At 37.8% G+C, this 288,358-nt stretch overlaps 16 protein-coding genes across 20 annotated transcripts; 7 read left to right on the top strand and 9 right to left on the bottom strand.

Moving 5' to 3' along the window:
* Positions 1 to 48,214: 48,214 nt before the first annotated feature.
* Positions 48,215 to 53,624, bottom strand: LOC120630528 (mitotic checkpoint protein BUB3). The gene is made up of 5 exons (XM_039899778.1): positions 53,238 to 53,624; positions 52,102 to 52,326; positions 51,753 to 52,023; positions 51,252 to 51,384; positions 48,215 to 49,499 (listed from the first exon to the last, which is right to left on the bottom strand). The coding sequence occupies exons 1-5, from the start codon at positions 53,448 to 53,450 to the stop codon at positions 49,343 to 49,345; spliced, it is 999 nt and encodes a 332-aa protein (XP_039755712.1). The 5' UTR covers positions 53,451 to 53,624; the 3' UTR covers positions 48,215 to 49,342.
* A 479-nt stretch (positions 53,625 to 54,103) lies between these two features.
* On the top strand, positions 54,104 to 63,190 carry LOC120630555 (brefeldin A-inhibited guanine nucleotide-exchange protein 1). Its single transcript, XM_039899810.1, has 3 exons — positions 54,104 to 54,462; positions 54,924 to 59,782; positions 61,248 to 63,190. Exons 1-3 carry the CDS (start codon positions 54,339 to 54,341, stop codon positions 61,386 to 61,388), a joined length of 5,124 nt encoding a protein of 1,707 aa, XP_039755744.1. The 5' UTR covers positions 54,104 to 54,338; the 3' UTR covers positions 61,389 to 63,190.
* A 51-nt stretch (positions 63,191 to 63,241) lies between these two features.
* Positions 63,242 to 65,962, bottom strand: LOC120630557 (actin-related protein 2/3 complex subunit 1A-B). 2 transcript variants are annotated; one of them, XM_039899812.1, is made up of 4 exons: positions 65,876 to 65,962; positions 65,698 to 65,790; positions 65,547 to 65,639; positions 63,242 to 64,668 (listed from the first exon to the last, which is right to left on the bottom strand). In XM_039899812.1, exons 3-4 carry the CDS (start codon positions 65,617 to 65,619, stop codon positions 63,623 to 63,625), a joined length of 1,119 nt encoding a protein of 372 aa, XP_039755746.1. In that variant the 5' UTR covers positions 65,620 to 65,639; positions 65,698 to 65,790; positions 65,876 to 65,962; the 3' UTR covers positions 63,242 to 63,622. The 2 variants fall into 2 exon arrangements, with proteins under 2 accessions (XP_039755746.1, XP_039755745.1); XM_039899811.1 differs by having other exon boundaries at positions 63,250 to 64,668; positions 65,547 to 65,624.
* A 271-nt stretch (positions 65,963 to 66,233) lies between these two features.
* LOC120630259 (translin-associated protein X) lies at positions 66,234 to 69,698 on the top strand. Its single transcript, XM_039899414.1, has 5 exons — positions 66,234 to 66,393; positions 66,469 to 66,694; positions 66,853 to 67,100; positions 68,567 to 68,740; positions 69,494 to 69,698. The coding sequence occupies exons 1-5, from the start codon at positions 66,381 to 66,383 to the stop codon at positions 69,676 to 69,678; spliced, it is 846 nt and encodes a 281-aa protein (XP_039755348.1). The 5' UTR covers positions 66,234 to 66,380; the 3' UTR covers positions 69,679 to 69,698.
* Positions 69,699 to 70,622: 924 nt separating this feature from the next.
* LOC120630257 (aprataxin and PNK-like factor) lies at positions 70,623 to 80,419 on the bottom strand. 2 transcript variants are annotated; one of them, XM_039899412.1, is made up of 7 exons: positions 80,085 to 80,419; positions 78,588 to 78,659; positions 78,054 to 78,321; positions 77,360 to 77,631; positions 76,304 to 76,392; positions 75,418 to 75,581; positions 70,623 to 70,896 (listed from the first exon to the last, which is right to left on the bottom strand). In XM_039899412.1, the coding sequence occupies exons 1-7, from the start codon at positions 80,178 to 80,180 to the stop codon at positions 70,685 to 70,687; spliced, it is 1,173 nt and encodes a 390-aa protein (XP_039755346.1). In that variant the 5' UTR covers positions 80,181 to 80,419; the 3' UTR covers positions 70,623 to 70,684. The 2 variants fall into 2 exon arrangements, with proteins under 2 accessions (XP_039755346.1, XP_039755347.1); XM_039899413.1 differs by lacking the exon at positions 70,623 to 70,896 and adding an exon at positions 71,779 to 73,473 and having other exon boundaries at positions 80,085 to 80,415.
* A 157-nt stretch (positions 80,420 to 80,576) lies between these two features.
* Positions 80,577 to 91,125, top strand: LOC120630475 (oxysterol-binding protein-related protein 11). The gene is made up of 5 exons (XM_039899717.1): positions 80,577 to 80,821; positions 82,595 to 82,756; positions 85,627 to 85,724; positions 87,324 to 87,402; positions 88,440 to 91,125. The coding sequence occupies exons 1-5, from the start codon at positions 80,636 to 80,638 to the stop codon at positions 88,542 to 88,544; spliced, it is 630 nt and encodes a 209-aa protein (XP_039755651.1). The 5' UTR covers positions 80,577 to 80,635; the 3' UTR covers positions 88,545 to 91,125.
* Positions 91,126 to 91,449: 324 nt separating this feature from the next.
* LOC120630535 (cytochrome c oxidase subunit 6B1-like) lies at positions 91,450 to 93,712 on the top strand. Its single transcript, XM_039899788.1, has 2 exons — positions 91,450 to 91,577; positions 93,541 to 93,712. Exons 1-2 carry the CDS (start codon positions 91,513 to 91,515, stop codon positions 93,704 to 93,706), a joined length of 231 nt encoding a protein of 76 aa, XP_039755722.1. The 5' UTR covers positions 91,450 to 91,512; the 3' UTR covers positions 93,707 to 93,712.
* A 3,316-nt stretch (positions 93,713 to 97,028) lies between these two features.
* Positions 97,029 to 100,886, bottom strand: LOC120630382 (cytochrome c oxidase subunit 6B1-like). 2 transcript variants are annotated; one of them, XM_039899601.1, is made up of 3 exons: positions 100,737 to 100,886; positions 98,318 to 98,398; positions 97,029 to 97,287 (listed from the first exon to the last, which is right to left on the bottom strand). In XM_039899601.1, the coding sequence occupies exons 2-3, from the start codon at positions 98,392 to 98,394 to the stop codon at positions 97,119 to 97,121; spliced, it is 246 nt and encodes an 81-aa protein (XP_039755535.1). In that variant the 5' UTR covers positions 98,395 to 98,398; positions 100,737 to 100,886; the 3' UTR covers positions 97,029 to 97,118. The 2 variants fall into 2 exon arrangements, with proteins under 2 accessions (XP_039755535.1, XP_039755534.1); XM_039899600.1 differs by lacking the exons at positions 97,029 to 97,287; positions 98,318 to 98,398 and adding an exon at positions 98,421 to 100,504 and having other exon boundaries at positions 100,737 to 100,867.
* A 684-nt stretch (positions 100,887 to 101,570) lies between these two features.
* On the top strand, positions 101,571 to 126,483 carry LOC120630294 (histone-lysine N-methyltransferase E(z)). The gene is made up of 16 exons (XM_039899476.1): positions 101,571 to 101,767; positions 102,270 to 102,453; positions 102,892 to 103,107; positions 104,577 to 104,713; positions 106,018 to 106,175; positions 107,097 to 107,260; positions 112,202 to 112,302; positions 112,790 to 112,943; positions 113,531 to 113,626; positions 114,115 to 114,245; positions 115,115 to 115,263; positions 117,308 to 117,414; positions 118,758 to 118,953; positions 121,758 to 121,948; positions 123,214 to 123,379; positions 125,002 to 126,483. The coding sequence occupies exons 1-16, from the start codon at positions 101,693 to 101,695 to the stop codon at positions 125,060 to 125,062; spliced, it is 2,286 nt and encodes a 761-aa protein (XP_039755410.1). The 5' UTR covers positions 101,571 to 101,692; the 3' UTR covers positions 125,063 to 126,483.
* A 2,071-nt stretch (positions 126,484 to 128,554) lies between these two features.
* On the bottom strand, positions 128,555 to 131,417 carry LOC120630669 (FAD-linked sulfhydryl oxidase ALR). The gene is made up of 3 exons (XM_039899934.1): positions 131,075 to 131,417; positions 130,375 to 130,562; positions 128,555 to 129,893 (listed from the first exon to the last, which is right to left on the bottom strand). Exons 1-3 carry the CDS (start codon positions 131,183 to 131,185, stop codon positions 129,731 to 129,733), a joined length of 462 nt encoding a protein of 153 aa, XP_039755868.1. The 5' UTR covers positions 131,186 to 131,417; the 3' UTR covers positions 128,555 to 129,730.
* A 1,403-nt stretch (positions 131,418 to 132,820) lies between these two features.
* On the bottom strand, positions 132,821 to 148,736 carry LOC120630584 (cytosolic Fe-S cluster assembly factor NUBP1 homolog). The gene is made up of 9 exons (XM_039899850.1): positions 148,574 to 148,736; positions 148,409 to 148,489; positions 147,903 to 148,063; positions 138,184 to 138,285; positions 137,191 to 137,281; positions 136,735 to 136,806; positions 136,142 to 136,335; positions 134,716 to 134,902; positions 132,821 to 133,080 (listed from the first exon to the last, which is right to left on the bottom strand). Exons 1-9 carry the CDS (start codon positions 148,602 to 148,604, stop codon positions 133,055 to 133,057), a joined length of 945 nt encoding a protein of 314 aa, XP_039755784.1. The 5' UTR covers positions 148,605 to 148,736; the 3' UTR covers positions 132,821 to 133,054.
* Positions 148,737 to 149,224: 488 nt separating this feature from the next.
* Positions 149,225 to 156,784, top strand: LOC120630459 (tektin-3-like). Of its 2 annotated transcripts, none has more exons than XM_039899699.1 (11): positions 149,225 to 149,282; positions 150,273 to 150,412; positions 151,114 to 151,365; positions 151,810 to 151,900; positions 152,153 to 152,294; positions 152,814 to 152,911; positions 153,227 to 153,346; positions 154,163 to 154,295; positions 154,562 to 154,692; positions 155,280 to 155,434; positions 156,477 to 156,784. In XM_039899699.1, exons 1-11 carry the CDS (start codon positions 149,256 to 149,258, stop codon positions 156,685 to 156,687), a joined length of 1,500 nt encoding a protein of 499 aa, XP_039755633.1. In that variant the 5' UTR covers positions 149,225 to 149,255; the 3' UTR covers positions 156,688 to 156,784. The 2 variants fall into 2 exon arrangements, with proteins under 2 accessions (XP_039755633.1, XP_039755634.1); XM_039899700.1 differs by lacking the exon at positions 149,225 to 149,282 and adding an exon at positions 149,736 to 149,848.
* A 285-nt stretch (positions 156,785 to 157,069) lies between these two features.
* On the bottom strand, positions 157,070 to 161,266 carry LOC120630461 (cytochrome c oxidase assembly protein COX11, mitochondrial). Its single transcript, XM_039899702.1, has 4 exons — positions 160,609 to 161,266; positions 159,601 to 159,756; positions 158,423 to 158,590; positions 157,070 to 157,386 (listed from the first exon to the last, which is right to left on the bottom strand). Exons 1-4 carry the CDS (start codon positions 160,840 to 160,842, stop codon positions 157,243 to 157,245), a joined length of 702 nt encoding a protein of 233 aa, XP_039755636.1. The 5' UTR covers positions 160,843 to 161,266; the 3' UTR covers positions 157,070 to 157,242.
* Positions 161,267 to 161,313: 47 nt separating this feature from the next.
* LOC120630460 lies at positions 161,314 to 204,400 on the top strand. The gene is made up of 11 exons (XM_039899701.1): positions 161,314 to 161,333; positions 197,075 to 197,170; positions 197,515 to 197,601; positions 198,566 to 198,700; positions 199,561 to 199,672; positions 200,107 to 200,255; positions 201,034 to 201,211; positions 201,749 to 201,925; positions 202,511 to 202,613; positions 203,436 to 203,535; positions 204,131 to 204,400. The coding sequence occupies exons 2-11, from the start codon at positions 197,078 to 197,080 to the stop codon at positions 204,314 to 204,316; spliced, it is 1,320 nt and encodes a 439-aa protein (XP_039755635.1). The 5' UTR covers positions 161,314 to 161,333; positions 197,075 to 197,077; the 3' UTR covers positions 204,317 to 204,400.
* LOC120630462 (longitudinals lacking protein, isoforms F/I/K/T-like) lies at positions 166,324 to 187,692 on the bottom strand. The gene is made up of 7 exons (XM_039899703.1): positions 187,446 to 187,692; positions 186,729 to 186,935; positions 186,075 to 186,329; positions 177,596 to 177,839; positions 175,019 to 175,090; positions 170,574 to 171,108; positions 166,324 to 168,651 (listed from the first exon to the last, which is right to left on the bottom strand). Exons 2-7 carry the CDS (start codon positions 186,900 to 186,902, stop codon positions 168,264 to 168,266), a joined length of 1,668 nt encoding a protein of 555 aa, XP_039755637.1. The 5' UTR covers positions 186,903 to 186,935; positions 187,446 to 187,692; the 3' UTR covers positions 166,324 to 168,263.
* Positions 204,401 to 211,845: 7,445 nt separating the features above from the next.
* LOC120630691 (frizzled-2) lies at positions 211,846 to 253,054 on the bottom strand. The gene is made up of 3 exons (XM_039899969.1): positions 252,658 to 253,054; positions 213,774 to 213,990; positions 211,846 to 213,285 (listed from the first exon to the last, which is right to left on the bottom strand). The coding sequence occupies exons 2-3, from the start codon at positions 213,963 to 213,965 to the stop codon at positions 211,846 to 211,848; spliced, it is 1,632 nt and encodes a 543-aa protein (XP_039755903.1). The 5' UTR covers positions 213,966 to 213,990; positions 252,658 to 253,054.
* Between the last annotated feature and the right edge of the window lie 35,304 nt (positions 253,055 to 288,358).

Here is a 288,358-nt window from a genome sequence, read left to right as displayed (position 1 = left end):
ATCAGCAAAAAAATGACGATATTGTGTACATACTAAAGGATTCTCAGAATTAAGAACATACAGAAGCCAACACAAGTTAGCACTGTACTGCAGTCTCATCGTCAATATCCTATAACAGTCCTTTGCTGGACTAAAGGCCTCTAACACTTTTTTGCTGCTTCTAACACTTTAGTGGAAATAACCAGTTCTTCACTTCATTTTATTTTCTTTTATAATTAAATGCACGCCTCATAAGCGAAGCGTTGAGGTGGGTATTACTGTCAGTTTACGCACACCGAGTGATTGTCCAACTTAAAATGTAACTTTTTTTATTCTTTATATTTGCTTTTATAAGTGAACATAAATAGACAAATGTTGAGATAAAACACTATTTTTAACATTTTTAAATTTCTTTTTATTATTTAAACTAATTTAAAAAAATGTTTCAAAAAGTTGTCTTGGACGTCCGTGTGTCTGCATGTGCGGATCCCGTATCTTGTGTTCACGATAACGAGCGAAATACTTCACTTATCGAGTTGGTTTTTTTTATAGGCTTCAGTATTTTAGGAAAAGAAGCCTATTACTTTTCACGGTATAATTAGATTTAGTTTAATTATTATTTACAAATTATCTCAATTTTATTGTAATGCATGAGATTATGAGGCGTGCACTTTTGGATTTTCCAACGATTTTTCTAATACATTTGCTGTAACGTCACTCGGGTCTCAGCTGACCAGCGTCATGCATGTAGCACAGTGTAGTAGTAGTTCCCAATATACAAAATCATCTTCATTAACGTCTTGCACAGGACTCCTTTCACATAAGAGAGATGGTTTAGGGCAAAGACCCAACATGCCGTCCCAATTCGGGTTAATGGACTCAAACTATTTTTATCAGTACAAACAGGGCCTGACAGCTTAAAGTGCTCTACGGGGCACGAGAGTTGACGCCGCCAATTGCCTAACTCCGGGATGGTACAGACAATTCTTTAATAGATGTATTCAGGACCTTGTGTTGGTTCACCAATCCGCACGGGGCCAGCGTGGTGGACTACAGCCTAAAACCTTTTCATTGTGGGAGGCAACCCGTGACCTGTAGTGGGCCGGTAATAGGTTGATATGATGAGGATGATCCTTAGTTGAACATGCATAGCAATAGACCAGAGACGCAGTGGGTTTTTATCTATCAGATTCTAGTCATTGGACCACCGGCTGCTCGACAGCCGAAAAATAATCGATTAATCGAAACATCCACTCACGATTCCATAATTATCGTAGAAAGTCAAAATGGCAGTTACTAATTAAAAACGTTTTTAACGATTATAAAGATTAGTGCTTGATCGTGAACTATTAGTGGATAGAGATTCTTTCTCTTAATTGTATATACCAATATGGAATTCATATTAATATTTAAAATGGGAAAGTATTTCTGTTTGTTTGTTCGCTACGTGTGTACCATTAAACCATACTTGGATCCAGTTAAATATAATTAAAATGCTGCCCTCTTCTGCTCCCACCTGGGTATTCGAATTTGTGTTACAATGAAACCTATAAAAATCATTTTCATATTTTGTAATTTAGTAAAAAGGCGAAGTAGAAAAAGAAACCCTTCCGTTACGTTATTATTTTCGTTCGTTTCGTAGATTAAAATTCAGAAGATACGTACACTTGCAGACATTTATACTTTTTTAAATTTCATGAGATTTTCCGAATGCTAAAAAGCAATTAATTAATGGACCAATAAACTCCAATTCCTTAAAATATCGGAGAACACGTTCCGAATTACCGATGTACCACAGACCAATTTGTGAACACGTCGCGACAATAAAAATGTTCATAATCCTAACAAATTACAAAAGATGACAGACAAAAAACGATGGCAATTAAAAAAAAATTATCACCAATTATCGCACGGCGGGTCGTCAAACATTGTTACGAATTTAAATACTAATCGACGGGTGACTAAGGCTCCGATTAAATTGAATCGTTCCAGGGCCGCTTATTAAGCGTACGTCTTAATTGTGCAACATCTACAAAGAGGATCTTGAGAGGCCATTTATCGGAAGAGCTGCCCTCTTAATTAGTACGTATCCATGCGTCTAACTCGATACAATCATCGAGACACCTTTCTATTTAGATCGGGAGCTAGTGGGCATTTCGATAATGAAAAATTGGTTGCCTGTAAAGTCGGTATACGGGCGAAAGTTTTACGTGACAACGACTTTGAGTGGTAAAATAATTTTAATGTGAATATTCATTCGTATAGTAGGAAGAAGGATGAAATAATAGTAACAATTTAAAACATTTATTTATACAAAGAATTATATTTAAAACATTAATTTATACAAAGAATCTCGCACTGAATTTCATATTAACAAAATTTTATTTTTACCTTTACACATACATACGTATTTATATACAAATATACATACAATAACTTGCAATACATTTGCGTACAATGAAACAGCGTTTACTACAAAGGGACGCGTGCCTTTCACTTTTTATGTCTGTCTCTCTCGCTCTTAGGCGGGCTAACCATGCCCGAGTGGAAGGGAAGCGTGCCTCTCACTCGCTCTCATTGTGAGCGCATAACGTGAGCGGAGCGTAACGCAGTTTCTTGAAGTGTCACCCGGCAAACCAATTTATAAGACGTTGTCACGTCAAAAATACGCTAATGTTCTTTAAAAATCGCTGTTTTAATGTTCATCACTATGGAAGTCATTCGTATCAGTCAGTGGATGCACAGAAGGTATGCATACTCCAAAATGCTTCTATAACTCGTCTGGGAGAAGGATTTTTGTAATTTTATGCAATCTACCCGCTTTATGCCTACCCTAGGTGAAAACCCTGTGCACGCGCCTGATAAGTATGGATTTTATATTTTTGGATTTTACTCTACTACAAGTTAGCCCTTGACTGCAATCTCAGTTCGTGCTTGTTACCTCAGACAGCTTTGTGACATATAGCCTAAGATGACATGCACTTGCGCGTGGACAAATACACTCCCCAATAACTTAGCAGTTATTGGTGAGTGATGATGCAGTCTGAGATATTAACGGGCTAACCTGTTAAGGATATAGCAGTTATATTAAACCTATACCTCTTATCGGTTTCTACACGACATCGCACCGAAACGCTTCAACATTTAGCGGCACGCCTTTGTTATAAGGGTGGTAATAAGCCAAGCCTACCATCAGACCAGAGAATAGAAAATACAGAAATTATAAATTTTCAAATTGCCCCTGCCCGTATTGAACCCGGGACCTCCCAATTAAAACCGCACCGCTCACCGCTGCGACGGGAAGGTCAAAACATGGTGATAATAACAGTCAGGTTTACGAAACCCCAACGTCACGTAAGTAGAATCGAAAACACTAGGAGCATTGGGCTCATTGTGAAACTTTCGAGCTTTCGTATCGATATATTTCGAGTGATCGAATAAGTATAATTATTACTAAGCGTCCTCGCCTGGCAAGAAAATTTCATAATTATGTACACAATTCTTGGCACCGCCTTAAAAATCAAATGCATTAAAAATAAATGTATTATTTCTTACTTTTGCTCTAACTTTTAACTAGGAATTTTGTTTTGTTAACATTTTTGCCCTATTTATTAGTAGCTGTGGCTCGCAGATCCGCGGTTTCTTAGTTATTATAAATCCAGCGGGACCCGTATAATTTTTCCGGGATCAAAAGTAGATAGGTGTTAATGCAGAGTCAAATCCATCGTCATTCAAAGTTTCAGGCAAATTGGTTGATTAGTTTTTCATGAAAGAGTAACAAACATCCCTCCATCCATTTTTCCAAACTTTCGCATATATTATTTTCATTTAAGATTGATGAGTGATGATTGATTGTCTTGATTACTAATGATTTAAAATAATTTCGTGGCTAAAATAATTTGATTTTTTTTCTTTCTTTCGATTTGAACTTCTGCTACAGATACTACTAATGTGTCAATTTTAACCACTGGCTCCCTGACTAACAGGTTGTTTAAGACATCCCTCGCTGCGTCTCCCTCACTCCCGCGGGTCGGTGACGCCTCAGTAAGGGATGGTGGTATAGCGGCGAGATGGTATCGTCGGCGGGCGCCGGCACCCAGCGCTCCTAATGCGTGTTTTAAATGTTTACTAATGAACACGATTATTTAAAGTGACATTTTCGGATTTCTCCGCGGCCATTACGGTTAGCCGGCTCGCGGCTGGAACTCTGCGTTATAAGGGAATTAAAATACAACAATTTGAGGCATTTGTCTGCGGTGTTGCCGTCGCATACCGCGTCTTGGGTACCGATTGGGCCCCGATACCGGAACGGTGACAATTGATTTAAGGTTATACCGTTAATACAGTACTTTTTTTTGTATGTTAAACGAAAGATCTCCGATGAGATTGACGGACCAATTTTAGGAATCATTTGAAGCCTGTCTGTATACAGAAATAGAAAGTAGATTTCTATTTTTATGTTTGTTATTCACATAATACATGGCGGTAGGTCTTGAGCACACCAGAAAACAATCAGAAATTATATATTCCCAAATTGCCACTGCTAGTGAACGAACCCGGAAGATCTCATTTTAAAAAAGCGCTCACCACTGAGCCAGGTTGACAAGAAAGGTGTCATAACCTATTCGGATAGCCACCGGATAGCGTAAAAAACACAATAAATTAAAGGCTTTAGAAATACTCAAGGGAAAGCCTAAATTCCAACGTAGCTCCGTTTGGATTTAGGCATTCATCATGCTTCAATCATAAATTTTTTGAGCAATGTGTAAAAACACATTTAATACAGCGAGGTAGGGTGAATTTCTTAATGACAAGGTAGATAAAGCAACCAACTCCGCAAGATAGAAAAATGATTGTAAATGTTGATGTTGGAAACGAGCAACTACTGAGTTTCTTGCCGGCTCTTCTCGGTAGAATCTGCTTTCCAAACCGGTGGTAGAGTCACTTCATACAAACGTTTCAAAAGTGCTTATAAAGTAGGCCCACTTGAAATAATTGAATTTCGAATTTATTAAATAGTAGATATACAACAATACGTACTTCCAAATAAATATTATATATTTGCAAAAGTGTGTCTCAAAGGTGTGTGAAGTTCACCAATCCGCACTGGGCCAGCGTGTTGGACTACGGCCTCAACCCCTTCTCATTGTGGGACGAGACCCGTGCCCTATAGTGGGTTGATATGATGGTAATAGTGATGCAATTTAGCAAAAAGATACCTCGCTGGAACTCAGAAATACGATGTAAAACCGGAAAACCGTAACCAAGGGATGTTTAAATTAACATAATATGTTACTTATGCACGGCATAGCAACTAAAGTGATATTTACGAAATAATTATACATAATTTGTGGTTGTGTGTAATTCAAAATTCTAATTTCATTAATTTGAAGTCGGCCTAGTTTATAAGCACTTTTTAAACGTCTAGTCAGTCTGTAGTAACTCTACCACCGGTTCGGAAAGCAACTACCGAGAAGCCGGCAAGAAACTCAGCAGATTGATTTTTCTAACATAATTTTACCGATTAACATCCTTTACAATTTTTTTATGTTGTGAGAGATGAGAGCGGAGCGGCCTGCTTCCAAACAGCTTTGTCGTTAAGAAAATAATCTACCGTATTGTAACCATGATGTATTGAAGGTGTTTTAATACATATTGTATATTATTCATTCCATCATGTCTTTAGTTTCAAGTTATAGATAACAAAAAAACGCGTTAATGCTCAATTCCCGCTCTTTACCTCTGACTCCATTGCAAGGGCATCAGATATTCTCAATACATCGTCTACATCTCACCGATGGTAAGCGCCATCGCAACAGATAATCTGCTTACGAATAACTCTTCATTAAAGATTGTACTCTATCTGCGGGTGATGAAACAAAGATTACGATAAGATTTGCCGCTCTTTGTTAGCGATTCGGAACACGAAAACTGAAGTGGTTTTGTATGTACAATTGAGCGTAAAAAATATTCACACTTTTGCCTCGATAAAAGCTTTAGTTTGTGTTTTGAAACGCTACGAATACAATAAAGAAATGAATTATTTATTTTCATAAATAAGAAGAAGAAGAAGAAACACTTTATTGCACGTATAATATACAGGAAAAGAAACAGTAAGGAGTATACAGTACACAATGTAGACATGCAAAGGCGGGCTTATTGCTGCAAGCAATCTCTTACAGGCAACCTTTGTAGATAGGACTTACAGCAAGGGAACGGGATAGTGCCAAGAGTGTTGATAGATATACATAAATACCAAAATGTAAAGATACAAATACATATATAATTTAAATAAATATACGTAATATATAAAATATACATGATACATAAATAGAAAATATACATAATATATATAAATATATAACAAAAGGTGTGTAAATGAATTTTGTGTTTGAATTTCTGACAGAGTCTTTATAGCAATGACTACGGCGGACTAAGCACTTAGTAGAGGTAGAGGATACGACGATACAAGAGAGCGATGTGCCCTGAGCGTTTTGTCTGGTTACCCTATCGACGTGCCATTAAGTAATTTTGCGTTCCGGTACGATGTCGCGTGGAAACCAATAAGGGGTGTGGTTTATATATCAGGTGAGAGAATGCAGTCTATGGCTAACTTGCAGTTGAATAGAATAAAATTTGATGGCTTTGTATTTACTTCCAAAGTACACTAATAGATGTTTCACATTATATCACACGTATCTGAAAGGTGGTCGCTTAATATGGGCGTCATAAGAAGGCCCAGAGTCACTCAACGGACGATGGAGACAGCTACGCTACGAGTGACTCTACGTGATATCAGAAATGAGGATATCTGTATGTAGGGTTACCAACATAGCTTAGTGGATCGCGAATCTGAAGTGGGAATGGGCGGAACATAGCTCCAAGAACCGATGGCCGTTGGGGTCTTAAGGTGCTGGAATAGTGACCCCGTACCGTTAAAGGAGTCAACAAGCGGTCCGGGTCCGTGGATTTTGGAACTCCCTAAAAAAGATCTATGTCAAGCAATGGACGTCAATCGGTTGAGTTGATGATGATGATGACTGTTTATTTACAGCATTCGTTGGTTATATGTTCATTATTTTCTATACAAATTCTATGTAAAAAATAATCCGCCACAATTTTTAAATGTCAGGACAACATGCGTCCTTATCGTCGCTCAAGTTTACGTCCAGCGTACGACCAGTCATAAAAAGCATATTCGAGTAGGAGTCTTGTGTTTGGTGTCTTGCAGGACACAAACTTGAACACCGCTTAGGACGCAGTTTCGGCACAGTTTTGTAAAGCCCTCGCTTGAGGCGTAGAGTTTCGTAGCATTCGTAGCTAAACATAATTATTATGACGGACGTGAGTTTGCAATATTTTTATATATTGCAATACTGTTACTTATTATTATTATTTTGTTATTTAATTTATCTTTTTTATATTCTAATACCTTTCAATAAAGATAATAATAATAATTATTATTATTATATATTATGACATCATATACGTGTAAATGAAAGACGAAATATTACTTCGCAGGCTTTAGAGGTACATTATTTTTTGTCGCTGACACTTATCTGTGAAACCGAAACGTCAAAGTCTAAATCAAAATTATCTTTCAATTCAAGTAGGCCCATTTGATGATGGCACTTTTGATGCGTGCAATACATGAGAAAAGTGTACATGGTAGTGAGATGATGGCGGTATATTAATTAAAACTAAAGCTACGAGTTTTCCAAACGCGTCCCGGTCTAAGAAGAAGCCCACAAAAAACTTCACACGCCTTTGAATACGCTCAGGAGAAACCGCAGGCACACAGATTTCGCACAGTTAAAGCCAGTGATATTTAAAATGCTTTAATTAAAAACGCATTTATATCTCCGAAATGATAGAAATGCGTGTCTACCAGTCGCCTGGTGGATTGGCCACGGTAATGCTTTCGCACTAGCGGAGTGTTGTCCTGTCCTCTGAGTCTTTCTAAATTAGGGCCAATTTAGTGTGGCAAATCGTAAAGCAAACCATTGAAGGCGCACCGGAAACACAGGGTGCGCTTTACTACCCGAGGAGATATAGCACTGCAACCTGTCTGATAGCGAAGCATTAATAGCATTGAGTTCTTGTTTCCATTCATACGATCTAAATTTACGAGCATCGCTGGCTAATAGACGCAGTGCGTCATAAACGATGGTCATAAATATCCGACATATAGATTAAAAAAATAAATAAAATAGAGTGTAATAACCTTTGCCGAATGATTTAATACATCATCACGTTATCTCATTAAGGGGCGAGCTATAAAATGCCGCTATCGACGCGTCACCGACACTAAATTATTAGGACGAATGGCACCAAAATGCTCAGACACTCAAATCACTCGAATAAAACTAATGCACCGTCTACACCCGGACCAGTAGCTGTAAAGATTTGTTTTTTGTGAGATATTGATTGATGCTGATTCGGTTTATAAACCGTCTACAACTAAATTTTACCTTTTTCAAATAGCATTTTTTTATGCCAGTGATTTTAGATGAGTAATTTTAGCACTTTGCAATTATGGTTTTAACTATAATGACAGTGAAACACTGTCATTATAGAGGCCTACTTTTGTTCAAATTGGCATACCTTCTAATTTTCCCAAAGATCTAAAAAATACCTTTTAGACTCTAGGAACCGGTCTAAGAGTATTTCTAACGGTAAAAGACCTTACCATTTTTAGTTTAGTCAATTTAGTTTCGATTTTACCAACATTTTATTCTGTATTTGGGCTTTTGACTTCAAAGGCAATCATAATCGATTCAGTAGTTTCCATGAAAATGATAGCACATTCAAATTGCTCGAGAACACCTACTTTGTTTTTATCAGTCCTGTCTCTACTATGTCCGAGCACTGGCTAGGTGTGAGCTACGCTTAACGGTATGCAAACGAAGAGCGTGGGCGTCGATTCTAATTGGCCAATAAAGTGAGGGTAGGCATGGTCCAAAATTCGTAAATTATCGGGCGTGTTCGTGTTTTGATTGTGTTCTATGCTGTAGGTCTTTTACAGGTGTCGTTCGAACTTCGAATTTCATTTTAGAGGTGAAAGTTTGTATAATTTTTATTCTTTATTTATACGTTGATTGTTGTTCATTCGATTCCGTCATGTTTGAATTCATAAAATTGTTATTTTAGAATGTGGGTAACCATTTGTGTTAGTGCCTGATTTTTATTGTTTGGTACATTTAAAGTTTTGGTAATAATTTAACACTCTTGGATGAGAAAGTAAATATTTTGGTTGTCTTATTTAAAAGCAGTAACTTACACAAGCCCCAATCGCCCAAAAAAAAACCTCGACCTCGCGATTTTTTCGGTTTTTCCGATACCCGAGGAAAGCATTAACTTCCGGTCTTAATGTTTTCTTTTCAGAATTGAGGCTCGCAAATTTCAATGTATATCACTTTAGCTTTAGCTGTTAATTTAATGCAGTAATTTAGAAAGCCCCCCGCGGGGTTCAGTTTGTCTTCGGTAACGGGGCGTTTCTGGGATAAGAAGAGAATGCCCACCAGCCCGGCTCGGTGTTAAAAAACTGGTGGTAACCACGCCCCTGAGAGCGCGTTAAACAGGCGGTCTTAATTATTGCCACGGAATACTGATAAAAAAAACCCACCGACCAACATAGGAGTAGCATGGTCTATGCTCTTATAACCTCTCTTCCATGAGATAGGAGGCCTACGCCCAGCAACTTAACGTTATTGGGCTGATGATGTAAGTTACCAAGGTTATAAAAGTAAATACAAAACATTAAGCTTGCATATATATTTTTATTTATTATTTTAACTCTTTATTTGTACACCACTACACAGTTAGGAAAATAAAGGACGAATAGAGAGAAACACAAAAAAACTGGAGTAGAATACAACAGGCGGCCTTATCGCTTAAAAGCGATCTCTGCCAGGCAACCTTAGAATTAGGAGACAACAAGAGCGAGAACAAATAGGTGGTGTAAAATTATTATAAACCTACATCCACAAAACTACATACGAATACATAAACAAACTTAAATATAAATATATATATATTATATAATATTTTTATGATAATAATAAATTTTTAACATTAGCATTTTCAATATATCGTCATATTTGGTTTGGACAAAACTGAAATATAATTTCAAACAACATATAAATATAAAAGGCAATTAAGAAAACGATAACACCGTTTTAAAACAAACACCTAGGTGAGGCGACACTAACTAATCACATTTCGAACCAAATAATATTCTAATATGAAGGGTGATATTCTAGAACCGATCATTGTGGCGAAAGCTTCACAGCGATGAGTCAATGAAAATAATATCCTCTTGTGATCGTAGTCAAGCGCTGCTGGTATATAAAAAAAGGTACAAAGAATTCATTTCTGCAACCACCAAAGATGCTATCTCCCAGGGGGCTTAGGGAAACCGAGGAGGTTTGTGACAATTTTCAGTTTAACCAGCATATTTCTGTGAAAATAGCTTTACATTTATGATGTTTATATGTCATTATAGCTGTCTCTTTGCACTCTTTAAAAATTTACAAAACGTATGGAACCTACAGAATCTTTAAGAAATTTGATGAACACTAAGATCATGCTACGTGTCACAACACTCCTAGTACTTGGGTTTGTTGTGGCAGACCCTTAGATGAATTGTGACAGCCTTGTATATTACTTCTTAAGATATTTTAAGGGGAGAACTAGGAGGTTTGTGACAGAAGAGAGTTGTCAATGTCGCGCCTTTGATGCTTTTCGAAGGCGCGAAATTGACAACTCTATTCTGTCACAAACCTCCTAGTTCTCCCCTTAAAATATCTTAAGAAGTAATAACAACTAATGAATTCCTATAATATATCTTTATTTTAATGCAGTTTCTCTGAAAACCATACTAGTTTCAGCTTAACTGACAAATTCTTAAATGTCACCCCGTATAATATCTCCAACGATTACAATATTCCTGAATACAAATTGGATCTACATACTTGTTATGGGCATCATTGACAGCTGTCATATGGGAAATAAATTACATTAAGACAATATCGGTAAAATTGTAGTACACTGCGCACACGCGAGACAATTTTTAAATAATTAATATTGTCGAAAATTCGGGTATTTTCGAATGTAGCGTTTTTTATAGTAATAAAAGACAGGCCAAAATATAATGATTGTAAGTGGAAAACGATCGCCTATAAACGCAACACTTCGCAAGGCCATGTAAGGAACAAGTCTTACATAGAACCAGCTTATGCTCATCGTCCTGAAGAGCATTTTTTTTTTATATTTCAAATAAAAGAATAACATCAAAGTCAAAGTCAAATATTTCTTTATTCAAATAGGCACATATATGGCACTTTTGATGAGTTGATTATATACAAAATGTGTACATAGCAGTGAGTAGTGATGGCGATAACTGCAATCGTTAACTTAAAAGTAAAGCTACGAGGGTTCCAAACGCGCCCTGGTCTAAGAAGAAGCCCACACCAAACTTATCCGGGTGTTCTTTTTGTTATCACCATCTCACATTGTCATTTGAAAATATTTAAGAAGCAACCTGGTCAGAGCAATTGTTCACACCCAAGCTTTTTTATCGTTTACGTAATCCTTTTTATATAAGCCTTCGCTTAATACAAACTGAACTTTTTTTGTGACATCCCAAGATATCAACCGGTAATTGTTTGTAAAATTGTAGATATACAATTTCCTTTAAATTAATTAATCAAAAATAGTTAGTATAAAAGCACCGAAAAAACCTTCGGCTTGGCTTCCGTGCCTCTCTGCAACGATTACCTTAGGTGTTAATTAAAAGAATAAAAAACTAGCTGTGGGAAAAACATACTGCTGCATTGTAGAGCGATAGTAACTAAATAAGCGTGTAAATTTTAATCTTTAATAGTAGTAAGTATCAAAATAAATAAATATAAACTATACTAGATACAAAAGGGTCAGCCAAATACCTTCACAAAAAGTATTCTTTCAGTTTACGCTTATTGTTAAACCGCACGTATCTGTAATGGTTGGCTGGCTACCATGCTCTTCAGACCTGAGACTAAGACGAAGAATTGAGGGTTTAGTGTTACGCCCGTGATAAGAAACCCGCTCTAGAAGTCCGGGCGTAATGTCGAGCATGAGAACCTATACTTCATTGATAAACTGACATCAAGCTAAATAAATAGTATCTATTAACTATCGGTAGACTAAATCAATGACGATTTATGAACTAAAATAAATAGCTTTTAAATAGAATAGAATAGAATAGAATAGAAAAACTTTATTGCAACACAACAAAAAAAAAGGAAAATACAAGGAAAACAGTAATAAAAGACTTAGTGCTAGGGTGCAAAGGCGGCCTTATCACTAAAAGTGATCTTTTAAAGGCAACCTGAGCGTACGAAGCCGATAAAAGAGTGGAAAATGGATGGTGCATAAAGTTACAAAAGAAAACAAAAAAAAGAAATGTAATATAAACTTACATGAACATACATACTACATTTACATATTAACTACACAAATACCAACATAAATTTATATATACTATGATAGATATATGTGATATATATTTATGCTATTATAAACTTACTACTCAATTACATAGATAAGTAATAATTCTTTAAGCGATGTTTAAACAGGTGAATGGTTTCGGAATGACGTATTTCCCAGGGGAGCGAGTTACACAGTGTTACAGCTTTAACAGTGAATGACTCGTTATAGCGCTGAGAGCGAGATAAGGGAATCTCAAGCTTGTTGTCATTCGCCGACCGGAGACTGACAAGATGCTGAGAGAAGGAAAAACGCTCTTTAAGGTAAAGCGGAGAGATAGGACTATATAGAAGAGAATAAAGTAAAGTAAGAATATGGATATTTCGCCTATCATTAACAGTTACCCACTTGAGTTGCTGACGGTAATGAGTAATTTGGTCAAATTTCTTAAGCCCAAAGATAAATCTTATGATTAGATTTTGGAGCCGCTCAAGTTTATTAAGAAGGTACTGGGGTATATCAGAATAACACATGTCTGCGTAGTCCACTATAGGAAGTAAAAGAGAGTGGGCCAGACAAATTTTGGTACGAATAGGTAAAAAGTATTTCCACCTTTTCGTACCAATTACAGCGTAGATCTTGCGACTAAGCTCGGATATTTGAGGACCCCACGAGAGCGTATTATTCATGATAATACCCAAGTTTTTAACAGAACTGCTGAACTCAAGTATAGCGCCATCAAAGACTACAGAAGGAAGAGACGAGAAGCTAACTTTAGAGATTTGCTGCCGGCTGCCGATTAAGATGACCTGGGATTTACTAGCATTTATAGACAACCCACTCGATTTACTCCATGAACTCATTAAATTCAGGTCCGAATTCAAACGAGTGATAGCCCCCGATATGTCATCAACAGAGGTTGACGTATAAATCTGCAAGTCATCAGCATAGAGATGGAAAGACAGCGAAAGCAAATCTGTCAATGAGTTTATAAAAATGGAAAAAAAGTAGAGGAAAGAACACCACCTTGTGGGACGCCAGCACTGAGACTGCACCAAGAAGAACACTTACTATCAATACGTACACACTGTTTACGGTCATAGAGGTATGAACGAAACCAATTTAAATCATTACAGGATATATTTATGGAATCAAGAATAGCCAGAAGAATTTCAAAATCTACTGTATTGAAAGCATTAGAGAAATCGAGTAAGACAGTTACTTTTTGTACATCAATACCGCATCTAATATCATCGCAAATTTTAACAAGGGCTGTAGTAGTACTGTGTCCAGGACGAAATCCAGATTGATAGGGACTTAAAATATTATTTTTCCTAAGAAATAGAGATAATTGCCCATGAACAATGCGCTCCAGGACTTTTGACAGGAAAGGTAAAATAGAGATAGGCCTATAATGAGAAAAAGATGAAGGTTGGTTAATTTTCGAAATAGGTATGACATGTGCCAGCCGCCACACATTAGGGAAAGAGTAAGTGAAGAGAGAACTATTAAAGATATGGCAAAGTACAGGTAATACATAAGCAAGAGCTGGCATAATCATTTTGCGACTAACACCATCACTACCAATGGCATCAGATGGGATAGCCATAATATGCTTTTTGACATCATCAGCAGTGACAGCGTCAAAATTGAATACTGCATGGTTAGGTTTTGGCTGCAAAGAAATTTTATTCAGGGTCCGAGCTCTGGTTACGTCATCTAATATTGTTACTGTGGATAAATGTTTGTTAAGGGCATCAGTATCAATATTGAAATCAGATACGGATAATTTACGCTGTCGTCCAATGCCCATAGCGTCAAGAAATTTCCATATCTTGGCTGAATCCTTGCTATCCAAAGAAGTATGTATAAAGTTACGCTGAGCATCGCGACAAGTCTTGTTGCAAAGGTTACGTGCCTTTTTATATTTTTGTAAATTTTCAGGTGATGGATTGATTTTAAATTTCGACTTAGCAGCATTTCGCTTCGCCATCAAACCCCTTATTTCTACAGTAAGCCAAGGAGCTGGGAGATGTTTAAGTTTAATTGACCGAAGAGGCGCATGCACATCAAAGAGATCAATAAGAAGAGAATTAAAGATTGAAATTTTATCATTTACATCCGGGGCATACTTTTTTAAGTAGGTACTTGTCATTTCTTAACATCTTAACTTTCCTGTGGTTACAAAATTAAAGATGTAGAGAAAACCATTGTAAGTCACTTTATTGTGGTTCAACATATATAAATTGAAAGATATTAAAATACTTCGTTTCATTTATAACAGTAAAGTGATAACGAGTAAGACTCGTTAAGTATCTTTGCATCATCTAGAGTTTCATAGAAGACTGAAGTGTATCGAAAATGCACCCGTATTTCTATCGAAATACCATTTTAACTATTTCTTGGAAACTTTTTATTAATTTACTAAGAATTATCAGCACATTTGTTAAACAAATGGGTTCGTCCTTTCCTTCTTTAATTCTTATTTAATTAAAGCTAATCATTTTAATAGAATATCTGGCATAAATCAAACTATAGTTATCCAAAGTATAATTATATACCCACTTTATAAAAAAATTAAAATGTCCTATAACAACAGAAACCCAGATGTCTTGTCGCAAGTGTGCAAAAGCTTAATCCGGTACAATATCAGTAAATAATAAGTCATTAAGCAAACGCCCGCTCGGACACGCGACGCATTTCCATATTAAAGACGACAAAATATATATTTGAGCCATAAACCAATGGGAGGTCCGCTAATTATTGATGATATGCATATACACATGATTTTAACGGAGTTATGATTATGGGAGTGAGTAAATTATGTGAATCCATGGAGTACCTTCTAGCCCTGTGGTTAGTATTTTTACCTACCTGACACGAGGTGCTGAGTTTGATTTGCGAGTAGACCAAACATTGTTAGTTTAGGTGTGCTCGCAATAGTGGAATAATCGAGCATTGAAACACTGTAACGTCAAACCAAAAAGGACCTGTTGTCACTCGTTTTAGAGTCGCTAATTCTGTAATCCCGTTTGTGAAACGTCTGTAGAAGTGTAGAGGAATGTGAGCCTTAAAATAAGTTTTATTTTCTCTTCCATTAGGGAGTATCAATAGTCAAAACTGACCTTAGAGTTCTTCTTCTTAATCGTGCACTCTGGGCAGAGTGGTCCTGGCTGCTGAGATGAATTCCATGGCGTTGGGCCATCCATCATTGGATCGCACGGCTTTTCGGTAGCATGTCGGAAGCATTCCACCACAGTTGTCTGGGTCAACGATTTCACCGTATCTGTCCAACGAGTAGGTGATCGCCCTCTTGCCCTTTTTCCTTCAACCTTGCTTTTGCACCACCAATCGTTCGACCCTTCATTCCTTGAGATGTTGCCAAAAAACTGGAATATTCGTAACTGCACCGTCGACGAAAGTCGTTCCTTTATATTCAGTTATTTTAAAATGGCATTGTTGGTGCGGAGCGCAGTCTGAGGGATCTTTAAAAGGCGTCTCCAGCACCACATCTGTAGGACATCGATTTTCCGGCGGGCTTGTAGTCTAAGTGACAAGGTCTCCGCTCCGTATAAAAATATTGGAAAGACAAGGCACCTCATGGGTCGAATCTTAGAGGTTTTGGTTATCCTCTTAACCTACCTTTGTTTTTTATAAGACCTAAGAGTAGGAACGTACTAATCTTAAGCTAAGGATACTGTATGGTACTGATAGTGTCTTGGAGAGCTTGTATAACTGTTGGTAACCATATTAGAACAGTCTAGAAAGGCCAAGCTCTAATTATCTCCTCCCAAGTGGAGTTGATTCTTGGAATTGCTTAGGATTATACCGTATACCGTGTTGTTTGGAACTCCCTACAAATAGTTTATATGATGATGATGTTAACTGTTCTATAGGCCTTAAATGTGTTTTTGATCTGAATGGAGTGTTTGTATATCAATAAATATTTAAAAATAACAGTTCGTTGGTTATTTTTATTCTACGTCAAAACTTCTTAAAACCTATATATGATAATTTAACAACCAAACTTAAAAAATATATACAGTCGATTCGTAGAAAGGAACGCAAATTAATTGCATCAGTGCAGGATGCAGAAAATCCTTTTGGGGTTAAGTTAAAGTTGGTGTATACAATTTTAGGAGTTTCTTTTATAACATAATTCCAAAAGCAGCGTTAGATATGACATTTCATATCTCTGTTTTGTTGTGGTTTTTATAAGATCCCGTATTTTTCAAAAATATCTCATCTACTTAATAAAACAAAAAAGGGTATTAAAATGATGAGTATTAACCAGCCGGACATCAGTTGAAATCTAATATAAGACAATATAGACTAAAATGCTGACGTCCTTTAAATTAAACAAAAAAATACAAAAAAATATTTATTGTTTAGGAACATATGCAAAATCGCACTAACTGTCGTGCGATTTTTTTCGTGCGAATTGCATTTTTATTGGAACCTTTAAAATTGTACTTCACTAATTTGAATTTGAATTTAGAATTTCAGTATTACTTTTGTTTACCTGTTGTTTCGAAAAAAATGGTCGCAAAGTCTCCATTACACCGGGTTCTTCAGTGTAATGCGTCATAAAGATGGATTTTTGATTAAAATTCTTTACAAATCAGTACGTAAACGAATAAGACATTTATAAAATAGTAGACCTTCTACCACCAATGACCTTACGTAACTCTATGTTAACTACGCGACTAGGGTTACACATACCTAGTGCCTCCATAATTTATGCAAATTTTTACATCTGTAATACGGGTAGATTTTATTTAACATTGTTAACGCAATATACGTAATTCGATACCCGTCTCCAACACTAATATCTTACGCAAAAACAACCTTAAACTAAAATAGTAGAGTTTGAAATTGTATGTAGATATTTATCAGAAGCTGGTAGCGTCATTCGATCCACGTTGTCGTATGCGCGCGCGCAACTATTTGTGCGTTATTTACGATTATCGCCCGATCGGCGCTCGCTTCGAATGGTATCACACGGATTATGAGAGATTTTACTTGGAATTTACGGGTATTTTGAATAGTTTTGTGACTCATGTACGCTACATTGAATCGTGGAACGTCGCATAGGTCAAAAACGGTTTTTTATTGATGGCAGATTGTAATCGACAATCATATTTTCATAACATACTATAAATGCATGACAAAATATATAATTATATAAAAAAGGAAGAAGTGGTAATAACGATAATAATGTTACTTACCTATTTAAATATTTTGATCTTAAGGTGATATTTAATTAAATATTATAGACTTATTATAAGGGGGAGATGTTGTGGGTATTATTACAATAATATACTTATGAGGCCTACCCTCATAAGTATATTATTGTACCTCACCTCACCCCCTTAAGGTTATTCAATAAATGATCCAATCATCTTCCAATAATAGTTTGATTTAGACCTCTTACTATAACAATCGGTATGTCGTTTGATGTTAAGAGATGGCAGCACTTTTAATCAAATCACGTGAGTTGGTAGCTTTTGGCACGATTTTAATTTTCAAAAACTCTAATATTCACGAGCGCGGTGTGATCACGGCAGATCAGAATACATTTGTCACCATCACTCCTTCATCTTCTTTCATCTTCCCGCGGTTGTCGTACGAGAGGACTAAGGGAATATAACGGAGGTTGGGCAAATCCTCCCGTTGGGAGAAGCCTTTAGTCCTGCAGTGGCTGTTACGATAATGAATTTAGGCCGAGAAGAAGATTCAACTTACTCTCGGAGCAAGGGAAGGGCAACACCAACAAGAGAATCTATACGTCATCATACGTTAAAAACTAGCTTTATTATTAAATTTTTGTTTATTATTTTGAACTTGGGAAGTGTATGGTGTCGTGGATTACAGGATCGGATGAACGTTTTGATCACAAGTTGTTTGAGAGCGAAGTCACTGGAAATCGCTAATAAACGTCTTGAAAGAAAAACTTTTGCCTTTTGTTTCACGTTCTTATGAACGAACTTACGACTTGTTTGTTTTACTTACTAGTTTTAGTAGTATATTTGTTTATTAATATTAATCAGGAATTTCAACATTATATTATTCAGATGATACAGTTTTACAAAATCATGATATGTTGAAATGTTAATTATTTACATAATATAAATATATTATACGCTTTATTAAATAATATCGGTATATTAATTATTATTCATATTTGATTAAATGTAATTTAGATTAAAATTGGATTTCGGGCAAGCTCCCACGTTTAGGTTCGGTTGGTTACTACCAAGTTTTGTAATGTTTATGGTTACAAAAATCTTTAGTTCCAGCGCAACCTTTTAGATTTATTGATTTCATTTTTAAATTGATTTTTTCGTAGAAGGTTTATACTAATAATAAAACTGAAGAGTTTGGAAGTTTAATTTGGATATGCAAAATATTTCTTGAATTTGATAACCCAGTTCTTGAGAAAAGACTTAAGGTATTTCATATCACTCTATGACTTCAAGGACTCTTTCTTCTCTTAGGACCTGTTCAGTACCTGATCAATAAAACATTTTACGGCCGATTGGCGCAGTTTGCAGCGACCCTGCTTTCTGAGTCCAAGGCCGTGGGTTCGATTCCCACAACTGGACAATGTTTGTGTGATGAGCATGAATGTTTTTTAGTGTCTGGGTGTTTATATGTATATTACAAGTATTTATGTATATTATTCATAAAAATATTCATCAGTCATCTACTATAACACAAGCTACGCTTACTTTGGGGCTAGATAGCGATGTGTGCGTTGTCGTAGTATTTAAATTATTATTATTATTACTAGCTATTGCCCGCGACTTTATCAGTGTTTGATTTTGTTTTTTGGATTCAGATCCACACAAAGTTTGGGAAAAATTAAACACATAATATAACCTCTATAGTACAAAAATAATTATTTAAATCGTATATAATTTGTCGGAGTTATGGTGTAAAATCGTCAAACAATTCATCCTCTCTCCCAAAGGAACCGAGCTTAATGTCGGGATAAAAAGTATCCTATATTACTTATAACACTTTCAAGAATATGTGAACAAAGTTTCATGAGGATCGGTTAAGTAGTTTTTGCGTAAAAGCGTAACAAACAAACTTACATTGACATTTATGATATTAGTAGGGATTATTTATTTAAGTATCGATCCAGTTACTTATTACATCTTTGTTCGTATCCATATATATTATGTGTTTATAGTCATCATCATCTATAAGTTATTTTAATAAATCCACAATCTAACAGGATTGTTAGACAAAATGTCGTGTCAACAATGTGCTTCTGGGTATATTGGTAGCAGAAGAAAATTAAAAGCAGTATATTAAGCGTTTTTTAGGAAACCCATGGGAACGATCGATCTTAATAAATTAATTAATTATTTCTCAACAGAATTAAATTTACATGTAACAGAAATAAACTGAAAATCTGAAGTATGCGCTTGGCTATTAAACTCGGTCCCCTGAAAGTAAGACTGAAATTAACGCCCCTTGATAATCCTAATCCCAACTAATATTATAAATTCGTGTGTCTTTGATTGTTTGTTTAACCCAATTCACGCCCGGCTCTAACTAATCAATCAACCTATTTGATTTTTGGCATAGGTTTAGTTAAAAAAGGATTAGGGCCATTTTTTATTAAAAAAAAAGTATCCCGCAAGCATGGGCGTACCCAGGCGGGGCCCCTGCCCCCTGAGAACAGCTGCCGCCTCCTTGGAAATTCGCAGAAAATCTAAGAACTCTCTTAAAAAATATATGGCGTCTAAAATAAATACAGACAGCTAGAAAACCCTCTAAAATAAAATCGCCGCGCGCGTTCTTATCTTAAAAAATCTCACTTGCGTTTCAATTACAGACATTCTTAGCCTTAAGCTTACAATATAGTTTACAAATGCATTTAAATTTTTTTTTATTCATATGCTCATAATATGATTATATTTTGGACGATAGCGTTTTTATTTTTACTCACTCTGGATGATTTTGATATAGCTTTCACATGTCCCCACTAAAAATCATTGATGCAGTATTTACTTTCTATATCCAATAAAATTAAATACATAAAATAAAGAATGTGAAAAATAATAATATATCAACAAATATGTCAGTAATCATTTTATTGATTGCCAATAGTTCATTTGTTAGGTCAGTTGACCGAACTAGTGCTATTTCTCAACATCAATAGTCTGCTATTCTGTACAGACAAAGTAGCAGGTTTAATTTAATAAACAATCTATAACAACAGTTTTGAAGCTTGCCTACAATTTTATTATCTTGCGCTATTTTATGATACATATTAATACATGTTTATTAAATTATTTACGGTTATAGTGTCAAATAAATATAATTTAGTCTTACCTACCACAGCTTTACAACGAATTGAGTCATTACGGTGATATTGGTCTGGTCAAAGGGCTTGTAACTCTCGGTACATAAGTTGTAAGACATTGTATAAAAGACTTTGTCTTATAACTTACTAGGACTTACGTGGACTTAAGAATTGGGTCTAAGGCTTCGCTGGTTAACAATTCTTACCCCGGTAACTATTTGAGAGATCGGTATAGAATGTCCTTTTCCATAGTATAGGCGTACCAAATTTCAAAGCTGTCTGCTCGCGGCTTATCTCGTAAACTATTTTTAATTTTTCCTCGGGAACTTATTAAGGAATCGTGATAAAAGGTAGCCTATTTTCTTTTCTATGTCAAATTTTATCCAAATCCGTTCAGCCGATTTTGCTTGATTGAGTAATTGATGATAATACTAGCTGATACCCGCGACTTCGTTCCCGTGGATTAAGGTTTTTATTCCCGCGGGTACTCTTATTTCCCGGGATAAAAAGTAGCCTATGTGTTATTCCAAAATACAATCTACAGCTTAGCTCTTAAATAATTTTCAATTTTTCCTCGGGAACTTCTTAAGAAATCTAATATATATGTTCTTTTCCATGTCAAAGGCTACAAGCATGCCAAATTTCTTCCAAATCCGTTCAGCTGTTTTAACGTGATTTAGTAACAAACATCCACACTTTCACATTAATAATATTAGTAAGGATTGCCCGCGACTTCGTCTGCATTTGATTTTGTTTTTTTATGTGGTATTCAAATACTTTCATCCCCTCTCCCAAAGGAGCCGAGCTTAATTTTGTGATAAAAAGTATCCTATATTATTTCTAACACTTCCCAGAATATGTGTACAAAGTTTCATGAGGATAGGTTAAGATGTTTTTGCGTGAAAGCGTAACAAACAAACTTACATTTACATTTATAATATTAGTAGGGATAGGGATAGGGAATAGGATTATATTATTATATATAATATAAGACAAGCTGTGGCCCGCGATTTCATCCGCGATTAAGTTTTGAATAGACATGACATTATAAGAAATCCCGGGACCGCTTATCTCCAGCAGAACCTCGAAATCAGTCAGTCAATCAGTTATCAGGTCACAATCAGACAGTAATACATACTCTTATGTTTACTCAGTAGTTACTTAATAAATTTATTAAAACTTTACATGACCAGTAGTATATTTATAGTGAAGAGTTTTCAAAAGCTCTGCGGCCTAGTATCTCTCATCGCCAAACGCCGCCCTTTACTACTTATACACTTTCTTTATGAAGAGGGTCACGGAGAGGCTTGCCCCGGAGTGTCGAAGCAGCAATCTGTGGTATGCTTCTTCGAGATACGATAACTGAGAGGCCAAGTGTTATAGAAAGTGTTATTGAAAAGCTCGGCACATCCTAACATAGATAAATATAGTTGTTAAATAAGTAGCTGTCACCCGCATACTTCGTCCGCGTTTATATGTTTTTTTTGCAAACCCCGTGGAAAACGTTTGTTTTTCTGATATTTTTTTGCATGAATAGCCCAATTCTTGAGGAAGGTTATTTAAAATATCGCTATCCATAGAAGCAGAGCGAGGTTATATTACAGTAGTGCGATGCGACGCGGTGGGTCGAGGAAAGTCTTTGTTTTTCTGATATAACAAATAGCCTACGTTGCTCTCCGTCTTTTCAACTAACTCTATGCGAAAAATCGAATGGATTAGTTTCATAGTAAGAGCGTAAAGGAAGTACAATCTAACCAACAAGTAATCAAACACTTTCACATTTATAATATTAGTAAGGATAATTGGTACAATCGATGTAAACTAAATCGCAGGTTAAAATTTTAACTTCCTGGCGACGCGGTTAGTGTTGCGGTTTTAAGTGTGAGGTCCCCGGTTCGATTTCCAATAGAACGCTAACGGGTTTGGGTTTAACCTAAGTGGTATATAACAGGTTAGCCCGTTACCATCTTAGGTTGCATCATCACTTACCGAGCGAGGTTAAAGTCACAAACTAATAGAATAGAATTGTTTTCTTTATTTATAATTTCGTCATCCTCAACAACTTTAACCGATTTCACACAGATCCATTGCTGGACATACGAGTAGGTATTTTGTTGGGCGTCCCTAAATCCACGTTTCTGACTCCTGGCCCGCGTTGTGTCTTTCAGCTCTGGGACTCGTTTTATGTAGACTGTCTCCTTCGTTGGGGCCAACCAACATATAATATAATACTCAATTATCAATAGTTTTCAGTCTATTCTGTGTCGAGCCAACAAAATGGTTCTAACTCAGCTGAATGCTGCGGATAATGTAACGCAACGCTGGTATTCTGTCAATACCGACTTTACCGAGAAGTCCTGTTAAAAATTGCACATTATGAGAAAAACAAAAAGAAACAAAATTGTATGTTGGTAAAGAAAATATTAACCCCTTTTTTCAATTTATAATCATCATCATCATCATCATCTCAACCAATTGACGTCCACTGCTGGACATAGGCCTTTTGTAGGGAGTTCCACAATGCACGGTCCTGGGCCGCTTGCCTCCAACGGTTCCCAGCTACTCGCCTGATGTCATCTGTCCACCTCGTTTGGGGCCGACCTACGCTGCGTTTACCGGTGCGGGGTCGCCATTCCAGCACCTTAAGACCCCAACGTCCATCGGTTCTCCGAGCTATGTGCCCCGCCCATTGCCACTTCAGCTTCGCAACTCGCTGACGGACTCGTGTCGGTAACTCTAGTTCTTCTACGGATCTCCTCATTTCTGATTAGATCACGTAGAGACACTCCTAACATAGCTCTCTCCATCGCCCGCTGAGTGACTCTGAGCCTTCTTATGAGGCCCATAGTTAGCGACCATGTCTCTGATCCGTAAGTCATCACTGGCAACACGCACTGTTCGAAGACTTTAGTCTTCAGGCACTGAGAGATTTTGGACGAGAAGATGTCACGAAGTTTCCCGAACGCTGCCCATCCGAGTTGGATTCGGCGGTTTACCTCTTTCTCGAAATTGGACCTACCTAACTGGATCGTGTGTCCTAGGTATATATACTCGTCTACAATTTCGAGTGCAGAGCTCCCAACAATTATTGGGTGGAGCGGAACATGAGCGTTAGACATAATTTTCGTCTTGCTCATGTTCATACGAAGGCCCACCTGTTGAGAAACTCTGCTGAGGTCATTGAGCATCGCATTAAGGTCTTCCAAAGTCTCTGCCATTATGACTACATCGTCGGCAAACCGAAGTTGAGTGATGTACTCGCCGTTAATGTTGATGCCAAGCCTGTTCCAATCCAGAAGCTTAAAAACGTCCTCCAACGCAGCGGTAAACAGCTTCGGGGAGATAACATCTCCCTGTCGCACTCCTCGCTGCAGTTGGATCGGTTTCGTAGTCTGGTCCTGTATACGGACTGACAATTTATAATAGCTCTTTTAAATTTATATATTTGAGTCGATTTCTGTTTTTTTAAAAGTACTAACAAAATGAAAATTAAAAACTTTCAAATTATTTTTATGTCTGTTCAATGCCCTAGATTGATGAGAAAATTTGGGTGACAACCAGTACCTACCTAAATTTTTTATTTAGCTATTCTGTAGCTAAATAAAAAAGCTAGCTAAGCTTAGTGCTATAAATTATATATTATGTCGAAAGTTTTTTAAATTTAAATTTTTCTTTATTCCTTTGCGTCATCGGATGAAAACTGTTAAATCAGCATCACAACGTAAGTGACAAAAATTGATTTTCGGCGTCTAATCCGCCTGTCTCATTACGGGCGCGCGTGGGCGCTGAAGAGGTTGTAGCGGAGGTCAGCCGTCGATAAATTGTTATTTACTGAGTGCCCGTGTTCCCACGACGCGTGTCGAACATATACAGATAGCCTGTATGTAGCTACGTTGCACTATACTCCGGGTATAACATGTTCTGCATTTTAACAGAAAATTTTGCTTAAATTATAGATTAAAAACGGTGCCCAAATCCCAACCATAACTTATGTCGTAAAGACTCACGCTGCAGCGTCGGTCAATCGACTGAAGAGATCAGGCGAAACTCTGCCAAACGACTCATGACAGCACATGCATTCGGCTGGAAAAAGCAGCAATGAACTAGGGTTTAAACATCCCTCTAACATATCCGACACTAAATAAATAAATAATAATAATAAATATACTACGACAATACACACATCGCAATCTAGCCCCAAAGTAAGCGTAGCTTGTGTTATGGGTACTAAGATAACTGATGAATATTTTTATAAATAATATACATAAAATACTTATAATATACAGATAAACACCCAGACACTGAAAAACTTTCATGTTCATCACACAAACACTTTCCAGTCGTGGGAATCGAACCCACGGCCTTTGACTCAGAAAGCAGGGTCGCTGCAAACTGCGCCAATGGGCCGTCAACACCGCCGTGACACTAAAGGCAATGCGCAACGAGAAAAACCGAAAGAATATATAAATAAATAAAATTAAAATTAATATACTACGACAATACACACATTGCTAACACATGTTTTGGGTACTAAGATGTATGATGTATATTTTTATGAATAATATACATAAATACTTATAATATAAAGATAAACACCCTACTGAAAGTATAAATGATAATCACATAATTTTTTTTCCAGCGGGAATCGAACCCACAGCCTACTGCGTCAATCGGCCGCCTATTATATACCTACTTTGGTTTTTTTTTGGTATTTAAATAACCTACAAAAAAGGGAAAATACCCTTGCACCCACGGGCTTCTCCCACCAGATATATGTCGCTTTAACCTGTATTCAATAATAATCAAATTGTTAATCAGCACGATGGCTGTCAGACTGTCAAATAAAAAGTAGTTAAGGCCGGACTATAGCGTAACCCGAGGTTAATTCATCCCATTTCAATTATCGATTTTGATTTATTGATTATTTTTATCTTGTTAACTAAGTGTTGACAAGTTCTAATGAGAATAAATTTTGATTAAATTAACCCCAGGTAGTGTTATGATCAATTACTTATCTATGATGCAATATTAGAAAAATCTGTGATGCTCTCATAGTCAGAAATCCAGAATGTGTAGAGTTACAAGATCTTACCACTAAGAATAGATGATTAATCTTCATTAATTAATCTCTAAAGTTATTTCTCTCTAATTCAAAAAAATTTTTCCGTACTAATTAATTAAAAAAAAATAATAATAATTAATTAATTAATAACCGTAATAAATAGTGAACCTTAAATCTTAGGTTTGTTTCATATGTCTCAATCATATGATTATCTCTATATCCGAAGCGGTGATAGCCAGTGGCGTGCACTTCATACATGCACAAAAGCACTTCCTACCCTAAAATGTATATATATATATAACTCGTATAAGAGGAGGATTTCTGCCGATTTATGCAATTTTCCTGTTTATGCATACCCTGGTGGGAAACCCAGTGCACGCCACTGGTGATAGCGCATTGGGTAGGAGCTCGACTTCACTTTCGGGGGGGCGAGTTCGAATCGCAGCACGCACCTCTAACTCTAATTTATGTGCGTTTTAAGTAATTAATATATCAGTTTCTCCAACGGCGTAGGAAAACATTGTGAGGAAACCTGCATGCCTGAGAGTCCTACATAAAGTTCTCGAAGGAGTGTGGAGCTCACAAATCCGCACCGGGCCAGCGTGGGGGACTACGGCCTTATCCCCTTCTATAAAATCTATAGGAGCGAGGCCATGGCCGCCGCCGAGTTATTTAACATTCCGGTGCGACGCCGCGTAAAAACAGATTAGGGGTATGAGTTCAATATAACTCCCATACCCCTAACAGATTAGTATGCTACCATCCTATTTGCATCATCACTTACCAGATGAGATTGGAGTCAAAACCTAACTTGTAGCGGAATAAAAAACAAAAGTTAATTTCAATTAAAATGTATTCGGCACAATACATAATGTTACATTAATACTAAATCTAATTATAGTAAGTAACGAGTGAACACCCAGATTGGGTGTACATACGTTTAAATTTTTTTATTTTAATAAATAACTGTTTGAATTTTAAAAACATAAGTAAGACATCGTGTAGTAAGGAAACCGATTTTATTGGGGATGTTCAAAATCAAAAAAATCATTTACAAAATAAAAGCATTGCTCTATGAGTTTTTTAATATTTTACTAAATTCATCTGCAATTCATGCAAATGATACTTTGCAATTCAAAATCACTGTAAGATAATCAAAACAACATTACTCTTAGCTTCACTAAATCGCTTGGCAGCGCATCTTTTCGGTTCTTAATTAAGGCGGTAACTAGCCTCGGCCGAAACCTCCCACCAGAAAACTTAGAGACAGGGCTGTCACTACACTTTACGGTTATGTATTTATAGTGCACCAGCAAGCCCATCAACCATTTCTGAACGATTTTATCACTCCGTCCATCAGCCGCAATGTCAGATGCCGCATGACCCGTGTCGTTAGCAGCAGATAGATTTACAATGCCTAGGCCCTAACCTGTGCCGCGGACTAGGGGAAACAAATAACACGTAGATGGAACAATATTGCCCTACCGATACCACTTTTGGGGACTTTTGACGATCGGCTTGCACAGTTGCGATCGCTGTGTGCATAGGCACTTTAATGAATTCTTTGGTCAGATCTGGTGAAAAGCTTTAGCCGAGGCTAGTTAACGCCCTACCAAAAATGGGATTCACATAGCTTGTTTAGTGGGAGGCTTCGGCCGGCTGAAGCCAATTGACAGACAAAAACGTGCCGCCAAGCGTTTAAGCATTTTGGTACGATGTCGCGTAGAAATCCATTACAGGGTATGGGAGTAATATAACTGCTAACAGGTCAGCCCGTTACTATCTTAGACTAGATCACCAATAACAAGAGACGTTGCTGGAAAGAGACGCATCTGTCGTAAGAAGAAGTCTTGGTGGCGCAACATCAGAGAGTGGACTGGGATTTTGAGTGCTGCCCAGGCTGTTTAGCCTCGCGAGAGGAAAGGAGAATAATCAAAAACTGACGTCTAGTGACCAAAGAGCTGGCGCTTATTTAGCCCAACGGCTAAGTCTAGCAATTCAAAGGGGCAATAGCGACAGCATTTTGGGTACCATGCCCATAAGTGAAAAGTTAGACGGCTTATATTTATTGTAAATATTAATTTTAGTTTGTAACTATTATTTCAATAGAAAAATATATTTTTCGTTGCCTTTATTAAAAAAAAAACTGATGGCCATCTTTCACTAGTTGAAGAGGCACCTAAGGAAGAAAAGATAGCAGTCAAGGGCCGACTGCAATCAGCCTTCTACCATACCATCAAAAGGTGACACAAAGATAGCCTACATACTAGACATTATTTATCCCTGAAAAGCGCCAGGCTAATCTTCTCGCGGGAATTAAAATAGATATAAACTTTGTTACCAATGCACAGCTTAACAATTTAACCGATCTTGGCTAAGGTTTGTATAGACAGCTTGCAATCCGGACATGACACTTTTAACATGGAAAAAACTAACTGGGTTCCCCTGGATGGATGGTGGATTTTAACAAAACGGTGAAGCTAGTTTATATGATTAGTAGGATTTTTTTGTCTTGGGCTCCGTCGATCTTTATTCTTTAATCTATGACTTGCACCTGAAACACTTCCATATAGAATCACCACTATAACACCCCCGTAAACAAACGTTTTCCAAACGTTGAACTTTATCCCCTAGATCATAAAGACTATCATTAAGTGACTATATGAGAATACATATTTGTGTTCCTATACCACCCACAGAGCAGTATGAGCTCTATAAATGTGTACGATTTACTGCGTTCTTAAGTTGAAATTGAAAAGTCGGCGCGGTTTAATGAGGCAGGAGAAAAATTTGCTTCCTTGATAATTAATGTTTGGAATTAGTGGAGTCTGAGAGTGGCGTACTGTATTTATAATACAAAAATAAATCTAGAATAGATTAGACCATGTATTTTCATACGGCTTAAGGCTCCAGCAATGTTAGAGGGGGCAGGAGACATTTTTTCTCCCCAGCGATAGAATACAATTTTATACTCTCTCACAGTTTTTATATCTAAAATCACAATTACCCGTATTTATATCTAAAATCCCAACGACAAAAAATTCGCGGTGAGTCAAATATAATTTTAACGTTCTATGTACGTACAATAACTTATTTAGTGTCCATTACGGTCAAGTTTGCAAAACGGCAGTAAATCACAGTGTTTTATCAAACTAGTGATATAAATACGCTGACGTTTACGTATTGTTATTTACGACTTGGACGCGAAAATTGTTGATACTCTGTGTGACTTCCGCGTATTACGTTTTAACACGCACTAACACGCATGTCATCGCATGTTACCGGCCCACTGCAGGTCACGGGTGTCCTCACAGAATGATAAGGGTTAAGTTAGGATTAAGTTTATATGACGCTTTGTCAATGCTATGTGCACTTGTCATTGACGTGCATATCAGTCCATGTGTTCGTGTGTGTGCTATGTTTAAAAAACGTGTAATATGCATGTTGTTAGTGCTCTTAAATTAATAAATAAATAAGGGTTTAGGCCATAGTCCACATCACTAACCCAGTGCGGATTGGTGGACTTCACACGCCTTTGAGAGCGTTATGAGAACTCTCAGGCATGCGAACTTCCCCACGATATTTTCCTTCACCGTTAAAGCAAGTTTTAATTGCTAAAATTAAAAACGCACATTACTTCGAAAAGAAGTTCGTACCGGGACATAACTCGGTTCCTCAAAGGAAAGCCGAAACCTTAACCTCAATGCTATCACCGCTTTAATCACTTGAGCCCAAAAGGTCAGTCAAGGTCTTCTCTAAAATAGACCATATCATAATGGATGTAGAAGAATTGCAGTGCAAACATGGTCAATGCATGCGTTATTTTTTTTTATTTGCCTCGATTGTAGCTTGCTTTCTGACGAGGTGAGTATGCACCGCGGGAAAATTTTTAATCTAACTGGATATCAGAAATTCTACGCAGACGAAGTTGCTGGCATTGGCTTGTTTGTTGACATTTCTCAAGCTTGCCGTTATACACTTAGCGGGGCCGTCATAAACCGCATGGCATGGGAGATCTAATTAGTTTTATGATCCGGTGACATCAGGCGCTAGGGCGGCCTGAGTAAATGTCAGGCCTTTGCCACATGTGCTACCTTAAAACTGTCCACTCAATAATAGATGCTCGAATCAAGTGTGTTTTAAAGTCGCACTTTTGCCAGGTTTCTTTCATGCCATGTTGCGCGTTTGACAAGTGGTTTTCTTGTCCAGTTGTTTGGCATGCCAATACGCTCGCGTCATTTTTACTCAAATACTAGATGTTCGGATTAACTTGGTACTACCTAAAGAGCATAAGAATATATAAAATAATATATATATATATATATATAAAATTTTGTTTTTTTTCGATTGAAAGGGTATACTTAATTTTTGTTAGTATTCTAATCGGTTGAGCCATTACCCCCGATTGAAGTAAATTGCTAGACATTGCATGCAGGTCTTTTGCAGGGAGTTCCTAAATTTTTATCTATAGATCCAACGCCGTGTTAACCGGTTCTATTCCAGCACCTTTGGACTCATACTTCCTTTGGTTCTCCGTGCTATGTGCTGCCCATTGCCAATTCTGCTTCGCGACTCGTTGAGCTATGCCGTTAACTCTAGTTCTTATATGGATCCCCTCATTTCTGATTGGATCACTTAGAGTTACTTCCAACATAGCTCTGTCCATCGCCCGCTCAGTGACTCTGAGCGTTCTTCATTTTGTTTCATAGTCGTAAGTCATCACTGGCGTCACATGTTCCATGGCTGCGGCCTTTAGGCACTAAGGGAATTTGGACGAGTAATGGTTCCGATTCATATTTATAAGTAATTGAAAACAATTTCCACGTTGCAAATGGGTCGGTGAGCTGTCGGATTTATTAATTCAGCCACTATTAGCCGCCATGCCAGCGCGAAGCACCTGCGATTGAGTGCGCGTTTGTCTCTGGACACCCTTTGCGCATTCAGGGCTGTGCTTGTTATCTCAACAGTTCTTTATTCTTACAAAATTATGAAGGGCAACTTTTAAATGCTCATTTGAATCCTTTTTTACCCAGAGTGCTTAATATATCACTCCTATCTAAACTATCACTTGCTTCAACGGTAAAGGAAAACATCATGAAGAACCTATGTGTCTAACTTAGCGTCTGTCCTTGTAAAATTTCGCCTAGAGATGGCCAATGGATACATTTTATCCCGGAAAAATAAATTGTTTTTAAAAACCCAAAATAAATGAAACGAGCAACGGAATGTCAAAAAATATAATTACTAGTACTATTATTTAAAAAATCAACACTATTTTGCTCAACAGCGCAATGCTTGCATTTATTAACGAGTCCTATTTCAGGGTTAATAAATGTCCTAGTGCGGATTATTTACTGGGGACACGCGTAAAAGCCCACATGAAGTAAATTACCCATCCCTACTGGTACCCGAAGACACTGAGCAATAACGTCGTCCACCGACCGCGTATATTTAACACCAATTTACAAACTCACCACCGACTTCAAAACAAAATTCAATGTTATTACCATCTACATAGAGGCTATATTAATTGCAAATTTAAGTTTGTCGATAAGCAAATATTATTTGCAGGTGGGAAAGGTGATTTTGAGTCGTGTGGGCATAGTTTTAAATGTCACCAGCAGCGCACGATTAGGTTTGTAATAAGCTACGATCTACAGCCCGCTGCGAAATGACTCTGTATGATTTATCCATACAAACGGCTCTCGGTATTAATTCAGCCGCAATTTGTCATTGGATGTGAGAAAGTGGTATATTGTTCGTCTTCAACGGGCGAGGGAATAATGATAATATGTATTATTTCGCATCGGAACCACCCAGAACGCGATTTATTTCTCGTGTGGGTTTTATATGCGACGATATTTCAAGTAAGTTGAGCTATGTGACGCGCAAGTCGCGATGTACCTGCCTATTTTTTAATATTAGCAAGTTTAAAAGAGACATTTATTATTTTGACGGCCGATTGGCGCAGCTTGCACCGACCCTGCTTTCTGAGCCCAAGGCCGTGGGTTCGATTCTGACTACAGGAAAATCTTTGTGTGATGAGCATGAATGTTTTTCAGTGTCTGGGCGTTTATATGTATATTCTAAGTATTAATTTGTATTATTCATAAAAATATTTATCTGTTATCTTAGCACCCATAACACAATTACGCTTACTTTGGGACTAGATGGCGATGTGTGTATTATCGTAGTATATTTATTTATATTTAATGAATTACGAACATACGGAACCAATTGTAGCTGTCCACTGCTGGACTAAAGGCTTCTCTCAAGGGGAGGGCTTTCCCATCAACACCACGCTGGGTTGGTGATCGTAGTAGGTAGTAGAAGCACAGAGGACGCTCGAGACGCCTCGTACGACACCCGCGGGAAGCGGAGGGGTGGTGACTAAACTGTATTCTGAACTGCCGTCACCACACGGCACCGTTTGTAATATAGAAAGATGGAATCACAGAATTCAGAATATTCAGAAACCGTGTACGCGACTAATATTGAAGCGTCAACAACCAATCCAGTTTAGTAGTGTTTCTCGAACAGAAGGTCAGTCACTTCATTCTATTCAGCACTTGACAATAATTATTTTACCTCTAATGTTCTAAACGTTTACAATAAAATGGAGAAAATGTGAATAGTTTGGGGCTAGCAACATTCCTCGAGTGTGAAGTGAGACGTGCGGGGTGTTTTTACTGTTTTCAGACACAATGCACAGTATTCAATAATGGCTCGATGAGGGTTCTGTACGTTCTTAATTCTTTGCTGATATTATAAAAAAAAAAATCTACACACGAAGCTGTGAAAGTGAAGTGATCATTAAAAACGCACTCCGCGTGAAGTAGGATGATAGGCAGGTAGTAGGCACACGGAAAGTGTGACGAAGGCTGATTCGACAGAATGGTACTGTTTCAACTCAAGCGGCGCTCGAGCCGCGAGATTCCCAGGCGAGATGACTGGACGTTGGCTAGGGTGACTAAACTTTTGATACTTACTGTTCAATCCTTGGATTTTATAATAATATACTACGACAATACACATCGCCATCTAGTCCCAAAGTAAGCGAAGCTTGTGTTATGGGTACTAAGATGACTGGTGAATATTTTTAAGGTATAATATACATAAATACTTATAATATACAGATAAACACCCAGGCACTGAAAAACATTTATTTTCATCACACAAAAAATCCAGTTGTAGGAATCGAACCCACGGCCTTGGACTCAGAAAGCAGGGTCGCTGCCCACTGCGCCAATCGGCCGTAAAATCGGACACACCATAGGACCCGAATGATGCAGGTTTTAGTAAATAAAAAACGTGAAGGCAGCGAAGGTTGCAAAGTTCACTGACATTGACATTGATTATTTACATACTTGACAATTTACCATGATTGTGAAGGGCGCAATGTTCCCCCTTCTGAAACACCGAGGGTGTTTCTTGCCAGCTCCTCTCGGTAGAATCTGCCTTCCGAACCGGTGGTAGAGTCACTACAAACAGGCTGACGTTTCAAAAGTGCTTATAAACTCGGCCTACTAGAAATAATGAATATGATTCTCTTTATCTTACAATAAACTGCTCTCTCATTATTTAAAATACATAAATCGCATGGTTTATTGTGTTAAAAATAAGGGTTAACTTAAATCTTAACAATATTACTTGATTTATTGGAGGAAATGTGCAAACAAATATAGCACGAATATTTCAATTCACGGTCACTTACGAAGGGTATTTGGTACAAAGCATTATAGAGTAGGTAAACCTCTTTGAAACCCTTAACATTTTTAATCTTTCTTTCCATACTTTCACAGTATTATGTCCTATGGGATCTTGCTGTGGGGAAAAGCTGCAGATATTGAAAGTATATTTATACTACAGAAAAGAGCCGTACGATCAATATATAAACTTGGATCACGCGAATCGCTTCGTGAAAAATTTAAACAAATAGGTATTCTTACAGTAGCTTCGCAATACATTTATAATAATATAGTCTTTGTGAGGCAAAATATTACTCTTTATAAATCAAAAGCTGAAATTAACAATCGACTTACCAGAAACGGTCATAAATTAGTGATATCTGCATATCGTCTGCGAAAGGTGCAGAACTCCTTTGTGGGGTTGAGTATACGCTTTTACAACATGATTCCTAAGGAAATTCTTGACCTACCAATGCATACATTTAAAAAATGTGTAAAAACGCATCGAGGAGGAGCGAGGTTACTATACATTTGATGAATTCCTCAATGACAAGGTAGAATGGAAGCAGCCAGCCTCGCTCTCATCTCCCGCAAGATAGCAAAATGATTGTAAATGTTGATGTTGGAAAAGAGCAACTACTGAGTTCTTGCCTGCTCTTCTCGGTAGAATCTGCTTTCCGAACCGGTGGTAGAGTCACACAAACATGCATACTTGACGTTTCAAAAGTGCTTATAAAGTAGGCCTACTTGAAATAAATGAATTTGAATTTTGAATTTGAATTTTTAATTTTGAATCATTTCACACACGTAGTGTATTTGACACACATGCATTATATGGTATACATATTATATACTCTGTTTTACTTCTTGGATTATAATTGGTTTGAAACAAAGACAGGCAAATTGAAGAAGGATAATTTTTTTAGAACCTAAATAATGTTCAAGCTCATGACTGTCGAATATCGACCAGTAGGCCAGCATTAGTAGGGGAAGGGAGAGTAATATTAAGTAATTTGAAAATATGAATATGGCTAAGTTTGTTGTGGGTTCTTCTTAGACCAGGGCGCGTTTGGAACCCTCCCGGCTTTAGTTTTAAGGCAACGAATGCAGTTCAAACCATCACCTAACATAAGTGTTAACATGTAAAATGTATGAACGCTTCATAAGTGCCTGTGATAAGGTCTACAAGAAAAAAAACATTTTTGAATTTTGAATTTGAATTTGAAAATTTTAGAATTTTTTCGTTTAGCCTGATAATATGGTAATAATAGATTCTTTATTTTCATTTCTGTTAGTAATATTGTACCGTTTTACCCTTTGGGTAAGAAACAAAAAACAGCACTGGTAACATCGCTAATATACATATCCTGGATCAGCAAAAGCCTTGGCCACCGCTCGGTTATGAGCAATTGTTATTTTTCTGTAACAGCCTCGCGGAGTGCGCTGGAACAATTCACGAACGCACGCAGACACCAACTCGTTCACCTGCGCCCACGCACTGTTAACGCTATGATTTACTTTACTTATCTGGCTATGTAAAATAGGAAGAAATTTATTTCAAAGGTTACTTTTGAAGGCTTTCGGCTTAGTACTTAATCACATCAAGATCAACCAATTACTGACACTCTACAGGACACGGGTCTCCTCTCAGACAGAGAAGGGCCACAGTCCACCTCGCTGGCCAAATGCTGATCGTTGACTTCACAAGCCAACAATCAGCATTAGGCCTTGATACGTCTTACTTCATACTCGCAAAATTTTGCCAGTAAACAAACTTTTCCCATTTTTCCCATGGTAAACGTTTAGAAGAGAAGAAGATTGAGATTAAAGGTAAATGTAAGATATTAGAAGATTAGAGGTAAAATAGCGAATGACTAACCACTTGTTGTAGCTAAGGGAATTTTGTGCTAAAATGAAAAGTTTCCAACATAATCAGTAAGTTTTATTATTAATAAAATAAATAAATAAATATACTACGACAATACACACGTCGCCATCTAGACCCGAAGTAAGCGTAGCTTGTGTTATGGGTAGCTGTTGAATATTTTTATGAATATAATACACGTAAATACTTATAATATACAGCTAAACACCCAGACACAGAAAAACAATCATGTTTATCACACAAAGATTTTCCAGTTGTGGGAATCGAACCCACGGCCTAAGACTCAGAAAGCGGGGACGCTGCCCACTGCACTAGTCGGCCGTCAAACCATTAATCAGTCATTTAGTTAAATTACTACAAAGTATTAACGAAAAGTAGCATCTGCTGAAAACTAAAACAATATTAAACTTTTTTTTAAAACTTGATCTATAGTTTAAACTATCGAAAAATAAACTTACTCTTTGTAAATTGTATTTTTGAGATAAATAATCCTAAAATTAAAGCCATAGGAACATAAATTGTCTTAGAAAATTAAATAAATTGCCTCTATTCGCATCCGTCAGGACACTGAAAGTCATCAGTATCTTCTACCGACAAACCGACATACTGTTCATGATACCATGATAATAAATCGTTTAAAGACACTGTTTAAACCACTAAAACTATTGAAGTTCTCAAAATGTTTCTTTAGAGGTATTTAATCTAATCTAAATATAATTCCCGGATAGCACAAACTGAAGAAAAATAACGACCGGCCATTTGCAATATGGGTTTATCTTAAGTGTCCCCACGGTTCGCGAGCGGCTGACTGTAACAGATGGAAACTGCACCACTCGCTACCAGTTAATTGAAACACATTAAATAAATAGGCACGAAAACACTGTTCATCGCAATTCAAACCGAGAATACCCATTTACATTGATAAGGGATGCGACTGATATGAAAACGAGGTCGACCAAACGGCTCAGTTCAAAAGGAATTTTATTGAGACATTTTCTAAATTGTACTTATGAATTTAGGAAAATTAAATTTTACTTACCTAAATACATATCATTCATTTGCGACCAGGAAAACTTAGCCAAAAGGTTTACTGTTTACTAACTTTCACTTTGTTACAGAAAAAATCTAGTTTTAGCTACAATGAGGATATTTCTATAAGATTTAAAGCTAGGGGCAGGACAGAAAATGTGACGTCGTTAACTTCAAGGATAAAATCACTAAAAGAAAGCATTTTTTTTCCTTATATAACAGAAGTACTGAAAACAATCAAATATTAACTGGGCTTACCCAGTCCTTATAGTACCTATACTATAAGGACGTTTTGAAAATATTTCTAATCAACGTTAAAAAATGCTTTCCTGTAATATTTAACGTTTTGAGATGTGTAATTTTTGTCGTAAACAGACAAATGTGATACTTATCTAAAAAAATAAATAAATAAATATACTAAGACAATACACACACCGCCATCTAGTCCCAAAGTAAGCGTAGCTTGTGTTATGGGAACTAAGATAACTGATGAATACTTTTATGAATAATATACATAAATACTTATAATATACATATATACACCCAGACACTGAATCATCACACAAACATTTTCCAGTTGTGGGAATCGAACCCACGGCCTTGGACTCAGAAAGCAGGGTCGCTGCCCAATGCGCCATTCGGCCGTCAAATACAAAAATGGTGATAGCCCAGTGGGTAGTTTCGACTTGAGTTTTTCTAAGTTATTTGCGTTTTGGCAATCAAAATATCACTTGCTTCAAAGGTAAAGGAAAACATCGTGAGGCAACCTGCATGCCTGCGAGTTCTCCACAGTGTTCTCAAAGTTGTGTGGAGTCCACCAATTCACACTGGGCCAGCGTCGTGGGCGAGGGCTCAACCCCTTCTCATTGTGGGAGGAGACCCGTGCACTGTAGTAGGCCGATAATGTAATGATGATGATAATGATTTCAAAGTCAAAGTCAAAGTCAAATATTTCTTTATTCAAATAGGCACATAGATGGCACTTTTGATGCGTACATTAGATGTTAAATATGACGTAGAAGTGAGTTGATGGCGAAAACTATTCGTCAACATAAAGCTAAAGCTACGGGGGTTCCACACGCGCTCTGGTCTAAGAAGAAGCCCACAACAGACAAATTGCTACCACGTCCTTCCATTTCCTCAGTCTAATCTTGGCTGGCTAGATTAAAGTCAAAAATATCTTAGGCCCATAGTTGGCACTTATGATGCGTACATTACACGAGACTTGTGTACATGGTGGTAAGATGATGGCGAAAACCAAATGCGTAATCTTCAAACTAAAGTTACGAGGGTTCCAACAACGTCCTGGTCTAAGAGGAAGCGCACAACAATCTTAGCCGGGTGGTCTTTTTTGTTACCACCATCTCACATTGTCATTTGAAATTATTACAAGAGCTGGTTAGAGCGATAATTTCCAAGCTTTTTTATGATTTCGTAGTCCTTTATACTATAATAGGACTTTTAGGTTACGATTAATACAAACTTTAAACTTTTTAAGAGACATCTCAAAGAATAATGAAACCATGGCCGTCCTAAGGGGTAGGTAAGCGCTTTCTTAATCTTCGCCGTATCGCTAATGATATCGGTGTGATTAAGGTGGACGTTAACAAAGTTTATAAGTTTATTGGTACAGAAGACCCCAGGTCTAACAACACTGCGCTTTCCCAGGTGGGGACGCCAATCCAACACCTTGGCACCAACGTACATGGGTACACCATCGCCACTTAAGCTTCACAATTCCGCAACCGTGCCTCCACTAGGGATGTTAAAATAGAATTGCATAGATTAAAGATTTGAAAAAAACGTGTGTGTAATCGCGTTAGAAGTTTTACTCCTTTGGCGTAACAAGATATTTTCAAAAAAAAAAAATTCGCTTTATTCTACGTTTGTAGAAAAAAGTATTTATTACAATGAAAGTTGTATTATAACGCATTATAAGTTAGTTAAATAAAGTTTATTTAAAAATAAAAAAATAAAAAATTCTAATAGACTCATTATTGGTCAACCAAGTATCACTCAACAATAAATTTTGAGATTTATGTATAATTGAATCAATTGAATCGCCAGAATGAGCGACGGTTTTTGTGACGGTGTGCGCGCGCGCATTTTGAAAATTTACTCTCATAATTTTTCCCTAACGCGTCAAAAGAAGTAAACTTAAATAAAAAATATGCTCTTCAATCTACTCCCAACATATTGTTATGATCTAACAAACTCGTTGAAAGTCAAATGATGAACACCTATAAATCTATTTCTATTCACATAGATATAAATACAGCCATACAAAAAAAATGTTAAAGTGAAATGTCTCTCTGGGATTTCGAAATGAGTTTTCATATTAAGCTCATATTATTATTATTATTATATGAATGACATTGAAACCAAACACACGTTTTTAATATAATAACAGAAAGATCTGAAGGTTTGTCAGGGTTTAAGTTTAGAACCCTCATTTTAAGGTCCCCCTGCCCGGCACAGTATATGAGAGAGGGTTATAGCAATGCTATATCATTGACCCACCTTTAGAACTCCCCGGTTCTAACTATGTATAATAATAATCGGTAAATCGTTAATTATTTTATTATAATTTAATTATAATTATATCCAAAGTATACAATTGCAATCTTAATTAAATAAAACAGTAATAAGTCAATTATATTAGTATTTTATGTGTATGATATATTTCCTACTTTATTTTAAATTAATTATTATTATAATTCAATTTGATAATGCATTTTTTATTTTTAAATCGACCCTTAAATATGTAGTCCGCACGACGTCAGGCAGTGGCGTACATAGAGGGTATGCGCAGGGTATGCAGATGATATAAAAGCAAGAAAATCTCTAGTACGTACGTACGTAGTATAAATACTTTAGACTAGACTTTTTATAACTTTTACAATGCCTATTCTTAAGTTTTTTATAACTCGTTTTTGTACCCTCTATTCACGCCTCTGAGTACAGGGATATGTTAAGGGGAATGGTTTTAGTAGTAGTAGAGTTTTTTGTGACAGGTTGTTCGGAGAAGTACTACCAAGCTTATTTCTGCCGCTAAGTAGCATTACCTATTGCAATGCTGTGTTCCGATCTGAAGGGCGTGGGTGCCGGTGTCATTAAATATAAATATAAATAAATATACTACGACAATACACACACCGCCATCTAGCCCCAAAGTAAGCGTAGCTTGTGTTATGGGACGACTGATGAATATTTTTATGAATAACTAGCTATTGCCCGCAACTTCGCCTGGGTTTGATTTTGTTTTTTGATGTGGCATTCAATTTAGTGGTAGTTCTAAAAAATTTAAAGTATTCAGTATCGCTAAGCCTTAAATAAGGGGTTTGCTTGAGGAGTTCTGTCCTCTATCTCCAACCACATTAATCAGATCTACACAAAGTTTGGGCAAAATTAAACACATATTATTACCTCTATAGTACAAAAATAATTATTTAAATTGATTATAATTTTTCGGAGTTATGGTGTAAAATCGTCAAACACTTTCATCCCCTCTCCCAAAGGAACCGGGCTTAATGTCGGGATAAAAAGTATCCTATATTACTTCTAACACTTCCAAGACTATGTGTACAAAGTTTCATGAGAATCGGTTAAGTAGTTTTTGCGTGAAAGCGTAACAAACAAACTTACATTGACATTTATAATATTAGTAGGGATAGGGATAGGGATATACATAAATACTTAGAATATACATATAAACACCCAGACACTGACAAAAATTCATGCTCATCACACAAACATTTTCCAGTTGTGGGAATCGAACCCACGGCCCTGGACTCAGAAAGCAGGGCTGCAAACTGCGCCAATAGGCCGCCAGTAATTACAGGCTCATGAGGCTTAACACCTACGCCTCGTATTGATGGACGTTGCCGTAAGTGTTCCTCACATACCCTGCAAAATGTCGGACCGTATATAGGCGACAGTTTTCCACTTAGCATCATATCCGTCAATTATAACTAAGTATAAAAAAAAAGTTATAGTGGTATTGAACATCAAGGGGCTCTTGGTCGCATAATTATTTTAAACAATGATATTTTTCTGTTACTAAAACCTATTTCTCAAACTTATCGTTTTTTATGCTTTATGTATTTGACTATATAGTAATAATAATAATAAACAACAATTAGTATTACTTAACAATATACAATATCGAATTAAAAATTAAAATTACAGTATAAATTTATTCAAATGGCATGTCAAGAATATAAAATTAAAAGACAGAATAACAAATAAAAATAAAATTAAAAATTACAATGAATAATGATAATTATTAAATTTTTAAAAATAAAATTAAAAAAATAAAAAATACTCCGTGTGTGTGTGCATGTAAACCCACCCAGTGCCTCCAGAACGGGTTATTTAGCTTTCCAGCTAGCGTTTGCAAAATGCTGTTGCTGCTGCCGCGGATCCTGCTCATCAAAGATGCAACTCTCTTCCTCATTACACAATTAAAGTCATCAACGTGAGCATCTGCAAACCTCGCTGCACCAGCGCGGCAACCCCAACAGCATCCTAAGGCCATTAGGTATTATATTATAATAAAAGGCCTCTTTATAATAATTTATTTATTTCAGTCGCTGTCACTGTTCGCTGTCCCGGCGAACTTCGTACCGCGGATAATTTATTTTTAATGAATGTACTTATTATCCTATTCAGGTCTAAGAGGAATCCAAAAAATCAAATATTATAAAAATTGGTCCAGCCGTTCTTGAGTTATAAATGATTTAACTAACACAACTTTATTTTATATATATAGATAATACTTTTCGAATGTTAGTAATTTACTTACCAAAAATTTCGGACGGAGACTCGTTCAACCGCTAGTCTCCATTTTGTACCTAAAGTTGTTTACAAATTCCCAGGCTTGTGGGTGCGGTCTTTGATGTCATTTATTAGATTTCGGACAAGATTTGTGATCTTGTCACATCACAACTTTTATCCTTAATTTGAATTAGTGCTGTGAATTTGAATAACTGGTTGGGAAAGGATGAAGGAACTCTGCATCACACTAATATTACTTAAGTTTGTAAGTACATAAAGTATATTCTTTGTAACTTGCCTTATAATGTAAACCGTCTTTTTTTTACTTTTCAAGTGACTTGAAAATTAATTTGCATAAAAAACCAAAAAAATTTCTACCTTTTAGTTTAATTTTTTAAAAAACCTTTTTGTAGTATTAATATTAGAGAAATCGGCTGAAGATAATGGTTTGAAATTAAAATTTAGATACATGATTCCTGCCTTATCGACTAGGTACATAAAAATTATATAAATTAACAAATTGAAAAATGGAATAACGTTATCAAATTAGTGTATTGTAATCCTCGATTTATCTACAAAGTTTGAACGAAATCTTGAAGAAAGTCAACAAAAGTGCGTGTAAAAAGGAGGAGGTTCTAAATTCGACTGTGTTTTGTATAATTTTTACTCGATAACTGCACCATTTCTAAACCGATTTTGATTCTTTTTTTGCTTGCTACGTTATTAACTCAGAGGTGGTTCCATTTTAATTTGGTGATATATTGCAGGGATCCAGGAGAATCGAGAGGGAAAAAATACTAAACTTAGTATTTTTGAAAGTAACTTGTGTATCTCCTCTCATCATTCGAAAAGCACCATTTGATCAAGTGGAACAGCTGATGAAGACCATGGACGGCCACCAGAACTATAGGTACGATAATTAGATTTACACAGGTTGCGCTTCGATTATGGTATATGGGTGCTAAGCAATTTAAGCTCGTGGAAAAGAAGTGCTCGGAGAGTTAGTTAGCTCGCTTGGCGGCACGCATTTGACAAGCCTCCCACCAGACCAGACCAGAAAGATTATATTCTGTAACTGCCCCTGCCAGGTCAAACTTCCCACCCCGATTGGTCAGATGTCAGTTTAATAGACCTATCAGGGGCCAGGGCTACTATGGATACACTGTACTATGGACTACAGGGATATGATGAACTTATAGCCGGACAGACCAGTTTGGCCGGACATTTGAGTAAAAGGGCCGGACCCAACATTATTGAGGACTTTGTGTCTCAGTATTAGTAGTAAGACAAAAATATACTGCGGGAGCGAGCGACCAACAAGCGACTCGCCTGCGCTCGCCCAAAAAAAAGCCTGACATGCTGTTTGTTTTGGCCGTAATCAAAAAGCCTAACAAAGCCTAATCATTACCGGCTTTATCCGGACGCCTTGCAACGCTAATCGCAACCTATAAGCTACGGAGGCATAATTTTGATGACCACTTAAATATTTCGCCTAATGAAGAGCCTACACTGAGCAATAAAGCATGAATTGTGCAAAGTTAATGAACGAGCGGCTAAAAGGTACCTGCCGAGTGTCTACTAACAATCAACTTGATGTGGGGATGCGCCCACGCATCACTTTACGACGTGCCCGGGTCAGAATGTTCAAATCACAGAGTCAAAAACACTAGAAATGAACCGCGTACCATGCAATAATAATATGCCCAGGGGCTAAACCTGCCGTTCGTTCAACTTTTTTTTATTTGTTAATTTTCTTCACACGTTAAAAATCCCGAATTGTCTCTGCCGGGATCCGGATCCGGAACTCCGACTTAAAGCCACAGCCTACATCACTGCATCATAGACGACCGATTGGCGCAGTTTGCAGCGACCCTGCTTTCTGAGCCAAAGGCCGTGGGTTCGATTCCCACTACTGAAAAACGTATGTATGTGTGATGAGCATGAATGTCTGGGTGTTTATATGTATAATATAAGTATTCATGTATGTTATTCATAAAAATATTAATCAGTCATCTTAGTACCCATAACACAACCTACGCTTACTTTGGGGTTAGATGGCGATGTGTGTATTGTCGTAGTATATTTATGTATTTATTATTTATTTATCATAGACGTAGTAATGACGATTTCAGCCATTGATCATTATCAGTAAATGTATTGAAACATTTGTTTCGTATGTTACATTTATAATAGGTATGTTACATTTTAATTCAATAAATAACCTCTGCATAATTTCTGCTTTTAAGCAGCATTGCTGTGTTCAAGTCTCTAGGGCGTGGTTTCCGGTGTAATTACAGGTAAATGGGACTTAATAATGATGACGACTTACGGATCCGAAACGTGGCCGCTTACTATGGGCCTCATAAGAAGGCTCAGAATCACTCAGCGGGCGAGGGAGAGAGCAATGTTGGGAGTTTCACTACTTAATCAAATCAAGAATGAGGATATCCGTAGCAGCACCAGAGTTACCGACATAGCTCAGCGTGTCGCGAAGCTGAAGTGAAAATGGACGGGGCACACAGCTCTGAGAACCGATGGACGTTGGGGTTCCAAGGTGCTGGAATGGCGACCCCGTACAGGTTAATGCAGCTTTGGTCGACCCCCAACGAGGTGGATAGACGACATCAAGCGAGTCGCTGGGAGCCGCTGGCGACAAGCGGCCCTGGATGGTGGAATTTGGAACTCCCTACAAAAGACCTATGTCCAGCAGTGGACCTATGTCCAGCAGTGGACATAGGTCTAGTGGTCGATGTACACGGGGCGGCACTTTGTAAGACTTTGCATGCCCTGTGAAGTATTGCTCTGCTTATAGGCGATGGTTATAAAAGTCTTAGTGGGGTCACGACAGGTGGAATGGGTTCTCATACAAAAATCGGCCGGTCGTTTACTTTATGTTCTATGGTTCTTTAACACTCATGGCTTTCATTTCCCACAAGTGCACATCTGTAGTTCGAGTAGGTACTTAACAAGATTAAAATGTCGTAGGTAACAAACTTAGGTATTCGTAGTTCGTGAACTGTTGTTTTAAATAGCCACCTGCATATTCAAAGTTATATATTTCATGCTATGTATTAACTTATAAGTACCCAGACATAATGAAACACATAAGTGATAACTTATCTCCTTTGCATAGTATAAAACAAAGTCGATCTTTTAAACTATGTTTTCAGCACTAGAAAGAGTGTTCGAAGCGAAGGTATATATTATGTACCATACATATGCATATTATAAAAGAGAAAATCCAAGAAATTCAATTGTGATTTGTACTGTGATGTTGTAACAAACTTATATTTGTGTCTCATTGCTACGAAAATTGTATATCTTAAAAAAAACAATAGGAAAGTCCGCGATGATATATAATGTTTATCTCCATAGGATATCCCACAACACACACAAGTTAACCATTTTTATCTTTTACATTTGACAAAAAAACTATGGGTTATTTACCAAGCTAATTTAAATGATACGGTATTATTCCATATCCAATTATACATAGAAAGTAGAAAAGATTTAAATTACATAAATTGCACCCGTGCGAAACCGGGTTGGGCCGCTAGTTAAATATATGATGTTAAACATAAGGTACCCTCTTTAAGAAACATTTCACGCCACTAATTGAAGGTGCAGAAAACTCATATTAAAAGCATTCTCGCTCAAACATAACATGGAATTTGCACACCATATAAGCGAAATATTAAATCGTATTCCAAACGTTTTCAAATTAACACATTTCGCGAACACACAAGCTATGGATCCTGCAATTAAATTTAAGAGTGCGCGGATATCGTGCAAAGCTTAAAAAAGCAGTTAAGTTAGACTTTAAAGTTATTGAAATAGAGCGCATTTTGGTGTAAATTATTGGAATGTCTTCTTGGTTAGTATAAAGCAGGCTCGAACCAAATTGGCGTTCAAACAAAGCATGTGTTTGCGACCACCTAAAGCCTTCTTAGAACTGTTACGTGAAGATGGAATCGCTGGTGTTTGCGAACGTTGCTTTCTCCCCTCCATTTTACACCTATCCTATACCTACGGTAGATAGAGAGTAGGTGGCAATTTATTCAAACGAAGTTCCTTAACCGTAACTATCCATAGCACAAATCGTCACTAGCATCGGCAGGAGATAAATATTAGGTATATTCCCCGACTATATCCCCTGAAAAGGTATATAATTATCGTGTCTACCGGCTAAGGCACTGAAACAAGGAATAGAAGAAGTTCACCCCCATTTATTTTTTTACAAACATTATTTGGATATTATTTGTGAAAAAATGTGGGTGAAGATAATTTTTTATCCTTTCCCCAGGGCGAAATTTGCCCATGCTAGCCGTGCAGTACAAATAACATAACTTCTTAAATAACATATTTGTTCTTTCATACCTGGTCTCCCCTACCTATAAAGCCAGATCATTTGCGGCTGTTTGTCCTACACACAACACTACATACACCTAATTTTTCCTGTAAATGTCTTCGTGTAGTGTTTATAAAAAAAACAGCCGCGGACGATCTGACAGAAGGTACGCCCATGCCAACGAGGCAATAAGAATCCTCTCTGGCGCAACGGTGAGCGCTGTGAATTTGACTAGCAGGTCCCGGATTCGATTTCCGGCAGGAGCAATTAATTTCTGAATTTTCTCTGGTCTGTACTGGTGGGAGTTTTTGGCCGTGGCTAGTTACCGCCCTACCGACAAAGACGTGCCGCTAAGCGATTTAGTGTTTCGGTGCGATTTCGCGTAGAAACCGATTAGGGGTATGACTACCATACTACCGAACAGGTTAGCCCGCTTTTTAACACCTAACACCAGCAGAGATTGCAGTCAAGGGCTAACTTGTAGTAAGATAAAAATAAAAGAAACTAATCATGCACCGAAATGGCCGCCAACTCCCCAGCTATACGTAATTGACTTCCAACATAAGTGGGTACTATAAAGTTGTTTGTTAAGGAAGCAATTTCGCTAATTTAATGGAAAACGATTCCTTGTTTGTTGGAATCGTTAAAATTGGCTGCGGAATGGAAAATATAACATTATCTTTGAACACGTGCAAAGCGTACCTAATATTGCCAATATTAGAAACATTAAAACGCTTTTTTTTTTGTTTGAATTTTCTCTGCTCTGATCTCGTGGGAGGCTTTGGCCGTGGCTAGTTTCCGCCCTACATGCCGCTAAGCGATTCAGTGTTCCGGTGCGATGCCGTGTAGAAACCTATTAGGGGTATGATGACTACCGTACTTTCTTTATGTTTCTGTTTTTATTTTATTTTGTATATGTTAATGTTGTGGTATACGAATAAAGAGTTTAATAATAAATAGTACCATATTCCCTAAAAGGTTAGCCCGCTACCATCTTAGAATGCATCTACACTTACCACCAAGTGAGATTGCAGTCAAGGGCTAACTTGTAGTGGAATTTAAAAACAAAAAAAAAACTAAAATGTGATTTTTTCCTTTTTGTGACTAATTTCGGCTACGTAGCAGCCTACGCCTCAGGATGGTCACAGGGCGGGCTTTGCAGGACGTGTTCCAAATATTGGATAGGAGCAGGCGTTACTTTGCGGAAATCCATAATATATTATGAAAATTAAGCTTAATTTGCTATACTCTGCGAACAGCAGGAGAATCTGTATAGTGTAATTTATAGTTTCTTCAATCCTTATACTCCACACCAAACAGAGCTTCGGCAATGTACCTTCTACGCACGTTTCGCTCCGAAACCGGAGAATCTTCAGATGTTGACTTTAAAATGAATAATTGTTAAGGGACGTGTTCCACGCATGCCCTAAGTGTGACTCTGATTATAGGCCTGGAGTTCCACTTACTTTTTTTATTTCACTACAATCTAGCCGTTCTCTAGTCTGGTCTGGCGGGTGGCAAAGACATGCCGCTAGGCGATTTAGCGTTCCGGTACGATGTCGCGTAGAAACTGATTAGGCCTATGGGTTGTAATATAACTGCACCCTAACAGCGGTGATAACCTTTAGGTTAGGACTACGGCTTCACTTTAGGGTAACAGAGTTCGAATCACAGCACGCACCTCTAACTTTTTTAAGCAATTAAAATATTAAAATATGTGCGTTTTTAGCAATTAAAATATCACTGGCTTTAACGGTGAAGGAAAACATCGTTAGGAAACCTGCATGCCTGAAAGTTCTCCATAGTGTTCTCAAAGGTGTGTGGAGTCCATCAACCCACACTTGGTCAGCGGTATAAACCCTACTCAAACTTTTTGTGGGCAAAATGAAACAAAAAAAAATTGAAAATTTATATATTACTAGATGTTGCCCGCGACTTCGTCTGCGTTTGATTTTGTTTTTTGATGTGGCATTGGCATTCAATTGGCATTCAAGTATTCAGTATCGCTAAGCCTTAAATGAGGGGTTTGCTGCTGTCCGCTGAGGAGTTCTGTCCTCTATCTTAAACAACATTAATCAGATCTACACAAAGTTTTGGCAAAATTAAACACATATTATAACCAAAAATTATAATTTGTCGGAGTTATGGTGTAAAATCGTCAAACACTTTCATCCCCTCTCCCAAAGGAACCGAGCTTGATATCGGGATAAAAAGTATCCTATATTACTTCTAACACTTCCAAAAATATGTGTAATAAATTTAATGAGGATCGGTTAAGTAGTTTTTGTGTGAAAGTGTAACAAACAAACTTACATTGACATTTATAATATTAGTAGGGATAGGGATGTTGAAGTACTTTTGATTCTGTCTTGTTTTTCTTTTATGACAAATAACGCATTTTTTCATTTTTCTTTTTTCATTGTGGGAGGAGGCCCGTGCCCAGTTATGGGCCGGTAAGAGTTTATGATGATGACATCCTAACTAAGGTTAGCCCGCTACCATCTTAGACTGCATCTACTCTAATCACTTACCACCAGGTGAAATTGCAGCCAAGGGTTATCTCACTCAACAATTCAGTGGATAACACGATGTACATACTCAATATAGGATAGGTATAAGGGCAAGGAATTAGTGTTTCAAATAAAAAACGAGATTAAAAAGTCATTTATCTTAATTTATTTATTGTTTAATTTCACATACGCGTCACTTAAAACTAAAGTCACTGCACTCTTCCAGTCACACCACAAAAACTTCACTATGGCTTTACAGTTCAATCTAAAGCTGGTCGCACATTACTTCACGAGCCGTAACCATGCAACGCAATTGTCAGGATATACGAAAGACGTTCAGAACCCATGGTATAGTAAAAGGTTTCAATAGGACTTGTTTAGGTAATTCCTCAGACCGGTTAGTGTAAAACTTGTGAACATAATTAAATGATAGCAGTTTAGAACTTAAGAAGGCTGGCTTTGAGAATATTGACAGAGTTGAATGACCGCTAGTGTTCGATATTGCAATCAATGAGCATATTTTCCAATTTTCACTGAGCCTATTTACACATGTAAAAATTATGAAAACGGTTCAACCTAAATAAATAACGGTAATATGGAAGCTGGTTTTCAAGTTAATTTCAACAAACGTGACGTCGTAATCTTTCCATAGAGTAATAATGAACTACGTATTAGAGCAGGGCACATGGGTCTTACTACCACTGCATTATTATTTCAAACCAAGTTTCATCTGTAAAAACCTTGACGTTCCTCGAATAAGTATTATTAGTCTTACCAAAAGCATCCACTGTTAAAATAATACTGCGTTAAGCGATAGTAGTAAACACCCTGATTATCACCTAGTGACTGTGATCACTATAGTGACAGTCTTAACCACAAATTGTGACGCGGTTTATTATATCGGTGTAAAAATCTATATGAAATTAAGATATCAATACCATATAAAAAAAAGATCTGTAATGTGAAGTATAGATGCACTGTGTAATTTATAATAATATCACACAATAATGCATTTATTTAGATTTTCTTGAATGATTCGTAGTCTTCGGTACGCGGGAATGCATTTCTAGATTAATTTATTTAAAGTGACACTACACCATAAAGCGTCTCGCAAGGTGCTTTGCGTTCTTCTCTTATACGTAGACATTAGAACATTACTTACTTACTCTCTCTTTCTCTATCTCTCTTATTTATCTCTATTCGTTGATCCCAGTGTAGTTTAATTCGCGAGCGTACAAAAGTTATACCAGGGGTGCAGAACGTCGCGGAGGTAGCCACTACTTGGGCTTGGTCTCCTGGTCGGTGACGTAGCGGATGTACACGATGTCCTCAGGCTTGGGCTCCTCGACCTGCGAGTCGTCGAGCTGCGAGCACGCGATAGCAAGCGCCGAGCCATCATGCGAGAAACAGAGGGACGACACCGCCGTGTTGTACCTACAAGTACAAAACGATCAGTCACAGACTATTTATTACCTGTGTGACGGTCACAGATAATGAATTCTGTTTTCTTCAACAACAGAATAAATTCACGATTTGAACAACAGCTTTTCATTTATAATAAACAATTTACAACAAAAATATTAATAAATGGCAGTGGGGTGACGGCAGATCAGAATATTAAATTACCACCCCCCCCTCTTCGCCCCATAGGTGTCGTACGCGATGACCGAGGGAATATAACCGAGAACGGACAGCATCCACTCTGCTACTATTCAAAAATATCTCTATTCAAGTAGGCCATAGATGACACTGATGATGCGTACATGACATAAATTATTTGTCCATGGTAGTGAGATGGTGGCGATAACCGTATTCGTAAACTTAAAACTAAAGCTGCGAGGGTTCCAAACGCGCCCTCGTCTAAAAATCCCAAAACAACCTTAGCTAGGTGTTGTTTTTTGCCATCACCATCTCACATTGTTATTTAAATTATTAGAAGAGCAAACTGTTTAAAGATATAATTTACACCCAAGCTTTTTTATTAATTACATAGTCCTTTATACGACTTTTCTGTAAGCTTACGTTTAATATAAACTTTGAACTTTGAAAGAGACATCTCCATGTTTGTCAGAGACGTCAAAGGGTAGTTTATTCTAAAATTGAATTATTAATTTTATGTAACCTAGTATATTGCACTGCAAGTTTATTCTTATTATCTTATATCTTATGTGCAAATTATTCCAGTCACATTCTTCTACATTTAGAAATATTTATATGAACTTTTTTATACATTTCAAATATGGATTGATGATATACTGTCATTATTTTATCATCTTTAAGTTTATATCTCAATGACTCTAGGACCCATTTAGTATATCGCGCGAGCATCCCTCTTCCCTTAGCTCCCTCAGCACGAGAGCAGTGAAAATATCAGCAGCATCATCCCATAATAAACTTCCATATGACATAATGCTGTAAACTAAAATAGACTAGCCTAGCAGTTTTTATGTCCTTCATATCGTATCCTCTTTACTGCAGGAGAACTGAGCCTGTTCAATAAATTATTTATTATCTACTGTCTAATCACCAACCATGTCAGCGTAGTGATTATGGACAAACTCTCCCATTGAGATAGGCTTTTAGTCCAGCATTGGACTGTCACTGGTTATTGATGAAGTAATAAAAACATTTTTTTAGATCCATATTTTACTAAACAAACAACTTAGACCTATGTTTGTTCCTAAGAACCTTAAAACCTACTTTCGCCCACTAGCACTGACAAGTCTACAAGCCAACAATATTACATATTGACGGCCGACTGGTGCAGTGGACAGCAACCCTGCTTTCTGAGTCTTGTGTGATGAACATGATTGTTTTTCAGTGTCTGGGTGTTTATCTGTATATTATAAGTATTTATGTTCATAATAATATTCAACAGCTATCTTAGTACCCATAACACAAGTTACGCTTACTTTGGGGCTAGGTGACCATGTGTGTATTGTCACAGTATATTTATTTATTTATTTATTTATTAATAATTTGACAAATGAAATATCGAAAATTATCAAATTATTACCACTATAATAATATTTTCATCACTATAATCATATTATTAGCATGGACATATTGTACCCATTTTTCTTTTTAAAAAAATCAGAATGAATGGTTATGGAAAGACAGATCATGACGATTCAATTGATTACAATGTTATTCTAAAACATGTACTACGATTTTTAAAATGAATACCTGTGGAACTGACAGAGCCTCTTCTTGTTGAACCCATCCCAAATGTTGACATACCCATCTGAGCCGCCGGTGGCAAATGTATTGTACACAGAGTGGAAACTTATAGCGTTCACTGGGAAGATCTTCTCTAAGCCTGGAAACAAATAAATAATATGTTTGCAAGAAAAACATATTCAGTGCTCAAAAAAGCATCTTAATTGGCCCAAGTGTATTTTAGGAAACTTAATATTTTATTGGTGGTTTTGAATCAAAACTTTTGATAGCAATGTTTTTAAATACCAGCCTAAAGATTGTCTGATAGAAGATATAATATTATGATAGTTCTTTAGCAAAAAGACTATCTTTATGGAACTACATTGAGTCAAGTTGTGTTCAACTTTCTGTACAGTACAAAATAGCACAACACAACACAACACAAAATGACATCCTTTATATTCCATATTTTATTCAGAAGCAAGAGTAAGAACTAATTTTTTTTTTATTTAAAGGTAAGTTACATACCACCTTCTTTTATCCTGTGACACTTAAAGGCATATTTCTTTTTCTGAACTTCTGGATTGCTATCTAGATATTCCACAGCCACTCTACCCTCTATCGAACTTAGCACATATCCTTGTTTGTTAGGAAATACTCGGATGCACCTAGTCTGGTACTTTAGGGAGGACTCTCTCCGCTGATTTACATGTCCCATGTTGCGGACGTCCCACACGAAGATCTTGCGACCAGATGTGCCTACTACAAATTTTTCTCCAACTATACTCATTGTATATACCTGGAACAACATAATACACAATGTAGATAATATTTTTACCTACTTGATAATTATAGCTCTACTCTTCACACTACTTACTCTTTCATTCCCCTGGTTATAAGTTCCAACACAGTTAGGCACTCTGCTGTCCCACATCTTGACGGTGCCATCCCAGCTGCCCGTCAGCACTGCGTTAACTTCGCTAGCAAACTCCACACATCTGATAGCACCTTTATGTTCTCCTAGTATTGTCTCGTTTGTTGCGTTCAGGTCATACATTTTGAGTGTCTGGTCTAAACCACCACTATAGGAGTGGACTGCATCCTGTAAACAGTAAGCACATTATAAATAAATATAATATGACAAGACACACATTCCCATCTAGCACCAAAGTAAGCCTAGCTTGTGTCATGGGTACTAGGATTATTGTTGAGTATTTTTACGAATAATATACATAATAAACCCCCAGACACTAAAAAAGATGTAGTGACTGCAGTATCATTGAATCAGTTCAAGAATAGACTGGACAAACATCAAAATGACAAAGAGCACAAGAAATGATATAGACGCATCAGCAAAAGCTTTTTAGTCTATTATATAATAAAGATAATAATTATCACAGGAACTTGTTGAACTTGAATGAAACCAGTTTGCATGCTATGCATTCTTATAACTAGCTTTTTCTTATAACTAGCTTTGTGGGTGAAATTTTTGTTTACTGCTTGCTTATAAAACCGAGGCAAAGCTCAGCAGTTTGAATATTTAAATTTTAAATAGCAGTAAGCAGTAGTTACAATATCACTGTACAAGGAAGAGGTATCTGTGTTGCTGACAGCCTAGTTTTGGTACTTAGAAGCTACGTAGGTCCCTTACTACTGAGGCCAGTAAGGGTTCTTTCGTTGCCACAAGGTTTCTGCTCAATTACTATGCTAGACAACTTTGTTAGACCTATGTATGACTAAACTTACTCTGTGTCTGTTCTATATTGTCTTCAAACCAGTTCTTATGTAACTAATATTGTAATTGATGGACTGATGTTAATGATGATGTGTAAATAGGATGTTTGTTACTCAATCAGACATTCATAATTTCTTGGATTACAAGATTGAATACTTACAAACAGGAATGAATTATAGGCATTATTTCTAGTCTTGTACATTTATTTTAGTAGGTCTGTGTAGTTGTCTAAACGATTTAAGGTTAGAAAAGCGCGGTAATAATAAACAAAGTCTTACCCTAAAGCAAACATCAAGCACCGGCAGTTCATGGCTGTATTTGTGTCTCTCGATGTTGGCTGAAACATCGTATAGCCTCACAGAACAGTCCCATGATGATACTAGAAGAAACTGATTTGATTTTGGGGCAAATTTCACACTCGAAATCGCATCTTCCGGAAGGCTCTTAAGTTTAAATTCTGTGCGGGACTCCGCCACCCGCGTTACTGTCATTGTGGAAGCAATTTTGTTGGTTATTTAAAAGTAATTAAAAATTATAAGCTCCGCTATGTTTTCACTGAAAAACGTAAATAAAATCAACAATACTGTATGCCATCACAAAAATTCACCCAATTTTTTACCACTTTTACCACTGGTCTGCTTTGACTTTTAAGTTTCACCACAGATTGTAATTTTTAACAAAACACTTTACTAACTGTCGTCTGTGGCACTTGCTTTTAGTCTTATCTATAAATTATTCATTTATTTTATCACATATTAAATCCAATCCAAATAGGTCCAGTGTCTAAGAATCAGAACCATACTTTAAAACTTTGCTTGATAAATTACCGATACCTAAGCCCATGTCAATGACGAAATTATTACAAAAAACGTCCATCTTAGTCTGAAGATCAAATTAATAGTGATTGTATACTCATTGATTATATTCACAGACAATTCGGTCAATTTTTAATTCGTTTACGAAATGAACGCCACTGAAATCAAATTGATTAACTAAAATACTATGATTACTTTTGTCGTAAATCAAAATAGCAAAAGTTAAATCGTAAATTTTTATTTTATTTGGTACTTCTTTTAAACAGTACATATTTTTATTCAAGGACAAGTGTTATTTGATTACTGAACGCAACCGTACAATTGTCATGTTTGTGATGAGGTGTGAAAAGATCTTAGTATTGCTGAAATGAAATGAAATCACGTAAATCGCAAGTTTAATAGTGTTTTGTGATGTTAAATTAGTGCTTTTAAGATAAGTGCAACAAATCTACGAATACAATACAACAGTGCCTCAATATAAATGATATCTAATCACTACGAAACCACCGCGCAGCCAAGTCGAATCCGATTGGACCGAATGGAGTGATCAAATATAAACTAACGATGCAAACCAATCTGAAAACTAAAGAGATGTTTATAGTCAGAGCGTTGGAAAAAATACTAGCCGATAAGGACATCAAAAGATCATATCACAGCCAGTTGAAAAAGTCCTGTGAAGTGGCCCTAGGTAAAACACCATTTTGACACTTCATTGTAGAGATAACAGCTAAGTGTCGATATATTTATATGGCTACGATTTCACTAATTAAATTATGCTACAAAATTAAACGAGTTTTTTATAACATCACATGTAAAATGTGACTGGTAAGCAACCTTGGCCATTGAGTTGAGAGACCTGCTGTGTAACTATTATCTGTGATGTTTTGCATAATAATCCCACACCAATAAATTTTCGATAATAAAGTGCCCATGGATGTCTTAAGTCAAACATAACATCTAGTTTTTCTCTGATATCTTAATAATCTTATGCCTTACAATAAATACAAATAGATTATGAAATCAAAGTAGAAAGCAAGGACATTTACATAATTTTCAATGAATATGGCAAGAATAATTAAATGTTAAATGAGTTACCTAATGTTTTTGATGATTTAAACATTTTTTTAAAAAATCAATACATTGTTTCAGAGGAAATAAAAGCAGAACTTAAAAATGGAGGTCAAGTTGAATCACCGGAGAGTCCATCATCGGGCACTCTCCCACTTCCTAAGAATGACGCTTCTAACATCATCAAGGCTGAAAAATACTTCCTTCCATTTGAACTGGCCTGCCAGAGCAAAGCGTCCAGGATAGTTGTTACAGCTTTAGATTGCCTACAGAAACTCATAGCTTATGGTCATCTCACTGGAAAAATTCTTGATTCAACTACTCCCAGAAAACTGTTAATTGATAGGATTGTTGAAACAATTTGCAGTTGTTTCAATGGACCACAGACTGACGAAGGAGTACAACTACAAATAATTAAAGCTCTTCTCACTGTCATAACAAGTCAACATGTTGAAGTCCATGAAGGTACTGTACTACTTGCAGTTCGTACTTGTTACAACATTTACTTGGCTAGTAAAAATCTTATCAACCAAACAACAGCAAGAGCCACTCTCACACAGATGCTAAATGTGATTTTCACAAAAATGGAAAACCAGGCAATAGAAACTGAACAACAACAACTGAACAGTCACCTACCTGAACATCACCATAGAATACCCAATGGCACTTTAACCACAGAGGATGGAGCAACTCCAACAAATAAGGAAACAACTAGACATGAAGAAGTTGATGAAGTTTTGGAAGCCAAAATGATAGCTAAGCAAATAGTTGACTCTGTTATAGATAATGCAATTATTATTGCTTCAAAGAAAAATTCTGAAGAATACAGTCAAAATGGTCCTGACAATATTGAAAATCCATCAGATAATGGTAGTATTTCTCAGGAAAGCAATGGACAAGCAAATACTGAATCATCTATGACTAGGATCCCATCACAAGAAAGTGTTGATGTTGCATCAGAAAATGACAACTCAGTGACTGCTAAGTTTACACATGTCTTACAAAAGGATGCATTCCTAGTCTTCAGGGCTCTATGTAAATTGTCCATGAAGCCTTTACCTGATGGTACGCCTGACCCTAAATCACATGAATTGAGATCTAAAATTCTGTCTTTACATCTACTTCTTTCTATCCTACAAAATGCAGGCCCAGTGTTTAGAAACAATGAGATGTTCATAACTGCTATCAAGCAATACCTTTGTGTTGCATTATCAAAGAATGGTGTCAGCTCAGTGCCTGAAGTATTTGAACTGTCGTTAGCCATCTTTTTGGCCTTGCTACAAAACTTTAAGGCACATCTCAAAAAACAAATTGAGGTATTCTTCAAGGAAATTTTCATGAACATTTTGGAAACCTCAAGTTCCTCATTTGAGCATAAGTGGATGGTGATTCAAGCTTTGACAAGAATATGTGGAGATGCCCAGAGTGTTGTGGATATTTATGTAAACTATGATTGTGATTTGTCAGCTGCTAACTTGTTCCAAAGGCTTGTTAATGATGTGTCTAAAATTGCCCAAGGAAGGCAAGCTTTGGAATTAGGAGCCACACCTAACCAAGAAAAATCTATGAGAATTAGAGGCCTTGAATGCCTGGTGTCAATATTAAAATGTATGGTAGAATGGAGTAAGGAGTTGTACATCAATCCAAATATGCAAACTACATTAGGTGAGAGACCAGTAAAAGAAGATACAGACCATCAAAGCATCAAATCCCATGGAGGTTCAAGCCTTAGCTTGGTTTCTACAGGATCTAGTAATATTGGTAATAGAGAAACCCTAGATTCACCTGAACAGTTTGAAGTTTTGAAGCAACAAAAAGAAGTGTGGGAAACAGGTATTGATCTCTTTAACAGAAAGCCAAAGAAAGGAGTAACGTTTTTGCAAGACCAAGGATTACTAGGAACATCTACAAAGGAAATAGCTGAATGGTTGATAACAGATGAAAGAATAGATAAAATATTTATTGGTGAATATTTAGGTGAAAATGATGATCATTCAAAAGAAGTCATGTATGCTTACGTTGATTCAATGAACTTCTCTAATATGGATATTGTTGCTGCTTTACGACATTTTCTAGAAGGTTTCCGATTACCAGGCGAAGCTCAGAAAATTGATAGACTAATGGAAAAGTTTGCCGCTCGCTATTGTGAATGTAATCCTACTAACACATTATTCACAAGTGCAGACACAGTATATGTATTAGCATTTTCAATAATAATGCTTACAACTGATTTGCATTCACCACAAGTAAAGAATAAAATGACAAAGGAACAATACATCAAACTGAATAGTGGCATAAGTGACAATAACGATCTTCCGCGTGAGTACTTATCACAGATTTACGATGAAATAGCTGGCCATGAAATTAAAATGAAAAACACATCTAAACCTGGAAAACACATGATCGCTAATGAAAAGAAACGCAAGTTTATTTGGAATATGGAAATGGAACAAATATCTACTGCTGCTAAGAATTTGATGGAATCGGTATCACACGTTCAAACACCCTTTACTACCGCAAAGCATGTTGAACATGTGCGACCCATGTTTAAAATGGCCTGGACACCATTCCTTGCTGCATTCTCTGTAGGGCTTCAAGACTGTGATGACCCCGAAATTGCCTCCTTATGTCTAGATGGTATTAGATGTGCTATTCGCATTGCATGCATTTTTCACATGTCACTTGAAAGAGATGCGTATGTCCAAGCCTTAGCAAGATTCACTTTGTTGACTGCAAACTCGCCTATCACAGAAATGAAGGCCAAAAACATTGATACAATCAAAACCTTGATAACTGTGGCACATACTGATGGAAACTATCTAGGATACAGTTGGTTGGATGTGGTAAAGTGCATTTCGCAGCTAGAACTAGCGCAACTAATCGGAACTGGTGTGCGACCACAATTCTTATCGGGGTCGGGGATCAAACCGCAACCAGATGCACTAAAATTCAGCCTAATGGCGTTGGATCCAAGCGTAAAAGAACACATTGGCGAAACGAGTTCACAGAGTGTGGTAGTGGCAGTAGATAGAATATTTACGGGATCTACTAGGCTTGACGGAGATGCAATTGTTGACTTTGTGAAAGCTTTATGTCAAGTATCATTAGACGAGCTGAGCCATCCTACAAATCCTCGAATGTTTTCCTTACAAAAGATTGTTGAGATCTCATACTACAACATGGGACGTATCAGATTGCAATGGTCTCGTATTTGGCAAGTGCTTGGGGACCACTTCAATAAAGTTGGCTGTAGTAGCAATGAGGATATCGCATTTTTTGCAGTGGATTCTTTGAGACAGTTGTCTATGAAATTTATAGAAAAAGGTGAATTCGCTAATTTCAAATTCCAAAAAGATTTCTTAAGACCATTCGAGCACATAATGAAGAAAAACAGCTCGCCGACAATACGAGACATGGTTGTCCGCTGTATTGCACAGATGGTAAACTCTCAAGCGCCAAACATAAAATCTGGGTGGAAGAATATATTTTCGGTATTTCATCTGGCAGCCAGCGATCAAGACGAAGCAATCGTCGACTTAGCATTCCAGACTACAGGCAAGATTATAACAGAGCTGTATGATAAACAATTCCCAGCAATGATAGATTCATTCCAAGATGCCGTTAAATGTCTATCTGAATTCGCATGCAACGCTAAATTCCCTGACACGTCAATGGAAGCGATAAGGCTGGTTAGATCTTGCGCAACAGCTGTGGGCACGTCGCCACACCTGTTCGCGGAACACGCTGGGCTCGAAGGAGAGCCGGGTGCACTCGAGGAAGACAGGGTGTGGTTGCGAGGATGGTTCCCACTTCTGTTTTCACTTTCCTGTGTCGTGAGCCGTTGCAAGCTCGACGTCCGAACGCGGGGATTAACTGTCCTCTTTGAGATTATTAAAACGCACGGCGATTCATTCCGTCCCCATTGGTGGAGAGATTTATTTAATATACTGTTTAGAATATTTGACAATATGAAATTACCTGAGCATCAGTTGGAAAAAAACGAATGGATGACTACGACATGCAATCACGCTTTGTATGCTATCGTAGATGTCTTCACGCAATACTTTGACATTCTCGGCTCTCTTCTTCTGGAACAATTGTATTCGCAGTTGCATTGGTGCGTTCAGCAAGATAACGAACAACTAGCGAGATCCGGTACTAACTGTTTGGAAAATCTAGTCATATCCAACGGAACCAAATTCGGTGAAGAAACTTGGAGTAAAACTTGCCAGATTATGTTGGATATATTTAACAGTACGTTGCCTACTACCTTACTTACGTGGAAACCCGACGAAAACGAAGACGGGGAAACACCTCACGTGCGTCACGGAATTCTCAAAAAACCACAAGGTGGCGACGAAATTAAATCGTCTAATCGTATTTTCAACAGTCTTTTGATTAAATGCGTAGTTCAACTAGAACTTATACAAACTATTGACAATATTGTGTTTTATCCTGCCACATCCAGAAAGGAAGACGCGGAAACATTGGCTTTGGCCGCCGCAGAATTGACTGGTGGCACTCCTGGTACAGAACAAGAATGTCAGCGTGAAGAGCAAGGCATGTATAGGTTACTGAGCTCACCCCATTTGCTGCGACTCGTGGAATGCTTGATGTGCAGTCATCGGTTCGCGAAGACGTTCAACACTAATAATACCCAGAGAAATGTGCTCTGGAAAGCTAACTTCAAAGGGTCTGTGAAGCCCAACATGTTGAAACAGGAGACCCAGTCACTGGCGTGTGTGCTCCGGATATTGTTCAAGATGTACAGTGACGAGGCTCGCCGGAGCCACTGGCCGGCTGTGCAGAAGAGTCTGATAACCATATCCTGCGAGGCTCTCGAATATTTCGGTTCGTTGACGAACGAAGCTCACAGGGATGCGTGGACATCGATACTACTACTCATCCTAACGAGAATCCTCAAAATGCCCGACGAAAGAGTAAGTATTTTTTATTTTCCTTTTCACCCCACTACAGAAGAGTTGTTTAGTACTGAGTGGAATTTAAGAGACCATGTATTTCCGTACCTATTTGTTTATTATTACTTTTGTGGGGCTTTTTATTATTACTTTTGAAATCTCAATGAGTACTTCTTGTGCATCCAAAACTTATTTACGATTACGTCACAGTTTCACAATCTATTATCGAGACTCAGGTACCTGTTCTCTTATCACAAATTCTACTAATCGCTTAACATTATTTTATTGAGAAAACATGTTTTCTATTAATGTGTATCTAGTAAAGTGAAAATGCTGAACTGATTTCATTTACCTAACATTAATCCTTGAAAGTTTTGATAATACCTGTGAGGCAAACAAGCCAAGATAAAAGCTTTTCAAACATACAGTAACATCTACTTACCTAATATAGATAGCTCGTTTTCCTGTGACGTCTTTTCTAATGCAATGCGCACGCGCAACGGAAGCTAAGTTTAGTATTCTATGCCAAACCTACGGCTATCTGAGGAAAAAGATTATAAATTCGACGCTAAGCCATGCTCTAGCCACTATTACCATATAATTATTATCTGTATGCGAATTGCGTCCGATAAGATGCTCATAATAGTGCTATTTAGTTAAATACCGGAATATAATTATGAATAAGGATATTGTACCGCGCACATAATTAGCCTTTATAGGATAGTTGACTAATTCTTAATAATTTTAATAATAATTTTTCTTAGTGTCCATGTGTTATTCAAAAAATAATTTATTTCAAGTACCCGTTCATCAAGCTAGTTACAGATTGGGTTATATAGCACTTATGCTAGATTAACCTCATCACGCTTATCCCAGTAACGTATAAGAAACCGCAGGGTGCGGCTAGTTTTATTCAGTATAATATAATACTATAGGTTTGTGGTAATTTTACCTTAATAAAAATCATAACATTTTAACTTATGTTGCGATTAGATAAGGAATGGAATTCTTAGGTTTTAAGTTGTTGCTTCTATAGCTTGAGTGTGTGAAGGATTTGATCCATAATAGGTAAATTAGTAGGTACCGATTTACTTAGCAATATTATCACTGTCTGGTAACACCAACTGAACCAATAACGGAATAAAATGTCACGAATTCAAATTCATCTTCGATCATTCCTATAAATACAGTTTCATGATATTTTTTTTACTGTTTTGAAACGTATCCGTGATATACACGCGCGAGGGAGAGCGTTATGCTGATTGCCGTAATGGCGTTCGTGTGTCCCACACTAGCCTCGTGACATCACAGGAGAGCAGGTTAAGAAGACTTCGGGCTAAGGAGGAACTTTGTTCTTGATTATGTCGCAAAATTAAAGCAAATTTTTCTCATATTTTTCAGAGATCATTTTCACCTTTAAATAATAACAGTCGACCTGACTCCATCAATTCAACTGTATTTACCGTGTCAATTACTATTTTTCCAGTTTGCGGCGCACGTATCGAGCTACTACCCGATGCTCTGCGAAATCACCTGTTTCGACCTAAAACCCGAGCTTCGATCGGTCTTGAGACGCGTCTTTATACGCATCGGACCCGTCTTCAATATTATATCTAACACGCAATAAATTGCTTATCGGTTTACAAAAAAAATGGCCTTATAGTTGAGTAGGTTAAAGTATGACTTTGATGTTAATAAATAATAATTAACTGCCGGAAATAAAGACGAATCAGCCTCTACGGGAACTAATACAATAAACTGTTGTTACTTGTACAGAGTAAGTGAAGGCACGACGACAGCGTCCGCAGTGGCGTGATATACGCACGCAGCAGACCTTTTGCGTCCTAGCTGTGACCAATCACGACAATCGCTCAAACCGGCGCGTCTTGTAATTGGTCGTTAATATACACGCCAGCGCGGACGCTTATGGAAGCCTCTGTTTGCATGCCTTAGTCACATAGTTGTTAGTTCGGTTATACACAAATTTTAAACAATACTTAATTGCCAGGTAACTAGTGCATTAACCACAATTCTCTAGATTGACTATTACACTAGTCCGCTAATGGTTAATATACGTAATAAACTGCGCTGGTTGCAAATGTGATAATCACAAGTTTTCCACCATAAAAAGGTATGAAAGGCCTTTAGAGCTCTAAAAGTCTAAACTGAACTAAATTGGCAGGTTTAAGACCTATCTTTTTCGTTCCATATGTTACCTGTGGAAGAGAATAGCTGTAATGATAGATGTCGTAAAGTGCCGACAACAATGCATTCTGATCATTGAATCGTTGCCTAGTGTACACAAATCCCAGCCTTTTCCACGTAGTACATGATTAAAAGGGTGACATTTCTAGTCTACTTGCCCGAAGTTAATAAATAATCGATTTAATCCAAAATCTTCAGATGACACTTTGAGTTAAGTGCTATTACAAGCTAGCACAAGATAATGCTAAGCTATTCTTTTATAGCAGAACAAGTTTGCACTACTTGATGCAATCTGAAATGTTTTTATTATTATTAATTTCGGACGTTTGTTTAGTGTAGAGATTTGTGTACAACCGCATTGGCGCCATTTGTGTAGATTTATTTAAAGAAAAAAATCCCTTAAAGTAAACTAATAGGTCCAAAAGATGCGTAAAATTCTTTCTCTCTATTCTTTGTGGAAAAGGACTGCACTATTTTAATACTTGCCACTAGTGCTTAGCGAGCTGTGTAGAACAAGGTGTACAAAGCGTAAGGATGAACACTACTAGGTCTTCCTAGGATAAAACGCCTTCCTAGTAACTTAAACCGAATGAGCCTTTGTACTGTACTGAGGTATAAAATAATTCCGTTCGAACATTGAAAAGCAAATTAATTGTTTAAGCAGTCGTAAAAGGGACTCGATTTTGACGGTCCAAGTGTGGTTTAAATGTCCCCATTACTTTTAAGATGCTTCTCATAATTCAGTGGTCAGTCCCCGTGGAGAGGAATGTCTGTCTGTAGTTTATGAAACTGTTTTGATACCTAGTTATATGCAGATTCATACACTACGTAATCTACACTCGTATCATAAAACTCCTAACTTTTTTGATTTTGTCATAAGAAAAGTTTATTGAAATAAATCTAATTTTTCGGGATGCAATGTACTTTGTAATTGCTTTTTTATTGATAAAGAATTATTTTTGTTATGAATACATTTGTAATTTCCACATCCCACTAGCTCTAAAACATGCTGAACATTGCAATGTTTGCTTTTTCTGGATTTAATCTGAACTTGAAAAAAAAATTAGCTAGCTTTGTCTGTACCTAACTTAGATCTCTTGTTGCACAAACATTTTATTATTTACATAGTTATTAGAGAATTACGATATTGAAATATGACAATATTCATTATTTAATTCAGAATCGTAAATTTAAAGATACAAGTGTAGATAAAAAATAAAAAGCATTCGTTAATTTCGTAAATAATAATTGTAATGTAATGACAGCAATCAGTACTTCACTAGTATTAAAAGTGATCTATTAAACTTAGGATGTAGCACATAGTCTTATTGTCTAATTTATATAAATTATTTGATTATCAAAGTTAAAAAATTAAATTGTATAATAATAAAAAAATCCTAGGATGTTGTACCTATAAATTATAGTTTATTCTGTATATTTGAAGTTTTTACAATATTTGGGAGGCTGAATTCACTCTCTGCTGCTCGCTTTCCCTCTTGTTTCTAGCTAGACTGATACAAACTGTGATTGTGATGTTTTTCACAGCTTTCCGTGTTTTCATTTCCATTATCCTATTGAGTGATTTCAGAACTCGCAAGCAAACTGATTATATTGTCACTTATAAATAAAATAATACATTTAGTAAATGTTTATAATTTATATCATAACCCGATCTTCAAATGCTTTTTCAAGCGATGCAATGTCCCAAATGACTAGTTGGCCATCAAGGCCTGAGGTGCTTAGCTTGACCGCATCTGCTTTTGTTCCTTTATAAAGGTTAATACATGTTATCGCATTCTGGTGTATGGAGTCCAACAAGGTATCGCTAGTTTCAATCCGGGCGTGACGATCTAATGATTGGAATTTTTTCATAGCAGACAACCCACCTGACTCCTTTCTCTGGGTATTATCTAGCTTGGCAACAAATTTAATTTCATCCCCTTCATGGCAGTAGAGTAATGGAATGCAGCTATGACCTGCCACTATCAGGTTATTATTTGAAATCCAAATACATCCCAAGAATGGCAGATATTCAGTCTTAAGTTTCATGACTGCTTTCCCTTGTGCAGCATCTGCTATGTTGATCGAGCTATCGTGGCCCACCCAAGCAACTTTATTCCCATCCGCAGAAAATGATACACTATGCACCCAACCACTTCCAGTCGAGCGAAACTCTGCTAAAAGTTGCCCCAAAGGTAACTTAGATCCCCATACATTAGGTCCTGGTTGATCCTCAATATCTTTTATATATGCAGAAAAAACGCGCACTTTAAAATCGGTTGATCCCGCAACAAGTAAAATGTTGTTTGGATGCCAGTCCAGGGAAGTTACAGTTGAACGTATAGGTTTCTTAATATGCTTGGAGACCCACCAATTGTTTTCCTTCTCAAAGTAACAAATAGAGATTAAACGGGCACCTGAGCCAACAGCAAACTTGTTTTCCATAGGTGACCATTTTACACAAGTTGCTGCACGATTAATACGTAGTAGCACAAGTGTTGTTGACCATTTGCCATCTTCACCTTGAGTCCAAACATATGCGTTACGATCTACTGAACAGGTAACAATTCGGTTAGTATTGGGCGCCCAGTCGATTCCCATAACTCTCATATCATGTTCAACAAGGTTATTGGTCTGCTTCCATTCACTACCCTCCTTTTGGTATATATGGACTTCATTATTGTTGGGAGAGAAGGCAATTTCTGAAATAAGTAAAAGTTGATTTAACTAATAGCCTATAAAATAACATTTTTACAGCTGAATTCTACATTCAAGATATTTCAGTTTATAGCAGATAATGTGTGAACAACAGATGTGTGTAGATTGGCTCCATTGAAAACTATTGAAAGATAAAACTTGCTTGTGGAGGTGCAGCCAAATTTATGATAAAACTAATACAAGCAGAGAACCAGTTTTTCTTATTGATAAAGTCAACCTATCACTATATGTGGCTTTCCAGAAGCCAAGGCAGAAAATCATACAGCACATCAGTGATCAGCCATGGAGATCAATAAAAATTCCTTGTTTTTAAAAACTAAAAATAAAATATTCTTCGAGTATTATCATTCAGCCAGTGAAACAAATGCTTAAACTTTATGAGTTGTAAGTTATTTGTGAAAATACTAAGTATGTACTGCAAGGTACTGAGCCAGTTTTACATTGCCCTATTATCATTCCAATAGATAAAACATGATTTAAGTCTAATCACACCCCTTTATTTATAATTTGACTAGTTGCTACATTTTCATTTCACTCTTTCTCCCAAGATTGGTCATCGAGTATTCTAACCTTGCACCATTCTATGATAAGCTGTCAATCCTGTTGAGGACACCTTACATGTAATTAAGCCCCCACACACAAATATTAGAGCTACATGGTGAGCCTGAGCTCTAAGTCCCACACTCCTCCAAGAGAAGTCTCTGCCCAGTAAATACACTAAAATACACAATACACTAAAAGGCTTGTGATACTGAGTTGCTACGCATAGAGTACTTTATGTACAATCTTAAAATGCAAAACGTTCCAACTATGTGATTGCTCTACCCAGTTGTTTTTAGAGATGATAAAATACTGTACTCACGATTTCTCTCCTTGTTCCACGCATGACAAGTTATCGGGGCGCATGAGTCACCGAACGTTAAAGTTTGAGACATTTTGCCTGAAAAGATTAACACAAGATTATTTAAATTAGGATAATGCACTGATTAAAATCGATAGTTATCAAGAATTACCTGGTCAAAGGTTTTAAAGCAGTAAACAGTTAAATCACGGGAGGCGGGGATGGTATGAGGAATTCGCGGACTCTGGGCAGTCTACGCGAATCTCTGCAAACAAAAACAATGTTTCATTCAATTCACGATTATTTCTCTGAATAATAAGTAGGTTCATAATTTATTTTACTATATTTACCGAATATCGAGTAACGACCACAAAAAATCTAAGAACACAGAAAAATCTACGAGAAATGAATCACAGTGACACTGACAAATGCCAAAGCACCATGACAGAGAAAGAATGCCATAAGGATCATAGAGTGATTACCGATTACCGTCATTCCATTGTTCATATCCTCATTGCTTATGGTTTTTTAATTTAGGTAAAAAATTATCAATATTTATATTTCATGCCAAATAATTATCCATTGTAACATACTAAATCAATATCAAATACCCATGTAATCAAAAATCAGAACTAATGTAATCTCTGCTTTATCTGGTGCATCGTTTCTATATTGTCTGTGCTCAGTGAATCGTTAGACCAAGATTGTTCTGTGGTGCTGAGTGCGGTGCGTAAACAAATCTTTATTCTGTCTGACTCCTGTGGAAATTTGGTATCATTAGGGAATTGTCAGGAAATATATTTTTTCTGATTTTTACTAACGAAAAGTGTAAATAATTAAAATTTTAACTGCATTATGTCTGGTCGAGGTATACATCTGTTATTATTATAACTTACGGTCTTTTCCTGAGAGAATACTAATAAAAAAATTAATTATTGCCTAGGTAAATATCGCGGCAACCGGCATCGCAACAATCATCAAACTTTATCGAGCGTAGCTAAAGAAGCGGCTACGTCCTTGCCCGCAGACAGTCCTGTACTGGCTTTGTTCAAGAATGCGGCTTTAAAGCTAAACGACCGACAGGACAGATATGAAAGACTAGTAAAGTTGTCCAGAGATATTACTATTGAAAGCAAGAGGATAATTTTTCTTTTACACTCGGCTATCACGTAAGTTCAGATGAAAATCTACAGCAAGATAAACTTCCAGTCCTACAAATCCATATTAAATAGACATTTACTGATTTGTTTTCAATTTATGATTAGCATTATAGGGTATTATTGACAGATTCTTTTGAAAATTAAAAATTTTATTATCTACTTTCCAGTCAAGAATCAACAGAAAAATCTGTAAAAGATGCAAAAGAGAGACTTAAAAAACTGGTTGATGGCCCAATCAGAAGCATTGGCCTGGAATTAGAAAACAGTCCAGCGTACTTGTATTCCCGAGCAGTTACTGCAGGTTTCCAGGAATTTATAGAGGCTAGAACCTTCTGTTCCCTCATGGAGAGCAAAGTTATTATCTCATATCCTGATGTACAGAAGGAATTTCAGTATGATGTTAAAGATGAAGGTGGTGAGTAATCATTTGTCAAAAATAATTCGGAATCACAGAATCAAGAACAAACAGAAACTGTGTCCACAACTAATATTGAAGCATCAAAAACCACTCCCCTTTATTAGTGTTTCTTGAACAATCAGTTAGTCATTTCATACCATTTAGCAGTTGACAGTATTTATTTTACTGTCTTTTATAGTTCTAAACGTTAACCATAAAATGGGAAACAGTTTGCAGCTAGCAACAAAGTGTTACATGCACAGGGCTTTTTCACCATTTTAGGACACAATGCACTGCATACAACAGTGGCTGAATGAGGATTCTCTGTGCTTAATTCTGTGTTCAGTATATAGTTAAGTTTACTTTTTTTATAAAATTGCAATATAAAATATTATTTATATAATCTTCTTTATAAATGACTTGTCTTTAACTTGAATGACTATTAGTGGCAGCCCAAATTGATTATGCAGGTGAAATAAGTTTAACTTAAGTCAGTCATAAGATGTGTTAGCAGTTTTGGACTATATCTTTTCTGTATGCCTATGACTAACCAGTCAGTCTTACTGCCCTATTCAATAACTTTTCTAATGTGTTGCTTACTTCTCATCAACATACATAACACATACTTTGAAAATGGTGGTTGAACTACTTCAATTTATGGAGAGATCCAAGTAACAAAGTAGAGATAAGAAGTGCTTATTATATCTCCATCTGGATAAGTGTGTTATGGGATTCTTCTTAGATCATGGTAAATTAGGAACTCTCAGCTTTAGTTTTAAGTTTACAAATGTACCTTGTACAAATTTGGTACATATGCATCAAAAAAGTATTTAAGTAAAGAAATAATTGATTTTGAACTTATAATTTAAATAATAATGTATAGTCACATGTTCTCCACAAACCAGCATTGGAGGAGGATCATGGGTCTATGCTTCAAATCCCTCTCTCCCACGAGAGAGTAGGACAAGGTTTAAAATGATGATGAATCACAGGTTCACTACCAAACCTAGTCAACAAGCATTGGTTGTAAGCTACATTCACCTGGGTGTCTCAAAGCCTGTGCCAGCAGTCATTGGCGTGCATAGAGGGTAGGCACAGGGGATATGCAGATGATTTAAAATGAGGAAAATCTCCAGTACAAGTTATAAAAAATTAAGGATAGGCATTTCTAAAAAGCCTTTAAAAAGCCTATTATTTATATCATCTGCATACACTGTGCATACCCTCTATGCACACCACTGCCAGCAATGCCACTATCTAGTTCTACAATTGGAACAAATTGGCTCATTAGGACCTATCAGACCCAAATTTAAGGGCTCCCCCTAGACAGTAAAAGCTTCAGTTTTTTTTACTTTTGTTTTTATATTTTCTGGTATGATGTATAGAAACATGGAGAGTATGATTTATAATAATGCTGCTTCCAGCATAACAGATTGGCATGGTGAGATTTCTGTCAAGCGGCAATAAAGATTTGTTTGTTTAAGGTGAAAACGACAGGACAGTGGTGACATTTCTACCGCATACAGATTATATGCTTGGCTTAGCGGACTTGACTGGAGAGCTGATGAGGAAAGCTATTAACAGCATATCCAGTGGGGACAGTCATGAATGCTTCCACGCTTGTCAAGTGGTGAGGGAGCTGTATACAGGATCTTTAGGTAATATATTTTTTTTTTTGAGGTCACAGTGAGGTATGGGGACATGGCTGTAAAATTGACCCACATGCAGTCACGCAAAACGGCATGACGCACTCTTATGCTGCCAAGTTTTTTATCATTATTATTATCTGATCATGGCTGGGAAAGCCGGTGGCCGACATCTGCTTTCCCAGCCATAATCATGTTAAGTCACAAAAGAAAAATGGATATCTTAAAACCTTTTTCTTTTTTCTGCAATTAGTTTTCTTGCGGTTTTGTAAACAGCAAAAAAAAAAACCAAGTGCAGCAAAAGAGTTTTAAGACAATAAGTGAGACTTATAAGACCGCACAACCCACCACAGTGCCACGAAAGACTATAGTTATTTTTTTCTGCACTCGGTTATTTTGTTTTTACGCGGTCTTGTTGGACCATTTATAAGTACACAGCGCTCTCGCAAATTAGTCGAATTTATATAGGAGTTCGACATTTTGATGTGAAACATCTATAGGCGGAGGGTAAACCTGATTGTTGGCGTGGCGACACAGGCCGTGGCGCCGCTTCGCCACGCTATATGATTTAATTTTTTTAAAAAAAGGAGTGGGTATCCATTATGTTGTTATTTTTTTTATTTGTGGAACAAATTTGTTATGCTTTATTTTTTCATTATGCAACATCTGCAATAACTTACAGAAAACAATTTCGATGTATCACATCTGCCAGGCGTCCCATGACGGTTCACCCTTTTTTTTAATCAAGAATTTTTTATCGTGTAGGCCTATTCGGCATGGGCAAGGAGCTCGCGCGCAAGATGTCGGTGACGCGCAACAACCTGGCCAAGGTGGAGGCGGCGGTGTACGCACTGCGCGTGCGCGGCGGCGAGGCGCCCGCCACGCTTCTGCTGGCGCCCAAGCCCGACTGGGAGGCGGACCAGCGCTCCGACGACGAGGGCTACTACTGAATACACCTTCTATACTTATAGGTCTTGCGTTTTATTTGAAAACCAGCTTTGCAGGGTCCCCATTGTCGACAAGGATCCGCTTATATAAGAGCTATTTTATTAGCTGCAAACTATTGCACTATTTTAGCGGGAGAACTGGTTATATCCTCCTCGTCGGTGGTCTTTTGTAGGCTAGCGATGATGATGTATTATCAGCAAACAAGACTAACCCATTATCGTCCTTAGCAAATTAAGCAAGGTCAGTAATGTAAATGAGGAATGGATAAGGTCCTGATATAGACCCTTGAGGGACACCTATTTTTACAAATGTCCTGCTATTCCATTCTTGTGAACATTTCGAACTCTATCGTTAAGATCCACGTTCCACGAAGTGTAATTTTCTGTGAACATCTCATGTAGTTTACAATCAAAAGCCTCAGACAAATCACAGAAGTCGCCAATTGCGTCTGTTTTCTTAGCGATATAAGTAGCCAGTTTGCATACATCTGCTGGTCCCATTATTCCACATCATTAACCCCTACGTGGCCACTACAGGACACTGGTCTACTACTGGTCTTCTCAAGATGAGAAGGGTTTAGGCCGTAGTAGTACACTGGCCAGGTGTGGATTGGTAGACTTCACACGCCGTTAAAAGCATTATGGAGTACACTCAGGCATGCAGGTTAACGCAAGTTATATTTAAATTGCTAAAATTAAAAAACTCTGAAAGGTCAGTGGTACGGGATCCAAATTGGCTTCCACGAAAGGAAAGCCGAAGCCTTTCTTACAAGGCTATTACAGTTTAAAAAAGGGCCCTCCTAATCGAGGGAAGCCAGTCGTTGCCATGGTCGAAATTGGCTAAATTGTCGGTCTCAAACAGAGGACACTCGCAAGAGTTTATTTTCCATAATAAACTGACTTCTCAGTCCACTCGCACTAACACGTCCGTTTCAAAAAAATAATAATGATTTGTAATAACATCTTTATAATATATTTCTTCCTTTGGATCAAAATAACACACTTGTGTTCACAAAAAGTCTTCGGAGAAGTCCTGGCTGGGCGCACTGCCCGGTTCCCAGTCATCAGACTCGTCCGTGGCGTAGGGGTCCGGCTCGTCGGACTCGTCCCCGCTCCAGTGCCCCGGCACCTGAACAGTCTTCCGGGCCCTTTTCCCTGTTACTATCACGCTTTGTGTTAGAGACTCCGCGCTATCTCTTCTTTGTCGCCTTTTCTTTTGACCTGCGAGGCAATATTCTTCGATAGCAAATCATTAATCACTTAATTTACCTATGTCCCACATTGGGCACGCGGGACCTCCCGCTTAAAAGACTACGTCGCTCACAACTGCGCCACTGCTACCTATAATTGTGATTTTTTTTTCTTTTTTTAGGTATTCCGGGATAAAAAGTATCCAGACCATATTTTTGTCACTGAGCATATAAATAACTATCAAAGCATTATAGTATCACGTAAATCAGTTGCTGTGTTTCTGGCAGGGGGAGGGAATAATCTATAATTTATGAATGTTCTATCTCTATAAGGTTCTGATGGGAGGCTTCGGCCGTGGTTATTTACCACCCTACCGACAAAAAGGTGTCGCTAATCTGTTAAGAAACCGATTAGAGTTGTGGGTTAATATAACAGCCATACCCCTAACAGGACAGCCCGTTAATATCTTAGACGTCATCATCACTAACCATCTGGTAAGATGGCAGTCAAGCGCTAAACTTGTTGTGATATAAAAAAACGTTGGGTATAAAAAATAACTCAAAACGCTAGTAAGTCATATCTATGGCACTGAAATATATAAACGGCTGAATTAGCGGAATTTATCCACATCATGAGATTATTTAAGCCCGCAAATCGACATTGAAGAAGTATGGTGGGTCTAGATTTAAATTGTTCTCTCATATGAGAGACGTGTTCCCAGCTGTGGGCCGTGGGACATCAATAGGTAAAGGATATGTAAAGCAGAGCACGCTATGTTGGCCAGACTAAACTGAGATTAGAGCAATTGGGTGTGATTTACCCCATAAGAAAAGAGAGAGAGAAATATATAAATAACAAACTCGCTTCACTCCGACCATCATAGTAAGCCGCAACTTCAATTAAAACTATTCATAAAAAATATTTTTTTGAGTTTTATTGTTTCTTTAAAGTATTATTAAAATATAACCACATGATATTTTTAAAACCTTACACCACGATGAACCTTGAAACCTTGTTATCAATTTAACTTTTTTAACAATTCGAAGTAAATTTAAAAAAATAGCTAGCGAAGTCCAAGCGTTAACTAAGGGTACAGAACTAATACAGAACAATATATTGACAAAATTTTGATTATTGTGTGTGGGTTGTTTAGTATTGAACAATGCAATCAGAGGGCCCAGTGTGAGATTTTCTACCTACGTTTACTTTAATTCGTAGTTAATGATATAGGACGAACGCCATCTATTGACAAGCCTGTTTACTAGTATTCTAGATCCGAACTAGATCTACTTTGACACTATGTAAAGCTTAGTTATCTTTAACGTAGGTAGATAATCACGCACTTGACACTCGGAAGAATTACTTTAAGAATTGAAACTCTACGTGAGCCATATTATTGTGCGGGATGTCGATACTTTATATGAAGTATGATGTGTTTTGATCTTAAAAAATTTTGTTTGCGAGTAACTATAGTTAGCAAATTTGTATAGGCACCTTAATTTCGGATTTGTGTCGAAAATAAGACGCGCTCTCAGATTGGCCGAATTGAGAGCCAATCAGAGAGCGCAATCCCTTTTGGAGAACAGACATAGTTCTCACTTAGTGCAGTGTACAAATAAGTGTATGAATAATCAAACAACAAAAATAACCAGTAATCAGATAGCTGATGAGGTTTTGTAGAAATTTATAATTTCTTTATACGGCTATGCCATTAAATCCAACTAGGTTGGGTATCGAATGGTATCAGACTAAATCAAATCATATCTTTACAATAACTGTAAAGATATGATTTTAGGCTTATTATTATTATAATCCCAAAATATACTCATTTACGTACTAAACACTATCCTTTACATTAAATCTAGACTAACCAAACTCGAAACATCATTTTTTGGGATGGCTGTTGGTAAGAACGTAAAGTCAGCTGTTGGTACCATAATGTGCTTGAGAAAGAGATTTCCATACTAAAATTATGGTTGCCGAGGTGTGTCTCTCTGTTTGTTGCCTGCTTTTTGTTGTGTTCGGCTAATCTACTGCACCGATTTTGATCAAATTTGGCATATATACATCCTGGAACCATCTCCAGGATGTATATATGCCAAATTTTATATTTATTTCCATACATAGGACTCAAAAAACATACGCGTACCTACCGTTACCACAGCATTCATAAAAATATCACTTGTTACCCATATACAGATGACAATCTGTATATGGGTATATACAGATTTACAAAATCCCATCTTTATATATTTTGAATAGACATAACTTCCAACCCTGGAATGGTTCCCGCAGAACTTTTACAAAACGGAAACAAGTCGCGGCAAAAGCTATTCAATAATATTTCAAGTAACACAAATCTTGAATAATTAGTAGTGAGAAGGTAATACCAATATTTAATAATTTAACTTTGGTATTCCCCGCCAAATATCCCGGTAGTTTCAGACGTTTATATCTTTCATGAAGCCAAAGGGTCGTATTAGAACTCGTAATCGAAGTCGACGCTTTCGCCGTCAGAGTCTTCGACTTGAAAGTGGTCGTCATAGAAGTTGACGGTCTGTGCGTTAATGAAGTACACGTTCCCGTGCCTTCGCACAACTTGCATATCTGAAGAGCGAGAGAAACCCTTGTTACACAATAAACTACATTATACAATCAGATCAAAACGGTATGTATTTACATTAAATTTGTATAAATTGTGTTTGTATTAAATTTGTAAAAATAATATTTTGTATAAATTGTTTTTTTTTTTAGACCTGTTTGGTGTGGAGTATAAGGATTGAAGAAATTATAAATAACACCATACAGATTCCCCAGCTTTACGCGGAGTATAGCAAATTAAGCTTTCGTTTTCATAATTGCTAGGAAAGATTATAAAATAAATAAATATTGTCACTAGATGGCGCACATTCGAATCCATACAAATATTATTCTACTTTCACGTGTTCGAAATTCGAATAGATAGACGAATGTAGAAAATTCCACATAAGGCACTCAGCACGGTTAGCACAGACAGGGAACAAAAATTTTATTCCCCCGATTATATCCACCGACTGGCAAAACACGGCAACAGAGTAAAGGTCTTCTTAAGACTTCTGAACAACCCACTACCATCCCACTACATACCATGCGTCTCCCTCCCACAATGAGAAGGGTTTTTTTTATTCGGTGGTAAGTGCATCATCACTTACCACCAGGTGAGGTTTCCACGCGACACTGCACCGGAACATTAAACCGCTTAGCGGCAAGTCTTTTTCGGTAGGTTACAGGCTTCATAAGCCTTTGTGGTTCCTTCACGATGTTTTCCTTCACCGTTAAAGCAAGTTGTATTGCAATTGTTTATAACGCTTATAACTTACAAAGTTACAGGTTAACTTAAAAGCTGGGATTCGAACACGGCCCACCGAAAGTGAAGCCGAAGTATTAAATACTAGGCTATCACCGCTATATATTAACGTTACACATATGATTTGGATGTTAATTCCACCATCAGCGAATCGCGAAGCTGAATTTTTTAATGACAAGGTTGCTTGGAAGCATCCAGCTCCGCTTTCAGCTCTCACAAGATAGAAAAATGAATGTTAAAATGCAAAATGTAAATTGTTGATGTTGGAAAAGAGCAACTGCTGAGTTTCTTGCCGGCTTATTCTCGGTAGAATCTGCCTTCCGAACCGGTGGTAGAATCACTACAAACAGACAGACTTGACGTTTCAAAAGTGCTTATATAAGCCTACTTGAAATAAATGAATTTTGAATTTTGAAGTGGCAATGGGCAGGGATCATAGCTTGGAGAAAGCATAGACGTTGAGGTCCTAAGGTGCTGGAATTGCAGCCCTGCACCGGTCAAAGCAACGTCGTTCGGCCACTAACGAGGTTGACAGACGACATCAGGCGAGTCGCTGGGAGCCGCTGGAGGCAAGCGGCCCAGGACCGTGGATTGTGGAACTTCCTACAAAAGACCTATGTCCAGCAGTGGACGTCGATTGGTTGAATTGATGATCAAGATGATTAATTCCACCATTGTTGAATGAAGAAATGAAAACGAAATAATAATTCGGAGGCTTTAGAGGTACATTATTAACTGCCTCTAAGACTTATCTGTTTAACCAAAACGTTTTGAGTGAACCATTGCGATAGTTTTTATTGAAATAAAACAGATACAGGCCCAACTTCACATGCATAAGTAACGTAGGTACTATGCGTGTGGCGGTGTTTTGTCTTCAGTAGGGTTGTCAGATTTAATATTTTACGAGGTGATTTCTTATGAAACATACTTGTGCACCATTCAACAGTATGTAGCTGTCTTCACATCACCGAACTAGATGGCGCCACAAAAATCCTGCATCGCGCTAGCAAAGTGTTCATTAAAATTGATTATATATACAACTTCCAAAGATGAATCGGTCGAGCGTATCACCATAGTACAAGTATTTTGTAATTCCGTAACACGTTGTGTATACCTAACTGTGGAGGAGATAAACATTTTGTGCTTTCCCGAGGAGAGAAATGTTCCCTGGCCATGCTAGTCAGACCAGGTCAGTAGTTCCGTACCTGGCCTGGGCGGCGGCAGTTTCCCCGGCGGGTGCTCGTGGTCCCGCCAGTGGCGCGGGTCGGTCTTGGCGCACTGGGCGCCGTAGGGGCACTGGCCGCGCTCGCCCGGGCCCCAGTCCGCGTCGCGCGGGTGGCTGAACTGCGCCAGGTGCTGTGGATTCCTCCTGCGTGACAAACCGACATTCACTTTGACTCAAAGCCGAAGACTAAGTCAAAAATATCTTTATTCAAGTAACAAATAAATAAATATACTATTTATTTATATTCTTATTCTAACACTATCTGTTTGGGCCATTCACTTACCTTTATCATCTGTGGTCTGGATCGTGAATGTCTATGGATTCTGTGGTTTCTTGGTGCGTCTTTGGTCGTAAAGAACTTATGTCATTTTTGTGTTGAGTCATAATTTTTAAGAATATTCCAAAAAGTTCGTTATAGAAAACTAAGTCATGGAATACAATGAACTATTATAATATTCGTACTACGAAGTTTTATTCAAACCAGTCCCATATCAAAGGTCACCGGCGTCTGCGCAATGGGAGGAGAATTCTACACTATCATTACAGAATACTTAAACCTAATGCGATAGATAGTGCAGCTTTTTTAAAAAATAATTTTAACATCCTTATCCTATGCTATTTAATTATCTATACCCGTAACAAATAAACCACATTACGATCCGTGAATTCACTCAGAGCGCAATAATACAAATCACATTGCTCTGATATGACATTTAGGAGGGCGGAGGGCGCGCCTCTTAATAAATTTGTCCGCCCAATCGGTACTTCTGCGAGTGGCGTCTGGACTCTCGAAGCGCGGTGTACTAAATTAAATCTCTTTTTTTTTACTTATTATTTAAGTATGTTGCTTAAATAAGCTAGTTTACCTGTAACAGTCACCACCGTACATGCACCGTTCTCGTGGAGGGTTATTGTTCGAGGCACCATTCGCGCCAACGTTGTTCATTGGCTGTGCCTGGAATTTAAAAAATATAATATTAAAAATTTGGCCACGGAAGCAGCAGAACCATTTTGTCTGTCTGTCTGTTTGTTCCAGCTAATCTAAGAAGCGGCTGGGCCTATTTTTAACCCTAAATGGAAAGACGGGGGTTTTTTACATTTGTAATTTATACAAATGTAAAAAACATTGCATCTCATCTCAAGGAATGAGGGGTCGGGAAGGATTGGTGGTGCATGGACAGGTTGAAGGGAAAAGGGCAAGAGGGCAGTCACCTACTTGTTGGGCGGATACGGTGAAATCGTTGACTAACGTGGTGGATTGCTTTCGACACGCTACCAACCGCCAAAAGTGGAGAAGACTCGCGCGGGAAGCCGTGTAATCCAATGACGCCTAACGCCATGGAATTCATCTCAGCAGTCACGACCACTCTGTCAAGAGTGCACGACTAAGAAGAAGAATTTATATATATTTACGCAACTTTCACGGGTAGGTAGAGGATTGAACAGGCTACTTTTTGTTTCGGAAATCTACCCTTTAGTGATGAAATTGGGGTTGAAGAACTATAAGTCTCAGATTTTGTGATATGCGTGCTACTTCACGGCGGTAGTACTTTTTTCGGACGAGCTCTGTTACAATTTGGATTGATAGAACTCACATTCTCTTCAGAACATATTGAGAACTCTAGGGCATGCAGGTATTACTCACGATGTTTACCTTTACCGTTAAGACAAGTGATATTTAATTGCTCAAATTAAAAACGCACTTAACTCCGAAAAGTTAAAAGTGCGTGCCGGGGATGGAACTAGGACCTACTCTGAAAGGAAAACCGAAGCATTATCCACTAGGCTATCATCGCTCATATATGATCTAAATAAAATAAGTGTTAATTTATTTTAATCCTTTTTAACAGTATGACAGTGTAAAGGAATGTTTGACATTTCATTTGTTTTTTTTTTTTTTTTTTAAATTAATGATACATTACCGCTTGGCCTTGATTTAAGCTGGGTCCAGGCTTGACATCATCAGAGTTTGCGGCTTCATCTTCAACTAACTTAATTTTTTTCACATCACTGTTGTCTGGACTATGACTCCTTTTAACTGAATTGGTGTCAATACTAAGTTGCTCCTCTTCCTTACTTGGCTTGCTTTCACTTTTTACACTGACTGGCTCTTTCTGACCTGTTCCATCTTCCATTGAATTTGCTGGTTCAGAATTTTTGGTTAATACTTCTGTAGGAACACTATTTTGGGTTGCTGGAACCAGTACAAAGAATTTTTATGATCGACAGAATAAATCTTATTAATTGCTAAAGCTTATTATCATTATATTAACGCATTATAAACCCTATACAGGGCACTGGTCTCCTCCCAACATGTGAAGTGTTTAGGCCCATAGTCCACCTTGCTGGCCCAGTGCGGATTGCTAGACTCCAAACACCTTTGAGAACAATATGGAAGCAGGAGGAGACAAAACTCTCAGGCATGCAGGTTTCCTCAAAATGTTTTTCTTCACTGTTAAAGTATGTGATATTTCAATTGCTTTAAACAGCCATAATTTAGTGTTATATGTGCTATCACCACTTTATGGCTTAAGCTTATAATAGTAAGTAGTTTCATGTTTCTGATTAGACAGAAACACCAAATAATATATTATTGTAATTATGTCAAATATTTACCGACTGCAGACTGTGTTTTATTACAGTCAAACTCGTTTGAGCTGGTTTTATCTTTGCACTCATTGTTTTCCAGACAGTACTCTTCAGTGTTTTTCTCACTCTCAATATTTGTTGGTGCTTCCATACCAGAACAGAAAAGCACTTCATACCAGAATGTATCTGGCAATAAACCAAATCTGTCCCCATTAAATAAAGGTATTGTTTTATCTTGTAATAATATTTGAGGGTTTAAACCTTTTCTTAGATAGAAACATGGATTTTGATGCAACTGTAATCATTAATAAAGGATGGTTACAAATTGTACATATAAAATGATAAATAATAAAAAATACATAAAATGAGTTTATTTGCCAATAAAAAAATAATAATACACCACACAAATTGCACAGATATTAGGATAGATTTTTCAATTGGGTAATGTGAATGTTAGAAATACATTTAGCATATTGAACTTTAACTTTTTTTAGTTTTTTCCTCTAATTTATTTCTCAGTTAGGTAATCAAAGAGTAGCAACAAAAGGCAAAAGATCCTACCGCTTTTAAAGATAATGAATCATCAGTGACTTGCAACTCTCCATGTTGACGTGATATCTTTTTATCATCGCACTGTAAAATAATACCAATCAGATCATCATCAGCACACTGTCAAAAAACTTGAAATCTATTATTTAAAAGTTATAATTGACGGACCAAGCAGATGGCCCACCTGTTTGTAAGTGGAAACCGATCAACTATAAACAGAGCAACAGTTTGCAGTGCATGCATGGAACCACCAACCTGAGGTGTAGTTGTTAAGCCTCATGAGTAATTACACCTGCAACCACACCCTACAGACCCCTAGTACACAGCATTGCAATAATGCTGCATAGCAACAGAAAAAAGCATGGCAGTTTTACTTCCCCAGACAGGTTCCAACACGAAAAGCTTCTAAATTTAAAATGCATATAAAAATTTTCGGATCCAACAGGATTTAAACCTGCGACTCTATAAAATTGATAATACCTCCAAGTGTAGGTAAAAACACTAATAAAAATTATAAAAAAGCAATGTGTCATCTCTTATTCCAAACATGTCTCATCGTAATATGGACCTTTGACCTACTAGATGACGCTACAGTCGCTATAAGACTGATGTGAAAGGCATATTGCATGAACCAGAGAGTCGCAGGTTCAAATCCTGTCGGTTCCGAAAATTTTTATATGCATTTTATAATTTATAAAAATTGATAATTCCTCCAAATGTAGGTAAAACCACTTATAAAAATTATAAGAAATATAAAAGCTTCTACTTCTATAAAAGACTGGCCTGACTGGCTCACAAGCAAACTACAGCCTGAAAGGCTAAGTGTAGAAATTTAAAGTTTAGACAGAATATTCTCTGAGCACCTCAGAAGTGTAGCAAGAAAGAAGTTGTAGTTTAGTATTATTGTTTTTATTTGCTCTGGTCTTTGTCTATATATAGTTTGGTTCCTTTCCACTTTCATTGTGGCTTCTTTCTGGCATCCAAATAAAATAACACTTGAAATTCTGCTCAGCAATGAAACACACAATCTCAATAAACATTATAGGCCTGGATGGCACTTCATGGACTCAGGAAATGTCATCATCATCATCATCATCACTTCAACAAGTTGATGTCCCCTGCTGGACTTAGGTATTTTGTAGAGAGTTGTAAATGCACAGTTATGGGGAGCTTGTTTCCAGCAGCTCTCAGCAACTTGTTTGATGTTTTCTGTCCACCTCTTCAGGAAATGGGACACTTTAAATTGGCATGCTATATGATTATAGTATCTTAGGGCTGTGCCTTAAACCTTATTCATTGGCCCAATAACATTTCAACTTGCTGAAAGTTTGGGGAATGTCAGTGACCTTGGTTTTCCTGCGGATCTATTTATTTCAAATCTTATCTTGTTTTCGTGCGTTCGTTCGATGCGCAGATTCAGTATTCGGTTTCGCCTTTCAGCCGGACGGCACAGTTGACTACCTGCGCGAAATACTCTCAGCTAACTTCCGCGATGACTATTATACTCACATCAAGTAATTTACCTCTTCCGATTACATGATTACCCAGAGGCAACAGAATTTTGCAAGGATCTTCAGCGTCTGTCCGAATCAACTTAATAGGCATTTTTATGTTAGTTCAACTTCCACAGCGCCAGGTAGGTATTTTAATTATTATCAACATTACAGACCTACCCACTCAACACAATAAAAACAACGCACTTTGCGATTGCCGCAGATAAGCGTTCGCTTTACAGATACGGATTACGGACCTTGAGTCACAAACCCATAGCTCTAGATAAATTATGTCAACGCCCAACGGTATGTCACGGATTAATATAAATTTCACTTACTCTTTGCTACACATACTAAATGCTAAAATAAAACACCATTTAGCTTTAAATACATACATTGATAGTACATTAAATCAATGCTATGAAGCATACTATCAAAAACAAATATTTGATATAGGTCTGCGTTTTGTTTAGGTTATTTGTCTGTGGTATTTTTTTGTAAATAAAGCAATATTTATTTTGAGTTATTTAATTAAATTAGAAAATAGCAAATAATTATTTAAACAAAATGATTAAGTCAGCTGGTTTAAGTTCTAATCGCCCACTGTCCGGGCAACTGTATAAATACACGAATGTAGTAAAAGGCTGGCAGCAGCGGTGGTTTGCAGTGGATCCAGAGACTGGTGTTTTGTCTTATTATTTGTTTGATGGACCAGGCGATACCGTGCAGCCGGGACAACCAGCGAGAGGAGAGGTAAAAGCTGAAAAAGTTTCGTGTATATGATTTTTTTATCTTACAATAATTATTAAATTACAATGATTATACAACTGCTTTCAATCTGGTATTTAGCGTGTTGTGTGTGTGTGTTCAATTCCGAGGTAGGGCAAAATTATTAGTTTTTTCTATCAAGAAACTCGGTTTAGTAGTAGAGCTTTTAGGTACAGAGTTTATTGAGGGAATTACTAACTCCGTCGATAACTGTATAAGTACAGGCACACACTGCACACTGGGTGCACTTTGTATGACATTTTCCTTTAATGGCGTGCGTATTGTTTCTCTGTTCAGGGGCAATGGTTTTGCACCAACCATCAGGTGGTCCATTTGCTTGGCCCATCAATAATTACTATCATCATCACCATCATCATATAAACCCATTACCGGCCCACTACAGGGCACAGGTTTCCTCCCACAACGAGAAGGGGTTAAGGCAATAGTCCACCATGCAGAATGCATGGCAGTGCGGATTGGTAGACAAACCTTACAGAACATACTGGAGATCTCTCAGGTATGCAGGTTTCCTCACAATGTTTTCCTTCACTGTGGAAGCAAGTGATATTCTAATTTCTTAAAACCCACATAACTTAAAAGTATAAAAGTTACAGGTGCATGCTAGGATTCAAACTTCCCCCCCTGAAAGTGAAGTCACAGTCCCACCCACTGGGCTAACAGCACTTCATAACTGCCCATATAATTACTATATAAAAAGTTAATTGGCTTTAATTTCATAATAAATAAGAAATTGATGATGTCCATCCCATGATCTAACATATGATAATAACTGTTTAAACCAACTAGTCAGCAGACAGACAGACCAACATTAAAAGGCTTGCCTGTGACTTCGTCTGCGTTTGATTTTGTTTTTTGATGTGGCATTCAATTTAGTTGTAGTTCTAAAAAAAATTAATTATTCAGTATTGCTAAGCCTTAAATGAGGGGTTTGCTGCTGTCCGCTGAGGAGTTTTGTCCTCTGTCTCCAACAACATTCATCAAATCTACACAAAATTTGGGCAAAATTAAATACATATTATAACCTCTATAGTTCAAAAATAATTATTTAAACCGGTTATAATTTGTCGGAATTATGGTGTAAAATCGTCAAACACTGTCATCCCCTCTCCCAAAGGAACCGAGCTTAATGTCGTGATAAAAAGTATCCTGTACTACTTCTAACACTTCCAAGAATATGTGTACAAAGTTTCATGAGGATTGGTTAAGCAGTCTTTGCGTGAAAACGTAACAAAGAAACTTACATTAATATTTATAATATTAGTAGGGATTCTAAAAAACATCTTCTGACCACTAAACATTGTTTGATTGGCAGTTTTACCTCTCAAAAGCGATCTTCACTAGTGAGAGTGCAATAAATAAATAAATAAATAAATATACTACGACAATACACACATCGCAATCTAGCCCCAAAGTAAGCGTAGCTTGTGTTATGGGTACTAAGAAAACTGATGAATATTTTTATAAATAATATACATAAAATACTTATAATATACAAATAAACACCCAGACACTGAAAAACTTTCATGTTCATCACACAAACACTTTCCAGTCGTGGGAATCGAACCCACGGCCTTTGACTCAGAAAGCAGGGTCGCTGCAAACTGCGCCAATGGGCCGTCAAATTTTATCTTAATTTAGAAATGGATCATCATCATGATCAGTGTAGTTAGGGTTCCACTTCTAGGGATGTCGATTGAATGTTTTAATAATAGATACAATTTGTATAACATGTTCCAGGCACACCTAGCTGCGGCTGTGATATGTCCCAGCGATGAAGACTCCCGCACATTCACAATTAACTGTGCCTCCGGAGACATGCTGAAGCTCAGGGCCACAGATGCCCGAGCACGCCAGGAGTGGGTCAACGGTCTGAGAGCTATTGCTGAAATTCACACTAAGGTTTATATGAACTGAGCATTACATTTTCTTAAGTTACTTCAAATTGGTTATTTATTGAACAATACCAATGTAGTATGACAGGTGAAAAGCTGTTTGTCTAGTTTCTGGTAGTGTTCTTGGAGGATGCCAACCAATTAGGGCTATAAGGCTTATATAACTAATAAACACATTATTGGTTTTTTAGGAATAATTGATGGGCATAACAATTATTCATGGTCAGTTACAGTATATATAAAGAAGGAAGATAGCATAAGATGGAAAAATCCTTTCCCTTTATGAGTTACACAAAAATTTTAGGGTAGGTAGTGTTTTTGTGCTTGTATGAAGTGCACACCACTGTCCCTGGTTCATTAAAACAACCGAAGTGTTCAAATACCTTTTCCAACCGTGAAGGAAGAAATAGACTGGTCACTTGAGGCCTACTCACAGGCTTGAGTGCCATAAAAACAGCCTGGCCGTTAAACTTCTGGATGCCAGTGACTGCATGTTCCTATTGAAAAGCTAACATAGCAAAATACATTTATTCCTCATTTTTGTTTTTCAAGTGATGTTACTTATATATCAATGGATGTGATGGCCCAATCCTACATATAAATACCTCACATCTGATTAAGGTCCAGAGACTGATCTCAGATAGACAAAAGAGAAAAAAAAACGATGGACCAATCTGAAGGCCAACCTAATAGTTAATTGAAAACTATGACTATACAGAGCAACACTTAACAGGGCATGCAAGAAACACATCCTACCAAGTGCTGTGCTTATCAACGTGATGCGTAGGTTTTAAGCCTCATTTGCCTGTAATAACACCGGCAACCTTTTAAACCAACACAGCAATGCGGCTTGGCTGAATGACTTCAGATAAGCTCTGTTACAAAAAGCTCTTCTCCTCCTATTGACGTCATTAGCCTAAGAGCATAATATAACCGACACCTTATTTAATAAACAAGGTGCAATAAAAGTGTAGTCAAAGTCAAAAATATCTTTATTAAAGTAATCCCATAGGTGTGCATTGTTAGTAGTTTACATTAATTATGGGTAATTTCATGTATGTTTATATTTAATTTGTATTTATATGTAATATATTTATATATATATATACAGTCAAAACTGTTTATGGCGACATCGTTTAGAACAACTTACCGGTTAAATTGACCAAAATCAAAAGTCCTGGTCGAATGCTATATGACCGCCTTATCGGAAAACATTGGTTTTTACGACATTGTTTACTACGACATACCGCATTAATCGACCACATTTGGTTAATGTTTTCGGAAAATTATATCTATAGAACAACCGGTTCAGCTGGATTGTAAACAATTTGAATAGGTAACAGTATCCACATCTGGTACAGTATAATGGTCAATGGCTATTATCGTAAAAGTAAACAAAGTTTAGGGTCTTTTATAATTCTTAGAAACAAAGCACATGCATGCCGTAGCCTCAAGGCCCGCTTCGTCATCTCTTAAGTCAATTTGTTACTTATCTTTACACAAGACGCACTAAAACATATTGTTGAGTTAACTGTGAAAATGTTAACATGTCGCAAAAAAGAAAACAAATCAATATCAAAGAAAAATCGCGTATTGCATACCTACATGTATTATCTTTCCTATTAATTTCCTGTCACTGCTTGTTACAACTATCGGTTTTTACGACTAAATGTGAGTAGTCCCTTCAATGTCGTTATGACAGATTTTGACTGTAAATATATATATTTTTTTTTTATTTATATATTTGTAAAATTCTGTGTTTTTTCTTTTTACACCATTGGTTGCCTGGAAGAACTTGCTATGTAGCGATAAGGCCACCAAATTTTACTCTCTTGATATGTATTTATATCCCTGTAACTACTTTTTTCTTTGGTGTACAATAAAAGTGTATTCATTCATAGGTGGCCCTTTGGTGCACAATAGATCGGGTGTTTTGCTTTTTTATAGATTACATGTAATTTATACTAGAAAAGGACTTTTCTATAAGCTTACGTTAAATACAAACATTGAACTTTTTAAGATACATCTCCAAAATGTCAATGCGTAGTTTATTGTAGTATTGTATGCAATTCCCTTCAAACGAATTATGAATTTTATGTAACCTAGTATATTGCACTTTTAAGTTTATTCTTACTTCTATTGTTCAAATTATTGTAGTCACATTTTATCTTAATTTAGAAATGTCTTGTGTCTCTTGACATACATTAAATTTTCAAATTTTACTGACTATTATTGGCAACGGCCAAGAGTTCAAACAACTTTCTTATTATTTATTGACTTTTATTTTCCTTATTAGCTATACACTTCTATTTTAATTTATCACTCGACACTAATTAACACAAGTTGCTACTTCGTTGAACTTTCGCGTTCGAATGCCTAAATTTCCGTAGAATGGTCCCGAGGCGCCATCTTTGTCCCCTCCTAAATTGTTGTTGATCACGTGATATTTAGCAAAAATGCGCGAACCGGAAACGAACTCGCAATCCATGTTAAATCTTATACAATTTACTTAATATTAATATAATTATTCATTTAGTCTATTTTAAATAAACAGTATTTATAATAATTACATTCATAATTAACATCCGGAAATAACAATTCTCTAGTCATACTAGGATCTTGATTATGTTATTTTATACATTTAAACATTTACAGTAAAAGTTTGACAGTAAATAATCTTTAATTAATAAATAACCCTAACACTATACACTGTTATTATATTAAAATGTTTAAATTTATCTCTCAATGACTCTCTCGGACCCATTTTGTAGATCGAACGAACACCCTCTTCTGCAGCACGAAAGTATTGCTAATATCAGCAGCATTACCCCATAATAAACTGTTTATATATTCATTCATTCACACATACATCCGCAGGCTATGGGAGCCAACCCGCCCCTACAGCCGCGCGAACAGCTGGCAGTGCACGACGCCATGGCATCCGCGAGGCAACAGCTACAAGCCACAGAGCTCAGGTATTTGACGGCCGATTGGCGCAGTGGCCAGCGACCCTGCTTTCTGAGTCAAGGCTGTGAGCTCGATTCCCACAACTGGAAAATGTGTTTGATGTACTTTAATGTTTTTCAGTGTCTGGGTATTTATCTGTATATTATAAGTCATCATCATCATCATCATCACCAACAGCCTTCAAGAGTCCACTGCTGAACATAGGCCTTTCAACGAACGCGCCACCATACACGGTCCTCCGCCTTTCTCATCCAGCCGCTTCCAGACACCTTTTTAAGGTCATCTGTCCAGCGGGCTGGAGGTCGTCCCACACTGCGCTTACCGATTCGCGGTCTCCACTCTAGGACACGTCTGCCCCAACGGCCATCGGTCCTACGACAGACAGATGACCCGCCCACTGCCACTTCAACTTGCGTATCCTTTCAGCTATGTCGGTGACCTAAGACCTATATTATGAGTATTTATGAAAATTATTCAAACAAATATTCATCAGTCATCTTAGTACCTACCCATAAAACAAGCTACGCTTACTTTGGGGCTAGATGGCGATGTGTATATTGTCGTAGTATATTTATTATTATTTATTGTAGTGAAAACTTCTTTTTGCGCGGTACGCATATTTTTTATTTTTAGATAAAATCTCTTACCGTTACGAGACGCAGCTATTTGTATTTTTTTTAAAGGGTGTTTTTTTTCTATCAATTCAGCTCCCATTCATACGACCACTGCTCCAGGAAGGTCGACATCATAGAATTAAGAACATACAGAACCCTCATTCAGCCATTATTGCATGCAGTGCATTGTGTCCAAAAACAGTGAAAACGTCCCGCGCACGTCACACTTCACACCCTTGAATGGATTGGAATGTTGTTAGCTCACAATTTTTTTCCCATTTTCCCATTTTATGGTGAAACGCTTAGAACATTAGAGGTAAAATAATTACTTCTTACAACCGCTAAATGGTATGAAAAAGTGCAGTGGTTTTTGATGCTTCAATATTAGTCGTGTACACGGTTTCTGTATGTTATTAATTCTGTGATCGATATTATATGCTAGTTGCTCTACTCATTGATTCATCAGCATCATTGTTAACTCTCCTCCTATCATATTAAAAAGAGCTTAAAGACGTTCCATGCTGGCCGAGTGCCGTCTGCAAGACCTCACGCGCTAGATGCGAACATTATGGAGACCTCTCAGGAATGCAGGTTTCCACATTATGTTTTCCTTCACCGTTAAAGCAAGTGATATTTAATGGCTTAAATTTGAAACGCACATAACTCCGAAATGTAAGCGGTGCGTGCCGGGGCTCAAACTCGGCCCTCCCGAAAGGTAAAGCCGAAGCCTTACCCACTTGGCTATGACCGCTATTTACTAATCAGTCGGGCCAAGAATTGCTAGGTATTGTGTTCAAAGAATTTTCAGTACCAGACCGGAGGTTAGGAAGTTCGCGGTTTCAACCCCCGTGCCTCGGAGAGCACGTTTAGCCGTCGGTCCCGTTTAATATCCCTAACTTGTGACTGCAGTTGTTAAAGCGCACCAACCCGCATTGGAGCATAACCGTTTCTTTTTGATTACGGTTAAAGTTAAGTAAAAGTTTTTTTTTTTAGTGATGCTGCTCTCGCGAGATGCATTGAGTCATCGGATTCGCCATTCCCGCACACCGATCCAGATTTATTGCTTTTAAAAGTAAGTTTCGAATGCATTCTAAATATGTACTAGATATTCTGCTAACAGCGTTGTCATCACATCCCAATACCGTCCCACTACTGTCCCACTACAGAGCACGGGTTTCCTCCCACGAAAGAATTAACGCCGTAGTCCACCACGATGGCCTAGTGTGGATTGGTGGACTCCAAACACCTTTGAGAACATTATGTATAACTCTCAGGCATGCAGGTTTCCTCACGATGTTTTCCTTCACCGTTGTAACAAGTGATATTTGAAAAACGCACATAACTTAGAAAAGTAAAAGGTGCGCTGGGATTCGGGCTCGGCCCCCCGAAAGTGAAGGCTAAATGCGCTATCGCCGCTTCATTTTCTGTAACAGATAAATTCTAAATTCATAACAGAAATGAAAATAAAGAATCTATTATTACCATATTATCTGGCTAAACTAAAAGTTTCACTAATGTTAGTGATGGTGATAACTGCATTCGCTAACTTAAAACTAAAGCTTCCATTCCCCGGTCTAAGACGGGCCCACAACAAACTTAGCCAGTTTTTTTTGTTATCACCATCTCACAGTCGAGTTAATGTTAAGCTATGAAGTTAGAGCAATTCATACCCAAGCTTTTTTATCATACATGTACTCCTTCATATTATAACAGAATTTTTCTTTAAGCTTACGTTATATATAAACTTTGAACTTATTGAGAAACATCTCAGGGATTTCAACTAGTAATTTGTTAAATTTTTTTTTTTTTATTTATTTCTTTCAAACAAACAAACACATAAAAAGTAATCCAAAGAATACAGATAAAGTCTGTGATTTCCACACTAGGATTCCCTGTGTCGTGGAAATCACTTTACAATTACCCTTAAATGAATTACTAATTTTATGCAGCCTAGTAAACTGCACTAAAAGTTTATTTTTACTTCTAATATTAATATTATTTTGTTATTATATCTGTTACAGTATGAATCTGTGTCAGATATAATTATGTTATCTATAACATTGTGTTTTTGCATACGGACAAACGTAACCAAGTGATGTTGTTTGGCAGGCGACGTCGGCGGCTAGTATGCAGTGTCTACTTCAATGCCTCGGTCTGCTAATGCGCCAACAGCAATGCGCCGCACTGGGGGGAAAGCCAGCTCGGGACCATTAGTCATCCGTGGCTTCAGGGCACTAGCCATTTTGAGCCTTTTTCCAAGCTACTACTTCAAGTATCAAGGACCATGGAACAATGACCTCTATTATTACCATAGACAAGCTGCTGGGACAATGTTTTTGTGTTTAATTAGGTCTTCAATCATAGATCTGTCAGGTTGACTGTATTTATAGGCTTCTTGAATCTGGGTTCGAGCCATTTTGAGCCTTTAGCCAAGCCACTTATACAAAGACCTCTAATAAATATTACCTTAGACAAGCTGCTGTCACAATGTTTTTGCCTTCAATCTTTGACGAGTCTCGTTGTTTTTTTAGGCTTAATGGCTCATTGTTCGAGCCATTTTGAGCCTTTAGCCAAGCCACTTCTTTAACGACCATGGAACCTCTATTATTACCATAGACAAGCTGCTGTGATAATGTGTTTGTGTTTAATTAGGTCTTCAATCATAGATCTGTCAGGTTGACTGTGTTTATAGGCTTCTTGACTCTGGGTTCGAGCCATTTTGAGCCTTTAGTCAAGCCACTTTTACAACTACCCATATTATCACCACAGGAAAGCTGTTGTCACAATATTATTGTCATCAATTAGGTCTTCAATCATTGAACAGTCTCCAGTTGATTGTTTTTGAGCCTTCAAAGCCACTTCTACAAAGAACATGGACTAATGAGCTCTATTATCACCATAGACAGGCTGCTGTCAATTTGTTTTTCTCTTTTTTTATATTCATGTTCAACTAGGAATGAAGATTTTAACCCAGGACGGGTTCGAATACCGGGTCACGCATAAATTTGTTAGGTATTGTTAATCCGTTTATTAAAAAAAGTCCCGTGTTTGGAAAATTGTGGTTTTAATCTCCGTGCTTCAGAGAGCACGTTAAGCCACCGGTCCAGGTGACTAACTAGTGACAATAAGTAATTAAAGTCCACAAACCCGCATCAGAGCAGCGTAACGGGTCTACGCTCTAAAACTGTCCAAAGGAGGCCTGTTCACTGCAGGGGACGTTTATAGGAAGCAGATGATGTCTATTTTTCGTTAAAGAACTTTCAATTCAAGCCCTGAGTTAAGAAATTGACGGTGTCAACACTCGTGCCTCGTAGAGCACCTTAAGCCATCGCGTCGGTCCCGGTTAATATCACTTGTGATACTAAGAAAAGCAGTCAATAATACCACCAAGGCATGAGGGTACAATAATTCACATTGACGACCTCTTGTGCACATTGTCTTACAAGATCCCAGGTTCTATTGCGGACGAAGGAAATTCACAAATTTATAATTTGAGAATTATCTCTGGTGGTAAGCCACGACCTTCGTGTAGAAACCGATAAGGGGGTTAGTACAACTGCCATACTTCTAAAACAGCTTAGTGCGATACATATTTAGAGTTACTGCTTCATGACTTCAAGAGCTAATTTGAATTGGAATAAAATTCTTTAAAAAATTGTGTAAAACCAGAATTGGCACGTAATCCAGCTGGTAAGACAGAAAGCATGACCCCGGAATCAGCTGGGTTTCTTACCAAGGTTAGATTATATAGCAAGAAAATTGCATAAAACTGCAAAAATTGCTATATATAAATTTTAGCGTAGCCAGTGCTTACGTGCATGTATGAAGTGCATGCCCGGAATAGATAAAAAGAAATGTCATATAGAGGTACTCAGAGCATGTCTCGCTCCATCGCCCACCCTACAGGGGCCTTAGACATATGTTTCTAAATAAACCTACAAAAACTAAGCCACAACGTTTCTGAGCCTACGCAATCTTAGTATTAATTAATTCTCTGATGTAAATATCTGAAGTCAAATTTAATTATTATCGAAAATTATGAGTATTTAAGGATTAATTGTTTATGTAGTAAACTTTTTTGCAATGTAACATATATAAATATTTGGGTAGGCAGTGCTTTTGAGCATGTATGAAGTCCACGCCACTGCCCAGAATAGATAAAAAGATATGTCATATAGAGGTACTCAGAGCATATCTCGCTCCATCGCTCACCCTACAGGGGTCTTAGACATATGTTTCTAAATAAACCTACAAAAACTAAGCCACAATGTTTCTGAGCCTACGCAATCTTAGTAATAATTAATTCTCTGATGTAAATATCTGAAGTAAAATGTAATTATTATCGAAAATTATGAGTATATAAGGATTAATTGTTTATGTAGTAAACTTTTTTGCAATGTAACATATATAAATATTTGGGTAAGCAGTGCTTTTGTGCATGTATGAAGTGCACGCCACTGCCCAGAATAGATAAAAAGATATGTCATATAGATACTCAGAGCATATCTCGCTCCATCGCCCACCCTACAGGGGCCTTAGACATATGTTTCTAAATAAACCTACAAAAACTAAGCCACAACGTTTCTGAGCCTACGCAATCTTAGTATTAATTAATTCTCTGATGTAAATATCTGAAGTCAAATGTAACTATTATCGAAAATTATGAGTATTTAAGAATGAATTGTTTATGTCGTAAACTTTTTTGCAATGTATCTTTAGCATAATGCGATAGGTAAGACAACCTAAAATTATTTTTATTGTTAAAATATAGATATGATTATAAATTATAATAAACGTTTATTTATTTAAATTGCTGTTTAAATATACTGAGATATAATAATAATTATTTAGTCCATGCTTCACCCATACATATTAAACATTCATAAAACATTTTAGTACAATTCAATAAAATAGAAATAAATAAACTTAATTAAATAATACAAATAAGCGTTGATATAATATGTTTCAATCAGTGAGCTTACCTGCCATCGTCAAATAAGTTTGGCTCTAAAAAGTAATTTCACTAAAAGAGGAAGAATATAAATTACCTAAACTATATAGGAACTCTTTCCTGCAGCATTTGTTTCTTTTTTTATTGACATCAATCACAACACTCAAGTCAAGCTTATATTTTTATAAATTTTATACAATTTGGTTTACCTATACTTAAAGAACGACAAAAATGTGCGAGCAGGAATTCAGAACAATGCGAATAGATCCACGTTATCCATTTCAAAATCAAACAAAGTGAGTAGTAAATTCAAATTCAAAATTCATTTATTTCAAGTAGGCCTAATATAAGCACTTTTGAAACGTCAAGTCTGTCTGTTTATAGTGATTCTACCACCGGTTCGGAAGGCAGATTCTACCGAGAAGAAGCCGGCAAGAAACTCAGCAGTTGCTCTTTTCCAACATCAACAATTTACATTTTGCATTTTAACATTCATTTTTCTATCTTGTGAGAGCTGAAAGCGGAGCCGGATGCTTCCAAGCAACCTTGTCATTAAAAATTCATCAATTGTATAGTAACTTTGCTGTAATAAATGTGTTTTAACAAATTCTTTTAACTTGTGCATTGGCAGGTCCAAAATCACCAAAATCACCTAAAAGAGGACACATGGGTTATCATCGTATAAGCATTTACATTTACTATCACCAAACCTTACATTAGAACAATACCTTTACATTCTTTGGAAAATATATCTCATATCACTAGCTTGGCCAAATAATTCCGCTCCGTCTCTCTTTTTCGCCTGACAAGCATATTTCTTGCCTGCCAGACGTCCGTTCCGCAAAAAGTATTTAACCTCACGACCCTCCGTTCTCAAATCCTTGTTTTTCCATGATGGCGCTTAGGTGGAATTCGTAAAGCTTCGCTATAGTTGTCACGTGGCGCCACCGTTTCCGTTCGGAACAGCGGCAACTAGAAGTGCGATAACATTAGGTGTAAAGGAAATAAAAATACTATTCCAAAACGAGCCTAGTCATTCTAGGTGGATAATTCAGGCTTTGATTGCTCCCAAGTTCCAGTTGGCTCCTCAGTTAAGTTCCTGAGTCTAAGTGGACAACGTCCAAGTTTCGGAGCTTAGTTACCAGCAATGGGTGCAATGGGTTTTTGACCAGGGTATGCATAAAGCAGGTGCTTGGCATAAAATGGTAAAATTCCCCTCCAATACGAGTTATATTAAAAAAATATGGGTATGCAGTGCTTTTGCGCATGTATGAAGTGCACGCCGCTGCTAGTTACTAAAACCCTAGGGTACTCCCATGGCGCTAGGACAACTTGGCGGTTCGGACGGAAACACTAATTTCGGTCTTCTAGTTAAGCCAGTAACTAAGTATTACTGGCTTAACTAGAAGCTGAGCCTCCCACCAGAACAGATCAGAGCATATTCAGAAATTACAAATTCCCTGCCGAGAATCGAAAACCGGGACCTCCTACTAAAACAGCACTCGCCGTTGCGTCAGGGAGAAGGTCAAAAGCATAATGGAAATTTTACGGTTACTCCATAAGCATATACTACCTATACTACAAGGTTTCTTGCATACCCTCGAAGTGTCGCTTTATGTATAGGCGATGATTTGCATTAAGTTTGTTGTGGGCTCTTCTTAGACCAGGGCGCGTTTGGAACAATCGTAGCTTTAGGTCAATCAATCCATCAATTACACTTTATTGTACACGAAATACAAAGCATTAAAAAAAATACACAATTAAAATAAAGAAGAATAGGTACAATAGGCTTAAAAGCAATCTCTACCAGGCAACCTGACAAATCTAATTGAGTACATGAATTTAAGAAGAAGGGTTAGGGTGTACACAAAATAATACTTAAATAATAAACATAAATTACAAAAATAAATAAATAATACATAATAAGAAATGAAATTAAATATACCTACTTCACATACGTACACATATAATATAAAAATTAAAATTTGTATATAAATATTCTACATTTCTTAAATATAGTTCAACGGGTACATACCACGATAAAATCTTGGATTTATCGATATTTCGACCCAGTTGCATTGCATAGGTTTGAGTTGGCGAACAAAGTTATCACCATCTCCTTACAATTATGTAAACATACATGTATGAACGCTTCATAAGTGGCTGGGATAGGCCTACATGAACAAAGAAATTTTGAATTTATGTTTTAGAAAACCATCTACTTGGTCCGTCGATTATGATTAAAAAAACTACTTTCAGAGCTTGTTACGACAACTACTGTGACTTCTACCGCTGCACGCGGCTACTCGGAGAGGTGGACGACTGCAAGATATTCAAGCGCTACTTCCAGACAATCTGCCCCAATTTCTGGATCGAGCATTGGGACGAACTGAGAGGAAAGGGCGCTTTTCCAGGACCTATCTAAGTCTATTGGTGTTTGTCATAAATTGAACGAATTTTGTTTATTCTTGAAGTTGTTTTTAAATATTCATAACCCTTTTTTATAAATGGCAGTTTCATATCACAATAAATACTCACAGAATAAGAAAATCTAGAAACCGTGTCCACGACTATATTGAATCATGAAAAACCACACAACCTCAGTAGTGTTTCTCGAACAGTCTGTTATTCACTTCATGCATTTAGAATTTGACAGTCATTATTTTACCTCTAAAAGTTTACCATAAATTGGAAAAAATGTGAAAGTTTGTAGCTACCAACATTCCGCGGGTGTGAACTATGAAGTGAGACGTGCTTGGTGCGTTTTCTCTTCTTGGACTTGGTTGAAATGCTATACTGAGTCGAAATTGTGTTTAGCAAATAGCAATCATCATACTAAGAGACAACGCTTGACTGGCTATTAAAATAAATGTTATTTTAACACCCTTGATAAGGACAAACGGTACCTAATACACGTAGGAACAGCGCTATGGCAAGTCCTTGGTCGCGACTTTTATCACACCAGGGTTAAATATGGAGTTTACCTACCTGAGACTATTCGTACCTAATTAAGATCTGCCAAATACCAGCTTGAGGTATTTGATTGTGGATGGATCATCATGCTCAAACCTCATTGGCAATCAACAGCCTATAAAACTCTAAACTTTAGAACATCACCGTAAGGCCTACTGTACCGATATTGTATCTATAAGATATAGTGCGCTCAAGAAAAACTGTTTGCTCAAGTTCGCCTTTTTTTGTTACTTTATTCCACGTAAATGTACCTAATTGATTAAAAATACCTATGATAACATGAAACATGGAAACATAATTTCGTTAAAACTGCTTTTGTGCAACACTGACTTGCAACTCGCAATTAAATAATAAATAAATTAATATACTACGACAATACACACATCGCTATGTAGCCCCGAAGAAAGTGTAGCTTGTGTTATAGGTACTAAGATGACTGATGAATATTTTTACGAATACTATAGGTACATAAATACTTATAATATACAGATAAACACGCAGACACTGAAAAACATTAATGTTCATCACACAAAAATTCGTGCAGTTGTGGGAATCGATCTCACAGCCTTTGATTCGGAAAGCAGGGTCGCTGCCCACTGCGCCATTCTGCCGTCAGTTAATTATCTAAAGTCTTTGGAACGAGAACTACCTATACAACGTGTAACCGAATAACGAAATAATATTAAAGCGTGCATAAGTATATTTCATAAGAAATTGCTCTGTAAAAATATTAAATCAAAGTATCATATTTATTTTTCTATACAAACGAATTCAAAACATACGAAGTGATTACTAATGACAACCATTTTGTTGATAAAAGACCCGCACGCGCATATAACCTAGGCTACGCGACGCATAATTAAAAAAGTGCCATTATTTTAATTTTGCATGTGATGGGCTATGTATGATTTCTTTCAGTAAAATCTATGGCAGTAGTTTACTCAAAAACTATTAGGTTTTCGGTTTCACACAAGTCTTAGAGACAGGAGGTACATAATGTACCTCTAAATTATATGTATATTCTGAGTATTTATATATAATATACATTATTATTCATAAAAGTAATCATCAGTCATCTTAGTACCCATAACACAAGTTAATCTTACTTTGGGGCTAGATGGCGATGTGTGTATTGTCGTAATATATTTATTTATTATTTATTTAAAGCCTGTGATGTATTATTTAAGTTTTCATTAACACTGCTTAACGACGCGGCGTAAGGAATAGTATGTAGTTTGTATCTCACCATGGAAAGCTTTGCTCTCTCGTTTCTAATACGCACTTTTGTTTTCCGAGACCCTTGGGGACAGTGTGACACTAAATAATGTAACTTGATGGGGAACTTACCCATCTTATTAAAACCAGGTGTATTTGCAGCTATGCTCTAGTATTTAAAAAACCCTACCATCGCTAGCTAGACGTAATAGGTCAAGGAGATGTATGCATGACGTCACTGCGGCGTTTGCTCTGGCCACAAAGTTCCGCATTGCAGGTGGCGCAGGAATGAATCTTATATTCTAGCTACATATGTACTTCGATGGGTTCATTTATTTATTCTTGAAGTAAGTCTGTTGATTGCACCACGTAAATTTCTCTTTTCCATTTTTTTCTTTGTGCTATTTTTGTTCCTGACAATTATTTAATCAAATCATCAATACCAGATATTTTTATCTAAGATTCGTTAAATTGTTCAACAAAACCAGTGTGTTACAAATATCACTGACTATATGTCTATTATCAAACTGTTCTTGCAAGTTAATTTAAAAATAATTTAAACAAGCAATTTGGGAATAATTAAAATTCCAATGTTACCCCAATCTTATTATGGCAGCACAATAAAAAGTGTGCTTCTCAATTTATACATTACCTTGGCAAGGCAAGTAGAGTACTTTCCTTAGAAACTACTTAACCCTTGAATACTATGATTGTAATTGGAATAAATGGGTACTAAAAAGATAACAGATGCCCACCTATTGATAACGATAAAATCATTATCTATTGCCAAGAACTTCACATATACAAACATTTTAGGAATTTAATCATACCTGCCTATAATAAATAATTAAAATGTGATGTCCAATTAATCTCTTTTTATTAAGTTGTATAATCAACATTTTAGTTTTTCTAAAAAAAGGTTTGACAGTGTACACTTTTAATGGTCAAAGTCTGCGGGCTCGCTCCAGTGATATTACTGATTGAATTGTACAAAAATCTCATAGTTTTTGAAAAGATTTTTATCTTCTTACGCCAAAGAAGTATAACTTCTAACGCGTGTACATAAATGAGTACACACACGTTTCGATAATTATATAATTCTTAAAATATATTTACAATAATCACAAATTTACAACATATATGTTACGGCGAATGCTTTATGGCTCATTTAAGTGATTGGAATTCTAAAAAAAAAGTGTGTTACGACCAAGCTGTTGGTAAATAAACGAATTTGTGTACTACATGAATACGTGGCTTAAATTTGAACCATCTCTTTCACTGTATTGGGTTAACGAAACATGTTTTTAACTGGTTGGTCAACCAATTAATCTTTTTCTGCTAGATATATTAGCTGATGTATTTAAAAGTATGTTTAATTTATTACGATCATCAAGTATCATCATCATCGCTTTAAGCGCGAAACGGATTAGTAGGATAGGTTAAAAAACATTTTTAAAGAATATAAAATATTTAAAATACAAAAGATCCTTTATAGATAAGAACAGATTCTCAAAGAGAGTTGCATCAAAATCACAAACAATACACAATTAAAACAACAGTTGGCAACGATTAAATCATTTACTTCTATATCACGCAACCTAATGGAAATTAAACATAAATTAACGTAGCTCTAAGTACAGCGCGTCCGCTTAGATGCGTCCAGCGAAGGTTCCCTCGCTACGTTGCGTTTCCCATTTGTCGACCCACTCGTTGGGGCAGAGCGATGTGAAGGCTCGCTTGAAGTACTGGCATGGCTCGTATTTCTCGCCGCGCACCTTCTGGCAGCGGTGGAAGTCCAGGTAGCTTTGATAGCAGTGCCTGGAATGTTAAATACAACATTTCTTTCTGAACCAATGGTAGTTTTACTAAGGTCAGACGGTTCGTCTTCGTTATTGGTTCCTCTTTATACTTAGTAGTATAACAAAGAACCAATAAAGAAGTCCAAGAGATATTTATTTCCAGTGATAAGGCTGCTGAAGTCTTTCTATATACATTAAGCAAATTTGAATTTGAATTTGAAAATTAAATTAGAGTAGTATGCCTTGTCAACTTGATAGGCAGTTAATGTTTACTGCTATTGAAGGAGATCTTTTATGATAGAAGGGGAAATTTGGGAATATGTTACTGAATTGTCTCTGGTCTGTCCTTAGGCTTTGGCTGCTGCTAGTTACGGCTTTTAATATAGCCACAGGTTAGCTTAATCCCAATCTAAGGCTGCATTTTATTTACCACCAAGTGGGATTGCAGGTGAGTGCAAGAATTAACTTGTAGTGGAATAAAGAAAAACGAGTCCTTTGTTCAAGCTTAGAATATCAGTTGGTGTTTGGATGTCAGATTATCAGTAGGTGTATGTTTTAGTTTTATAGTTACAATATTAATAAATAAAAAATTGCACTTGAACATTCATCATCTGTTCAATATTTAAAGAATCATAAAAAGCCAAGATAGTATTATTGAGAACAAAATAATAATTAAGAACACATTTTTAATAAACTAAAGTGATAAATGTGTGAAAATAAGGTTTGATACATCTGGAGCAAAAAGATGTGTCACTACTGACGTCATCCTATGCATGATAGCAAATGGGATTGACAGTCCTCACCTGTTTTAACTTCCAGAGGCCTAAATCCCTTTTAGTTATTATGTACTAACATACTATACTTGTTGTTACAAACATAAATCCATTCAAAATATCTAAATATATTGTTTTTATTATTATTTTAACTCTTTATTTTAATACTTACATTTAAGTATTTTTTTTTTTGTTATAATAAAATTAAGCACTCACAAAAACAGTATTTGAACATTGACCATTCTGCTGCACGTGTATTAAAAAGTAAATTGTTACCTGGTCTGGTTCTGGTTAGGGAACCGTGGGTCAAAGGGTGCAGTTTTGATGTCAGCTACAGATTTGATTTCGGGCATTTTACTGCAACCAAAGAACACAGAAGTCAGTCATTCTTAAATTCCTTTATTGCCTGTTCTATTGTGTTTAATAATGCAATGAAATAAGGATAGTCAACATAAACAACAGGTAACATAAGACCTATCATAGTAAAAAAATAACAGTCATAAACTGCTAAATGCAGTTTCCAATCATATAATAATTATTTCACAAGAGGCCTAGTCTTTCTTTCTTCTTCGCAAGATGTCTCTCTATACTTCTTAACTTCCTGCATATAAAGAGACCAAGCATCTTTGGGGGTATTGTCCACAGTTTGTTCATCAATCGCCTTGGCCTTCTTCACCATACCAGTTTTGAGAACTCTCCCCCCTCGCCTTTTGCCTATGAAAGGTAAAACTGGCTTTTTAATTATAGGTTTTGTTGGAACTTCTTCAACTTTCTTAGTCTGCTCCTGCATTTTCTTAAACATTTCCAGAAAACTACCGTCATTTTTAATGGGCATTGGTACAGGTTTCGATTTTGATGATGAGGGGGCCAGTAAATCCGGCGGTTGTAGAAGTTCAGCGTAATTCGGCCCCACCACCTCAGGGGGGTCTCCATATTGAATGTCCGCCGCGTTACTGGTTTCCACCGCTCCTGGGGGAGGTATAATTTCCTTAGGCGGAGTCTTTGTTTTGTCAGCTTGCTCCTGTCTACTTTTGTGCATCTTCCAAAACCTTTTTCTGTCCGCCACCGTGAACTGTCCGCGGCACTCCTCGTCGCTCGGAGTGCCGCTGCGACTGGGAGAGCTGCGCGATCGTGATCGGGATTTAGATTGTCTTGGGCTTCTTGATCGCCTTGCTTTAAGCCGAGATGCGGAGCGGCGCCTCGAGATGGATCTTTCCTTACTTTGCGATCGTCCTTTCGACCGACTTTTACTACGAGATTCGTGTTCGGAGGCAGACTTTCGCCTAACGCGACGTTTGGACCGCGAGCTCGCCGACGAAGCGGAAGAGGCGCTGGAAGACAAGGACCTTTTGCGTCGCGACTTTGGGCTCCGCAATCGTTTATGTTTAGTCTTAGGAGTCAGCGATCTTGATGAAGAGCGACTCCTAGCGTAACAGCGTGGAGGTGTTACCGAGCTATCTCTAGGTTTCCTAGTTGGGGTACCAGATTTTTGGTCTTTGTAATTCTTTTTCCTTGGCGTAGATCGTTCTGACCGTTTATAGACAGTGGGAGGGGTCACAGATTTATCAGACCTCTTTCTATTTTTAGGAGAATCTGCCATATTTTTTCGAGGCGGCGTGAAAACATCTCTTTCTCTTCTGTCCCTAGATTTAGATTCATAGTAGGGGTCAGATTTTCCTTTACTTTTAGATTCCTTTTCACGTTTGTATTTTGCAAGTGGACTGCGAGTGACCCTGTCCTCATTATGAGACCTATTACGGGAGCGGGATGACCTAGTTTTTAAAGGCGGAGTCAATGAGCGATCAGGTCTACTTGCCACAGGTTTCTTGTAAGACCTCCTAGATCTTGAAGAGCCTGAGGAAGACCTTCGCTCTTTTTTAATTTTTTTGGGAGATCTGGAATAAGATCTTGACTTGTAGCTTGAACGATCGCTCGAGGAATACTTAGAGTATTTACGTTTAGAAGCACTTCTAGATCTACGCCACCTACTATCCTCATAGCTAGCATCTCTTTTCTTGGAATATTCCCGCTGCCTTCTGTCGTAGGGCGAAACACTTCGGGACTTAGACCTATAAGAGGAACGTCGGCGCTCATAATCACGGGAGGCGTGAGGCGAGCCCTCGGCGGGCCGCGCATAGTCGTAGGACTCGGGCGGGGCGGGCGGGTAAGCCGCGCCCGTGCCGTCGTAGTAGCCCGCGCTGGGTGCCTGGTAGTACGTGGAGTCGTAGTTATATCCGTAGGCACCGTAGGTCTGGTAGTCGTACTGCGGCGGGTAGTGGCTGTAGCTGGCGCCAGTCCAGGGGTCGGTGGTGGGCGCGGGCGGCGCTGCGGGCGGGGGCGGGGGCGCGTAGTCCGCCTCGGCACCGGGCGGCCCGCCGTCCCAGGCGCCCTCGCCGCGATAAGAGGACATACTTATACGAGCCTCTTCGCATAACCTGCGGCAGTTTGTAGGTATGCACACACCTACAAACAGAACAACTTTTCGGTGTAGACAGCAATTCAATCTTCACCTTTCGAGATATCACTCGCACGCTTATTGGAGTTTCGTTGTAAATAATTTTCGTGACGAGAAACAACAAATTACGTAATACGAGGTCGAGGATGCACAGAATGTAAGTTTTAACAGGGCATGCGTTACAAATAAAGCGTGAAAATAAACTACACAAATACAAAATACCTTGCCACTCATGCTCACCTTTTAGCTCTCCCAAATTATTTTCTAAATTATCGAATAGAAAATGGCAGCGAACACATTCGCTTCCCAAAAATATAATAGACAATAAAGATTATAGTAGATTGTCAAGTGCAGTCAATTCTGTAAGTTAAAATTCTCTTTGGTAACGTTTGATGGAACTCATCCGGCGTTCAGACTATGCTCAGACCCAATAGACCAATTTCTGAAGCTCGGCCTCAATATTTTTTATAATAATAATAATATTAATTTTTTTTTTGTTTTTAAAAATACATTATTTCTATATAACTGTTGTTAACAGTGGACTGCTTTTATGCCACAATGCTATGGAGGGTAGAGGTAAGGAGAGTCATCTTATATGGGAGAAAAGTTGAAAAAGTGTCCAGTGTATGCGCTAAATAACAGTTCAAAAATCCTCCACAATGGCGCTGGTGGATGCACAGGGTATGGTATGAATGTAGCAATCGTAGATGAATTGAAGTATGCCGAGTTAAAAAATTTAATGTCATTATCGACTAAAGTAGTTAATTATTGAGAATTTCAACAACTTACGTTGTACAAAATAGTGTGGTAAATATAACCTTACTTCCTTGTATCTCCATACTTCCTTGTTTATTTTTCAAGCCTACTCTAACAATATTTATATTTGGCGCTTCTTTTAAGAGTTACCCTGATGCAAATGTGGCGCCATCCTAATTTAATACATTTTGACGATACTTTTTCATATACACAGATGACTCTCCTTACCTATACCCTCCATAGTTCGTAGACAGAGAAGTACCTAACTTTACTTCTCTGTCTACGGTTTTGTTGTTCGTTGTTCTTAGACTTCTTAGCTATTAATTTACTGGTCTGTGGTGGTGCAGACTGCCAAATGCCGCTGCTCGTAATTAAAAATTTAAAAAGTACGTTTACTTGATTTTCTTGATAATATTTCATCAATATTAGCCTCATGAGCCATGAGTAAGCTAAAAGTGTCAGCGGAATGGAAAAAACGAGTGAAATCGGAGTACATGCGACTACGGCAAGCGAAGGTAAACCAATGTTCTTTGTTATTTAAAAAAAACTGCACTTTCATAAAATACTATGAAATAATTTACTCGCGGTGATTATTGCAGTATATGTCGTGATTATGATCACAGTTCGCTTAGTAAACGCTAAGCAATCTACGAGTAAGATTACGCTCTCTTACGTACGTAAAGATAGTGTTACCTTTGTTTGTACATTTGTGATCGATATCTCGAGGGTATCTTGCTCAATTCCAGGCTAAAATATCCTAGCTTCCAAGGAATTTTAATTTTATTGGCTTGTTATGTGTGCCATAATCTCCATTTTACCACCAAACATTACCCACCCAAGTCTGATTCACTAACTTATGATAGTAGTTGTTAAACCACCAACCTGCATTGGAGCAGTGTAGTGAGCCTATGAACTAAACTCCCTCTCCTATGAGAGTTGAGGCCAGTTCCATGCAATGCTGCTAACATTAGTTCACACAGTTACAAGTAATGTAAATGGGTTGTTAATTTTTTTTAGAGATTCAAGAGGGCTGACGAAGTGAAGGTAGCATGGGCGCGCAACCTGCGCCTAATGTCAGAGGCGGTAGAGACTCGCGACAACGTCATTTCAGAGCGTGGGCGTAGGCCCTTCTGGCCGCCGCCTGTGGCCACACCCAGCCACGAGGCTCTGATGAAGCGTGCTGAAGTCACATCTACTGACGGTAACTAATGCTAATGACACAGTTCGACAGTTTTTAGTATGGGCAAAGGTCTACACCTTCGCCCATATTGTATAAGAGCCATTTTGCACTAAATACACTCTCTTACCATGTCAAATGAAAATTATATGGTTAATAAAGCTTTGGATAATATTGCTAAAATAAAACATTATTTTTAAGAACAACAACCGGTTTATCATGTGATTTTTGTACAAATTTATGAGAAAGCTTTTCCTCCTTAAACTATGCCAATTTGAATTGTGCAGTATTGTGATGATTTTTATATTTAATTTTAGTGGTAAACTTAGAAAAAAAAGCGGCAGTGCCCAAAATAATCAAAGCCTATTTGACTGAGTACTTTGTTAATGTGTCCCTAAAACAGTAAAAATGTGTTATAGAGAAAGAAAATAAACCAATAATAATCTTTTTCACACTACACAGTATCGGGAATTGTGTCAACTCAGCAAGTCCCAATCCGGGTGATCAACTCTGTGAATCCAATACCCACAATGTACACTTGGGCGCCCACACAGAAGAACTTCATGGTGGAAGATGAGACAGTGCTGCATAATATACCATACATGGGTGATGAGGTGCTGGACCAGGATGGTACATTCATCGAGGAGCTCATAAAGAACTACGATGGGAAAGTGCATGGTACATCTGCTTTTATCATCATTACACAGTACCAACCTTATTATTTTGACGGCCGAGTAGCGCAGTGGGCAGCAACTCGGCTTTCTGAGTCCAAGGCCGTGGGCCGATTCCCACAACTGGAGAGTGTTTGTGTGATGAACATGAATGTTATTCAGTGTCTGGGTGTTTATCTGTATATTATTAGTAGTTATGTGTATTATAGTCATAAAAAAATATTCATCAGCGATCTCAGTACCCATAACACAAGCTACGCTTACTTTGGGGCTAGATGGCGATGTTATTATTATTATTATTATTATATTATCATGACCAATTGTTTCCTCCTTATGGTCCAGTGTGACCTATGAACTTGATCTTATGTTCTTTAAATGATTTTACACAATTTTGCATGCATATAAACAGTAAAAAAGTTAAAGTTAAGTCTGGATAGTTAGGTTTCCACAGTAAGTTTTGTTTGTGGATTGAACCATGTTCATTTAACTACATTTAAATGTTGAATTTCTAGTTTGCATATATTGTTAATCCACTGAAATAGTTTTACACCCACAGGCAATTTAGATTACAAAATTTAAGCAACCAATAATAAAAAAGCTAAGTATCATTTAAATCCTACTAATTACATTTATTTATTATAAAAGTTTTGCCTCACCAATAAACACTGCAGCTGTACAAGCTGTGCCATGTCTTTGAAGTAGCTGCCTTTTGCCATTAATCTGTAGCCCATTTGGCTTAATAAAGGTGTGGAAAGTTTGAGGGAATTATTACACTATATTCTATTTTATTTATTAAGATTAATAAAAAAAAAACTTTATCTAATCTTTATTAAATAAAGGGAAAAATTTACACATTCAGTACAATATTACGCATAAGTTTAGTAAGTTGATCTTGTCCATAAAATCATACTAATAAATAATCCAAATTACATTGGTGTGTGGCGCTCATCTATGCTTCGTTTAGCTACCAATATTTGATACAAGATTGGCAATCAACACAACCGTTGTCACATAATAACATGCTTTTATTTGTAAAAAAAATCCTATCTTATAATACAATGGATCTGGTTAAGATGTTAAAAGCTTTGTAACATGTAAGCCTTGTAAATACTTTTTCCAATAATAGATATTAAAAACCAACAATAATGTTATACACTTTACTAGTGCAAAACTAAACAAAATATTCTGTTACATATTATCTTCCTCCAGTTAAAATGATTCCAAATACCAGTTGAAATTGGTTCTGATTTTAACATTATAGACAGTAGCTTAAAAGAAAAAGATTGATTGATTTCCGACATCAGAAGTGGGATTGAAAATTTAGATTCATTTGGTAAATGGTTGTTTGCGCCAAGAGTCTTTAATCATTTGTTATCCCAGTAAATAAACGATTCTCACGGGATGTGCAGTGCACATATGCGTCGCTAAAGCCTAAAAAAGGGTTAAACTCAGTCAAAACGACGGTATTGTTTGTAGGTGACAAGGAAGGCGGTTTCATAGACGACCAGCTGTTCGTGGACCTGGTACACGCGCTTGTGGCGTTCCAGACAATGGAGGAAGTCGCAGAAGAAAGAAAAGAGAGGGAGCTGCGCAATTCTAAGGAAGAAAAAGAGGTAATAAAGTCGACCTCCTTCACCAAACCGTCCACCAGATCGTCCCGCAGTGGGAAGCGCTGATTTGGATTGAATCGAAGAGCGCCATCTGGCGATAATGAATGAATACACTTTTATTGTACACCACATAAACATATAGTAAAATTATAAGTAAAAATTTAACAAAAAGTATACAATTTGGCGGCCACATAGCGATCTCTTCCAGGCAACCAAAGGCGTTAAAAACAGCTCAAGAAGAGAGGTAGGTGGTGCATTTAAATAAACATGCATACATACCTATATATACAAATATAATATATACATATAATAAACTTACAATAAAATATATAGATAGTGATAATAATTAATATATACCTATATAATTAATATCAATAATAAATAAATATATACAATATTGTCACGCCACAAATAAAACAGAAGGGAATAGGCATGTTAGAGATCCGCAGATTCAGACAAAAAATGATCTTTGACAATTTTTTTTAAAAATCGTAATAGACTGTGCCTCTCGGATTTCAAGAGGCAAGGCATTCCAAAGCTTAACAACCTGAATAGTGAAAGATCGGTGGAAGAAAGATGTGTTATGTGAAGGCACCCTTAAGATCAGCTTCCTTGCAGTACGGAGAACTTCACCAGGGCGACCAACGAATTCAAATTTTTCCTTTAAATAAGGTTGAGAAGAAGGAAAAAACAACACACAGTAGAGAATAGAAAGAATGTGCAAATTCCGGCGTAGTCGAATAGGTAACCACTTGAGACGAGAACGAAATGGTGATAAATGGTATTTACGTAACCCAAATATGAACCGAATGCTAATGTTTTGAAGTCTCTCAAGTTTATTTAACTGATCGTCAGTTATGAATAGATATTTCTCGCTACTTCTTTAGATTACAACTGCTAATAAGTTACACAATATACTACAACAATATATTCCGACCCACCGCGTTACATTGTCCGCCTGCACCAGTGAAAGCGTGTTAGATATCAAGAATGTTGTGTTATCAAAGTAGTGAAAAAATATTTCAAATCCTACTGGTAGTTCAGAGAATAACGCATTCTAAGCAGCAAAAAAACTCTTCAGCTATATGCAGTACTAGATGTTACGCTTTTACCGGTTTTTTCGAATCCCACTGAAGCCATTTGTTTTCCTGGGATTCCTATCCTTTCAACTATCTCTAGGCCAAAATCGAGTTGACTGGTGGCTTAGTTAGGGCGTGAAGAAATGACAAACAAAAGTGTGTTACTTTCGCATTTATAATATTCGTAAGAATTTTAAGGATTTTAATTTGTTTTAATTTTTGTTTCAGAAAGAAGCAAAAGATCCTAAAGAAAAGGAGAAAGAAGATAGTTTAAAAGACCCGGAGAAGGCGATAGTGTATGACAAGCAGTTCCCAATATTCATCATCTTCCAGGCTATCAGCACTCAGTTCCCTGACAAAGGCACTGCGCAAGAGTTAAGAGAAAAGTAAGGTCTATTTAGAATTCCATTCCATCCATTACTAACAATAGGCCAATATCATTAGCCGCAATACTGGGAAAAGGTCTTTATAGGCTGCTAAACTTCCAGCTCAGTGGATATTTGCAGTTGCAGATATCGTAGTCCTATCCTAATCGCAATCCTATCGAAATCGAAATCGATAAGTCTAATCGATACCTTAATCAATATCGTAATGGATTACTACAATCGAAATCGTAGTCGCAATCACAATTGCAATCGAAATTGCAATCGATTACTGTAATCGATACCTTAATCGATATCTTAATCGAAATCGAAATCGATCACTGTAGTCGATATCTTATCTATTACTATTATCGATATCGAAGTCGCAATCACGATTGCAATCGAAATGGAAATCGATTACTGTAATCGATACCTTAATCGATATCTTAATCGAAATCGAAATCGATCACTGTAATCGATATCTTATCGATTACTATTATCGATATCGTAGTCGCAATCACAATTGCAATCGAAATTGCAATCGATTACTGTAATCGATACCTTAATCGATATCTTATCGATTACTATTATCGATATCGTAGTCGCAATCACGATTGCAATCGAAATGGAAATCGATTACTGTAATCGATACCTTAATCGATATCTTAGTCACAATCGAAATCGATCACTGTAATCGAAACCGAAATCGATATCTGTAATCGATATCATAATCGATTACTATTATCGATATCGTAGTCGCAATGCAGTTATCGATAATGGGGCTTTTGACAGAACGTTTGCAGAATAAAAATCAGAAAAAGAGGGTTTTAGTCTCCAAAAAGATTGGCATTTCGTCCATTTTACGTTTGATATGCGAAAACGAATGCTTTGCTCTTGTAATAAGTCTACAGAATTGTAGTGTAAGCTTGGTCCCGCGGCCCGCAGGTACATCGAGCTGACGTCCCGCAGCGACCCCAACGCGCTGCCGCCCGAGTGCACGCCCAACATCGACGGGCCGCTGGCGGAGTCGGTGTCGCGTGACCAGACCATGCACTCCTTCCACACCCTGTTCTGCCGCCGCTGCTTCAAGTACGACTGCTTCCTGCACCGTGAGTGGCTCTTAATGCGCGCCGATGGGCCGCGACACACACACTCACACGCACGCACACACATACACGCACACGCCACACACACACGCGCGTGCGTATTCAGATATTTTATGATTTATGTACTAGACTATTAATAATAAAAAACAACCCCGTTATTAATAAACGAGGCGTAACATCAGAACATCAGAACAAAAGAACAACAGAACAGCTACGCAGTAAAATACTGCGTATCAACTACAACGTTACACCACGATTATTAAGGAGAGGTTTATACGGAAAAACCTAACTCTATAATATAAACATATTAAAAATGTTCCATGCACTAATACCAAAGAAAGTTGTAAATAAAATACTTGCTTTAAATATTATACATATTTAAATATCCCATACTATCAGAAACGGTTTTAACGTTTAGGACTATATACTCAACTGCCATTTTTATTTTTCAGAAAAACGCATTAGCCACGCCCAAATTCTACAAATAACAGACCAATTCGTTATAACACCCAGTAAACCTTTGGTAGTTATATCACAGAAATCTTAGACTATTTCGGTTTATGGTAGCGTTTTGTACTCATGCAAGCTATTGATTAACAAGGGTTTTAGAATAACCACAATTAAAAAAAAAAAACCCTCTTATGTCAAGCACACAACCGTGTCGCTTTCAAACTGTAAAGGACGTTTTAGACAATAAGATGCGAAACAAGTGCAAAAAGCCACTTGATAATAATCTTGTTAACAATTTGGGCATTACAATATATATGCGTTATATGTGTGTATTGTTAGTTAACTCATTATCCTGATAGGTAACAAATAAGATCAGTAGTAGCAATGCGGGTTTCCCCCATAGTCAGCGACACCTTCTGTAGGTTTGCTTGCGCGCCAGTATTTCAATGAGTATACAAAGAAGCTAGACATATATAATTGATTACATAGCCATACATCAAATTCGTTTCCACATACATACAAACATAACTACATACTTTCAACTATGTTTGTATGTTTCGGTATAGTTTTTCGACTCGTTGACTAATAGTTGACGAGTAATATGCTAAAATTAATTACATCCAAAGTTAAAGGTGACAATAATAATAACACATTAACGCGTCTTCTCTTGATCGATTCATGAAATCCTCGAGTATATAGGCGGGCAGGCATTATGAGTTCAATTGATTTTAAATATTGCGTCTTGACACAGCAAGCGTTAGCCTGTAACTTTCTTAAATTGAAATTTTATATTTAAAAATATTGTTCTTTTATTATAAAATATTTTGTATAAATTGAACAATGCTTTGCCTGAAGAGTGCATCAATACACTAAAAGAGGATAACAAGCCTGAAATTTGGTATTTCATGCTTTCAATTGACGTGGATAATCCATCATTAATGGGTAAAATTTGGGGTGACAATTGGTGTTAAAATTCCATTCTACTAGTATAGCATTGAAATAGGTATCATATTGAATATTGAATTTAGTATACTTTTAAGCTCGAAAACATTTCTTAGTTCCAGAGGAAAGCAGATATTCTATGGACAAAGTTGTGGAGATCAGCTAGTTAAAGTATATATTAAACTGTTACTATAGTACTATATTTAATTTATATCAATATGTATACATATAATAGTATAGAAGTAGTGTTATTATGGTTTAAGTTATGTTATATTAATATGATATGATATGATATGATATGGATTGTGTCTGCTTTATTTGTTTGGCTGACAGGAAGTCAGGCCGCAGGTAAGGCTCAACTAAATATATGACTTCACCTTTTTCACCCCTTATTTTGCTATTTCGCCATTGTACGATAACCAAAATTACCTAATAAGTATAAAGAAAGAATGAGAACTGTCTAATTAAGATACTCTAAGTAGTTTAATTACTCAATAATTATTGTAATATGGAATTTCGGTTTATAACGTACGTTGTACAGTAAGTTGGGCCACTAAATGTGCCAAGTTTGTGATTTTCTACCTACGTTTACTTATCCGATTGAATAACTTCGATTTATATGGTATCCATCTTGTTAAAATACTGTGAAACCTTATTTTATTTATTATACTTATAGCAGTAGCAGAACTTTTTGTGACTGAGCTCGTCCGGGCAAGTACTATCGCAATTTTTATAAATATAAAGTAGATCGAAACTGCAACGTTTCCTACTAGATGACGCTACAGTCGCTATAAGACTGATGTGAAAGGCATATACTAATTTCGGCATCGACGGTAGGAGAGCCGTAGCTTAATTGGAGAAAGCACTCAGGCCGCGGTTGCCAGAGAGGTTCAAATCCTGCCGGTTCCGAAAATTTTTATCTGCATTTTAAATTTATAAAATTTGATAATTCCTCAAGTGTAGGTAAAAACACTAATAAAAATTTCTATCGCCTTGCTTATTCCTGCCGTTAAGCAGCAATGTTGCAATTTTGTGTTCCGGTCTGAAGGGTGTTGCTAGTGTTATTGGCACATAACAGTTACTTGAGGCAAAGTTAAAGTCAAAGCCAAAAATATTTCTATAAAAGTAGGCCCATCGGTGGAACTTTTGATGCGTACATTACATGAGTATTACACGGTAGTAAGATGATGGCGATAACCATATTCGTAAACTTAAAACTAAAGCTACGAGGGTTCCAAACGCGTCCTGGTCTAAGAAGAAGCCCACAAATAACTTAGCCGGGTGTTTTTTTCTTTTTTTTGTTATCACCATCTCATTCATCATTGTCATTTAAAATTATTAGAAGAGCAACCTGGTTAGAGCAATCATTTACACCCAAGCTTTTTAATCGATTGGCATATAACAGTCACTTGAGGCTTATCACCTACGTCTCAAATTGATGGACGCAGGGCGTCAAGATACTATAAAAAACTAGATGAAATACTATAAGAAAAACTTACATCATTACGATCGAATATGTAAACCTAGGTAGTAAAACAAACACTTTGCAATCTGCTCGTTTTTGGAATTTGGAACTCTCAGATTCCGACTGGCGCTCGTTTGATATACAGCTCTAAAACTTTGATTGTCAATGGCCAGAATTTCAATGGTTTCAATGGTAGGCGTACTGTGGATAATGCATTTATTGGCTAATCATTAAAAAACAATCTTTAATTGGAACTTCCTTGTAACATTTATTACCCCGAAATTGTATATATTGGCAACAAAAAAAAATACAAAAAAGTTACTTCAGTCAATTACCGAACAAAATGTATAATAAAAAAAAAGAAATACGAAATATTTTTTTAAATTTAAAAAACGAAAAAAAAAAAGGAAATTTATTATGACATTTAATATTATTATGTAATTGAATGTTTTATACTTATTTTGCTTATTATTGATCGTATTTTTATTTAATACATGAATGTATCATAATTATTTTTATCATGTTACTCTTTGATTTCCTGTGTTAAAAAAATTATTATATTTTTAATACATACATTTTTCTAGTATCATGTTAATATTGTGTTGAATGGCCTTCTTGAAAAAAACCTTTAACTCTTACTGTAACTGTTCAAGTTAGCAAACTTGATATCCAAAGTAAATTTAATTTATTAATTTATAGTCTGTCCCGAGTGTAAGTTTTTAAGTAAACAAACGTTATATAGGCGTCAGTGCTAAATGGTTGTTAATATTAAATTCATAACACGACTATAGGTCATAATTTTAAAACTCCATAAACATTTTAACGTATTTCCAAAAATTAGAATAGAATGAAATAGATCTTTATATGTATAATACACACGGCACATACGGTTTTTATAGATGTCATTTAAATATATATAACAAAGTTACAGTGTATTGCCTGACTAAAAACAATTGATTGCGATTAGCACATAAAACATATAATTAATACAATTCAATATAGTGTTAATAATAATAACAAATAAAAATAAATAAATTAAATATAAAACTTAAATATCAGAAGAATTTTTTGTCATATTGGAAAAAATCATACGTCACACTTCCAATAAAACAGTTTGTTTTATTGGAAGTGTTTTGAGATTGGATGGAAGTTTATTATAGATTATTATTGACATAGCCTGACAGTTGTTGCTGCGGTTTGATGCACTTTATTTTGTTTGTTTACTTCAAAACATGTACGAGATTATGAAATTGCAGAATTCCCAAGCATCGATTAAAAATAAGAGTAAAATGGACCTACAACTTCTTTTTTTAAGTTCCATTTCGAACCTATACTTCTAATTCAAATTCAAAGTCAAAGTCAAAGTCAAAGTCAAAAATATCTTTATTCAAGTAGGCCCATAGGTGGCACTTTTGATGCATTACATGAGAATTACACTGTAGTGAGACTGTCTACACCTGCCGTCAGCAGAAATATTGATGTAAAGACCGGTCAAGTACGAGCCGGACCCGCACGCAATGTGTTCTCGACGATCGTAAAAGATATAACTTTGTGTGCAAATCGGACATGCACTTAAACCGGTTTTTTAATTATTTATTGGTAAATTGGCAAAAGAAATACACACTGTGAAATTTTCAACTCTACGTATTATGGTCCGCGAGATTTCTCCGACGGTTGGACTGAGGAAGTTTAACTAAACTTACTCTACCTATTTATTAGTGAGCCTCCGGTTACGAAACGACCAAAAACATGATTTTTGACGTTTCGTAACCGGACGAATATGGTATGTACGACTCTATAGCAAGATGAATAAGGTACATTTTACTCTGACGTTAAAATGTTTACGTGCTCGAAAACGAAGTAGTTACTCGAAAGATGTAAAGTCTAAAACTACGGCTGCAACATTTCAAAATATTATTAAATAGCTCCAATCGTTGGATGTATTCAAAAGCTCTTATCTAATTCATAAAAAAATTGCTGATAATTTTATGAACATTTAGTATCAAATCAGTAAATAAATATACTATTGCTGTTTAAATTATTCTCTTAAGAATGCTTGTTATAAAATGAAGATTTTTCTAAACTAGGTCTTCAAGCTTGCCACCCGCGGCCTAATCTGACAAAACGGAAGGGCCCCGACTTGAAACCGTTTTCGGATCCCTGCGGACCAACCTGCTACATGTTGTTGGTAAGATAACATATCTATATGATCAAATCGAAAATAAGGTGATACATGGTCTACATGTCTATCCGTCCTGCTCGAAGGACTTCATTGTCTTTATTTTTTCATCCCAATACAAGTTAGCCCTTGACTGCAATCTCACCAGGTAGTAAGTGATGATGCAGTCTAAGATGGTAGCGGGCTAACCTGTATGGGAGTATGGTAGTAATACCCCTAATCGGTTGCCGAAACACTAAATCGCTTAGCGGCACGTCTTCGTCGGTAGGGGGGGTTGGTAACTAGCCAAGGCCAAAGCTAAGTCAGACCAAAGAAAATGCAGATATTTTAAATTCTCGAACTGCCCCTGCCATAATCGGACCCGGGACCTTTTACTTATAATTCACAGCGCTCATCGTGGAGGGAGGTCACCGTGCTCCAGGGAGGTCGTCAAATAGTCTTAAAAGTTAAATTTATTTTGAACTAATTGTTAAACCGTAACCGTAATGATTTCCAGGACGGAATAAAGGAGAAGTTGGCTCGGGAAAAGGCTGCGGGGGAGGCGGGGGAGGGCAGGGAGCCGGGCGAGGGGCGGGAGGGCAAGGCGGCCATCGACTCGCCCAACGACGCGTCCTCAGAAGACAGCAATGACAGCAATCGATACCAGAAGGGTGAGGCTTGCTTTAACGTTTCTTATATTCATTTCAACAGGTACCTTCTTCGACATTTGTTTTAGAACGTTTTTAGATTACCCAATGTCAGGTGTATATATATGTCAAATAAAAGTTAGGGAAAATTAAAATATAAAATATTAAGAGAAATTAACTGACGAAAAGGACGGGAAAGTTAGCACGTGGCGGAAGCGGCCCGTAAACATTTCCCCAAATCTACCGCAAATCCACCCCTTAAAGTACTGGCGCTGTCTATACCGCACATACCGCAGTACCAGCGCCACTCCCACAGCAGCTAGCCGCATACATATGCAAATATTGTATTGTAAATTTTAAACTTTTATAATAATATTTTAAAAGAACTCACACATACAAACAGCCACTATGACAACGGCATCAACTCTACAACATGCACAGTACAAACAACACCAATCCTCCCCAAAACTAGTCTACAAAAAATTCAAAGAAAAATCTGAAAAAACCGCGTCCGCCATGCACGAAGGCTCCCGCCTTTTTCCCCCTTTTTTTTTGGTTTGTGCAATAACGACTTTAACTATCTATCCAATTATGATAACTTGACGTCACAGGCAGCAACAGCAACTCCAGCAACAGCAACTGGAGCACCATCGGGGCCAGCAAGCTGGGCTCGGACCCCACCGCGGAGCCCACTTACAACACGCTCGGTAAGGACTCACACTGTCTTATGATAAATTTACCTTCGTCTTCAGCATGAAAATTATCAAATCGAGACTAACGTGGAAAGTCGAACGCCCAGATTCGTAAAATTGCCCTGTAGGGATTGCTGCCATAATAAATATAAAATGTCAATACACACATTGCCAGCTAGCCCCTTCTGTTATGGGTACTAATGAATATTTTCATGAACAATATGCAAATAAACACCCAGACACTGAAAAACATACATGTTCTTTAACATTTTCCAGTTGTAGGAATCAAACCCACAGAAAGCTTAACTCAGAAAGCAGGGTCGCTGACCACTGCGCCAATCGGCAGTATAATATCGAGGTTGGCGTAGCGAGTCTATCATTGTGATATTCTTGCTCGTAGAGCCCGTGCAGCCAAAAACTTAGCTTGATGCCAGGCATTGATGCAATTATAAGGTCTGGGTTGGGGCGCTCGGCTAGAAAATGCCAATTAATTTTCTGGGCAGGTCTGACGCAGGGCGACTGCGAGGCGGAGTGGACGGGCTCGGACCAGTCGCTGTTCCGCGCGCTGCACAAGGTGTTCGTGTCCAACTACTGCGCCATCGCACAGGTCATGCTCTCCAAGACCTGCCAACAGGTAAGACCATTTCTTTATCTAGGTAAGACATATTTCAATTTTATAAATTTACAATATTTGAACCTGCGATTCTCTGGAAATCGCCTTCAAGTGTAGGTAAAAACACTATTAAAATTATAAAATTAAAAGACGTACAAAATATTTCCAACGTGAGTTGACTCAGTGTAATTTTTATTAAAGAAAAGGCCACGGCCTGCCGTTCGCAAATAACTAGTTTGGCTCTGGCACGCACATCTAATTTTTCGTATTTCTGTACTTTTTTAATTTAAGCAATGAAAATATGACTTGTGTGTACCTACAATTTGAGTACCTTCAAATCCAGAGTGAATTAGCATCTTCTAGGCAAGCGCGCTCCACCTTAGGCTGCATCATCGCTTTCCATCAGGTGTGATTGCAGTCAAGCGCTTGCTATAAACATTAAAAAAAATTGGTTGTCTTTAAAGTCGGCTTACTGACGATAGTTGAACGTGACAACGTCGTAAGAAAATACTGATGGAATGGTTGCATTTTTCAAAAGAAAATTTTAATTTTATTTGTTTGATAGATATTATCGTTGCTATAAACAACTGACACCACATTCACTTTTCACTGCACTTCATCCTTGCCGAAAACATGTAAATGTATTATTGTATAGAAGCTGTCCACGCGGACGCATCGCTGACTCAAGTAGGAGAGAGACAGATGTCGAACGCGGAGGCCGACTGTGCCTCTTTGTCGCTCGTTCCGCGCTCTCGCTTGCACTTCAAGCCTTGAATGGAACGCCTCAGAGCGAGGTAACGCCGCATGCGTCATGTTTTTTCGTGCGTGCAGCCGGCTCCATCGAATTTTAAGACGTTGTCACGTTAAAATGAGTACTGTTGCTTGTGCAGGTGTACACGTACTGGACCAGCACGGGGCAGGAGGCGGCGGGCGTGGAGGCGGAGCTCACGCCGCCGCGCAAGAAGAAGAAGAAGCACCGCCTGTGGTCCGTGCACTGCCGTAAGATACAGCTCAAGAAGGACTCTGCCTCGCATCACGTGTAAGATCGATGTCATCATTCAACCAATCGAATCGACGAGCTCCACAATCCACGGTCTTGGGCCGTTTGCCTCCAGCGGCGCCCAGCGACTAGCCTGATGTCATCTGTCCACCGCTCTGGGGGACGACTGAAACGGCAGTTAGCTGGGCCTAGTAAAAGATGGAACACGTAATCACAAATTTATTTAGGGTAACAAGGTCAGCGGTCGTGGGTGAAAGGGCCCGTCAATTAGTTCGCTTCCAAATTCTGCAGTGGGCGAGTACTGCCCTTGTAGCCGTTGATTGCGTGGCCCAGAAGGAACAGGCGAAGACGAGGTGGTCTTCAGCTGCACCCGGAGATCGGCGTCGGAGGTGACGTCGACAACAACAGGGAGTCTTGAGACGGGAGTCTTGAGACTTGAGACTTGAGACTTGAGGCGAGGCAGGCGAAGACGAGGTGGTCTTCAGCTGCACCCGGAGATCGGCGTCGGAGGTGACGTCGACAACAACAGGGAGTCTTGAGACTTGAGACTTGAGGCGAGGCAGGCGAAGACGAGGTGGTCTTCAGCTGCACCCGGAGATCGGCGTCGGAGGTGACGTCGACAACAGTAGAGAGTCGAACCCGGAACTTGAAACTTGAAACTCGAAATTTGAACTCGAAACTCGAACTTGAGACTCGAAACTCGAACCCTGGAATTTTCGTCCAGCGTGTGAAAAATAATTCCGCTTCAACTCGTCTGATTGCGAACACGTGGCTCAGCTAAGCGGCAAGCACTGCGCAAGATGGCGGATGCGTTGTTCACAATCAGACGGAGTTTACATTATGAGAGCGTGAGAAGCATTAAAATAAAACAAAAGACATTAAGACTAATATTAATTAAAAGATAGCAAATAGCAAAAGGTACGTGAGGTTATTAGCAAAATACAGAGAACTACTATAGTATGAGAATCTGGGAATTTATCGAAATAGGAAACTTAATTATAAAAAAAATAGGAATTAAAACATTTAGATGAAATTTTAACAAAGAATATGCAAGGATTAAGCCAAATATGATCGATTGCATGGGTCAATGTGCGAGAACAAAGAACAAAGGCAACGAGCGTAATGGCCGACCCGCATGCGTGTAATTTACCTAATTAAAAGATATTCTAACGTCTAAACTTTAAGGAATCGTTCAACACTTACCCGATACACGGGACCTAGATAGCATCCCTAAGGACTAAGGCAAAAAAACAGTAATCAAGTGAGAGTCGTAAGAAAAATAACGCGGCGGCGGCCGCACAGCGGCCGCGCGGCGTCCAGCCTCTAGCAGAGACCTGGGCGACTGACGAGCCGTGCGAAGTTAGAAAGCCGCGAGCGCGGTTGGTCCCCGCGCACCGCTCCCCTCGCGCCGGGATACCAGTTTCGCGACATTTCGGAAGATTGCCCGCGCGCAAATTCCAACAATATTATTATAAAATTTATGTAACGTAATTAAATAGACATTTATTACGTTACACGACCTACGCTGCGTTTACCGTTGCGGGGTCGCCATTCCGGTACCTTAATACCCCAACGTCCATCGGTTCTCCGAGCTATGTTTCCTGCCCCTTGCTACTTTAGCTTCGCGACTCGCTGAACTATGTCGGTAACTCTAGTTCTTCTACGATTCTCCTCATTTCTGATTTGATCACGTTGAGATACTTCTAGCTATCTTCATCGCCCGCTGAGTGACTCTGAGCCTTCTTATGACGCCCTTCTTATAGCAACCACGTCTCAGATCTGTGTCATCACTGGCAACACGCACTGATCGAAGACTTAACTTAATAAGCATTCTTTATTGATGCTATGCTTCTATTTGTCTTAGTGTGATGCCTTCCTTGATAAATGGGCTATCCAAAACTGAAATAATTATTCCAATTGGCCCAGAAGTTCCAGAGATCATTGCGTTCAAGTTACAAACAAACAAACTGTTTACCTTTATATATTAGTATAAGATAAGTTAAATAAACCTTTTGCATTATCCAAATATGGTTCTTCCATAAAGAAAACAGCAAAAATATACAATGTGCATGCGTGTTTCCAGCTACAACTACACCCCGTGCGACCACCCCAACCAGCCGTGCGACAACTTGTGTCCCTGCCTGCAGTCCCAGAACTTCTGCGAGAAGTTCTGTCAGTGCAGCAGCGACTGTGAGTTTATTTTACCAAACGTCTAGACACTTATATTATATAGTATTTTCCTTATTTCTATAGGTGGCAGTTTTGATACAAAACTTCATAGGATGAACGTCTCAATAGTAAAAATGCTAGGCGTGCATAAATTAGTATTCACCATCAGTTTGCGGAAAGCACTAGAGTTCTTCTTATAGCAAGTTCTCGAGTCGTTTAAAAAAGGTGATGCTCTCGGGAAAGAGCCGATGGGGACGTATTCTGATACGTTACACGGATTACATCCACGGACTCCACCACTACGTCTACGCACCGGCTCAAGAATGAATGAATACACTTTTATTGTACACCACAGAGAAAATTTACAGAGATACAAATAGAACAGCACAATAAGGTAGAACGTACAATTTGGCGGCCTTATCGCTAAATAGCGATCTCTTCCAGGCAACCAAAGGCATACAAGAAAATGTTATAAGAAATAAGTAGGTGGTACAACAAACAAAATTAAATATTAGGACTTAAAACTAAATTAATATAAAACAATAAATAAAAAAAAAAAAAAAAACATAAAACATAGTATATACTAAACATAACATATTAAAGATATGTACAAAAATATAAAATATATTCCATACATATATACAAACATATAAACATACAAATACGCTACTATAAATACTTAATTAAAAAAAAAAAAATTAAAAAAATTAATAAAATAAAAGAACCCTCAAAAATATGTAGAAAACGAAATAAACAAAAAAGAATACAGTGATCATTCCCATCAATGCCCGGCCGGTACAGACAAGATAAAAAGAATTATAAATCTCAATGGCATTACAAAACCATAGGCTAAAAATGGAGGTCCATTTTAGTTTTAAACGACCTCTATTTGCAGGTCTCGCTCTTTTCAACCAATTTTTTATATTTTTAATCATTTACGTATGTGAGCCAGTGTGTGTGTGAGTTTGTGTGTAGCTCAAGAAGCAATTGACAGTCTAAAGTACTTATCATACGGCAGAGATTCGAAAGATCTCTGAATGGAAACATCTTGTAAAGCAGGCTATCTCTTAAGTAATAAGGGAGCGACTCGAGAAGAATACAGAAGAGAAGTACATGGTAGTGATTCTTTTATTCAAGGGGCAACTGCAAATCACTCGCAATCATAAGTTCAGCAAACAATATCCATTCAATCATCAGTAGTGTACTACAAAAGCGAACTTTGCAATATTCTGCCACGTTTAAAGAAAATATACGACAGCGAAAAGTATTTTTGAGGATTAAAAGAAATTTCACTTCACATAATATTGTCTCTCTATAGCTCTCCTTGCTTCCATAACTAAGCCTCACAAACGGCATGTCCGCAGGTCAGAACCGCTTCCCGGGCTGTCGCTGCAAGGCGCAGTGCAACACCAAGCAGTGCCCGTGCTACCTCGGCGTGCGCGAGTGCGACCCCGACCTGTGCACGGCGTGCGGCGCCGACGCCACGCCGCCCGGCACGCCCGCGGCGCTGCCCACCGCGTCCCGCCACGCCGTGTACTGCCGGAACGTGTCCGTGCAGAGGTGCGTACACACACGCGGCAGTGCCCGCGCCACTCGGCGTGCGACCCCGCCCTGTGCCACCCGCAGTGCTGCCCACCGCGTCCCGCCACGCCGTGTACTGCCGGAACGTGTCCGTGCAGAGGTGCGTACACACACGCGGCAGTGCCCGCGCCACTCGGCATGCGACCCCGCCCTGTGCCACCCGCAGTGCTGCCCACCGCGTCCCGCCACGCCGTGTACTGCCGGAACGTGTCCGTGCAGAGGTGCGTACACACACGCGGCAGTGCCCGCGCCACTCGGCGTGCGACCCCGCCCTGTGCCACCCGCAGTGCTGCCCACCGCGTCCCGCCACGCCGTGTACTGCCGGAACGTGTCCGTGCAGAGGTGCGTACACACACGCGGCAGTGCCCGCGCCACTCGGCGTGCGACCCCGCCCTGTGCCACCCGCAGTGCTGCCCACCGCGTCCCGCCACGCCGTGTACTGCCGGAACGTGTCCGTGCAGAGGTGCGTACACACACGCGGCAGTGCCCGCGCCACTCGGCATGCGACCCCGCCCTGTGCCACCCGCAGTGCTGCCCACCGCGTCCCGCCACGCCGTGTACTGCCGGAACGTGTCCGTGCAGAGGTGCGTACACACACGCGGCAGTGCCCGCGCCACTCGGCGTGCGACCCCGCCCTGTGCCACCCGCAGTGCTGCCCACCGCGTCCCGCCACGCCGTGTACTGCCGGAACGTGTCCGTGCAGAGGTGCGTACACACACGCGGCAGTGCCCGCGCCACTCGGCGTGCGACCCCGCCCTGTGCCACCCGCAGTGCTGCCCACCGCGTCCCGCCACGCCGTGTACTGCCGGAACGTGTCCGTGCAGAGGTGCGTACACACACGCGGCAGTGCCCGCGCCACTCGGCATGCGACCCCGCCCTGTGCCACCCGCAGTGCTGCCCACCGCGTCCCGCCACGCCGTGTACTGCCGGAACGTGTCCGTGCAGAGGTGCGTACACACACGCGGCAGTGCCCGCGCCACTCGGCGTGCGACCCCGCCCTGTGCCACCCGCAGTGCTGCCCACCGCGTCCCGCCACGCCGTGTACTGCCGGAACGTGTCCGTGCAGAGGTGCGTACACACACGCGGCAGTGCCCGCGCCACTCGGCGTGCGACCCCGCCCTGTGCCACCCGCAGTGCTGCCCACCGCGTCCCGCCACGCCGTGTACTGCCGGAACGTGTCCGTGCAGAGGTGCGTACACACACGCGGCAGTGCCCGCGCCACTCGGCATGCGACCCCGCCCTGTGCCACCCGCAGTGCTGCCCACCGCGTCCCGCCACGCCGTGTACTGCCGGAACGTGTCCGTGCAGAGGTGCGTACACACACGCGGCAGTGCCCGCGCCACTCGGCATGCGACCCCGCCCTGTGCCACCCGCAGTGCTGCCCACCGCGTCCCGCCACGCCGTGTACTGCCGGAACGTGTCCGTGCAGAGGTGCGTACACACACGCGGCAGTGCCCGCGCCACTCGGCATGCGACCCCGCCCTGTGCCACCCGCAGTGCTGCCCACCGCGTCCCGCCACGCCGTGTACTGCCGGAACGTGTCCGTGCAGAGGTGCGTACACACACGCGGCAGTGCCCGCGCCACTCGGCGTGCGACCCCGCCCTGTGCCACCCGCAGTGCTGCCCACCGCGTCCCGCCACGCCGTGTACTGCCGGAACGTGTCCGTGCAGAGGTGCGTACACACACGCGGCAGTGCCCGCGCCACTCGGCGTGCGACCCCGCCCTGTGCCACCCGCAGTGCTGCCCACCGCGTCCCGCCACGCCGTGTACTGCCGGAACGTGTCCGTGCAGAGGTGCGTACACACACGCGGCAGTGCCCGCGCCACTCGGCATGCGACCCCGCCCTGTGCCACCCGCAGTGCTGCCCACCGCGTCCCGCCACGCCGTGTACTGCCGGAACGTGTCCGTGCAGAGGTGCGTACACACACGCGGCAGTGCCCGCGCCACTCGGCGTGCGACCCCGCCCTGTGCCACCCGCAGTGCTGCCCACCGCGTCCCGCCACGCCGTGTACTGCCGGAACGTGTCCGTGCAGAGGTGCGTACACACACGCGGCAGTGCCCGCGCCACTCGGCGTGCGACCCCGCCCTGTGCCACCCGCAGTGCTGCCCACCGCGTCCCGCCACGCCGTGTACTGCCGGAACGTGTCCGTGCAGAGGTGCGTACACACACGCGGCAGTGCCCGCGCCACTCGGCATGCGACCCCGCCCTGTGCCACCCGCAGTGCTGCCCACCGCGTCCCGCCACGCCGTGTACTGCCGGAACGTGTCCGTGCAGAGGTGCGTACACACACGCGGCAGTGCCCGCGCCACTCGGCGTGCGACCCCGCCCTGTGCCACCCGCAGTGCTGCCCACCGCGTCCCGCCACGCCGTGTACTGCCGGAACGTGTCCGTGCAGAGGTGCGTACACACACGCGGCAGTGCCCGCGCCACTCGGCGTGCGACCCCGCCCTGTGCCACCCGCAGTGCTGCCCACCGCGTCCCGCCACGCCGTGTACTGCCGGAACGTGTCCGTGCAGAGGTGCGTACACACACGCGGCAGTGCCCGCGCCACTCGGCGTGCGACCCCGCCCTGTGCCACCCGCAGTGCTGCCCATCGCATATCGGCGCACCGTTAGAAGCGGAGACGGCTGCAGAAAGCTAAACACGAAACAGAAGTAACATATTACGTGACGGCATGTAGACCGTGCGGCATGCGCTAACATTCAGAATCTGGAATATCGATTTAACGTAACGGCTTGCGAAGGAAAACAAAGCTAAGCCGGCGCGTACGTGTGTCCGCAGGGGCCTGCACAAGCACCTGTTCCTGGCGCCGTCCGACGTGGCGGGCTGGGGCATCTTCCTGAAGGAGGCGGCGCACAAGAACGAGTTCATCTCCGAGTACTGCGGGGAGATCATCTCGCAGGACGAGGCCGACCGGCGCGGCAAGGTGTACGACAAGTACATGTGCTCCTTCCTGTTCAACCTCAACAACGGTCAGTGCGCTGTGGGGGGCTACCACCAAATACACTGTTCATTCCATATTATGCATTCTGAAATCCAAACTTGACAGCCGAATAGCAGTGGGCACAGACCCTGCTTTCTGAGTCCAAGGCCCAAAGAGTTCAATTCCCATTTATTCAACCAATTTATTTATTTATTGAATAAATTACAATTGCATCACAATGTCATATATAGATTTTGTATTTATGTATATAATATTCATAAAAATATTCATCAGTTATCTTAGTACCTATAACACAAGCTATGCTTACTTTGGGGTTAGATGGCGATGCGTGTGTTGTCGTAGTATACAATTATTATTATTAACTATTATTATTATTCTTCCAACTGAGTTTATTCCAATTCAGTTGTCAGATACAATCACGTAATGAAAAACAAAGGTTTGCACGTTATTTGATGACAACTTTCCATAGAGGCTAGCTAACTAAATTTGATGGATGAATCTCTCTGTGAAAAATTTAAAGAAATAGGTATACTTACGGTAGCCTCATAATATAGTATTTGTAAGACAACATATTAGTCTTTATAAACAAAAAGTGGATATAAACAATCGACTTACAAGAAATGGTCATAAATTAGTGACATCTGCATATTGTCTGCAAAAGGTGCAGAAGTCATTTGTGGGATTGAGTATACGCTTTCATAATATGATTCCTAAGGTAATTTTCAAGCTACCAATGCATAAGTTTAAAGAATGTGTTAAAAGACATTTATTACAGCAAGGTTATTATACAATTGATGAATTTCTTAATGACAAGGTTGCTTGGAAGCATCCAGCTCAACTTTCAACTCTCACAAGATAGAAAAATGAATTTTAAAATGTAAAATGTATAGATTGTTGATATTGGAAAAAAGCAACTGCTGAGTTTCTTGCCGGCTTCTATTCGATAGAATCTGCCTTCTGAACTGGTAGTAGATTCACTACAAACAGACAGACTTGACGTTTCAAGTATATCTTCTAATGTGACCCATAGTAAGCGACCACGTTTCTGAGCCGTTAGTAATCACGGGCAATATGCACTATTTAAAGACTTTGGTCTTCAACAGGATCTCAGGCACTGAGGGATTTTGGACGAAAAGATAGCACGAAGCTGCCAGAATGCTTAATTTTAAAACTTTTTACTATAAACGTATCCAAAAAGGTCTAAAATTGACTTAGCTTATGATGGGGACCAACTCTTTCTCATCAATTTCTTTCTAAAACAGCCTGTATAACACGAGTTGCAATACTTTACAGACTTCGTAGTGGACGCGACGCGCAAAGGCAACAAGATCCGGTTCGCCAACCACTCCATCAACCCCAACTGCTACGCCAAGGTCATGATGGTCAACGGCGACCACCGCATCGGCATCTTCGCCAAGCGCGCCATTCAGCCGGGCGAAGAGCTGTTCTTCGACTACAGGTGAGATACCAGCCGGTGGCACGACTAGCGTGGCCAGGATCCAAATTTATCCCCGTGGGGGAAAAGCAAAATTTTATCATCTCCCACCGCTTTATCAAATCTCCGATAAACACTTTATTTGTCGCCACAGAAAGGAAATAAAAATTGGACACAACATGAGGAAACTTAAAAACTAGGATACAAAAGGACGCCTTATCGCTAAGTAGCGATCTCTTCCAGGCAACCTTAGGATTAGGAAAACCAAGAGAAACCGATTGTATTTCATTTATATAAAACAAAACCATTTAAAACTCTGGAATGTCTCGACCAATTTTTATGATTTTTGGAATTATCTCCGTCCGCAACAGTATAACAAGTATTAAAATATGATATTCATATATAACCAATTATCATTAACCGATTTTAAACTCCTTTTCATTTGTAGTGTTATACCATTTCATAACAAAACTCAACTCGCATAATGATGTCTATGATTTGTTTTGAAAGTTGACCGGTCGATGTATTTTATTTGTGCGAGTATCAGAAGTTTCTACGGGTATTCGAAATATTTTTATGCTGATTTTATTACTAACAATGCAAGACGATCGAATCGAAGCTTTCCTGACAAAGCCGTAATGCAATTATGATTCGAAACATCACGAATAAACTACCCGCATATAATAATAATAAATATAAAAACAATACAAATGAAAACTAATATATTCTATAACATAGTATACATTCTTAAGTATGAGTATAAAGCATTGGCGCATGGCAACCAAATAATATACGTGTAATAATAAACGGAGGTAAACTTTTCTTTCTTTTGCCGTGCTAAAGCAGGTTAATTTTATCCCTTGTCAGGGGACAATTTCTAACTACATTTACTTATTCGATCGCGTGAAAGTTAACTTCGATATATACTGTGCCCTGCCATATAGTAGTACTGGGAAACCGAACTGACACTAGATGGCCCTTTAATAGATTAAAAGTAATGTATCTCTCAGTTTTTACATGAAAGTAACCTCAAAACTATTGATCAGAGATTTTTTTGAACTTTCGTTTGTGCGTGTTGTTTTTATCGCCACTTCAAAGTTACATCGTCTCATCATCTGTCAGGACGCCAATGGCAATACTGTGCTTTATTTCTGTGCATTTTGAACCCAATGTACACTCTATTTGTTCTAACTTGTCTTATAATGTAAACAATGTTTTCATTGAAATTAAGTGGATAGTTTTTAAAATATTAAAAAAACAAGTGCGGTAAAATTAATAAATACCAACAAAATGTTTTTCTTTATGCCTTGTGTTATATTTATTATTTGAAAATAAATTTTTCGCCTCAATGCCAATTGTCAAATCCCTAAAAAGACCATGTCGAGCAGTGGACATTGGGACGGGGTGTAGGAAAAATCCATCGGAATAGCCCAAATAGTCTAAATGAGCAATCTTGTATGAGAATTTCCACTTGTGGATCAATAGATATCTGTCAATAGATCTCGATGAAGTGTCTGTTTAATGAAATGTTGACTTGTTATGTACCCACAATATGGCAAATAAATAAACATTATTATTATACTATTGATTACATTATAAGACAAAAAATACACTATATAATAACGTGTATAACCTTGTTTCAACAGATACGGGCCAACTGAGCAACTGAAGTTCGTGGGCATTGAGCGGGAAATGGAGTTTTTATGAGAAAGCGGCCAACGACCCGCGCCGTCGTTACAAGATGTCCCGTGACTAAAAGACATTGATGCATTTGTAATGCAATTTGTAAATGACGATATATTTGGTTTTGGTGCAATGATTTTTTTTTAATTCCATTACAAGTTAGCATTTGACTGCAATCTTACCTGGTGGTAAGTGATGATGCAGTCTAAGATGGTAGCGGGCTAACCTGTCAGGGAGTGTGCAGTCATATTCCTAATCGGTTTCTACGCGACATCGCACCGGAACACTCGCTTCGCGGCACTTTTTTGCATGAGCATGCCCGTTCTCAATTTCAGTGAAAGTGGTTATTGAACTTATGTATTTCATTGTTGAGCAGAATTTAATGTGTTATTTTGTTTATGACGTTTTGTTAGAAAAATTTGGAACAATAGTATGCTAATATAAATCAAAGCTATATATAGCAATACTAAGATGGTGACTTACGCCAAGTACTTCAGTCGCTAGTTTTGTCTACATATTATGAGGTCGATTAAACGATACGTGTTGCCGATGTTTATTTGTTGTTTGTTTATTGGGAGTAGTGTCTAGCGCCGTCTTGTCTTTGCTACTCGAATTGATAAATTTATAGAGCGTGGCCTCAGTCAATAAGGTTCCTCTTGTGCACGCTCGCTCGCTCGTTTCACACTAAGGCAGTTAAGTCTGCATTCCTAGCAAGCTTTAATAAACAGTTTTAAACTGTTAAAGCGTAGATGGCCTCACAATCCCACAATGGTCAAAAGTATTTCTGCCGAAATAAAGACCGTTGTGTATGGAACTACAATTTACCGAATAACTTAGACTTTAAAAAATTTGTGGTAACCTACCGATTTTAGGAAAAAAACCTTTCTATTTGGGTACCAACCTATTTATAGATTTCCATAGACATCAAGATTTTACCGATTTGTCTGAAAAATTTCCTGTGGGCATTGGACGTTCATCGTTTGGGATGATAATATAAAGCAACAAAATGCACTTTTATATAAATAAAACGATGTTTTAATCTTTTACTCAATCGTGGTTTGTGATTCTTCAATAAAGTATTTATAAAAATAAATTGTCGATCCGCAGAAGTCACGACCTAAGCTTTTTTTTTGCCTCAACGCTGGGGTTGTCAACTTCCTTATAAAATGCCATGTCTAGAAGTGGACATCCATTGGTTGACATGATGATGATGACTATTGCTGGGGAATAGGAAAAATCCATCGGAATAGCCCATAAAATCTATATGACCAATTTTGTGTGAGAATTGCCACTTGTGATTACTGTCAATAGATCTAGTTTGTATTATTAGTACTATTAATAATGCGTCGCGTGACCCATGCATTTATACTATGGTTGTCGTTGCAATAAGTTTTATAATACCAGTTGTAAATGTGTCTTTTTTATAATATACCCTTGAAAAGTAATAATTGTCTTTTAAAATTGTACTACATACATTACAAAACGCTTGGAAATGAATTGTTGCAATTAAACAACTAGTTGAACCAATTAATGTCCAAGCTTTCTAAGTTTTAGGCGTGATTGTGACGTGTATTAATTTCTTCATGTACATACATAAGAGATTAAATGAAGCTCCGCCGGGGCATTGCATTAAATTTGTCGAAAATATTTTTATTCCTTTTAAATTACAATAAATTAAAATATGTATGTCAAAAATACAATAGATAAAAATATGTCAACTTAAACATAAAAATAATTTCGATTTAGAATAATTTAATTATACAGTCATCGAATTAAGATTGATTATGTGGTGGAAAAGAAGTCACCTTGCTAAGTTGTTTGTGGACAAGCTTTTTTTCCAGAGTGCCCAGTGTGATCTTTTGCCTATAGGATCGCGTGAAAGTTTACGGTTTGTATAGAATCGAAAGAGCGCCATCTAGTGACAATATTTTGTGTCACACTTGGCACCCAGATGTGTACAATTTGCCAGATAGGGTCCCATATAAAGCCTCATTGTTGGAGTTTTTGAGCTTATTGCGTAATATGTAATACAGTTCTATCAGCTCCCCGATGATCAGACAAAAACCGACTCTGGAACGGACGTATCAGGTACGGTATCATAGCGGCGTATCGAGCCCGCATATCACCATATGCTTATACGACCTTAATACAGATACTGTGATCGGAAATGGAAAAATGATACTTATACACATTAATAAATAATGTATTTATTTATTTAATGGACAATCAACAGGTTACAATAACTCTTATAAAACTAAACAAAAAATGATAAAACATATTAATGTAATATTGTAGACCCACTTAGAGTCTGCCACAACTTGCGAATAAAAAACTAGATTGTCAGTTAGAAGGGGAAAAACGATTTAGAAGAGAGACATTAGAGTATAAGCTGTAAGATCCATCCAGCTGTGACATAAACTAGTCGGATCTAGTGCCGCGAACAAAAACATACATTTTAGAATTACAAAAAAAAACAAATACTTAAATTATATATAAAATAATATTAAAAATCGTCTGCGTATGTATAATGGGCAATGCCTTTAGAACCTACGCATCTTTAGTTTTAAGATATATTATGATCACACTAGTAACATGTGAGTGGATTTCCCAAAGCTAAAGGAGTATAATAAAAAAATTTTAGTACTTTATAAAATTCGTATCTTAATTTCAGCATCGGTTAATAGTTGAAACATGGCTTAGTTAGAGATACGCGGGTTCAAATCCTACTTGTACTGCAATATGCATATATTCTTTTTAATAAAAAATAAATTAAAAATAATTTAATTAAATGATGGTAAATGATGATCCAATCTAAGATGGTAACGATCTAACCTCGTCGGTATGAAGACGAGTCATAGTAGCAGAGCACTAAATGGCTTGCGGCAAGTTTTTGTTGGTGACCCAGAATTCAGAACAAACGTTTTGGTACGCTGGAGGTAAGAAAATAAATCCTTACTTCCTTACTAATATTATAAATGCGAAAGTGTTTGTATGTTTTTTGGCTTTGCTTAGCGCCTTAACTAGCGACCAATCAACCTGATTTTTGGCATAGAGTTACAATGGAAGAACGGAAAGTAACATAGGCCGACTGGCGCAGTGGGCAGCGACCCTGCTTTCTGAGTCCAAGGACGTGGGTTCGATTCCTACAACTGGAAAATATTTGCATGATAAACATGAATGTTTTTCAGTATCTGGGTGTTTATCTGTATATAATAAGTATTTATGTGTATTATTCATAAAAATATTCATCAATCATCTTCGTACCCATAACACAAGCTACGCGTATTTTGGAGCTAGATGGCAACGTGTATTGTTGTAGTATATTTATTTATTTATTTATATTGTCCCTAGATTAAAATAAAGCGGTAAAATATAATAAAACATCTAGTATTCAATAACAGCTTTTAATTCACTTTACACTTTACACAAGCCCCATGTATTTTTATTACAATTCATTTTATTCAACAACTCGCCATTGATTATAATGTCTTATAAAAAAAAAAGTTTTTTTCTTTCTAATAGTTTAATGCTGTACATTATCACCTTTATACAAAGAACAATAGTCAAACACTATTTATATATATCTTACAAAACACTTCGTATGTATTTATAAATTCACAGTAAAAATGTTACTTATTAATTTTACCATAAAAAAGCTGAAACTTTTACTCCGGAAAAGAGTATGTGTAAATAGCTATTTGGTTAAATAAGACCTGTTTTACGTCATAAAGGTTTAGGGTTTGGGTAAATTTTTTAGAACATTATTCCAAGGATAATTGGAAAAGGACCTTCGAATGCAAGTTTGTTTTGTCGAGTTAAAACGGTATGTCAAAACACATTTATTACAGCAAGGTTACAATACAAGTGATAAATTTCTTAATGACAAGTTAGCTTCACGAACAGCTTCGCTCTCATCTCCCGCAAGATGATTGTACATGTTGATGTTGAAAAAGAGCAGCCACTCCTTATCGGTAGAACCTGCTTTTGAACTGATGGTAAAGTCGCTACAAACATACATACTTGACTTTCCAAAATTGCTAAAATGAATATTAGAATTTTCTCGCGCTAAGACAAACGCACGAGAGCTTCTTTAGCGCAGCATGGCTAGCATGGGCAGGAGACGATTATCTCCCCGGGGAAAGGATAAAAATATATCTTCTCCCACAGCTGTATCAACTCTCAGAGCATCAGTGGAAATAATATCCAAATAATATATGTTTTATAATAAACACCCTTGTCAGGGGGTAAAATTGGGGTATATAATGTCTGTGTCTGCCCTGTGCTTGCCCTGCTGATTGTTTTAGAATAGCTCAGTTACTCCAGGCAAGTGTATATTTAAAAATTTTAGTTGAATTCTAATACAGCAATTCAGTTTATTATTATACTTTCTTGTCCTGTTTATATATGTGAAGAAAACCTGCATATATACATAACGCGAATATATACACACAAACACTTGAAGGGAGCCCAATAGTGAGCCAGTAATTGGGTGATAATGATTCCCAAGGTAACAACTTTTTAAAATTATTGCCACTGCTCTCGCAATGGATTTTCAGTGGGGACAACTGACAGATATTATTTATTTATACAACAGGGCAATCCTTGGGGTGACAACAGGAAATACTCAATATTTGTGTTGACCTAGTGCCACTGCATTCAAATGACAACATTTTTACTGTGACATAGTATCTGTTAATCACAGGATCCATCAAGCCAGCCATCTCTCCACCGTTCATGCACTTTGGTGCAATCAAACTCTGGCTTGCCAAGTTTAACATTGACTGTGTTATGTCTCTCACACAACCATTTTGCTAGTTCATCTCTCGATTTTGTCTTTGGTGGGTTCTTTTTGATACTGGAAAATTAATGGAATTTAAAAAAAAACTTTGTTGTGGTATTTGTGTAAGGTCTATCACAATTACTGAATTATATATAAGAACTACTGTATATAAGAACTCATCAGTTTTTAAATATTTTAATTAGGTTTATATTTATATGTATAGGCTGCAAAATGCTTGGATAAGATATGTAGGTTCCTATAATTAGATTCTATTACAAAATTCTAAATTGCTTGCCAGTACAGGCACAGAAACTTCTGTGATGTGACTGTGTTACTAGGGTAGTTTAATTTATAAAATACAGTATTTTTATCATAAAAATATAATTTATTGCTGATTTTTGATTCTGTGATTTGGGATTTTTCTCACTTCCATATTATGGGATCTTATAGGAAGCATTATTTTCAATCACTAATTATAAATGTAGTATAATTTAATAACTGGATATAATTTTGAGAGCATATTAATGCTTAGTTTATATACATTTTGAAAACTTACTCTTCCTGAAAGTCCAATGCACAGGGTTCACATGGATAGAACTGTGCAAAAATATTAAAGAACTTTGTCATGTCTGCACACTGTAGCATTGTGGGCTTCTCGGGAAAGTATGAAGCCATAGAGTGTAGGAAGCCCCAAGTTGACCGTCCTAGCTCATCCTTGTCCAATGGACAATCTTTATGTTGTGTCTTAAAGAGAAATAATAAATTGTGTTATAGGTATGAAAAAAAAATTTAATACATATAAAATAAAATTGCATACCAAGTTATGTAATTTTATAGATTAAACCTGTTTACAAAAAAAGGGTGCAGCTCATATCTTAATAGTGTCAGGTCCAAAGTACGAAAATTCCGATATATAGACATTATTTATTTGAGATTAAAAGAAAATACACTTTCAGGAGCAGAACGAAGCCCATAGGTATATACAAAGCCAATACGACTCAATTTATAAAATGCTTAATTTATATTCATAAAATTATTAGACTTTTTCCTATAAGATAAAATAATAAATTGCTCAATTTCAGGCTATTGCGTTAGACATTACATATCACAAAGAATATTTTAAAAATTTAATCGTAAAACAATCTTACACTAAATATAGAGTAACTTCTAATGACTTTAAGCAGGAGTTAATGCGGTTTATAGCTAGCCAAGGACTTCTTTGAAGTAGTTGGTTATGAAATCAAAGTTAACCTCACCGGTTGGTTTGGGGAACTACTTTTCGTTTTATGTTGCATTTTCGCCCAACTTTTGAAGTCCGAACACGCTCTGCACGGTTTATCCTCTTCCTCGTCAGAATGAGAACGCATTTTCAGCACTTACTTAATGTTATAACACTTTGGTAATAGCATAAAATTCTTTTGCAACACCATTTACGATTACTATATGGCATAATAGTTGAATATCATATAGTTTCGCAATTTGTGTATTATAGATTTGGCAACTATATCATTAGCTTGCGATACCTCATTATTTCTTTGAAAAGAAATATTTTTTTTAAGATTCGTGCACAAATTTTAAACAAGAAACGTCATGTGATCATTTGACATTTTGTGATTGTGACATATGGCACGCTTGTCTATTTGACTCTGACATTCAGTCTGGGCTGCCATTCTTATAAATATAAGGTAATATAAGGTAAGGTATAAGGTGAATTAAGTACATTCACGCAAATTCAGTGATTTCTTGTTAAAATAATATGTATAGCCAGAAAGCTATAAAAAGTTATAAAAATAATTAATGGCAGCCTTCGTATTTCGTTTTTAAGCAGATAGTAACCTTGTTCAAAGCTTTTATGGAGAATGCTATGCTATTGCCCCAGATAAGCTAACTTAACTGAAGATCAGTTAAATAAACTTGAGAGACTCCAGAATTGTAGCATTCGTTTCATATCATATTTCTCAATTTCGGTCTCGTCTCTAGTGGTTACCTATCAGACTTCGCCGGAATTTGCACATTGTTTCTACTCTGTACCATGTTTTACTCCTCTTTACCTGAAAGAGAGGTTTCAATTTGTAGGACTCCCAGACGAACTTCGTTCTACGAGGAATTTAATCTTGAAGGTGCCTGGTCACAAATCCTCCTTCTTCAACGGATCATTTACGGTTCAGGCTATTAAAATATGGAACGCCCTGCCGTTAGATATCCGTGAGGCACAATCGATTGGGACCTTCAAGAAACTAGTGAAGGATCATTATTTGTCTCTTTCAGCCGAACATCGCTGAAGCGGATCATTTTAAGTGTGTAATTTTAATTATTTATGTATTTCACATAAATTGAGGATGATATATATTTATATAGGTATTTATTTATGTTATATATTTTATTTGTATTTATATGTAAAATATTTATATATATATATTATAGTTATATTTATATATTTGTATATATTTTTATGTCTTTTCTATGTTTTTTCCTTTTACGCCATTGGTTGCCTGGAAGAAATCGCTATGTAGCGATAAGGCCACCAAATTGTACTCTCTTGATATGTATTTATATCTTTGTAACTACTTTTTTTTTCTTTGGTGTACAATAAATGTGTATTCATTCATTCATAAGCTAGGATCTTCAAGAAATGGCCATTCCACGACCAGGAGTATTATTCCAAGAAAACGGTCCATTGCTGGACAAATGTCCTCTCCCTACTGCAGGGTTTACCGATAATCACTCCATCAATCATTCTGGGCAGACTGGTAATAGCCCAGAAAACGCTGCTGCCCGCGCTTAGTTTTATTACCATAGTCGCCTCGTACGGTACCCGTGGGAAGAAGGGTGGTGACAACCACCTCTCTAATATGTTACTATGATCCAACGTCAACAAATGGCAGTGGGTGAAAAAAAGATATAAGGATTGTGTGTGTCTACTAAATATTCTCAGTGGTCTCCGATAAATCTTTAGATAGATAGATTTTTTACAGCAAAGATACAAAACAACATTATTAAGTACTTATTCTTTAATAATATATATCTCTACAGTAGGTAAACATTTGTACATAGAGTAGGCACGTGTATAATAAACTGTAAATATTTTACAAATATTTCAAATTATAATATTTTACATAACTTTACAGCTACACTGAGCCTAGCCCCTCTGCCTCACATATCAAATATGTGGCGATAAAAAACAGATTTCAGCGGCGCAATGAAGCTTCACGTTAGACGAACAATTCACAATGTGTTTAACTTTCGCAGGTAGACACTATTTCTGAAACAAACCAAACAAAGTACATTACAAAATAAACAACTAAAACAGGCAGTTTATAAATCGCTTAGAAGTACGTCTTTGTCGGTAGGTAAAGTCACGATCAAAGCAGAGATTTAAAAAAAAATATAAATTCCTGAATTGCTTCTGCTGGGAACCGAATCCGTTTCCTCCCACTGAAAGCTCACCACTGCGCCAGGGAGATCGTCAAGTAGAAAAAAACAAAATGATGGCAGTTTACATGGACGCTTGTGTGAAGTAAAACTACGACAGCGAGTCGCGAGCTAGTGGTAATAGGCGGGGCATATAGCTCGGTGAACCGTTGGACGTTGGGGTTCTAACATGCTACAATAGTGACCCCGCACCGGTAAACGCAGCGTGGGCAGATCCCATAAAGGTAGACAGACGACATCAATCAAGTCGCTGGGAGCCGCTTCAAAAAAGAGGCCTAATACCGTGGTTTTTGGAGTTCCCTACAAAAGACGAGTGGCGTTCCTAGGTTCTTGAATATGAGCAATCATTCTAAAAGTCACCGTCATATTCACTAACTTCAACACACAATCTGGGCATCTTTATACTAAATTAATAAATAATCTCAATTGTCTCTGAAATACATTGAACTTCTTACGAGTTAGAGCAGTAAAATAATGGTCCCATTTAAGCAAATTAGTGTGAGCGAGACAAAGCGAGATCTAAGATCGATTGTGATATTTCGGTGTAGCATAATGTCAGTCTATCGCGTTCGGCTGGTTGCTCCCACTGAGTTATGGAGGGTAGAGGTAAGGAGAGTCATCTGTGTATATGAAAAAGTGTCGTCAAAATGTATTAAATTAAGATGGCGCCACATTTGCATCAGGGTAACTCTTAAAAGAAGCGCCAAATATAAATATTGTTAGAGTAGGCTTGAAAAATAAACAAGGAAGTATGGAGATACAAGGAAGTAAGGTTATATTTACCACAATATTTTGTACAACGTAAGTTGTTGAAATTCTCAATAATTAACTACTTTAGTCGATAATGACATTAATTTTTTTAACTCGGCATACTTCAATTCATCTACGATTGCTACATTCATACCATACCCTGTGCATCCACCAGCGCCATTGTGGAGGATTTTTGAACTGTTATTTAGCGCATACACTGGACACTTTTTCAACTTTTCTCCCATATAAGATGACTCTCCTTACCTCTACCCTCCATACACTGAGTCTACCTACCAGAGTAACGTAGACAAATAGTATACTCTTTGGCCATACATTAGTGAGCAAAGGCTAAAGCATTGTGTTTATATCCTCATTGCTATCAAGGGTTGATTATTTTTTAAATTGCATTTCGGAACTAAATTTAAGAGAGATATTCGAGCGCCTTATTTTGGAGTACTAAGATTTATAAAAAGTATAGTGCTATAGTTATATAATGTTTAACTTTCGACAATCACCTTTGTGGATCTTCCAAGTACCTATACGTGACATTGGCGAAGTACAACGTGTCGATTTGGCACACCTAAAAGCCAAAAAAGGCAAAAAAAGAAGAAGAAGATATTCATTGTAATGCAAGCCCGGCTTTTTGGCTTCATGGGTGGACCGCCATTGAACTGACTGACTGGTCTTTTTAAAAGACCTATAGGTTTTGGCGTACGTTTAACGATGCTCTGCAGCGCCGCGACGGCGGGCGAGTGGGGCATCTCGAGCAGGAAGTCTCGGCCCGAGTCGCAGCAGCGCGCCAACTGCGGCTCCAGCGGCAGCGCGCCCAGCAGCGGCGCCTGCAGCGCGGCGCACATGTGGGCGGCGCCGCCCGTCGTGGCGGGGAAGATCTCGCTGCGGGACTGCGCGGGACAGGAGGGCATACATTTAGGCTCAACTCACACCGAAACAGCGTCGAAGCGCAGCGAAGCGGAGTGCAGTTTGAATTTTAACTTTATTTTCATTACTATAATACTTATTATCGCATGAGTAAACTCAAACGAGAATTCCCGCGGCGCCGCAGGCATCCGCGCGACTCGTAAAATAAAGTTAAAATTCAAACTGCACTCCGCTTCGCTGCGCTTCGACGCTCTTTCGGTGTGAGTTGAGCCTAAGCGTACGGCCATTGACGGCCGATTGGCGCATTTTGCAGCGGCCCTGCTTTCTGAATCCAAGGCCGTGGGTTCGATGGAAAATGTTTATCAGTGTCTGGGTGTTTATATGTATATTCTAAGTAATTATGTATATTATTTATAAAAAATATTCATCAGTCATCTTTGTACCCATAACACAAGCTACGCTTAATTTGGGGCTAGATGGCGATGTGTGTATTGTCGTAGTATATTTATTTATTTATACCGATATTAAACTAACACATTCCTTAAATATAGTTCAACGGGTACATACAACGACATTTTGGGATTTGTCGATATTTCGACCCAGTTCCATGGATCGTGGTCACGACGGGACTGCGGAGGTAAGGGATGACTAGTTGGATGCCACGGGCAGAATCTGACTCCCCGCTTTCGTGTTCTTTTTGTCGGTATTTCACGAACTGTTCGTGAAATACCGCCGAAAAGAACACGAAAGCCATCGCTCCGCGCGTGAAAACGAAGAAATTATAAATTACACCATACAGATTCTCCTGCTTTGCGCGGAGTATAGCAAATTAAGCTTAATTTTCATAATATATCATGGATTTCCGCAAAGTAACGCCTGCTTCCATCCAATATTTACTTCTACTGTTCTAAAAGTTCACCATAAAATAGGAAAATGGGAAAAAGCTTATGAGCAACATTCCGCGAGTGTAAAGTGAGACGTGCGCGGGGAGTTTTCACTATTTTTGGACACATTACACTGCTTACAATAATGGCTGAATGACGATTCTGTATGGTTCAATGATATGTAATATGGTCAATATGTAGTTTAGACGGACTAAATAGATGTTTTCATGCTGTAAGTAGTTAAAAAAAACTATAAGAGTTATGATTAAAGTTGTGAAAAGATCGAACAAAAATTCCAACGCTGGAAGATCAGGAACTACTGAACCCTTGTTTCAGCTTTCGTTACCGTCGCTTACGCCCTGTACAATAGATGCCTACCTTACAGTTGGGGCACACGAAGAGCGCCATGTTCTCGACCACTCCGAGCACGGGCAGGCCCACCTTGCGGCAGAACTGGATCTCCTTGCGCACGTCCAGCAGAGCCACCTCCTGCGGCGTGGTCACCAGCACGGCGCCCGTCGCGCCCGCGCCCGCCAGGTACTGCACCAGCGACAGGTGCTCGTCCGACGTGCCTGGCAGGGACTACACTTCAACACCGCAAAAAGTGCAGAACACAACCTGACGACCTCCCTACTAGTAGCAGGGAGGTCCTCAGGTTAGTCCTAGAGCTTTTTCAGTCAGAGCCCGTCCGGGCAAGAACAACCATGCTTATAACTGCTGTTAAGCAGCACTGCTCTTTTCCGGTCTGGAGGGTGTTGTTGCTGGTGTAATTACATGCACTAAACCCCTCCGCCTCGGGTTAATGATATCAGCCTTCTTCTCGGTAGGATCTACCGGTGGTGGAGTCACTACAAACTGACTGACTTGACGTTTCAAACGTTCTTCTAATATAAGCTTGCTTGAAATGGATGAATTTGAGGATATTTTAGATTTTTTTTTTAATTTTAAAAATACTTTAAGCTATACTGTACCTGGAGGTGTATCGATTAGTAAATAATCCAAATCCCCCCAGTCCACTTCACTGAGAAACTGCTTGATCATACCTACAAAAAAAAAGGGTATTTACCGTTTAAGTTACCGTGGATTTGTATCGAACAGGGATTTCAATTTCAATTTTGTTAAGAGATTTATTTATTTTTAGCACCATTTAAAATAAAATGCCAGTATGAGAAAGCGGAAATAGCCACCTCTAACTTTTCAGAGTGATGTGCGTTTTAAATTTATGCAATTAAATATCCCTATTTTTGAGAGTTCTCAATAATTTTCTCAAAGGTGTGTGAAGTCCACGAATTCGCACTTGGCCAGCGTGGTGGTCACTGGTGGACTAGTGCTGGAACCCTTCTCATTCTGAGACTAGAGTCTAGTGGGCATTTAATGCGTCGATAATCATGATGATGATAAGGAATTTGTTTATACTTTTCACTTACCGTTTTTCTTAGGCCCTCTCCAGATGACCGCGTCGTCGGGGCTGCCCAGCAAGAATCCGATTGACATTAACGAGAGGTTGTCTGTAACATACTGTAAAAGAAGCTTTTGTAGAAAAATGCAGCCTTTTCTTGGGCTGGCTTTTAGCTTCCGAAGAACTGATTGTCTAACTCAGTAAATGCATACTGTATTTTAGCCAAGCAGATGGCGCAAATCAAAGGCGAAATCCAACGCCTATAAACAGAGCAACTCCTTGTTGGGTATGCAAGGAACACATCGTATAAGTGCTGTCTTGTGCCCATAATACTGTGGCTTGGTGTGGTGTGGTGGTTTACTGTGGTGGTTTCGGTAATTAGACCGGATTATAAAAAAACTAACATACTTTCCCTTAGCCAGCTGTATAAATACAAAACATGCATACTAGTTATTAAAATAATTACCGAAGTCATACATACGCAAATTACGTTTAAAACTAAATCACATCTAAATACACGAAATAGGCATAAATTAAGATTACCCACGACTAGAACTAAGTATGGCAGTAAAACTATACAGGTTGAGGGAGCACTACTATACAATAGTCTACTCAAAGAGATTTTTTGCGAGAAATCTTTTAAATCATTTAAAAACAAGTTAAAAAGTGATTGTTTTTTTTTGTATCACACTAAACTAGATAATATATTACCACTTCTTTATGTTAATTTTTTAATTTATCATTAAGTGAAACTGTTTCTTTTGAGAATGTCTTTAATCCTTACCCTTCAAACAAATATGCATGTTGGTAGTACTTCCTCGGACGAACTGTCACAAATAGCTGTACTACTACTAAAAAACAACCGGCTAAGTTTGCTTTGGGCTTCTTCTTAGACCAGGGTGCGTTTGGATCCCTCGTAGCTTAAGTTTTAAGTTGCCGAATTTAGTTATCGCCATCAACTCACTTCTATGCCATTTTACTTTGAAAAACAATTTCCGTTATCCTACAGCTATTAACTTACCACTGGTGACCATCCAGATCCAGAATTGTGGACTTGTTCGCCGCGGACGCCAAGCACGCGTGGCTGGCTCGGCCCGCAGATGTCCGCGTCCAAAATACCTATCTGGAAATGTTTCAACCAGGTAAAGGTTTCATAAAAACCAGTCCCTACGATCGTTTTTTTAATGACGTCAATTGTTGTCAGGGTATGTATTCTTGGTTCATCAATTTCTTTGTGTTCAATAAAGATTAATATTATATATGTTCCTTTGTGTTCAATAAAGATTAATATTATATGTGTTCCTTTGTGTTCAATAAAGTATACTAAAGTGTAACAGCCCCAAAAATTTATCCAGGCAATTGCAAATTTTATTTGACTTCTTAGATTTGCGCGGAGAGTCGTAAACTAATGTAGCCACTTATATTTATTTGCCAGGATTTTTTGGCCTATCCTGAACAGCTGCTACTAAAAGTCTCTTCCAAACAACAACCAGGGCCAGCTGGTGTCATTTGGTTTTTGTCTCCAATAGATTGTCGCTATTTTGGCGCTTAATGTTTGACGCTGTATTAAGTGTATCTTAGGAACTACAAATAGATTATTATTAAAAGTTCAAAGTTTGTATTAAACGTAAGTTCGTAGAAAAGTCCTATTATAGTATAAAGGACTACGTAATCGATAAAAAAGCTTGGGTGTGAATTGATTGCTCTAACCAGGTTAGTCTTCTAATAATTTTAAATTACAATGTGCAAACCAGGGCGCGTTTAGAACCCTTAGTTTTAAGTTTACGAATATTGTTATCGCCATCACTTCTCACTTCTATGTATTTACGTATTTGGTATGTAATAAACGCATAAAAAGTGCCATCTAGCTGCCTATTTGAATAAAGAAATATTTGACTTTACTTTGTTGCTCTTCTAATAATTTTGAATGTTAATGTGAAATGGTGATAACAAAGAAGAACACCCGGCTAAGTTTGTTGTGGGATTCTTCTTAGACTAGGACGCGTTTGGAACCCTCGTAGCTTTAGTATAAGTTCATGAATATAATATTTCTCATGAAATGTACGCATTATAAGTGCCGCCTAAGGGACTACTTGAATAAAAATGTTTTTGACTTTGACTTTGACTTTAGAATTCCTCAAAAAAAAAACTAAAATATTAATTCCAAAGACACTCGTATGCCAAATTTGGCGCTTCAAATGGGGAAACAAATGTAAGCTTTCAATTGTAAAAGTACGTTAATATTGGAGGTGAACGACTTGAACTTATCGATGATTAGAGGTCAGTGGCGAGCGCGGGCATACCGTATACTTTCTTACACACAACAGTAAAATACTCACTTATACTAGACGCGGAACTGCGGAAATAATGCACCATTTATTAAGTCGAGGCCAATTATTGAGGCAATTCTCTAGTCGAGGACATTGAATCTAAGAATTTAAACCATTCTATTTCAATACATTGGGTGGAAAGGATCTGTAATATCCCTATCAACAGTGCCCATAGATTGACTCAATAATTTGCATCAACACCTATCATCTTAATGGTTTATATTACATACAGTAGATACCTACCTACTACCAGTTACTAAATTATTTCACCCTGGAATAATTAAATAGGTACTTTCTTTTTGCTTTTATTCCACTACAAGTTAACCCTTGAATGCATTTTTATCTGCTGGTAAATGATGATACGCTAAGATAGTAATGGGCTGAACTGTTAGGAGAATGGCAGTAATGATAAACCTATATCCTTAACAGTCTACGCGAAAACGTACAGGAACGCTGAATCGTGTGGACGCATCTATAACGGTAGGAAGCTAAATAGCCCCGACCTAGGCCTACCACCACCGGACAAAAAGCTTACAGCTCATATTATTTATTGATTTTATAATCACTATTAGATTATTAAAGCTTAAGTTAAATCGCGCTATCTCGCTGTACCTACCTATAAAATATTTTTATCAGAAAATCGATACTCTTGATAAGCTCTGCTGCAGCCTGCATGAAGTACAAAGTCTAACCTGCCTTGTTGTATGTTCAAAGCGGCTGAATCCAAAGAATCAAATCCATCGAAATCTATAAGCTTTTGAATGGATTTAACTTGTGTTTTTGTTTCATATTTAGCACATAAATAATAATAAATAAATATACTACGACAATACACACGTCGCCATCTAGCCCCAAAGTAAGCGTAGCTGGTGTTATGGGTACTGAGATAGCTGACGAATATTTTTTTATGAATATAATACACATAAATACTTATAATTTACAGATAAACACCCAGACACTAAAAAACAATCTTGTTCATCACACAAACACTCTCCAGTTGTGGGAATCGGACCCACGGCCTTGGACTCAGAAAGCAGGGTCGCTGCCCACTGCGCCACTCGGCCGTCAACACACATACCTATATACTTCACCATAGAAGCCTAATGGCTTCTATGGTGAAGTATACATTAAAGACAATGATAGTGCTCATTTGTTTTGTTATCTGTCTCATGAGCATTTCAAATACCTACTTACATCAAACGAAATTCCATCAAACGGAATTCCCGTGTGGAGTTGGTCCCGTGTGGAGTTGGCTGCTCTTCCATCGGGCGCGTCCCCGGCTGGCGGATAGGGGAAATCCCTTACCAGATTCATCTGGCGGGAACTGGGGAAATAAAATACTCAGCGCGGACCAAAAGCAAGCAAAACAAATCCAGGCAGCGTCTGTACTCGGAGCGAGCGGCTGTCTGGTCAGCGTCTGTTCCACATTGGGCGGCTGTTTCCCTTGAAGAGTTGTAGGAGAGAGAGATAGTTAACATGGAAGCACGACAAGAAAAATACTTACCCCAGGCGGGTTCCGGCGCTGAAAATAGCGCTGGGGAATCCCGCCCCCTGACAGTCTTGGCTGACAGGGGCTGCCCCTCGTATTCTGGGGGGGGCGACGTTTTGCCAAAATGTGATAAGCCATTTGCTAGGTCTGGGCTGCTTCAACGCACGCCACCTAAAACTTCGAAGCACGCACGAACATTGACCGAATCAGAACAAACGGAGACAGAAGACGGAATATCTACTGGCGACGAAGGGCTGCAATACAAACGACCACCTTACGTCAGTCCTCTTACTTTTTTCTCGCCAATGGCGAGCACGCCTAGAATTAGAGGAGAGTGGAAACGGAAAAAGTCACCAACGAGTAAGGAGACTGAAACCCTTGAAGAAAAAGAAGAGCGTCTATTGAAAGGGCTGTTCGACAATATTATAGCAGTAAACTCACTTGTTGACAGGCAAGGACCCTATAAGAATACGGCCAACGAGGTCAAGATAAAACTGCGGGAACTACAAAAACTTTGTGGACGGGTTATGGATGTAAGAAGAATGCAAACAGAGAAGGATGAAGTGACAGAGAGGACACCAAAAAGAGCTAAAAGAATAGTGGCTGTAGAAGACAAAGGTACAAACACTTCGACTGGAGGTGAAAAGGAACAATTAGAATGGGATGATGACTTAGGCACGGAAACTGATTGGAAGGAAGTTAAATCCAAAGGAAAGCGAGTTCGACAAAAGGAGAAAAAATTGCCCTATGCAACACAGATGAAGGAAAAAAATAAAGAGAACCCCATTTCGAACAAGAAGAACAACAACGAGAATGCTCAGGTACCAAATCGGTCAGACAAACAGAATAAAGAAAGTGAAAACCCAGGAGGTAGAAAACTAAGAGGGAAAAAACCTATGGCAAAGCCCGAAGCACTTCTAGTAGAAGTCAAAAATCGTGACTATGCTAGTGTTCTAAAAGAAGTGAAGTTGGGATTATCCCGAGAGGAAGTTGTTTTTACAAAGGTTAGAAAAACAAGAAAAGGCGACATACTTCTTGAGCTGGAAGATGCGAAAAAAGGAGGAGCCTCTCAAATAAGGGAGAAAATTGGAGAAATATGTCCTAATTTAACATTTAGGGCATTAAAAGAGTCAGCTGATGTGATAATACGGGGACTTGACGTCACCGTAGAAAAACAAGAAGTAGAGGAAGCACTACGACAGAAAGTGAAAGAGTTCCGCATTAAGAGTTTCTGGGAGAATAGCTACGAAGTGAAGACCGCTATAATAGAGTTGCCGACGGAGGAAGCCAAAAAACTAGCAGAAGAAAAAAAGATCAAGATTGGATGGATGAGGGTCTCAGTTGCGCTTGTAGTGCATAAGAAGCGCTGCTTCAGGTGCCTCGAGTACGGACATATTTCAATAGGCTGCCCAGGGTATGATCGAAGCAGAATATGCTATAACTGTGGTACTGAAGGACATAAGGCCAAAGACTGCAAGTACGAAAGGACATGCGCTATATGCAAGGACAAGGGTAGAGATGATTTAAACCACCAAATTGGATCAAAGAGCTGTCCAGCCTGGAAAGAACATGTGCCTGGAATACGAAACGTGAGGCCAAAAAACGGGGAGTAGAAGCTGGAAGTAGAGCGCTAGGCTCTGATATAAAGGTGTTACAAATAAACCTCGACAGAACGCGAGTCGCCCATGATCTGTTAGCAGTGACAGCAAAAGAACATAAAATTTATTTAGCTATCATAGCAGAACCGAATAAAAAGATACTAGAGGCCCGAGACTGGGTAACGGACTGTAGAGGAGATGTATCACTGGTCATATTCAACAACAGCATCCAAACCAAGGTAGTAGCTCGAGGAAATGGCTTTATCGCGATGAAAGTGTTTGAACTTACGGTATATAGTTGTTATTTCTCGCCTAACAATAGATATGAGGAGTTCGAAAAAGATGTTAGTGAGCTATTTGAAAGTATTGAGTCACAGCGTGGGGAAATAGTGGTGGCTGGAGACTTCAACGCGGCATCGAACGTTTGGTCCACTAAAACCGAAAATGCTAGGGGACGTCTTATTATGGAGCTTCTCGCGAGTGCAGACATGATCATAGTCAATAGGGGGTTTTCGCCAACGTTTCAAAGAGGCAGTAAGAATTCCACTCCAGACATTACCTTTGTAAGCCCAGGCCTAACACACAAAATATCGGAATGGCAAGTCCTTGATGAAGATAGCTTGAGTGGTCACAGATATATAAAGTTCCATATACTCCAAAAGGAAATGAAACCGACCACACCACGGCCAATAGGATGGAGACTTGACAAACTAGAGCAGCCGGTGTTTGAATGTGTTCTGAAGGAACAATATATTAATACACCAGATGAATTAGTAGCTGTCACTAGAAAAGCTTGTGATAAAGCGATGCCAAAAAAGGGATTACGGAAGAAAGCACCCGTTTATTGGTGGAACGAAAAAATTAGGGAGATAAGAGAGATCTGCACAAAGTGCCGTCGAAAATATACTCGGCAAAGGCGAAAAAAGGGTAAAAATAACTTTGGTATAGTTGAGATGGACCAAACAGAAAATAAACTAAGAGAAGAATATAAGTCTGCTAAACTCGTATTACAACTGGCGATAAAGAAATCAAAAGAACGACAGTGGAGAGAGCTTTGTGATGAAGTGGATAGGGATACTTGGGGCCTAGGTTACAAAATAGTAACTAAAAAATTGCGAAGTAGTCCTCCAAGCCTTAATATGGACCTAATCACATCTGTGGTCGACGTGCTGTTTCCGTCCCATAATGAATTCTGTCGAATTCTATCCGATGCTTCCCCAAAAGTAAATGTTGCTATAGAGGAGATAATGAAAGCAGCCCAAAGCCTTAAGCTGAAAAAGGCACCAGGGCCTGATCTCATATGCTCAGAGTTGGTAAAAATTGCAATTGAGGTCATTCCTGAAAAAGTGAAAACCGTAATAGATGCAGCCTTTACATCAGGCATATTCCCATCAGCCTGGAAGATAGCTACCCTTGTGCTTCTTAAAAAAACAAACAAACCAGCTGACGATCCGACTGGATACAGACCGGTTTGCTTGCTAGACAGCTATGGAAAGCTGATGGAAAGAGTTCTCCTAAATCGAATCGAGGAATTGCTTCCAGATCACGGTGGTCTCTCTTGCCATCAGTACGGCTTCAGAAAGGGTCGATCCACGATAATGGCGATACAAAAAGTCGTGGAAATCGCCTTGAAAGCGAAACTGGGTACACGGAGAACTAGAAAATTATGTGCTCTAATATGTCTAGATGTAAGAAATGCCTTTAACTCTGCCTCCTGGAAGGAAATAATCCTAGAACTTCGAAAGAGGCAATTTCCTGGATACATTCAAAACATGGTTGGCAGCTATCTCGAGGATAGATACATTAAAGTTAGGGATAACACGAGAAAGGAGAAAATTATAAAAGTTAGCTGCGGGGTACCCCAAGGGTCGATTCTCGGTCCAACTCTCTGGAACATCCTCTACGACGGGGTCTTCAAGATTAAACACGAGGAGGGTGTTCAACTGGTGGGCTTTGCAGACGATCTGGCATTGGTTGTCGTAGCTAAGACCGAGAAAACCCTCGTAACTAGGACAAATACAGCATTGGAACGACTCAATGGGTGGATGCGAGAGAAAAAACTGTCTTTAGCACCAGAGAAGACTGAAGCAATTGTTTTTAGCGGGAGGCGGAAGCTAGACCCTATAAAATTCCAAATCGAAGATGCGACAGTAGCTCCAAAGGAGCATATCAAATATCTTGGGGTATGGCTGGACAAATGCCTCAACTTTAAAAAACACATTGAGGAGGTAGCCAAAAAAGCGCAAAAGTTAACGGATGCGTTGCATAGACTTATGCCGACAAAGGGAGGTCCCAGAGCAAGCAAAAGAAGAGTTCTGGCATCAGTGGCTCATTCCGTTATCCTTTACGCTGCGCCAATTTTTGAGGGTGCAATGAAGATAGAACTCTACCGGAAAAAACTTGAAGCGGTCCAGAGACGAATGGCGATAGGTATCTGTGGAGCGTATAGAACAATCTCCACAGATGCTGTGCTTGTGATTGCAGGGCTTATTCCCATTGATAAAATGGTAAGAGAACGTGCCCAGCTGTACAGGGATAGAGAATTTACGCCACTAGAAGTACGGGGCAATGTCCTTACGGAATGGGATAAAGAGTGGTCTGGAGCGGGAAAAGGTGCCTGGACGAGGGAGTTAATTGGGGACCTTAAGAAGTGGCATAACAGGAAGCACGGAGAGGTGGACCGATGGATCACTCAGGCGCTCAGTGGCCACGGGGTGTTCAACACCTACCTTTTCGCAATTGGGAAAGCTCCAAGAGAGGAATGCTACTTTTGTGGAGAGGAAGACACCCCAAGACATGCTATTTTTGAATGTCCTGCTTGCACAGACTTGAGATCCGTAGCACAGGGAGCGAGTAGTAATGTAGACTCCCAGAGTCTGATAGCACGCATGCTCTCCAGTGAAGAGGAATGGCAAAAATATGCACAAATGTTAAGAAACATTATGGTGAGGAGAGAGGAACGAGAAAGAGATGAGAAGGAAAAGAGAGAAAACACTTAAAGAAGGTCGGCATGAAGTAATGCCCAGCGGTTCCGTGCAGACCTGGCAGATAGGGGGGTTGTTTTAGTCCGTGCAAGTCGGACATGCCCTGCCATAAGGCAGAAGTCCGAAGGGATTTTTTTCCTCCTCGTTTAAAAAAAAAAAAAAAAAAAGTTTGTGTGATGAACATGAATGTTTTTCAGTCTTTGAGGGTTTATCTGTATATTATAAGTATTTCATCATATCGTCACATTACCGGCCCCTTAAGGGCACGGGTCTCCTCCCAAAATGAGAAAGGTTGAGGCCGTAGTCCACCACGCTGGCCCAGTGCGGTTTGGTGGACTCCACATACCTTTGAGAACATTATGTATAACTCTCAGGCATGCAAGTTTCCTCACGATGGTTTCCTTCACCGTTGAAGCAAGTAATATTTTTATTTACTTAAAACGCACGCAACGCAAGAGGTGCGAGCTGGGTTTCGAACTCGGCCCCCCGAAAATGAAGTCGATCTTCTACCCACTGCGCGCTATCACAGCTTAATACAGCTAAAGAAAATATTTATCAGCTATCTTAGTACCCATATCACAACCTATGCTTTCTTTGAGGCTAGATGGCGATGTATTGTAGTAGTACGTTTAATATATTATCATTATTAAGTTTTTTTAGGACGCAAAAAAAGGGGTTCACGTAGAGTTAAATAGCACGTTTTTCGTGCAATTATGCATAACGTAGGTACCTAACTAGTTAGATATATTTTACCGCAAAGTAAAATATGTATATCTTAACTAGATAAACCGCCGTTGTGAATGGTGTTTTGTTTTTATACCATGTTACTTAGGTACTTGTAATTCTTCTAAAAACTAAATGTTAGGAACCTGCTAAATGTTTTTTTACACTAAAAATGTTTGTACACAATAAAATAAATGATTTGTACTAAAGTCATGTGATACGATGACTGCGGGCCACGTGACCTATATACGAGCAAATAAACACGAGTCTGTGCCAGGCCGTGCCGCCGCCGCAGACGAGGCACGCGAAATCTCCACCGAGCCCTTGGAATCGATACACGTGTATCGTGGAACACTTCACCTCCCCTCAGTGCCTGCTGATAGTTTAGCATGGAGTTCGGGAGCTCGTACGAGAGGCGCTCGCGGTATAACAGGGTAATTAAAAGTACCAGATGTCGCACTGGTACAAGCTATCTCTCTTATGCATTGACAGCTTTTTGTGTTCGCGCTTTTAAGCTTTTCTGCATCGGGTTCGATTGAAACGATCGTGTATGTATATCTAGAGTTACCGACATGGTTTAACGAGTCTGAAGTGGCAATGCGCGGGGTATATAGCTCGGATAACCGATGCACGTTAGGGTCCCAAGGTGCTGGAATAGCGACTCCGCGCCAGAAAACGCAGCGTTGGTCAGCCCGCAACGACGTGGTCAGGCGACATCGAACGAGTCACTGATAGCCGCAGGAAACCAAGCCAAGGATGTTGATGATGATGTATCTCTTGGTTGCATCGCCATAAATGCTGCATCGTTTGTGCCGTGTGGTGACAGCAGACTTCCCGCGGCTGGTGTACGAGGCGACTGAAGGCATGTAACGGAAAGCGGACAGCGTACTCTGTGCTATTACTAGCGTCTACTGCGATCACCCACCCGCTTGTCAAGCGTGGTGATTATGGGCAAACCCATTACGAGATACGCAGACGCCAAAGTCATACTGAATTGCTGCTACTGGCCTTCGATATAGACTGACACACAAGATTGTTTGCGTGCCACCTACCGAATAGCAACTAAATCAACAATCCCCGATGCAACAAACCAGAATCGTGTCTAAACTTACTTTTATATTCATGGATCGTTACGCTCGCTCGTTTCACTTTTCGTGACTTTGGCCTGAATACTGTACACACACTAAAATATTTTGATTTTATAATGGGTAAGTTCCTAGAAGCACATGGGATTTGATAAGAATAGACATTAACCTAGTATAGTATTATAGTAGAAGTGGTGAGGAGAAAGCTCTGTGATTCAACATGTTTGTTTGACGGGTGGTCCATGAGATCCCCATTGTCTTATAACCCTAGGCAAGCATGAATATGTGGTACATACAAACACAAACCCCTTATCCGTAAACAACATCTTACTGAAATGCTTAATCGCTTGGCAGCACATCAAAGTCAAAGTCAAAATATCATTCAAGTAGGCCCATAAGTGGCACTATTGATGCTTGCATGTCTTTATCGGTAGGGTAGTAACTAGCCACACAGCTAAAGCCCAGAAAATATACAATTTATATCATCTGTCCCAGGTGTAAACCACTGTCTATAGGGTCAAAAATACTTACATTGAGATCTGGATTCAATTTAGCAAGTCCATGCCCCAACAGAGATGTGACAGTGCTCTTGCCCACTCCACCTTTGCCTGACAGCACAAGTATTTTGTGCTTCACATTTGCAAGTCGGTTTTTGATTAATTCAACAGCAGGGTCTGGTCCTGCTGGTACACCTGTGAAGGAGTATGGTCATTTGACAGCTGAAACTTTTGTCCTTTATTAAAATTGAAATACCCAGGTCACTAAATGTATATGAAGCGTACAATTACATGTACAGTAGTAGTATTATTGTAATTTTTTTTGTTTACTATCATAGGAATTTTAAACATTTCATTGAGCAAGAGAATTTTAATTAACTATAGGTGTTTTATAAAGGTTTTTTAAATACGATGGTTGGCATCAATTGTTGTTGCAATGAGGAATTCAAGAGTTACTATTAATATGAAGATATTAAAAAAGCCAAAAAAATAAATATGTTTCAAATATTTGAGATAATTTTGCCTAAAATAATTGCATACCTGAAGCACAAATATTCTGGTTTGGGCAGCCGGCACATGCAGAAGCCTTGCCCGCGTCCTCGCTTTGCGTTCCGGGACATTCTAAAAGATATTTTGACCAATTAATTAACGAAAATAAACATTACAAAACGAACTGTTTAGATTAATATTTGCAAGTGCACTTACGATGTGGTGCGTTATCTGGAATGCTAGTCATTGCTGTTTTCTCTGCTTCTATTAAAAACGACAGAGTTCTAAAATACACATTTGTTGACACATTTATTTATGGGAATTAATTGATTTTATCGAATTTACGTCCGAATACAAGGTTTTCGAATCGTACATTAGACTAAGACATCAGACAAGAATGTCAGTTTGACACATGTCAAAAACATTGGGAATTAAATCTTCGTTCAGAAATAATTATTTTAGAGTAATCTCCATTAAGTACAATAAACAAAACAAAATAGCGATGCCCTTTATTGGTGTATAAAGAATCTTAACTTCTTCCCCACGTTATGCGGGATTGGCATGAGCACAACGCTTCTTTTTTAATCTTGTTTTTTTTCGGTTTTGGCCATTGATTTAATATTATGTTACTATCTGGTTTTGGCATACGATTTTTACTGACTCCATCTAGGTCTTGTATCTGAGCCATCAGCCCTCCTTGGGGATTAAATCCACATCACATCTATCTGAACCAAAGAGGACACAATCGTTCGGAACCTAAGCTTTTTAATGAAACTAGGTTGGCAAACAAACAATAATGACACGGAATTCTATTCGAATTTTATCTATATTATAGGATATTTTGGATTCTTCAAATCTTTAAATTTTTTGCTTTTAGATAAATAAAATTTCATTTAAAATGGCTAAAGAAGTTTCCATGTGCACGGTAAATGAATATGAAAATATTTTTTCCTCCGTAATGATGTATAACATCATCGTATGTATGGATAGACGTTCACTGGCCACCGTTTACAAAGAAAGAAGTTACAAATTCAAGGGCTTGTTATTTGTGATTTGCCAGTCGGACCTTTTAATATAGCCTGGGGTCTACCATCGCTGCATTTACAGACGCGAAGTCACCATTACAGCAAGTTGGGTGTAGGGTCCCCAGGCGTCCATCAGTTCTTTAAATTATATCCCCACCCATTGCCACTTATTTAGTTTGCGACTCGTTGATTTATATTGGTAACTCTGATTCATCTATGGAACTCCTCATTTCTGATTTAATGAAGTACAGCGTTATTTGTTCCATCGCCCGTAACTCATGTTACCTAAAAACAATTGCCTTATAACAATGGAAGACATATTTGAAGAACATGTTAAAATTATTCATTGCAAATCTGAAGTCGATGAAGGCATTTCAAATAAAAAGCTTTCTAAAATAATGCTTCTTAAATCATCATCGTAGTGAAATATACCTGAATATGTCATAAATGGCGAACGTGAACCTAGGTGAGTGAAAAAGCGAGAAGGCTATAATTCAGCGACCTATATACAGTTAATAATTTGGTGAGAGCCCATAGAGGCTACACGCGACTTGTTGGGAATTTTTTCCCTCTAGTCAAACTGTTCTTTGGGTGAAACTCATTCGGAACCAACAGGTGGGACTCGATGGAAAAAGAAAATTCCCAACGTGTCACACATATTAATTTGTATGGAGATGATGATGATAAATTAGTTTGGTTATTCCTCAAATCCCCATCGACTATACTTATTATCACTTGTGCCTTTAAGACGGAACTACGGGTGTCGTGTTGGTGGGTGGTTACCACTATATTATTGGTTCACATATTATGCTTTACTGATTTACATACTTTTTCCGCCTAGTAGCTTGAATCGGACAACAGAAATTACTGTCAACATTGTTTAAATACAGCAATTGCAACAATGGAGCCCCGTGAAAGAAACAGCGGGTGCTCCGAGCGTGCCCCCTCAGGTGGGGTATTGTTTCCACTCTCCGAAGAAGCACCCTTGGAGACCTATAATGGGTTACGAAGAAATCGAGGTCACGCCTATGTGAGTTGGTATTCTATGGCATTTGGTAACCTAATTATAGTATCTCAAAAACCTGAAACTGCCTTGTTGGTCCAGTTGTGAGCACTCCAGATCACGAGGTCCTAGGTTCGACTCCGGCACATTCCAATGAATGTACCTATTGGGGTTTTATTATAAAGAAATTATTAGTACCAACTAGGAGTTGGAAATTGCCGGTGATTCACGTTGGTCCTGCTGCGTCTGATCTCTTTCCGGTCTTGTCGGATCTCCCGTCCCATCGGACTACGAGAGTGAGAGAATAGACTGTGCACCTGTGTTAGCGCACACACTTGTGCACTATAATATCTCCCACGTAGTTGGACATTTTTTCTGGAGATTGACCACCGTCGTCGCAATCGGTATGAGAAAACTGTTAAGTTTGTCGATTCTTATCTTCTAATTGATAAAAGACCCGTGTCTGTAATGAAACTAATCCGAAACTGCTTGAAGAAATCTTATTAATTCTTACGAAATTTTGTGTCTACTCAGTAGGTCTGAGAATAGGACGTAAACTATTTCTTATACCTAAGTATAAGTAAGTACTAAGTAATAAGTTCGGCAATTTTTTAGCTTAATGTTTCTAAATGATTTAGCTTCACAAATAAAAAAAAAAACACACAATAAGGCGGACCACGTTGCGGACAAAAGTTAGTTACACTTAAAAGTATTCATGTTGTATGCAGGCCATCTCAACCTATAACCAACACGATGGTGGATCCATGCTACACTCCTTCTGGCATGGCGGCAGAACCGCTCAGGTTCCCCAACCTAGTGACCGGGTTCGACCGAAGCCCAGAGCATGCGGCGCGCGCGGCCTTGTACACGCGCTACACGCAGTACGAGTGGAACCAGAACAGCATCAAAAACTATAATGAGTCCGATGCCAAGAGGAACTTCTCTGAGAGGGTTCGGAATGACATTATGCGGATGCTCAGGTATTATCTAGTTTTGATATTATTAGGAATAAGTATATAATAACAGTTAAAAGCAATATGCACTGAACTGCGAGGCATCGTAAGGTACTGCAAAGTTAGCTTATAGGTATAAGCTTACGTTGCATTATGTGGTTTCTTACCATTCATGGACACGACAACAAGAACTACTACGTTTCCTCGTTTCTAATACCTGATGAATCCTTGCAGTGCGGTTTAACAGAATAGCTGCTAGCACAAGAAACGAATGTATATAAGTGAAAATGTATGTAATGTAATGCTTCATTAACATCTGTATGCATCGAGCATGCTATAACGTCTTATATTAATGAGCAGCCAAAAGGTGTACAGTTAAACTGAAATAGAAAAGTAGCTATTTTCTCCATGATATTAACAGTAGCTGGTACAGTGAATGTGATACAAACAAATTTTCTACATTATTTCTAGGGAGACTGACGAAATCGGAACTCAGGGGCAGAGGGACTCTGGTAGGCGTATCGGCGAACGAATTACTGATACCACATTTTGGAGAAATGAGGTGAGTAATTTCAATTGCTCAAAAGATGTTAAACTATTATTTTGAAAATTATAAAAACAATAATTAACGTTAAAGGCAATTAATAAAACCCGATGATTTCCAGTTTATATCACCGAACGGAAAAAAAAAGAAGGCTTGAAGGACCAAACGGTTTGTTTGGTCCTTCGAGCCGGATTTACTAGCGAAACATACATTGAAACAATAAGAATAATGAAGACAGCAATAGGTCTCAGAATGACCATGTATTTATAGGTGTCTATTGAAATGGAGCGCTTAGTGGCGACGTGCGAGAAACTGAACGATACCAGGAGGCAACTAGAGCGAGCCATCGCGGGCATCGAAGGGCCGCTGCATATCGTGCAGGAGTGCCTCTACCATCGTGAAAAGAGACAGGGTAAACGCAACCGCAACCTCTACATAAAGTCTGCTACATTTTAACTGCAGCAAACTTTTGAAATCGCGGTTCCGATCATTTTAGCTAAATTCATTAATAATTAATAGATTACCAACCTTCGTTTCTGGTAACACTCACTGTTCTAAAGACCAAAGTCTTCGAACAGTGCATGTTACAAATGGTGGACAGACGACATCAACGTGTTGCAGGGAGCCGCTGGACCGTCGAATTTGGAACTCCGTACAAAAGTCCAGCAGTGGACGTCTATCGGTTATTATGATGATAATGATAAGATCACAGAGTAACTTTACTAAAAACGCATGTATAGTCCGATTCAAATTTATGACTTCGCAAACTCAAGCGTTTCGATGCGCAGAATTCAATGTTCCACAGTAAAGTTTGCTACCTGCGCAAAGTCATTCTCGCAGCTAACTTCCGCCACGACAAAAAGTTTGAATCAGACATGCTCAATAAATAACAAAACAATAACTACTTAACTTTATTAAATAATATGGCCAGGTTTGGAGCAAGTGCACGATGCGGTGGAGCAGTCGCTCCTCAAGGAAGTAGCTATTCTTCGCGAGAGCCAGGATAAATTCCGAAATATGCTTGAAAAGGTTTCCTACTTTTTATATTGAGGAATACCTTCCTCATTTTATTTTATTCTTGCTATGTTATTAAGTTGGTGTGGCTCACATCTTGTACTGAACTATAAACCAGCTATCCCCAAACCATTTTGTGTAAGCATACATAAGTGTTCGGTCGGTAGCTAAGTGACAAATCTAAACACAATATAGCGGATTCCCGAAAATGCCCAATTATATTATATGAACGTACATACGTATGTGTAATTTTATACCTGATGAAAGGCCTTGCTGAGAAGATTTTTTATAAGCTGGTTCTTGTTGTATCGCGTTTATTATTAAATGCAGGTCCGGCAACAGTCAAAGAACTGCCGCGCGACGCAAAATGAGTTGGAGACGGATATGCGCAACAAGGAGTACGCTCTCGGCATTGACTCAATGTGCCACCAGCTCAACAACTTCTCGAAGGCAAGTCAATATTTAAAGCATTATTTACTCCAAATTATGTAGGTAGTATTTATTTATTATCGTAGGTAATATTTTTATGTAGGTAGAAATTTTTATTGCCGCACCAACCCGTTCCTTACAAAAACTACTATCACCAAAGGTTGTCTGGGAGAGATCGCTTTAGCGATCAGACCGCCTTTGCACACCAAAAATAGTTTTTTTTTTATTATTTTTGTAAATGTGTTTCTTTGTATTTTGTTTTTGTGTGTGCAATAAAGAATTTAATAATAATAATAATAATTAAGTAGTTAAACTCTGTACGTTTAAGTATATATAAATAAAAGGAAACAATCTCGACATGTATTTTAATTTAAATTTGCACTTAAAGAATAAAAAATTGAATAGTTTCGTTGCGATACTTTTAATTTTTGAAATAGTGAGGGTAGGTACGAGTATACTTGAAACTATCGACAATTCAAATATGTTTATTTTAAATACTAGATGGCGCTGAATTGTATACTGAGGTATAGAGCTCCCGTTTTTCTTGAAAAATCTATAGTCATCTGTTACACATCTCTCGTCTTTATGTCATGTGGCAGCGGCGCGGTTGTACACTTCTGTATGGGTAACTGTCAGAAAAGATATACAATACCGGATACTGTTTGCTTTCTATTAACTGTAACAAATTTCTAAGGATACTTCTTTTACTTTCTTTAGTTACTTACAGTTATAGATCACAAAATAAACATGTTACGAGAATCATGTCACATCACAAAGTACCAGTATAAAATCTGGGTGGCCAACATTAAAATAACATGACCAACAACTACGTCATAGGGTCTGCAATTCTACGCGGGCATAGAGCGCTACGACCCGACGGTGTGTGACACGGAGCGTTGGGCGGCCGCCAGCGCAGCCACTCTGCAGCGCTCGCAGTCCGAACGCGCTAAAGCTGTGCAGATGCTGTCTGGTAAACGCACATTGTGTATGGTTCTAGATATCATGTTTAAAGCTAAAAATGCCTTTAATATTTCTGTATTGCTAACTGCTATTTATTTGTTTCATCATCATCATATCATCATTATTTATTTGTTTACGAAAGATCGCAAATAATTTCATATACAATGTTAGAATTGCAAGTGGCAAAAAAAATGTTAAATTAAAAATCTGGGAGATTATTATATTAATACGATACGATTAATTTTACTAATAGAAGAAATTAAATACATTTTGCAGACGCTGAAAACTTGATCAATGTATCAGCGACAGAGATTTGGGACCAATGGAGTAATACGAATAGTGCCTTCACTCGCCGCATCGCTGAGACTATTGAAATCAAGAATAAGCTGCAACTTCATTTGCACAAGGTACCTTCAGAATAGTAAATTTACACTAGCTCGAGGAAAATCTGACTATCTAGTAACACTGGATGGAATCATCATCATTAATCGTTTTTTGCAATATATTGACTATTATATTCAGATTTCGAACCATAATTCCAAAACTTATGTCTAGAAGTTTCGATGTAAACGATGCATGGGGCTGCGCAGGGGGTATCCCGTCACTGCCGCTATCAAGGCCTGGGCCAAATTAGTAAATTGTAAAATGTTGGTAGTTGTTAAATTGTTCAGTGTTGTTTGTTTGGTTGAGGAAATAAATTTGTTTATAATTTACATATAAATTTACCTTTTTGCTCTCCTTTATTTTCCCATACAAATTCAGTAGGCACCGATTCAAACCATTTTCCTGTTCCTATTCGCCTTCCCTCGGTCTCTGAGCCAACTCTCCCACCGTCTTTTACTAACAAATACAAACCAGTACCCCGTTTATTATTGTAATTAAAATGAATTGATCTACGTTGTCTGATAAATAAGTTTATCAACAGAATTTTAAAATAATAAAACTGTTTTTAACAAAATATTTACTAACAAAAATCGTGCACTTCTAAACCCAGGTCCAACAAGAGATGTTCGACGTGGAGAAGACGTTGGAGTTGCTGAACAAGGCGATAGAGGACAAGTTGCAGCCCATGCGCGTGGCGCACACGCGCCTGCAGGCCCGCACCGCGCGCCCGCACCTCGAGAAGTGCCGCGACGAGGCGCAGCACAGGTGAGTGTGTGTGTGGCCAGCAGCCAATTGTGCTGCAACCTCCGGCAGTCAAGTTGAGCAGATTGTAGTTATAAACAATAAGTGGACATAAACAGTCGACTTACAGGAAATGGTCATAAAATAGTGACATATGCATATCGTCTGCGAAAGGTACAGAAGTCATTTGTGGGATTGAGTATACGCTTTTATAACATGATTCCTAAAGTAATTTTGGACCTACCAATGCGTAAGTTTAAAGAATGTGTAAACACATTTATTACAGCGATATTACTGCATACAATTGATGAATTTCTTAATGACAAGGTTGCTTGGAAGCATCCGGCTCCGCTTTCATCTCTCTCTCACAAGATAGAAAAATGAATGTTAAAATGTAAATTGTTGATGTTGGAAAAGAGCAACTGCTGACTTTCTTGCCGGCTTCTTCTCGGTAGAATCTGCCTTCCAAACCGGTGGTAGAGTCACTACAAACAGACAGACTTGACGTTTCAAAAGTGCTTATATTACCTACTTGAAATAAATTAATTTTGAATTTGTATTCTATTGGGAAGTGTGTGATCAAGCACTAGTTCCACCCACTTTATTTTGTCATCGAACTTCGAGGAATAGTAACAACTAATTTTTGGGTATGTTCTGCAACATCACATTGCATAGGCGATAGACTACACTAGCCCTATTTAAAAAAAAATATGCCTTGCTAGATCTGGGCATTGTCGCGCCTACCTTTGTGGGCATCATTTCAAAATTATTATTTTTTTTATTTCAAGTAGGCCCTTGCAATTTACAAGCACTTTTGGAACGTTTTTTTTTTTTTTTTTGAAACGCACTTTTTACTGTTACTATATACTATAAAAAACAAACAACTTTCTGGAAGGATTTGTCTAGACGCGACGATTACAACCTGCCTGGTAAACATAACATACATTAAGCACACGTTCCAAAATTAAATGAACATTTATAGTATGATCGGGACGTCTCCTAAATTGGCGCCCAGAATATATATATCCGGTTTTTGAAGCTCTAGCCCCAGCATTTTTATCCACAGACTCGTCAAAGAAGTCTGCGATCTCCAAGAGACTATGGAAACTCTGCGCTCCAAAATAGCCACAGCGGAGGGAACGCACCAGACACTTCTAGGAGTGCGCGCCGGGCTCGAAGCGGACCTCCGCAACAAGAGCACGACGCTCTTCATAGACCGAGACCAGTGCATGGGGCTGCGCAGGGGATACCCCGTCACTGCCGCTATCAAGGCCTAGGCCAAAGTTAGTCAATCGTAAAATGTCGGTAGTTGTTGTTAAATTGTTCAGTATTGTTTAATTTGTTTGTTTGAGGAAATAAATTTGTTTATAATTATTGACCTGTTTTGCTCTACCTTCGTTTTTCAAAGTAAGTAGGTTTTAACCATTTTCCTACTTCTTATACTATTCAATCTACTTTATTATTGTTGTTCCCATTCTCTTTCCCTATCTGTCTCTCACTCAACTCTCCCACTGTCTCTTAATAACAAGACAATACCCCTTTTTTATTGTCATTAAAATTAATGGATCTACGTTGTTTGATAAATAAATAAATTAGTTCACCGACCGATTTTTAAAATCATAAAAAGGTTTTTAACAAAAATCAAACTTCAACTTTTACCCAGCACTTGTTCATTATTTTTCGTTGATTTTTAATGAATTCCATTGCTATAGTTGTTAATACTTCAGTTGAAATAAATAATTCATTACATCATAATATTGTGTCATTTTAGTTTACATACTACTTAAATAATTAAAGTTTTAATTTGACTATTAACACCAACACTTGAGTGTTCACTTTGCATATGTTGGAACAGGTAACTTGAATCCCTCTTTGGCCTCAAAGAATGTATAAGACAGCACTATTTCATCAACATATTCCATCTTGGGGTCTTCCATGAACTCGGGATCGATATAGAAGAATACTGGCATGTCAACCTGAAATATTAAACAGCCTTCATTATTATCAGCCTAGCTCAAATCTGCCTCTTAGCATTCTATATCTATTAACGCTTATGCCCGTTATCACTAACGACAAACAATTGTTAAACATTGTTAATTAAGAAGCACCTAATCTAATGAGATTCCTAGGCATACATCAATTGTTCACCAGTAGTTATCACCTAATAATAATCTTTATTTAAAGGTATAAACTCAGTTATTAAAATATAAAAAGATAAATTTGAATTACAAAATAATAATAATAAGTAACAATAAAAATATTGTAAACGCACGGCCGTCATAATAATTACTCTTTCTAATAGCAAGCATCATAGTTTATGGGTTTTCTTATACCTAAATTTTACAAAATCACTACAGTTTATTTTCTATTCGCCTCATGGAGCACCGAAAGCCACCTAAGAGTTGGTGAAACGTTTTTTTATCTAAAGACTTCGCCTAATCATTAGGCATTCGATTTAGCCGATGCCTTATTGAAAACGGACATTCTGCGGGTGTTACATGAGGCGACTAAAGGAATATAACAGAGACCAAGCAGCAGCTTCCTCTGTGCTACTGCTACAATCTACTGCAATTACCAACCCGCATGCCCAGCGTGGTGATTATGGGTAAAAGCCCAGCAGTGGACTGTTAAGTCTATTGATGATGATATGGATGCCAGGTTTTATGCATCTGCAGCCAGGTGACCTTAGTCGAGAACGAAGTTCTATATCTACTTTACTATGGTGGAGTAAGTACAGAGGTGTAAAGTATGACAGCCAGAGCTTGACGATAATCTTGCAATAAAGATAACGATTTTTCCTTACGTGACGATTTCTACCCGTTAAATCAAACTGCAAGTTGGGTTAAGAAACTTCGTTCCAAAAAGGCCTGCAGACTCCGTACAACATCTCCTATATAACTTCTTAATAATGTGGTACCTATTCTCCTTCTTCTCTAAAAGACGGCCGATTGGCGAAGCAGCCTGTTTTCGGAGTCCAAGGCTAATGGTTCAATTTCTTTAGAACGTATATACCTTTTCATGTGGGTTGAGCTGTTGTTCCTCAAAGCAGAAGCACTGGATCTTGTTGAAATACTGGCCTGCCTCGAAGGGGATCACGTTGTAGGTGCTAATGCCGATCACAGGCTTGTCAGTGGGGTTGAGCGCGGTGTAGAAGGCAAGAGCCGTCTCGCCGGGCACTACCTGTGCAGAAAAACAACGTAGCTTATTTATCAGCTGTATAAATTCCAGAAAACCAAGACACAAGAGATAAATTTATCAAGATCTGCATGAGTGGTTTAGCCAAATATAGCCGTAAAGTTGTTGTATTACTTCATCATATCAACCAATTACTGTCCTACTACAGGGCACGAGTCTCCTCCCAGAATGTGAAGGGCTTTAGTCCACCAAACTGGCCCCCCAGTGCAGATTGGTGGACTCCAGACACTTGAGAACATTATGCAGAACTCTTAGGCATGCTGGTTTTCTCACCATGTTTTCTATAACATTTGAAGCAAGTGATATTTTAATTGCTTAAAACGCACATCCCTATTCCTATCCCTACTTCCTTACTAATATTATAAATGTCAATGTAAGTTTGTTTGTTACGCTTTCACAGAAAAACTACTTAACCAATCCTCATGAAACTTTGTACACATATTCTTGGAAGTGTTAGAAGTAATATAAGATACTTTTTATCCCGACATTAAGCTTGGTTCCTTTGAGAGAGGGGATGAGTGTTTGACGATTTTACATGATAACTCCGACAAATTATAACCGATTTAAACAATTATTTTTGTACTATAGAGGTATTTGTGTTTAATTTTGCCCAAACTGTGGTTGGAGATAGAGGACAGAACTCTTTAGTGGACAGCAGCAAACCCCTCATTTAAGGCTTAGCGATACCAAATACTTTAATTTTTTTAGAACTACAACTAAATTTAATGTCACATCAAAAAACAAACGCAGACAAAGTCGCAGGCAACAGCTAGTAACTTATAACACACATAACTTATAAAATTTAGAGCTACATGCTGCGTTTCAAATTCAGCCCCTGAAAGTTAAGTCCACTGGGCTATCACTAAAAAATTGTTTTACTTGACTTTAAATGTCAGTAAAACAACTTGATAGTTGCTATCACAATAGATAGGCAACAGCTACATGTTCCTGGGAGTTTCCGCTCTGCATATTCCCTTTCTGAAATCACAACTTACCGTAATATCTCCTTGTTGTGGTTTGAAGTTCCATTGCATGGAAGATGCCACATCAGCATTGAACCTTATTTTGAGAGGTCTTTCTTTAACTGCTAGCATCTTACTAATTGACTCATCTGCATCTGACTGACCCACTGTGCCACCATAACTGTACGCCTGCATATGAAAGCCATTAAATCAAAAAATCACAACCTACAATAAAAAATAAATTTCTCAGCTGCCAGGTAATAGTTGGCCCTGTAGTTTTCCAGAGGAATTGTAAAAGTTATAAATAAAATATTGCAGCAGTGTGCTGTAAGAAGCAGGTACCTATTAAGTCTTTTAACAGTGTGCATTGCCAGTGATGACTTATAGCTGCAAAACATGATCTCAAGACACTTTACAGGTAATGAAAAGTTTTAATTGACATACTTGATAAAATCATGAATGAGAAACTATGTAGAAAAGTTTGGATGTGTAAGTATTAATAACTGGGGTTTGATGAATATGGTTGGCATTATTTTTACAGATGCCTACCTGAAATCATACTTCTTTAGGAATGTTCAAAGGTTAAGTTGTGTTCACCTTTTAATCTTTTCCAGTGATATACTATTTTCCATCTCCTCCAGCTCTTATCTCTTAGTCACATTATAAGGCCAAATATAAATGCCGGATTTAAGTTCTACAACTCGTAGATACAGATTCCCCACAAGAGGCGGTGAAAGCACCATTGCATAACAAGGGAAACAGTTTACCCTGACAAAACTACCCAAAAAGTGCTGCTTTTTAAGGAACTTTCATTACTATTGCCTCAACATACTCTATTAGTGGCAATCACAATATAATATTGTTAATAGTAGAAGCAAAGACTTTTGATGCCCAGTATATTTGCTTCTCTATGAAGATGTAATTAATATATTATATTCTAGAGGATGGTATTGATCGTTGAAGTATTAGATACACTAATAAAATCGATTCTATAAATAACGATAGATACGAAAAGTATTATTTTTTAGGTTAGGCTCTCACCTGACAAAAAATCCTATATAATGGTACTGCTGCATAACTTAATCCAACAGTCATAACACCAAGAGCTATCATATAGTTCATCGTAGACCGGATTTTCTTCTGTTCATGCGTCCCACGGACGAAGTAAACATTTGTTGCACCATATTTAGGAGCGCACAAAAGGTTGGATTTACTGCTGACATTGTGCTTGAGCACGTTGAAGAAACTTCTATTCATACATACCAACCTATTCATTTTATCTGAATACACATAAATATTGCAATAGTTAGGTTTAGTCAATCATAACATTTCTGTTTTCTTCGCTAATGTAAACCACCTCTGACAAATGACAGCGACATTAACCAAACGTTCAAAAAGATCTAGTTTAGGAAGTATTATCATTTTCTCTGGGCATCTACAGTAATTTCGAATTTAAATAGCCTGTGGGATTAATTATTATTTCAAAGGTAATCTAACTAAAACTTAAATTAGGACAGAATACTTTAATTTTAAAAGTACGTTGGTGGAAGTATTTAGACTGAAACGAATATAACCTTTGTCAGTATCAAATGTCAGTCGACAACAGATTTTTATGGCGCCAATGTTTAAACCTTACATCTTAATATCAAACATTGTTTTGCAATGTTTGAACATTTGAATGGAATAAATAGAAATGAAGCTTGGGATGCAGCGAACGAAAAATGAAATGTTCAATAAAAGCTTCCGACACCCAAATGAAGCAGTAGGTACGTAAGTACTATATGAACGACTGTTGTGAAAGTTATCCATAAAAATAAAATTACTCAACTTTTACCGTTAATTTAATTTGATTTAAATTTAGTATCACAATTTTTTGTTAATAACTCTGAGCCATGTGTCATCCTTTGTATTCTACCGTCATGATTTTGTGTTTCGTCTTGATGTGAGCGTCCGTGTGAGTTTTTTGGTAGGCTTTGTATGAGCAGTCTAGAAAGGGGCAGCGAAACATCGGTTCCTTCCCGCACTCGTATGTAACGTGTCTTCGGTACGTGCTCTTATGCCGATACTTTCTCTTGCACTTTTCACATTCGTAACTTGAGTCATAGTGTGACCAATAGTTTTTAGTTTTCATGGGCACGATGGGCAACATAGTTTGCATCATCGTCTTAAAGATATCCAGCTCACCTGCAACAATCAAATTATATTCCAATACTTTATTTAGAATAACAACTAACTCCTCATAATCTAACACTAACCAATAATTTTAATCATTAGACATGCAGTGCCTTTACTTTCGATGCGACTAAATATTGTCCCTTCTAGCAAAGCATTTGTCACTCGGTGTCGGTGTCAATTGTACAAGAAAACTGTCAAAAAGGGTATATGTATCATTTGCACATGAAAAGTGTCACTGCATACCTCATGGTAAATATTTAATTCTAACCTATTATTTACAAAAAAAATTATAAGTATTTGCTGTTTGTACATTGATCGGACTAGGGTTCCGAAATAAATAGTCACTATTTTATTAAATTAAAACATTTATTCTCATGCACAATTCAATTTAAAAATCAAACACACTTACTTCAAAAGAAATTAGAAATACATCAAATAAAGACCTATATTATTTTGTGCTGCTCTCTTTTTAAATTTAAGAAATCTTACAAAATATATTAGTTGCAAGTTACATTAATACAATTTTTCTTCAAAATATTTTGTTTATGATTATTATCAAAAAAAAATATCATTCATGGTTAAAATTAAAACCGATAAATGAACAATATGCCTAACCAAAATAAAAAAAATACTGTATAAAATAATACTAAAGGTGAAATCAAAACAATTTAGCAGTCAGAATCAGCAGAAATAGAAATAAAAAAAATCTTATCTATTTCCATTTGTTCTAATACTGGTATAATAATGGCGCTGAACTGTCTACCGAATGTTTTGCATTAAATTCTGTAAATTTTTCAATTGTAGTTTTAGGAGGGCAGGACTTCTAGGAAGATCTTCACCAAATGTATGGAAATGAAAGAAAAATGTTCTTACAAGCAGTTAAAGGAGAAATTTTGGAATATTTAAACATAAATACAAAGTAATTAGGCAAGGCATGACATACGAATAATTTCACAACTGAAGAGCTCAATAAGTTTGAATTTAGAGACCACGGCAAATTATTTAAATCCAAGACAGCTTGCATATATTAGATAATACTAACAAAATATAAAAAAAATAGTAAAATAAATCAGTAGGGTAAAATCCGCGTTACCGAAGATATATTTTTTCACGCCGCTGGGCACTGATAAAGCATATTCATTAAATAACGGAAAAAGTAGGATAATTAGTATTTTTACCATATTAAATAATAACATGTTTGTAGGTATGTGGTAGGTATATGGCATGTATATTGCCTATAAACAACGCCATTTTAGTATAACTTTTTTATACAGGCTGTTAATCGATTTGTTGCAATACTGTATAAAATAGGTACATAATTTTTTTTCAAATTTAAATGTTAATTTATGAAATTCATAGAAATCTAATCCGAATGAACTAGAAAACTGAACATTGGCACTTCAATTAGTTTTTCTTTTGAAGGTCACTAAGAATTTAAATAGTTCAGTTTTTGAGTGAGAGAATTATATTTCGTGTGTAATATGGTTATCAACTATAAATATGTTTTCCGAATTATAAATAAAATTTTCTAAAACGTCACGCTTAAAAAAAATTAAAAGGAAAACACTCTCAAGTAAGTTCACACAATTTCTTTGGGACGAATTTTCTACATAATTCAATGTCAATAGAAAATATTTTTACAAAACTTAACTAACATTTTAATAATTTACACACTTAACAGTTAATAATGTATAAATACTAAGGCACTTACAAAGGCTAGAATCGACTGGAAGATTCTTTGGTTTAAATATAAATATTGCGCGTTTTCATTTGAACTTTAAAGGTAACTTAAATAACAGTAACAAATGCAAAATATCATATACATTTTAACAAAAATACTGAAACTATAATACAAATATTCGTTTGGTTATAATTTATATTGATAAATTTCTTTGGCAACAAGGAACACACTAAAATTAATAACAAGAACAAGAAAATATAACAATATTTATAGTAATATTATTCTAAAAACATGTCTTACGCAAGGGCGCAGCCATGGTGAGTGAGGGAAGCGCTTGACCCACCCTAAAACTGTAATCATTACTAAAGCATGCTGTTTATATATCCCCTTTTATTCGACATCTCGCGAATTTATAAACATAGTTTGATACTATGTGTAGAAAAAAATAAGTCTACAATGTACAATGAAAATTAATTTTTGACCATATCAATTTCTCAAGTCCTTTTTAATTTCTAATTTCCTTAAATGTTTTTGTTTCACAGTTCAGAATAAGTGTACAATTTAAAATTTTGTCTTACCGTTAAATGGATTACATGGTGTTTATTAACTTTCTCTCGCTTTGTTCTCCCTAAGCAAATCCTGGCTATACCCTTGGTCCTTGGTGGTTATACATTAATCTTAAATGATTATTAAATTGTATATTAATAAAAGTCAACATTGCCACCAAAATAATTGAAATATTAGTTTCGGTGGTAACTAAAAATATTTATTCTACTACAATGGCTCAAACTGTTGTAAACCAAACTAACTAAAAACACAACAAGACAAAGTACACATCTTCATATAATCATTTTTATCGTATAGTTCCGTCCTTCATATCCGGAAGTAATAAAGTTATTTTTAATAAATCTCAAATAAAACAAAGCATAATGCTTAATTCTGTGAATTTAAATTTTTGTGTACAAAAAGAGTTTGCACCGATTCTTTTGCACAGTAACATTTAACTAAACTAAACCTTTAGATATAGATTATCAAAACATTGTTCCAAAAAAATCACTGGTAATGAATGCAGTTAGTCTGTGTGCAATAAAATGAATACATATTAATTATTATGCTTGTAGCTGCCATTACACATCTCATTGGTAACTTTATTATGATAAAATTAATATTGGAGTTATTAATTCTCCGTAAGGACATAGTGAAATGCAATTGCCGCTTTTACTTCCAAAAAAGTGTTAATACTAAGAAGTTAGAATTAATTGTCATTGTGTAATGTCGCCTAGATTATGACAAACAAACAGATAGATGGAAGACGATATTTTATTAACATTTTTAAAAGTTAAATACAGCTATCGAAGAAATTTGAACGCAACTTTACTGGACCTCGTCCATATCCTCCAGCTTCCTAGTTCCAGGTGAGTTCTTTACATCTTTAAACGATTAGTCTGGCTTTCTTTGGCTGTAACAGAAAATTAAATATGCTATTAGCTTTATATCTCAAATAAATGTAACATACTTTGAAATAGTATTAGTAGTATTGTAAAAGTATGTAATTATATCCAAAATCAAAGTAACATCTAAAGTTACTACTATGAAGTAGTAAGTGCACTCATATTTACAAAATAATCTTGGTAATTGAAGAAGCTTAAACATAACCAATAAGATTTGTTATTTTATACAAAGGTAAGCAAGCTTTTGTAAGATATCTATAATTCATTAATTACCATTATTGACTGACCTTTGCTTGCCTTTGTAACTAAAAACATTAAAAAAAAGTGCTGTGTAGTGTTACTTTCGATGTTTCCTACCATTACGATGGTTAAATGATTGATTTTTAAAGTACAACGAGCGGCCGCACGGACCATTAGAAAAGCTATAATCTAATAAGCTTTGCAGAAAAAAGATTTTAATTGCCCCTTGTCAATGTATTTTTTTATAACATTATAAATTATTGGTGTATTCTATCAGCAGCAAATTTGATTGTTTATCTAATTATTAATGTCAAATAATCAAAGGCGCCACCACCAATTGAGGTACGGTATCGCACCCCATCCCAATAATTGTTAGTAGAGTTAGAGCCCCAAAAATAAGCGGTCCATTACTCACGCCCCCGTTTTAGTTTGTTTAGTTAAATGTAGAAACGTTTACTGACATTGAGCACCTCTCGGGCGGCGGTCATTCCGATACAAAGTCCACCTTCTCCGGCAAGTCTTTGTGCAGATGGCGCTCGTGCAGAAGCAAGTTATGTTTCTGGTAGGCGCGGTACACGCAGTAGGGGCACTTGAAACTCGGCTGTTTCCTACACTCGTACTTTATGTGCCGCTGTAGGGAGCCCTTGTGCTTGTATTTGTTCCCACAGTCCACGCACTCATACAGCGTCCACCCCTTGCCGCCGCTCAGCCCGGGGGTGCCGTAACCCAATATATAAGGTGTGTACAACTGTGCAACTGAAATTAAACGCAAACCAAAATAAATACGTGCAAATAATATAAAAATCAAGCTGCCACCGTAATAAAACATAAGCCAGGCCACCTCAAGGAATAAAGTGCTGCCGTGAAAAGCATAGGATAATGCACCATGTCTCCCATTAATTTGTATTTTGTCCTTTGGTATTAAACTTCGCTAAACTACCTTCATTTATAACCCGTTTGAAATAGCATGCGATCATTTTAAGACTAAGTTTTACAAATTTAAAGTCCACCCAAATTGGAAGAACCCAAATACTCCAATTTAGTTGAATAAGGAAGATAAGTTGTATTTATTAGTAATTAGTTAAAACATGCAGTGAAAAACTATTTTCAGAAAACATTCACCCTTAACTTAACCGTCATATGTTAATACTTATCTTTAAAACTTAAATAACAACAGGTAAAAGAATAATTCAAATTAAAACTATGGAATATCAAGAATAGCAACTTTATTTAAAATACAAAATGGTTATAAAATACAATCAAATGCATTTAAATCACTGTAACTTCTTATTGTCATATTACATGCTACAGTACGTAAAATACTTTAGTAATGGTTACTATACATTTAGCAACTAGGTATGCAATCACTTGGATCTAGAGACGTTTATTGTCATGTACTTATGCAGTGTGAAATGACCCTAACATGAATTTTAAATCAGATATAAAATTTTCATAATAGTTTGAGAATATTCCTATCACAGCTTTGTTGTACTCGGCTAGAATAATTTGTGTTCGAAGGCTCTGTTGATATTGTCAAAAATCACAACCTAGACTTTCGCAATGAAAAGCTATATTACGTTATTAATTGACAAGTCAAACTTAAAGTAGGGAGCATTGTGAAAATGATTGCATATGCAATTCACAGTGCCCTCAACAGAAAAGTTCAAGTATCTATTTAATTTCAAGATTCGTTTACAATAATTGGCATGATTGTTTTATAATTTCTATTGAAAATATATTTTAAATCCTAATGACTAATGTTCTAAAGGCACTTAAACGTTACACTGAAATGACTTGTATTGGTTGTACTTAGCGAGCTCTACGTTTTGATTGTATGATGGTAACTCCTGCAGATAATATACTTATCTAGGTATCGCGGGAGCAAAATCATTCCGACGTCGATGACGAGAGCTCTCGGGCGTAAAGCACGAGGTTTAATATAAAGCGACGAGAACAATTTTACTCACCTCGATATCGCACTTACAATGTCTAAATGGTAATGTATAAAAAGTACTTACAAACTAAGTGGAAGATTTTGATCTCGTCCAAAAATTGACACAATTTGTGCGGCTCACACTCGTGAGCACAACTATTCCCTCCATGGCAGTCTATAAAAACTGTAAATTACGATTTAACAAACGACTCTAAATAAGGCACTTATTTCCACTGGTCAGACCTACCCTAAAACAATTGGCCCCAAATATAACATCAAACAACGTGTCTACACACATTAGATCCCAGGAACTTAAAATTAATACCACTTAACGATATTGGATCTCCTCCGATTATAGGATAGATGTTTACGTTCTAGATTAATGTAAAATAAATGCATTATATGTAAAAAGAGATCTAAAAATAATTGAAAAGTAAAAAAATTAACTTACAATGAGTATTACAAATATAATGGAACATGCATTATGGCAAAGACCTAGAACTTGCATACTAAGCGACAAATAGCTTCATTTTTTTTTTTAATAACTACTTAATAGAACAAAAGAACGCAATTACTCATTCTAACTCTTTCCATTCTCACTATAATAAGGACCCGCGACGTGCGGGACACTAATCTCGTTTAAACAATTTTAAACACTAAATTCACCGATGAGTATAGATAGTCATTCAGCTTTTTATAACCGAAATGTCCGTAGTAACTGTAACTGGTAACAAGGAATTAAGCTTTTCTAAATAACGATCTAGCGAAGCTACACGCCTAAACGTCTATATCAGGAATGATATAATTTACACGATAAATGCTGTACATAAAAATATATAAAAGCGTAACTATACAATCACTTCCCTTAACATATTCGATAAATGCAACAGTCGCTTACACCGCCGCAAATAACTGCAACCAGTGTGAATACTAAGTGAAAATTCGTTCGAGATTAAATTCAACGGTATCTATAGCGCTCCGTCCGCGGCGACGGGGCAGGTAACGAGGGCAGGCGCGGGCCTCGGCGAGAGGGCTTCAACGAACGTGGCCGGCTCGCCACTATCACAAGAGAGATTTCATCACATCTATCACAATCGGCAATATAATCGAGGAAATTGAACAAGTTAAAATTTGTAAAGAATATATCAAAAAACTTACTCCCCCGCACGAAACCTAGCTGCGGGAGCCTAACGCGATCAATCGACATCGACGAGTGTTAGGTGCACGCGTCCACGTTGTCCGGCTTGAGGTACTGCTCGGGCTTCAGATGCACCTCGCGGTGCATGCGCTCCATGTGGCGCGCGATGTGCATCTTCTGCTTGGCGCGGTACACGCAGTAGGGGCACTGGAACTGCGGCTCCTTGCCGCACTCCCACTTCTGGTGGTTGCGCAGCGACGACTTGAGCTTGTACACGCGGCCGCAGTCGGGGCACGTGAAGCTGGGCTCGCCGGGCGCGGGCGCGGGCGCGCGCAGGCCGGCCAGCGGCAGCGCCAGGCGCGCCGACCACTGCTCCCAGCTCAGGCCGCCCAGCCGCGGGAACGCCTCCTCGCCGCCTGCAACACCCCACACCGTCACTGGCCGCCGCACCGCCGCCGGGTTATCGACAGACACAAGCGCACGTGTTACATACTCCATACATAGATACTGATACACATACATACATATGTACATACACGGAAGATAAACTACTGTGAGCGTCCACCGAGTGCTGTGATGAGAAGCTTTGCAAAAGGAAAGTAAAAAAGAAACAAAAATAAGGAAAAAACATAACGTTTATTTGCAATGAATCGAACGTTTTTAGGCAAGGTTTCTTTCGATACACCCTCTGTTAGTGCTCACTCGTCGAGCGAGTCGTGCACCGAGGAGAATGTTTCACGGTTTAACTCTCGTGATATGGGTTTAGTCACTTGTGCTACTTTAAAAACTTTTGTTAATTAAATGTTGTCTCCCGACCCATGGGCTTTCTCGTCTACCTGAAATTATTAATTATATTAGTATGAACGAAAAGAAAAAGAAAACAATTAACATTCCACAAATCGAAAAAGTAAGCGGTGAAATGGCATGCATACATGCACTTGCATAAAAACACAAAAAAATAAATAAATTGAGAAGCAAACTTACCTACTACCGAGTGACAACCAATAAAAAATGAAAAGGAAAATGGTGAGGAATGTTGAGAAATAAAAAAAAAAACGTCTAACGTGGTATACTATATTTATATTTTATTAAACTTTTCTACCAAGTAAACCCCAATATATTCATATAAAAATCACTCTAACTAAATTCCAATAACATTAACAAACAATGTGGACTTCAACATCCAAATTTTATTCTAATCGACACATTAGTACCTAAACCTTTAACTAGCATGATATGATGGAAACATTGCATTCGAAGGAATCATTACTCTATGCATAGCAACAACTTGATTTCATAACAAATAACATGTTAGAACTTGTTATAAGTTACAACAACGTTAATAGACTAATACTGACTTTGGTCAAATAGCTTTGTTATCCTAAGTTAACAACAAAAAATATCAACAGTCAATATGCTAAACGAAAATTGAATATTGCGAATAAATATCAGGTAATATCATATATTTTTTTTTAAATTTTGAACACACTTTTATCCCAGTAAACCGAAATATTTAACCATAATAAATATTTTAATATTATCTACAGGTAACATTGTAGGCACATAATCGATGAGCTTTTACTTACCTAATTTCTAACGCCTCAAATCTTTGGGGTTTGTGTAACACATTCCCCCACCTCAGTCCGAGGCTCATAATACAAGCTAAGGACTTTTGAGTCCGCAAAAATTAAACCTAATAAATAATAATACAACTATTAAATATAAAACTTTGGATTGTCTGCTAATGGGAAGACAACTAAATGATCCCTGACACATTGGTAAAATAATTTAAAGTATAACAAAGAAAAAGCAAAAACAAATTATAGACTTTAAGGTAGAGAATGTTAAAATTTTACCCGTGATGAAAATTAAACTACTGTATCAATAAATACATTATCAGCAACGGAAAAAATATCATCTAAATAATATCATTGCACTAGTGAATTTTATTTTGGAATCACATATTCCATGTGAGGAATGTTAGGGTACTAAAACTATAACAATTCGAGAAGAGTTAATGGTATCGTAATAAACATGATTTAAAATACAATAAGATTATGATCATTGGATTTATTCTTTCGTTTAGAGGGGGACGTGATCGTCAAAAAATAAATACCATTAAAAATGTTCTTCTGAACGAAATACTTAGAGGGTCAGTCTTAACTAAGATAATAAACTCTAAAACAAAAATCAACAAATTAAATCTAATGCCGTTAGGGAATGTGCACATTAAATCTATTATCTTTAGTGTATATTAAAACGTCTTTAACAAAAATAAAATGTAAATATAAATAATATTATTGCAGTACCGATTTGGTTGGGTATCTACTTTGGTCTAATGGTTCCCTCGGTGCGGGCTATATGCTCGTCTTCTTGTTCCGCCTCACTTTGTTGTTGGCGTAGATGTACCACTCGGTGTTGTGGTGCTTGCGGATGTGCACGCCCAGGTTGCCGCGCTGTTTGGCCCGATAGGCGCAGTAGGGGCACTGGTGCGCCGGCGCCTTGCCGCCGCACTCCACGTTCTCGTGGCGCCGCAGCGTGGACTTCCAGCGGTAGCGCTTGCCGCAGTGGCGGCACTCGAACTGGCGGCTGGCGTCGTCCGAGCCGCTGCCGTCGCGCTTGCCCAGCTTGAGGTCGTGCTTGGACTCGTAGTCGGCGCCGGCCGCGAACGCGTCGTAGTACGCGTCGCTCTCGTCGGGCAGCACGATGTCGTCCGTGTCGTCGTAGTCGGCGTCCGAGTCGGGCTCGTCGGCCTTGCGGCTCTGCGCCGTGTGCAAGAAGGGCAGCTGCAGCAGGTGCGCCTTGAGGCCGGGCAGCGCCAGCGCGCCGGGCAGCGCGGCGGGCAGCGCGCCGGGCAGCGCCTGCCGTTGCGCCGCCAGCAGCGACAGCAGCGCCGACGGCAGCTGCGCGTCCTTGTGCGCCTCTGAAAGACACGGCAGAACGGTATTGCGAATAGTGAAAGCGCGGCTACGTACCGAGGTACTTGTTAATACTACCAGAGGCTAAATAAAATTAAGGAACCAAAGAAATGCGTTATAATAATAAAAAAATAAAATAATCTCGGTTAGAAAATCAATAAAAGGCGAAGCTTCTCTAATTCATGCAGACATGCACAAACCGAACGTCTCGGGTCTGTCGACTCATCTTCCCATAAAGAGACAGGGGTGGGGGGCGGGGCGAAATCAAACGCCGATGTCGCAGTTACAACGTTTAATATTAAAAATATATCGAATATCGATCCGTACATAAAATAAGTATACGAGGCTCATATAAAACTTCTATAATTTGAATACCATCTAAAAGGCGTCGCGCGGGCGCTAAGGCACTGTGGCGTGGCGCGGCGGCGCTACTTGAGCGCGAGCGGCGCGGGCTGCGGCGAGGCGGGCGGCGGCGCCTGGTCGGGGTGCTTCTTCTCGATGTGCTTCTTGAGCTCGTTGCGGCGGTGCTTGCTGTAGGAGCAGTGCGGGCACTTGTACTGCGGCTCGCGCCCGCACTCGAGCGTCACGTGGCGCACGAGGTTCTTGCGCGCGTTGTAGCAGCGCTGGCAGTTGGGGCAGCGGTAGCCCTTGTCCGTCTTGTACTGCGCGCACGGCAGCGAGGCCGGCCCGCGCGGGAAGATGTGGTAGCGCGCCTCCGCCTTGGGCGAGCGGCGCGCGTCGGGCGGCGCGGGCGCGGCCGCGGCGGGCTCCTGCTGCTTGTTCTCCTTGGCGTCCTCGGCCGCCGCCGCGCCCGCGCCGGGCCCGCCGGCCGCGCCCGCGCCGAGCGCACTGTCGGCGCTGGCGGCGCTGGACGCACTGTTGGCGCTGTTGGCGCTGGATGTGCGCACGTTCTTCAGTATCGCCAGGGTCGTCGCGAACGACTCCTCGCTCACCTTTTTACTACGCGTCATGATACTGTGCCTCGGCGTCGTTTTTCGACCTGAAATTAAAAAATAAATACAGTCCGTTTTATCACGGGAGTGGGTAGTTCGTAATCTAGAGTGCGATGAGATTACCGTGAAGCCGATGCGCTCGGTTGAAATTAAAAAAAATAAGCCGGTGGAAAGAAAACAATGAATGGCAAAATGAGTATATTCGACCAAAAAATAAAATATAAAATAACAAAAAAATAACAGTGCTTCTAAACTTGAACGATAACTAAAAAATAAAATAATGACAGTTTTCAACTATATAGTAGCTATAACATGATATTATGCCAACCAAAAGTAATCAAAAAGCCATAAATTAAATATGATTAAATGGCATTTATGTAAGAGATCAATAATGTAGTCAACAATATGATAGTTCTCATATAGACTATGAAAAAAAAAACAAAAATAATCAACACTGCCGAAAAATTAATTGCTAATTAATGGCACTTAATATATGAATAATCAAAAACAAAACTAATCAACAAGGTAAGATCATTTATCACAACCATTCATTTACTGTGTTTAAATGGCACTTATGTAAGAGATTAACAAAACAACTAGACTAGGGCAGTTTTAACCTGATTTTTATATCTATATAATATTTAAAAACAAAAAAAAGTAACTAACGAAGTAAAATCAACAATTATCATGAGTAAGCACTGAACATGAAAGTCAAAAATGATGTTCCTAACAATTCATGTTTCAAATAACAAAATAAAAATAAAATAAACAAAGTAAAAAGAAACAAAATAAATGTCTATGCGTTCAGTTCAAGTTTCTCGTGTTTTAAATGTTTCTGAGCGACATGCATGGTCAAAGTCTTTTTCTGGGAGTATCTCTTTCCACATTCCCCGCAAGTGAATTGCGGCCCAGTGTTGCACTCGTATTTCTCATGTCTCAGTTTATTCCTTCTATACTTATATTTCTTCTTATTACATATCGAGCAAAGATATTTCCCTGATTTCTCTTTATCACTGTTGTCGCTAGAGTCACAGGTTCTTTTAATTTTCCTGTGTCTGTTCAGTTGACTTGTCTTTTGGTGCGGCCTTCTGCCCCTCCTTCTTTTTGTTGCTTTGTCAATCTCGGTCTTTATTTTAGGTTTAACATCATCATCATCACAAGTGTTTATGTACTCGTCCGCGGCGACCTTGTTCTCACATTGACTCTCTACGTTAACATTGTGGGTCTTTAGGTAGCGGCGCGTTAATCGAAAGGAGGTTTTAGTGTAATTCAGGACGCTAGTTAGATCTTTGGATGGTTCTGGAAGGTGAAAATTATGAAAAGCCAGATGGTAAACAAGCATAGAGACATTAGTTGCACAGTAAGAAGTTAAAAGTTGCATGAGCGTTATATTAAAAATTTCTTTAAGGTTTGCATAAAGCTTGTTAATTTCCAGCGTTTTTTTTATCATGCGGAAAAAAGTGGGAAGAGGAAACCATGATACGAGGATAGTGGATCGAGTGGTTAGGAACATCCTATTTGCTTTTATGTGTATCGCTGATATATATTATTTTTCTAAAGTCCGTCGTCAAATGAAATGCGCATCCAGTGGGAACGTCGTTATGCCCTGAATGAATATAATAACAATGATCCATCGATAATAAAGTAGGCCTAGTGAACATGCTTACTGAACAAAAAAAATAAAAAAACTTAATTTTAAAACATGAATTGCTAAGACATCTGCAGTGAAATCACATGTGAATGCAAAATAAAGAGAAATAAATAATAAATAAATAAGCCACATAACCAACAAACTACGACAACAATTAATGAAATTAAAACTTTGGTTTACCTTAAGTTTGTTCAGGGCCAGTGCAGTTCACTCCGAAAATCTTCTAAAAACAAATTTATTCGATGACACACAATTGGCTTAGAACACTGTACTCTTTACGCTCCGTAGCGACGATAATAAAATAGCACTAACAATAATAGTTTTATATTCTGGCTTAAGATTCGTTTTGAATTAGGTTGCGTGTAGTGCAGAACAATGAATTAAGAAAAAAATACTACATTCTAATACATATGCATAAAAAATATTGACAATACTTACCTATGCTATTAATGATCCACTCCATAAGATTACATTGTTAAAAGTTAATAAAGTTAGCACTCGTAAACGATACTACAAACAAACTAGTGATATCTATAAATGGTAACGCTACAGAAGCATGCAATGATTCACTGAAGGGAACCCATATCACAAAGAAAGCAAAATACACATTCAATCTACTGGTTTTATGATTTAAAATACAAATAAGAAAAAATTATACTTACTTTACAAAATTGTTACCTCACCTTTGAAAAAAGGCTACATTCTTTTTATAAAATAACCTTCAATACCTTTTTACCGTTACCTTTACCTGTCGTTCTGAAATATCCTAAAATTTATATAATATAGAGAAATATAAAATTGCAGTAGGATTAGTAGTTTATAATATTATTATAGATAGTACTTATTAATAGTTGAAGTTTCACATGTGAAAACACTAGCACTCTCGTATCCGCTGTTGTGGTATATAATATTCATATATAACAAGATAAAAATACAGATTATTTTAAAGCAATGACTGTTTTGTCTGTTTTCAAATTATGGGAAGACATTGCGCATTTCATCCGTTCCTTTATGTCTGGAGCAATCAACTTTTTTATTTTTATTATAAAAAAAAGCAACCATAATAACAAGTCCATAAAAATTAATTATAAAAATTCATTGTCCCAGAAACATCCTTCTCAGTCCCACTCAACACCTTGTATTGTACAGATAATAGGATTAAAAATAAAATCATTATCACATTTTAAAATAATAAAATTAACATAATTAAAGTCAATACAAGATGTTTATAAGTATAATATATCACTGTTTCAGGCACGTCTGTAAATATCCCTGCCTGTAACAGCTTGTCTATAATATACTCAAGCTTACCTTGAGACTCTCGAACACTGTCATTTGAATTCATTATTTCATCCTGAGATCTTTCCATGTGCCATTGGAAATCTGGAATGAAGGAGATTTATATAGACTACTTCACTTAATATTAATTTCAACTTTTTTATAAACAGTAAAGTTGAGTATCTTTGGTATGGACTATAGTAGATTGTTGTATATGCGGGTGTAATGCAATGTCTCATGTTTAGGGCACTGGGATAATTCCCAAGCGTAACGGAAGATTTTATAGTAACTCCTGAGCGTAGCGAGGGTGTGCAACTAGAATCCTGAGTGTAGCAAGGAATTAGTGGCGCCCACGGTATATTATATGTTGTATGTCGATACGCGATTAAAATCAAAGTCTATCGTATTCATCAAGCTTTTGCTTTTAAAGTATTGAAATGGTATCAATGGTGATACTTTTATTGCGAAAGGGGCTAACAATAATTGCTGCGACGTAACTAAGTATTGGACCCAGAACTGACAATTACTTCTATATTGCCCCGTAATCTAGATTCTAGACTCCAAGTATGTTTCTCTACTGTATGATTGCTGAGCTGCGGTACACACTGCCAACAATGCAGTATCCCGGATGTGGCGAATAATGCTCGTACAAGGCGACTTTTTATCTTCTTTCAACGACGCCTCCTTTCATCTATCGTATTTCTAGGCAATATTCAAAATGTTAACACTAAATAAAATTTGAGATCCGTACTCGATGTTATAAATGCGAAAGTGTTTGAAAAAAAAAAAAACCGTGATAAACGCAGACTTCTTGAGAACTCGAGCCCTTGCCCTCTATATGCTGAATATAATCTTTCTTACAAAATATTATTCAAAATTTTATTTATTATTTAATATTGTAAATCCAAATCCAAATATTATTTTTTTCCGCATCTTTAAAATATTCTTTAAAATGGAAATTAGTGGACACTTTATCTGCATAACCGTTGTAAGAGAAAAAATAATACGTCTACTCCCACTCATGTTCTCATATATATACATCCTAAGTATACATAGATACATTCCTGGAACTGCGCTGTTTTAAAACGATTGCACATTTTTGTGTTTTCATACTGAACGTACATTGCGGATTGATACATTGATTGCAAGAGGCCCGTCGTAATGCGCGATCAGCTTAAGTAAACCAATCTTTATTTCATTAGATAGATCTATTTCAGACACTTTTGTACATACATATTTCCATTGTTGTTAAGTGATGGTGGTAATTATACCAATTTGTTAAATGAAAACTGAAGCTATGAGGATTTCAATCGTGCCCTGGGCCCAACTCTCTGGCATGTATGCATTTTGTGACATCAATTTTGACAGTTGGTAAACATCATGTAAAGGCGTTTGACGGCCGATTGGAGCTGTGGACAGCGACCCTGCTTTATGAGTCAAGGCTTTGGGTTCGATTCTAACAACTAAAAATTGTTTGTGTGATGAAAATGAATGTTTTCAGTATGTTAATTTGTGTTTTATAAGTATATATGTATATTTTTCATAAAATATTCAACAGTCATCTTAGTACCTATAACACAGGCTACGCTTACTTTGGGGCTAGAGATGGCGATGTGTTTATTGTCGTAGTATATTTATTTATTATTATCTTCATACAAGAGCTGTAAATTATTATTGTGGTTAAGAATGTGTAATTAGAACATAAATTAGAATCAGCTGCCCCGTTTTAGTAACTTTTCCAACTGAAGGTCTTCAAACAAAACGAATAATTTGACAGCTGCTTTATACTCATCGCATATTTTGAACGGAGATTTTAGGTCGCCATCGGTTCGCAACTGTCAGATAAGTTACTAAATTGGGGGGTCGGAAACCCTTGAGGGCGATTGTGAAGATTGCCAAAATGTATACAAGTAATCATAGATTATTTTAGGCAAATTCACATTGTCTTAAATTGTTCATTTAATAAAGCTTTGACTAGTGATTTGGAAAAAATAAACAATTTAACTTTTTAGTACACTTAACTTAACCAAAATTAAAGTTATTTTTATAATTATAAACATTATCTTTATGCAACTAACAAATTTTTTTTTTTAACCCGGTTTTTTAGTAAACACCGGGGTGTAGGGATTTTGTTTTTACGATCACAGTGAGGTTTTAGGGTGTAGTCCACTGCCCGCTGGCCCAGTACGGATTGGTCGACTTCACACGTTTTTAAGAACATTGGAGTACTCTCAGGCATGCAGGTTTCCTCGAGATATTTCCCTGCACCGTTAAAGCGAAAGATATTTTAATTACTTAAAAAAAACACATAACTTTTCGATCTTGGCGCTCGAAAGTGAAGCCGAAGTTTTAACTACTGGGATATCACCGCTTCGACTGACTTATATTACTTGGATATTATTTCCACCCGTGCGACTAAATGCTTGGAGAGTTGATAAAGCTGCAGGAGAAGATACAATTTTTCCTTTCCCCGGGACGAGCATATCTCCTGCCGATCCTACAGGTGCTAGTCTATGAAGAAGCCCACAACAAAGTCAGATGGAATTTCACCAACTCGCAATGCAAACTAAGTAGCCTCGCCACGTAAGTAAGCATCAAACCAGTACTTACTGCGTACGACGTCATTGTGCGTAACCGAAGGTTGTTCCTCAGCTTCTTCATCCAGGGTCAGATCCTCCACCCCATCTCTCGATACCTCTTCTTTCATGGGCAGTTCCTCTCCGTTGCCTTGTGTAGCGTCTGTGGCGGGTGCGGGTAATACAGGGGGGACTTCGGTGGAAGCGCGGCGCGCTTTCTTTCGACGCCGCGTCGGACTCATAGAGCCTTCGCGGCTGTCAATGCTACCATCTCTGACCTGAGAAGAAAGAATTTTGTTTTATTAGTAATAGTTGAGCTTTTTGAGCTGTCCGGAGAAGTACTACTTATTTCTGCATCTAAGTAGCATTGCTGTGTTCAAGGCGTGGTTTCCGGTGTGATTACAGGCATATGAGGCTTAACGTAAGGTTGATGGACACAGGACGGCACTTTATAGGACGTTTTTACTGCACAGAGGGCATCCTCTCAAGTATTGCTCTGTTTATAGGTGATGGTTTTCCACTTTTTAATTAATCCCTACTAATATTATAAATGTCAATGTAAGTTTGTTTGTTACGCTTTCACGCAAAAACTACTTAACCGATCCTCATGAAACTTTGTACACATATTCTTGGAAGTGTTAGAAATAATATAGGATACTTTTTTATCCCGACATTAAGCTCGGTTCCTTTGGGAGAGGGGATGAGTGTTTGACGATTTTACACTATAACTCCGACAAATCTTAACCGAATTATATAATTATTTTTGTACTACCCGTGCGCATTAACATGGCACCTGGCTCGAAAACAACCCTCCTCCCACTTCCCCGCGCGATGCCCCGCTCTCGCCGTGCCGCCGCCGTGCGAGACCAGTAGCGTCAGCATTACTGTTACCGTTGCGCATATCCCTTCATTTGAATTTCGGAGTAATTTGTTTGTTGTTAATTGTTATTGTTGCCACCCTACCACTGTGATTTAAATCCGATTGAATACATCTGGAATTTGGTGAAACAAAGGGTGGCAGACAAAAACATCGATCAGTCAGAAAGACAAATAGAAGAATTGACAAGAGAAGCAATTCTATCAATACTGCTGCAGACTGGAAAAAAGAGGTGAACCATGTTCGGAGACTGGAGGAAGAATATTGGGTTAAAGATAGACTCCAAGAAATCAATGAAAGAGAATTAATTATATCACTTGGAGATGAAGAAAGCTCTGGCAGTGAAAGCGAGGAAGACGAAAGTGACAACTCTATTATGTCTGGCGTAGAAGAGTTAGGTGGCAACGGTGACAATTAATTATATTAATAGTTAATAAAGGAACATGTATTACATTCCTTTTTTGTTTTATTTCTCTATCTTTGTTCCTAAGTTCATACACATCCGTTCGGCCGTTTTGTGGTGTGATTGAGTAACAAACATCCGTCCATCAAAATAATACTAAAATAAAATATAGATTTTTTTTTTTGCATTCAGTACTTTAAACGTCATTCATTCGAGCCAGGTGCCATGTTAATTCGCACGGATAATACTATAGAGGTATATTATGTGTTTAATTTTGCTCAAACTGTGGTTGGAGATAGAGGACAGAACTCCTCAGCTGACAGCAGCAATCCCCTTATTTTAGGCTCATCGATACTGAATACTTAAATTTTTTTTAAATTTAATGTCACATAAAAAAAACAAACGCAGACGAAGTCGCGGGCAACAGCTAGTGCTTAATAATTCTAAACTACAAATCAATATTTAAGAAACCACCGGTTCGGAAGGCAGATTCCACCAAGAATTATTACAATAACTTACTCGGAATTGTAATACCTTACTTGCATCGTTAGCGTATTATTAAAATTTCTCAGTAGCTAAAGACTCTTCAAATTGTTAATGTTACCAGTTCCTATAGCTCTGAAACACGGCTGCGATGTGGGCGTCATATTCTTATGACATACTAGCGTACCCAGCCCGCTTCGCCGGGCTAGATTTTGCTTTATTTTATTTAAACAATAAACTAGTCCCATAATATATTGAATCATTTATTTCTCTCCGTATTCATTCTCTTCTCGATTGGGTGAATATCATTATCTACACCCATATACACCCAACAATAGAATATCATTATAGTAAATAAAAGCTGTATTTGACAGTTCAAAAATAGGAGTGCTCCGATAGTCACCAAACTTTACAGGATTACTCGCCATGTCAATCCGGAGATTCCCTGAAAGTTTCATTTAAATCGGTCCAGCCGTTTCGGAGCCAATACGGAACATACCCACACACTTTCTTTTTATATATATAGATGACTGAACCACTGAGTGTCTCTAAGCTTTCCAGCTAAGAGACACTCAGTGGGCAAAGGTATATCATAATACTACTATATACTCCAAATAACCCTCTGGCTTCTCCATATCTACGTGTCGCAATCAGTAAAATTTTATATTATGACATCCAATCGATGCGATGTTGATCTGTATATTATAACTATTTCTGTATTTTCTACGAATATTATAAATGTGAAAGTGTGTATGTTTGGCAGGACGGATTTGGATGAAATTAGGCATGCATGCAGCCTGACGTGGAAAAGAACAAGCAGTTAAAGAGCGAAGCTTTAGATCCTATTCTGAAGTCCACGCAGACGCAGTCGCGGGCAGAAGCTAGTTACGCATAAAAATATTCATCAGTTATCTTACGAGGTTGTGATGGTGGTTATGTATGAATTGTCTAAATATATATATTTCACAAGGGAAAAAAGTAAAAGTAAAATGAAATAGGGTCATTTCGCCTGTTTGCGTCCACCTAGTGGAGTTGTTAGGTTTGAACGTGAAAAAATAAATGTCCGTGCGGTAGTTTTTAATCAAATATGGTTGTAATGTAGTCCCTATATAGTCTTGTCAAGTTTAATGCACAGTTTTGGACAACGCATCTGATGTTTTATTCTACACAGGTACAAATAGCTGAAACAGGCGATTTTCCCATTTTGCGTCCACAAAATCCAGATTGCGTCCGCCTGTGGACCAATTGGCGTCCACCTGTTTAGAAATAATTAGGAAGGGAAATAGGAAATAAAAAGGGAAGCTTGTGATTTTAATCAAAACATTTACACACTAATTATATAATTGCATTATGTAATTAACAGTATTTCTGTTTTTTTTTTTTGATTATTTTTTAGTATAATTATAATTTTGCTGCTTTTATCACTTTTATTACCAACTTTAATGGGAATAACCTGTACTTCACTTTATTTATTTATTTCATTTTTGCCATGCAGGTACAATGCATGGCAAATGCTGAGCTGTACACCCTTTCTGTCTGGTGTTACACACAGACATTGTATGTTGTATACTATGTTGTTACTTTATTATTATAAGATGTACTGTTTGTAACACTTAACATGAATAAATGTTTTTTCTTTCTTTCTTTCTTTCTATTTAATAATTGCTGATATCATAAAAGTAAACATAAATTGCACTTCAGGATATCTCCTCCAACTAACTCCATTAATAGATTCACTATTATTTCGAATATCATGTCGATGGCCTTATAGGATTCTATTTTACCATTTCGGTACAAAGCCTTTAAAATTGGCCAAGTGCGAATCGGACTCGCGCGTTCCGTGTTTTATTCTATTTTTTAATATTTATTGTTATAGCGGCAATAGAAATACATCATCCATGAAAATTTCAACTGTCCTACTATCACGATTAATGAGCTACAGCCTAGTGACAGACGAACAGCGAAGTCTTAGTACTAGGTTCCTGTTTTTACCCTTTGGGTAAGGAACCCTAAAAATGGAACAAAATTCAAATATTGGCAAATACATAAAATAATTTTCGTATAATAATTGTATATTTTTAGGTTAGGTAGGGTTATAAAGAGTATATTTAAATAAAATTATATAAATTTTACTCTATTATTTTCGTGTCATAAAAAGATGGACGCAAAATGTTATAGGGTTTCTAAAGTAGGAAAACTGTGCGTCCAAGTCTGATTTTTGACATTCATTATCTTTTTTTATATTTCTAATAATATGGACGCAAATCGGCCATCATATTATGCATGTTAATGTTGTTAAAATCGATAGGAAGTTTATATTGTTTTTCCCATGTTATCGTATTTAATTAAACATCTGACTGAGAAATAGTTAGAGTAATCTGCGTCCACAGCGGACGCAGTGATTTTTTTATAATTTTTATGTACCAGTTCGCGTCCACCTTATATAAAGCTGTCAGTAGAAAAATATAAGCACAAACATCGTTATTCCTATAGTGTGGTTCACAATTAAGGTCTAGGGATAACAAAGTATTCTAAATTTCACATAAACACCTTAAATATTTACCGTGAAAAGTACAGCTGCTCACTATTTTTTTTACAACACATTCGCGCGTCAGCACTTGTTGGTTGCACACGCAAGATTAGTTTATTTTTCATTAAATTTGGGTTGCACGCACAGATCTTTTGTTTGTGTGTGAGTACCTGTCATAGGTCCGAACATCAATAGAAGCGCTCTTGTTTAGATTGGTGTGTCGGTATTGTTATTTTTCACTGTTGTAAAACAGTGTACCGTCATTTGGACGCGAATTGGGCGTCGGACGCGAAAAGGCGAAAAGACCCTAATATCAGTATGGAAAATCAGTATCCTTGCTCTCAAGATTTGGGCGAACGCATTCGTATCTAATATATGTCGAGTAGCAAAACACTATGGACGTCAGAGTTAAACGGACCTATTTCACCTTGTTAGTGCCTGACTGCAATCTCACCTGATGAGATATGATTGCAGCGTTGCACTCGCTAGTCATCGAATACAAATACGTTGCATTCATGCGAGTACTTCTTTACTAATACTGATGAGATATGATTGCAGCGTTGCACTCGCTAGTCATCGAATACAAATACGTTGCATTCATGCGAGTACTTCTTTACTAATACAAGTAATCAATAGTTACAGTACAATACAGCTCGGAAAAATGCCTATGCATAGTCACAATCATTTCAAGGTCAGCTAGGAGCTTTTTAATAAATTTAGGCACTGTTGAAAGTTGAGGTCTGATTCGGAACGGCAATCGACAACTTTACTACTTTTACTAAAACAGATTGTAATTACAAATATGGATTAGTGCATAAGGCAATTAGTGATGAAAAATACTTAAAATAGAAAGTTTTTATATTAAAATTATTACTCATAGTTAACTATACCAACAGGCAGATAATTGTTAATATGAATTATAATTGTACAAAAATAATAAATATGCTACAACAGTACACACATCGCCATCTAGCCCCAAAGTAAGCGTAGCTTGTGTTATGGTTACTAAGATAGTTGATGAATATTTTTATGAATATATTATACACATAAATACTTATACAGATAAACACCCAGACACTGAAAAACATTCATGTTCATCACACAAAATATTTTCCAGTTGTGGGAATCGAACCCACGGCCTTGGACGCAGAAAGCCCAGTCGCTGCCCATTGCGCCAACCGGCTGTCAAAATTGTTGTACAATTATTCATCTTAAAGTCAACATCTCCTATATTATGTATCAGGATTGAAGAAATTATAATTTACAATATGATGCTGAGATTTTAAAACCGAACATAAACTAAGCGAAAAACTTGCCTTGGCTCAGGTTATGCTGAGCATAAGCTACCTATCTAAGTTTAAGTGACCTTAAAATGTAGATTCTGGTGGTCCCCAAAATTCGAGGTTCCGATCTGATCCTTAAATCCTTGAGCAACGAAAAGATCGAAGATTAAACAGTCCTAAATTATCTTTATATATTGGATATATCTTAGACAGACTTTACTTTTAAACAAAAAATAAAAATAGATTCATACGAAACACCCACGCACACTCTTACACGCACAAACACACGCACTTATACACAAAAACATACTTTCTCATACTAAACACGCACTCATTCACTCATACACACACACACAAACACACACACACGTCAACTTGAGTTTTAGAGTGAAGTGTGAATAGCAGTTGGAAGTTATTATGAAAAGTCAAAACGTAGACGGGAGTAAGAGTATTAAAATCTGCAGCTATAACAATGTTATAAATAAAATGCCTGTTTTTGAGTGTTAAAACAAACAGGTAAAAGGAATTTGAAAATATTTCCAGCTACAGCTAAGGGCTTCTTTGTGTTTACTGTAAAATGCTATGCTGCATACTCCATTTTATATATCATTTTTAATGCACCCAAGTTACTTAGCATAAACTTTATTTTCTTAAGCGAACCAAATTATTAACAAGGCATATTTTTATTCACTCAAGGAAAATACTGACGAAGTGGCGTAAATAATAAAAAGTTTTATATACTAACAACTATGTAACCCTGTTCAAGTCAAAATAACCTTACAAAACAAAAAAAAATAAAAACTACAAGCTAATAATAGTGAACAGTATATAAAGAATGTAGTCATTTCTTTTCTTTGAATAAATTTCGTTAGGCTCGGTCCAGCTGTTGGGCAACTCAGAGGTAATAATAAACCGGGGATTATAATTGATTATTTGCGAGCGAAATGTGATATCATTATGTGGCAATTGCAGTAAAGTATGTATATTGTATTGTGCAGTATAGTGGCTTTAGACAACATCATGAATTTAAATAGTCTTTGAATAAAGCTTGGGTGCCCAAGAAATCATGATTATAATAAGTTCCATATACCTAAGCGGGGAAGAATCGACTGAGAAAAATAACACATGTTACAATAACACTTAAATGTAGTTTCAAATACTTGCTGATGCCCACTTATTTGTCTGCTTACAATTTCTGACTGTCCATAGAACAAATATAATTTCCCAAGCAAAAATTAGCCTAGTATGTATTGCCAATATCTCAGTAATGAATTTTATAAAGAAAAATACTATGGAAACCACAAAAAAAATATCTTTACAGATTTAACCAGTGTGTTTTTATCAAAGAAACTCTAAATGGTATTTTAGAGAGTACAATTCAAATCTGCAAAAAAATAACAGGACTTGAATCTACAAGGAGTAGATAACAATAATAATAATAATAAAAGTGTTCTGAATGTTCAAATTTTATGTTCCAATGTCCACCATCATTTCAATCTGCACTGTCAGTGGTGTACTACAGACTTAACCCGTTCTCATTTTGGGAGGAGACCAGAGTCCTATCGTGGGCCAGTAATGGGTTGATATGATAATATAAAAATTGAAGACAAAGAGTAATTATGAGGGTATATAGTTGTGGTAAAATAACTATTAATATTTTGTCCCATGGCAAAGTATCTTAAAAGCAACCTTAGAAACAGCTTCATTGTAATTTGTAAAGTTGTATTGAAGTTGTTATCTGAAATATTTCAGTTTATAGCCTAACAGGCCAACAAAAAATAAAGATCAATAATATGTAGAAATAGAAAATAATATTGTGTTCATTACCAAAGTGTCTTTTTTCTGATATTACAAGACTGATTTTCAGATCTATTATACTTTAACTTTGCTTTAGTTAGTATTCAATTATATCAGACAATTTTGTTTCATTTGAAAAGTTATTGTGTATTGTATATTGTAGTTAGACTGAGGTACAGCTAAGCATACTTTATAGATCTAAGCCTTTTCTGCAAACAAGTATAATTAAATTATTCTATGTATATTATTTAAAGCATGTTTGTAACATATAATATATACTTAACATAGGTCTTACTCAATCATACAACTGAACTGACATAGTAAACCATCATCACCTTCACCCTAATTTACTATGACATTGTTATCATGCTTTTAAAGTTTTCACCTTGACTTACTCTGAGGCAAACTTAACTTGGAGGCTTACAAAAACTCCCAATCACCATACACAATGCTGAGTGGGAGTCCCTTCACTAGGGCAGCTTTGAAATTGAGTTAAATAACAAGTAATATGCTAATAAGTCTAAAATAATATACCAAAACACATTTCACATAATAATTATGTGTTTATCAAATAATTGGCTGTTATTGCAGTATAGAAGACAGTAGTATAAAATTGACCAAGAGAATTGAGGTGAGTACACTCGTACTTAGCACAATAATCTCTCAATTACGGAACACAATATTATATACTTCGGACATACATAATATGTAAGACTGACAAAAATTAAGTTATAAACAGCTTTATGCAACGGGGAAATTCCTACACACAAATTGGCACTAAAATGTCTGTTTTCATGGCATGTGTGGATAAAGTTAAAAACATCTTCTTCAAAGTTATTGTGAAAATTTGCCAATTTGGGGTATCATGTCACATATAAAAACATAGTAACTATTTTTTGCAGTGTATTTTTACTTTCCTACTTCCCTACATTTATAGATGGATAAGTTTGTAATCTTTTCTGTATGTCCATAGACTATAATATCATACAATTATGCTTAATTTTTTGCACGTAAATCATTGCCAGGCAACAAATAGCAGGACCTTGTACAAAAATATCAGTTCTTCATCAAACATCATTTTAAATACTCAAAAGGTCTTGTCACAGGTTTTCTAGTGTGTACTACTTTAGGTAGACGTACCTGTGGTGGTGGCGAGGGGACGCGCGGCGGGTGTGCAGTGGCTTGGGCAGGGCGCGACGGTGGCCGGGAAGGCTTGTTATCCGACAGGCCTTTAATCTGCAGCGACTCTGCCGCTTTAAGCAGAGCCGCTAACTGGTCCTGTGATATGTTAACTTCTCCACGGTACATATAATCCATCATGGCTCTTAGCTCTGCATATTTTACATCTTTTAAAATTATAATTGGATGTTTGTCATACTGTTGGGATAAGACATTCTGAAACAAACACATTGTTGTTGTTTTCATACAAATCTCGTTTGATAAAGTATTTCATCAATATGGCATTATTTTGTTTAAGCTAGAACATTGATGTAAGCTATTATTCTTAATTGGACAACATATAACAACAGTTAATTAAATCATAAACATTCCAGTCGAATTGTCTTTTTAATGAACTGTTGAAATTGATAATTGTTCACAAAACGAGTATTAGGAAAAGTAGTAGCAGCAACTTTCAATTGCCAACTCATCTATACATTAATCTAAACTAATTGCTAACACATGAAAGCTAGAACGAAACAACTGGAATGTTTATTAGAGCAAAACTGTGCTGTCTTGCAACCAAGTTATACACGATACCAATTGACCTACTTAGCGAGTTAAAATGATACCAACCTCGAAATAAGGACTGCACGCAGACAGAACTACTTTGTGTGCCTTGAGCGTCTGTCCTTCGGCAGCCAAAGTGCAGTCCACATGAATTCCCTTCTCTAGCAGAGTATCGAACACAGAGACCAGCGTTGACTGGTGGTTGTTCCACCTCAGGCAGAACTGCTGATCATCGTCCATGGTTCCTGCGAGCCACGCGCCGCGCCCTTCGTCCTGCCACAATAGACTCGCTAATTGACACTTCCAAGGTATCTACGTCTAAACACCACGCAGTAATTAGGCCATCATGAAAACTTCACTCTGACCACTCGAAACATTCCTTTCGGCGCATTTATCACTAACGCAGCGAAAATTATCTCACCGATTTGTTTCACACGATGAGATCACGCCTCAACTTAACTAAATTAACTTTATGGACCACATACAAGTCGTCGTAAGCGACGCGGCACAAAGAAAATGGCCGCTTTTCCAGCGCGACAAAAAATAAAATGGCGACGAAAATTCTAAGTTTTACTATTTTCTGAACAAAGTTGTCTCGACACAGTTAAGTGTTACGAATCTGACGAAGTTACGGTTTCTCGTACGCTTCGAAAAGTTTCAAAGTCGATAAAAACTTTTTGAAACTTTACTTCGAAAGTTCACAAGTGGAAATTTTCAAGATGAAAAGTCGTAACATTATGGTAACCACTTGTCGGGCCTAAAACAATATCATAAAGTACTTACCTTGACTATTTCCTTCACAATATTATCACTACTTGTTAGTTAAACTGATATTTCGTTTCTAATTAACTTCAACACACTTGTATTACGATCAACACATTAGCTTTGCACACCCGCCAGCTTTCTTTACAATGAAAATACTAAACTACGCTATGTTGCAAGTTTACGAAGCGAAAGGCACCTCTATATAAATCCAAACGAAGTACAAGTTGGAAACGAAGCGAGCGATTGTGAACGAGTGACCCAAAATAAGCTCTATTAATGTTGCCATTACTATTATTGCAGAAAAGCTTAATTACTTATTATTCGTCTACATTTAACAATATTTAGTATTATTATCATTATTTTCACAATATTATTTACATGTTAAAGTACTTTTGAAATTAATAGAAATATAAAGAGATCGAGGCTCTATCGCATTGTATTGTTTTCTATTCTTTATCACTGTTCAGCCTTGACCTACTTTATGAAATCGTCTCGTGATTTATGTCATAAATACTTTACTAACTAGAGTATCTACCTAATAGAGTTTTTTTCAACTTCAAGCATCGAGTATGATTTTTATTGTTTACAAGTAAAATCAAATAAAAAAAATCATGAAACTTGTTAATTTTAATTTTATATTGTGTTACAGCGGCATCTAACGTCAAGTAGGTGAACAACTACGTAAAAGCGATTATAGATCAGAGACTATGGACAAGTTAGTACGGTCTACATTTTGTAGATATTAGAATCCGTAGGATCCAAACTTAATTTAGAAAGGACACAAGATTTTAGAAAGTTTTCAAATAGGTAGGTTGTGTAGGTAAGTATCTAACTGCATAACTAAAACTGAACTGATTTCTATGAATATTTTACTTAGATCGATAAGGCCGCCTTTTGTATTATACTCAAGTCTTTGTGTTTCTCTCTATTATTATATAAAGAGTTAAAATAAATATCAATAAAAAAACCTTAGTTAGCCCGCTCTTTAGACTATATTAAATAAAAGAGGGGGTAACCGGTTAGAGGTATGGTAGTTTTGTTACCTATACCTCTGCAATTTCAGGAACGGTATTTCGTTTGGCGGCACGTCTTTGTCGGTAGGGTGGTAACTAGCCACGGCCAAAACCACCAGACCAGGGTAAAAGACCTTCGCGGTCCGGTGATTGAAAAAGTAAAACAACTAAAAGGTTAAAATAGGTGTGTAGACTGGCAGATATGATCGTATGCTACCCCCGTAGACACCATTGCGTACCTTCCACGAGTGCGCCGGGCGTCAACGGAAAGTTGCATGCGACACCAATCCTTTGACTCCCCAACATGGGCGCACGCGGCTTTGCTGAGTTTTAGTGGCTATATTGGCTATGCTACCGAGTCCCAAATACCCTACTGGAGGCTGCGCAGTCAGAACTGTGCATAGGCTTGTGCAAAGGCTGTACAGTTCTGACTGCACAGCTTCCGGCAGGGATGCCTAAACCCATTTCCAAGCGTCAAAAAAAGAAAAAGTTTGTAGACTGTAAAGTAGTTTACACTAATAATTTTTACAACATATATTAACTGAGGGTGAAGCATCCATGACACCTTAATAAATTATTTTACTACAATCATCTGAAGCTAAACTAAGAAATCTTGTATTTTCAACTTCAGTGCCTTCACCCCCTAGAGTTTTTGATTGTTTTAAGCTTAAATATTATACATGCAGTTTTAATTATTGCGTTGTTTGAGCAACGTGGATCCGAGTCTCCAACGGGATGGTTACTTGTTAGTTGTGGTTACTACGAGTTGACCATCTGTGAGCATCGACGGCTCTCTTATCACATATCAACCCATTACCTACTACAGGGTACGGGTCTCCTCACACAATGAGAAGTGGTTAAGGGCGTAGTCCACCACGCTGGCCCAGTGCGGATTGGTGGACTTCACACACCTTTGAGAACATTATCGCGAACTATCAGGTATGCAGGTTTTCTCACGATGTTTTCCTTCACGGTAGAAGCTAGTAATATTTTATTTTATTAAAACGCACATAACTTAGAAAAGTTAGAGGTGCGTGCTGGGATTCGAACTCGCCCCCCCGATAGTGACGACGAAGTCCAAACCACTGGGGTATCACCGCTTCATCACATATCATAAAAAAATAGGTCGGTGATTTTGGATACACAAACTGGTATTGGTCATAACTAACTTTGTCCTCTCCGAAGCCACGTGAAACCGTCGGTCGGTTATTTTAACTAGCATGTTATTATTACCGTTCCATACCGCCAACCCCCATTGAAGCAGCGTGGTGGGCGCAGCAAAAGATATACTCTGCAGATTAGTAATAGACTAAGGATCAACCCACATAGTTTGTGTGCGCAGCGTGGTGGGTTTTATCTTTATATTCGTCTCTTGGAAACCGATTAGGGGTTATGGTTTAAATTTGACATACACCCCAACAGATTAGCCCGCTACCGTCTTAGACCGTATCATCAATAACCATGAGGTGAGATTGCAGTCAAGTGCTAAATTGAAGTGGAATAAAGCCAAAAAGTTTTTTTTTTAAATTTAAAATATCAATTGCTTCAACGGTGAAGGAAATCATCGTGAGGACACCTGAGAGTTCTCCATAATGTTCTCAAAGGTGTGTGGAGTCCACTAATCCGCACTGGGCCAGCGTGGTGGTCAACGGCCTTAGCCCCTTCCCATTGTGGGAGGAGACCCGAGCCATGTAGTGGGCCGGTAATACATAATAGTGAGCACTTATAGCAATAACTACAATCGAAAACTTAAAAATAGCGCTGCGAGGGTTCCAAACGCGCCCAGGTGTAAGAAGCCTGCAACACACTTAGCCGGGTGTTCTTTTAGTTATCATCATATCACATTGTTGTTTAAAAATATTTAAGAAGCAACCTAGTTAGAGCAATAATACACACCCAACCTTTATACTTACATAAACTACCTACCGTAAACAGTACGAGTGTTTCAGCGAAGGAACAGAACAGAGACGCTTCGTTATAAAAATCGATAGCATTAGTGACTTCGTACAAATGAATTATACGAATCCCGCTGCCTCGCGCCAGTGTGCGTCCCTAGGCCTCCGTGTGCGAGAAACAAAAAAAATACAAGTGAAATTCTTGTAATAAAAATCAATCGGAGCGGGAGAGAAGGCGCCGCACCGCCGGGCGTCGGGTGCCCGCCCCCCTCCCCGCCACGAGCTGTGCATCTACCCTCGGTCTACCCTCTGCGTTAATTCTTGCTTTCCACATTATCATACTTACTTACTTTATTCTAAGAACACAGGTCTCGATGATAGCCTGAAACCTTGCCATTTATTTACTTCAAGCAATTAAAGTTATTGGTACAGCTATACACTCTCGTACATTTCGTTTTGTTTTAAATTAAGTTCAGTTTTTTAGGGTTCCGTTCCCAAAGAGTAAAATTGGACTCTATTAAGACTCCACTGCCCTTTCGTCCGTCCGTCCTTCCATTCTTCTGTCTGTGACCAGGCTGTATTATATGAGCAGTGATAGCTAGGCAGTTGAAATGTTCACAGATAATTTATTTACCTTATAACAACAAATACTAAAAGACTTTTTTTTGAAGTAGTAGCTTTTTGTGACAGAGCTCGTCCGGTGTACTGACACCATATTTATTGCCACGCCACTATTGCAAGCAGCAACAGTGGCGTGTCCATATGTGTCCATCAATGTCGTCATCATGACGTGTAAACGTAAACCTGCACCCTTAAAAGTGTTGCTCTGTTTATAGGCTATGGGACGTGTTCCTTTCATGCCCTGCGAAGTGTTGCTCTGTTTATAATCAATGATTTTCTTCCTACTAGCAGGTCGACCAACGGCTTGGTCCGTCAGGGTCAAGTAAGTTTTATAGATACGGAACCCTTCGTGCGCGTATCCGACTCGCACTTGTTTTTAATTTCATTACATTTAAGTTAAGTTTAAGTTTTTTTTCTTTATTTCTAGCAATGTAAACTTGCGAAACCGCTCTTGTATTTTTCAGATACGCTTGCCGGTTTGCCTGTAATTGTGTTACAACTATAATATTATGCTTTTCAGTGGAGTTTCTAGGCTAGTTTTAGTGTACAATCTGTGGGTGAACCTAATAAATTAAAAAATAAAGAGCGACAACGGCTTTAACGGCACGGGTGTAAATCACACATTAGTTTCTATAGATTTATTTTTCGCGACTTTGTTTTAAACAATGTTACTAGTCATACAAGTCAGGGTTGTCCTATTTAAGAACGCCTTAAGGCTTTAGCGATACGCTGAGTAAACATACGTTGCATACAATATCCTATTAGTTTTAGGAATAGTAAGTTAGAACTAAATATTAATATCTGGCCACTTATGACAATAGACAGAGCTCATTTTCTTTACTTGCCAGCCCCATTTCGAGCAGGGTGGTGGGTGCAAGTTCTATAAATAACTTCCCTATGAAAGAGGAGATCCGTGCCTAGCAGAAGAATATAACTTCCGCCTAATCATTAAGTTAGTACTTACGCATTTAGTATTTACGAACTCAGAGTGTCTTAGAAGTAAATATTTTAGTCGCGTTGAGGATTTTTGGTTTTGTGTACTATTTTTGTTTTTAAGTATGTGATAATTTAAGTAATTGAAGTTTATTCGGTGTTTTATTTTTTTCACAGATAAGTCTAATGATATGGGAGAAATGTAATGGAAATCGGTTGTATAGTTTTGACGGAAATATGGAACATGCTAAAGCGGTAAGGTCTGCGCCTATTGGGCTCTGGACAATGCTGTATCCTAGGTTACTCTGCTATAATCAGTGGCGGAATTGGGACTACCTACTTTAAGAAAATTGATAGGTTAGGTATAGGGCTTGCACTCCAAAAATATCTGTACTGTTTAAGGTCATAATGTTAAAAGTCGAAAAATCTTTATTCGACTTGTATATTAAATAGGTAAATGTTTCGAATGTTATTCATGGAGCTGCCTCCAGTCTTGTGCCTCTATGACTTGGGGGCACTGGGCTAGAACAACCACTGGCCATCGCACTCTGACAAGATAAGATAAGGCAGCATAAAACAAAATTCAGGCGTGAATTTGGATAAAAAAAATATTTTAGGCCTGTGCGAATTTACGGGAGTCGAACCTATGTGAGATAGGGCACTCTTATGTATCGATAAACATTCGTACACCCCTAGTAATTGAGCGCGGTTTTGTTTTCGTTTCCGAGCCGGGCGGGAGGGAGTCGCTCCGCTCGGCCGGTTCCCGGCAAAAAGGCGCTTGTTTTTATTTCTTTGGCGCGGGAAAAAAACCCAGTACGCGCCCGCCCTGCATCGAACATGCGCCACGCAGCGACGCAGACTGGCTGTGTCGATGCCGAATTCACTTTCATTTGCGAGATCTCGTCGTGGCCCGAAGGTCACGGTGCACCGCGCATCGGTCTTGCTCTCGTGATACTGTGAGTGCGGGATTCCCGACGCGACGCGGCTGCTTGCGGCGGGATCCGCTGACCGACTAGGATAGGTGAGTTGACTGATTTGGCGCCCTCGTCTTCCCTCACGTTTATTCCGTCCGCTTTACGTCGTCCTTCGCACGAGAAGACGCTCTCTACGAAAAAGGCTTAGCAAGTGTGTAACTGAAGCTACTCAAACATTCGTATCGTGCCTACCCTACCCCATCTAAGGACCTACTCTTATTCAATTTATTTTCGAAAAGTTAAAACAATTCTTCTAATTCTTCAAGTTCTTCCCACGACTTCCCCTGCGTGCTTTGTATCCTAACTTCCCCATCAATGTTTGTCAATAGTTAGATAAGCCACATACCAATATTTTTTTATTAACTATTACGTTTGAAATAATTCGAGTGTTTGGAGCTTGGAGCCTTATCCAGTCTTCCTTGACTCACAACATACAACGGTTGCTGAGTGTAAGAACAAACCACCGAAATCACTATCTTTCGCATTTTTCGTATAAAAAAAAAACACCTTACCTATCATGTGTACCTATTATTCAAAAACCAAAGACTTGATGGTAGAGAAAGATGGTATCATACTACCAAACATCAAAATCTGTTTTGCAAAATAAAGCAGAATTGGGTTTTAGATCTGTAGTAGCGAAATTGTGCATTTTAACAATAACTTGGCTGGAAAAATCACGTTCATCATTGCCTCTAGTGCTGCTAGTTAGAAGGACCAACCAAGAAACAGACCTTTACAATTAATATAATTTTAGAGGGGAAGTAAAAGTATGGCATAAACACCAAATCACTTCTTATATTATCTTATGAAAGAATTATAATTGTTTTTTGGCAAGTAATACGTAACTTAATAAGCAGGCAGGTCCAGCCATTGATTTAGTTTGCAACTTTTAAAAGCCTTTTTTTAACGGCCTAAACACTCGTATCTCGCGGTATACCGGTGCCTGACGGATGTTCGAAGGTTGTGGCGCGAATATCATGTGAAAATAGCGTAGGTGTAGACGGTTAACCGCGCAACTTTGTGACAACTATTCGTCTCCACCTCCTGAAATGACGCCAGTCGAATATCTACTCTACTTCTCTAATTTTAAGGCCAATATCGCATCGTTCGTCGAATACGTACGACTATAACATAGGTGGCTAGATAAAAGTTTTGAATTTCGAACAGCGGGATTCAATTCACGCGAACTTTGAAATCGAAAGAAAAAACACTGCGGAACCTTCCTTTTTTTTAAATATCGCTTTATAATATCGCATCACTAGACACACAGTAGCGAATTAAGCCAAGTTCAGATAAGAGACCTGGCGACGCGACGTGACAGTCAGCAGCCCAACGTTTTAATACACGTGCCATTTTGTTGCTTTGCATGCTTTTGTTGCGACATAAACACGTGAAATTTGATTTATTTTCAGCTTATCTAACCAACGCTACGCCCAAAATTTGTTATTATCAATCTAATGCAAAATCTTCTGATGGAAGATTGAATTTAGTGGTAAGCTGCCCTTTTTCTATACTTTTCCCTTTGGATAAGGCTAGCGATTCCAAATTCCATCGGAAGATTTGGGATTAGATTGATTATTTATTGATTATTTATTTAGGGTCTAAAACTGCTGACTGTCTTGAAGGCTTCAAAAGTGCTTATATAAAAAGGCTGCGTAAATTTTGTTTACTTTTTTGAGTAATTAATATTATGTTTGTTTCGAAATCAATTTTATTAGCCATTGCTGCAATTTTGAATTCACTGTTGGTACTTGAAGCATTCACTGATGGCAATTCATTAAAACACTAAATATCTTACGAAAATTGTACAACAAAACATGTTGCTGTTTCACCTATAGCTAAAGTTAAGCCATGGCTTGAAGAGATCGAGGAATAATCGCAAGGACATCTCCGGTTCTTAAAATAACGTTCTTAGTGAAGCATGGCTTAGTCCTGACTCACATTTTTCAGCATCGGTTCTCTTTAGCTGAATGTTTATGACCCTGAGTTCTTTGTTATTGTATCGTATGCTATACCCAAATCTTCATTTGCTTTGGCTTATATTTGTTAGCTGTATGGTGCATCCATAGCAGCGAATCAGCTGTATTTACGTGTTTTCCATTCTTATTCTTTCACTTGATTAACCCTTTCATCTACGAGTCGGTAGTATGCATCCTTTAATATTTAAAAAAAGATACACTTTTTCGTGTTTAATATTTAAAAAAATGCGTCAGCTTTGCGATTACATGCTGCAATGAGAAGTTACGCCTACGTAACTTCGTACAAAGTAACTGTTTTCTATTCAATCGATGCTGATAAATGTGATTCAGGTCTTAACGTATCGTTGGGACGGATAGGGCGGATGGGCTAGAATTAAAGATGTATTGAAAACAAGGTACAAACTTAAACTAAACTCGGGAGACTCATCTATTAAGAAGAAAGATTTCTGATGTCTTATGTTACAATTAAATAATTGAAAACCAATCACATTTCCGTGTTCTGAAAAGCCTTAAAATATTTTTCGCGTAACCGTTGCCAATTAGGTCCTGTATCAAATACCTATGAACAGATACAATTACGATGGATAAAATAAACATATTAAGAGGGCAGATGTACTATAACATCCTGTAACTTAGCCATAGTCGCGTAAAAAGAACCTTTCCACGAACTTTTAGGGTCCACGTAACGTGCGATTCAGAATAAGCACAAATAAACCTTCGGGATTTGCCGCTAACGAACGAAAGAGACAGAACACCGAGCTGGGTGGACGCTCCTCGTTTGTGCAGCAATCGAGAAAAAATTCAATAAAGCCCGCTTCCTTTTGTCTAATTGCCTACGTAAACCTACTTATAATACGACTGTTCGATTCCGCGCTTTTACACGGGAAATGGATACCGTCGGTCGGGTCGACGACCCGAACATTGTTTGCGTAAACCTTTGCTGTTTTAGAAGTTTATCTGGCACTAGTGTTAGTGTTCACATATTTAACTTGTCTAAGTTATGAGCGTTTTAAGTAATTAAAATATCACTTGATGGCTTGCTTGCAAGGAGTTTTCCTTCACCGTTGTATCGTCAATTATTAATTATTAAGCGGTGATAGCTCGACTACACTTTCGGGGGGCCGCATTCGAATCCCAGTACCCACCTCTAACTTTTCTAAGTTATGTGCGTTTTAAGTAAATTTAAAAACTTGCTTTAACGGTGAAGGAAAACATCGTGAGGAAAGGTGCATGGCTGAGATTTCTCCATAATGTTCTCCAAGGCGTGTGAAGTCCATCAATCCGCCCTGGGCCAGCGTGGTGGACTAAGGCTTAAAACCTTCTCAGTATGAGAGGAGGCCCGTCACATGTAGTGGGTCGGTAATGGGTTGATATGATTAGGTACCTACTTACCTAACGAAAAGTATAAAGTTAAGAACGTAGGTTTATTTATTTTTACTGACCTATGTATCAATTCATCTCCTTAGGCTACATTTATAAACATAAAATAAAAATTTCATACCTAGACCATTAATAAATGATGAAATTTCGCAATAGTATTTATAGATACCCAAATATTTGCAGTATCGTCTATGGATAGATGTATCTCCGAAGCTATGCAATTATGGAGCCCCTTTTTTACAATGGGGGGGAAATCCCCTGGTGAGAACCTGTTGAGCTTCCTGAGGCAAAAGCTCAGGTTATACAGGATTCTTATCCTAATACCCCCTCGGAACGTATTTCCCCAGCACGAGGTTCCCAGCTGCAGGATCACCTAGGAACAGACTGGTGCTTCCCTTGTGGAACGCACAATAGGATCATCCTGGAGAAACGGTCCCTCGACCTTGTGGATCCTTGAATTATGGAGCCCCAGGACTCAATACAATCTGCAGAAACAATGTTCTAAGGACGTCCTGTAAGGCCTTAGACTTGGATGACGTTGGGAGATACTCAACATACGTAAAAAATTGATTTACAGTAAAGAAGGCATACAGTAGTACGGCGACTTTGATCTCGTGGCGAATGGCGACATCGCGTCGTCTAGACAGTGTCGAGTTGTATTGAAGCTTTATAGGTCCCTTACTAGTTAGCCCAGTAAGGGTCTTACCGCATGCTTTCTCTGACTAGATAGCTTCGTTGAACCTCTGCATTACTATCCTTACTCTGCGTTTCAACTCTTTGTTTCTTAAAGTAGTTTCGGAAAGCTGAATTGATTTCTTAGTTAGTTAAAGAAATATGTAACTTATTTTTCAGGCAATGCCAGGATCAGAAAGCTTTCATGTGAAATGCGAACTGCCTTCCGACGAAGACGAAAGTAATTCACAATTCGCGAATTCGTTTAGTCATCAGGTGCGTATAACTTATATTCTTTATACATAGCGAATAAATAAAATAAAGCGAATACAGTATTTATTTGTGTAATGTTTATTTCTCATTCATTGCACCACCTACTTCTTTTCTACGCTTAAAACCGTCATGCAGTGTTACATCTGCATGCAATTATTCAATTTATTAATACATATATATTTTTCTTATTCGTATGTTTGTTATTTCACGAGTCATAAGCACATGTTTGTGAGATAAGTAGGCAGGCCATCTAGCGCAATTATTATAGGACTTTATTTACCACGTAGGTAATGTGGATGTTACTATAATGTAGTGTAGGTTCTTAATATAGTATTTTGTTTTTCCAGCTCTCCTCAGACTACGTGCCTGTTAAATTGGAACCGAACTCACAAATAGATGACAATGCATCAACGAATCTTTTGCATCATTTTCAGGTAATGTTTTAATTATTTCCCTATCGTTGCACTGAACCGTTAAACAATTTTATGTTTATACTAGTTTTTGCCCGCGGCTTCACTCACGTTAAGTTCAATTTTCGTTTTGGTTAAAGTTTTCATCCGCTTTTTTTTTTATTATTTCGCTATCTATTAAATCTCACACTAAGGCATAGTGTGAGATTTTCTACCTAAATTTACTTATTCGATCGCGTGAAAGTTATAACGATTTATATAGAATGGAAAGAGCGTCATAGTGTAACAGTTTCTGGATTTTTTTAAATTGTGAAACACGTATTTCTTTATTTTTAATCCAAAACCTAAAATCAGAGTTTTATGGATGTAACATGAAAAATGAAATGATAAATGAAGGATTTTATACAAACTTTCATCCCCCATTTAACCCCCTTAGGGTTAGAATTTTCAAAAATCCTTTCTAGCGAATCCTGTCTTACGTTGTAATAACTATATGTGTGCAAAATTTCAGCCCGATCCGTCAAGTGGTTAGACCTGTGCGTTGATAGATAAGTCAGTCAGACAGTCACCTTTGCCTTATATATATATATATATATATATAGATAACTCTCTATATGCTAATAATTAAGGCAACTATTTGACTAATAATGTATAGATAAAGTTTTTTTTGTTGTACGTATTAGGTACGCCATACATTTCAAAACACAGAAAAGTAGTATCTGCAAGCTCAAATTATGTGAGTCAATAACCGATAACTAAATGAAATTTTCAATAAGTATAACCTACACGATCCATTTATATCTATATGCAATTGATCGATTTGCATTGATAAAACTGTTTGTAAGCCAGAAAACTTTTTTAAATATTATGTACCTAAATCGGCTAGCTCATAATTCTGACTGTTACTTATAATAACAACTGATGTTTGCATCGATAAAACTGTACGTGGTTAGCCAGGAAACTTGAGCTACAATAGTTTTCTCCACAGTGTGTGGAAGGCACGCTGGAAGAGCTAGCACCGGCGCCGGCGGGGCCCGCCGCCACGCCGGTCTGCGAACAGCTCCCATCCACACACGACGCGTCGTTTGCGACCCTCGAGCCTGCCTCGTACGCAGCAGTTGTGGTAAATGCATTACCTCTAATATTTGTCTCTTTGACATTCTGAGCTTAAAATGTTGGGCGACTTGATAAGATGCTGAGTTGGGTCAAAACTTGCTCGTGGTGTGTTCTAATTGACTCCCTACAAGGTCTTTGTTTTACTCTTTGTCCTTGTACCTATTCCCATGCTGGGGCAGACAAACTATAACGGAATTCTCTTCTCTCTTTTTTTGCTCCTCCTGAAGGATTACCTACTATGCCAAGCACTACCATGGCACTCCACTAGTCCACACTCCGTTAAATTCCCATAGTCTTAGTCTAAGTCCCTTAGTATGTGATAACAAAGGGGAACAGAAACAGGCAACAAAGTGAGCAGTAACAAGCATACTGGGTATTTACAAGCAAATCGGGCTTAAAAATAATATAAAAAGGAAAAAAATCTCCCGTACGAGTTAACCTCCCTGGTACGACGGTGAGCCCTGTGGTCTCAAGTTGGATTCCCGGCAGGGGCCATTTGGGAACTTAAAATTTCTGAATTTTCTCTGGTCAGTCATAGCTAGGTGCCACCCTCGCGACGAAGACGGGCTTTAAGCGATTTAGTGTTCCAGTACGTTGTCGCGTAAAACCGATTTTCGAACAACCGTATTCTTAGACTGTGAGGTTACCATCAGTTGAATTGCAGCCAAGGGCTAACCTTTGTGGACTACGATTTTGTTCATTTTATATCATCTTTCCGCTTAGTGCATACCCGGTAATTATATACACGCCGCTGAATGGCGGGTTGCCGAGAGTTCCATCTAAGTAAACTATAATAGTTTACTTTGAACTATGAAACAATTTGTCTGAAAATAAATTAAATGATTGCTGCTTTTCCATTTATTACAGGGTTCATCACTGATCGACAGACACATAAAAATGATGAGTGCCAACGAAGTAGCCGATTCCGCTGACTTTGTGCCTCTAATGTCCATCAAAGATGAACCCACGTCTGAAGGAGGTAAGGTTTTAAACACTATATCTTTCTTCTAAATATATAAAATAAATTTATTATTAATAAAAATAAATTATTTATTAATTAAAAATCTTTTAGTGGGCAAAATATGGCTTTTTTCACTTCTCTCTTTCTTTTAGCTCTACAACAATTGAATGGCCGATAACTATATAAATCGGCTCAATCTTGACAGTTATTTGTATAAAACGATTTGTAAATATAATTACTGTAAATGAATTTATTCATTAATTTTACTTAAATCGGCTAGATCATAATTCTTACTACTATTTATTGCAAAACGGCTGATTGTAATAATATTAATTAAGTACTTTCTGATTGCTGTGAACTATAATACAATTTATCTATATCGGTTTAAGTATAATTTTAAATCATTCCTTTAAAGTAAACCCATGCAGAATAATGTGTACATCTTATTTTAGAGCAGCAACACTTCAGTGGTGACGACAACAGTGACTCAAACGGTGCATTGCATGAGTCTGCAAGCCGAAGCAGTCCTAAAAGTTGGACGCAGCAGGATATGGAAAAAGCTTTGGAGGCCTTAAGAAAACACAACATGAGTTTAACAAAAGTAAGTCACGGTTTTAAGTCAGTATGATTGAGGCCCTAGATTAAAAATGGAATCATTACTTACATCTTTGTAAAGCTTAAAAAACAATTCACCTCACTGTACCGTTAGACTGGTAAAATAGCGAATCTTAATGACCTATCTTGGTTGCCTAAGCTAAGTGCTTAGGCAAACGAGATAGGTCCTTAAGATTGTTATTACGGCTGCAAAAGCCTAAGAGATAGAGGTTTTAGTCTCGCTGGTCTCGAAACTTTGGTTCGTATTTTAAAATAAATGTTTCATGCAGTCATCGTCATGGATACATCTAAGCCCAAGATCGTCAAGTATGGAAAGGTATAGGACCTTTCCATACTTGACGATCTTGGGCTTAGATGTATCCATGACGATGACTGCCCAGCCCATTATACTCTATTTTTTCTTATATATCTTATTATGTAAACGTATGTGTATGTGTGTAAGTGTGAATTTAAAATAAAGCAAAGCAAATAATTATGTTGCAATAAATGACGTAAGAAGCCATATTGATTATAAATGTATAATTATTTTATAAATTGAGTATTTAATATTTCACTATGTATTTATCACATATGTATTAAAGAGTATTTAATATTGAGTATTTAGTATTACACTTAATAGTAACTGAGAGATTGGTTACCAAATAAGACATTTAAGAAAAAATTGAATGTAATGTTGAAAACGACGAAATAATCAACAAGTCAAATTATTTTCCGTCATTATTTTATTATTGAAATGATTCAACCTCAAACTTTTGATGTTCCAGGCTTCGGCAACCTACGGTATACCATCAACAACCCTCTGGCAAAGGGCACACCGGTTAGGTATCGACACTCCTAAAAAAGAAGGCGCTTCGAAGTCCTGGAGCGAAGCAGACCTCCGGGGTGCGTTGCACGCCCTAAGAGCTGGTGCTATTTCTGCCAACAAAGCCAGTAAAGCATATGGTAAGATTTTTAATCATTTTATATGTATTTGGTTTTTAAAAGCAAATCTCAATAGGGACTAGGCACCTAGATATACGACATCAAGGGCGACTCCCTTGATGTCTGGACCCATGCGGTAGGTACAAGACAATGTAGAGTGGAAATTGTCACAAGATATTTTGATACGTGACTTGAAAGTTGTCTGACATATTTGGCACGTTCCTTGTTTTAGGACGAAGTTCTTCTTAATGCACTCGTTTATTCTACAAATGAAACAGAAAAACAAGGATTTCTAACTATTATATCAGGGGTACCATTTACCAAAGATCATTTATTTACCTTAGATTTTATCTATGGTGTTAAAAATACTTTCTCAGATGTTCGGGCTTAAAAAGTATACTTTATTGTAACTAAGAAACACATAAATAAAAAGCTTATCCAGGCAACCAATTTGCAGAGTATATAATCATTTCATAAAAAGGGAAATACATTGTAATAGGTAATCAATTTATTTCTTTCAATTTCATGAAATCAAAATATTTTTTTTCTCTTTTGTAGGTATACCCAGCAGCACCCTGTACAAGATAGCTCGCCGCGAAGGTATACGGCTCGCAGCTCCCTTCAACGCAGCGCCTACGTCGTGGAGAAGAGCTGACCTGGAGAGAGCTCTTCAAGCCATACGATGCGGTGCGGCCTCTGTGCAACGAGCAGCGACTCAGTTCGGAATACCCACCGGTAACGTCAACACTCTCCACGTGTTCACATAGCTTATCATCGAACTGCGTAGCATCTAAAGGATCTTTACCATTACCTAGTTGATGACCTACAATTATGGACCTTCGTACACGCTTTCGTCTTTCCTTGGTATTCAGCGATCAATAGTCTGTTTGCGAATTTAGCTAATCATAGACCTTACAGAGAGCACCACACACAATCCTTTACCTTCCTCACGGCTCACCCAGCCACTTCATTCCACCTTTTTATAGTCTTTGATCTATCAAGCTTGAGAACGGTACCTCCACTTCAGAATATGTCTGCCCCAGTGGCTATCGGTGCTGTGGCAGTCATGGACCTACCGCCACTTTCGGTTGCTAATGTAATATTTGAGCTATGTCAGTAACGTTAATTCTCATAAGTATCTCGCATTTCCTCATTGCGGATTTCGTACTTTAGACAGGTGTTGATTCAAATTAAAGTTGAATAGGCATTTATAAAACAAGCACGCTGTAATATTAGTCTGCATCATCTGCTAGAACAATTATAATCAAATGCGAGTCTACGAATAAAAAAAGGTTTTTTTATAATTTTTTTTTGCGGCAGGTACTTTGTACGGGCGTTGTAAGCGGGAAGGAATTGAGCTATCTCGCTCCAACCCAACACCGTGGTCTGAAGACGCTATGGGAGAGGCATTAGAAGCTGTCAGGTATGTTGTAAGAAAAACAGACAAGATCTCTGATTCACGACACGATCTAAAAAATATTTTTCAAATCTGACTCTGAATCAGAGATGAGCGATAAAAATAAAATCCTCAGCTTTATTTTTGCATCTTTTTGTGAGCAAATTTCATAATAATACGTAATGTGAATTGCTTCCATTATAGTGTTAATAACTAAGCATTTGTGTGTGTAGCTTAGAAGCAATTACTTAAGTTGTTAACTGATGGTGATTATAGGCAAACCCTCTAGTTGGAAGAGGCCTTTATCCAGCAGTGGACTGTTATAGGCTATTGATGATGATATATTTATTTATTTACTTGCATCCATGCCTTTACATAGTCATGAAGCCCAGTTAAAAGCGTAGCAATAAGAAACCGTTTGACCCTTATAATTATTACAAATACACGATTTCAGGATTCCAATTAGTGTAAATAGAAATACTCGTATATATTACGTCAGAATAATTAGTTACTTTTATACATCGTCAAGTTAATAAATCTATTATAATATTAAATAATTGCTCAGCCAATTGTTTAGTCATTAAATTATATTAAAAATTATTGTGGTATGTCATGAAAATAGATTGAAATAAGGCGATTATTTAATTTTATAAAACATAATATTAGTATATATTTATTATTTCCTAATATCTACTTTTAAAATATATAAGGATACTTATTATTAATCTATATTTATAAGCGTACCTAATCTGCTTCTATTTTATTTATTTACTAACAACTAACATATTATTTAGTGTCGCCATGCCTATTCTTAATTTATGGTATTATGATGATGATGTTTCTTTTCAGAGTCGGACAGATGTCCATAAACCAAGCAGCGATTCATTACAATCTGCCTTACTCGTCGCTGTATGGTCGCTTCAAGCGCTGCAAATATCCACCTGTGCAGGTTAGTGATTCGCATAACAGGACTCTCAGGATTTATTTGGCTCAATACACGATTCAACCGTTACACAATCTTTCTGTAGCGTAAATATTAAAATAAGAACAATATTATAAGTCGGCCGATTTTAAAACATTATGGGAGTTGAGCTTACAAACTTTTTTCAGTGCTCCGTAAATGAGAGGTATGCCAAATAACATCCTGACATAGATTAGCTATGTCTCACTATCAACTATATCACATCACTACAAACCCATTACCGGCTCACTACAAAGCATGTGTAGAATGATGAAAGTTCAGGCCGTGGCCCACCACGCTGGCCGAGTGCGGATTGGTAGACTTCACACGCCTTTGAAAGCGTTATGGAGAACTCTCATGCATGCAGGTGTCCTAGCAATGTTTTCCTTCAACGTTAAATCCACTGATATTTTAATTGCTTAAATTAAAACGAACATAAGTCTGAAAAGTTAGAGTTGCGTGCCGGGAATTGAAGTCGGTCCCCCTGGAAGGTAGGCCAACGTGGGTTCTGAGCAATCAACACTTCTTAACCGATATGCGGACGAGTAATTGAAAATTTTAAAATCGCAATATTAATTTTCAGAACCAACCAGTACAACAAGACATACCAACACACTCCGACACGGAAAACCAACCTCAAGATCCGTACTACCAGCAGATGTCCCACGCCATGCTCGCGGATGAGCTCCAGAGCCCGTACGTACACGATGTGGACACGTCGCACATACAGTACGCGCAGTACTACGCGCAGTGCAACGTGTCCAGCTGAGAGTACCACCCCTCCGCGCAGGGGCAATGACGACTGGTCACATGAACCTTCATTTATATTAATTAACTCGTGCATTCGATTTGAGCCCATATACCTCCGATTGATAGTACAGATTGATATACAGTGTGTATAATTTAACATTTTTGGTTTTGATCTTTTATTACTTAAAGGCAAAGCCACAGCAACGCGTTGAGCCCGCTTCAACTGTGGCATGCGAATAAAATATAAGAATTTCATTTCAGCAAACAAAAATCTTTAGTGGTACAAAAATCTTATTTATAATATGAATGGGAAAGTAGAGGGGACAGAACACACGAATAATAACTAAACGCTTGCGTAAAATTCGGATCAGGTTTAATGTAGCTCCTGCTAAGCAACAAATGAACTTGATTTTTGGCAAAGAGTAAGTTAATATATTCATAGTAACATAGACTACATTCTATACCAGAAAAACAAACGGGATCCATGATAAACGCAGACGAAAACCGTGGGCAACAGCTAGTAATAGTAAAAGACTATTCGGTACAGTATACAGGCAGGTATTTTGAGATGAAGCGTTAGAGGCTCACTCTTTTTGTAGAAAAACTTATTCTTTCTTGTAAATATGGTGATATAAGTATAAAAGTAAAAATGAAATATTTTAAAACTTATAAAACGGTTAGTGATTTTACTTTTATATAATTCTATTTTTTTCTAGTAGAACGTAAATTATAATGAAATTTTCATTGTGGTAGTCAAGCTAGGGATTTTAACTACCGTATATAGTTATATTAGTTTTAGGAACTAAAAATAAGTTATTAATGTCATAATAATTAATGTATTTAAGTTATTAATCATTGGTAGCACGGAGAATTGTCTTTTACGTGATACAATCATTAATTTTTGTTAGATAATAATATAGTATGGTAATACTAATTATCGTTCGGTTTGCTCCTACAATACTACGATTAGATTATATAATAACCGAATTTTCATGAATCGGCTGATATATAATTCTTTGATGTGCGTCAAGCCTTACCTTTTACCGTCGTTTGCTACTTCAAGTATAAAGGTATAAAGGTATTAGGTAGTTTTGAAGTAGAAATAAAATATAGTTTTAAAGTTGACCTCTCATTTTGACTTTTAATTATCACTTAAAAGTAATTGATAAAATTGGTTTGTCCCCTCAGGACTTGTTTTCTAGTTTCTCGCTTCCCCTTCCCTTTTTACAGAAAAAGGTTAGGTAGGGGGGGTTTGGTACCCAAAAAAACAGTTTACTTTAAAGGTCAAAAGGTTTTAGAAAAAAATACAGGGTTATAATAATTTCAATGCAGAGGTATCTTAAAAAATGCCAAACATTTTATAATATTTCTGAGTTTTTAAAGTAATTTATCTCAAACGCTGGAGACAAAGGCGCCACTTTCAAGTTTCTGCCTAGATTTGAACAAATCGTAGATCCGTGCCTGCTACTAGCCGTGAGAATCGCTGTAAGATACTGTCAGCATTAGCAGGAATATAATATTTAAATGAGCTAGCCATAAAACATTCTGTCCACAAACGATATACGTAATTAGTAATGTGATACGAAGAATTGTGTCGACTCGGGGTGTCGGGTGACACGCTAGGTAAGTAGGTTTAGTAGTAACAACGTGTAGAATAATGTGTGTACAATCACTTATATTTATAAGTAACCTAGATTGTATATTTAATTCATAAAGTAAGAGTCAGTGAGATGTTGTTACCTCTAGAGTCTGCTGTCCTCTAGAGATTGTTGATCTCAAGTTGAATTTATGGCATTTACGCATCCAGGATATATATTCCAGGATATAGTCCGATATGGATCAGGATTGTTTCTCCGAATGGCCATGTCACCCATTTAACTAAAAGATTTCGTTGTAAAGGAACGTCTTTGTTTTTATTTTTTCGGAAACCATACCTATCGCGATTGCCGTCGCGTGCCTCGGTGCAACTGTGTAAGTTCGAAACACCATCCGATGCTATGTTTTAATCAGTCGGCTTTGCAGCAAAGACGGACCGATGGGACGGAATATAATCGTGAGTCGGTCGATCGGCCTCTTGCACGGGCGGGGGCTTTCGTTAACAAACAAATATCGATAGGGTAAGGCCTCCTCGTAATCCTTCGCCGCCTCCAAGTTGATGTGAAGAGAAAACGGTCTCACCACTCCGGTGGTGTGGACACATATCCAGAATGGGTGAAGATAGAGTGGTCAAGCGCATATTTTACTCCGAATTGCAGGTTGGTAAGCGTAAACAGGGCGGGCAACTCTTGCGATATAAAGATGTGCTAAAGCGGCACATGTAGAGATGTGATATGGACCCATCACTGTGGGAATTTGAGGCAGAAGATCGGCCGCGATGGAGACACTCCGTAAACAAAAAAGTATCCGTAATGAGATAAAGGCCAGACCATCGCCGGCCATATATTACAATAAATTTGGTGGAGTACTGACGTGCTGTCAATGTGATCGCACATTTAAAACAAAGATTGGTTATGCCAGTCACTTGGAAGCACATCAGGTACGCTCTTAATATCTAGAAGGAGTCGCTGTGGTCGCATACGGTCAGGAGGATATATATTTGGATCACGGCCACGTGTCGATTACGGAATTTTTTTTTTTTAAAAGAAAGCTGTTAAGAATATAACGTAATTTCTCACCATGCAATCTTCAAAGATCTAAATTCGAAGGTAGGCGTCGTGTTGGGCCCGCCGTCGACCACGGCACACGCTTCCAGGTAACACCACATTTCATAGAATATTTTTATTTCTAAAGAAACTAGGAAAAGCAACAGACAGACAAAGAGAAATAATTTTTATTTCTCTGGAGGCTCAGACCATGACTATGGTGTCGCCAAACTATTGAGCAATTAGGCACGATGTCGCATAGAAACCAATTATATCTGGCATACCACTAACTGGTTACGGGTTGCCAAAATAATCACTTACTGCCAGGTAAGATTGCAGTCATAATACGGCATAATTTGCAGTGCAGTAAAGACAGACATAAAAGATCTTTTAATTTCGTCATAATATGTAACGCGGGATTTACATCGACCTCTACAGGTAATAATCTCTCACTGGTAACAGGCAACAACAGATCCTCAATATTGACAATAGTGGTTTTTTTATTAACAAGGGCCAGCGCAGACAACAGTTAACACTGCGCGAGTAAAGTACAGTATATTTTTAGGTTGCACAACGACATGAATTAAAACTGGAAAACTAGAATATAGCTCATTTGAAGAATTAAATCTAGCAAGTTGATCTTATTGTAATAAGTACTTTTTATCCAAATCCATCTTCAGGATTAGGCATGTCTAAGTTAAATGTGGAGAACGTGTACCATTCCATCTTCTTTTTGGCGAAACGTGACGTGGGCATTTTTGAAGGTGCTCAGCCATGCTCGTGTAGTTTGGCGCTGTCTGCGCCGACCGATTCAGTTCCAGATGATTTGCCCGATCCGATCACCGTATCAAATTTCCTATCGCTTTGTGGATGTTTCAGTTCATTCCGCATAAGTAGAGTAGATACTATAATGAGAGTGTTATTATAAAGGCTGTGAATATGAGTACCTAATTGCTGATTGTGTCGAGAAGTTCATTCATTGCAAGCGGTTTTGGTTTCTTTTATGAAAAATCTTTACCTTGTATTTGGTAAAAATGATACATTGCGTATCATGACCGCGTATTTAACTATTCAGCAGCACGGCTAGCATGGCCAGGAGACAATTATATCCCCGGGATAAGATAAAAAATTATCTTCTCCCACAGCTTTATCAACTCTCAGAGCGTACAAGTAAAAATAATATATGTGTAATAATATATTCCATTTTCATGCGCTCTAGCAGGTGGACACGTTAATTATACACCTTGGCTTGGCTATAATTTTTATCTCCTGTCCGTGCTAGCCCTGCTGGGCTATTTTGTATCTTAGTTAACACCAAATTTAGGCAGCCATTTTTAAAGTTGCCATCGAATAACGCTCAGACTATTATAACATATAAGGTAATTTTTTTTTTAAATATTTATATTTAAGTAAAGTAAATATAATTACTATACAACCAAATGCGTACTTCACATCTTGTATTGGTATGTACTCGTATGTAATGGTGCAATTTAAATTCTACTGTAATTGTATTTGCCAACCAAGTTGAAATGAACTCAGGTGAAAACTTAGGTTTCCGAATGTAAAATATGGCTTTATCAAGTTATTTTGTGGCAAATTTCGACCGTGGTTAGCTAAATTTGGTGTCAACTGAGATATAGACTTGGCCTGCTGTTCTGTGTCAAATCTCTTTTGATGATCGGACAAAAGATATGCAACCGCCGTTTGCCGCATCCATATCAAAGCGCCTTTAACTGCGTATCATCACCTGTCCACATATGCGATCATGATTTATGATACGCGAATGATCGTGATGATGATATGCATGAACGGTGATCGTATAGGGCAAATTCTTCGTATCTGGGTTTGACTTTACATTTTACATAGTTTGTTTCGTAGAACACACGTCCATAGGTTTCTAGAGTTTGAGTTATTGGGTTTTTCAATGGTGCCAGATGAACGATGTTCAAACTAGCAATAATAATGTATTTTGTATTATACGGTATACCTAAATAATAATTAATAATTGTTATTGTAAGAACGTCATAAAAATAAAATTTACAGACTGACTTTTTATTATTTTCATTTATACTAAAAAACATTTTTTACACATTGTTTGGTTTACATTTTCATCTCAATAAGTCAGTTAAAGACTGGCCAGGAATTTAAAACAGGTGTTCTGGGGACGCCAAATTTGCTTTTATCAGAGTAGTTACTTAAGCGTATAAAGGAAAAATAGTTTCATTTGTACCCGCAATATGGCTAGGTTTTTTATTTTTCTCGTTAGTTTATACGTACAAAATCATTTCCTGTAGTATAAAAATTTCAGTTTACTATAGTGTCACTCGAGTTTTTCACTAATAAAGAAAATCTATTTTTAAATATCTGTACAGAACTACCAGAAATACAAAACTATCATGCGGCGGCTGATAAGCTATCTAAAATATGAACAATTACAGTGGGAATGCCCAGGTTTGCACAGCAAAATGGAAAATTTAAAACCTAATCGCATCACATATTAGCAGTTAATTACTATATACTTTATATGTGAATGCAAGACACTGCCTATACGGCAGGAATTCGAAATTTGCGTTCTTAGGCGTGGCACACATATGTCAATATTGACAGTGTGTAGGAAGCCTAAAATTGCATTTTGAGCGCGGTCAATATTTCTATGCCGTCTATGGCATAGAGAATAAAGAACATTGGCAGTGCTTGTATACTCATTGACCAGTACATCGGTTTTTTTGTGGTTATTCTTATTTAGGCTGCTGTAGCCTGTACCTACACAAATATCTAATATAAACTCGTGAGTGGTGGTAAAAATATTCCTGGTGGAAAAGGGTTATATCATATAGGTACTTTTTTAGGATTCTGTAATAGTGGCTTACGGCAATATTAGCAGAATTGAGTTTTTCATTTTTTACAAGAATAGAATTTGTGCAATAGTTCAGCATCTATTACAATTAAGAATCCTATTAGCGACAAGGTAGGAAATTAACTAAAAAAAAAACTAGTGCGGTACATAAAAAAGTCACTTTATTTATCTACAATTAGGATATAAAATAAATTACATAATGATTTATCGGCTGCGGTGTCCGTGTATACATGAACATCCCACTTCTCGTTTAATTAATTATATTTATATAGAAAGATATACAAAATTATTGCACTTCACATGAGGTTCTAGGTAACCAACCCATCACATGAAAATTAGTACTACTACTAAACGATAGATGGCGGTATTAGTCAGCTATTAGCCCCCAGGTAGCGCTACTAGTATAGATAAGAGCCATCTGTCGGCTACTTTACGTAATCGCACTTACATGCTCATAACATAGATGGCACTTTTATAAATCATCGCATAGAACGCACATGTAATTTTTTTTTCAATTAACTATTTTCGTGATTACAGTATCAATCACTCATGTTTATTTACAGAAAGGTGACTTATATTTTACAAAAACTTATTATAATTTTACTATACAGACATTTAATTGTGTTTTTTTCATGGAATACGTATTTTAACATTCATTAGTAACTCACTACTTTTTTTTTTAAATTGTGTTTGCGATTGGCAGTGATGATCAGTCCTTAATCAGTCATTTAAAATTTCGGTGCTTAGATTAATTATTGGTCTCCTACGAACTACTAGTAATATGCGGAAATAATTACTGCTGCTTGAGTCTGATAATTTCATATACAATATTTTTTTCCATTAATCGGGTAAAGTTTGATCAAGTTTTATATACCATGTATTTTTATATACCAAATAGTGAAAACAAATTTCAATATTAAACTGCCGCATTTAAGGTTGTTAGGTAATATTAGGTTAGAGAGCGGAGGAGACCAATCGTTAATCTGTGCTTGCATAAAATTTTCTTTAAAAAAGTAGTATTTTCATAAGATCAAGGTAAAATTGTATCATACTTCTTTAAAGATAATTTAGACTCCAGGTTACTACAAAAACGAGATAAATTACTTATGTGCATGTTTTCTAATCTAGTCATCATACCAGAGCCTTTGTCTAGTATCATCGGGTGGCAAGTATCATTTTATGCCTTCTTCAGTCATTTTAACAAGGTTTGCAAGAGTAAGTTCTCTTCGATTACAATTAATATACACAAATAAAGATTTAAATCGTTAACCAGGACTAGACCTACAAATGTATAGTAAAAATTAGTTAATGTATACTTACCGTATATATCAATTAGAATATGCTCATAGTACTGTTCATCACTCTGGATTCCTTATGACATTTGTATAAGTCGGAACTCATCGTGACATTAATTTGACTTCAAATTCATCAAATTGCTTGCCAAAAGAATGTTATAAGAACTAAGATATGGGTACTTTTATAAAATGTCATACAGAACCCGAGTTGTGTTTAAATTTGTATATTAACGTGCATTAACATCTGATATCTAATTTCGCGTGGGGACACATTTAGCGAGGCTAAGTTACACCCAACTTAAATTAACGATTTAAATCTTTGGTTAATCGCAAAAACTGACAGTAAATTGTTCCAAATGTACAGAATACAAACAGTGTGAATATAGTCTACGACAGGGCATCGGCTCTTCACACAGCACTCTCATAAGGGACACTACAAATTTGGAAATTACGAGAAGCGATGCGGGCTCGGACGCCACCGCCGTACTTACGCTATTACGTATATGTGTGCGCGCGCACTTACGCTAGGACTAGACACTACGCGAGCGGCGAGCGCTATCGTCTTCTTGTTTGGAACACCGTTACACTTCACGTTCGTTCGTCGGATGGCACATGGGCCGGCACTGAGCGTCCGGCTCTACACGGGCCCGTAGTCCGACAGCGGCTGCGCGGAGCGCGCGGACGGCGCGGCGGGCGGCGGCGGCGGGGCGGGCGGGGCGGGCGGGGCGGGCGGGGCGGGTGGCCCCGCGGCGCGTCACACGGCGCCCTTGACCAGCGCGCGCTGCGCCGGCGCCGGCGCGCGCCCGCCGCGCCACACGCGGCGCCACGACTCCAGCGTCTTGCCCGACCAGATCCACACGCCCGACGTGATGCCCACGGCCAGCGCCATGAAGTACTTGAGCATGAGCGCCGAGTACACGGGGCGCGGGCCGCACGCCGCGCCGCACGCCACGCGCCGCAGCCAGCGCTCGCGCCCGCCCGCCTCGTAGGCCAGGCAGCCCAGCACCACGCCGGCCGGCACGGCGTACAGCACGCTGAACACGCCGATGCGGATCATGAGCTTCTCGAGCTTGTCGGCCTTGGAGCCCGCGCCCACGCCGCCCTGCCGCTTGATGACGGAGCGGATGCGGAACAGCGACACGAAGCCGGCCAGCAGGAACGTGGCGCCCAGCGCGAAGTACACCACGAGCGGCGCCAGTACGAAGGTCTTGAGGTGCTCGGGCGACGTGTTGCCCACGTAGCACACGCCCGCCACCGGGTCGCCGTCCACGGCGCCCGCCAGCAGCACGGCCACGGTCTGCGCGCCCGGCACCAGCCACGCGGCCAGGTGGTAGTACTGCGCGTGGCCCGCGATGGCCTCGTTGCCCCACTTCAGGCCGGCCGCCAGGAACCACGCGAACGACAGTACCACCCACCAGATGGACGACGCCATGCCGAAGAAGTACACGAGCACGAACACCATGGTGCAGGCGCCCGGGCCGCTGGCCGACGTCTTGAGCAGCGGCCCGTCGCACGCCACGGCCTCGTGGCCCAGCGCCAGGCGCGCCAGGTAGCCCAGCGACACCATGAAGTAGCAGGCCGACAGGTACACGATGGGCCGCTCGGGGTACTTAAAGCGCGCCGAGTCGATGGCGAACGTGGTGAGCGTCATGAGCGTGGACGCGGCGCACAGGCCGGCCCACAGCGCCACCCACACGGCCGCGAACGCCTTCTCCTCGCGCGAGAAGAAGGCGCCGCGGCACGGCAGCGCGCACGCGGGCGCCGGCACGCCGGGCGCCGACGCGTTGCGCGTGCGCAGGCTGACGAGCGGCGGGCGGCACGCGCACGCGCAGTCGGGCGCGCGCTCGCCCGCAGCCGCCGCGCCGCCGCCGCAGTTTTTTGGGTCCTTGCAGGCGGCGGGGCGGCGCGGCGCGCGCGGCGGCTCGGGCTCGGGCGCGCGCTCCGTCTCCTCCATGCACAGCTGGTCGGGGTCGCCGAGGCGCGGCAGGCGCTCGCACGCCATGCGCTCGGGCCACTGGAAGCCGTACTTCTGCATGAGCGGCGCGCAGCCGGCGCGCGCGCGTTCGCACACGCTGCGGCACGCCGGCAGCGGCTTAGCGTAGTCCTCGATGCAGATGGGCGTGTACACGGAGCACAGGAAGAACTTCAGGTCGGCCGAGCACTTGATCTCCACCAGCGGCCAGTACTGGTGCACCTGAGGGACGCGAGTTTGGCGTTAGCGATACCACTGCGTTGACTTGAAGCTTTTGACGAGAAACGTCTCATAAAGATGTGTAATTCAATTTAGATACTTTAAGTGCTCACTCTGTGCCTCCAAGAAATGGCTGACCGTGAATTCAGTTCAGGGTCGGCTCACGACGAGGAACTCTTCAATGGCTAAGAGCCCGGACGCAACTTTAGCATACGCGTTCGATCGTGATAGCATTTTCAAATTGCCAACATGCTTTGGTTGCTACAATGAGGGTTGGCTTCTATTGAGGAATTCCTCAGCGTCTAAGAGCAGCCACAGATTTAACTTTCCTACTTTCTTTCGTTTGTTAATTATAAATTGTAATATTTACTTTAACGCGTTAACATCTGTCGGGAGCCATTTACGGGAGTTACTTTTTTCCATTAATGTACGAATTTATCTTTAGGGGTTACAAATCTATTTGGCATGGAGTAGGTGAGACGGCAGCATACCTCGAGGCCGGCCTCCTCCTGCGTATCATGGTCCAGTGCGTTGGGGAAGGCCGTAAGGTTGTAGCCGATGCCGCGGCACATGGGGATGGTGATCTCCTCGCAGCGCGGCTGCTGCGCGTGTGTTGCCAGCGCACCCGCGCCCACGCTTGCCCACGCCCACGCCCACACCCACGCCCACACCGCACTCCGCATGGTGGCCGCACTGCGCTCACCGCATCTGCAATAATACAAGCAATTTGATTACACCACTTATACGATACCACGGCACGAGGAAGTAAAGTAGGCGTACACTCTTCGAGTTATCGACTCGGAACATAAGCATTATTGTGACCCAACGTAAATTTTGTGCTGGCACCTCATTAATTCAACCGATTGATGTTACCGGCCTTAACTGGACATAGGTCTTTTGTAGGGATTTCTAAAATCCACAATCCTGGGCCGCTGGTTTCCAGCGGCTCTCAGCGACACGCTTGATGTCTTGTCCGCCTTGATAGGGACACCTAAATCGCTGTGATATTGAAATCGTAACCAATAACGACGGTTTACGGTGTTTTTATGAAGCGTTGTCGAATGTGACGCTACCAATTAAGATGATAACGTGTTGCGGATGACTTCTCTTCAAGTTTAAAATCCTTTCAAACTCAAATATTCAGATGATAAGTTCATTGTTAGTGCAATAGGAACATGAGAGATTGTTTGTAGATATCGAACCGACATTTGCCAGTAACCGTAGCCGTTGGACCGGGAATGAACTTCATTAGCATTCATTAGTCACATTCAATATTAGTTTAGCCGAGATGAATCACTAACTAAGATTAATAACCCGACCATGTATAACGGTATAGAGGCGTTGCTCTGATTTTCTTACGTTCCCTTTTATGTAAACATTTACTTATACTTTATCGTAAAGTATGTTTCAAAAACATCGAAAAAATAATAAATAAATCACTTTTGAATTTTATTTATTTTTATTAAACATTAAAGTAAATATTGATTAGACCAGTTTGAAAAAATGGAGCAAAATTTTACTTTAAACAGAGTTACAGACTCACTTACCGTTTAAAAAAATAATAACACAAATCCGTCAAGAAATCCCTAAGAAATCGGTGTAACTTATAATTTACTTCTTATCACAATAACTTTGGTTGGATGGTCGGTTCAAAAATAACTGTAACCGATGCAGTGGGTTGTGTTGCGATCCGATTTCAGGATTTATTTTCATGTTAGGGGCAGGAACGTATGTCGTTCATTTCATATTTAGTTATTAAGTTTATTGCAATATTTTTTTAAAACAGGTGACGACATCCTTATATTTTCTCATTATATATTGGTCTTGTTAGCAAGATTATTGATTGCAACCAGTTTAGCAGGCCGAAGAAAAATGTACCGATGTACGAACCTCGCCAACCTTAAAGCGATATTTGTAGATAATAAAAAACACCTCTTCTCGACCTCGATCAAGATAACATTTGCATTATTGATGGATGTTCAAGTATCAACAGATGGAAGTTCGTCGAATGAAAGGTGTGCATTACTTTAAGTTAAATTACTTGTTTTAGTTCGAACATGCGCTGGCGAATATAGCACGACGATTAGCGGAACACACGGGTCCAAAAAAAAAACAATTCACAGAACAACAGCCTTTATTAAAAAGGCAGTAGGATATTCAATTGTGTTCTCGTTAACAGCTTCGTTTGCATTTAACTATGGCGGGCAACGCGGAGGATCATGCGTCCTCGCCTCGTACAAGGAGCGCCAACACAGGTGCAACAGGTTTGTGCGCTTCTTAATTGCATTTTGATTGTTAATTAAGCAAAAATATTGGATACCCCTGACATGTGCAAGCGTGCGTTGGAATAATAAAATTATGACATTCGATACGGCTGGCATACCTATTAGCTTTTTTTGTGAAAAAATGTACTTACATCTTGTATCAATAAGTATACTATTGCTGGAATGCTTACATGGGTTCTTTGAATTCGAGTATTTTATTGATGTTACAATAGTTTTTATGAAGTGTGTCGATGAGTTAACTTATTATTGCAAAAACCAATGAACTAGGAATACTAGGTACATTGGCTAATTTTCGAGAAACATTTCTAAAGTTGAGTGGTTTTTTGATGCTACAATATTAATATTTGTACGCGATATCCGTATGTTCTTAATTCTGTGATGTTACAGTAGTTTTTAAATAAATAAATAAATAAATATACTACGACAATACACACATCGCCATCTAGCCCCAAAGTCAGCGTAGCTTGTGTTATGGGTACTAAGATAGCTGATGAATATTTTTATGAATATAATACACATAAATACTGTGAATACACATAAATATGAATGTTTTTCAGTGTCTGACACTGAAAAACATTCATGTTCATCACACAAGCATTTTCCAGTTGTGGGAATCGAACCCACGGCCTTGGACTCAGAAAGCAGGGTCGCTGCCCACTGCGCCAATCGGCTGTCAAAAGTTTATGAAGTGTTATAGTTAAGTTATTATTGCAAAAACCAACGAATTAGGAATACTAGGTGCATTGGCTTATTTTATAACTTGTGGATAGTTTGCTAAAGTATCACACCAGCGAAATGATCCGTTGGGCGGCTTTTTAGGAATTTTCACAGTCTACGATATTTGTCCACAAGCTTTAAGATTTCTGCAACTCGCTTAATATTGCTTCTCTACGAAGTGAGTGGTCTGACAAGTCCAACAAGGGAAGCTGGATGAATGTTGGACAAACACCTATCCTTCAGTGCTTGATTCAATCAGAGTTGGAGTTATTGAAAGTGTGTGAGTTGAAAGCAAAAGGATGCCTAGTTATTTTGTTTCGTTTCACTGAATAAGAAATGCATTTGATATATTTGCGGGCTGCAAATATTATGTGGGAAAGCACCTACTTGATGTCTGTGCGTCATTGCTGTACGTTACATTTCGTTCTCGAGATCATGTAATGGTGGGTGCACGCAGCTTTTATTAAAAAAAGTAGTTTACGTAGAAATCATCGCATCTCCATACTTGGTTTCATGTCATTAGGGTTTAGGGTGGCTATGCAGATCCCATATAGATGGATAGTCTTCCTATATTAAAAAAAACTAAAGGAACACTTCCTATCGCAATACTGTGGTACTGTTTAAACTTAGTTATTATTTTTTATTTATTTTTTTTCTTTTTTGTGTAAGTTTAGCTAGTTTTGTTCTATAGTATATATTGTCAACATTTTTAATATTATTTCATATATAATTTAAGTATTTGATTTTTTAATTTTTTCTAAATGTATGTTTTTGTTCGCGGTGCTAGATTCGTCAAGTTTATGTCACAGCCTGATGGATCTTACAGCTTATAAGTACTCTCATGTCTCTCTTAATTGTTTTTTCTCCTTCTAACTCCTTCTAATATAGTTTTGTATTTGCAAGTTGTGGCAGTCTTCAAGTGGGTCTACAATATTACATTCATATGTTTTTTAATTTTTTGTTTAGTTTTTAAGAGTTGTTGATTGTCCCTTAAATAAATAAATAAAATTAAAATAAAATAAAATAAATAAAAATCCCAGTGTAACGTGGATCGTAACTATTGCGTTCACCACTACATCTACCAATACTTGGCTGGGAGTTTTCAGCTCCCTCAGGGTACGGCTGAGATCTATAGGTAGTTTTTTTGTCTTTCAGCCAAAGTTACTGTTATAGCGAGGCAAATTCATATCGAACACATAACTTTGTCTCGTTTTAACTGTTTCTTATGTCTGAAGTAAAGCTAATGCCACAATATGGACCTTAGCCCATAGTTCCGTAGACAGATGCAACCCTTTTACGGAGCAGTGACATATAATATGCTGTAGTTGTTCATCGCGCGCGTGGAATTAAACTAATCTTAATATATGAGAGTAAAAACCAGAACATTAAGAGGATGAGATATATCGTGGTCGCCTATGCTCTGCAACCCTCTCTTCTAGGAGGTCTATACATGTGGAGGGCGTGTATGTAGGTAGTATATCTAGGGCATGTCAATTTTGATTCATCGTTGAGATCGATAGTATCTACCTCGGAACCAGGGGGGCTTTAGGAGCTCTGCCTGGGGAGAGTACTAGGACTCCAGAACTTTTTAGCACAGACAGGAGACAAAAATCATATCCCCTGACAAGGCATAAATTTAACGAGTCCACCTGCCAAAGCACGGTAACAGGGAAAAGGGGAAATTTACTCCAGTTTATTATTAGATACAAATTGTGCCCCAACGTTGATAAAGCTGTGGGAGAGGTACTAGAGCTCGAGGAAGTAAAAGAGATCGTCGACCAATAGGGCGCTCCTGTGAGGTCGTGTGCACTCTGCGCGAGTACACCGACTCCTGCGCAGCGTCGCGACGGCGGCGCGCCGGTCGACGACGCGAGCTAATGTGCTTTTAACGACTCCACGTATCGCCACGTTGCCAGACGTCTGCTGACGTGATACTGCGGTTAATACCTACTAACGACTGTTACTCTAACTGCTAAGCGGATGACAGTTTCTCTTAATTTAACACACTAATTCAGACTGTAAAACGCTCCCATGTAAAAAGGATTTGAATTTTCTCTAATTCGGAATTCGGATGCAGTCTAGGTATAGCATAAACGAAGATACAGTTTTTATCATAGTGAGGGAAAAATGACTTTGATATGAAAATGGCTCACAGAAATATCATAATCGCGTCCGATGTCCGCTTGACAGACAAGTGAATGACAAATGAGTGTTAACAAACGCCAGATAACTACGACTTGACTAATTACACCTTTGTTTTTATTTTTCTTTGTCTCCGAAGCGGAATAAACTATTTTCAAAAATAGTACTCTGAGATTCTAGTTCTGAAATGATCGGTAGTGTATTCAAATACAAGAATAATCATTTTTTAAGCAGTTTTTTTGCATAAACTGTATGCATAAACTTAGAAAACTTTTCTATCTCTCCGAGAATGAACATGAACGGTCAATGAACCCAATCAATGCTCCCACAAGGAAACTACTAATAAAACGCTTAATGAACTAGGGCACAGTGTTATATAATATTTGTTTGTTTTCTAATTCAGAAGTTAGTGATCTGCTGAAATAATATTAAACACAAATACTTTGTAAACTTTCGTCCAGTCAATGCCTTCTTTTTATTTTACCAAGTATCCAGTACTTCTTGCATCTAATATCAGACCCCATTCACCAGCTAGTCGCTCATAACTAAGGTTATATTACAGACGGTGCCGCCCGCAGTCTCACCACACCACCGTTTAGTTATAGGCGCAGTTTATTCCGGTTCAGTGGAAACGGCAATAGGTATAGGCACCATTGTATACAGGGTGCTTTATTTGTTTTGTATCCTATTTATTTATTTTATAGCTGTGCGGTGTGCGGCTTCACCCGCATTATTCAACTATGGGTGGTGTAAAACAAATTTATATTTGAATTACTACAAACTAATTCATAATCACAAACAAATAATAGTAACTGGTGAAAAAGGCGGTGACCTTAATTATGAGAGCAATACAGATATAGATACGTCGTTATTTTTTAAATGTTCTACATATATTATTACTTTGCATTTATAATCTTCCTTAATTTACTTAACTAGAAGTACAGTGCTGTTTTTAGCGTGGCGATATAATAAATTCCTTTTTTGTTTTTCATGATTGTAATACATGGCTTGTTCATTCTAAATATTAGCTTTAAAATAAATTAACCGAGGCCTGAGGGTTCAAAATGCGCCATTGTCTTAGAACAAACAATACCATTATAATTATTATTTTTTAAGAAGTGCGTGTAAGTCCCTTTCAACCTTACATTTAATGAGGAGGCAAAGACAGCTTTCCTGTATTCCCTTTTTATTTACCAAAACACCCTGTAAAGTCGTAAGTACGTATAGCTCGCCAGATCTTATTGCCCGAACGTGTCGCACGCCGGGCGTGTGGTGCTTGTTTTGCTCGTTTAGCTCGCTTCGACGGAGTTTGCATATTAATGGAAATCGCTCACTTTGGAATTATTTCCATACCTGACAAATATACTTCCCACTGCTTTCTCGGTATTAATTAGACTTACTTATTATACAACTGCCTCGATGTTCAAGTGGTAAGCATTTCATAGGGCAAATATATCTACATACAAAGTTATATGTGGTAATAAATTTATTTTAGACAAGTTTATATTTGTAATTATTGTTAGCTTATAAGGACGTAGTGTTTGTATTATATTTGTTATTTATCCATAACTTACCCATAGAGTATACAAACACTACGTCAGACGAGAGTAGTTGACCCATTGACCTCAACGATGCAACAGACTCCTTAATTATTGTATTTTTTTTCTCTTTATTTGAATGTTGTAATTTACTGTTGTTAATAAAACTATTTATTTTTATTTTTAATAATGAGTAGTGCAGCATACTAACCAGCATCGTTAAGCTTATAATTTGGAGTATAAACCCGGTGCTCTATCTAAAACCCTTTCGCCTATGAGAGAAGGGGTCTGTGCCAAGAAGTGAAACGTTATTAGGCTGTTAACGATGAAGACTCTCTATTTAACATACAGAGGAGTCTGCCTCAGCGGATGCACTTCGACTGTTCAGAATCTTTTGTAATCGCCCCATCCTTACAACCTTTAACTAGCTTCCATTGCCCACTTCTAAGAGCCTTATGACAGAGTTTCGGATTTTCATTTGAAGTAACTATTAGTACTTGATTTTACAGTTTAAACATTTAATTATTACATTAAGGACATATTTTAGCGTTAATATTTGAATATATAACAATTTAAAAAGAAAAAGAACTGTAACATTATGAATATTGGAAGTGAAAATAAACTCGTTGTGCAGTTCACTAGACTAAATATAATTAATAATTTAAGTAAGGGAATTGTATATTAGTTTATAATAAATTACACGTTATTTTACAATGATCCTTTTCCATATGTATTTGTTAAAAACCTTCAAATTTCGAGATGTCATTCGCAAAATAAACGGACCTTTGTGAGATAAAAAATGTACCCGTTTTGTGAAAACAAGACTTACCTACGTGAGTCAACTTTATTTTTTTTAGGAAATCTGCAACATTCCTAAGCGACAGTTTGGGTAATTTTTCATTCTTCATCGGTGACAGCGCTCATTATGCGTGTGCGTGTGTGTGTATTTGTGTGTTTTGGAGGTTGACGTCCGATCGTTTGGCGCTGAGCCAGCGTTTGCCTGATTAGAGCTATTTAGGATTAGCCGCGTCAGTTGGGCCGCAAGCTACAAGCGAAAAGGCGTAGGGATAAAAGAACTATTTTATTTTAAACGCTAGAAAGTCAAATATGTAGTTCGTACACTATTTCGAACAGGTGTATTAAAATTAACTGCAGTCGGCCCAAAATATCAAATATGTTTTATGTTATCCTTTGATATATTCATAGGTCTTTATACTGTTTTTTTTGCACACATTGTACACATAACAACTACAAATAAGTATAGGTAACAAGTTAGGTGCGTTTTAAGCAATAGAAATATGACTTGCTTCAACGGTGAAGGAAAACATCGTGAGGAAGTCTGTATGCCTGAGAGTTCTCCATAATGTTCTCAAACGTGTGTGGAGTCCATCAATCCGCGCTGGGCCAGCCTGGTGAACCACGGCCTTAACTACTTCTTATTGTGGGAGGAGACCCGTGCCCTGATGTGGGCCCGTACCTAACGACTTGAACCCAGGACGCGTTTGGAACCCTCGTAGCTTTAGTTTTAAGTTTACGAATGTGGTTATCGCCATCATCTCACTACCGTGTGGTTCTTATGTACGCATCAAAAGTGCCACCTGTGGGCCTACTTGAATAAAGGTATTTTTGACTTTGACTTTGACTTTGATGATGATGAATTAATGAAATACAATCCAGTTGTTAATTGATCACTGATTGATTAATGCCAATTTAAAAAGATATGTTTAAAATATAACGTATCCACGTGACGCAGATTTCCAGGACAAGTCAAAAAATTATAATATATTACATAAATTATAGGACTTTTCTGTTGAGAAATCAGTCCAAGTCCAGAGTTTGAGAAATTGGTGTTGTCTACCTCCGTGCCTCAGAGAGCACTTAAAGCCGTCGGTTCCTATAATTATTAACACTTGATACATAATGATATTTAATGCACACAAACTCTCACTCTTCATCGGTAGATGGGGGATCGCATCGCATCAGGGGATGTGTACTATTTTTTGTATGAATAAGTATGTGCTTTTGGACCAAACATTTCATTTTACGGTGCCAATAAAAAGTGGGTAATATAGTAACCACGTGGGCAGGTCGCTATCTCTCGTTCCCACAGTCCGCTCGCGAATTAGCATACCTACCCACTCCGGACAACGGCGGCATCTGATAACATGTTACTAGTTTGAATTGGACCCCGCTCACCCCGTGGTAGCTACACAATTAGGCACCAAATCGACAAATTTTAATTTTGAATTTCCAAACACTTAAGCTACGCTTAATCTAAACTAAATTGCCAGGTTTAAAAAAAGAAAATGGTTTTCTACATAGCCAAAAATAACATAGAGCAAAGGACATCACTGCCTTAGAATCTGTCAACTTAAGAGTAACATATCGGAAAAAAAGGTTTCTCTGGTTTTTTTCATTACTAAGGTTCCGTATCTGAATTTAACGCTCTTAGTTTCACTTCGTTGCCAGTATGTCTGTCCGTCTTATTAAACTAGCCACACTTAGCCACAAGCTACAAAAAAAATTGGTTTGTTTATAAATATTTTAAATTGAATTCCAAAACCCATTTAGGTACGATTTACTGAACACATGCATTCTTCTTCATATTTTATTAAAACGTTATCTACTATAATATTTCATGAAACATTTAGAGTAGACACTATATTATTCAAGGAAATGTATGCATTAGCATAAGAGTGTTTGAATTATTATTATGAAAACGCGATGTCTAGCAAAATCAGTACTAGGAGTAAGGAAGGTACTATGTGATTGACCGTGTGTTCATGGCACCCCGTTCGCTGAGTCATCAGGATTTCCACGGGACTGCGGGCTCGACAAAAACGTTAGGGGCTGAATATATTTCACATGCGTGAGACAACAAATTCTGAGGGTTGACGGTTGCGTGCCGACACACAGTTTCACCGGTCTTGCTTAGTGTTATGTCTTTTGCAGTTTACTACCTGTAAAATAGGATTTGAAAAAGCAGGTCAAGTGCGTGGCGGGCCAATCGCATTGCAGGGTTCCGTAGTAGTGTATAGCGCCAGCTGCATTAAGTTGCAACCACTGTTATTCGAATCCATAATATTTCAACGTAAACATCGTTATCAATTATTGTGTGATGGTTTCTACACAACCGCAATATTTTTTAAAGATTTAAGTTTTAATTATGATTTTTAATTCATTTTTCAATATAAGCACTTTTGAAACGTCAAGTCTGTTTGTTTGTATGGATATAGTAATATAGATAAAAAACATCACGTTCACTTAATAAGTTGGTTAAAACTTAACAATCGTTTTTTTTTAAATAAATATACTACATTACGAATATTATGTAAAAATTTCAGGCCTGCCGTTTTCCTCACGGTGTTTTCACCGTTAAAGCAAGTGATAATGAGTCGCTTGAAACGCACATAACTTGTAAGTATCCCTCGAAAGTGCATTCGAAGTCCAAACAGCTGGGCTGTCACAGCGTAATTTCAACAAATCACTTACGCGTTACTACTTACAAGTATGCACATAATCAGTTAGATCACGATGGCTACGGCTCGGGTTATCAAGTGCGTTACGCAACTTAAATCAATGGCAGGTAGCGCGGTAACGACGTCGCAACTAGGTCGCAGCACTCGTGCTAAATTAAAATGCGAGAGTATCGCGACAACGCTCGCTTGTCGCTAGTCGCTAGTCGCCGATTCAGACTGGTTTGCATGACAAAGCTGTTTCCAGCGAATTGCTTACTGTGTGCTTACTAAAGGATTGAACCATAAACGTTTGTTGGCTGTTTATGAAACAGTAGATTACTAATATTAAAAAAAAACCCCGACTTTCAATTTCGTGTACAGTATACCAGTCAAGCGCATTCATTTGATACTAAAATTAGGAGAATTGTGAAAAATATGTGGACCACCAAAGTTAAAGTAAAAAATATCTTTATTCAAGTAGGCCCATTATGTCCTGGTCTAAGAAGAAGCCCACAACAAACTTAGCCGGGTGTTTTTTTTTGTTATCACCATCTCACATTGTCATTTAAAATTATTAGATTATTAGATTATTAGAAACCTGATTAGAGCAATCATTCATACCCAAGCTTTTTTATCGATTACGTAGTCCTTTATACTATAATAGGACTTTTCTATAAGCTTACGTTTAACACAAACTTTGAACTTTTTAAGGGACATCTCCATTTTGTGGCCACCGATTTATATCAAATATAGCTAAGAACACTGCCGACTAATTCACATTTCAAACAACAAACAGAATCGTTCAAACAGTTCAGCCATTCGGCCATGATGCCACAGAGAGACAGGACACACAGACACTACGACAATACACACACATCGCCATCTAGCCCCAAAGTAAACGTAGCTTGTGTTATGGGTACTAAGATGAATGATGAATATTTTTATGAATAATATACATAAATACCTAGAATATACATATAAACACCCAAACACTGAAAAACATTCATGCTCATCACACAAACATTTTTCAGTAGTGGGAATCGAACCCACGGCCTTGGACTCAGAAAGCAGGGTCGCTGCAAACTGCGCCAATCTGCAGTCAATAAATAATTGTTGAGTCGAATGCAAAAAGTTGTTAAACTTTTTGCATTCGACTAACTCTACGTCAGCAGCTAGTTTGTTGACCTGTCGCAGAGGCAGCAAAGATTTTATGTTCGTTAGCTTCCTGGCTATCGGCCGGCATGGCGGGGCACGCTACGAGTCATAAAGCGCCGCGGCACAGTTTACGACTCCGAGTTGGCTATGTGGGCTCAACCGCAGTCATAACAATCACTTATACATACCTTCGATTTTGTTTAAAACAAATTCACAAATTTCAAAATCCCCCGCCGGGATAGAACTCTTTCCTTTTATAAGGCCAGGCAGATACAGAAAAAGCTGCGCCACCGAGCGATTTACCGTTTCCCATACAACGCTTTATAAAAATACATTAGGTTTAATTCAACTGCGGAACCCTGCTACCATCTTTGAATGCAGTACATGACTATGACTAATTTTTCTTAAATATAGTTCAACGGGTACATACCACGATAATATTTATTTAGATAATCTGACGAATTCAGCCTGTGATATCCAACTTGACTTCTCGCAGTCCCGTCGTGACGACGATCCATGCAACAGGTCTTTTCGACAGATACCAAAATATTATCGTGGTATGTACCCGTTGAACTATGTTTAAGAAATGTTGATTAAGCACGAAAATCTCAGTTTAAGGGCTAACTTGTAGAGCAGTGAAATAAAAAAACCTAGATTCCCATATTATAAAAGTCAATAGTTGTGAACTTAAAGCGTGACGTTTTTACAAAATGAAAGATTGTGTTTTAACAAAACATTTCTGACCCAGATTACAAATCGCTTGCTTTGTCCGCAACAAGAGAATCATAATGCAGCGGACTTCTTTCTCATGAATTTAACTTTTTAACTTATTTAAGCGCTTAAAAAAGCGATTTGGACGACTGAAAAACGGGAAAGCCCGAGATTGTCGCGAGCAGACGCGACGGTTCCGCACAAATTTTAATTACATTACAAAAACGCGATTTTAAAATGTTACATTCATAGCTTTAACTGAAGAAAATATTTAGTTGAAATAGAATTATTACAAAGACGTGTTTTTTTCCAATATTTAACAATGTAATAGACTATGTTTGTGTTTTTTTTAACAAAAATAAATATAAATGATTGATTGTAAATGATTCCAATTACTAAGCCTTTCCGGGTCGTCTGTCCGTTTGTCACGGGATTGTATGGTGGAGTGGAGCGTAATAGGTAAGGTTGTAATTTTAATATATAATTATTAGGCATATATATGTCTTTTGGTGAAAAAGAGAAATGAAAATTAAGAGGGACACATTGAAGAAACGTGTTTTTCTTGTTAGATCTTAATAATTTTATTTCTTTGGGAGTACCACTCCAAGTTAGCAGGTTTTTTTATATTTTAAGATCTAATTTTTTCTTTAGGATTACGGTTCTCCAAAAAGCGCTATAAATTACAGAAAATAAGCAATTCACAGCGCGGTCACGGGGCGGATCTGTTTAGCTGGATTTTGGGTCACGCCTCGACTTATTGCGCTTTTTGTGACACTTTTTGGGTTGTACCTAAAACTTCCTTATTATATTTTCGGATTCCTCAACTTTGACGGTTTATCGTCCTTTTCGTGACAGTTTAGTCGTTTCAGTTTAATTATCTCGTTAAGCGAGGGTAGAAATTTAATGCTTCGGCAAAGGTTTGTCAAATTATGGGATTCTATTTTTGAATACACAAGTCTTACTTTGATGGAAGTGAAATCTCTAAAGTCGGTTCCAGTAGGCTTAGCATAAGATTTGCTCGCTCGTAATCAAGGAGTCATTTACGAATATTGAAAAAATTAAGCAATTTATAATTCCTCATGATCATCACATCAACCCATTACCGGTCCAGTACAGCGTACTCCTCCCACGATGAGAAAGGGTTAAGGCCGTAGTCCACCACGCTGGCGCAGTGCGGATTAGTGGACTGCAAGTGTGCAGTGACATTTTAATTCCTTAAAACGCGCTTAACTTAGGAAAGTTAGAGGTGCGTGCCGATTCGAACTCGGCCCCACGAAAATGAAGTCGAAGTCCTACCCATTGGGCTATCACCGTTTATTTATATTTCAATTAATTAAAATGTATCAAAAATTGTTTAGCTTAGGACAGGATTTGCGACTCTACGTTGACTGACATAAGATACATTTTTCTTTGACGGTATAGTTTGATATGCGAAAACTATTACTACTAATCATAGTCGCATCTGCTTTTCTTTGATAAAGGCAAAACAAAAATAAAATGGGTTTAATATTGAATAGAAGGAGGAGTTATTTTGTGGAATTCTATGATATATACATTGAACATAAAGCTAACACTGCGATTAGTAGGAGTATCTGTACGGTGCGATTTATAATTACTTTAATATTTATACTCCGCACCATAAAACTCTACTTCCACAATGTACCTACTCTTTAAGGAAGTTTTGCTTCGCTGAGAATGATGATGAGGATTTGGAAGTTGAAAAAACATACACATCTGCGGAAACGATGACATAACTACGTAGGTTCATTCCATACAATCAAGGATAAACCGCTGACACATAAATAAAACGTCAATATCTTAATTAGTAAAAGGGTGAACACGGTGAATGGGTCACTGATGCGTACCCGCCCCATTGGACTATTGTAGTGTGCCGTCCGCTATACCTACTCTACTCTATACCGTGGGTTTACTTTATATTGAAATGAAAGGGGAAAAGTCATTTATTGTTTAAGGTATTGGTACAGTAAAGGTTAGTGGCGGGTGATTGACCTACTGTTCTTCGTTGGCGAGTTCTGTCTATCATCTCCGAAGGACTTCTTCATCAGTCCTCTACGAAATTTATACCGGCAATCTTGCCTTAAAAAAAGGATCGAATCGGTTTAAACATTAAGGTATACGTTACAACGTCATTTATTATTATGAAGGCTTAACGCTGCTAAATTCCATAGGAACCTTAAAATGCACACATAAAGATTTTACCTTAGAAGGGGGAAATTTTGAGCCTAAAGAGCCAACAGAGCAAGTTCGCTGGACATTCGGGGCATGCATAGGGGGGCACATACTGCAACGTGCCACCCACAGAATCCTCATTCAGCCATTATTGCATGCAGTCCATTGTGACCAAAAACAGTTAAACTTAACTAAACACACTTTTTCCCATTTTCCCATTTTATAGTAAACGTTTAGCATATTAGAGGTAAAATAATTACTGTCAACTGCTAAATGGTATGAAGTGCTTAGCCGCCTGTTCGAGAAACACTACTAAAGTAGAGTGGTCTTTCATACATGTTCTTAATTATGTGGTGCCCAATGTGCCTATTAATCTGAGGCGTACGTGGTAAGCCCCGTGTGCCTGTAATTACACCAGCAGACACGCCTCAGTCACTATAAGTACTACTACTACTAAAAGGACTTTAAACCTACTAAAATAAACTTAACTTATAACAATTGGTAAGTATAAAATATATAAGCAGTTAAAATCAACTGCCAACAGTGACTTGCATACGCTTAGGGTATGCAGATGATATAAAATGTAGAAAATATCCAGTATTAGTTCTAAATACATGAGGGTAGGCTTTTTGTATAACTCTTACAATGTCTATCCTTAAGTTTTTTATAACGCGTATATATATATATATATATATATACCCTGTGCATACCCTCTATGCACGCCACTGAGGATAATCAAAGGGTATGCAGATGATATAAAATGGAAAAATCTGCATGTTTCATTAGAAACTTAAGGGTAGGTATTGTTAGAGATATAAATAACCTACCCTAAAGTTTTTTATAAATTTTGCTGGAGATTTTCTCTATTTTATATAGTCTGCATACCCTGTATGCACGTCTGTCACTGCCGACCGTAGGTACTCTGCCACAGATCCCCCCAAGACAAGATCAATGGCTACTGTAATACACAATGGTTTGTTGGCTAGTGAGTCACCGTGTTTGCATAATGGCGTATTACGGGCTACGTGATTAGCATCGCGTACTCTTCCCGAGTTCATCACACGTACTACTGCAGAACAAGCTGCATTGACAGGCTTCAGACGTCTTGCTTGTCCATTCATAGATTCAACTGGAGAATCTTTAGAATTGCCGGTGCTGATTAGAATCGATAGATTTTGTATAGACATACAAAATAGTTACAGTAGGTTTCGGTTTATAAACTTCATTCTCATAAAGAAAGTACATGAGAAATTCACTTGCATGTGAGATCATTTTGAATAAAATAAGTAAGACCTATGTATTTTATTATTTGTTTAGTTTTGGACGGCCGATTGGCGCAGTTTGCAGCGACCCTGCTTTCTGAGCCAAAGGCCATGGTTTCGATTCCCACTACTGGAAAATGTCAGTGTGATGAGCGTGAATGTTTCTAAGTATTTATGTATGTTATTCATAAAAATTTTCATCAGCCATCTTAGTACACATAACACGAGCTACGCTTACTTTGGGGCTAGATGGCGATGTGTGTTAGTATGATTGTCTTAGTATATTTATTATAATTTACTTTTTGTTGTACAATAAAATGTTACTTTTATTTCATTTCATAAAAGACACAGCTAACCTTTTTGGGCATCTACTCTCATAGGAAGCGTGTAGGTACAGCTAAAACATTGCGAGATAGTAAAATAAGAGACATTACTTTTCCATTAAAATTCCTCATTATTTTGGCAAGCAATAAATGTATTTCGAAAACGGCGGAACTAACGCTTTTATTTTAATAAAAGAGAAAAGCTAAATTTGCAGGAAAGTTGTAAAAATTAAACTGCTTTATGGTAGCAGCTATAAAACGGGACAGTTCTGCGACAGCAATAGTTTCGGCTGATAAAGAGGATTGCTTTAGAGCAATAAAGTTATATAACTAACTTAGTTTACAGCTTCTAGTCATAACAATTGTAATTTTGTTACTATTGTTTTGTTGTCACAAAGCAAATTGGCAATTTTATTTGCAAGGACGCTTTGGTTGTGAACTAGAGATATGCCGGTACCTACATTTTGTTGTTTTAGTTTATTTCGTTACTCAAGTTGGAAGTTTTACGACGTCGGCTATTTGATTGTCAATTTAGAGACCTATTTTACGAGCCACTAGCTTTTAAGCCGACTTCACAAGAAGGTAGTAAATTCAAATTCTTTTTATTTGCATAAAACATTGTAGGTATACATGTTTAGTCATAATAATGCAAATCTTAATTTAAACAAAATCATTTATATAATAACTAAAATAATATCAAAATAAACAAAATCACAATAATCAAAATAAATGACGCCTGAATGTGATAAAAATGGCATTAATTTTACTGTATGGAAAAATAAATTTATAATCAAGGAATGTCAATTAAAAAATAGCACATAAAATAGATTAGTACCTAAATAAATAATATTTTATAATCCAAGAACTATCGTACCGAGTAATATCATTTATCAACCAACCACTCACCTAATTTTGCCTTGAATTTTAAAAATGGCAAATCTTTAATAGCTTTAGGCAATAATAAGGTAGTATTTAGTTCAAATGAAACGTTTTTATGTAATCTCAATTGTTTTCTTCTAGTCGAATAAAGAATGATTTAAGTTCAAACTTTATTAAAAAAAACATATACTCAAAGAGAAAAAAACCTCCTATTTTATTAATTTCTCATAAGATCCTAATTAGTATAATTGTGCAGAACCTAAGGTATTTCTATTTTGGGACCATTTTAATATTTAAACTTAAGACGTGCGTTAAAAATCCAAAAATTAAATATTTATGAAAAAAAAGGTTCCATTAACTATGGCTAACTTTTACTAACGCTTTTATGTAAAAACAAACTAAAACAATAAAAGTATTGGATTACAATTGAAACATTTGAATAAATAAAAAATCTAGCATTGGAATCTATGTATCTAAAAAAGACAATGCAATTTATCTTACATTGTTTTATTTATTGGTGGCCCTTTAGTAATATTTCAATGGTTATGGGCACAAAAAAGCGACCCTTGTAAGAAGACCTAAAATAAAATGGTTATCTTTAGATCTGTGCCGACCCTTACACCTTCAATATGTCATGACAGGTGACCCAACGTCGCGTCTACACGATACATTAATAAATATAAGTAGGTGTTCACTGTTTATTATACATATGGTCTAGAACGGTTTGAAATTCCAAAAAACTGCTGTGCATTTCATAACACTTTAATTATTTTTATCCGCTTTTTTTCCTGCGGGAATCTTTGTTTTTCCAGGATTAAAAGTTACATTTATCCGTTTTCAGGATGCATGTTATTCGTATCCAAAATGTCGCCAAGTACCGGGATATAAAGTCTTCCCTATGCAACCAAAGGATATTTTTTCAGCTCGAAAAAAAGTTCACCTCGGTTCTTATCCCGGATAAAAAGTATCCTACTCCAAGGTGAGCTAACACCGCTTCTACACAATTACTAAAAAATTAAAAAAATTAAAAGACTTTCATAAAACAGACATGATTTTTTGCCGTTTTTGTAGGTAATGGTACGGAACCATTTCTGCGCGAGTCCGACTCGCACTTTGACGGTTTTTTTTATCTTTTACCTGTATGCCAATCCGCTTGGGTGCATATTTTAAACATAATTTTCCTTGTGACAGTGACGTTCTATTTTTGGAATGGAAGACGTTAACGAGACGTTTTTAAAAACGTTTCTCGCTTTATTTTGTTTTGTGCGATGATTGATACAATATGAGAGAAGTGGTCGAATGAAAGATGGTGCGGTGAGTTAGAATTTTTACTAAAAAAACGGGGATGAGTGACGTAAATAAATATACTTAATGTTTAGAGACAGTAGCAGAGGTTGCTGTGCCAGAGCTCGTCCGGAGAACTACTACCGCCAATTAGGGTTATGAGTTTAACATAACTGCCCTACCCTAACAGGTCAGGTGTATCTGAGACTTCAGCATCACCTATCACCAGGTGATATTGCTGTAAAGGGCTTTAATTTCAGTTGAATACTAAAAATTGTTATTTATTTTCTTGTTAAAAGAGTATTATAATAGGGCCGTAAAACATACATATAAAAAAAATAAAAACTCTTTTACGGTCAGGGCAGGGCTTATGGTATGAGCTTCTTATCGAAACGCAACGGCGAAAACTCTAGATAAATTTAAAATCGTCGTCAAAAATCATTACTTTGCAAAATGCATTAGTAGCGACATTCATTTGTATTTATTTATGATAAAATGCATTTTAGTGTTGCGTAAGTTTATTTTATTTATGTTGTATAATATTATTATAATTAATATAATAACGTATAGGTTTAGTTCATTAACTTATGAGTATGTATGTATGTTAAATAACAATGCGTGATGGTGATAACAAAAAAAAAACAACAACCGGCTAAGTTTGTTGTAGACTTCTTTTTAGACCAGGGCGATTTTGGAACCCTCGCAGCTTTAGCTTTAAGTTGACGAATTTAGTTATCGCCGTCAATTCACTTCTAAGTCATATTTTACATGTAATGTACGCATCAAAAGTGCCATCTACGAGTATGAAGAAATATCTGACTTTGACTTTGTTTATTAGCCCTAGCCTAAAGGTAGTCTGGGAGAACTGGGAACTCTTTTGCTAACATAAATATTGATATATAAAAAAGGCGGTCTGCGTTTTTGAACATACCTATATTTAAGTTTTATGTTTTTATCTCGTTATTATAAGTTTCTGTTTTTGTGGTGTACAATAAAGTGTTTACATATATACTATAGAACACTGGCCGATCTTTTGTTGCATCACACTAATGTGGATCAGTGAGAACCTGTCATCGATTAAAGAATGTGATATAGATAATTCGATACAGAACTGGTTCGCCTTCTATCCGTCCAACAACTAATGTCCAGTGATTAGTTGTCAACTGACTATTACTGTGTATACTGAAAGCACTTGCGAACCAGTCCGCGGTCGTTGTATCGGATATTTTATTGTTGGAATAATATTAATACTTAATCGTGTCGACATTCTTTTTATGGCGTGTGTTGTTCAGCAATAATAAGGATTGACGTGTTTTGTCACCCACCCATATAATCCATAAAGCTAAGAAACCAAGTCTTCGAACAGTGCGTGTTGCCAGTGGTGAGTGGCTATGAAACATGGTCGCTATGGGCCTCATAAGAAGTCTCAGAGTCACTTAGCTACGCGATCCAATCAGAAATTTGGAAATCCGTAGAAGAACCAGAGTTACCGACACAGCTCAACGAGTCGCGAAGCTAAAGTGGCAATGGGCGGGGCACATCGTTCGGAGAAAGGATGGACGTTGGGGTCTTAAGGTGCTGGAATGGCAGCTCTGCACCGGTAAGCGTCGACCCCAACAAGGTGGACAAACGACATTAAGCGCGTCGCAGGTAGCCGCTAGATCCAAGCGGCACAAGTTTCAAAGAACGGGCAGCAGAGTCCACTGTGCGACTGCTACTATCGACTGCGATCATAAACCCGTCTGCCCAGCGTGGTGATAAAGCCGAGGCCAAAGAGAGCCCTTTAGTCCTTTAGACTGGTGTAGGGTATTGTTGATTATAATTGCTAAAGCTTGGATGGATGTCTCTCACTCAATCACGCCGGAACAGCTGTTCAACAGATCTGTATGAAATTTAGCAGTGACATCGAGATATATTATAGTCTGGAATATTACATAATTCCGGTGGGATAAGATTGTTTGTGTTTTTTACAGAGCTAGGTTCTACATTCTGATTTGCCTGATTCATTATCTTGCCCGAGAACTACCACTATGGTAGTTCAGGAGTTATACAATAACATATGTATTTGATGATATTATTCAAACGCCCTAAGAAATTTTTCTAAAGAAATAGAATATAAAACAAAATCTTCCCGTCACCTCCAACAAAACTTTGAGAATTAATTGAAAAAGAAAAATCTTGAAGTAAATGGCTAACACAACGGTCGTTACGAAGCGATAGCTTTTGTAGAAATAGCGAGAGGGTCAAAAGGGCTAAGAATTATATTAATGGTAGTGCAAGGGAGCTGCGAAGGTATCGGCTCAGGCCATAGTGTAGCAAACATACAGAAAGTCTGACTCGTTGGTCTACTGTTTATGACGATTACTGATAACGAGGGATTCTTAGATTCAGTGTTTGTCATTAGAAGATATGTTACAATAGTGGTTAAACATACCATCATTGGAGCATTATTAATAAAGAGTCAGCTACCAGCAAAAACAGCGTTGCTAGATTTTTGCCTATTGCCGAAACTAGTAACGGAACAGTAGCTAAAGCAGAGTTTTGTAGTCAACAAGTGTGAATGAGAAGAAAAAGAAGAAGAAATATTTTTTTGCATGCAAGATATAAAGGAAAAGAGACAGTAAGAATTTAACAGTAAAGGACATTGTATAGGAGTGCCAAGGTGGCCTTATTGCTGTAAGCGATCTCTTACGGGCAACCTTTGTAGATAGGACTTACAGTATGCAATGAGGTTCAACATTGCTAGCTAGATATTGTTTGCTAAGACCGGAGTGCAATTATAGTAATCGAAGGTTTGCAATGATACACAAATGATAATAAATGTAATTTAATCCAAGTATCAAAGACAAATTTAAATAACATTTGAATAATTAATTAGGTATAAAGGTAGCAGTCGCCCTTGGTTGACTGAAGCCATCAGGCTTCATTCAACTGTATGGTTGCTAAACCGCGTAAGCTATTGGGGTGGTATAATCGCAGTCGGGGGCTCTCTCCCCTTGAAGCAAAAACAAGTAGATTGGACGCAAAGTCGCGGGAATGACTGGAGAGTTTTATACGAAAACACTGCTACTTTCGTCCTTTAATTCACGTCGGAAATGTACATTACATCTACTTTATAAACATGATTGTTTTTTTAATTCCTCTATTACTAAGCTATTGATTGCAGTTTCGCATGATAGTGCGTTATGCAGTCTAAGATAAAAGCGGGCTAACCTACATCGCTCGCCAGTGCGCCAAAGAGCACTTCAGAAAGGTTATTTGCTATATGTATTACAATCACTAAATTCAGTCCGTGCGATTATTCGGCGCTATAAGCATTTTCTATTTTATTCCATATTCCCACGTATATGCTTACCTTGCATGGCTATTTATCTCAGTGTACATCAAATTTAGCTAGCCACTGTGGGCAGTCTGGTGGTCACAGTCAACAAGTGGTCTGGTGGCAACTGTCTAAAGTGGCTAGCTAAATTTGAAATCAACTGAGATACAGAATCGGCCTGCTGCTCAAAAACTCTGTAGGCGCTACTGTCTGTCGATGAGTCACGCCTCATTGTTTAGTGTGTGTACATATTAACTGATCCAGTTTGGATATATTTAGTGATTATTGACAAAAGCTCTCGCGCGCACTGTAACAAGCGAAATGAGCCGTGAACCAGCCAGCTCGCCCCGACGCCCTGCTTTAACCTCCATCCCAATTCAGCGTCCAGCATATAAATGTACACTAAATCAATAATATAGTTTCTGGCACACACAATAATACGTAGTTTAGGATCTTAATGAACCTTCAAAGGTCATCATCATCACCATATCAACCTATTACCGGCCCTCTACAGGAGACACTTGAAAGTTTAATGTTTTTATGGTATATACCCTTGAAGGTTTAATGTTTTTATGATGTTTTACGATTTGAACAAAGCTTGCATAACACAAGCTACGCTTACTTTGGGCTAGATGGCGATGTGTGTACTGTCGTAGTATATTTATTTATTTGATTTTATTACATATTAGTATTGCCTGTTCTTTCTCGCAGTAAGATGTGCAAACATTACCTAAACGGGACCTAAGTTAGCGAACTCTCATCGGAGCTGTAAGTCACATGCTACTAGTCCATATTTCCAACTAACTGTGGTGTAAATACTTTTCTTGGGTTTTTATAATCAATGAAGCGAAATATAAATATCCCAGCACACACGTGGTATTTTCGTTATCCTGCCATTAACCCGAGATGGGTCAACAGGTTTACGGTAAAATAGTCCTAAATCACATAACTTTAGGGGCAACGTTCCCTTGGGGCGTGGGTTTGTTTGGGATCGATTATTTGAACAAACAAGCTTGGTAATAAATCATCCGCTCCCGGTTACCTGCGGGGATCGATACGAAAAAAGGGAGTTTAGAAACAAAGGGAGTGACACTTTCCAGCAGTGCCCATGGAATATTTCAAGCTTTGTTCAAATATTTGGCGACCATTAAAGCATGCTCTTTTAAAATATTAGGTATTCAGGATCGTTAGTTTTTATTTTTTTATAGTATTATTCTAATATAGTTAGAAACACTGTTTTTTTGTACTAAGATAGTTCTGGCACATTGCTTAAGTGTATTTACAAGATCAACAATATCCAGAAATAATAGGCTATAGCAGTCCCCGCGGGATTTCTGTTTTACCGTTTCCACGCGTTATAAAGTAGCCCGGAACACTTCTTGCGAAGCTACGATCGATTATAATATAGAAACGCTATTCGTCAAGTGTCCCGTAATATTGTCTTGTCCGAGATTTTGGGACCTATTTCCGTTATTTTGCTACTGAGAAAACCAATAACTTTAGTGATTGAGTTCGAAATATCAATTCCTTGCTTTGAATAAAATGTTATCCGAAATATTTTATTTAAAGCAAGAATAGCTATAACAGTCGTATTTAATACTATTAAATGCACAACAGCTTACATTACATATAAAGAAATGTCAGCGCCTTTTTTAGATTTTCTATGGAACTCACACCTAGTATCAATAAAATTAAGACAAATTCAGTATGATTATCGCACTACAATATTGTTAAATAATATATTACGGCTAAGTCCCTTTTTTTACGTTTTTCTGTGCATTAGCCAAATAAATCAGATACAGCCCTAACATCCCATGCAAAATTAAAATCATGTGGCTCCTTCCACTTCATTAGGCGTCGCGTAGCGTAGATACTGTGCGTGTCGGTCTTTTATCTTCAATAGGGTTGTCATAAATAAACACTTATAAAAATAAATATACTTCTTTTGATTTAATATTTTTACAGGGTGATTCCTTATGAAATATACTTATGCATCCTTCAATGATATTTCGTAATTCTGTTACACGTTGTACAAAGCACAGGAATTATTTGCAGGTGAGTATCATAGCGCCACTTGTAGATACAGTAGCAGCAATACCACTAAACCTTTTACAATATTTACCCGCCGCTTTATACCGATCAGCGAGATTGAACAGAGTTTTATTGCTGCAAGGAAAACATATCGTAAAGTTGTAATAGAGGCGTTACACGGTATAGCGTGTACACAGATTGCTGATAACGGCTGATAACGGGTATCGCGTACGAAAATATTCTTTATCACTACACATTTCGAGTGGACACTGCATAAAGCATTCCTGTACAGGCGACGACAAAATCTTAAGCGGTTAGTAAAAAGGACAGTCACCCGTTCTTATCAACGAAAAAAATCCTTTTATAATACGATGGATTATCTACATGAACGATAATATTTGGATCTGAAGTGCTGGTAGTTTTTAGACGCTGTGAGATGGTGGCAGTAAAAAGAATACACAGCCAAGTTTTTTAAGAGCTCCTTAACTCTTATGTAGATATTTGATTATCACACTACAGTGGAAAATCAATGTAGAAGTAAATGTAGATGTAAAGTAAAGTGCCTTACAGTTACTATACTATACCTACATATAGTATTATTTGAGTTTGTATGTTTTTAATTTGAATTCGAAAACAAAAAGTTTGTATGTTTTTAATATGAATTCGAATTAGTTGATATTTATATCTGAAGTAGCGTTTCGCTCTTTTGAGCAATACAAACGTTTTGAAGCTATATGAGTGCGAAATTGGACTTCTCTTGCGTTGTTGATACCTAGGACACCAATGATCTTAAGAGTGGTATAAAGAGTGTTCTGAAATTAAACTGCTACTGTGCTGTGTGGTTTTTTTTTTGCAATAATTGACGGATTAAGCGAATGACCCTGTAGAAAACCATCGCTTATATGCTCTACAAGTCAGGTTGGGGTTTATCAACCTGAGGCGTATATGTTAAGACTCATGTGCCTCCCCGGGAAAATGATAAGAATTTATCTTCTCCCTCAGCTTTTTCAACTCTCAGAACACGCCAGTGTTGAGTTCACAAGTGGAAATAATATCCAAATAATATATGTGGAAAAACGTCTAATATTCCATGTTCCCGTGCTTCAGCAGGTGGGCCCGTTAATTGCATCCCTTGTCAAAGACGCCGAAAGACCAGAAAACAGCAATTTTGCTTGGGGATAGAAATAGGCATAGCGTTAGTTTTTCTACGGGGAGCTCTACTACTTCTAGGAGGTTTTTAGTGGTAAATGCGGACCAGAGCTAAAAATATATCAAGTACTTTGGAACTCAGTTTAGCGCCCACCAGTCCAAGGAGCTGTAGTTATCGCAGTGTGAACACATGTAAGGCGCGCGGGCGATAGTGGCGTATCTGTGATCGATCGGCCGCGTTAATTACGCGCCTTATCGACGCATGATTTATTGATATTGGCCGCTGCCGGCTGCCGGACTACTTGCTGCGGGTTCTTATATGTGGCCAAATTGATATTAAGTGTCCCGCTCGAATTATATCTAGTTCTTCGTCTGAGAACAAGTTCCTGGCAAGTGGAGATTGAATGGACGATGTAACTTTTCACTCCGAAACAATCCATGAATCGCGCGTTATCTGTGAAATACTGAATTTCACTTCGATTTTATCTACAACTATAGCTATCTTAATCACCGCGTTTAAACCGCGAACGCAGCTACTTTTGAATACAATTTTTATTTTTTGTAATTCATACTTCTTCGCTCCCTTATTCGTGACTCCTTACTGATATTGCGCTGCTTCGCTCCGACCGCGTGCTTTTTTCCTTCGATCTTCCCTGTTAGCATCAGCTTTGTATACGGCTCGATTCTATCCTGGCTATGTGAGCGAAGTGTTTTCCGCAGACAGATGGTGGTGTTGCATACGAAGCAAGGTTATGTCAGCTGTATAATATGACCAACTGACAGATGTCAGGAACAGATTCCGTTTATTTTCTCATCCTATTTCTATAAGATAACTCGAGGGAATTGGCACACATGATAGCGGTGCATCGCCATTAAGTTATCAGCAAGTGATTTTATTGTAAATCCTAATCCTTAACTAAGTTATAAAGTTGTATCTCAGCATTATCTTAGCGAAACATTTTAAGAAAATTAATTGCTTTGTATTTTATGATCAAGGTTCATGAATACAAACATTTTGGTATGGTACTAACAGCATGTTATAGCTGTACAGCTTAGCTGTAACAAAATAAGAATAAATGTTTGGCAATATAAACAAACAAAAATATGTGAATTTAATTACAGTGTTTAGTCTATAAAATGTTATCAAGAAATCGCTTAGAAAGCCGCTGTTCTATAACGTTGGTGGGCGCTGCAACAATATAGGAATTTACAATCAGTGTACTGTTTGCACTGAGCTGTAATAATTGGCCCAGATAGTAGTTTACGGAACGTTCCAATTCTAATTGGCTCGAATGAAAGCCGTAAGAAATGAATACCGGCCGCGAACGTTTTACAATCGTTTGAATTAGATATATTATCTCATCGACCGATATTTTTGACGACCTCAACGCAACGGTGAGCGCTGTGAATTTAGTAGGAGGTCCCGGGTTCAATTCCCAGCAGGGGCAATTTGGGAATTTATAATTTTGAGTTTTCTCTGGGCTGATCTGGTGAGAGCATTCGGCCTGGCTAGTTACCACTGTACCGACAGATACCCTAATTGTTGTGTGTGTTGTGTTCCGGTGCGTCGCGTCCAAACCTAACGTTGTAGCAGCCTGGTGGGTTTTTGGCCTAAAATCTTTTACCATTAGAGCTTGTGTCCAGCATAGGGATGATAGTGTGAAGATTAGGTGCTAAGGCTAATCTATAAAGTTGAAGCATCTCATCCTGCTACGGAAAGAACTGTGCTTGTAATGTCTTTCTCAGTCCAGAAATTAGTTATATTTTCTTAAGTTTTTTTTTTATTTGTAAACTACAAACAAAAAATATATTTTTCTAGGGAAATCATAGTAACAAACTAAAATTAATATTTACAATAAATATAAGAGAAGAAATGAACAGGTAATTATCTTAAGAACCAAAGCAACGGATGCGGTAGCTTTTAAGGAACGCTGAAGTTGGTCACGTTTTTCGGAGGACCGGTGGATGTTGGACTCGAAAGGTCTTTGAGTGTAGACCAAAATAAGTGTTTGCTCTCTCAATTAGATTTAGAGTAGACTTCCGGAAAGTGACCGCCATCGACATGGCTGGCTGCCACAGGCTGAGAGTACGTAGACATGGTGTTGTTTAAAAGAGGTCTATGTCCAGGAGTGGATACATACAGGCTGATGATGATGTAAGAAGAGCCTTATAGGCTGTCTGCCTTCTTTTTTGAAGTCAACTCTAAGCAAATTTGATGGCACTGAAAGAAAACTCATCTAAATCCCCGCAGTACCTACTTACAGATAGGAATTCACCGACAATGGTATAAGCGGGGAAATGTCATTAGTATCTTTGCGTATGGATGATTGATGAAGTTCGCATGTATGTTACGCCGAAACAGTCAGAACAAAGATTTGGAAAGTAGAATATCATTATTAATTACTGTGCGATATCGAATTAGCGCAAAAACACAAGGTTAATCTAATTTTTAATCCTATTAAAAAATGTTTATTTGGGGTTAAGGAAAATAAATGCGATTTATTTATTTTTGGAGCTAGTAATGACGTTATGTTTTGTGGACATGAATTGAATTGTTTTGTGTTAGAAGTTAAGACTGATTTGGTATGCCACATGGGATTTGCTGCGGCTGAAGTGGTGAAAATCTTTGCCCATGATTCAAGTATGATTATTATGACTTAATAATGAACAATTATTGCTTATTGCGTAACAATTGTTTATTGCTAGGCAACACCTTCTTAGAATGTTCCGGTGTAGGAGCGAAATATGCGTACAAATTACATTTTGGAAATTTAGTTTGGTGTGGAGTATATAGATTGAAGAAATTGCACCCTACAGATTTTACTGGTTTTTGCGGAAATTATACTTAATTTTTATTACATATTTATATAATTTACTAGCTAATGCTCCAGTCTTTATCCGCGTTTATAACGGTTTATTACAAATCCCGCGGGAGCCGATTGTTTTCCTGGAATTAAAAGAAGCCTTTGTTACTCTCCGCCCTTTCAATTAGCTCTTGGTAAAAATCAAGTGAAAGCAAACAAACAGACACACTTTCGCATTTGTAAAATAATAATAAATAAATAAGAAGAAGAAGCGGCGATTGCCCAGTAGGTGGGACTGACTTCGTCTTCACTTTCAGGGGGGAGTTCGAGTCCCAGCACGCACCTCTAACTTTTCAAAGTTAATTGCGTTTTAATAAATCAATAATATCACTTCCTTCAACGTTAAAGGAAAACATCGTTAGGGAACCTGCATACCTGAGAGTTCTATATAATGATCTCAAAGGTGTTTGAAGTCCACCAATCCGCACTGGGCCAGCGTGGTGGACTAACTTTAACCCCTTCTCATTGTGGGTGGAGACCCGTGCCCTGTAGTGGGCCGGGAATGGGTTGATATAATGATGATGATACTACGACAATAAACACATCGCCATCTTGCAAAGTAAGCTTAGCTGGTGTACTAAGATTAATGATGAATAATATTATACAGAAATACTTATAATACCTATAAAGACACTGACTGAAATATATTTGTGTTCATCACACAAACATTTTCCAGTTGTGGTATTCGAACACACAGCAGGACTCAGAAAGTAGGGTCGCTGCCCACTGCGCCAATCGGCCGTTTTAAAATTAGTTATGATAGTTAGGTTAGTGAATGCTGGGCTAATTGTGAGCTTGTTTATATTAGAAGCGAGTCGATTAACTCTGCAGTGAGAGTCGCGTCGGGAATATTTAATAAACAATCCGTTGTGGGGACACGTGTTTGGAGTTAACGAGCGGTTGTGCATAAGTGCCTCGTTGTGGACTGCATATGATAATACAGCGCTGCCCGGCTATGACTGCGAGCTACTGTTTGAAGCTTGTATGGGTAACAGATAATATAACCTCGATAGCTTAACGGTTAAGCAGTAAGTAGCAGGTTCAAACCCCACACGTCGAGCTATTTTAAAAGCGGAGGTAATAAAAACTTTACGTTTAGCTGGAGTAATGATGTGCAGTTACATGGTTACAACTATGGTTCACCTTTTTTTTCTATATAAATAAAAATTAATTGCTGTTCGTCAGTTTAACTTAACCTCGAGAACGGTTGGACAGCTTTGACTAATTTATGTTAAAATATTTTGGTAGTCCAAGGAAGGTTCAAACGGTGAGAAGAATACCCATATATATATCATTCTTCTCCGAAATGGCTGGACCGATTTTGATGAAATTTTATGTTTATATTTCAAAGGGTTTCCGGTTGAATTGAAAACACAATTGGAGGTGGTTTTAGGCGTTATAAATAATATATTGTAAAGAAAGTGTAAAGTTAGTGTAAGAACAGTCAGAGTCCAGCAGGATCCGGATTAGGATGAGGTTTATGACGATAACTAAGTATTTGTAATGTGTCAGAATATATTATTTAGAAACTAGCTGTTAACCACGTTCTTCGTCTGCATTTATTGCGATTTTTTACAAATCCCGTGAGAACACTTTGTTTTCCCGGAATAAAAAGTAGCCATGTTACTCACTGTCCTTTCAACTAACTCTATAACAAAAATCAAGTTAACTGCTTACTTAGCATGGAGGAAGAATAAAGAAACACACAGTAGCATTCATTATATTAAGTAAGGATAACGCTTAAAATAATTTTGTGGAGAAATGTTCTCACGGCTCAAAAACTAACTCAAGTCGATTAGCAGGCAGGACAGGTGCAATTGACGTTAAACATCAAAACAACAGGCACCGCAATCAATTACCAACTGAATACCAAATGGTGGTATTGACTAACCCCCGTGTCCATCACAGATTAGTTATTCCCAAAATACCTCCAAACATAACACACAGCAAGTCGTAAACTACCTTACTGTGGTGTTAAGGCCCGGGTTACATGACACCGGCGGTACTATAGCTCGGATAACTGAATCGGCTCAGCTTACTGAAATATAAGTGACTTTGCTGAGGACAATCTTACCGAAACGGAGCACAAAAATGAATGACTAGATATATTTATAAAAGGAGTTTAACATTGCAACGTGCTCATTTTTTTTTGCTTTTTTTGTTCGCTCGTTCATTGCGCTTATTCTCGCTCGTCGAACTTTCCGAACGTGCATTTAAAAAAGAATATAAACTACTCGATTGGTACATAATCGTGTGATTTATTGTGCAAATGTATGTTTATCAAATGTATGTGCAAAAAAACCATTTGAGAGGAGTTACTGTGGCCGAAAGTAACGCAAGCTCTTGAGAGTCATGTACACAATACAGGATTAACGGAGTATAGGAGTGTGACTCTACGAGTACGAGTACCTACCATAGATTCGGACGGCAGATTTTACTGTGGAAATTGTATGATATTAAAAGTCTTAATGGTTTATCATCATCATATCAAACCATTACCGGTCCACAACAGGGCACGGATCTCCCACAATGAGAAGGGGTTAAGGACGTAGTCCACCACGCTGGCCCAGTGCGGATTGGTGGGTTATGGTTTATAGATGTATACTGTGCACGTTACTCCCCTATATTAAGCCAACATCGAGCCAAAAATAAATTCTCAAGATCGGTTTTTCTTTTCCAGACCGCGTCGGTTTATTAATACTGACTGGTTTTGGTAATCATCACATCGTTAACGGAGTCTCATGTAGTCAACGCCTAAGGAAGGGTGCAATGTAAAATGCTGGATGCCTTAGTTGGTAAGCGATGGGTGGCCCGCTGGCAGAGCGGTGGGTGCATGTATAAATAATTTGATAAGTGAGCGCCGGCGGCGCGGCGGGGCCTCGCTAATAGCTGGCGTCCCTGGAAAAGCGATGGGGCAACTATCAGAGGCTACTTGATCACTTTTGACAGTGAAAAGGACGACATTAGGCAAAAGGGCCTAGAAATCGTAAAATCAGCAATAGCCTGTCAAAACTCTTAATTCATATATTTTAAGTAGGCATAATATAAGCACTTTTGACACGTATAATCTGTCTGGTTGTAATGACTACCACCGGTAATGAAGGAGGATTCTACCGAAAAGAAGCCGGCAAGAAACTCAGCAGTTGCTTTTTTCCACAGTCTACTACAAGGCTATAACGGACAAGAGATATTATTCTCCCCGGGAAAACGATAAAATTTAAGCTTAATCAACTCTCCAATCACTGGCGCGCAAGTGGAAATAATATCCAAATAACATACGTGTAACAATAAACGGGGGTAAACTTCTCCTATTTCCTGTTGATTTGGCAGGTGGACACGTTAATTGTATCCCTATGATGGGGGATATAGTATGATGAAGTTTTATTTTTCTCCTGCTTATGCTAACCGCCTCTTCCTAGGGGAGGTTTTGCCCATTACTACCCCGTTAGGCAGATGGGTTTGTGTTTGCAGTAGATGGTAGTAGTAGCACAGAGAACGCTAATTGTTGTTTTTTTTTACACGGTATTTTTTTTAAAGAGAACCGGGTCTATAAAAATCAATATTGTCAATAACATCGACTGTGTGCTAGGAGCAGACAATGTAGCGGGCCACAGCCTGTTTTTAATCTAAAGTAGAATTCTAGAATAATTAAATAAGGTCACGGTAAGTAACAATCGAAATATTATTTAGACAAACGATTACACTCGGCTGTTCCGCGTTTAGTATTGAAAATGGCAGCTTTGATTAATCCTGCTCAACTTATATGTTGACACTAATTGATTGATTTTGATTACAATGTTTCCGCTCAGGAAATATTTATAAAACTAATTCAATAATTAAAACTAACTGAAACTATAAAAACATTACCCCGCAATTACGCCGCAATTAAATTATTAAGCCGCAACTACTAATTTATTAACTGATATTTCAAAAAGAGAAGAAGAAGAAACACTTTATTTCACATATAACATACAGGAAAAGAAACAGTGAGGAGTATATAGAACACAATGTAGACATGCAAAGGCGGCCTTATTTGCTGCAAGCAATCTATTACAACCTTTGTAGATAGGATAGGACTTACAGCAAGAGAACGGGATAGTGCCAAGAAGGGTTAAGGCCAAAGTCCACCACGCTGGCCCAGTGCGGATTGGTGGACTCCACAAACCTTTAAGAACATTATGTAGAACTCTCAGGCATGCGGGTTTCCTCACGATGTTTTCCTTCACCGTTGAAGCAAATGATATTTTAATTACTTAAAACGCAACATAAATTAGAGGAGTTGAAGGTGCGTGCTGGGATTCGAACTCGGCCCCCCGAAGGGATGTCGAGCTCCTACCCACTGGGCTATCACCGCTTTACATTGTGTAATAACTTGCCCATATATCAAGGTATAGTTCTAAGAAAAAGGAAAAGAAAAGAATTCAAGGCATCTCGAGGTAACAAGGAAAATTAATTTGATTTTTTTTCGGTTCCCGCCGCAGTCTGTTTGTTTGTTTTACATATTCTCCTCTAAGACAATTGTAGCTCCGTGTAGCTGCTCGTAATTGTTGCGAGTCGCCACGTTTTAATTTACCCGCTGAATAGGCATTGTGCGTCGGTGACAATGAAAACTTTACCTGCGTAAGTAAATTTAAAAGCATTGTTTATGTAAAAGTTAGTTATTCTCAATTTCGTTCGGTTGCCGAGTGCTGCTAAATGAGTTTGGCGGAATTTAAGCTATTAATACTATGTGGTTCTTCACAGCGAATAACAACAACTGTATTCTGAACTGCCGTCGTCGGCGGAATACTCTATTCATTTGCCACTTTTTAGTCTTTTTTTGGGTCTTTACACAAACACTAAACTGACTATTGCTCTTGCCCGCTTCGATGCAGAACTGACTCTTCTTCAAGCCTGCACGATCATGTGTGGTCGCCCGAAAGATCATGCCGATTTGATAAAACTGTTTGAACAATTTACTTGAACGTCTACGGCATAAGCCATCCATGTACTCGGAACATAAACGAATATATCCAGCCATACCTTACATGTCAAATGAGTAGGCGCGGCCTCTCGAACAATGAATGCAAATGAAAAACGCGCGCGTAATCCGACGGGGTCTTATGCACGCACAAATTTGTGAATGGCCCATCGTAGAGACAAATACTGCATTGTCGGCACTAAGTCGTGATTAGGGTTGCCAGCGTTTACAATTTAAACTATTGTGATCCTTCTTAAGCATTTAAAGCATTTTCTTCTACGCCTCGTGTACGGTTGTCTGGAAGAGATCGCTTTATTAAGCGATACGGCCGCCAAATTATATCTTCTACCTTAACGCTTATTTGTATTTGTTTTTTTGAATTTCTCTATGGTGTACAATAAAAGTGTATTCATTAATTAATCTTTTTTATAATGTTTCTATTCATCCCAGCACGGCTAGTCTGAGCAGAAGACATTTTTCTCAGCGGGGAAAGAACAAAATTTCATCACAACTAGAAATCATATGCAAATAATTTTGTGCTTTGGCTTGTGGACATGTTAATTTTATCCTTAGTCAGGGGATATAATCGGGAGATATATTTTTGTCCCCGGTCTATGCTAGTCGACGGAGTTATGAGCGCTTTGCTCTTAATAAGTGGGAGGTCCTTCCGGAGTAGTTTTGGAATTTAAAATTTCCGAATTTTCTCTGGATTGGTCTGGTTGTAGCTAGGTTGGTTTGGACATGGCATGTTACTAGCCAACCGACAAAAACGTGGTATAAGGATTTAATATTACTAACTTCCATAACATGCTTATTTCTGCCGCTAAGCAGCATTTTCGCAATGCTGTGTACTGTTCTTGTTTATAGGCGTTGGTTTTTCTCTTACAATTATTAATTATAAAAAAATAATACATGTTAGCCCGCTACCATTTTATACTACGTGGTCTTACAGTCAAGGGCTAACTTATAGTGGAATTAAAGAAACCTCAAAAACCCGTGTAGGTATGTAATAATAAGTTAACCCTAGTGACGTTCATTAGCTCCCCGTTCGCTGACCCCAGTATGTATAAATATACGTCCCAATATGCACTTAATATGTTCAATACACCTTAAGAGTAATTAGGAGGTGTCAGATAATACGAAGCAGCAACGGTTACCATCGCCTGGGATAGTTTACGCTGTGGCTTACAAAAAAGGTCGCCATCGATCCACACCGATAAGTAGAATAGCATACAGTTCAACTTCTAAATGCTGATTTTTACTTTAATACATTTTTTATTTATCAACAGCCTGCCTTTTGCCTAGTAGTTTAAATGTTAAATTTCAAAATTATTCTTAATCGCTATTAATTACTGTGACAATTCATTCATCTGAATGGGTATTTTTTTTTTGACATCAATTAATTTGGCGTATGTCGTCTATTGTGTAACATTGCATGCAAAATAATTGGCAATACACTGTACCCTAAACCAATGTGAAACACCTAATTGACGTGTATTTTGCAATAAATGATTTTATTAAAAATGGCTTAAAAATATCGTTATTGAAACAAATTTTAGGGAAAAATAACGACAAGCTAAAGCTTTATTATAAGTATAATTCGTCCGCGTGGAAATGTTCACAATTTAATTTTCCCTATACAAACTTTCAACGAGTATTCTAAATTATATATTCCGACCCTACGCGTCTTAGCGCGATGCTTCGTTTGTGTGATGTTAAATAAACTATAACCTTCCTTAGGTAAGTCCGAAGTTGAAGTTTTATTTAAGATTAGCGTGATTGTCAAAGTCAAAAATATCTTTATTCAAGTAGGCCCATAGGTGGCACTTTTGATGCGTACATAAGAATTACACGGTAGTGAGATGATGGCGATACCCACATTCGTAAACTTAAAACTAAAGCTACGAGGGTTCCAAACGCGTCCTGGTCTAAGAAGAAACCCACAAAAAACTTAGCCGGGTGTTTTTTTTTTGTTATCACCATCTCACAATGTCATTTTAAAATTATTAGAAGAGCAACCAATAATTTACACCCAAGCTTTTTTATCGATTACGTAGTCCTTTATACTATAATAGGACTTTTCTGAGGATAGGATTGACTTTTCTAGGATTGATTGTTTGTAAAGATAGATATTGATATAGGATATCGGTAGTACTCCTGGAACTTGGAAGCTACCACATTAATATTTCCACAATATCAAGTGGTGTACACTACAGCGTAGAAGAGGCAGTGCAGGAAAGATTGGTGTCGACCTTTATCATAGGAATGCAGGCAGGCCAAAAAGTATTGATATTTGATAAATATATCGATACTAACTGTTGCCCGCGCCCTTTGTCCGCGTATATTATGGTGTTTTACAAATCCCGTGGGAACCGTTCGTTTTCCTGGGATAAAAAAGTAGCCGATGTTCCTCTCCATCCTTTCAACTAACTCTATGCCAAAATACAGTCTATTGGTTGCTAAGTTAAGGCGTAAAGGTCGGAAAAACCATCAATTAACTTTTCGTTTCTATAATATAAGTAAGTATATGGGTGAGCACTGAGCATAGTCGTAGGAGACAATGAAAATGGTCAACTTTATTACGACTATATTTCAGCGGTGTCTTACAAATAAGTTAGCGGCGACAACGACAACGTTTCAATTGTAAATAATATATTGTATTTTTCACATTTTCGATGCCCAATTTATCGATATATCGAACTAAAAATAGCGGTACAACGATATTTATTTCAAAAGCTATCTCAAAAATTCCCCGAGATGGTGCTGTTTACGCCTTGTCTATGCTTTGTTGGTTGTTTCCAAAGCTGCACCCACGCGTCAAAGCAAACAAAAAGAACAATGATTGTTGTTAGTACGTTTTAGGCACACCCCCGTTTGAGACGATCGCAGTAGCTCCTTACAGAATACCGTTAAGTAACTTTGCTTTTCAATATTACTTTGTCAGACAACGGAAAAGAGGCAAGGTTTAAGCGTTTTTTTGATTAAACATCCATCTTCGCGCCGCGACAGTTAGACCGTGACTATAAACGGCATGACGCTCTCTCATGCCGTCATGCTCCCTCTATGTCAGCGCTAACGAATACCATGTGGTTTGATATTTTAAATACACACTATTTTATTTTATTAAAATAAAAATAAAATTTAACATAAAATATATTTTAATAGTCAAGCCCTTTCAATTGGTACCCGTAATGAAAGATTTAAAAAAAATATTTCGCGGCGGAATCTTGGCTTATTTTCATTTCACTAATTCATCAAATAAAAACAAAATCAAATATAAACTCCATTATACTATAACTTTGAGGAAAAAAATTCAAGTTAGTAAACAATGAAAGACAATTTAAATAAAATTTAGATACATAATAAATCTCACGGACAAATCGGATACTATTCGGATTATATTTAGCATTTTCCATTTAATAGCATATTATTCTCAGTCCGCGACGTGTATTAGTTATTCCGCATGCAAGAAAACTGTCACATAAATTTTTGCGGCCATGAATCCTCGTGCCTTGTCAGGCTGTATTGTGCTGAAAGTGTATTGTAAGGCCAGGAATGGTGTGAACGACCCCATAATTATTGTGAGATTGGTTACCGCTACTATCTCACCAGACAAACGGGCATTGCCCATACTATGAACACCATCAGCTCAATTCGTATGCCCTGACTGGGAACAGATCGCTTTTCTCTATTTAATACTTATGCCCGTTTTCACTAAGGACGGACAAGGTAATGCCTAAGCAAGTAACGCCTAATCAAAGAAGTTATATAACTTAACTAGTTTGTGGTTTTTTCAAAAAGGTGTGGTATTTTGTGTTTGATACTATTATATTTTTTATTGTTCGTTCGTCTTTCTGGTTATTAAAAAAACTTCATTTTTTATTTTTTTTAATCTGTCAAGTGTCGCCTAAACGCATTAGACTCGGATAAGGGTTTAGGGCACGCTATAGTGAAGTGCGGGTTGGTAGACTTTTGAAAAAATTATGTTCTTCTCTCAGGCATACAGGTTTTTCTTCACCGTTAAGCCTAGTGACATTACATTGTTTAAATTAAAAACGCACAAAACTGAAACTAAAAAGAACGATGAAACGATCATCCCACCGAAAGGGAGGCCGAAATGTTAACCGCTAGGCTATCGGTGCTTGAGACCCACAACGACGCTCCGATGACGTTTATTATATTGAAGCATAAAGCTCATAATAAAGCTATAGTCGTTTGTTTGAACGCGCTAATCTCGGGAGCTACACTATCAATTGGATTTGAACAAAGTTTTTTGAATTTATTATCCAATTATTTAGATTGGTTTTATTTCTTGAAACTTTAGCTTTGTTCGAGAAATGGCTCTCCTTTTGGAATAAGGTTATATCTTATACTAATTTTTTGTTTGTTTATTTGAACGTTATGATCTCAAGAACTACTGGTCCGATATGAAAAATTATTTCAGTGTTCCATTGCCCATTTATCGAGGAAGACACACACACACAAACATACAGTGCTGGATGTAATATATAATCACGCTGAAATCAAAAGGAGCATAGCACCAATGAAGAATGTTTTAAAAACAGGGTTTTTTTTCTTCTTGACATATTCCGCTGCGTGCGCTGCGTAAACGGTTTAAGTTTCGATAAAATCATGTATGACAAAGTTGTTCCCCTTTATAAGCATAAGTCGATCTGTTAAGGATGATCAATACGCGGGCGTAGTCGCGAGGGACTGCTAGTATAAAATATTCTTTCATGTCGTCGTAACTTCCAAATATGGTGGTGGTTAGAGATAAAAAAAGGTTTTAATTTGAGAGCTACCTTCACTGTGTAAATCTCGTTAGTGTCGAACGATTAATTCCCGCTAATCGGTGTATCGAAAGGAAGGCGCGAAAGTGGGCTCGAAGGTAATCATAAATAAAGGCGTGAGTCAGGCGGGTTGTTAGTTATTTTCGACTTGCAAATGAGAAAGTGCATTGCTTATAGCCGGCGTCTATAGCTAGATGGCGCGGCCATTGGGTGCAACGCACTTGTGCCGGCTAGGCTATTCCAAACGCAGGATATATTGGCAGAGACAAAAAAACGTGCCGCGAAAAGTAGGTAGTAAAGATGCTTAATCGATATTCCCTCTGCCGAACCGTCGAATTATTGAAAATAAAGAGTGCACCAAAAACGATAGATAAATGAATTAATGAATATACTTTAATTGCACCACAAAAAGTTCATAAAAATTGGTGACTTCCTATCTTATTTTTTTAATAGGTATGAGAAAGAAAATAAATGTGTTTTGGTCTGTAGAACCTACCTCCGTGGGTAATAATGTGTAGAATTACTGAATCTATAAAAATATTTTTTATCATAGGAATAAACCGACTTAAAAAAAGGAGGAGGTTCTCAAATCGACTGTATGTTTGTTAAATAGTCGCCATAGGAAATTATTGATTATCACAGCGATCTGTCTTTCTTACTTCAAAGAATACTTAATTTATATTGACTATAGCTATTTTTTTTATTTACTTGACGTGATAGTTTCTTTCTTATTTCTTAAAGTGTGGTTAATAGACGTGGAGGCAAAAATCTATCTAAATTATTGAAATTATACCTTTCTTACCCTATTTCCGTGGCTTTGGAAGAAACATCTCACGATTTTACATAACTTGGAATAGGTAGATAATTAAATAGGTAAATTGATTGCGTGATATTGTGGGCTTAATTAATTATAAAATGTTTTATAGACAGATGTTTATTATAAAGAAGTTTTGGGCGTTTTTCACATTTGACTTTGAAACTTAGTAAGTTCATCTATGGTAAAAAAATGGACTTTCGTCACCGATGACAAATGAGTTATTTTAGTAATATATTAGATAGTATCTGGCCATTTTCTAGGATAACCGTTTTGTTAAGAATCACTAGATTGTTTATTCAAACCATTTCTTTAAGATCTAAAAGTAGAAGCTAAATTTTAAATAGGTTTAACATCGAAACGGAAACCAGGATTATCCTGGAGACACAATTTCTGTAGAAACCCTAGCTGCACTGTACTGGGTTGGAGTTTGTTCCTTTCCAGCGTATCCGGTTGTTTGGGATAAACAATTTTTATTTTTCTCTGCGAGTTATTCTAGCGGGAACGCTACCGGCCACGACCTTATTTCATGAAATTACATTTATAGGGTTTAAACTTTACACACCATTGTTAAACGTAGGTTTGCACTTTGCAATGGTAACGCAATAAATTAAAATGAAATTTCATTTACTATTACCAGATTACGTAGGCAGAAAGTCCTGCCAAACAAAAATCATCTTTTAAAATGGAGGTGTTTTTGGAATTTCGTCGATATAACGAAATGAGAATCTGTCTCCAACCTAACCCATGGACTATATTAGCATGTCACTTTTAGTAAATTGAAGTAGATAGGCAGGTTTTTAATCATTGTTCTTCGGTTGGTAGCTACTAGGCCGTTGCTTACTTGACGAAAGGTTAAGAAAAACTTTTTTAGAACTTAGTTGACTTGATTGTAGTAACGACGGTATTGAGGATTCTGAACTTTGACTTCTCAGTACATAGATTCGCAGGTACTAAGCATACCATGTCTATCTACATTCATTATCTCAGGTTTTTCTTTTATAAACTTTTTCGTACTACAATAAACAATTATTTCGTAAATGTTTGTTTTTTGTGTAAAATATGTTTTTAAAAACAAAATAAACCAAGTGTTCAGATAAATAAATGAAAACCTAATATTTTTAAATATAATTTACACTAAAAAGTAATAAAAAGATTTCTGTTGTTGGACTACAGGTACCTAGTCTATAACTAGCCTAACCTATCTAGTAATAAACACATTCTTACAAAAGTTATTTAAAGAAATTGTTCACCTAAAGTGCAATGTAAACAAAAGAAGGGAAACAAATAATTTATATACCCAAATAAAGATAAACCAGTATAACAGAGGACGAGCCACGACCTTCCGACGGCGTTCCTCCGATCGATTGTACCTAATCGACTTGCAACGCTGTGCAAGATACGATACCTAGGTATATTACCCAATCTACTCGCAACTTATCAACAAAACAAATCCCGGCTTATCACCTAATACGTCAAATCGATAGTCGATAAGTCAACTCACCGTTTTCCGAGCAGCAGCCTTCACAACACAACACTAGTTTATCCAACACACAAAACTTCACAGACGTCTTAAACAAAACCTAATTGAAACCATGTTATCATTTAAAAGTATCGATCTTAGTCACACGCTGGAAACGGTTCTCTGCGACGCGTATATTTTTACATTCAGACAGCGAAGATTTCTTCACAGTTCCACCGTGGTTTTCACTTAAGTTCCACGCCAAGTAGCTTGGAAAGAATCCGGGTGCAGTTTGGAAGCGAGTTATTGTTAGGTCACAGTCAGCTGGGCGATTGTTTGAAACAAATGATAGCGAATAGCGATATTTACGAAACGATGCGTAACTAAATACACAACAGCCCGGCACGACGCGCGGAGAGGGACTAACCGGGTGTATCGAGACCGACTGAGACGAGTGAATGAACGAGGGAGTGCGGTGCAGCCGAGGGAGGGACGCGCGGGGGCAAAGTGATGTCACTACAGTTTTACATATCCCGCCAATAGATGGCGTTACACGTCGTTTAACAAAACTAGGAGCGTTTGAGATTTTCTAAATAATTATGCAGCCGGCATCCCGTGTTCAGGAATTAGGAAGGCGTTTTCGAATTATCGTAGTCGAACGTTTGCTCGTGCTCTCTGCGCTTTATTCAATCCGCTCCTTCAATGTCCGGATTCAATTTACGGCAATCGCATTTTAAATTCGTCTCCGAGGGAAATTAGTGTGTACACAGCATTAGGTACGTTGAACCGGGAAAAATGGGGAAAACGGGGGAAATAATTACAGTTTGTTTGAACAACTGAAACAATTTAAGTGGAAAAATAGAAATTTTACTACAAAGATTGGATTTGAAAACTGTAGAAAATCTATTAAAGTTTGTCGAACTTTGGTATTTCTGCTACAGAAGGGCGATCAATATAGAAAGTCTTTGATTACTTTATCCCTTTGGAAGTTCGGAGCGATATTGAAGGGACGGCGTCGGCAATTTTTTTTGCTTTTTTATCTTTTGAGAAGCACCTACTTCAAACAATGTAAACTTTAAGGCTTTATGAGGTTTTATTACAATACGATTTTGATTCCAGAAAAGTTAACGTGGAATTCAATGTGGCAACTTTGACAATGCAGTCTAAGAAGTATATTGTAGACATCCGTTGTAGTGGTGAGCCCCGTCGTCTTATACGTGGGAGGTCTTGTGCTCGACCTCCAATCGAGAATTTAATTTTTGTTTATCTGGCCTGGACTAGTGGGAGGCTAAGGCCGTGGCTAGTCAAAAGCCACGAGGCTGCTCTTCCAGCTTCCATTTTTCCCTGTTCCTACAATATGAGTACCTTCAAATCAAGAGTGAATAGGCATCTTCTAGGCAAGCGCGCTCCACCTTAGGCTGCATCATCGCTTACCATCAGGTGTGATTGCAGTCAAGCGGTCGTCTATAAACATGAAAAAAAATTAAAATAAAAAATAAACAAGGATAAAAAACAATGGAACCCAGAGCCGGAAGGTAATCATAGCTATAAATACTTTTATGCACAAGTGTTCGAGTTTTAGTCCGCTCACACATTGTACGACTTTAAAAGCATGAGAAGTGAAAAACTATTTACCATCGCGATAACGTAGGGTAACTAAAATAAAATAGAAACATTAAATATGGCGGCACGTATCGGACGTCATCGTAATTGATTTAGACTGGTGCGTCCACAATAAATCAGTGCGCTATCTGCCCTATCGCCACTCTATTGTTTATGGCCTGGTATCATCTGTCATATTCCATAGACAAACCTTGTTTTATGTACTAGACGCCAGTGTGGTAACGCCTAAGGATTTTTATCGCATTGATATATGATGTATCTATTTGAAACTTTATAATATTTTTATCTGTTCTAGTAGAGCTTTTAGTGGCAGAGGTCGTCCGGGGAAGTACTACCACCATGTTTATTACTGCCGCAAAGCAGCAGTGTTGTAATGCTGCCCTCCGGTCTGAAAAGTGTGGTTGCCGGTGTAATTACAGGCACATAAGGCATTAACACCTACGTCTCAGGTTGGTGGACACAGGGCGGCACGTCGCAGTGCAGGGAGTGCTAGTGGCTGTGGGTGTGTTTCACAGCAAACGAATAGCAGTGGCATTAGGAGTAGAAGTGAAAGTAGGAGTGGATGTGGCTACGGGTGTGGCAGTGGAAGGCGGAGCGGCTGTGGGTTTGGGACTGGGAGTGACTGTAGGTGTGGCAGTGGGTGTGAGTGGCTGTGGGTGTGGCATTGGGAGTGGAAATGGCTTTAGGTGTAGCTGTGGGTGTAGCTGTGGAAGTGGCTGTAGGTGTGCCTGTGGCTGAGATTGTGGCTGTGGGTGTGGCAGTAGCAGTGGCCTGGCGTTGTTGCAGGAGTGTATTGGGATGTTGCCGTGGGAGTGGGAGTGGTTGTGGCTGTGGGATCGGCCGTGGCTGTGGGTGTGGAAAGGGTGTTAATAAGTCCCGGCGAAAAACGAAGGGGTTTTAAAAGTTTGACGTTTCTGTGCGTGCGTCTATCTCTGGAATCTTATCTCCCGAACGGATGAACCAAATTATATATTTTTTCACAACTCCCTCAATAAGGCTATCAAATGAAAGGGCTTAGCTTAACGTACTATTATGGTCTATATATTGAAAAGGAATGAAGAATATTTACTAGCGAATTGAAATTTTTTGTCTGATCAATGGCCTAGATCTGAATGTGGAAAGTCGAATGATGACTGGTACTTAGGACCTAACGCATTAAATTTAACATCTAGTACATCGTGGGTTTCTTTCATATTTTATTTAATTGAATAAAAGAATAATAAATATAAATAACATGAAAACGTAAACAGCGAGACGGCGGAATTTTTAGATTGACGTAAACAAGGAATATCTTTGTATGAACCGGTGAATAAACTAAAGTTATTGAAATTATCATTTAGGGTCAATCTGAGTCTAGCTTATCTCGAGTTACGAGTTATGCTGATGAAATATTATTGCAGCGTATCTTGAAGGATTGGGTACATTATTTACATGTGCGACCTTACTGGCGCAGTGCTTTGATCTGTGGCTGTATAAAGAGGAGTTCAGGGTTCGATTCAACCAACTGCCTCGTTGGTCTTATTGCTAGTATACTAGTGAGGGGTAACGAGTGTACGATTACCAGGTGTGGTCAAAAATTTTTAGGTCCCAATAGAAGGAAATTGCGTTAAAGAGATAAAAAAATTTCAGGAAACAACTGTGAAATCCAAACGAGATTACCATACGTCTCGGTTGATAACTGATGCGGCTTATATAGTTTTATATCCACTGAGATAAAAAGGCACTACCGGTAACCGATTTAGAGCATATCCTAAACTTGTTCTTAATATCTCAAGTCAGGCTGAGTCTAGAGAAAAGAGAGCTATTCTATTTTATAAGCAAATCAATGAAAATATCAAGTAAAAATAGGCCAAGGAACGACGGAGATATATTGTTAGACTAGGTGTTGCCCGCGACTTCGTCAGCGCTTGTTTTTCTTTTTTGAGACACGTGGACATTAAATTTAGGTGTAGTTGTACTGAAATTTCTAAGTTGTGTATTCTTTTAAAAAAAAAATCTTTTCGCATAAACAATATCTGAAAAGAACTGTCTTACCTCCTCCTATCAGTGTCTGCTCCTCCTATCACTTACAAAAAATAATAATCGTTGTAGGACGAATCGAAATCGCATTGTTAGTTGATTTTACTTATGCGGTTAACGAAGAACATTTCTATCATTGTTTATATAGTCCTTGTGTAAAATGGTCAAACTTTTTCATCACCCCTCCCAAAGGAACTGAGCTTAATTTCGGGATAAAAAGTATCCTACATTACTTATATTACCTCCAAGAATATGTATCCAAAGTTTCATGATGATCGGTTCATTAGTTTTTGCGTGAAAGCGTAACAAACAAACTTACATTCACATTTATAATATTAGTAGGGATAGGGATAGGGATTATTCAGAAAATAAATAGAAACTGAATTGATAACCTCCGCCTTTGTGTATTCGTTCAATGAAATCATTGTCACTTGAAAGCTATCAGCTACTAGGATAATAGAACGCAAATGAAGTCACGAACTAAAACGTTTAGTGTTGCCCTCGGAGGCACATAATTTAATATTTATGTGTTTATTCTACCCGGTTTGTTCTTTTGTGTCCGCTGCATTATTAGAACTTAACCATTGCGTACTGTTGTGCAGAAAACGGCTCAAAAGAGCTAGAACCTAGAGCAGTAGAAATATGTGTATGACGCTGAGTTTTACAAAAAAAGTTGCATATATAGTTATACATCATCATCATCATCATATCAACCTATTACCGGCCCACTACATGGTACGGGTCTCTTCCCACAATGAGAAGGGGTTAAGGCCGTAGTCCAACACTGGCCCTGCGCGGATTGGTGGACTTCACACACCTTTGAGAACACTATGGAGAACTCTCAGGTATGCAGGTTTCCTCACGATGTTTTCCTTCACAGTCGAATCAAGTGATATTTTTAATTGCTTAAAACGCACGTAACTTAGAAAAGTTAGAAGTTATTATTCTTGATCATATTTCTGACTGAATGGTCCCAAATAGTAAAACACGATTTAGTAAACTTTTCATTAAAAAAAGGGTTAAAAATGGTTTTAAAATTATGGGATTAAATAAAAATTAACTGTATATGATCACTGGGATTGTTTTGGTTATGTTTAATTTAGTTAAGGTATTTAATAATTGCAAAAGGAAAGTGTACAGAATGACCATTAGCGGGGGTAACATCTTAGGTGGCGTTTTAGTTTGTCACGTTTTCAAATCGAATTGGATCATGTCATGATCTTAACACTGTATAAAAAATTAAGGCGAGTTTGAATATTATGTTTCCATGCAGTGACGAAAAAGAAACTCATTTACCTAGTAATGTTTTATACATTAAATCCTGATCCGAAAGCATCAGCAAGCAAGCAAATATTAGGGACCTGTGCCTTCTCAAACATAGTTTAAAACAGTAGGTACACTTTTTGAAATGTGTTTGTATTCAGTAATGTGTGGAAAGATTAAAATAAAGTACTTAATTATAGGACAAATTCCGTTTTAAAGTATGATAAAAGGTAGATATAGAGATTAAAACAGTTCGAGCCAAATGCATAAGTAGGATTGACGTTAGGAAGTGATTCAGCTAAGCAGACGCCATAATCGAATAATCCTATATAATCCTCAAAGGTCCATAAGTCCTTGATTGTCAACCCAATAGTTCCTGGGAAGCCGAAGAGGAAACGGTGATTAGAGAAATTAGAGCTATGTTTATTATATTGAACTACCTCTTTGGGCTATTGGTTATCATGTTCGACTACGGATTATAATGTTCTGGATTCGATTCATATCAGGCTGAAGTTCGAGTTTTACTTTTATCCATCACTATACTTCGAGACTATACTATACTAAGGTCACAACTCCGTTTGCCCAGCTTGGCCAAATCCTCCAGTTGGGAAAGGCCTGTTACTGTTATAGGCTTTTGATTGATACTTCGGAAGGCATGTCCTAAAAAGTAATGTGAAAGTTTGTATTAGTAGAGCTTTTTGTGACATGCTCGTCATATTCAGAAGTATAACTTCCAAGCAGTATTGCTGAGTTTCGTTCTGAAGGACATAGTCGCCGGCTTAATCATAGGTACATGAGCTTAACTCCTTCACCTCATGCAAATGGACACAGAGCCTTTGTGGGACGTGTTCTTTGCCTCCCCTGCGAAGTGTTGCTCTGTTTATATCCGTTGGTTTTCCACTTACTACTATTATTATTTATTTTTGAAGTTATACTGCCTTTGGCGCGTCAGGTAAAAATGATGAGAGTAAATTTTTACGATGCGCGCGCTCACCGTCTGAAACGATTTTTATCCTGATTACGCCAAAGAAGTATAACTTCTATGGCGTAATCGGGATATGTACTTATGTACACGCCATAGAAGTTATACTTCTTTGGCGTGTACATAAGTACACACTCCAGTTTACCATCAGGTAAACCATCTGTATGGTCCATCAATTATTGAGATAGAAAAAGGAGTATTATTCTGCAGCAAAAGGGAACAATATCAAAATAATACTGCTTTCAGCGATGTAGTAAGGCTCCTAGCTTACATTACAAGCTGATGAGAATGTTATTTTCTGTCTACTAAAAGCAATCGCGATCGAGCGTATGAACATTTCTGGTTATAAATAGACGCCATTGCACTTTTCCGCAGCACATTACAGATAACGTAGAATGCCGCAGCCATAGCGCCCACGACTTCGAGCGTCGAGCGCCCACTGCCATTGTGTCGCACAACAGGTATATTACGCGCATAATACCCAGTGAGGCAGTCAGCGCTGTTTGTTTACGACTGTACTTCAGTATAGGCATAGGGCCTTATCTCGAATGCGAACGACCCGCATTTGTTTATGGTGCCCTGGTACTTTCATACTGCGGTGTACTTTCAAATCTTCTAACGTGCTTTTTCTCATGAAGGGAGCTTTTTATATTTACTTGTTACTGCCAGATATATGTCCGTGTTGGTTTTGATGCATCCCGCTGGAACCGATTGTTTTACCTGGATAGAAAGTATCCTATGTCTAATGTAGGAAAAGAAAATGGAGTACATAATTTTAAAGCTGCAAGATGCCAAGCTACTCGTATACGAGTATCTATGGCAAATTTTATCAAAAGGTATCGGTGCAGTGGTTGAGTGGTACTTAGGTAAAAAATTGACATATTAAGGTTTTCAGAATATGCCCTCTATATATATCTCATTCGATTTGAACTTGAAGCATATAAGCGAGGGCGTATCGAACTATATAAAACTTTGGAATCTTTAACAAAGCACTTAAAATAATATACCTCTATTAAGCTCGTAATCGATAAAAAAGCTTGGTTGTGAATTATTGCTCTAACCAGGTTGCTCTTCTCATAATTTTAAATGACTGTGAGATGGTGATAACAAAAAAAAAAACTGGCTAAGTTTGTTGTGGGCTTCTTCTTAGACCAGGACGCGTTTGGAACCCTCGTAGCTTTAGTTTTAAGTTTACGAATATGGTTATCGCCATCATCTCACTACCGTGTAATTCTCATGTACGCATCAAAAGTGCCACCTATGGGCCTGGACTTGAATAAAGATCTTTTTGACTTTGACTTTGACTTTAATATCTTAAGTTACCAAGATGATAAAAAACACCGGTATAAGCGATAACAACAAGTCAAGCGCATTCCTAACTCTTCCAAGTAACCAAATCCACATTATTGTTTCAAAATATTCAGAATTCATGAGATATTACTAATGTAACATAATAAATAACGCATAAGTAAGCCATTAACTTTTTCAAATAAAAAAAAAACATATTCCTTCCCCCATAACCTCAGGAAATAGTAAAAAACGCATTCCTTCCCCATGTCGCTTAAAATTCGAAAGCAAGACAATATGGCGGACAGAAAAAAAACAAATAAAACACAAAAACTAAGATTTATGTATCATCCGTGGATGCGGGCGTGTAAATCTTCTCTAGACATCTCTCGGTAGCTCTTCGGGCTTATCTTTCATCGTTTGAATGGAAGCTTTTAATTATTAGAGATCTTTGCAAATTAGCTTCGCTGTGTGGTATTTCCAGAGAGATTAGCAGAAGGTTTCCTAATACCTTCATTCATTAAACGTGAAATAAAAGGGATGCTAAAACAAAGCTACTTTAAGGATATTATGAGCTATAATATTATAATTTATTCGAACGATTTCGGTATTTTAATGCAATGCCTCAAATTAATGTGGATATAGTTTTCATTGATGCGTATATTATGTATTGATACTATTTAAAATTTTGACGCATGTCTAGATCACAGAATTAAGTACGTACAGAAAACGTGTAAGTACACAACTAATATTGAAGCATCAAAAACTACTCTACTTTAGTAGTGTTTCTCGAACAAGCGATTAGTGCCATTTAGCAGTTGACAGTAATTATTTTACTTCTAATGTTCTTAACGTTTACTATAAAATGGGGAAAAGGCTGTAATCCGCCACGCTTGCCTAGTGCGGATTGGTGGACTCCACATACCTTTGCAAACATTATGGAGAACTCTCAGGCATGCAGGTTTCCTCATGATGTTTTCCTTAACCGTTGAAGCAAGTGCTATTTTAATTGCTTAAAAAAACGCACACGAACGTGCAGGGATTCGTACTCGCCCCCGAAAGTGAAGTCGTCTTTTTACCCACTGGGCTATCACCGAAGCGGTGCGGTTTTGGTTATACCTACAAATAATATTAGCAGCATGCTTCTTTTATTTGAACAATAACATATTCAAAAAAGGAGCTTTTATAAAAATTAAGCTTAATTTTTATAAAAGCTCTTTAGTCCTTGGATAACTAGTAATGTTCGTCTTATGATGAAATTGCGTGATAAGGCACATGCAAAATATAAAAAATTAAAAAACGATGAAAATAAAACCAACTATAAAAATTTAAAATATCTTTCCGAGTTCAGTGCTAATAGTGAAAAAAAAGCTTATTATGATTATAATATAAATGCACATTTACATAATTCGATTTATCTTTGGAAAAATCTCAAGAAACATGTCCTACCAAGCTTTAAAAACACTAGTGACCTACCAGAACATTTTGATAATCCCGATGTAATAAATGACCATTTTTTAAATATACCTGGTGATAATGATATTGACCCGTCTGTTTTAGACTATTTCGAGACTCATATATTCTCCGCGGTTAGTAGTTTTGAACTGGAGACTGTACATGATTATGAAGTAGCAAAAATTATACTAGGAATTAAATCTAACGCACGAGGAATAGACGAAGTAAACTTGGATATGATTATTCTTACACTACCGAATACTCTTAACGTCATCACAGCTATAGTTAATAAATCAATATTATCTACGAAATTTCCTTCATGCTGGAGAACAGCCTTAATCTTACCTTTACCCAAGAATAATAACCCATCTGAAATCAAGGATTTAAGGCCAATAAGTATTCTTCCATATCTTTCTAAGATTCTTGAAAAAGTTATTTACAACCAAGTCATAAAGTATTGTGAAAAAAATAATTTATTACCATATTTTCAATCAGGGTTCAGGAAAAATCGTAGCACATCTTCCGCTTTATCAGACGTCATAGATGATTTACTCACATCCCAAGATGCAGGCCAGGGTAGTATCCTTGTTCTGCTAGACTTTTCTCGTGCGTTTGACTCGATTAATATTAAGCTAATGCTTGCTAAACTTTCTTACTACGGGTTTTCTTCAGCAACAGTGCAATGGTTTGCTAGTTACCTTCAGAATAGAATGCAACAAGTTGTTATACGAAAAACCGATGGAAAAGACCTAGTTTCGACTCTAAAGCCTGTTAGTAGAGGTGTTCCTCAGGGGTCAATTTTGGGTCCTCTGTTATTTATTTTGTACTCTGCCGATGTAATTAACTGTATGGAAAACTGTCAATATCATTCATACGCTGATGACCTTCAAATTTATGTTCCTGTTAATCACCAAGACGTTAATAACGCAGTCGGGCAATTGAATAAAGTCCTTGATAAAATTTCACTGTGGTGTCAACATAATGCTCTTATTCTGAACCCTATTAAGTCTAAATTTATGGTAATAGGATCTAAAAAGCAAGTTAGTAAAACTTACCAGCCAAAGTTGAATATCAATGGAATATGCCTTGAACATGTAAGTGATGCTCGTAATCTAGGACTTCGAATGGATGAAAACTTACGTTTCGAAAAACATGTAGTGGATCTAGTACAAAACTGTTTTTATAGACTAAAAGTACTGTACAGGATTAGACCTTACATTAACATCAATCTTCGAATGAAACTTTGTGACACGCTGGTACTTTCGAAACTAAATTATTGTTTAACTGTTTATGGTCCATGTCTTTTAGGTAAATCGTGGCGATTAATTCAGCGCATACAAAATGCTTGCGCCCGATTTTGCTTTACTATTCCGCCCAGATCTCACATCAGTCATTTTTTAAATGATCATGACCTACTAAACATGAAAAATAGATATAATCTGCTAGTAGGCACTCTTCTTTTTGGTGTTGTTAAAACAAAAGAACCACCATACCTGTATAGGAAATTAGTTTGGCGCGACCCTAGCTACGGTAAAAGAACTACAGCGCCACCACTATCGATGCCACGCCACAGGTCTGCAGCATTTCGTGGCAGTTTTAAATATCTTTTTTTCGGCATTTGGTGGCATGCTGGAACGACATCCCACCGCCTTTTAGAAATGCCAAATCAAAGTTTTGCTTTAAGAAATTATATCGCTATTATCTACTGAACATTCAAAAATCTAATGTGGCACTATCTTACAATAGTAACTACTAAAAAAACTAAAAATTATTATCTGACTAACATACTTTTCCATTACTACTTAAACAAAAATGAATTTTCATCTCCTTTCCATAATGAAGTTTACTTTCTTTTATCAAGTTTATATATATATTTTTTTTTTTTTTTTTTTTTTTTTTTTTTTTTTTTTTTTTTTTTTTTTTTACCGACTTAACTTTTGATACCAGCGTTGTGGGTACATTAGTATCCGGAACATTAAGCTGAGTCAGAACCTTTTTATTGGCACGACACAAATCTTAGACTTAAGCTATTATTAAATAAGTACTACCTAAATGTTTAAGTTACTCCGTATGTAAGTCTGTTTGTGTTGTTCTGATAAATAAACAAATTCTATTCTATTCTATTCTATTCTATTCTAATTTGCTTAATTTCCGCGAACAGCAGGAGAATCTGTATGGTGTAATTTATAATTTCTTCAATTTGTATACTCCAGATGTGTGACTTTATAATGAATAATTCTTATTCATTGTAAAGTTAACAGCCCTCAGGATGCTCCGGTTTTGAAACGACACGTGATTAGAGGGTACATTGCCGAAGATCTGTTTGGTGTGGAGTATAAGGATTGAAGAAATTATAAATTACATCATACAGATTCTTTTAACGTTCTTGCGTTGCTGTGTTTGACCAGGCTCCCTACAAACATATTGAAAATCGAGTATAATTTACAGACGCTTGTGAAAAGTCTGGGTTTCGTAACAGCTATAGGCACTCCAGTTTAGTGCGTTTGATGACTAATACTAAACCCCTAATAAAATTTAATCTGCTCGTATTCCCCAAAGTAGTAAGAAGTCTTACAGTGGAGTTATAAGCCGTGAAAGGGTTTAGTAATCGCGTAATGCCCCGTGACGCGACGCGCCAGTGCCGAGTGGGATTACACAGGTAGAACGGCTCAAGAGATCTTTATCTTCACAGTTCCACCAACCTTAAGGTCCAGCGACGGAAATACTCTCAAATAGAAATCATTAATCTCTTCTTCATCACAAGGAATACTTGTAGTTTGAATTTCCATATCTAAATGAAAAAGTTGCGTTGTTGTAGTGCTTCTTGCGGTAAAAGGAAGCTTAGATTATCTAGATTATTCCTCGCGAAGTGTCTACCTACCCGTGGCAAGCATGCTGGTTTTTTATTCCACTAGGATCTACCCTCGTAGAGGGCTAACCTGTTAGGGGTGTGACAGTAATTAAAAATAAACCAACTCGTCAGTTTCTACGCGGAAGCGTACAGAAATCGTAAATCGTTTTGGAGCATGCCTGCATCGGTAAAACCACATTGCCTAGGCCTCCTAACAAACCGGAGAAAATCCATAAATTATATATCCCTGAATTGCCTGTGTCAGGAATCAACTTCATAATCAAAAATTCTTTATTTGTGTAAGTCTATCACTGGTACTTTTTATTTATTTAAACTCTTTATTTGTACACCACTACACAGTTATGAAAATAAAGGACGAATAGAGAGAAACACAAAAACTGGAGTAGAATACAAAAGCTTTTTTAAGCTTTCATACAAAAATGTTTACATAACTGTGAAGTGATTGACTGTTCACCAACTTAACCTAAAGCTACGAGTGTTCCGAACGCGCTCTCAGTTAGTTTTCAGCATCATCATCCCACAGTTACCTAATTAATATTTAGCTATGAAGTAAGAACAATTCATACTCAAGCGTTTTTTGTCGCTTGAGTAATCCTCAATATTATAACATGATTTTTCTATAAGCTTACGTTTTATATAAACTTTGAACTTATTGAGAGACATCTCCAATATTTCATTCGGTAACTTATTATAAAACAGTATAAAATTCCCTTAAAAGAATTAAAAATTGGATGTAATCGAACCCGGCACCTCGATTCATATTACCGCATACCGCTCACCACTGCACCTGTCCTACTTGTATATTTCCCCCCTTACTCTTAAACCTCCAGCGGTTGAATAGTTGCGCAATGTTTTGTCTTCTTCTTTCAAATGTCAACTTTCCGATGACAGATGGAAAGAAAACGTTGTGTAACTAATCATGCGAACTAATTTGTACTCAACACGCCATGGAACCAAGAATTGAATTGAATTTTAGTGAATTGTAACTAAATTTAATCACCACCTATACAACGTTTATAAGTAAGGGGGGAAATGTATAAAATGCAGGCAAAAGACGACTTCCTGATGTAGTGGTGAGCGCAGAGGTCATAGATTGTGTATGTGCAGAGAATGGTAAACAAACTTAGCAATTGATGTTTTGAAATCACAAAATTGAAATTCAAGCGGTTCAAAATTATATTTATATAGACGTGAAGTCATATACGGCGTTTCACCTGTCATGAAGGATCGCTATATTTTGCGTCGCTTTCGTTGTCTTCGAAAGTCTTCATTAGATCTAAATCTTATATCTTTAAACGAGCAATTCTTGTATATATATAATTGGAATCTCTGAATCGGCACCAACGATTTTTATGTATGTATACAGGGGGTTTCGGGGGCGATAAATCGATCTAGCTAGGATTCTAGGATAAATAGGGACTATTTCGGAACAAAACCTTTCGAACAATAAAATCATTTTGTTAATCCGTCTATAGATGACGGAGTTATACCCTAGGTAGGGCTCTACACAAACATAAAAAAAACATCCGAATTGATAAACTCCTTCTTCTTGAGGGAAGTCATGTATAAAAAAAATATACCCACTATAGTCGTAAAAATGTAATAGGCCCCTTTTGACATTTGTGAAACTGTAAGAAACAATAAAATAAAAATAAATTACATACAGTGTTTTAAAAAATACGTAAATTTTTTTGGGACGTTAAATAATATGAAAGAATATATCGCGAGTATTCTTTTTGCGCTTACTTTATAGTAGCATGCAATTTATAATTGTTGCGAAACGTTCCGAAAACAGTTACGTCCTCAGTCTTTTTTTTTTTTATACTAGAGCTGTAACCATTTTTTTACTGAATATCGAAATTAAATATTGTGTAGTAATCTTTACTGCAAAGAATGAGCTTGGTTCTCAAAATGGGTTCTAAATAATGAGTCTGAGTTGATGTATCTGACCAAGCGGCACATGAATAAAGCGTCCCCGCGCGCACTGCGCATTTTTTCGTTCCTCATCTTGTAAAGTTGACTGTGCGCTCGTTTAAGTTTGATATATATTGTTTACTATTACGTTAACTATGGCTCTTCTATTTTGGACATTAATTTAAACATAGTGATTTGACTCGATTTTTGTGTTTGTTGTTATATAGTACTAACTCGGTTTCAACATGTTGAAAAGTGGACGTATAATCAACAGCCAGTCACGCGTATTGGTTGTGAAGTTAAAGGAATACTTTGAACGAACGAACACTTTACAATACATAATAATATCAATCAAGTACTGATACAAACTTGAATTGATTTATCGTGAGTATCGAGTACAGAGTCTTATGGTTCCATAACTAGTTACGTCGCGATGACAAATGTCAAAACGGGCCTATTACTTTTTTCCGACTATAGTTATATTGACAAACGTACGACTATCGTACGATAGCCAGACGATAGCATTGTTAAGCATATCGCTTTCAAATTCTGTTCACGCATGCATTCGATTAACACGACGGTGACAAAACAAAAAACACAGAAACACAATCGAAATAAAAACACAAGTATCGTATGAATGTAACGCAATACCCGTGAGCCGGGAGTCGACCCTGCGACCACCGACACCTTGGCTCATTGCCTGCACCGCAATTTACGCTTTTGTTGATTTTATTTTTGGAATATTAACGGTATTTTTGGGGTTCCTAATAAAAAAAAACCTTATAGTATCACCTTATCATAACCGAAAATAATATGTAGAAAGACTATAAACGGTTTTTTTATTAAACTGCAAGTAGCAGTACGTTACTAAAGTCTGCTAACCCGGATAGCAGCAGTGTAGCGGGTCAAAGATCCATATCGTTTCTAGTTAATAGGGAGAATGATGATACTGATGAAGTTTTGTGGATAATCTTTTAGACAGAAGCCAAACCAAACCAGATGAAATTCCAAAAATATAAATTTCCCTGCCGGGTATTGAACCTGTGACCTCTTCTGCTTATAAGACAAAAGCGATCACCATTGTCCCGGTGTGGCCGTTATGTATGCATGCCACAGGCCGTTTGTTTCTTTATTTTACTATGCGGTTTTGTTTTGTTTAAAAAACACTAAAACAATCACCTACCCCTTAGTTCTAAACATATTCTGATCCCTTTTGTATGGGGTTTATTACACAGATGCTGAGTTGCGGTAACCCCACACAACTTCACGAGTTCTTATAAAGTTGAAGCCACACTATGCTCTAATAGTATAACATAATACACGTATAAGTAAGTATCCACGTTTACACAAATCTTTACAAGGTGGCGCTGATTTTTATATGACTTATAAAAAAGGAGCTTCTCAATTTGGTTTTATTAGAAAAGTAGGTACTGGTACTTTCCGTGCTTGTATATAAAAAGCAATACGAAGTAAATAGATCGTTTGCATAGTAACATTCTACATTTTACTTGGCAGCGACTTAAAAATGTTGTAGAAAAATATTTATTTTTTTTGTCGAAAAATTTATTTCAACCAATATTTTTATAATTATCTTTGGTTCTTAATGACTGTCCAGTATTATATAAAAGTAAATAACTTTATAAAATTTTAGTCTGCACATTTGAAGACGATATACCTTGTTACTTTTTTTAAATTTTAGAGGTCCGAAGCAACCAATTAATTAGCTTCATTTTAATTTAGAGCAACTAAGTGTATTAGCCCAAAGTGCTGGAATGGCGACCTCGCACCGGTAATCGCAGATTTGGTTTACCAACGAAGATGTGGACAGATGACAAACGAGTCACAGTGAGGCGCTGGCGGCTAGACCCCTGCGGCACGAAACCGTGATATTTGGAATTCCCCACAAAATACCTGGGTATGTACAGAACAAGAGGTACATTGGTTGACAAGACATGATGACGATGAGTATCCTTACTATAATATTATAAATGGGAAATGTAAGTATTTGTTTAGTATGTCCTTCATGTATGTGTTCATGTGTGTAGTATGAAGAACTTGATTATTGGCATCGAGTTAGTTGAAAACATAGGCTTCTTTTTATCCCAGGAAAACGAACGGTTTCCACGAAAACATAGTAAACGCAGACGTAGAACGCGGGCTGAAACAACTAGTTGAAAAGTAATTGATTATTTTTCAAGCTGATAGTGTGGAAGCAGACTTTATGCCACCAAGTGTTTCCAATAACCCCTTAACTGCGATTTATTACTCAAAATATCGGTTTAGAACGAATAAAACGTGATTTGTGCCCAATTTAATAATAGCTAATGAAGGGGTGAAGTGTTATGAAGTGTTTATTTTGGGCCAGTAACTTTCATCTTGTAATTGTTACGCAAGTGGTTATTGGATGAGTTGAATTCTTAACAGAAAGATTACGTAATTTTAACGTGGACTGTACAAACATAGCCTGTTGACTTAGAATTTCAAATGTCATAATTTCGTAGATTTATTGAAGGCAAGTTTCTAATGAGTACTTTTGTGAAGTACCGATTAATTGGTTGTTATGTTAAAGAGTTAAATTTTAAGTGTTGGTTTAATTACCTAATCAAAAGTTGGTAATTGGCTGAAGATGTCAACAATGAGGCACAAATGGGCCAGGTTTACCGTCGGCGACCGATGGGTGCTGGGGTCCCAAGATGCCAAGGTCCCGCACCGGAAAACGCAGCGTTGGTAGACCCCCGACAAGATGAACAGACACCATAACACTGGTGAGTGTTTTTTGTGTAGTGATTTCTACGTCAGCATTAATGTCAGTAATTTTATTTTCATTTTATTTCGCAGATATTTATGGACTTATTTTTCGTTTCATCGAGTCGGAAATTACAACGATTCTAAAGAAGTTTCACTTCAAAAACACAACTTGTCATCTCTTGTTTAAAGTGTCTGCTTGTAAGTAGATCGGACTGATAAAATCGCATAATAATTTTGGCGTCGGTGGTATTTGAACCGGGGTTTAATTAGCAAAGCACTCAAGCCGCGATTGCCACAAGGATGCGGGTTCAAATCCATTATTTTTTATATGTATTTTTAAATAATACCTTATTATTAATAGACAATAGAACCGTATCTAAAGATCCGATGAGCGTTTAAGATCAAACTAAAACACATCAGTGGTAAGCGGCGATACGCTCGCCATAAATCGTCAATATAATCCGTTTTATGCGGTTTATAGTTCGAAATATTGTTTTCAGAGGAATAAAGCTTGATTTGTGCCCATTACGACGAGCATAATAATAGTTAATGGACGCAAAGTGATTATTTTCGGCTCGTAACTTTTCATCCCTTAGCTGCTAATTAATCCTAAAACACGTAACTTCTACTTAATTAATCCTAAAACACGTAACTTCTACTTAGCTGAAGGGTTATTAAAAAAGTAGTTGGTGTTTTTAACCGTTTCCAAAACTGTAGTTATAGAGCTTTTTGTGACAGAGCTCGTCCGGGGATCTCATCTCTCACAAAACAGAAAAATTCTAAAGATTGTTAAACTTTAAAATGATGTTGGAAAAGAGCAATCCGCTGAGTTTCTTGCCGGCTCTTCTCGGTGGAATCTGCCTTTCGAACCGGAGTCACTACAAACAGACTGACTTGACGTTTCAAAAGTGCTTATTAATTAGGCCTACTTGAAATAAATGAATTTTGAATGAATTTTGAAGAATTAAATCCATGCTCATTGTATGAAAAGTTATTACTTAAAACCTACGCCTCGGGTTAATGGACCCAGGGTGGCACAGGACGTGTTTCTTGCATGCTCTGTGAAGTAGCTGGTGATGGGTTTCCCTTCTATGGTCAAGTGGGCAAATAAAAGAAACGTAAGGGACGAACGAGAAGGAAGGTAGGACAACGACGTTAGTGGTAGGCCAAATGGCAGGTACACTAACGTTTAGAAGGCAGGAGGGGTTTTTAGTCGATAGGAGTCCGGCACTATCCATAGGGATGTCCATGAGGATTTTCCCCTCCTAATATAAAAAAAAAAATAAAAATAAAAGAAACGTGTTTTTTTGGGTCCTTTAGCTTAATAGTTTTATATTGCACCTTCAATTTTTTTTATTCTACAGTTAGCCTCTGATTGTAATTTAATTCGGTGGTAATATGATGCAATCTTATTTGCAGTTGTAGTTTTTACGCTGCATCGGACCGGCACGCTAAATAAATAATAATAATAATAAATATACTACGACAAAACCCACATCGCCATCTAGCCCCAAAGTAAGCGTAGCTTGTGTTTTGGGTACTAAGATAGCTGATGAATATTTTTAAGAATATAATGCACAAAAATACTTATAATATACAAATAAACACCCAGGACACTCAAAAACATTCATGTTAATCACACAAGCATTTTCCAGTTGTGGGAATCGAACCTTAGACTCAGAAAGCAGGGCCGCTGCCCACTGCGCCAGTCGGCCGTCATAAATAACTAACGTCTAAATGGCTTGCTAACTCACTCACACCTCATTCTCACCCAAGCCGGGAATCGAATCCAGGACCTCCTACTTATTAGATAGCGCTCAGTCTTTGCCACGTTCATAAATCACTGTTATCTACTGTTCTAATTACCAGGAGCCTTATTACCCCGAGTATTACACGCAAGAGTTATTGTCGCACAAATAGAATTATCAGTACGAGATGCGTTATTATTGTTTTCAATTACGCGCGCAATGAACTAGCGGTTGTTTGGATTACCTTGGGACGTGGGTTTGATTCTGAGAAGTCAAGAGTTGAGTTTTGAGCTTTATAGTAACGTCGCTAAAGAAATCTAACGTTCGGTTAGTCAAAACTTCTTCTTTATGCCCTTTTCATCAACATCGTCAAAATTATCAACCACTCACTTTTGCTCGCGATTTACGTCCTCATTACGTCCTCGTACGCGATTTATGCATTACGTGCATAGAGGTGCCCTGCTACATAACTCCGGAAAGTTAAAAGTGTGTGCTGGGGATTAAACTCGGTCACTGCATTGGAAGCTACCACTAGCCTATCACCGCTTTATTAGGCTATACGATACTCGCGAAATCACCTGTTCCCAGCTAATATAAAAAGCATAAAAAGCCAGTCAAATATGCGCTACATAATTAGAAAACTAAGTATAAATATTCGGAATAAACATTCTGCCGTATTGAAGTAAAAAACACAGTTAATGTAACCAAGCAAAAATGTGGAAACGATAAAACAAGAGTTATTATTAAAATTTAATAAACAATGCTAGCAATGGTCATAGTGTATTATACGGCAGTTGTTTTGTATTTAAAGACAGCCTGCATTGCCAGACCGGTGAAATGTCCTATGTAAGACCATTCCACCCTATTCCCCATGTTTGAGACACAGGTTTTACTGGTGTCCCGTCAGCATCCTCCACTGAAACCTCATAGGCTGAGGGTTTTAAAAAAGACTCCTTAAAACTTAGCAAATTTGTATATTTCTTTTATATACTTATTACATCCAATGTTCTGGAACGTTTTTAATGATTTTTTTTGTCTATATTTCAATGCGATCCTGGAACTGGCGGGTCTACTAGCATATTTAAAAAAAACAGTAATGGATCTGCTAATAAAAGGTGAGTAGCTGGTGATTAATTGTATAATTTTTTTTATCTCTATCTTGCATCTGTTATTTGATACTCGAATGAAGAAGACAAAACATTGGAACTTTACAACGCTTATTAGTAATGGGATAAATAAACCTATGATATATGATTATATCTGTAATTTATTTTCACTCATACCTAATGCAAAACTTCAAAGTCACTCTGAATAAAATTGTCGGCACTCAAATTTTTAGCACCGACGTCGGATTCCGCCGCTGTAGGTATGAAAACATAATGTTACGAGAGCCGACTTCCACCATATAAAGAAGATGCTTATTTGATGTGTATTTTAAAATTAGATCATTATTTGTTGAGTTGTGGTAGCCAATTTTTACTTGTAATGAACACTTAAGAAATATTCAGTAAAATAGAAGTCACTAACTGGCCTAGTGTAAACTAATATATACAGCATAGCAGCTACGCCATATTTGCGTCATGTGTGATGTGGCATGTGTATGATTTTTAAGTTCTTAATTATAAATCAGTGATTTGCAAATGTTTTGAGAATTCTAGTTATTTACATATATATATAAATCATACTGATTTATTTGATATGTTATCATGTTTTAGTTAAATGCTTCTTCGTTAAAAGTTGTCACTACAAGTTTGGTTGATATTAAATAATAAAATAGTAATTATTTGCTGTTTGTAATTTACTTATTCCTGTAAAATTCTAAAATAAATGTTTAATGTTTTACCGAATGGATTATTCACTCTTTAGTTTGTATAAAACATCTCGGAAACTAATATCTTATAATACTGGCCTGTTTTCTTGTCAACGGTATCTAAGCCGTATAAACGTAGGAGGATTGGATTGTCAAACGTATTTTTGTAACAAGAATTAGTAGAAGGAAACTCTGCTTGATAAAAGAACAATTGTAATCAGTAAAAAAGTTTGCATTTACATGTTAAAGTATTTAATTATGTAAGTGTTGTTATTATATATATTAGTTTATTTTTGTATTTATTTATTTATTATATTATTCACTTTTTATCTATTTGTGTACACTAGTTTATGTATTGGCATGTAGTTATTCGCATGTATGTATTTTAATATTTGTACCACCAGCAGTCTATTCTCCTCTTCTTTTTTTTCCTAATTCTAAGGTTGCCTGGCAGAGATCGCTATTAAGCGATAACGCCGCCTTTTGTATTACTAATTCTATCGATGTTTCTGTTTTTGTTATATTTTAAATATGTTAATGTTGTGGTATACAAATAAAGAGTTTAATAATTAATAATAATAAAAATGAGTATTATTTAAGTTCATCCCCATGTCCGCTAACGATATCAATAAATAAAGTGCAAATTAAAACAGACCTAGTTGTGACTCAAAAAGTTTCGCAAAAAAAAACCGTTTTAATGATTATCTGTTCAACACACTTGTATGTTAAAACGATTGCAACCTAACTTACACAGCTATAAAATATGCATGAGCATTGTACCAACTATCTGGTTGCTTACTTCCATGAAAATATAATAGAGAAGATATTCGCGTAAAAGTACACCTTGTTGCGATGGTGTACTGGTGGTTTTTCTTTGGCAGGGATACCCAGCTGCGTTTTGCTACGCCGTATATGGTAAAACGTTTATGAGCTAAGACCAGGCCCAGCTGTGCCGTTATGGCGCGCGTTTTTAGGCGGCCTTGAACCAAATGTGAGCTATGAACTAGGTGGCGCACAAGCACCAAAATAATTTAGGACTGTGAAGACCGACCTCTTTGGCGTAGCGATGTTATGAGTTTATGATCCCCAGCACGGGAAAAGGTCTGTCTTCAGCCGTGGCTGGCTAACATCTTACCGACAAAGACGCGATATTGTGTTCTGATACGATGCCGTGTAGAAATAGATAAAGGTTTGATAATAATAATTGACGGACCAAATATATGGGTCACCTTGTTGTATATGAAAACCTTGCCTATAAACGGAGCAACAGTTCGCAGGGCATGCAAGGATAACGACTTGTGTTGCCACTCTGCATCCGTCAACCTGAGGCGTAAGTGTTTAGCTTCACGTGCCTGTAATTACACCACCAACCATGCTCTTCAGGTTGGAATACAACAATGCTGCTAAGCGGCATAGTACTAAAACATATGATCATTGGACATCTAAAGGAACGAACAAAACAGAACTTCTTTTAGCACTTTAGCTTCCGGTTTAATGCTGCAATCGTAGTCACCAAATTATGAATGAATGAATGAATACACTTTTATTGTACACCAAAGAAAAAAAGTAGTTACATAGATATAAATACATATCAAGAGAGTAAAATTTGGTGGCCTTATCGCTACATAGCGATTTCTTCCAGGCAACCAATGGCGTAAAAAGAAAAAACATAGAAAAGAGGTAGGTGGTACAATAAATAATATTTAAAATTATACAAATATATAAATAATATATATATATATACTATAATATATATATATATATAAATATATAACATAAATACCATAATTATATTATCGAAAAAGATAAAAAAGTATGTGGGTCAGCGCCGACGCACGACTGGACTCCTTAAGTAAGATTGTCTAAACATACGCAAAAAGAGTTTATTTAACTGAATAAAGATTAATACCATATGAAAGGTTAAATTTAAAATCATGTGCAATTTATTCACACACGGCGGAAGTGTAACTTCTGAAAAGTAGCCTACGAGAGATTGAGGTGGATGTAGAGTATCAGAACTATTAGGATAAATGTAATGTTTATTATTTAGTTTCCATGGTAACTAAAATAGAAAAAAAAAAATTTAATGTTTCCTATCTCACTTTGCCCATACATTTATGTGTTTGTTTCTTAACCTATATAATATACGTTTCCTTGGTAACTTAAATAGGAAAAATAAGTTAATTAAACCAAAGCGACGTTGCATGTTTGCGCAACACATTTGCCGGGCATGCAACGTCGCAAAGCGAAAAAGTAACGAAGTCATTCATCAGTAGATTTTACTCCTCACATTTTTCTCATACCGGGCGCTTGATATATGAAAATCGATTCTTAAGGAGTAAACTCCAAAAATACACTTTCCAAATATTGGATAGTATCAGGCGTTACTTTGCGGAACTCCATGATATACTATGAAAATTAAGCTATATTTGCCATACTCCGCGAAAAGCAGGAGATTCTGTATGGTGTAATTTATAATTGCTTCAATCTTTATTCTCCACACAAAACAGATCTTCAACAATGTACTGTCTATGCACGTTTCGCTCCGACACCGGAGTATACTTAGGAGTTGTTGTTTAAGAAACAATTTAACAATGCCGAAGATCTGTTTGTTGTGGAGTACAAAGATTTAAGAAATTATAAATAGCACCATACAGATACTCCCGCTTTTTGCGGAGTATAGCAAATGTATTTTAATTTTCATAATAAACTTTCCTATAATTTAATAAGTATTGTCACCGCAAATAGCGTGTACCAATCATGTCATACCTTTTGACTACCTTGTTCGGGGCTACGACTTCATGGCACGCGTCAATTGAACAATTATCGCAGTATCTATGTAATGGTTTTGCAATAATCGCCGGTACACGACGTTAATGTGCCTTGTTAACTCCAATTGAATAGAAGTGGAGCTATATTGGACATAATTAGCTTATTATTAAAACTAGCTACGATCGAGACTTTGGCCGTGTTTATTGTGGATTTTTGAGTGTAACTTCTTTAGAATCGTTGTGATTTCAAACCGGATGCAACGGTAAAACGACAGGTAACAGACACAAATACAAAAATGTGTAGGATGAAGCCGGCAAAGAATGAGACAGAAATATACATACTATTTTATCTGTTTTTTTTCCTATTTAAGTTACAGAATAATATCTAGATAAAGAAACAAACCCATAAATGTATAGGACAGAGTAGGATAGAAAACATTATACATTTTTTTACCTATTCTAGTTACCATGGAAACTAAATAATAAACCTTACATTTATCCCAATAGTTCTGATACTCTACATCCACCTCAGTCTCTCGTAGGCTACTTTCACAAGTTACATTTCCGCCGTGATTGAATAAATTGCACAAGATTTTTTTTTTTTTAATTTATATTATTACTTGACGGTAAATGTGCAAATTGCCTGTAACCTCAGCAAGACTTCGAGGGCATGCAAGGAACACGCCCTACATATACAAAGTGCCGCCCTGTGTCCGGCAGCAATGCTGTTTTGCGGCTGAAATTAGCATGTCGGTAGTACTCCAAGGACGAAACCAAAGATGTTATCAATCGACCATTAAAAATCATTTCTTAAATATAGTTCAACGGGTAGTCAGATTCTGCCCGTGACATCCAACTTGACATCTCGTACCTACGCAGTCCCGTCGTGACCACGATCCATCCAAACGGGTTCGAAATGTCGACAAATCCAAAATATTATCGTGGTATGTGCCCGTTGAACTATATTTAAGTAATGTTGATAACCACAAAAATCTTAATTTCAAATCTTTAATCATTAAAAATCAGTTAAGAACATCAGCTATCTAGCTAGAATTATGTAGGTATTATGTAGGATACAGGCGATTAGGTTTTAGAGGAATTTGCAGTGTCCAAATAAACTAACGTGATTTGATGTGCATTAATCCTAAATTCGACGGCAGCGACCATGCTTTCTGAGTCTAAGGCCGTAGGTTCGATTCCCACAACTGGAAAATGTTTGTGTGACGAACACGAATATTTTTCGGTGTCTGGGTGTTTATATGAATTCATTAAAATATCATCAGTCATTTTAGTACCCATAACACAAGATACGCTTACTTTGGGGCTAGATGGTGATTTAAGTATTGTCGAAATATATTAATTTATATTTATTACTTTAAATTTTAGTAGTATAAATAATGAAATAATAAAAAAAGCAATCCACAACTGTGGGTCAGTAGTAAACTATGTAGTATCAGACTTAAATTATGTGTGAAACCTGTGCATGTTATTGCTCCGGCATCCTGCTTAGCGGCAGAAATTAAAATGGCGGTAGTACTTCCCGTGACGTCATATCTTTTTTCTGACGGAAACAAACCGTTCCGTCTCAAAAAGCTCTACTTATACTAAAATTACCGTTTATTTGTTCGTCATTTCTTACGCAACATAACATCTGATAGTCATAATGTTTTGCATTCAGATAGAGTTAAAAAGTGGTGGTAGGCTAATTTTTATCCGAAATAAATACACAATTCCTATTGGGTTGCCATAATCTGTTAATAACGCACGTTTTCGTCTTAAATCACACGCCAATTGGATTTGAACATTTGATTGCGTGCTTACGGAACGGGTTGAAGATTTGAACTAAGTTTAATAAGTTGCTATGTAACTGTTTGGATGGCGACGTTTAATCGTCCAATTACCCAGCTCTAGAACTCTCCGGTATGTTTACAGATCAATCGGAAAATTGGGGAATTGGGCTGCTTTAAAGTTTCTCGTCCAATTTATAGCAGTTAGTCGACCTAGCTGTAGCTACAACTATCCTATAGCGGTTGGTACAGAGTTCGCCCGCTGGGAATCTGATTAACATTCTCTGACGGTTTATAAATAGACGGGATGTACGTTAACATAATTGAACTTTAAAACAGCAACGGCACTCGTTTGCCTAAATTAAACCTACAGTGGCAGAACTTGACGTCGATGCTAATGTAGTCAAGTGGCCATCAATCACAGTGATGTGCGTGTCTCTAAAAATTGTTTTTGTTCAAATATTACCTAGTCCCATTCCTTTTTTTTCCACTTCCAGTTAACCCTTGACTGCAATCTCATCTGGTGTTAAGTGATTATATAGTCTAACATAGTAACGGGCTATACTTTCAAAGGCATGGCATTTACATTAAATCCATCCCTTATTACCTTATCGCGGTGCCTACGCGATATCGTGCCGGAACGCTAAATCGCTTGTCAGCAAGTCTTTGTCGGCAGGGTGCTAAATAGGCACAGCAAGTCTCCCACCAGGGAAATTTCAGATTTAAATTTCCAGATCCTCTGCAGGCTGATCGAACCTTCTATTTAAAACCACAGCGCTCACCGCTACGTTAGGTAAGTCGTAACCGTAATAAAAGAGAATGTGCTACTAAATTAATACCCGGCAATATTATAACCAATATGGATTGTGCGACGCATCTACATTTGTGAAAAAAATCTTTGTACTCTACTCACAGCTACCTTACATACAACATGTACCGTGCTTCGAACTTAAAAAGGCACTAAAGTCTGGTTCAGTTCCTGTAAGCGCAATTCCTTACCATATAAATCAAGTCTTACCAGTTTGTCTGTTTGATTGCGTTCACAACTAAAGGTGTTTAATCATGCAACCCCTAGTAAGTACTATGATGCTTTTTTAACTTACTAAATAGGTGCTACTCATATTGTTGGTACTGGAGAAAATAGAAGCTGGAAGGGCATTCAAGATCCTTGCGGTGCGAATCAGAAACGAAGATGCGAAGATGATAATGCTTCGCACGCGTCCATGGTACGAGTATATCAACCACGTAGAGATGCAGATCCTTACGGTGCCTCGCGGTGCGATGGTAAAAAGGTAGGGGGTAACTAGATCAAACACTTCTAGAGCACACTCTCCGAAATATATCTTAAAGAATACCGAAAGGCAGGCAACCTTGCGGCGATGCCCAAACTCTGAAGTTTTTTATTGCCTTGGTAACCGATGAGCCTTCTAGCACGGCGATCCACTGAATCCAAGGCATCTGGCTCACGGAATCAGCTGGCTACTACGGAAACAAAACTAACTCGAAACGTTGACATTAAGAACTAATAGTTCATAATAGCTTTCATCATCAGCCTCTCATGTCACACTGCTTGATACTGGCCCCTCCTCTAATAGCAAGAAACTATTTTGGCCCGAAATAAAAATATTTTTTTATATTTCATATTTGATGGACCAAGGAAGTGACCCTTTTGATGGTAAGTGGAAAACCATCGCCTATAAACAGAGCAACACTACACAGAGCATGCAAGGAACACATACTGACCTGCAAAGTGTTGGCACTGTGTCATATGCCCGTAAACATTGCTACAATGCTGCTTAGCGGCAGAAATAAGCATAGTATTTCCCCGGACGAGCTCTGTCATAAAAAGCTCTACTACTACTAAAACAAACACAAACAAACAAATCTTAGTAGAACATGATATAAGTTTTTGTAATATTATAAATGCGAAAGTATGTTTCGCCCTTGCTTTACGCTCTGACTGAGCAATTTGATTTTTGGAAAATAGTTGAAAAAAGGAGAGTAATATAGGCGAAACAAACGCTTAGATTATAGTTGGTAGAATACAATAGATAGGTACACATTTCTAGAGAGGCTGTATCTCTAGAAGAAATGTGACCCCGTGCGCCGATCACATCGGAATGCGTGCAGTAGTGAAACTGCGTGGGTGTCTCAGCTCTCGTTACCAGACTGGCACACGGATACCGATAGGTGGTAGTGAGTAGCAAATGGGGTGGTCTACATTCTTACCTAGCTGCTGCGTAATCAATTACTACCATACACCTGCGTAGTAGTTTTAAAACTTAAACTAAAACAACATATCTTTAAACTAAAACTAAATTGACGGGTTCTTTAAGTAAACCAACTATAATATTATTTTAATAGTTTTTTGACGGCTAACTGGGGTAGTAGGCAGCGACCCTGCGTTCTCAGTCAAAGGTTTCATTCCCACAACTTGAAAATGCTTGTGTCATGACAATGAATGTTTTTCAGTGTCTGGGTGTTTATCTGTATATTACAAGTGTTAAGTCAGTTAGTTAGTTTAAGTCAGGCATCTTAGTAACCATAACACAAGCTACGCTTACTTTGTTGCTAGATGGCGATGTGTGTTTTGTCATAGTATATTTATTCATATTCCCTACAATTTTCTTCAAGGGTATGTTTATTGCTATGTGCATAAACCCAGAACAAATTGGGGTGATTTTTAGATACCTACCCCAATTTGTTCTGATACTCAGTACCGGCACGGAGTTTATTAAGATACCTCGGAGAGCACTTCAAACTGTCCCTTCGTATTTGTTTAACTATTAATATTATCACTAACATTTCGTCATATCAACCCAGTATCAGCCCACTATAGGGTACGGGTCTCCTCCCACAATGAGAAGGGGTTAAGGTCGTAGTTCATCACGCTGGCCCAGTGCGGATTGGTGGACTCCACACACCTTTGAGTACATTATCGAGAACTCTCAGGCATACAGGTTTTCACGATCCTTCACCGTTGAAGCAAGTCATATTTTAATTACTTATATACATACCTCTCTGGGCTATCACCGCTTCACTAACACTATATTCACTAACCTTTATATTGCTCATATTTCTTAAATTTTATTTATTTGTATGTTGTATGTATAGATGCGCCCGCGCCATTATAATCTCGAACTAACGAATATTGCTTATATTTTTATGAATCTCCAAAGTTACGAACATAACTTCCAAATTGAATTATTTAACGATCAAACGACCGGTCGTTGTACACGTAAGGAATAATTTAATTTATTTATTCAACTAATTTATCTCATAAATAATTAAGGACTTTTACAACGCACGACTAACACTAGGCTGCCATTACTGCCTGGCGCTGAGAATTTCTGAAACCTCTTATAGGTTGCTATGGTTGTGTCTTTGTCTCTAGTTTTTAGCACAAAGAAGATCGATTTGAATTTTATTGTGTCGATGATTATTTGTGAATGAAGTTATTCGTATTAATTAAATATAGCATCTAGTTGTTCTTATTAATATAGCATCTTAAAAGTGCTCTGGACAAATATATAATCTTAGTTAAGACGAATGTTTATTTTTATATAAGAAATTGAAGTAAAATTAAAACGTCAAGTAGTCCGCAAATAGCTTATTAGAATGGTACAGAAGTCTTTTATGTAGTGAAAAAGATATACGTTTTACAACTGGATGCCCACTGTGTTATACCTACCAATGCATAGGTACGTTTAAACAATGTGTTAAAATACACCTGGTACAGCGATGTTACTCTACAATTCATGAATTTGCAAAAGGACAGTTTATTGTAAGACTGATGACTTTGACAAAGAACAACTGCTGAGTTTCTTGCTGACTTCTTCTCAGTAGAATCAGTTTTGCGAACCGGTGCAGTGGGAGAAAACTACAAACGACAGACTTGGAGTATCAAAAGTGTTTATGCCAACTTGAAATAAATTAATTGGATTTGAATACGTCCTGTCACTCATGTCCTGCGATGATTTCTACCACGGATCGGCTCGCATTCGTCCCGCAGAGGTCAAAGGGCCCCGCCAGACACATGTCGCAGCGGGAGATGGCGCGAGGCGTCCGGACGAGGCGATAGTAATCGATACCCGCCGAGTATTCGCTTTCTCGAATATTTACGGTCGTCCGCAGCCCGTACGATTCGATAATCTTTTTATTTTATACTGACTCACTGCCTACGCGTGGCTTCATAACGCCGTAAGATAATATTTTTATTATTATATACCGCTTGTACTTACCTATTTCAAGTAAGCAGCAAATGCTTCGGACAGTGCGTGTTGCTGGTGATGATGCTGCGGAGGTGCTATGGTGTGGCTCAAACGTAGATGAGGACGTTCCTGTAAGAGCACAACAATTAATACGTATTAACCATATGTTACACGAACTTTTGTTAAGAGAAAATCAAAATTACATAAGAAGCAAGGATAAATTATTTATCGATTTTATATAAGGAATTTAATATTCGGTATCAGCCAATCAGAAGGCCGTCCCACTATAGTTAACTAACCTGCGCGAAGCTACACTCACAGCTAACTTCCGCAACGACATTGCGTTTGAATCGGACTGTAGGTACCTCTACAGGTTTTTAGCCCGCACCGATTGGTCAATCCTTTATTTTCGGCAGCGAATATCGCTAGAGTATTAGCTTATATAGCCATACAAAGAATAAACAAACATACACTTAGGCTATAGTTTGATGACTAAACATTTTTCTGAAAGAATAAATAAATAAATAAAATAAATACACTACGACAATACGCTATCTAGTCCCAAAGTAAGCGTAGCGTGTGCCATGTGTACTAAGATGAAGTATAAATATTTTCATGATTAATTTACATTAATACTTATAATATACAGACAAAACCCAGACACTGAAAACATTCATGTTCATCACACACACATTTTTACAGTTGTGGGAATCGAACTCCCATATATTGTACTAGCGGACCCTCGCACTTCGTCCGCGTATGAGTCAAACGATAAGCTAGAATATATCTGATGGTATCATTATAATCATCGTGGCTATCTATGTACCTACTATTATTTATTGTGGTATACCGAGTTAGTGAGTTTTCATTATTTTAGGAGATACATACATACATACATACATCCATACATCCATACTCACAAACTTACGCATTTATAATATTAGTAGGATGGTACGCATACATTCGATCGTTGACCCATATGCCTTGCGTCTTGCTGTTATTTGTGAAGAGTTATGTCCTTTATCTCCAAAAATAATTATCAGATCTTTATTAAATTAAGACAATAAATGCTTGATAGTATACACTTTCAAATGAAAAGAGAACTATTATATTCGGTTAAAATTTAACGGAGGTATGACGTAAATTTGATAAAAATTTTCGTCCCATTTCCCGGAGGAAACTTATTGTTTATCGGGATAAAAAGTATCCTATATGTTGATCAGGGATATCAGCTACCTCTATATAAAATTTTATTTAAATCCGTTCTGTAGTTCTTACGTGATGCCCGGACAGACAGACAGACAGACAGACAAAATTTGAATAAAAATCGGTTTTGGACTCAGTGTCGATTATAAAGCTTCCCCTTATAAATTAGAAATTTTCCAGTTACAGTTTTATTATTAATATTGATAAAAGTAACGATGCTATGTTACTGGTGGTTATAAGGTAGTGGGCTAACCTATTAGGGATACGGCAGGAAAAAAAAGCCCCTAAGCCTCGGAGAAAGCCTCTACGATCACGAAAGATTAAAGCCAATTTCCACCGCTTCCTAATTTTTGAGGAGTACGAGCCTCCACTAGGCCCACTGGTGCATACTGATTCCCCGTTTGATTAGCATGACAAACAAACACACGCCACAGGCCCGTGAGGTGAACGCACCGAGATGAACATTTACATGCAAACGCGGTTCACACGTCACGACCTTTAAAATGTCGTGTGTAAGTAAACGTAGGAAGACTTATTCGTTGTGTAACACACTTTTTAAAGCGTGGTGGTAATCACGTCATTACTCGTTGGGCGTATCACGAGTTCGACACTTCTCCCTGCTGAACCTTACTATAAGATTTGCTCGCACGCAATCCAGGAGTCATTAACGAGTATGAATCGCCAAAGTAAAAATGAACCTAATGACACCCTTGTTAGAGTCGCAAATCCTGTACTTCTGATTTTTGTTTTACAAACGTTCTGTTAAAAGCATTAGCTAAAGAATTGTAGGCAAATACGATATTTTACTCTGATACTGAAGTATCTCCATACTCGAATACGACTAATCGATTGCGAGCGTGCAAATCTTGTACTGACCACCACAATACTACTTGGTACCGCGGGTTTACCGGCTTTAAAGATTATTATCACATGTAAAAGTTAAAGTCAAAGTCTAAAGTTAAAGTCAAAGTCAAAGTCAAAAATATCTTTATTCAAGTAAAATATCTTTATTAAGTTTATCTTTATTTAGTTTATTAAATATCTTTATAGGTGGCACTTTTGATGCGTACATTAGATGAGAATTACACCGTAGTGTGATTGATGATGGCGATAACCATATTCGTAAACTTAAAACTAAAGCTACGAGGGTTCCAAACGCGTCCTGGTCTAAGAAGAAGCCCACAACAATCTATGGTGTTTTTTTATTTATCACCATCTCACATTGTCATGTCAAGTTTAGATCAAATTTACGACCCAAAACAAGGTGCCTATATAAGCAAGTCAATCCTGAATTCTACTTGCGATTTATCTCTAGATAAATCGCAAGTAGAATTCAGGATGCAGAACGCTGTTTGGTGGCCTTGCTTTAAGTAAAAATAACCGGAGCCAATCTTGACGTGCTCTCAAAATAAGAATTTATTGGCAGAAAAACCTAAAAATAACTAAATATGTTTGGTTCGACACAGATATCGAATGTCAACCATTGTGATGCCTGTCCGAACATTGGGATCTACACAAATAAAGAAGCTGAGTCAAGGCAGCAAACATGCCTTTATTTTTTCTAAGTTGTCTTATTGTGTGAACAATCTTTTCATTATTTTTAGTTTAATGCGGATGTTTTCACACCACAAAAAAAAAAAAAAATCTCTGTAAGACTATATTTAACAGTCACACACACACACACACAGTTATATAGGTCAAGTAAGAAAAAATAGAGTATAGGTACTTTTGCTTAATATTTGCATAACTGCAAAATAATAGAATAGAATAAAAAAAATTTAATCTTATTGCAACAAAACACAAAAAAAAATCGCAACGTAGGTAGTTTTTTGTGGGGAAATACTCGTGAATACCACCGCGCCACAGGGTCCGAAGGTTAGGTCGGACTCCTACCGGCTAAAACCTTACAGAGTTCCAACCTGTATCCTGGTGGCTGGTCCAAGGGACCCTTTTGAAGACAATTTCCGGATTAGATTAATGATTAAATTTGGGGCGTGTTATATTACCTAAGCTTTTTTCGGGCTCTTCTTAGACCAGGGCGCATTCGGAACAATTCCAGCTTTAGTTTTAAGTTAACGAGTGAGCAGTTATCACCATCACCGCCCAAGGTACTAATATATTTATGAACGCTTCATAAGTGCCCGTGATAGGTCTACATGAAAAAAACCTTTTTGAATTTGAATTTGAATTTGAATTTACGAGTATAGTTGATTACCTTACAGCGAAGAAAATTAAGTCAAGTCAAGTGAGAAGTCTACCAATCCGCACTCGGCCAGCGTTGACTACGGCCTTAACCCCTTCTCATTGTGGGAGGAGACCCGTGCCCTGAAGCGGGTTGATATGATGATGATGATGATGATGATGAAGCAAAGGAAGGATAATGTGGTATCTCTAAAGTAGTTTAGCTATAAACACAGCATATGTCTCGGTGAATGTTCCGAGATGAACATTTCCATGCAAATGAGCACAGTCAACGAGGCAGGTTCACACCTCGCGCCGATTGGTTACAAATTGATGGCCGTATTTATTGGAAGCCTTATATATTTAAATTGATATTTTTTATTTTTTTAAGTCCATAAATGCCATAATGGTGTAGTGTTTCAAGCGAGGAGCGTATCTTAGCAATATCTTATCCATTAATAAATACCGATTTAGTATTTGAATAAAACTTTACTGGCTTATTGGAATCATCTAAATTAAGGTAAATCCTTATTATGTACAGATTATAGCTGTTTGTTTTCCAAATTTAAAAAAAGATCAAGAGATTTCAAACCTGTTGATTGTAATAAGGTTCATTTGTGTTTGCAGGTTGTGGATAGTCTAAAAGAAAATACGTATGCACTTTGTCAAGGTTTAATCGCGACTGGTTATTAGTATTTCACATTATTTAATTGAGATGGCTATGCTTGTGTGCGCTGTGTGTGAATAATAGGAGAATGTTTGTTAACTGAAAGTATGAAAGAAGACGTGTAAGTTGAACGTTTGACGTGTAATACATAATACATGTACATAATATATATGTATGTCTCTATTTAGTTCCTATTCCTGTTCCTATTTTTTAATGCCTAGCTAATATTATAAAATGCGAAAGTGTGTTCGTTTGTTTGACCTTTCTTCGCCCTTACTAAGAAACCAATAAAGTTGTTTTTTGGCATAGAGTTAGTTGAGTTGTTAGTTTTAGTCTAGTGGGAGGCTTCGGCCGTGGCTAGTTACCACCCTAATGACAAAGACGAGCCACTAAGCGATTTAGCGTTCGGGTATGGTGTCGCGTAGAAAACGATTAGGGGTATGGGTTAAATATAACTGCCATACTCCCTAACAGGTAAGCCCGCTACCATCTTGAACTGCAGGGCAAAGGGCTCATTTGTAGTGCTTTAAAAAAAAAACAGCGCACTTTGCCTGCATGAGCAAAAGCCCGCAAAATATTTTTAATAATCTTCGTCGTAAAAAAGAGGAACCAAAGAAAAACATACTAACCTCCAGACCAACTAGACAGTTGGTCAGCTCCCTACTTAAAACAATTCTTACAAAAGTAACGTACTTAATTACAATTATGCCACACTCGAGTGTAAAATGTGTCATTTAACCCGTTTTTTCTGTCGCATTTCTCGTCGGTCACGAAACATATTATCATTTCTGAAATTACCTTTTTAAGAATGCATGAGGTGGTATATATACATAATGTATTAGTAATTAATAAACTATAATACAAATACGTTTCTTTGTCCTTCATTCGTACGGCAACGGATCGACGAGTCTTTTTGCAACGATATACTTTGATAGTTTTATAACCGAGTAGTGACATAATAAAAAAAAAATTAAAAAAAAATATTTCGGTAAGAAATAAAGTGGTATCAATATATCGCTGAAGACTCTTTTAAGAGTAGTATTACTACCCCTGTATCAGAAGATTCAGCTATTCCATTACAATTAAAATAAACTTAACAAATTACATTAAAATGAAGGTAGGTAAACAAACAAAACAAGAGATACAATGATATACAAAAGGACAGACGTGTTATACAGAAATTTCGATGATAATAAAAATTACGACCTTCAGTGGCGTGCACTTCATACATGCACAAAAGCACTGCATACCCTAAAATGGAAATAAAGCCCGTATAAGAGGAGGATTCTTACCATTTTATGCAATTTTCCTGCTGTATGCATACCCTCATAAGAAACGTGTGCACGCCACTGACAACCTTGATAGGTTAAAGCATTAAACAATATTTGCGTGTTTCCGCACTTTCCGCAATTCTACGTAGAGATAGCTTGCATCCTAAAATGATAAGATGCGCGCCACGAGATAAATTTGTCTATCTATTTTCTCGCCTCGTCTCATAGGACGAGAAAATGATAGATATAAATATCTCTCACCAACAAAAATTGGGCCACAATGACAAATGAGTGCAAATTGTTGTACTCATATTAACGATTAAAACCTCAATATATTCCAAACACATTGTCGAGTTACAACGAAAGTACACTTTAAAGACATTTGTTCCTAATACTGCCGTGGATTATGATACACCATGAATTATTCAGGCTTCCAAGAACAAAACATACGATTTCATATTTCAGTGGGTCCCGTTTTATCTAGCGTAGGTTTTTAAACGAGCATTTCTTGTATATTTACATAAAGGTATCGAAATACACAATCTCCGAAGCGGCTCTAGAGATTTGGATGAAGCTTTGTATTTAGATAAGGTTTGTCTATATAGTACTACTGAAAACCACAATCAGGGTTTTTTTTCTTTTTGGTGTTTCTGCAGCGCGCATGCGCTGCCTAAATTGTTAAAGTTTCGATAAAATCATGTTCACAAAGTTGTTTGTCTTTAAAATTTCTATAAATAGTCCGCAACAGCATATACCTATATTTTAAGGTTGACTTATACGCGGACGAAGTCGCGAGGGAGAGCTATTATTATATATATATATATAATGCTATTATTATAGGTATATGTGTCACATATGTTAGGTATTGAAATTATAAGCATTCGTAGCTCAAATAAACACCTGTATGTTTAAACTCATAAAACTCTAACTAGAAACATGACTCCGATATCAGTTCAATATCTGTTTAATATCGGACAGCTATTTCATCCCTACGCTTACAGACTATGCACAGTAAACAGCTTTTAAAGCTTATACAGATCACGCCAGTAGATTAGTCGAGTGGAGTGGTGCTGATTCGGCAACACACAAAATATAACTTTCAAATCGTGTCTCAAATTAATGTTATATAGGGAAAAATAATTAACTGAATATAACTCATTAATTTAACTGAATTGGCACTGTAAAATTCTGGCTGGCTTATTTTTAGAATGAAGTTATTAAAGCCTATTCAGATTTAATATTGTTACAGTCTTTGGTCTTGGTAAATATTGTCAAGCAATTACTGTTATCTAAGTAAAGATGTAATCATAAACTTATATGGTGAATTGGATATTGGTTAGTGATACTTTAATAATAGGTACAAATTCGTTTTTCATCAACATATAATCCCATGTATGGTTTCAAACCAGGTGAGTTAGCCCAAGTCATCATTTTAGTAGACTTTTATTTAAAAAAAAAATCCATCTAAATACAAATCCTCGAACTAAACACAATCACCTCTTTTATAATAAATTTTTTTTATTCATTTTAATTTAGTTAGTTAAAACTTGACTAAATTAGCGTAGTGTATAATAGCTTTAAGGCTGGTTTTGCTATCGAGGTTCCAAGAATAATGCCTAAGTATTAATTCTAAAAAGTATCCTTGCTATTTCGTACGAACTAGGAATAGAAAATTAACATTTAAATTATTATTATTTACGACTTCTATCCGCAGCAACATTTCGAAACAGTAGGAAGGTATCTAACAGTCAATCCGGTGTCTGTTTAGTGTTTAACTTGAGGCACTTTAACTAAATCAAGCTCGCAACTGTTCTTGTTAGAGAAGCAAGTTTAGGCTCATATCTTAGCGCCTTATTATACGTAGCATAACGACGGAATAGAGAAGTTTTTTTCCGCTCTGACATTTGAAAGGTGCTAAGTCAGTTGTG

This window comes from Pararge aegeria, chromosome 16 (assembly GCF_905163445.1).
Source record: "Pararge aegeria chromosome 16, ilParAegt1.1, whole genome shotgun sequence".
Taxonomy (NCBI): Eukaryota; Metazoa; Arthropoda; class Insecta; order Lepidoptera; family Nymphalidae; genus Pararge; species Pararge aegeria.
Note: the sequence above shows the minus strand (reverse complement) of the source record. Positions and strands in the feature narration are given on the sequence as shown.

Coding starts and splice junctions, on each gene's coding strand:
- LOC120630528 (XM_039899778.1), bottom strand. CDS start 53,450: ATGACAGTAACGCGGGTGGCGGAGTCCCGCACAGAATTTAAACTTAAG. Junction 52,024..52,101: donor ATAACCAGGGGAATGAAAGA/GTAAGTAGTGTG, acceptor ATGTTGTTCCAG/GTATATACAATGAGTATAGT. Junction 49,500..51,251: donor AGGCTCTGTCAGTTCCACAG/GTATTCATTTTA, acceptor TTGTACTTGTAG/GTACAACACGGCGGTGTCGT.
- LOC120630555 (XM_039899810.1), top strand. CDS start 54,339: ATGCAAACCAATCTGAAAACTAAAGAGATGTTTATAGTCAGAGCGTTG. Junction 54,463..54,923: donor GTCCTGTGAAGTGGCCCTAG/GTAAAACACCAT, acceptor ACATTGTTTCAG/AGGAAATAAAAGCAGAACTT. Junction 59,783..61,247: donor TCAAAATGCCCGACGAAAGA/GTAAGTATTTTT, acceptor CTATTTTTCCAG/TTTGCGGCGCACGTATCGAG.
- LOC120630557 (XM_039899812.1), bottom strand. CDS start 65,619: ATGTCTCAAACTTTAACGTTCGGTGACTCATGCGCCCCGATAACTTGT. Junction 64,669..65,546: donor GTGGAACAAGGAGAGAAATC/GTGAGTACAGTA, acceptor TACTTATTTCAG/AAATTGCCTTCTCTCCCAAC.
- LOC120630259 (XM_039899414.1), top strand. Junction 67,101..68,566: donor TGATGTTAAAGATGAAGGTG/GTGAGTAATCAT, acceptor TGTTTGTTTAAG/GTGAAAACGACAGGACAGTG. Junction 68,741..69,493: donor GCTGTATACAGGATCTTTAG/GTAATATATTTT, acceptor TTTATCGTGTAG/GCCTATTCGGCATGGGCAAG.
- LOC120630257 (XM_039899412.1), bottom strand. CDS start 80,180: ATGCCTATTAAGTTGATTCGGACAGACGCTGAAGATCCTTGCAAAATT. Junction 77,632..78,053: donor TAAAACACAGTCTGCAGTCG/GTAAATATTTGA, acceptor TACTGGTTCCAG/CAACCCAAAATAGTGTTCCT. Junction 70,897..75,417: donor ACTGCCGCCGCCCAGGCCAG/GTACGGAACTAC, acceptor ATTGCCTCGCAG/GTCAAAAGAAAAGGCGACAA.
- LOC120630475 (XM_039899717.1), top strand. CDS start 80,636: ATGATTAAGTCAGCTGGTTTAAGTTCTAATCGCCCACTGTCCGGGCAA. Junction 82,757..85,626: donor TTGCTGAAATTCACACTAAG/GTTTATATGAAC, acceptor ATACATCCGCAG/GCTATGGGAGCCAACCCGCC. Junction 85,725..87,323: donor CTACAAGCCACAGAGCTCAG/GTATTTGACGGC, acceptor TTTTTTTTTTAG/TGATGCTGCTCTCGCGAGAT.
- LOC120630535 (XM_039899788.1), top strand. CDS start 91,513: ATGTGCGAGCAGGAATTCAGAACAATGCGAATAGATCCACGTTATCCA. Junction 91,578..93,540: donor CCATTTCAAAATCAAACAAA/GTGAGTAGTAAA, acceptor AACTACTTTCAG/AGCTTGTTACGACAACTACT.
- LOC120630382 (XM_039899600.1), bottom strand. CDS start 100,451: ATGTCCTCTTATCGCGGCGAGGGCGCCTGGGACGGCGGGCCGCCCGGT.
- LOC120630294 (XM_039899476.1), top strand. CDS start 101,693: ATGAGTAAGCTAAAAGTGTCAGCGGAATGGAAAAAACGAGTGAAATCG. Junction 112,944..113,530: donor CAGCAATCGATACCAGAAGG/GTGAGGCTTGCT, acceptor TTGACGTCACAG/GCAGCAACAGCAACTCCAGC. Junction 123,380..125,001: donor GAGCTGTTCTTCGACTACAG/GTGAGATACCAG, acceptor TTGTTTCAACAG/ATACGGGCCAACTGAGCAAC.
- LOC120630669 (XM_039899934.1), bottom strand. CDS start 131,185: ATGCGTTCTCATTCTGACGAGGAAGAGGATAAACCGTGCAGAGCGTGT. Junction 130,563..131,074: donor GTAGTTCCCCAAACCAACCG/GTGAGGTTAACT, acceptor TTTCTCTTTAAG/ACACAACATAAAGATTGTCC. Junction 129,894..130,374: donor GCATTGGACTTTCAGGAAGA/GTAAGTTTTCAA, acceptor TTAATTTTCCAG/TATCAAAAAGAACCCACCAA.
- LOC120630584 (XM_039899850.1), bottom strand. CDS start 148,604: ATGACTAGCATTCCAGATAACGCACCACATC. Junction 137,282..138,183: donor GATCTGGATGGTCACCAGTG/GTAAGTTAATAG, acceptor CTTCTTTTACAG/TATGTTACAGACAACCTCTC. Junction 134,903..136,141: donor TCGTGTGCCCCAACTGTAAG/GTAGGCATCTAT, acceptor TGTCCCGCGCAG/TCCCGCAGCGAGATCTTCCC.
- LOC120630459 (XM_039899699.1), top strand. CDS start 149,256: ATGGCTAAAGAAGTTTCCATGTGCACG. Junction 151,901..152,152: donor CCACATTTTGGAGAAATGAG/GTGAGTAATTTC, acceptor ATGTATTTATAG/GTGTCTATTGAAATGGAGCG. Junction 154,296..154,561: donor AGCTGTGCAGATGCTGTCTG/GTAAACGCACAT, acceptor TACATTTTGCAG/ACGCTGAAAACTTGATCAAT.
- LOC120630461 (XM_039899702.1), bottom strand. CDS start 160,842: ATGAATAGGTTGGTATGTATGAATAGAAGTTTCTTCAACGTGCTCAAG. Junction 159,757..160,608: donor TATATAGGATTTTTTGTCAG/GTGAGAGCCTAA, acceptor TTTCATATGCAG/GCGTACAGTTATGGTGGCAC. Junction 157,387..158,422: donor AGCTCAACCCACATGAAAAG/GTATATACGTTC, acceptor TTAATATTTCAG/GTTGACATGCCAGTATTCTT.
- LOC120630462 (XM_039899703.1), bottom strand. CDS start 186,902: ATGGACGATGATCAGCAGTTCTGCCTGAGGTGGAACAACCACCAGTCA. Junction 177,840..186,074: donor TCCCCTCGCCACCACCACAG/GTACGTCTACCT, acceptor CTTTCTTCTCAG/GTCAGAGATGGTAGCATTGA. Junction 175,091..177,595: donor GCACAATGACGTCGTACGCA/GTAAGTACTGGT, acceptor CCTTCATTCCAG/ATTTCCAATGGCACATGGAA.
- LOC120630460 (XM_039899701.1), top strand. CDS start 197,078: ATGCCAGGATCAGAAAGCTTTCATGTGAAATGCGAACTGCCTTCCGAC. Junction 201,212..201,748: donor CAAAGCCAGTAAAGCATATG/GTAAGATTTTTA, acceptor TCTCTTTTGTAG/GTATACCCAGCAGCACCCTG. Junction 203,536..204,130: donor GCAAATATCCACCTGTGCAG/GTTAGTGATTCG, acceptor ATTAATTTTCAG/AACCAACCAGTACAACAAGA.
- LOC120630691 (XM_039899969.1), bottom strand. CDS start 213,965: ATGCGGAGTGCGGTGTGGGCGTGGGTGTGGGCGTGGGCGTGGGCAAGC. Junction 213,286..213,773: donor AGGAGGAGGCCGGCCTCGAG/GTATGCTGCCGT, acceptor CGCGTCCCTCAG/GTGCACCAGTACTGGCCGCT.